Source organism: Brassica napus, chromosome C2 (assembly GCF_020379485.1).
Source record: "Brassica napus cultivar Da-Ae chromosome C2, Da-Ae, whole genome shotgun sequence".
Lineage (NCBI taxonomy): Eukaryota > Viridiplantae > Streptophyta > Magnoliopsida > Brassicales > Brassicaceae > Brassica > Brassica napus.
In genome coordinates this window covers 9646586-9930292 of record NC_063445.1, presented here as the reverse complement: position 1 = coordinate 9930292, position 283707 = coordinate 9646586, and the positions used below count along the sequence as shown (strand labels likewise).

Here is a 283707-nt window from a genome sequence, read left to right as displayed (position 1 = left end):
AGGTAACATAGTAATTTTGGTGTCATCTTATCCAAAGGCTTCACGATTTCAGAAGCTAGCAGCCATTCAATGTATCCTCATCAAAACTCGGGTTTAACTCACTCTTTACATGGTTTAAGCATTGTTATGAAAATTTTGAACAATTGTTCCATTTCTGAGCTTAAAATACTAAAAGTCGATATTCAATTTCTTATCTCCAGTTATATAATTGATTTGAGATAAATGTCCACGGCCACAGCCCACCGAACGGTTAACAATTTTCACGGCGTTTAGAACAAATATTTCATACATAAAACAGGAAACAGTACAATCTACTTATGAAGATATAGAAGCTGGAGGATATAGTCTAGCCTCAGTCTAATATATTTTGAGGTGGAATGTAGTAAGGAGCGTCCGTTTTTCCAGTTGTAGCGACCAAGGGGAAACCATCCACCAGACTAACCATTGCGGTTTCGTCGAAATCCAAGATGTAAACGTAGTTAGGAAGCAAACCAGGAAAGGAAGTAGAAGGGACACAAAATGGTTCAGACATTGAGAGGAACATGGTGAGATCTCCCATGTCTTGAGTGTAGACCGCGTTTCCTTCATCGTCTAGCTTGAACACCATTAAAAATTGTGTTTTCATTTGGGCAACACCTTGGACGATCTTGGCCGTCTTCCTATACTGCTTAACCAAGAAAGTCTCACCGGTGGATGTTGACTCCACCAAGTGTTGGCTCATGCAGCATGAATCCATAAGGGGAGTGGGTAGCTTAGGAGGAAGGTTTTCAAATCCAACGCACTGCAACTTGAGTTTATCGTTAGGTTCGCAGAGATCCAATGAGCCGATGAGGTGGCCTCCAGATCCGGGAATACGAAACATGTTGTCCTTTTTGGAAAACATGACACGGGAGGAGTAGAAGCAAGGGTTTTCGATCTTGATGTTGGTCCACTCTGGTTTACTACTCTTACCGGCTGGTTTGCAAAAGCTGAGTTGAGGTCCCAAGAACTTGACAGCCACGACACAGTCCTCATCATCCTCTGGAGAAGATGATGACATTGACACGTTGGTGACGATTTTGGTTTGGCAGTGTGGCAGAGTCACAAGAGGAGGCAGCTGGATACGTTTAGGATCTGTATCAGATGCAACAGGGTTTAGATCGTCATGGAGACGCAGGATTCCATCGTCCTTCAAACTAGCTACCCACCCATGAGATGCCCCGATCGTTACCATAGTATCATCAGGATCATTGTGCACCAAATCCACAGGCACCTTCTTTTTCAGACGAACTAAGCAACTCATATCGGCGACATTGGCATTGGCAATGATGAGTGTTCCAAGGCCACTACGATAGAAAAACTCTAGTGGTAGACAAGGTTTAGCGCCGATGATGGAACAAGGAGGGGTTTGCCGCAAGGAAGTAGTTGAGAAGCCGTTAGAGATCAGAAGAGAAACAGAGGATGATCTTCTCACCAACGCAGGTTTCACAAGGCGGCGGAGAAAGAGAGCCATGAATCTTGTTAAGCAAAAAGCCTAATAGAGATTTTCTCAAAAATAATTCTCAATTAATACAGAGCAATAGCCTTGCTCACCAAGTTTTTGGTCCATTTATTTTATTATTACCTCTTTCCTTCGTGATATTAATGATTTACCCTAATTGACTCTTGAATATTTGATAAATTTGTTTTGGATACTCTTACTGGAAAGCATGAGATTTTTTTCTTTCTTTCTTCCTCTGTTTTTTTCCCTCGAAAACTGGAAATTCTTCCTTGTTATATGGTCAGTGATGTTAATGTAAATTTTCTTCTTTTTTCTAATCGATCACAGCTGTCAAGCAATATCAATTCGGACATCTTTTATTTTAAAAAATATTCAAAACCATACATTTTGGTGTCTTCGTGACTAAATTTAAAAAGATGTCCATTTTCGAAAATAGAAATGAGAAAATATATTATACTATTTTTTTTTTAATGTTTCTTATAACCCCGACCAAGGTCATCTCCAACCCAACTCCATAACTAAAGAAGGCAATTATAGATCTGGACCGCAGACCTGACCCGTAAAAGACTGTCGCGGGACGGTATTGGGACGATGTTTTCTAGGCCAGCAAATTTGTGGACCTCGCGGGACGGATCTTTGCGGGACTGGGCTTTTTGCGGGATGGGGCGAAACGGGAAATGCGGGATTACATGGATCCGCATTTTTCTTCATTTCTTATTTTACCTAAAAAACGATAAAGAAAGTGAGAAAAGGTGAATTTTTGCAATCCAAATAATTAAAAAGAGAGATGGTTTGATGAAGACATATAACACTTTAGCCAAATTTTTACAAAGACAACAACTCAATCAGATTCAAACTTAACAAAAGCTTATGCTGATAACAAAAAAAAACTTTTAATTCAAAAACGCAAGCACAAACGGAGATTTGTGGCATTGATTTTGATAAGGCTTTAGTGAAACTTAATGAGCTCTCTTCAACTCTCTTACACAACTCTTCTACTTGAACATTCACGAAAGAAGATGTAGCAGACGGTTTGATAAGGAAGCGTCCCGCGGGACGGCCCCGCGAAGGTCTATATATTCTGCAGTACGGGTTTGGGCCGGCATTTTGAAGACCGCAGCCCGCGCGGGACAGACCCGATGTGACCCGCTCGACGACTAACCCGCCGCGGTACGGGACGGAACGGGATGGGTAAACCTGTTTGACATCTCTATCCATAACACTATATTTTAGTGTGATTTTGACACAAAAACCTTCTCAACCCAACAATAAAAATCACACCATTTTAGTGCAACACACCAAATTTGGTGTGATATTATTCACTACATTAAAATACTATTCACCCCACTAAAACAGTACTATTAACTTAATTTATTAATAAAATAGATAGTTAAATAAATTACAAATAAAAACATAAATACATATAATATTATAAAATAGCTTTTAGTGTGAAGTTTGATGTTATGGTTGGAGAAGAACTTTTTTAGTGCTAAAATTACACTAAAATAATGTAGTTTTGACACTAAAATAATGTTATGTGTTGGAAATGGTCTAACTAACTATGTATTATTAAAAGGGGCCCTATTAAAAGAGAGGAAGAAACAGGCTTCCCAGTCATATTCTTTCCGCTACTTTGCTAGATTTGAAATTTCTAAAATCAATTCTAGCTCGACACTACAAGAAAACACAAATTTAACGACGGCCAAAATCGTCGTTATTTCCTCGGAAAAGAAGGCTTACGAGGAAATGGCGATGAAAGGCGTTTCGTCGTTATATGATTGTCGTAAGAGAAGATTCGTCGCCATTTCCTCGTTAATTAGCGAGGTTATATTTTCCTCGTAAAGAAGAATTAAGTTTTCGTCGTAAAGACCACGTGGGGTTTCCACGTAACGCGGTCATTGTGCTTCCTCGTAAGAAACTCGTAAATGATTCGTCGTAAAAGACCCGCAAAAACCTCTAAATAAATTCGTCGTAATAAAAACGTAAGGAACACGAAAACAATTCGTCGTAATAGAATCGTAACTAAATCCACGTAAAATCCTCGTTAATTGTTCCTCGATATTTCGTCGTTAATTTTCCTCGTTAATACATCGGGAATTAGCGACGCAATTACTTTGTTTTCTATTTACTGAATTTATAAATAAAAATTATATTTATTTAATTTATTAATAAAATTTTAATTGAAATTAAATCGAATAGAAAATTTTTTTTTGGCCGAATTAAAATGAAATTATATAATATATAAATAAGTTTTGAATTTTAAAATACAATAACAAAAAAAAAACTAATGCTGCATTGCCGCGTCGTAGAATTCCTCGCTCCTTCTCGAGAGATCTTCCTCGTTGACTTGCACGGATGTCTCGCCTGGAATGGGGTTTTGTTGTCTCATGGTCCTGAACATGGCCTCCCATTCCGGATTTGTGGCCGCTATGACGTCCAAGAAGTTCTCGAGACCAGTCATACGAGCTGTGAACGACGATTTTGTCGAGGCCAACTCGTTTTGTGTCGACGACAGCTGATGTTGTGTCGTCTCCAACACGTCGCGCAGCTGAGAGACTTCATCATCCCGTCTCTGGCCATAAGAGGAAGTCGCTCTCGGAACATCGTTGACGGAACCAATCCCCAACACACGTCCCTTTTTCTTGGGAGCGACCTTAAAAAACAATAAAATATATATTAAAATTTAAATTTTAAAGTAAAATGGAATTAATAAAAAATTTATATAAAATTTACCTCCTCGTAAATTCTATCCACTTCTATTGTGGATAAGACGACGGGTGATCCGTCGGCGGACTCCTGCGCCAGCTGGGTCTCACGCTCGTCAATACGAGCTGCCACATCATTGTAGATCTTCTCAGACTTCTCATCTACAAATGCGCCCGCCTTGTTCTTGTGGGTCCGATCGAAAAGTTCCATAAGAGTCGGTAAACGTCCCAACTCCTTGGCCTAAAAATAGTTAAGAAATTTTTTATTATATATATATATATATATATATATTAAAAATCAAAAAGTTAAATATTTAAATTACGTACCATTTCCAAACGGACGCGGGCGTGTGGATTTTGGCCCGTACTATGTTGCATCGCCCTGTGGCCGTGCTCATCTACCGAGTTACGGGAGGCGGAGCAAGACTGGGCGACTCTCATGGCATCAGGATCCCTCCAGTAACGGATGAGGCCATCCCACACGTCCGTGGTGATGGTTGTGGGTTTGCCCCGCTCATAGCCCTTCACGATCCAGTCACCCTTCCAGTTGGAGACCGTGTCCAACAAACGTTTCTTCGCCTTGTCGATAAACTCTTTCCGCACCTTCTCAGTGACCCCCATGGACCAATTAAATTTTTGCTGCAAAAAAAAAAATATTAATAATTAGTTTAGAAAAATAAAATTTTAAAAAATATAAATCAGGAATAAATTGTAAAAACTTACAGCGTAAATCTTGAACCACGTCCTTCTGATGTAGATCGGAGTGGATTTCCATTTGGGATGTGCCATGGAGAAGTAACCTTTAATCGTCTCGGTTACTTCTGTTGCAAGGCAGTTATCAACCCCAAACCTGGAAAAAAAAAACAAATTCAAAGTTTTAAATATTTATTAAAGTCACAAATGAATTTTAAAAAATAAATGTAACATACATACCAAAATGTTCCTTCAGGTCGGTCGGGGTCTATGATCGGTAAGCCTTCTCTGCCTGGCAAACCGAGAATGTCCTCAACAGTGTACTGAGAGTAAGGACAACTCGCTGGCACCATCAAATCAGCATGAACCTGATGGGCGGGCATCTGAGGAGGAGGAGCTACCGGAGGAGGCACATGAGGAACTGATGGCGATGCCGTAGAAGAAGGCGAGACTCTCTGAGAAGATTGAGTCTCGGGGACGGTCTCCTACTGACCCGAAGAACCGGGAGCTGAAGAAGAACCGGGAAGTGAAGGCGGGTCTAACCGACTACCCGGTGGACCGAACATCTGCGAGTAGTGAGCACTACGCTGGTGTCTACGAATAGTCTGCAAAATTTAAATTACTAAATTAAAGTCAAGAGTAAATAAAAAATTATGAACAATATTAACTACGTAATTAATAAAATGAGGAAACCTAAATTTTGTAAACTAATTTCGTAAACTAAATTCCCTAAACTAACCACCTAATCTAAATTCCCTAAACTACTTAGAGAGGAAAGAGAGTTACCATGTTGAGAGGAAATGGAGAGGCTGTAGAGAGGAATTAGAGAGGAAATGAAGAGGGCTGCGGTTTCGCCTATATATAGGATTAGTGTTCGTCGAAAATTCGTCGCAAAATAACGAGGAAAGACAGAGGCCCGTCTTTCGTTTTGTCGCAAGGCCCAAGCAAATTAACGAGGATATACAGAGGCCCGTCTTTTATTTAACGTCGTTCTTGCGATGATTTTTGTTTTATCATCGATTTTACGTGGGCCCGTCTTTCGTTTCGTCGCAAGGCCCAAGCAAATTAACGAGGATATACAGAGGCCCGTGTTTTATTTAACGTCGTTCTTGCGACGATTTTTGTTTTTATCATCGATTTTACGTGCAAATAGCGAGGCTTTTTTTGCTAACCCCTAAAATCTTAAACCCCAAACCTCAAACCCTATCTTTCTTATCTCCAAACCTCAAACCCTATCTTTCTTATATTTCTTATCTTATACTTCATATATTTCTAACCCTTTAACTTCAATATATATATTTTTTTGAATTTGAAAGGTTTAATACGTTGGAAAACAATTTTACAAATTTTGAATTTGACATATCACACAACAAATCAAACATACGCTACAAATCATATATGAAAGGTTTAAAAACAAAAAAAAAAAGAGAAGAAGATATTTGAATACAAATGATGTAGATTTATGTGGGCTACACTTACGTATCTCGTCATATGTGTTTCCAATATCTTTCTTCTCTTTTTTTTTAAGTTTATATAAAATTGAAAATTAATTTTTTTTTAGTTTATATGAAGTAGGATGGGGAGTTTTAGGGTTTGCACATTTGGGGTTTAGGGATTTGGGTTTCATTTTAGTTTAGGGTTTATATTTACCGACGAATTAACGACGAAAAGTAAAATAAAAAAGCTAACCTCGCTCATTCCACGTAAGTTAACGAGGCTCTTACGACGTTTTGGTCTTACGTGGAATAAGCGAGGTCCGCTTTTTTAATTATAAATCGTCTCTTAGTCCACGTAAGTTAACGAGGCTCTTACGACGTTTACTGTTACCGTGGAATATGCGAGGTAATGTATTATAAATCGTCGTAAAATTCCCGTGAGATAACGTGGAAAGTACGACGACTGTCTCTAAACCCCTAAAACGAAACCCCAAATCCCAAACCACATCTTCTTTATCTTCTACTTCATATATCAAACACTTCTATCCTTTAACCTCAAGCAATTCATTCTAATCCAAACCGAAAATTATAAAAACACAATTCCTTTACTTATAATTAATGTCGATATCTTATTTATAAATAAACTCCCATTATCTTTAATTATATATAATAAATCAAACTCATACAAATATGAAATACATTAATCGGATTCATCGACATTCTCGTCATCACTTGAAACATCATCATTTACATGAAACTCGTCTTCAACAGCTTCCTCCGTGGGATCTTCGGTAAGATCTTCATACTCGTGATTATGCGGATCAATGAGAAGGATGTCATCAATTTCTTGTTCAGGTTCATGAACTTCATTTATTTGTTCTTCTTGCAATGGTGGTTCTTCTCCTACGATGATTCGTCCTCGAGGTGTAACTTTGATCACGGCTAACCAATTTATACCCGACTCTCTCATCCGTGGGTATGGAAGGAAGCTAACTTGGTCTGCTTGTGAAGCTAAGATGAAGGGCTCGAATTTGTTGTACCTCCGGCCACCGTTGACATCTACTACACCGAATTTGTTCAACCGAACACCTCTATTGACGACGGGGTCGAACCATTCACACTTGAAGAGGACGCATTTTAGCTTCAATATCCCTGGGAATTCGACTTCAATAATCTCCGTCAAGATTCCGTAGAAATCTGTTTCTCCTTTCACACAAATTCCATAGTTACTGGTTGCCCGCTGTTTACCATACTCATATGTGTGAAAAGTATAGCCTCGTGTGAAATACATCTGTGATGTGGTGACCTTTACAAGTGGAGATTGAATTACTTCGTGTAACCACTTAGGATAATCTGCATCGTCGTCATAATCAACCTATTTAAAAATAAAAAGAACGTTGAAATACAAATCATTCATGTATGAAAATTTTAAAAGTATTTGATTAATACCTGATTCTTCAACCACTTAACAAAGTGTTGATCTTTTCTTTTGTCTACGTCACTTGTGGATATACCAGGAAATGTTTCTTTGACTTGTGAAACAAACATGCTGTAAATTCACATTTTACATGAATTAATCTCTCTCAATTATATAATGTATACTCAATTTAAGTTACCTTTCAAAATAACGCATCAATGGATCCTCGCAATTGAGTAGAATATAGGTGTGTGCACTATGAGCGTCTTCTTCACTCGACCACCAAACCTGTTTTGATTTCCCACCAAGTCGTCCAATCTGGCTAAAGATTTCTGGAACACCAACAACTGCATATGTGGGCGCAACGCCACCATCATCATATCTTCTTGGAGCTCTTCTTCGGGTACGTACTTTTGACGCAAAGTAGTACGATGTGAAGTGAGAAACTTCTTCTGTCAAACTTCCAGCAATTATAGAACCTTCAACTTTGGCGAGGTTCTTTGCTTTTCCCTTCAAATATTTCATGGCTCGCTCGTACTGATACATCCATCCGTAATGTACCGGTCCACGAAGCAATGCCTCATATGGGAGGTGGATAGCTAGATGCTCCATCACGTCAAAAAAGCCTGGAGGAAATATCTTCTCCAAGTTGCACAATAAGATAGGAATGTTCTCCTGAAGCTGTTCTACGACTTCTTCTTTAAGAGTGCGTGTGCTCAAATCCCTGAAAAATGCTCCAATGCCTATTCCAAAAACAATTAAACACATTGTTAGTCAAATACTATTATTGTAAACTAAACCAATTTAATATTATTGTCCTATTGTAAACTACCTGCAAGTGCTTCATGTACGTTTGTTGGAAGTAGCTCCGCAAATGCAAATGGCAGAAGTCGTTGCATAAAGACATGACAATCATGACTCTTCATCCCGGAGAACTTTTGACCCTTTTCAACACATCTTGAAAGATTTGAAACATACCCATCAGGGAACTTCACTTCTGATGCCACCCAATTGAACAAAACCGACTTTTTTCTGAAGACAATCTAAAAATTGGAACGGGAACTTGGCCATTGCTTTTTATATGTAACTCACTTCTTGAGCAAATATCCGGCAAGTCCAACCTCGATTTTATGTTGTCTTTTGTCTTCCCTGGGACATTCAATATTGTATTCATGATGTTCTCAAAGAAATTCTTCTCTATATGCATCACATCAAGGTTGTGGCGCAGAAGAAGATCCTTCCAATATGGTAACTCCCAAAATATACTCTTCTTGTGCCAGTTGTGATGAACACCGTAAGAATCAGGCATATTACGAGGGACATGCCAATTACCACCCCAGCGAACTGTTTCGTTAGCTCCGTAGTAGTCGATTTGCGCTTCAATTTGTTCTCCAGTTAGATATGGAGGAGGAGTGTCTCTCACAACCTTTTTGTGCCTAAACAAATTCTTGTTTCTTCGGTACGGATGGCCAACTGGAAGAAATCGACGGTGACAATCGAACCAACTTGTCTTTCTACCATTCTTCAGTTGAAATGCATCTGTCGTTCCATTACAATATGGACAAGCTAATCTCCCATGTGTAGTCCATCCAGACAACATCCCATAGGCAGGAAAGTCACTTATGGTCCACAAAAGCATAGCTCGCATCGTAAAATTCTTCTTCGTTGAGCAGTCATACGTCCTCACCCCTGTTGACCACAAATCCTTCAACTCTTTTATCAGTGGTTGTAGGAAAACATCAAGTGACCTTTTTGGATGCTTCGGACCGGGTATTAATATGGTCAAGAATAAAAACTCCCGTTGCATGCACATCTCCGGTGGCAGGTTGTATGGCGTAAGAAAGACAGGCCACAATGAATATTGTCTCCCTGACATTCCAAATGGACTAAATCCATCTGTGCATAATCCGAGGTACACATTCCGGCTATTGCTAGCGAAATTCGGATGTACTTTGTTAAAATGTTTCCAGGCTCTTGCATCTGATGGATGAGTCATCTCACCATCCGTCTGAGTATGCTCGGCATGCCACCTCATCTTTCCAGCAGTCTGCTCCGATTGGTACAATCTTTTCAATCTATCTGTAATTGGTAGGTACCACATCCTTTGGTACGGTACCCTATTACGTCCCCTTCCTTGCGGCTTGAATCGTGGTTTCTTGCAGAATCGACATTCTTCCAACTTCTCATCATCTCCCCAGTAGATCATGCAGTTGTCGATGCAAACATCTATCATCTCCGAAGGCAACCCAAGACTATAAACCAGTTTCTGAATCTCATAATAAGAATCAGCAGACTCATTGTCTTCCGGCAAATACTCTTTAAATAAATCTGCCCATTCGTTCATGCAACTTTCAGGTAGATTGTGATCAGTTTTAATATTCATCATTCTAGCAGCCAATGACAATTTAGAGAGACCTTCTCTACAACCACTGTAAAGTGGTTGATTTGCCGCATCTAACATTTCATAAAACTTTTTTGAATCTATGTTAGGTTCTTCATCTTCATCATCATGAGCTACGAATGCATCAGTTACCATATCATGAACCCTATCATAATCTACCATCGGCTGATCCTCCTGATGGTAACTATGTGCATTATGCAATTGATGATCAACCGGTTCTTCTTGAAAGTTGCTATTACTACTACTAGCTTCATTCTGATCATAACTATAACCTTCTCCATGTTGAAACCAGATATAATAATTTGGCGTGAAACCTCTATTTACTAAATGCTTCCAAACATTTTCACGATTTGCCAACTTTGAATTGTTACATTTCCTACAAGGACAGAATATTTTACCGCTTTCTTGGGCGAGCGGTGTAGAATCTGCTTGATGCATAAAACGCTCCAACCCAGCAAGATATTCTTTCGTCACTCTCCCGTTAGCATCTCTATGCATATACATCCACCTCCGCAACTCGAAAATATTTCCCAAGCCCGACATTTTTTCACGTTTTTTTTCTTGTTGGTGTGCTTAAAATTATGTTCAAACCTCCATATATATAGAAAATTTTCGAATCTGGTAGTTGAATTTTGCTAGGAATTTACGACGAAAAATTAGGTTGGTGGCAAAAAAAACGTGTTAAGTTGGTGGATTTCTCGTTCTTTCCTCGTAAGTTATTTCCTCGTAAAAGTCATGCTAAAATTACGACGAATTTGCGACGAAACACATTTTTCTCGGAAAAACCACGTCAACTTACGACGATTCTACGAGGAAAAGCTTTACTCGGTATTTTACAAGGCCATTACGAGGAAACTTTATTTCCTCGCAATTTCATCGTTAAGTCATCGTAATTTCACGAGGAATAGTTTTCCTCGTTAAATTTCCTTGCTAAAACTGTGTTTTCTTGTAGTGCGAGAAGTGATAGTAAAGGGGCTCACATCTTCTTTCTTGAAGGTTTTAGGGATGGATGTATCATGTATGAGAGATTTGGGACTGCCAAATTTCGCGCGGCTGGATCTTGATGAGCTTTTCTACCCATACTATAGGAGTTTGTCTAGAACGACCATCTTGACTTCGACAAGAAGAAACTGGTAGAGGTCTAATTAAGACAGGCTGCTAGATGCAGGTCTATAAAAGTCAGGCTGTTCATTGTTTGAGAGGAGTCCAGGCTCCGGAGTTCGTGAATGGTATGCGAAAAAGGGATTTGAGTTGTTGAAATATATAAGAAGTTAAGCTACTCATGCAATCCAAATGGAATGCATGAAAGATGAGCAAAACTTTATTATTATTTTTAAAGCGACTAAAGTAAAAGATAGTTTATGTTGTAGTGAGTGTGTGCCAACTAGCAACAACAGCTCCACCTTTTGTAAGGTCAACCTTTTTCAATTCTATATACTTCCTTTGTAATTAAAAGATTGCTGTTTAAGATTTGACATTGTCATATATATTAAGAAAAAAATAATACACTCTTTTAATTATTAATTTTTTTTTTATATCAATAAAGTTTTACCACTCATAATTTTTTATCACTCATAATTTTACAACTTAATTTCTGTTTTAGTTTGGAAGACAAAGGTATTAATTATATTCCAAACATCAATCTTTTGTATACAAAAGAAAAATGTAGAACATCAATATTTTATATACCAAGGGAGTATAAGTTTTTTACAAATTGTTCTGAAAAAAAATTATTGACGTCTCGGTGATAGTAATGAATTTGAGTAAGGTGATAGTAATGAATTTTAGTAAAGAAGTCATGAATTTAGGTATGGGTGGACGTTCGGTTCATATTTGATAAAGATTCAAGTTTCATTCGGATATTCATAAATTTTAGTTCTGATTCGGTTCAGATCATTATATGTTCGGTCCAAATTTAGATTTAAATTATATAAAAATTCAGATATATTTTAAAATCCTCAAAATTAAAAAAATAAAAATAATATACAATATCTAAATTTTAATAATGCATTATTAAATACCTAAAATAGACATTAATTCTTTTTCCAGGTTAGATATTTGAATGAAGAACATGTATGGCTTTCAGATATTTTTGGTATTTTGATTATTTTCACTATTTGGATAGTTACTTGTGGTCATTTTGGATAAATTTTAAATATTTTCAAGTATTTTAGATATTTTGTAGAAAATAAATTTGAACTAGTTAATATATTTAAATATATAATTATGATTTGGGTATCTCAAATATTTCGTTTTGGATTCAGTTCGAATCAATTTTTTTTTTTTGATATTAAAGTTTTGGATCCGTTTGGATATTTTATCAGGTTCGGTTCAGATTTGGTATTATTTTTTTTGTTTAGATTCGGTTCGGATTTCTGGATCAGAATATTTTGCTCCGCCGAGTGGATATGTCTTCATTGAATTTGTTTCATAACTGGAAATCTATATTGCACAAAAGGCAAAAAAGCTTTAGAAATAGAAACAAAGATTTAGAATCTTTATCTAGAAATAAAGAATATAATCTTCTCCCTGTTCTCTCAAAATCTGCTTTTAACTAAAAAAAAAACTGAAAATAAGATCTGATTAAAGCCGCCTACCTACCTAGGGTTTTTGGCCCTCAAAATTCAAAACATATACATATCAGTACTTTATTAAAACAGAAGTACAAATATAAAACAACCCTAAGACTTACAACTTAATTACAATACAATGTCATTGAAGTAATTAATAAATTTAAATCTAAATTTTTTTTTTTTCCTAAATCTATTCCACAACAAAATTATGATAAATATTACACTTAATGCACATTAATACTATAAACCTTAATATGTAAAGTAGAAAACTTGTTTCCATAAATTCGTGGGTATTATCCTCTATTAAATAATGTTTATTACCATTTTCAAAATTTTATTGTTAATGAAATCAATTAACAATATTTAAATTTTTTAAAGGATATACGGTATTTGGGAATAAAAACTTAATAATGAGAACATATTTAAAAAGATCCATTTTACTTGATAATTATAAATTTGTACCTAATTAAAATTTTCAAATAACCAATTTGACTAATCTATTTAATAGACGATATTGTTTTAGATATATATAACTAAAATGCTATTAGAAAATTATTTTAAAATTATGTATGATATTACATATGTTCAATTGAATTTTACCTTAATTATTTTTCTTTAGTAAGGATTTGAAATATTAGATTTGGTAATAACATGTTCATTTATTTATTAGTATTAAAAAAAAAAACACCTAAGATTTTTCTTACGAAAAAATTGTAATAGAGAAAGTTTCAAAAGAATATTCTTCAAGTTTTGTATGTAAAGAAAAAACATTTAGACAAGATAACAATGTTCTAAAAAAAATAAAGTTCAAATAAAATAAAAATTCCACTTATAATAAAATGTTAAAGTCAATAAGTTAAAATAAAATTAATTTGATAATAATATAAATACAAGAAATGCAATTACTCATTCTAACAAATTACTCATTTTAATAAGTATAATATAAATATTTTACTAAAAATGCATGACAAATGTTTATATACCGGGTTGAGAAATATAAAAAATTAAGACTACTTATATAACGAGATAGAAATTTAAATATAGTTATCATTTATGACCAAAAACTTATCAAAACATCTCAAATATTATTTTTGCATATATATATTAGCTTATGGAAAACACACATATAAACTAAAAATAAACTAAAAATATATATTTTAATTATTATCCGTAATGTCATAATAAAAAAATACATAATACGTGAAAATAAAAATATATATATTATATTATTTATAGAAAACAAAAGTATGTTCCTAAAAAATGAAAACGTGATTTTTTTTTTACTCGGAACCCAAATGTTGTAAATAATTCTTTCCAACGCGTATTAAACCCGACCAATAAAAGCCTACTAGCATTTCCTTTACCACTAGCCAACTCGATATCGGGTAAATAAAAATGATATCAGTTAAATAAAAATAAATATTTGCGTGATATTTACATTTACAGTTATATAAATCATTTTACTTTTACTATTAGTGGAATTATGTAACAGCAATATATGTATTATGTGATGTATTTTTGTCACCATTTTATTATAATTTTTATAGATTATATAATGGTGTAAAAAATATTTAGTTACATTACATAAACAAAAAAAATATCCGTCCGATCGGGCGGATCCAGTTCTAGTCTATACTATTAAAGAAGAATCTCTCGTAGGAATTTGCCTTTAGTTATTTAAATTATTTACAATGGTATGCCACTCATTAATCATTAATGTTATCATTTCCTTATTTAAAAAAAAAATCACTTAGAATAAATACACTTCTATAATTATGACAATATTTTATATTCTTCAATCAATTGTTTAATTCTTGAAAATAGTTTTAGTCAACAATCTTATATCATTTAATGTAACCGATTATGCACATAAATATACTTCATATGATTTTCTAAATTATGGTTTCAAGATTTTTGCATTTCAAAAAATAGATCCAGAAATATTCAAACCAATAAATTATATTTTTAAGTTCAATAAATCTATCATAGCTTGAATACGATTTGGGTCTAATAGGAATTCTCTTTTTAATATTAAAGGTTTTAGTATATGGATTTTGAGTTTGATTTAAATTTTGCAAAAAATAATAGTTACAAATTATATATTTAAAATATTATATAAAAAAATATTTTAAAATAGACAATTTCGCACTTTCGGATTAAAATCTAGTTGATGCTTAAAAATTAAGTCAAATGTCAAAAGCTGAAGGTTAAATGTAAACGCAATTTTCTGCGTTTGCGTTTGGGAACGCAACGTTTGCACCAAGTCGCGTTTGCTTCAGGCTCGGAGTGGAAGGTCAAGGCTTAGGCCGAGGACACCGGATCGATGGTCTTGAGTTCAAGATCCATCTTTTAAGTTATTGCAGAGTGGTCCCTGAATTCTGTAAATATTATATCTTGGCACAAACTCTCAAAACGTGTGATGTCCCCAAGTTTCTCCTCAAAACTTGTGATATTGCACTCCACCAGTTCATGTGAATGAAAAATGGACAAACTCCTCATAATATCTTAAAGCAAGCTTTGACCAACAAAAGAGACTAGAATTGATGCCTATAAACCGATAAAAACGCTATATATCAGAAGATATAAAAATATCTCTGAGACATTGATTAATTTAAAACATTAAAAACAGAAATATTTATGTCTTTAGTTATATTTTTATTAGTTTCAACTTTTTATACAAAATAATTGTTGATTTTTCTTAAATTACTAGAACGAGTAAGTTGTTATGATATAACAATAAGCTCGGGGTATTCAATCCAGACATCGGTTCGGTTTTAGTTTGTTTTTTTTATTTTTCTTTATTTCGGTTTATACAAAATAACTACTATATTTACTATGGTTTGATTCCGTTAATATACCGTAAGTTTTCGGTTTATTCTGTTTTATACCAAAAAAACATAAATATATTTATCTTTTATAATATTTTCTGAATTTTTGTTCATATGATTAGATATCGGCTTTAATATTACATGAAGATATCTCGGTTTTTAAATAGACTATTTTTCTTTTACTTTTTAAAATATTTAGTAAGCAAATAATAATAGTTTTTATTGAATAAAAAATAAGAAAAAATAGTAGTCTATCCCCTATATATTAATTGAGAAACATTACAACTTTTTTTGTAGTCATGTATCATCACTAGAATGATTCTTAGAATCATTAGAAAAATAGGTTGGTCCATCTAATTATATAATAAGCTTTTTATTAAACTAACCATAAATTTATTATTAATGTTTTTTTACTATATATATGACAATTAATTATTTTCAATAATAAAGATTTGATAAAAATTAGTGTAAATTCTATCATATTTGTTTGATTTTAAACTATTAAAATAAATTAAACAACCATATTAACCATATAATAATTTTTTTCCTGTATATGTTATATTTTGAATTTTTAAAAACGAACTGTTAAAAGTCCCACATTTAAATTTTGTGATCCATGGTTTAAAATTTTTGTTATGACAAGATACAAATGCTTACAAAATCATACAAGTAAAAAGACTAATTTAATTAATTATTAATATTAATATATATATATATATATATATATATATTGTTTTAAATTAAACTATATACCATATAAAATATATAAATATTTTAATTTTGAAATTTACTTTGAACAATTTTTTTTGATAAAAGTTTTGAACAAACATTCACAACTTAATTTTTAAAAAATAAAAATTACTAAAACTATTGATCCCATAATGAAAATTTTGTTATCAGTAATTTAAATTTTTTGATACAAAAGGTACAAATGATAAAAAAAACCATATGAATAGAAAACATCATTTAATAGACATTAATATTAAAAATATACTATATGTTAATATCATTTAAATTTAATTATATATCCTATCAAGTAAAAAATATTGTTTGGATTAATAAAATTTATTTATATCTTCACACCAATTTAATTGTATATGTAATAGTTACAAACTTTTTAATTATTCAATATATATATATATATATATATATATATATATATATTTTATAATATTTAAAATATATAATACATAAAATAATTTTTATATATAATGTTCATCCCACGCAAGGTGCGAGTCTTAACCTAGTAATACTATTAAATAACTAAATATTAGCACACATATTTGACAACAAAAAAGTAAAAATTATGATTTATTTAATTTGATTAAAATAAAATATTAAATTACTAAAATCAACATTTTAAATATGAAGATCATATCAATTCTATAAATTATGTATAAATTATTAATTATATTATATATTTATATAATTATATTACTATATCTTAATTGATCGGTTTACTCGATTTGATCGGTTTATACGCCAAACCATATCTATATACCGTGGTTTCTTAAAAAAGACATTTATCCGATAAATTCAGTATCACCAAATCCAAACCACTTTCTCTATTTCAGTTTGGTTCGGTTTTAATTAGTTTGGTTTCACCGGTTGAACATCCCTAAAATAAACTTGTCATTTGAGTAAAAAGTAAAAACAATTCACCTTAGATGTCGCTGTAAAAAGGTAGTTGGGAAGGGTATATAATACTTACCAATTTTAAGAAAAAAAAAAGTTTGGATAAAAATTACATAGACAATTTATTTGGAATAGGGTTTCCAAAATCTAAGGTAACGGCTTTACAAGCTCGTGACTACGCTACTACTTTTTATTTTTTTGACAAAATTAAATGATGAATTGTACACATAGGAGGAAATCAAACATGTGTTGGGAAAGACAAATAGAGACCAAAATCTGTAAGGTAACGGCTCTAAGTTTGCAAGCTCGTGACTACGCTACTACTTTTTATTTTATTTTTATTAAAAAATAAAATATTGAACTTGCACACCTTGGAGATCGGACCTGTGTTGAGATAGACAACCAGAGACTCTGCGGCCATTGAGCAACAAGAGATTTTAACACATTGTCAAACATAATAAAAAAGAAACCTTTGAACTCAGGTTCATGCCATTAGTAATTCCACCCAAGTCACTGCACCAGCTTGACTTTCTCGCTACTACATTTTTTCACCGTTCTAATAAAGGTTTTCTTTAGAGATCGTGAAAAGGAATAAGCTACAACGTTAACTCATCAAATTTAAAGAGTTTAAATTTTTACTGTTACGTCACTATAACAACAGAAAGTAGTTGGGAGGCCATAATAATCACCGTTCTATGTATTGTGAGCAAAAATAAAAAAAAACAATCCAAATGTATGATTGTGAATCATGATAATATCAAAGAAAGAAAAACAATCAAAAAGTATGATTGTGATCATGATAATATCAAAGAAAGAAAAACAATCCAAAATGTATGATTGTTATGGTTCCTTCATTAGCCTTCTTAGCAAGAGAGTTTATCGTTTTCTCAATGTCAGCACCTCTAATGAATGGCTAAAATCTCAAGACCCTTGAGACAGAAAATTAAGAAAAGGATCAGTTACTACCACCTTAAAACCCTAAGATGGTATTGTCATGCATGCAATGTTTGGATCTTTAGGAAGAAAATTGCAAAAACAAACCTTAGAGGTAACAAGAGCAATAATTATGATATCTACGTAGTTTCTATAAATGATGTCATCTACATCTACTACTGGTTGGTGCTGGAGGGCACTAACAGCAGACTGAAACAAACAGTTAAAAGAAGATTAGTTTATCGGTAGTGTTTTCTTTTTTTTTTTTGGTAAAATGTTAAAGTTTATCGGTAGTGTTCTGATATGTTAATTAGTTAAGGAAACCTTTAAAAAAATTCAAACATACTTTAATGAAACCAGACATAAGCCCCAAGGCCCCCAACTTGATTCCGTGCTTTTCCAAAAATGCATCCTCGTCGTATTGAGATCGGAGCTTCACCAAATTAGTCGTCCTACGTGAGAAAGGAAAAAAACCATGTTGAGTTGGATGATAACTGAAATATTAATAACAAATATCAACATGAGGGTTTAAGATGCAGCTCACATATCAACTTCATTGAAAGTTGTAAGCAACGTAAACTCATCAATTTTTTGTTACTAGTTTTAGTAGGCTGTTACATACACCAATAAACGATCAGTTCGAGTAAAAAATTTAAATTTTCAGAGAGAAGTTGGTGGTGTAATTATAACCATGCGTCTTTATATGTTTGCAGTGTGATTCCCATATACTCACTCGTCTTCATTAGCCTTCTTAGCAAGAGAGTTTATCGTTTTCTCAATGTCAGCACCTCTAATGAATGACTGGAACCACAAGACCCTTGAGACATAAAATTAAGAAAAGGATCAGTTACTACCACCTCAAAACCCTAAGATAGTATTGTCATGCATGCAATGTTTGGATCTTTACGAAGAAAATTGCAGAAACAAACCTTAGAGGTACCAAGAGCAATAATTAATGATATCTACGTAGTTTCTGTAAATGATGTCATCTACATCGATAACTGCATTTACTACTAGTTGGTGCTGGAGGGCACTAACAGCAGACTGAAACAAACAGTTAAACAAAGATTAGTTTATCGGTAGTGTTCTGATATGTTAATTAGTTAAGGAAACCTTTAAAAAATTTCAAACATACTTTAATGAAACCAGACATAAGCCCCAACTTGATTCCGTGCTTTTCAAAAAATGCATCCTCGTCGTATTGAGATCGGAGCTTCATCAAATTAGTCGTCCTACGTGAGAAAGGAAAACCATGTTGAGTTGGGTAATAATTGAAATATTAATAACAAATATCAACATGAGGGTTTAAGATGCAGCTCACATATCAACTTCATTGAAAGTTGTAAGCAAAGTAAACTCATCAATTTTTTGTTACTAGTTTTAGTATGCTGTTACATACACCAATCACTACAAGAAAGAAGGTTTTTTCTGACCGAACTTTTGACCGTTATTTTTGTGGTCGGAAATTTCCGACAGATTTCCAACAGAAATCTGATTTGGTCAGAACTTTCCGACGGCTACAAAGTCGACAGAAAACGGTCAGAAATTTCCGGCCGTTTTCCGACGACAATAATTTAAAATATTATCCGTCCGAAATCTGTCGGAAATTTCAGACCGAACACAGTCGTCGGACATCGGTCAGAAATTTCCAACGGATTTCTAACCAAAATTCGAACGTTTTTATAGCCGTTGGAAATCGGTCAGAAACGGTCAAAAGTCCGTCAGAAATTTGTCTTTAAATATCAGAACGCCGGTCCTGGCTCATTCACAAATTCAACTATAAAAAACAATCTCTACAATACAAAATGTCTTCCTCAAATCATAATGAATATTTTAGGTCTTTGATGGATCACAATCATCAAGATCCATCTACTGGACTTTTGACATAAGAGTTTGCGGAAGGTCTTCAACAATTCATGTCATTTGCCTCAAACCAACCGAGGACTTTGGAAACGGGTAAGATGTACTGTCCTTGTCCAATTTGTCAAAATCGTAGATTTGGTACAGTTAGTGGTGTATGGAAGCACTTATATAATAGAGGATTTATGGCGGGTTATAAAGTTTGGTATTCGCATGGTGAAACTGATTCTATGGTGAATTTTGGTAGTGCTAGTGAAGAAAATAACATGGGGGGGGGGGGTTAGGAGAACAACAAGGTGTCTTAGATGAACATATAGGAACTGTTCAAATGGTTGAAGATAGGTATAGAGTAGAGGAACCAAACTTTGAAGCGCAGAAAATTTATGATATGTTAGATGCAGCAAAACAGCCGTTATATGATGGTTGTAGAGATGGTATTTCACCTCTTTCAGCTGCAACAAGGATGATGTCTATTAAAACAGATTATAACTTAAGCGAAGATTGTGTTGATGCGATAGCTGGTTTTGTGAAAGATATATTGCCGGAAGATAACCTTTCACTAGCTACCTATTATGAGATACAAAAGTTAGTTTTAGGGTTGGGTTTGCCCTATCAAATGATAGATGTTTGCATCGACAACTGTATGCTATACTGGAGAAGGGATGTTGATCGTACTAGTTGTCGATTTTGTCACAAACCACGGTTTCAAAAAACAAATCGAAAGACTAAAATCCCGTATAAGAGAATGTGGTACTTTCCAATAACAGGCCGACTAAAGAGGTTATACCAATTCAAACATACCGCCGAGGCTATGAGATGGCATGGTGAACACAACAGCAACGGAGAAATTGCTCATCCATCAGACGCAAAAGCCTGGCAACATTTTCAGTCAGTGTATCCTAGTTTTGCATCTGAGAGAAGAAATGTTTACCTTGGATTAAGTACGGATGGATTCAACCCATTCGGAAGCCATGGGAGACAATATTCTCTTTGGCCAGTTATTGTAACACCATACAATTTACCTCCATCATTGTGCATGAAACGAGAGTTTCTCTTTCTCACAATTCTAGTTCCTGGTCCTGCGCATCCTAAAAGATCCCTTGATGTCTATTTGCAACCATTGATTCATGAGTTGAAAATGCTATGGGCCGAAGGAGTTGAAGTGTATGATATATCTGCTAGGCAGAATCTTACAATGCGTGCAGTGCTTATGTGGACCATAAGTGACTTTCCCGCATACGGAATGTTATCTGGATGGACAACACATGGAAGATCAGTGTGTCCCTACTGTCAAGATAACACAGATGCGTTTCAATTGAAGAATGGAAGGAAGACATGTTGGTTTGATTGTCATAGACGATATCTACCCCATGATCATCCGTATCGAAAAAGCACCACTTTGTTTACTAAGAACAAAAAGGTGTTTGATGGTCTGCCACCAGAAATAGATGGAAAATCTATCCTGACTCAACTCAGAGATTTTGGTGTGGAATCGACAGCTAAATGTGGGGGAAATGGACATGATCCAGTTTATGGATATGGCAAAAATCACAACTGGCACAAGAAAAGTATTTTTTGGAAGTTGTCGTATTGGGAGAAACATCTACTTAGGCATAATTTAGATGTGATGCAGATAGAGAAGAATATCTTTGACAACATCATGAATACCATTCTCAATGTCAAGGGAAAGACGAAAGACAACCTGAAGTCCAGATTAGACTTGACAGATATATGTGCCCGGGAATCTCTCCACGGCGATGGGAGGGGAAAACTTCCAATGCCTATTTATCGGTTAGATGCAGCTGCAAAGCAAGAGTTCTTTGACTGGATTATAGATAGCGTCAAATTTCCAGATGAATATGCGTCTAATCTAAGGAACTGTGTTAATCGCGAAGAATGAAAGTTTTCTGGTTTGAAAAGTCATGATTGTCATGTCATGATGCAGCGTCTTCTCCCATTTTGCTTCGGTGGTCTTCTTCCAAAACATGTACATGAAGCAATAGCAGGTAAATTTAGTATTCAATAACTTCTTCACCTGTTACATAGTATCTTTTCATATCTAACATAATTTTTTCTTTGTTACAGGAATAGCAGCTTTCTTTCGAGATTTGTGCTCGAGATCATTAACAGCAGATGGAATCAGAAACTTGAAAGAAAAGATTCTGATAATCCAATGCAATCTCGAGAAGATTTTTCCACCTTCCTTTTTTGATGTTATGGAGCATCTTCCAATCCATCTCGCTCGAGAAGCAGAACTTGGGGGCCCGGTTCAATATCGCTGGATATACCTGGTTGAGCGTTCTATGTATCATTTCAAGCAGAAAGTGAAAAATTTAAGCCGAGTTGAGGGTTCTATTGTTTCACAAAGCATCAATGAGGAAACATCCCAGTTCGCTGCTTACTATTTTGCCCCTGAAGTACAAACTAAAAGTCGAAGACCATCAAGACATGATGATGGAGGCAGAGAACAGTTTATCCTGTCGAGGTGCCTACCATATTTTCCCAAATTGGTCGATTAAGTGGAAAAGGAAAAAGTAGAAGACTCACCGAACAAGAGCAAATGCACTTACATAAGTACATTTTAGCAAACTGCGAAGAAGTAATGACATACGAAAGGTAGTTCTGTTTTAGTATGATATATTAAGAATCCTATTTTGTAAATAAATTTGTAACTAACTATGATTTCAATGGCAGGATTTACATGGAGCAAATAAGGGGTGCGTATCCTAATTACACTGAAGATCAGCTTTCTGCACTAAAGGAAAACGAGTTCGTAAATTGGCTAAAATTCTATGTAAGTTTTTTGAAATCTATTCTCTATTACTTCTGAATTTTTGATTTTTTGTACATGGTGCATTACTTAAATTTGTGCCTACTATGCAGGTAAGGTTTCTCTTGTCCAGAGGAGATCCTATTCAGCCATGGGTAGAGGAGTTGGCCCTTGGTCCCAAATTTGTTGCTGTGTCGTACCCGATGTATTGCACGCGTGGATATGCTTTTAAGATTTTCAGCGAAAACACTACACAGCCAACTATAAATCATGGTATATCTGCTAGATCTGGCGAAGTAATCTACTATGGTATTTTGCGTGAGATATTGGAGATTCACTATCCGGGGATCTTTAATTTGAGGTGTGTTGCCTTCTTTGCTGATTGGTACAACCCGATCGTTGGATATGGTGTACGAATTGACGAGTTCGAAGTAACATCAGTTCATTCCAGAAGAAGTCTTGCAAACTATGATCCGTTCATTCTGGCTTCACAAGCTGATCAAGTAACTTATATTCGGTATCCTCGTGTGAGGAATAAACAAGACCCTTGGGTCACCGTGACCCATATAACTCCACGGGGGAAATTGGAAGGAGTTTCGGATACGGCTGCGATGCAACAATCCTCGAGCAATGCCATAGGTGATCTTCATGTTGATGGCTCCGAAATCGATCTTGTTGTTGATTTTACTGGTGTAGGTGACAACGAAGTATTCTCAGATTCAGAGTCGGAGAACGGAGAATTCAACGAAGACTCGGTTTCGTCTAATTCGGATTAATTAAAACTTTTATAAGTCAGAAAGATATTATATATTTTGTAATGTTTAAAAAAATATTCAATTTCCGACGGATTTCTGACCGGTTTCGGTCGGAATTTTCTGACCGGTTTCCAACCATTATTGCGGTCGGAAGGGTTTTATATATCCAGAAACGCATTAACCCTAATCTGTATCCTCCTTGTTTCATCCCCATCTCCGTCGATCTCCCCACCTCGTTCTGCGTCGCTCTCCCCCTCCGTTCTCCGTCGATCTCGCCGTCCCTGCATTCCGATCTCTCTCCCTCTCTCTCTCTCGAAAATCTCAGCCGATGTAAGTTTTATGACTTTCGTTTGTTTAGTTTAGGTTTTAGGGCAAATGATTTCTCGTTATGATGATAATAGATAGCTTCTTGTCGTGCTTCGTTTGAATGCTTGATTATCGGTTTTGATTATGGCAAAAATTCCCGTCTATGATTTTGATAGATTCTTGGTCTGCTTCGTGCGAATGAATCATCAGTTTTGATTTTGTCAAATGATTTTATGTGTATGATGTTGATAGCTTCTTATCGGTTGTGGGAATTAAAACTGTAAAAGTACATAGATTTTGGTCGGTTATGTTGTTAACTCTCTGTCAAAAACATTTCAATTCTTGTTCTAAGTGTTAATTTTTTTTTGACTCGAGGTCTTATGCGGATTTTCTCGCCGGTTCTTTTCCATCTTCCTCATCTGCTGGTCTGGGTTCCCAGGCTACACAAGGAACAAGTGTCCCTCAGCCACAGCCAGCATCAATCATCGAGGATAGGTTACTGAACGAGTTGTTGGTGGCACCAGGACGAGAGTTGCTTCCTAAGCTGAGCCCAAATGGAGAACCAAATACTAGCTGGTAAATTTTTAATTCTTCATCTAATCATTTATATTTTGCTATGTGCTTATGTATTCATTGTTATAGGTTTAGGCGAAGCAATCGCAATGCAATTTGCAAGTCGATTTTGAAGTGCTTTCACAGTCTCCTTGAGTTGCCTTATCCGACGTATGCACATGTTCCATTAGAAATTCAGAAGATGTGGCTCCGTTCATTTGCGGTAATGTCTTTTTGTAATGTAAATGTCCGCTTGGTTACAGATTAATTTCGACTTATGCATATGTTTGTTGTGTTTGCATGTTCATTGCAGCAAGATTGGAACTGGGACCCTGCTTACACCAATGCTGTGCGGACAGCCTTTAATTTGCAGGCTAGAAAGCAGTACACGAGCAACGTGACTGAGTGGAAGAAAAAATGGAGGCTGAAGAAGGATAAACCCATATGTCTGAATCAAGATGTGTGGGATGGGTTTAAAGCCTATTGGCAGCTCGATGCTACTGCACATATTGCAGCTACCAATTCTGGTAATAGAAGAAGCAAGCGTGGTGGAAAAGGTGAAGCAGTACACAATGGTGGTGCTAAGACACGAGAGGAACGTGAGATAGAAATGGTAAGCGGTATCTTATTTTTTTCAATTTTATTAATTTCATCATATACATTGAACTGATACTCTTAATCATTTGTGTGTGTATTGGAAGACTGCTGAAAGGGGTGGTGTGCCACCAGATTGGTTAGAATTGATGAGGGATATGCACACCAATAAACAAACCGGTGAGGTGCAAGATCCTGTTGCGAGAGAGCTGTTGGCAACTCTGAGTAAGCTGAAGGAGGACAAAGAAGCACAACTTCAGCAGTCTCCATTGTCTGCGAATGATGGATCTACAGCTTCTAACATGCTGTCCCGCGAAGAGATCAACCAACTGGTTCTCGAGGTATGTCTACTTTATGTGGTCAGTTGTTATTTTTTTTCTCCAGCCAATAACTTAGAATTTTAGGAATCGTTCTCAAGCTTCTAATATAGGTTTGGTTTCACTTCGGTAGAACTGTCAGTTTGAATTCAGTTAAGGGTTGTGTGACTTTGTATATAGAAAAACAGAAACCGAGCCAGTTTATTTCTTCTTCAATTAGATTTTGGATCGGTTACTTCAAATCCAGCTGCTTGAATGTTAACATGTTATATTTATAGTTCTTATAAAATTTTAAAATCTTTCTACCCTTCTTTTGTAGAATGTTCCTATTAAGAAGAGTCGTCGGTATGGTATCGGTCGTACCTCCGAAGCTATCTCAACCTCATCATCTCAGCTCTCTGTTTCTTCCTCGAGTATTGTTCAGTACATGGAGCGGATGAAGACGGAGCTTGATGAAGAGCGGACAAAACGTCAAGCTATTGAGGAAGAGCTTCGTCGCGTGACCGTTTTCATTTCCAACCTTTGCCCCGAGCAGTTCTCTGCAACTCAAACCCAGCCGGACTCTCCAACCCAAAGCCCCGACGATCGATGTTTCTAGTAAGGAACTTTGGTTTTTTTTTTTTTAATTGCTGGAACTTTGCCAACCGTTTTGGTATGTTTTTATTTACTTGTTTTGGTGTGATTAATCATTTTGGTATGTTTGTACAATCTATGACCATGTAAATTAATTACTTTATCGATGTATGTTAGTTTAACTTTGCAAATTTATTTATAAAAATTCGACTTTTAAATTTCACAATCGAACTACCATTTCAATATTTTATATTTTGAGCCGAAATAAGCGTTTCTGACCGATGAACCTGTCAGAAATATCCGGCCGAACTACCCGTCAAAACTTTCTGACCGTACTTTCCGTCAAATATTTATGACCGTAAATTCCGTCAAAACTTTCAGACCGCGATTTCCGTCAATTTTTTCTGACCGAAACAACCGTCAAAAGTTTCCGATCGCTACTACGGTCAGAAGTTTCTGACCGATATTTCTGACGGACATTCCGTCGGAAATATCCGACCGTAATAATTCGTCGGTTTTCGGTCAGACATATCTGACCGTTTCTGACCGCTAAAAAAATTCTGACCATAAAGATCTGACGGTCAGATCCGTCGGAAATCCGTCAGAGCAGGCCATTTCCGACCGTTTTCCAACGGATACTACGGTCAGAAATTACTGATTTTCTTGTAGCGAATAAACGATCAGTTCGAGTAAAAAATTTAAATTTTCACAGAGAAGTTGGTGCCTGGTGGTGTAATTATAACCATGCGTCTTTATATGTTTGCAATGTGATTCCCATATACTCACTCGTCTCTACTTCCCATATACAGACAGAGATGGGATTACAAAGATTTTTTCCAAGATTCGAAGCAGCGTTTCGTAGTGCTGGCTTTCAGAAACCCGCCAATTTCTTTATTTAAGAACATAATTACCCCTTCAAACCGGACTTAACAAAACCGAGTGTAACAAGAAGCAAGCACGAGTTCAGTCAGTTTCTCCAAAACCAACAGGAAGACTACAAGGAAAGCCACTGCGCAAGGTTAGAAGCATGGTCTACTGAGGCGGAAGAAAATTCCGACACGTGTAAAAAAGAAGCCAAAGCTGCAAAGGAGAGAGGCGATTACGACACCTATCTGGAGCTGTTTGAGTGAATCGCTTTTCGACGAGAAAAGGCTGCTTAGCAGCTACATTAAATGGTGGCGTAGGGAGGTGAAGGAGCGCTTTCCTTAAATCGATATCGATCCAAGTGTGTTTTAGGGTTTGCTTTACATTAAGTCTCGTAATAACTCGTCGTAATGTTTTAGGGGTTGTCTTTTTTTTTTGTGTGTTTTTAAATAACGATGTGTTTAAGTGTGCTTGGTCTTTAAGGGTGTTTAGGGTCTTTGTGTCTTGTTGTGTGTTGTTTTAAGTGTGTTTTAATGTGTGTTGCCCTTGGTTTGCTTTAATTTATAAATTAATGTTTTTTTTATATAATGGTATATAATGGTAACTGAAAACTACTTATGCAAATAATTGTGTGACCACTGACCGACCACAGTCATCTCCAGCTATCAAGTGGTTTACCAAATGACTTGTTGGTTAAGAATATAATATGACATTGATATGTGAATTTTGGTATGGAGATGATTTAAGGAAACTCAAAAGTAATTGATATTTGAGCCTGGAGATCGTTACATTTATGATTTAAGGAAACTCAAAAGTAATGTTGTAGACGACACCACACCAGTGGCTGATCGTATGGATGAGCCAATTAGTGGAGCCAAAGTGGCTTGCTCAGCTGCTTCTTGCCGCAGGAAACACCTACACCAAGCATTGCAGTTCCAGAATATATGTTTCACATCCTCAGATTAAATCTACATTGACCAGTCCAGGTATCTGGAAAAAAAGAACAATAGATACACACACAATCAGTGAATATTTTTCATCAAACCAACTTGTAAAAGCTTTACAAAGACATATCAACTCACAGTAATAATATCTGAGATTCCTTGACGTAAGTGTAACGGCCTGTTCCAGGCCCAAAATTTTTTATAGAGAGCCCGCTAAAATTACAGTCCATTAGGGTAAATGACCTAGGGTTCCTCCTTTTCCTATAAATGAAGCGGTCTCCTCTCCTTTTTGTTTCATTCTGAAACTTGAGCGAAGTCCTTCAGAGATTTAGAGAGACTAGGAAACCCTAGCCGTCAAGCTTCTCTTTTTCTTTTTTCTCATCTTCTCTCACGCCGTCTCTTCTTCTCTCTCTCTGCGCCGTCGCTCTCTCTCTCCCTCTCAGATGATTCGTAAACAATGAATTCATATTTGCATAGCAACTTTAAAAAAAAAATATTTGCATAGCAACGTAATGAAATACTGTAGTAGGATAATTTTGAAATCTAGATTACTTAATAACCCAAATCTCGTATGCCACTAGACCACTATCTAGTAGCAGCCCTAGACAGAGGCCCTGAAAGCATAATCTTTCGATCATGTGATTTTCAATATTTCTATTAACTCAGTTAGTTAAAGTTTGTGATCGTGCTAAAGGTATTAGATTTGAATACTCTTGGCATAATTTTGAACCATTAACTTTTTTAGAGTATTTGCCTTGTACACATAAGCATTATATGGTAATTAGGTATACTATGGCAAAACCTGCCCGCATGTGAATAAATAAATAATACAAATTATTTTAAATGTAATAAAAATTTTGAAAATATAATTTTATTGTCAATTAAAATAAAATTAACTTTAATTATTTGTTTTCTTGTTATTATTAGACAAATATTAATGGCTTCATTTTTTTACTATTCATTTTATTTGGCTATGAAAGTAAGTAATTGGATATGATAGTAAAAACTTTTTATAGTTGTTGTAGGCACAGGGGGGGTAACCCACGAATTGATCGATGATGGATGGCTACAACCTGAAAACAAAGAGAACCGATTTTTATGAGTTTTAAAGTTTTTATGATGCAAACAGAAACAAATATGAATATGAACCAAAATGATAATATGAATAAGATCAAATAGAAAAGGGATAGATTTATGGAGATGAGATCTTTGTTGCTGGATGTGTATCACTCTAAACAAGGATCGATGGATGGAAGATGAATGAAGATGGAACCGATCTTGTTGGATGTGTATCACTCTCAAGATCGATTGGTGGATGGAAATGGGATGATGGACGCCACAAAGCTCTGAGAAAGGAGGCTTTGATAAGTCTGGATGCTCAAGAGCTGCTTCTCACAATACTCTAAGACTTAGAACAATAGTTTTGAGAAACTAGAAAAACTGAATAGTTCATAATACTTTCAAAGATGGGTGCCTTACAATGATGGACGACTGGAGCTTATATAGGCTCTCATAGGGGACTCTAGACAAGACCAAACGGTCATAAACAATACAAGGAAAGAAATTAACTTGAAAATAAAGTTTAGTCTTTAATGGAGGAATATGACCGTTGGAATGAGATTTACTAGACCATAAATGGGGAACTTGGTTCCTCTTGAACCTGGACGGTTTGGGTGGATATGAGAGCTTCCTGGAATCTTCTTGAGGCTTGATATGTGCTGAAGTCGTACACAACCTGTTTAGGAAGTAGCTGTTGGAGAGTTATTGCCAAAGACTCCAAATAAGGCAAGTTGAGGTAAATGAGAATCCGCCTGATCCTCTGGGTGTTGGTGCAGCTAAGGATGTCTTGGATGTCTTCTAGATGGTTGAGATGATCTCCTGGCTTCTACAGATAACTCTGGATCGAAACAAATCGAATTGGTTGGAGACTTTCCCAAATTGATGTCGGTTTGGCCGGTTTTGGGAAATTGATTTCATCTTGGTTTTTCCTTGACCAATTCGGCTGATTTTGGGCTTTATGGAAAGCTACGACATCTGTCTTGAAGCCCATGGCTAGTTCTGGAGAATTCCACTTCATGGTTGGGCTGAAATCCACTTCTAAGGGCTGATACTCGCAACTACATGGGCTGGAGAACCTCCAGTTTGTAAAATTCATAACTTTCTGGTCTGTGGAGATTTTATTAAAATTCCAAGCCTCACTGAATCCTTGGTGAGTTAGACTTCTGGAAAATTTGATTTCATAGACAAAATCCTTCTAGTTCTCAAGATAGGCTCCTTGGACTGAACTTCTGTCGCTGGTGTCTCCTAGGTGGCCGGTTTGGGAGGTTTGGTGAAGCTCTGGTTGAACCACGGATTTCAGGGCTACAACAATATTTATTTCATTTCTTTTATACATAATATTTAAACTATTAAGAACGATAAATAAAAAACCTGCGATTTCTTGAATTAAAGAACTTCACATTGATGGCGATGGCTATGGTGAACTAGGGTCTCATGTTTTTTCGACGATGGGATCCGGGTAATCAGAGGAAGATTCGGAGGCAAGCAAAACTCTATCACAATGACAAGATCGGGAAGATATGGAATCAAAGAAGAAATTGGGCAAATAGGATTCTTTTGGATTCGCGAAAGACTCTGTGGGCTAGAGACAAGATCAGGATCAGAAGGACTAGAACATCAATAGGATATTCGAAACGGATACGGAATCCAGAGGATCAATCACAACACTATCGTGGCATGATCTTCGTTATCATCAAAACGAGATCTTTGTCAATTGATAATGTGATTCGGGGAAATAGGATACGATCTGCTCTTCTTGATTGGCAAACATGGATGTTGCATATGTTTGATAAGGAAGCTTGGGAAAGATTTATTGGGTTAATGAATATGGAGGTTGCTACCGGTGATGTGGAAAAGAGAGCTGGTGCAAGTAAGCAATTGTTTTCTGCAACTGTAGGAGGAAACACAAAGAAGAGGTTTGTCCACCCCTTCATCTCTCCTCGCAAACGTACAACAGCTAAGCGATGGGTGCTCTTTGTTTTTGCGGTCTCTATTGTTTTAATAAGCTCTTTGAGCACACTTGGTTTTATTTTCATATTTTCTTTGTTTCTGGTTGTTCAATTCAAGTGGGCTAAGTTTCCACGAAAGGTTAAGTATTGGAATAAAAGATTTTGTTTAGGTTATTGCTATGGGTTCATCATCTGGAAAAAAATCTTTAGTTATTGGTTTATATTCTTTCTTACAGTTTTATGTTGGTCTTTGGCCAAGGGTTGGGGTACGGGTGAAAAGTCTGGAATTATGTGGTTGATTTGGTTCTCATTGACGCTTGGGATCGACTTTATTGGTCTCTTCTCGTTTGGGCATACTCTTGGCTTGGTCTCATTAAACCAAGTGCAGAGAATATATGGAGCCAGGAAGGTCATCAGGTTTGTTTCATTGGTGATGCTGTACGATGAGAGAGTTTGCGTAAGAGCTACGGTGTTTCATTATTTGAGTTTATCTCGAGTCCCCTTATCAGAGGAGAGATCAATGTATGCTATGTTACTGATTTTTTTGGATAGAGGAAACAGTTTAAGAGATGGGGTACAAGTGAGAGCTAACCATAAATTTGGGTTTCGAGATAGTACGTATAATGGTTTGATAGGCATTTCGTATGTACGTATTATGATGATTGGAAAAAGGAATAATGGTTTTCAATGGTGTAATGGTGTTCCTCATGGGATTGATCGTACCTCTCACAGGACTGATTGTGATTTTACTGGTTTTAGGAACCTTGAGATTCTAAGATTGCTGGGTATCATCACACCCCAATTTTCCGGCTCGGTAGAGCAATACAAGCAGGTTTATATATGAAAATATTAAGTTGGAATTGCAGAGGTCTTGGAAGTCATTGGACAATAAGTTATCTTAGTGAAACATGACATAAACATAAACCAGACTTTTTGTTTTTATCAGAAACGAAACAAGAGTTTGGATTCGTACAAGGGTTTCAATCGCATTTTGGTTATGATAGTCTTATTACGGTAGATCCAATTGGGAGAAGTGGCGGTTTAGCCCTTTTTTATAATAATGAATACCAAGTTAAAATATTATATTCTAGCAATAGAATGATAGATGTCGAGGCGGTGGCCAAAGGGAAACAAGTATTCCTTACTTTTGTATATGGAGAGCCGGATCAAAGTTTAAGAGAACATGTATGGGAAAGGTTAATCCGATATGGTTTAGCTCGATCGGAGCCCTGGTTTATTATAGGAGATCTAAACGAAATTATCGGGAATCACGAAAAAGATGGGGGATCTCTAAGATGTGCGGCGTCCTTTATTCCTTTCAACAATATGATAAGGAATAGTGGACTATTAGAATTTCCGGCTCGTGGTAATAAAATGTCATGGCAGGGACGGAGAGGTAAAGGAAAAAGAGCTGTAACGGTTAGATGTCGACTGGATAGAGCTTTGGCTAATGAGGAATGGCATACAGTCTTTCCATTTTCTTATACAGAATATTTGAGGATGGTGGGATCGGATCATCGACCGGTGATTGCTTTTCTGGAAGATAAATTATTAAGAAAAAGAAGAGGTCAATTCAGGTTTGATAAGCGGTGGATAGGTCAGGAGGGGCTTATGGAATCAATTGTGTCAGGCTGGACAGAAAACCAGGAGGGCCAACCAGGGGATTTTATTACTAAAATTAATAATTGTCGACATGAAATATCTTCATGGGGAAAGACAATCAACCTTATGGGAAGGAAAAAATTCAGAATCTCCAACAAGCTTTGGAAGATGTACAAACAGATAATAATAGATCCCAAGAGGATATTATTGAGATTTCCAGGAAATTACAGGAGGCCTACAAGGATGAGGAGGAGTATTGGCATCAGAAGAGTCGAAATATGTGGTACTCATCCGGAGATTTGAACACTAAGTTTTATCATGCTCTGACAAAGCAACGGCGGATCCGAAACAAAATAGTGGGCCTCCATGATGATGCGGGTAATTGGATCACAGATGATAACGGTGTTGAGAAGGTGGCTGTAGATTATTTTGATGGTTTATTTAATTCCACTAATCCTACGGAGTTTGATAGTTTCCTGGAGGAGATAGGACCATCAATTTCTCCACAGATGAATCAAAGGCTATTGCGGTTAGCAACGGAGGAAGAAGTGAGACAAGCTTTATTTATGATGCATCCGGAGAAAGCGCCAGGTCCGGATGGAATGACAGCACTTTTTTTTCAACATTCCTGGCATATTATTAAAAAGGATGTGGTCGAACTGGTGAATAATTTTTTGGTATCAGGTGATTTGGATCCAAAGCTGAATATAACTAATATTTGTATGATACCAAAAGTAGAGAGACCGACAAGGATGACGGAACTGAGGCCAATAAGTCTTTGTAATGTGGGCTATAAAATAATTTCAAAGGTTTTGTGTCAAAGGCTGAAAAGTTGTCTTCCCACACTAATTTCAGAGACACAATCGGCTTTTGTGGCAGGAAGGTTAATTTCGGATAACATTCTTATCGCGCAGGAAATGTTTCATGGTTTGAGAGCAAACAAGTCCTGTCAAAATAAGTTCATGGCAATAAAGACAGATATGAGTAAGGCATATGATCGGATAGAGTGGAATTTTATTGAGGCTCTCCTTCAAAAAATGGGTTTTGATCCTCATTGGATTAAATTAATGCGAGAGTGTGTCTCTTCGGTTCAATATAGGGTGCTTCTCAATGGACAGCCACGCGGTCTAATTATTCCCCAGCGGGGATTACGTCAAGGCGATCCTTTATCCCCTTATTTATTTATCATGTGTACGGAGGCGTTAATTTCAAATATTAAAAAGGCGGAGCGGATGAAACAATTAACCGGTATGAAAGTGGCAAGAGCTTGCCCCGCAATCTCTCATTTGTTATTCGCATATGATAGTTTGTTCTTTTGTAAGGCAAACAAGGAAGAGTGTCAAACTATACTCAGGATTCTAAAGGAATATGAGACTGTCTCTGGACAACAGATTAATTTCCAGAAATCCTCAATTCAATTTGGACATAAGATTGATGAAGATAGTCGTCAAGAATTAAGGGATATCTTGGGAATTCAGAATTTAGGTGGAATGGGATCTTATTTAGGCCTGCCCGAAAGCCTAGGATGTTCTAAGGTACAAGTGTTTGGCTTTGTACAAGAACGGCTGAATAGTAGGGTTAATGGATGGACCTTTCGATTTTTTACCAAGGGTGGAAAGGAGGTGATTATTAAATCAGTGATTACGGCTTTGCCAAACCATGTGATGTCTGTGTACCGGTTGCCGAAAGCTACAGTGAAGAAGCTCACAGGTGCAGTTGCTCAATTTTGGTGGAGTCCAGGAGGCAGTACAAGAGGTATGCATTGGAAATCATGGGATAAAGTGTGTGCCCATAAAGACAATGGTGGGTTGGGTTTTAAGGATTTGACTGATTTTAATACGGCAATGCTTGGGAAGCAGTTGTGGTGGCTGATCGAGAAGCCAAATTCTCTTTTTTTCTCGAGTTTTCAAAGGACGGTATTACAGGAATTCTTCACCCCTGGAACCGATTCGCTCATATTCCCCGTCATATGGCTGGAGGAGTATTATTTCTGCTAGATCTCTGGTTTGTAAAGGACTAATTAAAAGGGTTGGAACAGGGTCATCTATTTCAGGATGGAATGATCATTGGCTCCCATCTACTCGCCCGAGACCAGCTAACAAAAACTTGCATAATAATTACTCGGACCTCACAGTGGATTCTCTCATTAATCCAGAATCCCGCACATGGAATGTACAGGAAATTAGGAACTTGGTGGATCCACAAGATGCAAAAATAATTGATAGTATACCGTTGAGTAGAAATCAGTTGGCAGATAGGAATGGATGGCATTTCACCAAGAATGGAAAATACACGGTACAATCAGGGTATCAGGTAGAAAGGATTTATCCTGACAAGGAGAGACCACCTGATTTTTATGGCCCTAATGTGGATATCCTCAAAGCATTTTGTTGGAAGGTGAGGTGCCCTTCGAAGCTAAAGCACTTTTTATGGCAGTTGTTGTCTGGCTGTATAGCGGTAACGAAAAATCTAAAAGCACGAGGGATACAAGGAGACACCTGCTGTGCCAGGTGCGGGGATCCGGAGGAATCAATAAACCATGTGTTTTTTGAATGTCCTCCAGCACGTCAAGTGTGGGCACTATCCAAGATTCCAGCAAATCCAAACATCTTTCCAATTGGCTCTCTTTTTGGTAATATGGACCATCTATTTTGGAGAATTAATCCAAAAATGGAGGATCATCAGTTTGCATGGATATTATGGTATATTTGGAAGGGTCGTAACAACAAAGTGTTCAGTAACCTTGACACTGATCCAAGAGACACGCTGCGACTGTCAGAAGTTGAATCAACATTGTGGGATGAGGCACACGTTATTTATAATCATAGGTTGGTACAAGAAGTACAGGTAAGGCCTGGTGTAGGGACTATAGGAAGATGGTGCTTCACAGACGGTTCTTGGAAAGATAAAGATCTATTTTCAGGACAAGGATGGCTTAGTACGTTACCAGGGTTTGATAGCTTATTGGGGGCACGGAATGTAAGGGCATCCCTCTCACCTCTTCCTTCGGAGATGGAGGCATTAATTTAGGCAATGGAATGTATGCGAAATTTAAGGCAGCTTCAGGTTACGTTTGCAACGGATTGTTCTCAACTGGTGAAGATGGTTTCGGAACCAGAGGAATGGCCAGCATTTGAAAGCTACCTGGAAGATATCAAGCTTCTGCGACAAAGTTTTGTCAGCTCAGAAATCGTTCATGTTCCTAGGACGGAGAACAAAAGGGCGGATAGCTTGGCACGTAGTGCTCGGCAACAATCGTCTTTCGTCGTGCACATGGATGCAGATTTACCACCTTGGTTTACAGAGTCTACATGAGTCTGTAAATGTTTGCTGTCAAAAAAAAAAAAAAAGAACGATAAATATTTTTATATTTAGTTCACCTATGATCTAAATCTTTAGACTGAGAAACTGTTACGCGGCTATATAAATTCTTATAATGGTGCTAATGATTCTTTAATCAAAGGTTTGAAATATGTTAAATAGACGATTTGAAAAAAAAAATATTTTTTCTTTGAGTGCTTTTCAGATGGTTTGATTAGTTTTGAAAATTGATTCAAACAATGTTATGTTTTCGCAGATCATTTTTTTTTTCAAATATGAGATTATGGAATTTAAACTATATCATTTATAATATGATAAAATACTGTTAACTTTCTTTTTGTCAACACAATAATGTTATCTAATCAAATTTGAAAGAAACTGGATCGCTTGTCTCCTCTCTTTCCAGCAGGAGGGCGCTCTTGTCTGTTACTAAGGAAACTGGTCGCTCGAAGAACATTCTATTTTCTATGGAGGGAGAGGAATAACATGTTACACTCATGTGTTGCTAAACCTCATGAAACTACCTTTGCTCACATTGACATGCTTACCTGAAACATTCTTTTTAATGTACTTATTCTTGTGATCCTATCTATGCAAATACAAATAAAACTAAAAGGGATACTTACCACACTTGTTTGACAAAGCTGGGATGACCTTCTCGTTTTCTAATCGGCAGTGAAAACTGCAGCGGCTGTGTCTTGGGAGAGCACAAACACTTTTACTTCTGACTCAAAACGGCAGGGAGGGATTAGATAGTTTCCGAGAGATGCTCAACGAATGTTGAGTGATGACGACAACACATGTGGTTTTCGTTAATAATATACACAGTCCTAATTACAATTTCTTTCAGACTGATAGCCTAAAACCACAAAGCCAGTAACCAAAATCTGGGAGTTTCAGTACTCGTAATGTGCAAAAGAAGAATTATATACCAACTTATGGCAACAGCTTGGCTAAACTGTTCAAAAGTTTCAGTATGCTTTCCGGTCAAGAGACTGAGCTCAGTTTCATTCGAGCTTAAGACGTCAACTGAATCCAATAGCTCATTATAGGGATTGGCATATCCATTTCTCCCACGTCAAGGATGACCGGAACAACTGCTCTATTCACATTCTGCAACACATCCACCACCAACTTAAGCTACTTAGAAAATTCTACTCAACATAAAGTTCCATTGGCAATCTCATCGTGATGATTCAAATAATATATGATCAATCTACATTCTAGTTCCAAATGCTATATCTTATCCACGACACAGTTTCTCTATCTAAACAAAAAGAAGCATCCTTGAATAAAATCAAGATTAGAATCAAATAAATTTAAAAACTTGATACGAACTTTAGCAACTTGAATGTTGATTGAGTCTGGGATCTCTCTTTGAAGAAGCACACCATCGGCATTCCTCACTATCTCAAGCTCATCATCGCTCATCTTCTCAGTCCACCCTCTCATATTAGCACCACCTACAATAATGATCGAGTTCTGTCCGTCCATTTCACAGAGAAAATGTAAGAGGATAAGCCTCATAAGTTCGTTATAATTCCTGAGAAAAGAAAGTTACCTTGATATCAGTGAGAATATGGAAGACACCATACCGTGCACGATATCAATAGCTGAACAAATTGTATGTAACTGGTTTTATTGTGTGTAATCCAGACTACTCGGATTACTATGATAACTGGTTTTATTGTGTGTAATCCAGACTACTCGGATTACTGGGTTTATTATGTGTAATTCAGATTACTAAGATTACTTGGTTTTATTATGTGTAATTTGAAACTCTTGTATATTGCAAGTAGTGCGTATATTTAACATATAGAATCCATATATTATCTATTAGTAGACTATCTATATAGTAAATAAGACTATTAAAACTATTTAGATAATTATTTTCTATAGTTTTAGGAATATTTATTAGTTTCCCAAAATGATTCCTTAACTTTCATGGTTGTTGTATGAATCATAAGGCTTTAATAAGAATAATCTATAAAAATACTTATTTCTCGTAAACTTTATATGTAATACTCTTAATTAATGACATTCACTGTATAAAATCACTGGTTTTACTACCAAATATTTCATCTGGACATAGTTTTACTAATAAAACTTAAAATTTGCCAAAGTATTACTATGTGTAAAGTAGTTTTACTACTACCTTGAAGTTTACCAAGAATTACTAAGTATAATTAAAATGTTAAATTTATGTATATAACAGCTGCACGTTTTACATGATTACTTTTTAAATTATTATTTTAACATGTATTATGCATACACTTTTTACATGAATCTTTTTTAAATTATTATTTTAATATATGCTATGCATATACATTTTATATGAGTATTTTTATATTATTAATTTAACATGAGCAAAACAAAACGAATTTTATGAAGAGAAATTCTTTTGGATATCCTTTTGGATATACTTTTTTAGTTTATTTTCACAAAAATACTTTTTCGGAGAGAAAAATGACCAAAATAAGTTTTATTAAAAGGTAAAATATGCATTTATACATCTTGGATTAACTAATCTTGACTTAGGGTTTAGAGTTAAGGGTGGGGTTTAGGGATGGTTTCAAATTATAAAAAATAAAAATTAAATATTAAAAATTTCAAAATAAAAATACTATTTTGGTCATTTTATTTTTTGAGAGCTATTTTTGTGACAAAAAAATTAAAAAAAACTATTTGAGAGAATTGCCATTTTATGAAACATAAAACGTTTTAAAAATCTAAAATAAGAAGATAAATGTTTTTAATCAAAATAACAATGGGGATTAATAAAAGATAAAAGGAGAATGTGTCACATCTAAAGAAGATAATGAAAACTATACTAATCAAAATTGAGTGTATAATTAAATATTAACATTTATTTAAATAAAAAATAACCAAAAATAAATAAACGATATATTTAAATCTTTTTCTATATTTAATATGATGTGATTACAAAACTGTATGTGTTCATTTAGTAGTTACGGTTCGACAACTCGCCTCCCTGATATTACAGATCCAATACCAATACTCTCACAACGCTCAAAGAACTGCTTAGGACCTTCCGCTCTTCTCGAAGACTTTTTTTCTCTGGAAAATTGTGCAAGTTATCTTGATCGGCTTCTCTGTCAGCCAGAACACACGGCCTCTCCTTTCTCTGTTCTCCTTATCAGCACGCTTCCGCTGCTCTCTTTGCATCTTGAGCATCGTTTTATCATCGCAAAGGTCATTTTGATCAGCATTATAATCACTGCGTGAAGCAACATAATAATAAGTCAAGATTCTTTTTTCCTAAAGCCTAAAGGATATAACTATTAGCAAAAAGCAACCACCACAATATCATAGAGAGAGACAGACATACAAACCTGCCCCATGTCACCAAGTAACGTCTGCAATGTTATTAAAAGTGGCTTAGAGATCTAAAAGAATGAAGGGCAGAAGAATCCTTCATAGAGAAACTAATAGTTTAACTTACTAAGCATAGAGGCTGAGATGTCAAGACCTATCCATCGGTGCCCATTCTCTGAGATTGTTTCCCCGCTCAGGCCAGATCCACAACCTGAACCACAATTATAGATTATTAGTCACTCTCTGCGTTTGCAACAAAGCCAAAGAGTTAAGATTGCACAATGTCGAAAGAGATACTAAAAAGTAAAACAATTGATGATCGGTCTAAAAGAAAAAATCTTGGGATAGGGCTACATCCATTCAACGTTTAGAAACACTACAAGAAAACATATTTTTTACTAGGACAGTATTCGTTGTAAATTCGTCATAAACGGAGTGTTACAACGAATTAACCTCGAAAGAAGTTTCGTTGTTAAACGTCCGTCGTAACGGAGGTTTCTTCGTAAACGACTCGTTACGTTTACGACAAAATATATTCTTCGTAAAGCGCAGGGAAAGAATTCGTCGTAAACGACACGTAAGATTTCGTGGTAAAACCCACGTAATGATTTCGATGTAAAGCACATGTAAATACTTTCGTTGTAAATCACTCGTAAACATTTCGATGTAAAACCCTCGTAAATCTTTCGATGTTAATCACTCGTAAACACTCGATGTAAACTCCATGTAATGTTTACGAGGAGTTTACATCGATTCTTATTATATTATTATTAATTAGTATATAATAAATTTTAATTTATATTTAATATTCAGAATTTAAAATAATTTAAATTTTAAAACGAAATATAAAATTGAAAAACATATTTTAAAAATGCATTTAAAAGTCATACAATAATATTTAAATTCATAATCATCATCAGTAGATTAAAAAGATAAACTTTACCAACATGTCAAGTAGGAATCGGGTTGACACTGTTAGCGTTTAGGTTACTGAGAAGATTAGTAGTGATTATCAACAATCGGGTTTTTTAAAGAATTGATAATAACACATATGAACATAAGTGATTCAAGCTAGGAATCAAAGAAGGTCCTTACCTGGGTGACTGAGTTTCAAAGAGACAGCTGAGAGATCATGGGAAGAAGAAGAGCGGTGAAGAATGTTTTTAGGGTTTAGTATAAGACGGGGAAAACTTTCCAAACTTGCAATTGATGATTGTGGCTCGTATATCTGTCGCAATAGAAGAGAGTTGAGATGGAGAGATGGACCAAATGGGAGGCTTTCCCGAGCAAGAAGAAACTAGGTTAGGATCCGGGTTTTAACCCGTTTAGGTTTGGGTGGACCGGATAGATTAGGTTGGATCTAATAATAAACTCATTTCATTAACGGTCTTTTCGACTTTACACGCTTTATGTATTTAAATTTAATTCAAAATAAATTATTATATATTATTTTTAATAACAGGGATATATGGGGAATTTACGAGAACCCTTGAGGCATATTGAGTTAAAGTCCTCCATTTTTCTCCATAAGAATAAAAATCTATTTATTTTTTTATCTTTTATGATTCCATACTCTTATATCTCTCCCTCCATCTCCGCCGATTCAATCTCTTAACTTTCTCATTTCCCTGTAAAAAGGAAGAGCCTTCCTTCTCCTCCTTCAATTCCACCATAAAACCCTAGAATAAAGCTCCATCTTTTAACTTCGTAATGACAAAATCTCATCTCTGTTTCCTCCTCTCCTCACTAAACTTCGCAGCTTCTCAGACCAGCGTCGACGCTCAACTATGCAAGCCCTCAAATCGAGCCTAAACCTCACTAAAAGACGTAGACTGGTCCAACCCCAACCCTTGTAAATGGCCAACCGTTCAATGTGACGAAAGCAACATAGTCACGAGAATCCAACTCAAAACGAAAGGAATCCAAGGAACCCTCCCTCTGAAACCAGAGCCAGATCTCTCCGGTTTAACCCGGTTACAGACCCTCTCCACCCAAGAAGCTTACCTCGAGAACAACCCTTTCTCTCCCTGGGAGATGACCATGGACAAGCAGAAGACCGGGTTAGCCATCCACATTTGCTACAAGTCTAGCTAATTTTCTATTTTTTAACTTATGTACGTATATTAGCAACATACACTTGGCAAATACCTTGCTACCATTCAATTTTATCTGTCATTTACAATGTCTAGACACACAATGACTCTGCTTGTATTGCTAATCGTTTGTTTGTACTATCAGATAAGCTTGCATCTGAATTGTATGTCAACTGGACTTAGTCTGCCAAATAGACGTATAGCCTGCCTCTTCTTTTGTTTGCTTGCTACTTGTTTTATTATCCTCTATGTTTCTGTTTGATGGCAGGTACTTTTCCACAAGTTATGATTTTCTAATTACTAGTTATGAACGTATAGAAACTTTGCTTCCTCAGTTGTTCTGATATATGAAAATTCTTGTTATTTTGAGAGATAGAGAGATATCTGAACCAAAGTGAGTTTCTGACAGATTATATCAATTGTGGTTTCTTGTGGTTCTTTTATGTGTATATAAGTCTTTATGTTGGTCAGTATCTCAAACATTCTACTCTGTTCTTTTACAGGTCCGGCATGAAGTAATGGGGGGGAAAAGGCAAAAAAGGCAACGTTCATTTCAGGAACAGAGGCTGCAAAGAAGTGTTTGACTGTTTTCAATCTTCAATAGTTTTAGGAGTGTTCTATTGTTTTTACCATCATCGCTCGTCACCACCACCACCACGACCACAACAGTTCGACCTCTCTGCCTCTCTCTCTCTATCTGTTTTGAACTCATTTTGTCGTGAGCAGAGGATCAGTTCCTTGCCTCTCCTTGGGGTTGATCAATTCTAGATATAACCAGAACTTATAACTCTGGTTGCTACTTTTGTCATTAAATATGTTAACTATTTATGTTAGACTAGCATTTAAACAGAATTGTTAGGTTTTTTTGTGTTGCTAATATATGTACTCGATGTCCAATATTTAAGGTCAGAAAAAAAAATATTTTTTAAACTCTTAACCTGTTGTTTTCTTTTGTCGATTTCTGCATCTATGTAAACCGATCACAACTTTATACATGCTAACTTTAGTTTTAACACGAAAGAGTAGCATTTAACCAAACAATTAACTTGCAGTTTCACCTTAATTTTGGTCGCTGCGTTATCATCTATCATGTTTTCTATATATTGGAGACAAAAAAAAATTTCAACCAAACAATTAGCGTGCGGTTCGTTATAAGTATTCAAGTAACACATTAATCCCTTCTTAATATGTAAGATTTGCCTAAATTCGTTCTTAATATGTCAGACTAGCATTGAAACAGAATTGTGAGTTTTATTATGTTCCCAATATAAGTATTTGTTGTCCAATACCAAATCTCAGACGACAAATATATTTCTCGAACTCTTAACCTGTTTTTCTCTTTAAAACAAAATCTTCTACGCTCTAAATTAATCTGTTTAGCATATATTACATCATAAAACATTCTAAAATAATATGTTTAGACTTTAGTGGATATTACATCATAAAACATGCTAAAATCCTAAAGCAAAGTCCACAACTATCTTTAGCAACATAAATTTTATTTTAACCCAATCCGTGTTTATGTTACCTAGTTAAATACAAACCACCAAACTATTTCTAAGGTCAATCTAACATGTCGCTAAATTTCGTTGAATACCATTTTCGGATATAAAGGGTTATAGTATAGAGTTTGAAAGCTATCATCGAATAAGTTACAGTGGTCTGGTGGTTTAGCTCGATACTCTCAAGCTCGTTTCCCGGGTTCAAGTGGCATTCTAGACTGATTTTATTTTATTTTCTTTAATGAGTGGTATAAATGTAAATAACTCATCTTCTTTCCTCCAATTATTTTTAGGGTTTTCGACAGCTCAAGTTATATTCATGGCGGCCGGCTTCAGTTTTCTCTTATATCATCAAATTTTTTATGCGATTTCGTATTGTTTATGTTCCAATTACATAAATCTATCACTAAACACACTATTTTGATCATTCAAAACTTAGAAAAAATAAAAACAAATTGCTGGCTCCGATTTTCTTGCCGATTATTGTGAAATAGCCACGACACACCACCGCCAAGCATCTTGCCGGCGCGTAATCGTCCTCTTCTTGTTTGTTGTTCCAGTGAGCGTGGAAAGTGGCTCGTACTCACGAGACTCGGCTCGAACGAGGGCATGGGTCTTATGACCTCAAATCAATTTGATCTCGTTTTCGAACAGGTCTTATTCCCTCAATTACATTTATATTTCTTTTAGCTTTTAACTTTATTATCACCAATCATAATGTAAATTTCTCTCTTATAGACCAAAGGACAATTTTGTCATTTCGACTATACTAGATCATTTTGAAGGTCCACAATTTTTATGTTATAGGTATTTTCTTAATTTACTACTTCTGTGATTTTCACTCAATTCACTCCTTTTTATAGGCTTTCAAAAAATTTTGTGCTTCCGGCCGATGGTTTTTCTACGGCCCACGTCGTTATATATTTAACTCGTGTACACACTAGAATAGTGCAGCACAAGATACACGTTACATCAAATCTGGTATACAAATTTGTCATTTAGTACCAGTTGGAGAGGAGAGTCAAAATGGAAATCGGACAGAAATCTCAAATATTTGAATAGTACATATATTTCAATATCCAAAATAATTGAATGAAGTAGGTTCCGAATCGAAAACTGAACAAGTATTCAAATATATAAAATATTATTTATATCTACATATATTATAACTAAATATATATTTATACTTTAAAATCTATTAAAAATATTTGAAAAGCTAAATTATTATAAAGTATTTAAATTATCCAAAGTATCCAGATAATTTTCATCTGAAATATCCAAAATTATTCGAAATATTCGATATTTTTATCCAAATTATCCTCATATTTTATCCATACCCGATATTTAACATGAATTGCCTGAACCACCTGAAATAATCAAACATAAATCAAATGAGAACCAATATTCTTTTTGGATATTTTTTGGTTCTTAGTTTTACTATCCGAACCTCACCGAACGCAAACCAAAAATAGGCCATTAGTAAATGGATCCTTTAGTTCCATACCGATACTCAAAATACTTGAACCGAACCGAGCCGATATCTGAAATGCACATGCCTAATCAAATGCATACACTTGATTTTCTTAATTTTAATTCATAGTTTCTTTCCTGATGTCAAAAGAAAATTCATAGTTCCTTTCCTTTTTCAAAGTTTTGTCTATTTAACCCTAAACCAGAGGACTCAGTGTTCGGAAAATTATTTCCTCAATTTTTTTGTTATCGTAAACTATGTCGTGTTAGTCCACCAAATGCGTTGGAATGGTGAAGAATTCAATTCTTCTGTGATCTAGGCCATACATCAATTATCTTTTCGATTGCTAGTTCTCTAAGTCATATAAATTTTGAAATGGCCATAATAATATTATACGTTTTCATATGGTTCGATTATTATTTTCGAATTCGATGTTGGATCCTACCCTGTTATCAACGAGAAAATTGAATAAAATGAGCATCATACACTTCTTTTGTTTCATGATATAATTGCAGACTATGGCTTAAGAAGGACTAGTAACGCTGTACATTAAAGTTGATAACGCAAACCTCGAATTGCAATAAACAAAGTGAATGTCTTTATTTTTGTGTGAAAAGATTCGTCCTTCAGAGTTCAGATTGAAAATAGCCTTTAAAAATAAAATAAAAAGCGAAAGCTGTGTTACTCAGTAGTCATTAGACTCATTACTAACATTAACGTAAAAATCAAACAAACAAGAAAACATATAGTCCGGAAAACCGTGGCCCAATGGTAAGGACGGACTATTTCCAACACCCAAGTTGCGAGTTTGAATCCTGCTGGAAAGAACTAACTCGTGATGTTTCTGGACAGCCCACACGGATATGAACCTATACTTTAGAGTCCATTCGGAGATTAGTCTGGGTTTTTTCATAGATCCGGGATACTCCCGGTAAAAAAAAAAAAAAAGGAAAAAACACCAACATAAATTAAAGTAAAGAAATCCATACGCGTAACACGTCAATATCCCACACTCGCAACACACCTCAAATCACGGAAACTAACTCGTTGTTGACATAGAGAACAAAATTAGAGAACCTGAGTTTGATTTTGATTTTTTTAGTATATTGTAGTATATGACTTCAGCAAATAATCTACTATATATACTTTAGGTCTATGAAATTTTTTAATCATTTAAATAATTTAAAGTTAGTACTATTTGTAAAATCTGAAACCATGAGACACGAGTAACGATGAATGTAACTTACTGAACGATAGGACAAAAGGAACGATACTTTATACGGCTCCATAGTTAAATTTAACCTCGATATTTCTTCGGTCCATGGTTAAATCCAATCCGATAATCTGGTTCTATTTCAAAAACACTGTTGGTAATAAGTATTTCATAGTAATCCAGTTTCTTAAGTTACTTTTAAATTTTTTTTTTTTTTTTTTTATAATCCAGGGTTCCCCGTTTCGCGGATCATTCCCTAGGTCCGGTCAGATAGCGGGCCGGCTTCATCCGGAAGGGTATGTCCTAAGCCCGAAAGCCCAGTACCCGCTTTTTGTAACAGGGATGAGCAGTTCGCTTCCGGCTGGCGTCGAACCCGGAAGCATAACAATTGGCCCCCAAAACTCTGACCAGTTCTAGTAGAACTGACTTGTCCTATCCACTTTTAAATCTTCAACAGAACATAGCAAACAATACAATATACAGCTATTCAAAGGGGCAACACGCGTTTGAGTAGTTTTCAAGAAAATCACGCGTTTGAGTATGAACCTAACTGTAAACATCTAGGTTTCTAATATAATTACCTAGCATCCGTCTAACCGACCAAACTTATAATCGAGTTCGTAGGCCTTTTCTGTCTCAAGTTTTACTTTTATGTAATTACGCGTTAGATCCATCACTTGTCGATTTTGTTTGACTTATATCACTGTCATTCAATCAACAAATTACCAGTAATAAGTTCCATGAAACATTTAACAAAAAAGTATTATTAAATGAGATAATGTGGGGGTGTGGGGAGGATTGTATGGGCGCAACTACATATGGTGGAAGTTTTTAGTGGTGCACATCACACCAGCAGTGCAAGCAGAACATACATCAATATATTATTATATATGGCTTGGAATGCTAAAAGGATAGAGAAGTTTGACTAGTTAAGCAAAAGAAAATAATTAAAAGTTATCATGTATATTTCACGATGATTACAAGTCGGATCAAACCAAATCTCTTTTTTCCCCATCATTTCGTGGAAAATCTATACTTTTATTACATGAGGATATGATTATAATTTCGCATGATAAAAACTAATTATGTAGGTGATGGTAAATTACACATTTTACGAGTAAAAATAGTTTCACATGATCAGATATACTCTATGCATTTCAAATTATTAGAGGAAATCAAAAATCATATTTTCTCTGCATGCTTGTCTATATTTTATACGACCTGGACTAGTTCATGTGGTTGATTATTCACAATTTTCAGTTTACGCTATAATCTACCATATTTAACATATATTTTTAGGGTATATATAACGCGAACAAATGGAAGGAAACATCAACAAAATTGTCTGTCCTCTAGCCATCCACCTTGTCTGCACTAATCGATAAGAAAAATCTGCAATCACATGTCAGCTTGCTACTACTAGTTTATCGAATTCAGAGGGCTTTCTCAAACTATTATTCTCATTTTCCGTTGAAATATAAGTTTTACATTGCAGCCAAAAAAAAGTTTTGTTTATTTGTATCTCTTTACATATGTTACAAATATTTGCAAATACAAATTAGTAAATCTACAGTTCTAAACAACATAGTAAAAGAAATAAAGTGATAACTACACATATTAATTTCAAACTATATATATTTGTGAAAATATAAAAACAAGTAACAAACTCAGATACACTAACTAGTTGACACAATAGCTTTTCAAACAACAAAAAACTAGTTGAACGCAATATTTTTTCTATTTTATTTTTCTAAATAAAGGGAAATATATAAGGCATGAATGGTTTTCCAGATACCATCCGCAAACGCAGCTTTTGTGATGTTAAAAGTTGGTTGTTAGTGTTTTGTATCAATCATACCATGGTAATACGGACGGTTCCAGAAGAAAAAAAAAATATTTTCTAAATATATTTAAAATTTTTAAACTAAAATTTAAAATTGAAATATTATAAATAAAATATAAACATTTTATAATTTCAATTCACTAATAGTATCATAATTTATTATATAAAAACTTTAAACCAAAATATTCACTATAATTTTTTAACATTAATATATATACATATACAAATGAAACAAAATATTCTTATAAAAGTTCTAATATAAATCTTCAAATACATTTGATCGAAATTATCATTTTCATCTAAATTGAAAATAAATAAATAAACGTAATATTTTTATTAATTATACTATATCAATAATTTTATATTTTATAATATAGTATGTTTATAATGTTATAATGTGTTAATATTGGTTATTTATGATTAAACCATTGCAGTATCGCATAATTAACCAGTCATAAGTATCCTGCAATTAAATCAATTTCTAAACGTTGTACCAATAGTACAAATCGCTTAAAAAGCTAAAAATTGCAGTAATTCACATCCGCAAACTCCCACAACCGCACACGCAACCGATACGTTTCAACCGATCATGCCCATAGTAAATGTAGAAATATATAATGTATAGGATATCAACTCTACCTCAAAATGGTTGCCTAACTATATTTATGATACAAATCATACAAGCATGATTGAATGGTACGGTGGGCTTAGAAAGGTGCTAAGTACCCCAAGTTCGAAACCTACCATTTCAGATATAAATGTTTGTGTGGTCAGATAACATGTATATCTAATTTTCATTGCAAGTAATCAGGTCTATCCGATATTGGTGGATAAACCCTCAGAGGATTAATCAACTGGGCTTCGGCCCACCGGATACCCCGAGTTAACAAGAAAAAAATATATATATTTGTCATACAATTAGAGCAATAAGTGGAAAATTAAGTATGCTACATATAGTAAGACAGAGAGAGAGAGAGCGTTAAAGATCAATGTTTTCGGTGCCATATAACAAAAACTGAAATTGCCATAACAGTCGCGACAATCTACAAGTGACAATGTGACATGATCGGTCTGACAAGGACAATCAAAGAAGCTGCCCTTCTCATTTTTATATTTTTCATCTTTTCACATTACCAAACTTTATATTATTTTCTAGTTTTGCAAATATTTTCCGTCAGTATTCACGTTTCTCTCTTCTCTATATAAACCACACTAAGTTTTATATCTCTAATACAACCCTAAGAGCCTCGGAGAAACAAACCCAGTTCAAAGCGTTCGCCGGGAGGAAAAGAACATGCCGACGAACAAAACACCGTTCCTCCCCATCTTCCTCGGTTTACTTTGGTTCGGTTCATTTGCCGGTTTAGAATCAACGACCGGAAAACTTCCTTCGATTCCGGGAGTATACATTTTCGGAGATTCGTTGGTTGATGCAGGAAACAATAATTACTTAGCAATTTCCATATCCAAAGCTAATTATCCACGTAACGGCGTTGATTTTCCTGACAAGAAAGCCACCGGAAGATTCTCTAACGGCAAAAACGCCGCAGATGCTATCGGTGAGTTTTTGTATATTTCCCAGTTTTGTATATATTCTACTTTTTTGTTTGGTCTCTATGAGATGAATAGTGTTGGTATGCTATGTCAGGCCACGATTGCTTTGATTTAGATAGCGTGTCGTGCGGGCAATTAGAACTATATGTATTCTCTCATAACTAGACCAAAATAATGGTTAGACGTTCAAAATCATTATAAGAAAATACACGTAGTTGTAAGTTGTAACTATTAGTTGTCAATATATAAATCAAAATTTAGTTTCAAAAAAATATATATATATAAATCAAAATTTCTTTTACATGAACGTTGACCTAAGTGTTTCTTTTGGGATTGATTAGCTGAGAAATTTGGTTTACCGTTACCGCCGCCGTATCTCTCACTGAAAGTCTCATTTAAAGAGAAAGAGAGAAAATCTGCGGCCTTAACTGGTGTGAATTTTGCTTCTGGCGGAGCTGGTATCTTCAACGGTTCCGATCAAAAACTTGTAAGTTATTTATATTCCATCTAGGATATGTTAAATTTCTGGAAAGTAATTAAAATTCCTTTTTTTAAAAACTGGAAAGTAATTAAATAAAGTATTGGTTCCATGGTCAGCTTTATTTGAAATGGAAAGTTAGGCGGTAGATTGCAAAAACACATATATTTATTACACAATCTAGTTGAATGAAAAAGAAATTAAATTAAAAACATTACAAATACAAAGAGGATTGCTGTGAGCGTGTATCGAACACGCGACCTTCAGATCTTCAGACGCTCTCCCAGCTGAGCTATCCCTGCTATCTATTATTGACTTTTCATCTTACGTAATCTTTATGTGTAGAGGCAATCTATTCCTTTATCGCACCAAGTGAACGATTGGCAAGACATTCATAAAGAACTCACAAGTCAGCTTGGACCATCCGAAGCACAAAACCACCTATCCAAATCTCTATTCTTCGTGGTAATAGGCAGCAACGATCTTTTCGACTATTTTGGATCGTTCAAACTTCGACAAAAGACCAATCCTCAGCAATATACACAATCAATGGCTGATAAGCTCAGAGAGCAATTAAAGGTAAAATAAAAAAGTTAGGACATCTAAGACTTGTGCTACTAGTTAGATACATGCATGTATTCCTCTTACAAATTTATTAATCGAGAATTGTATTAATTAACAGAGACTTCGCGATACTGGAGCACGTAGATTCCTTATACTAGGTGTAGCACAGATTGGTTGCACACCTGGACAAAGAGCGAAAAACTCGACGATGCATGAATGCAACGAAGAGTCTAACATGTGGTGTTCTTTGTACAACGAAGCTCTAGTAAAGATGTTACAACAATTTAAACAGGAGTTGAAAAGCTCGATGGCGTACACTTACTTTGATAACTTCAAGTCCTTCCATGACATTATCACCAACCCTGCCCGCTACGGTACGATCAGAGTTTGTATATTTTAGGTATTAAGTTTTGTTACCACGACTAATGAAAACTAGAATAAATAATCAAACCACAAAATACCGCAAGGTTGAGACGTGAAATAAATTAACATGTATGATTGAAATTTGGGTAAGACGAATTCCAGTAATTTTATTCCTAATAATACCCCTTTGATTTTTTTATATCACCTTTTTCCAAACCATACCCGCTTTTTCAAAAAAAAATATTTTTCTTCAAGGAAATTTCTGAATAAATTTTTTTCAACAAAAAAAACTTAAATAACAATTTTATAAACTCCACATGTACAGTGTACTGAATAAAATAGAAATGTAACTTTTATCAAGCGACCGAAAGTCCCAAAGTGGGATCACTATTAAAACGGAGGGGACACACATGATCCACATGCCAAATTAAAGTGGTGATATTAGAAAGAAAAAACAAAGTGTGTGATTGGTAAACAAAATAGATTAAATGGGGGGGAAATAAATAGAGTAAATTTATTCATTTAATGTTTTTTTACCAAAAAATAAATAGAGTAAACATTATTTTTAATCTAGTGATTTGTCTAAGTTGAAAACTTACCTCCCTATAAAAGAGGTGAAAAAGGTTGCGCTGGAAATGATGGGTCCATCTAAACTTTCTTTTACTTTTTCTTTACACCTACTTTTAACCAGAGCCATTGGCTTACCCTAGTAAACAAAATCGCACTTAACGAATGAAAAAAACACATTGTCGTTTTCTGATTTCAGGTTTTGCGGACGTGACATCAGCGTGTTGTGGAAGTGGGGACTTAAATGCGGACTCTCCTTGTTTTCCCGTGTCAAATTTATGCTCAGACAGAACCAAATACCTCTTTTGGGATCGCTACGGTCATCCCACGGAAGCTGCTGCTCGGACCATCGTCGATCTTATGTTATCTGATGACTCGCAATACTCATCTCCTTTAACTCTGACTCAACTTGTCTCTTCATGATCAATATGGCTTTGTTTTCGAAATATTCGATCATCAAATAGAACTGGGATTTGGCGCCTTGATTTGTAATCAAGTATATACGGGCCAATTCTGTTGGAAATCTAATGTTGTGTATTGATTTACTAGTGCTTCTCACCGTTTTTTATTTTATTTTTCAATGTTCCAAAACAACGTATAATCAACCTTAACAAATGTAAGGGTACGCCCATGTTTATCTATTGGGAAATCAAGAAGAACAACCATATCAAGATTATGAAAACAGTCGAGTTTTGTCAGAGACGGTTATTAACTGCTTTCAAACCTTATGGGTTGGGTATTTCAACGTCGGTTCTAAATCCAATTTCTATGTGTTTTTTTTGAGTACGGACTTTAGGATTTCAAGAAAAACTTTTATGTTGTCGTAAAAGAATGGAGAATTCTTCTATCTTATTAATGAATCATAAGGTTCCTTTATATAGGAATTACAAAGTATATAAAAAAAAGAGTACAAAACCTAATTCAACAGAAAATAGGAAAACTACTAAAACATAGACATCCATATCCTAAGTCAGCCGGCTAGGACTTTGGCCGACTCTCTCTCCTCCATTGGCCGTGGCTAGGCCTTGTCTTGGTCTTGGTTATGGACCATCTACTTAATGATTTATAACACTCCCCCTTGGATGCCATAACCATATGGGTTTGCATCATGCACGATGTTGCCTCATTAAAACCTTCTAAGAAAACCAAAAACCCAACGTGGGAAAAATGGAAACCATAGATAGGAAAAATAGTACAACGCATGAAACTCCCCCTGATGAATGCATCATTGAAGATCCTTCAGCTGGCGCATTCCTATCTGATGAACGAGTTTCTTGAACGTTGAGGTTGGCAGAGACTTGGTGAAAAGATCAGCTGAATTATCACTGGACCGAACTTGAACCACTTGAACTTTTTTTGCCTTCTGCAGATCGTGGGTGAAGAAGAATTTGGGTAAGATATGCTTCGTTCTATCTCCCTTGATATATCCATCTTTGAGCTGAGCTATGCAAGCTGCATTGTCCTCATAGATGATCGTTGGCTCTCTCTGTCCCATGGCCAAACCACTCTCTACACAGATGTGGCCGGTCATGTTCCTCAACCACACAAGTTCACGGCTTGCTTCATACATTGCTATGATCTCGGCATGATTAGAGGATGTGGCCACTAAGGATTGTTTTGTGGACCGCCAACATACTGCAGCCCCACCATATATAAACACATATCCTGTTTGAGATCTAGCATTATGTGGGTCAGATAAGTACCCAGCATCTGCATATCCGACCAAACTCTCTCCTGGCCGGTCGGTATAGAACAAACCCAGATCTTTTGTTCTTTGCAGATATCTGAACAAGTGTTTTATTCCATTCCAGTGCCTCTGAGTTGGACAAGAGCTAAATCTAGATAATAGATTCACGGCAAAAAAATTTCCGGTCTAGTGTGGCTAGCCAAGTACATTAAAGCTCCAATGGCACTTAAGTAAGGCACTTCCGGCTCGAGCACTTCCTCGTCCGGTTTCTTTGGTCCAAACGGATCCTTCTCTAAGTCTAAGGACCTCATGACCATAGGACTCGACAACGGATGAGCATGGTCCATATTAAACTTCTTGAGTATCTTTTCTGTATATGTCAACTGATGCACAAGGATTCCATTGTTTACATACTCAAGTTGCAGTCCCAAACATAACTTGGTTTTTCCTAAGTCTTTCATTTCGAATTCTTTCTTTAGACATTCGACTGTTTGAGAAATCTCTCCAGAGGTTCCTATAATGTTCAGGTCGTCCACATAAACCAACATGATTACAAAACCCTTGTTGTCGAATTTCTTTATAAAAATACATGGACTTATTGGATCGTTCTTATAACCCTCTTTCACTAGGTACTCTGATAATCTATTGTACCACATTCGACCGGATTGTTTCAAACCGTACAAGGCTTTATTCAGCTTAATACAATGCTGTTCTCGAGAACCTTTCTTATCATTGAGCTCAATACCCTCTGGAACTCTCATATAGATTTTATTATCCAATGAGCCATACAGATTTGCAGTCACTACATCCATTAGGCGTAAATCAAGCTTTTCCTTTACGGCCAGACTGATTAAAAATCGCAATGTAGTTGAATCCACCACAGGGGAGTAAGTCTCCTCATAATATATTCCTGGTCTATGTGAGAATCCTTGTGCAACAAGCCGTGCTTTATATCTCACTACTTCTCCTTTCTCATTTCTTTTCCTCACAAAGACCTATTTGTATCTCACTGGTTTGACATCTCTTGGTGTCACGATTATAGGGCCAAAAGCGCATCTTTTCTTTAATGATTCTAACTCCACGTTTATAGCTTCTTTCCATTTGATCCAATATGATCTTTGCATGCATTCATATATGGACGTGGGTTCTAGATCCTCATCTATTTCCATGATCTCAAGTGCTACTTTATATGCAAACATATCATCGACGTCGATATCTTTTATGTTCCATTTTGTTCCAGACATTATATAATTGATAGAGATCTCTTGATTATCCAGACCTAGCGGTCCATGAAGTTCAGCGTCCCGAACCTCATTATATGGAACGGCCGGTTCATTTGGTGTGACCGGCCCACTCGGCTCGACCGTTCTGGTCGGCTCGGCTGGTCCATCAATGTCATGGATGGTTTCCTTAATGATCTCGGGTCCGGCACCTCTCTTGGACTTCCGAAGCTGTTTATCTTTGGAACCAATAGGTCTACCATGTTTTAGACGTTGTTTAGACTCTGTAGCCACTTGACCTTGTCCCTTCTGGACATCTATTCTTATAGGTGCATTACAAGCCTGTATGTATGACTTTGTCACTCTATTCGGGTCAGCAAATGAATCTGGCAATTGATTAGCTAGCTTTTGAAGATGTATTATCTTTTGGACTTCCATATCACATTCTTTAGTCCGAGGATCTTGCCAAGATATTGATGGTCGAGACCATTCTATTTCTTTGCTCAACCGGCTGTTATCTCCCCCTAAGGTCGGATATGTGGACTCATCAAAGTGTGAGTCTGCGTATCTGGCCTTAAACAAATCACCGGTTGTTGGCTAAAAATACTTTATAATGGTTGGAGAGTCATATCCAACGTATATTCTCATCCTCCTTTGTGGTCCCATTTTAGTTCTCTGTGATGGAGCAATTGGAATGTAAACGGCACATCCAAATGTTTTGATGTGAGACACGTCTGGCTCATGAACCGTGAGTAACTGGGATGGCGAATATCTATGCTCACTAGATGGCCTGATGCGAATAAGTTCTGCTGCATGTAATACTGCATGTCCCCACGCTGATACCGAGAGTTTAGACCTCATGAGTAATGGTCGGGCTATCAGTTGTATGCGTTTAATAAAAGATTCGGCCAAGCCGTTCTGTGTATGTACATGTGCCATGGAGTGTTCCACACTTACCCCCATGGACATACAATACTCATTAAACGCCTGGGACGTGAATTCACCAGCATTGTCTAGACCTATAGTCTTTAAAGGAAAATCTAGAAAATGTGCTCTCAGTCTTATGATTTGAGCAATCAGGCGTGCAAATGCCAAATTTCGTGTGGATAGTAAGCAAACATGCAACCATCTGGTCGATGCATCAATCAGGACCATGAAATACTGAAACGTCCCACTAGGTGGGTGTATTGGTCCACATATATCTCCCTGAATCCTTTCCAGAAAATTTATGATTTCCTTATTCACTTTGGCTGGTGAATGCCTAGTTATGAGTTTCCCTTGTGCACATATTGCACATGTGAGATTACTTGGGACAACTCCTTTGAATGTGTGCCCTTGTGAAGTCATTATCAGTTTTCGCATCATACTAGTATTGGGATGGCCAAGCCGGTTATGCCATAGAGTGAAATTGTCGCAGGCATTAGCCTCGATCATACTTATCTTTGCATAGACTAGTAGCTATTGCGGGTACAGTCTCTAGGACCGTCCTATTGCCTTGGGTGATCGAAAATATGTTAAGGAATTTTTTATTTCCTTCTTCCCATGTTTCAAGGTGGAAACCGTTCAATCTTATATCCTTGAAACTCAATAGGCTCCTTTTAGAGCTGGGGGAATATAAGGCATTTTTAATCTCTAGATGAGTGCCTTTAGGCATCAATATATAAGCCTTGCCGTGACCCTCAATCAGGCCGGCCACACCCGCAATAGTGTGTATGTTTGCACTTTGCATTATGAGATTGACAAAGTATCTTTTGTCTCTAAGAATTGTGTGACTTGAGCCACTATCCACCACGAGTATACTCATCTCATTCATTCTATATAATAAGATTTATAATCTAAGAGACTTTATAAAACTTTAAAGCTTTCATATTATAAATTCAAACACCAAAAATAAAAACACCAAAGCAATCATAGAATCAATCAAAATAAAAGTCGAATTAGTCTTTAAGACAATCTGATGTCTCATGATCCATTAGATCATCCTTTTCATGGTCGAAATCATCATCAGCATCATACCCATTATCGTGAACCATATGAGCTCATGGGTTCTTGTTCTTAAGACTCTCCTGATAGAGTTCACATAGATGTTTAGGGGTTCTATAATTCTTGGCCCAATGGTTACTCATCCCTGATAATAGGTTTTTCTGCCTATTGCAAATGTTGTAGTATAGTGGGTTGAATGTCGAACCAGTCCTAGTGATGTGAATCAGTGAGAGTACAAGTCATTTCTTAAGCTAAGCAGATTCAATAGTGGTGAGTGTGTGACAAGTAACAATAGCAAACAGAGCAATACAACAAGGTTTTAATCAATTTAGACAAGTGAATCCATGGGTATTGGGAATTGACTTCAAGTAACTAAGATCCAATCTAGGTGACAAGCTTTCAATCAAAGTAATCTCTTAAGTCTAAACACAATTTTAGACAAGTCCTATGTCTAGGTAAATGTCCATTTGCTTAGAAATCATTAAACATCAAATGTCTTTGGCTTAATTCAATCAAGCAATCTTTAAGTTCAAGTTTAATAACTATCTAGCAATTTTAACATCAAGTGTCCTTGGCTAATCTCACTAGAGCTTAGTTGAGTTGATTCAAACACTTCATCTAATCATGTCTGATGAGAAGTGTTTAGAAATCAGGTTTAGAGTGATCAAGACTAAACAAGCATTAAAAATACTCAACAAGCAAGTTCATACAAGGATCTAATACAATAACACCATAGATCTTCACTAAGTTACTCTAATCTCCCTAACCCATGAATTCTTAAGGAAACTACTCACTAATCTCCATGAAAACACTTAATCTCATAATAGATTGAAGCATATTCAAGTAGATACAACAGAGAATAAAGATAAACAAGGATTAAACAAGCAAAACGAAATTAAAACTCAAGAATAGATGATGAACAATGAAGAACAGCTCAAGAACAAATGTTTTCTCTCAAACTCTCAAAATACAAAATATGAAACTATAAAACTTTCACTCTCTACTCTTTGTTGTATTGTACTCTGTGTATTGTGTGTCTTCCTCCTTCCCCTTGCAGTCTCTTTTATAGCCTAAGTAAAGGAGGATGACAACACATCCATCATGTGAAAGCATAAAGCATAAAACACACTCATAAAAGTTATTCTCCACTTTCTTCCATTATAGAACACCTTTTGCCCCTTCATATGGCCAAAGTAGTTTTGCCTCTTCAGAAAAGGTAGAGAAAGTTAGGCCAAAAGAGCCACCAAACTCATGATAGACAACCCATCCCCCATGTTGCAAGCTTTAAAGAGATAAAACTCACTCATTAAAGTTTTCTCCACTTTCTCCATGTTGCACACACCTTTAGAATACCAAAAATAAGAAGAATAATGAATAGTAATGAGTTTTATAGGTTTTAAGTGAATAAAAATGAGTCTAAAGGCTTAAAATTCGAAGGCTATTGTTGATGTTGCTAGGGTGGCCGCTAGGAATGTCATACTGATATGTGTGTAGTATTTTGATCATAAATCCCTCAATACAGCTCCAAACGACTTGAAACCACCTCCATTGTAAAGCTAACTCAATTTACCATATCTTCCCAAAAGAAAAGTTTCAAAAGATATCTTTAAGACCTTCATACATGCTTGTCTTTCACACGTTCGGTTCAAGACTCCTCGAAAGCTCCTTTTGTGCTCTAATCACCTCCAAAACTCCAAACAATTCATCCAACACCTACAAGATGCAAATTTACATGCAATAGACTCTAAATGCAAATAAATGTAAGGTTAATTCATGAATATATATGAAAAAACTATGCAAAATCACAACACATCAACTCCCCCACACTAGTCCTTTACTTGTCCTCAAGTAAACTTTCAAGAACATGGGAAGTGATGTTTCAATACACAAATGGAAATTCATGACCTTAAGAAACTCTTCAATGCCATCGTTGTGATATCCTTACAAAATCATACCAAATAGCAAGAGCAAGATGTTTTTATTAGCTCTAACTTCTCTAGGCCTATCAATTCCTTTGATCTTTTAACTCATTATCATGAATCCTCAAATCAACCAACTCTCACATCCAATAAGAAATATCATAAGTGAATTCTCGCAAATTGCCAATTGGTCCAAATCATTTGGTTTGGTGAGAAAAAATGGTTTAATGTGAAGAATGAGAAGGGTCCAAATACATTTTGCTATGGTGACTTACACTCAAGAATATGAGCTTGATCATTGTGCAAAATTTATCTAAGAAAAGGAGCAATTAATGCATACATAAATCGGTTCTCATCATTGTACCCTTTTCCTAGACAATTTTTAAGTTCTACCCTTTCTTTTCTTCATCTCAAATCCCAAATGTACACCCATTTTCATCTCTTACCCAATGAACATTATTTTCTTTTCTTTTCTTTGTCTTAACAACTATGTATCTTAGCTCAAAAATTTGTTATCCCCATTCTCTTATTTTTTTTCTTCTTTTTCTTTTCTTTTTGGGGTTTTTATTGACACAATCTGAGCTTTTTTTTTTTTAAGACACTTTTTTTGATTCATTTCCTTTACATAATCTTTTCCAATTTAATCCTCAAAATAATTAAAGCACATCATTCCAACCACCATCCTAGATTCTAGCCCAAAAGAGGTCCTAATGCTAGCAAGAGATGAGAACAAATCAATGTCGCTCCTAATACTCTCAAGATTTTGCACATGACAAGCTTTCACAAAAAGACCTCACTCAACAATTAATGATGGTTTGAAAGAAGGGAAGGGTTTAGGGTATGGACTACCACTTGAGTTGTCAAAAAGATTGGTAAAACGGTATATACAAGCTCAATTGTGTGTAAAGCCATGATTTAGTACTCAAGAGACCATAAGCAAGAAGCATTAAGTTCATTTTAGTCAATTAAGATCGGAGTTGGTTTCAAAGAGTAAGATTCAATGAGTCTTAAGAGGAGTTTTCAAGGCTCGAAGTTTACAAGAAATTCAGAAGAAGCTCAAGCTACTTATTATGATTCAAAAGGGTATCAACAATGAGTTCATTGCATGAGTCCTTTGTAGGGATTTTACCTATGCATTCTATATGATCTAGACTCAAACCTAAAGATGCAAATGATATAACTAAATGTTTTTTTTTTTGGAATTTTGCAAATTTTTATGGATTTTCTATGCAAATGGATATGCAATGCTTATGACAAGTAAACAAAACAGAAAACATGTGAGATAAGTAGACTCTCCCCCCACACTTACTTCACACAGTCTCTTTTGTGAGAGCAAGGTGAAAGAAGAGGTCTAGAAGAAACAAACAAGAAAACTATATATTTACAATGGTTGTAGAGACACTTAGCTTGGAGTTGCTAGATGGAGTTGAATAATTTTAACACTTGTAGCTTTGCTGGATGGCCATCTTTCTCTTTGATTAAGTGGAGAATCACCTGAAAATTTTAAACACACTTATCAAACACACAAAAGAAAAACCACACAAGTAAAACAATAATATATATAGGGATAGACATGGGACTTCCTCCCAAGTGAGCTTGTTTTAAGTCTCTAGCTTGACTACCCCTTTTTGGTTTAGGCTGGTTTGGGATCGGAAAGTGGAACCGAGGTTCCTTCCTTCTCAGGTGTGGCCGCCATGTACAGCTTGACTCTTTGCCCATTCACTGCAAATTCCTCACCAGTCTTGTTCCAAAGCACAATTGCTCCATATGGCCTCACTTCTTTGATCTTGAAAGGGCCGGACCATCTTGACTTAAGTTTTCCAGGGAACAACTTCAATCGAGAGTTGAAGAGCAACACTTGATCTCCAATGTTGAACTCCCTCTTCAGGATCTTCTTGTCATGGAATGCCTTGGTCTTTTCTTTGTAAATTCTTGAGTTCTCAAAAGCATCAAGTCGAATCTCATCAAGCTCATGGAGTTGGAAAAGTCTTTTCTCTTTGGCACTCTTGATGTCAAAGTTCAGCATCTTAACAGCCCATAATGCCTTGTACTCAAGCTCCACTGGCAGATGGCAAGCTTTCCCATAGACAAGATTGAAGGGAGTGGTTCCCAAGGGTGTCTTGAAAGCAGTCCTATAGGCCCAAAGTGCATCATCAAGCTTTGTAGACCAATCCTTCCTTGTTGTCCCCACAGTCTTCTCCAAAATGGACTTGATCTCCCTGTTGGAAATCTCAACCTGACCACTTGTTTGGGGGTGGTAAGGAGTTGCAACCTTGTGCTTCACACCATTCTTCTTAAGGAGGTTTGCAAACAGTTTGTTGATGAAGTGAGACCCTCCATCACTGATCACAACTCTTGGAATCCCAAACCTTGGAAAGATTATGCTCTTGAACATTTTTAGAACCACCTTTGCATCACTGGTTGGACTTGCAATTGCTTCAACCCACTTAGAGACATAATCTACAGCCACCAGTATGTACTTGTTGCTATAAGATGAAGGAAAAGGCCCCATGAAGTCAATACCCCAGACATCAAACACTTCAACTGCTAGGATGGGGTTTTGAGGCATTTCATTCCTCTTGGTGGTGTTTCCTCTTCTTTGACAAGAGTCACACCTAGAGACAAAGTCTTGGGTGTCTTTAAACATGCGAGGCCACCAAAATTCAGCTTGTAGCACCTTTGCCACTGTCTTAAATGTAGCAAAGTGGCCTCCATAGGATGATCCATGACAATGTGTAAGGATCCCATCAATTTCTTCTTCAGCCACTGCCCTTCTATAGAGTTGATCTCTACAAAGTATGTAGAGGTAAGGCTCATCCCAATAATATCTCTTCACATCCTTATAGAACTTCTTCTTGGCATAACCTTCAAGGTTCAATGGCTCTTTTCCACTAGCTAAGTAGTTGACTATATCAGCATACCAAGGACCCTTCTCATCAGCTGCCTTCACCTCTTCAAGTTTCTTTCCTGTCTCACAAACAGCTACCACTGCATGAATAGCCATCATTTGCTCTTCTGGAAGTCTGTCATCAATAGGGATTCCACACTCCACCTTCAACCTGGACAGGTGATCAGCTACTCCATTCTCAACTCCAGGCCTGTCCTTGATCTCAAGATCAAACTCTTGTAGCAGCAGAATCCACCTCAACAGTCTTGGTTTTGCATCTTTCTTGGCTAAGAGGTGTCTCAATGCAGCATGATCAGTGTAGACAGTCACCTTTGACCCAACCAAGTAGCTTCTGAACTTCTCAAATGCAAAGACAATGGCCAATAGCTCCTTCTCAGTTGTAGAGTATTTAGCTTGAGCTTCATCAAGGGTTCTACTTGCATAGTAGATCACATGTGTCTTCTTGTCCTTCTTTTGCCCCAAGACTGCCCCCACAGCATAGTCACTGGCGTCGCACATGATTTCGAAGGGTAGACTCCAATCTGGTGGTTGAACTATTGGGGCACTGGTGAGCTCCTCCTTCAGCTTCTTAAAGGCTTCTAGGCATTCTTCATCAAAGTTGAAGATGATCTCCTTGCACAGCAGCTTGGTCAATGGTCTAGCTATTTTGGAGAAGTCTTTGATGAACCTTCTGTAGAAACCAGCATGGCCAAGGAAGCTTCTAATGTCTTTCACTGTTTTTGGTGGAGCCAACCTCGCCATCACCTCGATCTTGGCTTGGTCCACTTCAATGCCTCTCTCTGAAATCTTGTGCCCAAGCACAATCCCTTCTTTAACCATGAAGTGGCACTTCTCCCAATTCAGCACAAGGTTGGTATCTTCACATCTCTGTAGGACCCTGCACAAATTTGACAAACAAGTAGCAAACGAAGAACCGTATACAGAAAAATCATCCATAAACACCTCCATTACATCCTCAATAAGATCAGAGAAAATCGACATCATTGCTCTTTGGAATGTTGCTGGTGCATTGCACAGTCCAAATGGCATCCTTCGATATGCAAAGGTACCATAAGGACAAGTGAATGTCGTTTTCTCTTGGTCATTTGGGTGTATAGGGATTTGGAAAAATCCAGAGTATCCATCAAGGAAACAATAATAGGGATGGTTAGCTAGCCTCTCTAACATCTGATCAATGAATGGTAAAGGGAAATGATCCTTTCTAGAGGCTGCATTCAGTTTTCGATAGTCAATGCACATCCTATGTCCAGTTATTGTTCTTGTTGGTATTAACTCATCATTTTCGTTCTTAACAACTGTTATGCCACCTTTTTTAGGAACTACATGCACAGGTGAAACCCAATTGCTATCAGAGATAGGATAGATCACACCAGCATCTAACAATTTGATTATCTCTTTTTTAACAACATCTTTCAAATTAGGATTTAATCTTCTTTGGTGTTCAATTGAAGTTTTAGATTCATCCTCTAGATGTATCCTATGCATGCACAAAGATGGTGAGATTCCTTTAATGTCATCAAGTGAGTATCCTAGTGCTTTTCTATACTTTTTAAGTTCATTTAAAAGCATAGACAATTCATTCTCAGTCAGCTCACTACTCACAATGACAGGATATGTCTCATTAGGTCCAAGGAAAGCGTACCTTACACCATGGGGAAGAGGTTTAAGCTCCACTTTTGGTGCCTTGAGCTCACTCCAATCAGCTTCATGGAGGTTCTCTTGAATGTCTGCTGAGGCAGCATGTTGAGTCATTTGTGGCAACTCCATGAACTCATCTTCTCCATCCTTCTCAAGGTGAACATCTAGCCTTCTTACTAGCTCATCACTATCCTTGTTTTCAATCATTTGGGTCTCTCTTTCAATGGTCAGGGCATGTTGAAGAGAGTCCTCAATCGCTAACTCCTCAAGGAAATTATCAGCCAAGGCATCCATCTCATCAATGTAGAATATTTCTCCTTGAGTTGTGGGCTTCTTCATCATCTCCTTGATATCAAAATGGAGAATGTGATCTTTTCCAAGGTGGAGATCAATTGTGCCATCTCTCACATTCACCATTGCTCCAGCAGTTGCCAAGAAAGGTCTTCCAAAGATCAAAGGATCTCTAGGCTCTTCATCCATCTCAAGCACTACAAAGTCAGTAGGCACTTCACAATTTCCTATCTTGACAGGAAGATCTTCTAGGATGCCAATGGGGAGCTTGACAGATCGATCAGCTAGCACCAAAGAGATCTTGCACTTTTTATATTGTGTAAACCCAAGCTTCTTGGCAATGGATAGTGGCATGAGGCTGACACTTGCTCCCAAATCACATAGACATCTCTCAAATGTCAAAGGTCCAATGGCGCATGGCAGGGTGAAACTACCAGGGTCTTCTAGCTTCCTTGGGACAGTCAGTCTCTGAATAATGGCACTGCACTCATGAGTAAGAATCACCATCCCTTCCATCTCTTTCTTCTTTTGTTCTACAGCATCTTTCAAGAACTTGCTGTATTGTGGAACCAGCATAAATGCATCAATTATGGGCATGGTGAGTTGAACTTCACTCATTTGCTTGTCAAACAAGGCTTTGTACTTCTCTAGGAGTTGCTTCTTGAATCTTCCAGGAAAGGGAAGCTTTGGCTCATAGGGAGGAGGAGTGAACAATTTCTCTTTTGTTGATGTAGCAGCCTCATTTTTGTTCTCAACTTTCTCCTCTCCAATCTTTCTCTTGCCCTTAGCTTCAACTATCTTCTCCAAGATTTCCTCATTAGTCTTCTCATCCACAATCACCACATCATCATCTACATTGATGACCACCTCCCCACCTTGTTTCTCATTATCCTTAATGAGAACTTTAGGAGGCAACTCTCTTCCACTCCTTAGGGTGATTGCCTTCATTGTCTCCTTTGGGTTTTGTTCAGGCTTTCCAGGTAGGGAACCTTGTTGGCGACTTGAGCTGGCTGTCATAGAGACAAACTGGTTCTCCAAGGCTTTGAACTTGTTGTTTAGATCATGGTAATTCCCATCAATCTTGTTGTGGAGATTTTTCAGCTCATACCCTAATTGTTTCTCACTTCTTGCTTGTCCCTCCAATAATTGTTTCAGCATAGCTTCAGTACTACTCTCTTGTGGAGGTTGTGTTGATGATCCAGCTTGGTCTTGTGCAGGTTGACTTGGTTTTGGTGAGAATCCCGGAGGGAAGTTCTGTTTGGGTTGGTAACCACCTTGGTTGTTGTTGTAGAATGGCTTAGGCTGATTGTTGTAGAATGGTCTTGGCTGGTAGTTGTTGAATGGCTTCTGTTGGTTGTTGTAGAAGGGTTTCTGTTGGTAGTTGTTCTGGTATTGATAGTCAGGCTCCTTCTTGTACCATGTACCCTGAGCATTGACATAGTACATATCTTCTTGGCATTCTACTCCATCAACTTCAGCAACCATATGTAACTCCTCTTTCTTGGTCTTTTCTGATAGTAGCATGTCAATCTTGTCTTGAAGTGCTTTCAGCTCTCTCTTTGTGGTCATATCTTCTCCTCCACCACCTCTGTCTCTTCTATCATATTCATCATTGTAGACAGAGTCACTCTGTGCCATGTTCTCCAAGAGTTCTAATGCATCTTCGACAGTCCTCCCCAAGAAGTTTCCATTGCTTGCAGTGTCAAGCTGGCTTTTGAATTTAGGCAAGACTCCTCTGTAGAAAGTGCTTAGCAAGCTCTCATTGTTGAAGCCATGGTGGGGACATTGAGACAAGTAGCTTCTGAATCTCTCCCATGCCTCTGAAAATCCTTCAAGTCCTCTTTGTTGAAAACCAGAGATCTGATTTCTAAGGTTGGCAGTCCTTGTAGCAGAGAAGAACTTGTTGAGGAAGGCCTTCTTGCATTCATCCCAAGTGGTGATAGTATCACTTGAGATGTTTTTCTCCCAAGTGTGAGCCTTGTCTCCCAAAGAGAAGGGAAACAATCTGAGCTTGAAAGCATCCTCTGAAACTCCATTTGTTTTTGACAAGCCACAGTACTTATCAAATCTGTCAAGGTGATCTAGTGGGTCTTCCAAGGCAAGTCCATGGTACTTGTTGTTTTCAATCATGTTGATGAGGCTGGACTTGATCTCGAAATTGTTGTTGGCAACTGGCGGTGCCCTAATGCCCAACCTATTCCCATTTATGTTAGGTTGATCATATGTACCGATGGCCCTAGCTTGGCGTTGTGGTTGTCTAGGTCGAAGGTTGGCAGCTCCTTGACCATTGCCCTCTTCAGCTTGAGGTTGTTCTGGAACTGGTTCCATCATAGGTTCTGATCTTTGTATCTGAGCCTCTTGCTCTTCTTGTCTTAACCTTCTCCTGTTCTCTCTTTCAAGTGTTTTGATATCTGTCAAGGGAGTAAGATGTGTAGTGCCTCTACTTCTTAGGTTCATGCACCTGCGATCACAAGTAGATGAAGAAGTAGAATTAGTAACTTTAAAACAAAGTAAAACTCAGTCTCAAGCAAAGACTCAAACTCAATGTCACAATCAGACTAGGATTGGCAACGGCGCCAATTTGATAATAGGTTTTTCTGCCTATTGCAAATGTTGTAGTATAGTGGGGTGAATGTCGAACCAGTCCTAGTGATGTGAATCAGTGAGAGTACAAGTCATTTCTTAAGCTAAGCAGATTCAATAGTGGTGAGTGTGTGACAAGTAACAATAGCAAACAGAGCAATACAACAAGGTTTTAATCAATTTAGACAAGTGAATCCATGGGTATTGGGAATTGACTTCAAGTAACTAAGATCCAATCTAGGTGACAAGCTTTCAATCAAAGTAATCTCTTAAGTCTAAACACAATTTTAGACAAGTCCTATGTCTAGGTAAATGTCCATTTGCTTAGAAATCATTAAACATCAAATGTCTTTGGCTTAATTCAATCAAGCAATCTTTAAGTTCAAGTTTAATAACTATCTAGCAATTTTAACATCAAGTGTCCTTGGCTAATCTCACTAGAGCTTAGTTGAGTTGATTCAAACACTTCATCTAATCATGTCTGATGAGAAGTGTTTAGAAATCAGGTTTAGAGTGATCAAGACTAAACAAGCATTAAAAATACTCAACAAGCAAGTTCATACAAGGATCTAATACAATAACACCATAGATCTTCACTAAGTTACTCTAATCTCCCTAACCCATGAATTCTTAAGGAAACTACTCACTAATCTCCATGAAAACACTTAATCTCATAATAGATTGAAGCATATTCAAGTAGATACAACAGAGAATAAAGATAAACAAGGATTAAACAAGCAAAACGAAATTAAAACTCAAGAATAGATGATGAACAATGAAGAACAGCTCAAGAACAAATGTTTTCTCTCAAACTCTCAAAATACAAAATATGAAACTATAAAACTTTCACTCTCTACTCTTTGTTGTATTGTACTCTGTGTATTGTGTGTCTTCCTCCTTCCCCTTGCAGTCTCTTTTATAGCCTAAGTAAAGGAGGATGACAACACATCCATCATGTGAAAGCATAAAGCATAAAACACACTCATAAAAGTTATTCTCCACTTTCTTCCATTATAGAACACCTTTTGCCCCTTCATATGGCCAAAGTAGTCTTGCCTCTTCAGAAAAGGTAGAGAAAGTTAGGCCAAAAGAGCCACCAAACTCATGATAGACAACCCATCCCCCATGTTGCAAGCTTTAAAGAGATAAAACTCACTCATTAAAGTTTTCTCCACTTTCTCCATGTTGCACACACCTTTAGAATACCAAAAATAAGAAGAATAATGAATAGTAATGAGTTTTATAGGTTTTAAGTGAATAAAAATGAGTCTAAAGGCTTAAAATTCGAAGGCTATTGTTGATGTTGCTAGGGTGACCGCTAGGAATGTCATACTGATATGTGTGTAGTATTTTGATCATAAATCCCTCAATACAGCTCCAAACGACTTGAAACCACCTCCATTGTAAAGCTAACTCAATTTACCATGTCTTCCCAAAAGACGAGTTTCAAAAGATATCTTTAAGACCTTCATCCATGCTTTTCTTTCACACGTTCGGTTCAAGACTCCTCGAAAGCTCCTTTTGTGCTCTAATCACCTCCAAAACTCCAAACAATTCATCCAACACCTACAAGATGCAAATGTACATGCAATAGACTCTAAATGAAAATAAATGTAAGGTTAATGCATGAATATATATGAAAAAACTATGCAAAATCACAACACATCAATCCCACACCTGTGACAAATTGATTTGGTCGAGTAAGACGGCTTGGATATACCGCCTCGACCGCGGCCAAAATTGGCTCTTCCACGGCCATAGTTGGAACCACGACCACAGTTATTATGGTTTCCATATCCATGGCCATATGTATAATTGTCACGGCCACCACGTCCCTTGTACCCTCCACGGCCTCTGCCGTGTGTTCTCTCTCATTATAGACGTGGTTGCTTTCTTTGGGATCTTTCATTTCAAGTTCAGCTTTGTGAGCTTCTGGTAATGGTGCTGAACCTGGAGGTCTCATCTCACTGTTCTTCATCAGGAGTTCATTATTAGACTCGGCCAGAAGTAGGCACGAGATCAGATTAGTATATGTGGCGAATCCTCTCTCTCTATACTGCTGTTGCAGCAACACATTCGTTGAATGGAATGTAGAGAAGGTCTTATCAAGTAACTCTTTCTCGGTTACTTCTTCACCACACAGTCTCATCATTGAAACTATTTTGAACAATACAGAATTGTATTCATCCACGGACTTATAGTCCATGAATCTGAGATTCTTCCACTCATATCTAGCCTTTGGAAGTAGCACTATTTTCTGGTGATCATATCTACGCTGTAAAGCGGTCCAAAGGTCTAGTGGATTTTCCATTGTCAGGTACTGATCCTTTAAACCTTCAATGAGATGATGGCGTATAATACTAATCGTCTTATAACGATTCTTATCATTCTCATTGTTGTCCTCGATGATAGTATCACCGAGTCCCTTTGGCCTCAGGTTGATCTTTGTATCTAGCGTCCACTGTAAATAGTTATCTCCAGAGAGATTAAGGGCTGCGTAGTCTAGATTTGAGATTTTCGACATCTGGATCACATTGTCATTTAAAATTCAGATTCACAATGTAATCATTCGACCTTAAGACATTCAAAAGAAATCGGCTACAAGCATGCCTTATGCGGCCATATAATCAAAACAATAGGATCGGCTATATGAAATCAATTTGACCATGGTGCGAACAATCCTAATTTATGATTCTACATGTGACAGAGAGATTAAAGCCACACGGCCATATACTTTTATCAATGTAATCAAATTCGAATTCGTATGTTCTATATGCTGGTCGATTTAAACAAGACGAATGCAATTCAATTCAGATTTAGATGTAATGCAAACAACCTTAGCAATTCGATTTCTATTGGATTCAATTTATAAATTTAGGGTTTCAATTTAAACAATACAGGCTGCTGGTTTAATCAATATGATTTCAAGGTTTCAAGGCCTTTAGGATTTAAATTCGAGATTAGATTATTCAATCAATCTATCAATCCTAAAACCTCAGATCATTAAACATTCAATCAAGATTAATTAAAATCGGATTCAATCTTTTAGGTTTAGGGTTTCGATTCCAAAATTAGGGTTTCTTAAATTCAGATCAGAAACAATCAATAACATCAATCAATATGTTCTAAGGAATCGATTTCTATTACTAGTTATGAGATTGTCGATTTTTAGGTTATATGTTTTAGGGTTTTGATCAAGAACATGAGATTCCATAATAATGGATTGGGGGTTTTAGGTTTGATCATTATGTTCTCAGATTTAGTCTGTACCTTTGTTTTGTAGGTCTGAACCGGACCACCAAAGATAAAAGACGAGCTGAGACGGACGGACGCGGAACGGCTCCTATCGGGTCGCGGTGCCGAGGATGATCGCAAGCTGTTGCTTGTCGTAGATGGGGTTGCATCTGGATGGGATCGTGATCTGAACTGGATGCAAGCTGAGCTGGGGCTGAGGTCGTTGGACACGAACAGGGAACGTCTGAAGCTGAGCTTGATCAGAGTTGAGACGAGACGGAGGTCGTCTAGGATCGTCGCCGCCGGCTTAGAGTTTTAGGGTTTTTAGGTTTCGATTTTGTATCAAGGTTTTGGAGTCTATCGTGCTGATAACGTGTTGTAAAAAAAATGGAGAATTCTTCTATCTTATTAATATAAGGTTCCTTTATATAGGAATTACAAAGTATAAGAAAAAAAAAAGAGTACAAAACCTAATCCATCAGAAAATAGGAAAACTATTAAAACATAGAAAAGGAAAACATCTATATCCTAAGTCGGCTAAGATTTTGGCCGACTCTCTCTTCTCCATTGGCCGCGGCTAGGCCTTGTCTTGGTTTTGGTTATGGGTCATCCACTTAATGATTTATAACACATGTGAGTTTTTTCTCTTCTTTGTCAAATCTATTGTTAGTTCCTTAATAATTTTAGTCCCTTATCATCTTCATGTCGAGTTTATATCTGGTTGTATACGTCTATGCCATTGAGGTTTTAAATTAATGTAAGCATTTGGTGTCTAAAAGAATCCAGATTATGAAAACATGAAAATCAAGAAGAATATGGAAATATCAATAAGAATATTAATATTAGAAAATATAACATTATCTCTGCAATATATTATTTCCATATTACTTTGGGAAGTTAGATTATTAACTCACTATATAATAAGTCTATGCGTATTTTACTTTATTCTTACGAGATCAATAATACCTTTTCCAATTTTTACTTATCAACTTCAACAAGTGGTTATACTTATAACCAAGTCGAGTACATTAATTTAGGGCGAATCAAGAACTCTTTTTCAATGGGTGCAAAAATTTGTGTAAATTTATACATCACTATGGATGTGTACATATAAAAATTGTAAAAGTTGTTAGGAAATATATTTTTGAATATCAGAAGATTAAATATCAGATAGTGCTTAGTCAAACATCAAAATATTGAAAATCATAGCATCATGAGCCAGTGAGCCACCCAGTTTGTGGCTAACTTTGCTGCATTTTCTAAGTAAGAATGACAAGGATAAGGATATTATATATTGTCGGAAGTGTTGTAATACAAGCCGCGCTTCAGAACTGTTGAAGTCACGACTAGAAAACAACCTTGTGTTATCCTTTGCGGATGCAAATGATAGGCCAACGCATGCCTGCGAAAAAGTAACATGCTGAAATCCCCAAAAATATGGGTCTACGTTTTGCAGCATTAATTTCTAATGCGAAGATTTTCATGATTGTGTGTGTTGTACTTATCTACATAATTTTTTAGAATATTTTGGAATAGTGGATTTTAACATCCAAACACTGTATGTGAAATTGTTGTAAATGTAAACAAGCGAACAAACCAAAAAAAAAGTGGACGTTGAACGTTAGAATTAAAATTCTTATCATTTATGTTTCTGTGAAAATTAAAAAAAAAAAAAACATCAGGAAAGGAATATAATTTCCATTTCTCAGTTTTAAGAAGTTGCCAACTGTCGATTGGAATTTTACCACGTCAGCATGGTTAAGTTTTACCAGTTTAGTCTGGATAGATAACTTCAAAAAACTAATATTTCAGTCTCATTTTATATATAATTTCTTAAATGGCATATATATCTAATTATAAACTTAAGCAAAAATATATTTAAATTTTTTTAATACAAAATACACTAATAGCTATACCAAAAATTTATGATAGATCAATAAATTCAAAATTTCATCAAAAAACTACTGATTTTTTTTTTTTACAAATTTGAGCTGAATCAGAACAAAATAAATCATAATTGAATTAAAAGTGAAATTTTCAATCTATTATATTTAAAATTGAGTAATTAAGATTATATGAATCGTTAAATCAGAATACCACTCTAGTTAAAATAAACTATATAATTATGTACTTTAAAAATAAATTTAAAATAAATAAAAAGTTAAAAAAGAAAATTAAATTATTAACCAAGTAATAAGTTTTATAAAGATGTATATCCTTGAAAAGTGCAGCGAGTGACTAGTTTGTAAATATGCATCGTCGCGTATGATGGATGTGTTAGCGGAAACCAGTGTTCAAAAATACGCCCAACGCGACCGCATATTCAGTCAGTATACGCTATGCGGACACCTTTTTCCGCTAAAAGGTAAATATCATATAAATGAAGGTTTAGACTTTACAAGAACGAAAAGATCTACTATTTGTTACACTTTGGCAAAAAAGCTAAAAACAAAGTAGTAACCCGAATGAAGATGAGCCAGACTAGTTTCCACGTTCAGCGCATCCCCTTTTCCATGAGATTAAGGAAGCTATGCGGACACCTAACATAGCAAAATCATTATAAACGGCTTAATATGCGGTTTGTTAAAAACCGGATGTGTATACGGCGCATAGTCCGCACATACGATCATGTCTAGGCGTTTGTATTTCTTTTTCTTTAAAAAAAACGGTTACATAATTAACTGAAGCTGAGTCAAAAATTGAAAAGCATAAAACTACTTAGTTTAGCGAAAGTTTCTATATTTTAAGTTGTTAACCCTAATTAACAATTCACGTTCAATGCTTTGTCATCTCTAGCTGCCAAAAAAACAAGTCCAAAGTATAATTAACCCGTAAAAAAATGCTATAAAGCCTCGAAACCCTCACTTTGCCACTTTATATTTCTCTATCTCTTATTTCGAAATTTTCAAACATGTACAGTGAAGAAAAAAAAAATGATAATTAGACTTTTAGTTTAGTTTATTTTCTTTACGTTTTAGTCATTATATCGATTTGAGAATAAGGACTTTTTTCTTCTTTATTTAGATTTAGAATTATTAAAATCTTAGACGTTAGTTATTTGATTTTAAGAATTTAGTACTGAAAACCTTATATTGTTTTAGTATTATTTTATTTTCATATTAGTCATCAACTAATTTTGTATATATATATATATATATATATATATATATATATATATATATATATATATATCCGCCTAGACCCTGTTTTAGGCATTCGCGTATACAGCTATGCACTAGGCGCTGCATCACCGCACAGAAAGCGAATAGCGTATTTTAGAACATTGGCGAAAACTAATGGAACGACGGAGCAGCTAAATGATTTCGTGATCACACAAATATAATCGTGGTTACTTTGATTCGCGCATTTGCACAAGTATCTTAATTTGTAATTGATTGCATTATAATTATTTTTATTTTTATCGACAATCTATAAATGTTTGTATATGTACTGGTTGCTCACGTTATGGTTAGAGGTTAAATGAATCAAACTAATATGTATATAAAAATTTTCTTATTTGATCATTTTTACTAAAAAACTTTGTAAATAAATCTGAAGTATTTAACATACAAAATAGTTCTTGAACAAGAAGAAGTGCTTTGGTTCCAGAGATCGCGGGAGAAGTGGTGTGTGCACGGAGATAGAAATACCAAGTTCTTCCAAATGTCGACAATCATTAGAGAACGCAGAATCGAGTTGAGATGCTTAAAAAGGATGAAAATCAGTGGGTATCAGACGCACAAAAAATTGAGAAGTTAGCGGTTGACTATTTAAAAAAAAACTATATTCTCTGGAGGATGTGGACACAGCACACAAATGCTAGCGGAGAGGAGATTTGTGAGGCTTACAAGACAGGATCATATGAATCTTAACAAAACCTTTTCTGCGGAAGAAGTAGAAAAGGTGGTGAGAGATACGGGCAGTTTTAAGGCGCCGGGTCTAGACGGGTTCCAACCAGTCTTATACCAAAGGTGCTGGGAGACAGTAGGTGCCTCAGTGATCAAGTTTGTCCTTCTTTTCTTTGAGATGGGGAAGTTACCGGAGAACACAAATGATGCCCTCGTGGTGCTAATTCTGAAAGTGATAAAACCAGAGTACATTACTCAGTTTCGTCCGATAAGTCTCTACAACGTGTTGTTTAAAACCATCACGAAAGCCATGGTAGGGAGACTGAAGGGTATTATGAATAAACTGATTGGTCATGTTCAGTCTAGTTTCATCCCGGGAAGATTAAGTGCGGATAATATTGTGGTAGTCCAGGAAGTTGTACATTCGATGAAAAGAAAGAAGGGACGCACGGGTTGGATTCTCCTAAAACTGGATTTGGAGAAAGCTTATGATAGGCTGCGTTGGGACTTTCTGGAAGACACACTAAGGGCCGCTGGTTTTTCTGAGACTTGGGTTGTAAGGATTATGGAATGCGTCTCTGGTCCATCAATGTGCATCTTGTGGAATGGGGAAAATCATATTCGTATTTGTTTAAATAGGATTGCGACAAGGGGACCCATTTTCCCCGTATTTGTTTGTTTTATGCATGGAGAGATTATGTTATTTGATTGAGGAATCAGTGGAGGATAAAAGATGGAAACTGATAAGACTGTCGAGAGGTGGTCCACAACTATCTCATATTTTTTTTACAGACGATCTAATCCTATTTGCGGAGGCATCTGTGACGCAAATTCGAGTGATCAGAAAAGTGTTAGAGAAGTTTTGTAAAGCCTCGGGTCAGAAAGTAAGCCTCTAGAAATCGAATATATTCTTCTCTAGCAATGTCCCTAGAGAACGAGGAGAGAGAATAAGCAGAGAGAGTGGTATTGCATCAACAAGGGAGCTGAAAAAATACTTGGGGATGCCGATACTACAGAAGAGGATAAATAAAGATACTTTTGGGGAGGTACTGGAGAAAGTGGCCTCACGGTTATCATGATGGAAGAAACAAACATTAAGCCTCGCATGAAGGGTAACAATGACAAAGGCGGTCCTATCATCAATTCCGGTGCACTCGATGGGCACGATAAGTATGCATGCATGTACCCTGGAGAAGCTGGATAGTCTAGCGAGAAGCTTTGTGTGGGGAAGTGGACAACACTTAGTCTCTTGGGACAAGATATGTAAACCGAAGGCTGATGAGGGTCTTGGGATTAGGGTGCCGAGAGATTTGAATAAGGCTCTGATAGCTAAAGTGGGATGGCGTTTGTTACAGGATACCGAGAGCTTATGGGCCCGGGTTTTACGTAGTAAGTACGCTGTGGGTGATATTCATGACACATCTTGGATGGTAGCGAGCAGGTCTGGCTCTTCAACGTGGAGAAGTGTGGCAATGGGGATAAGAGAAGTGGTAATTGCGGGACACAACTGGATTGTTGGTAATAGGAGACGCATCAGGTTCTGGATAGATAGATGGGTATCAGGTCAGCCACTCATGACGGATGCGATCGCAGGGCTCCCATAAGGTTATGAAGATATAACAGTTAGAGATATGTGGGGGGAAGGTGGAGGCTGGGACCTTAATAGAATTGCCCCTTTCGTAACAGCTGAGAAAAGACTAGAGCTTATGGCAGTAGTGGTGGATATTGTTACTGGAGCACAAGACCGCTTGGCATGGGGTCAAAATCCAAATGGGCAGTTTACAGTAAAGTCCGCGTATGCTTTGATCACACGAGATGACAATCCAAGACCGTATATAGGGACATTTTTTCGATGTATGTGGCGTGTGGTAGCACCTGAGAGAGTACAAATGTTCCTCTGGCTAGTGGGAAATCAAACAATCATGACGAATGTAGAGAGATATAGACAGCACCTGAGTGGGACTGATATGTGCCAGGTCTGCAGAGGAGGGATTGAAACTATATTACATGTGCTTCGTGATTGCCATGCGATGAAAGGTATATGGGAGAGATTTGTTCCGACGACGAGAAGGGAGGATTTTTTCTCAATGTCGTTGTTGGAATGGTTATATAAGAACCTATGTGATAAGGGTGCAGGAGGTGGCATCCCGTGGGCTACAACATTCGCATTAGCTGTGTGGTGTGGGCGGAAGTGGAGATGTGGAAATGTGTTTGGTGATAATCGGCTGTGGAGAGATAAAGTCAAATTCTTACGTGATTTGGCCAAAGAAGTGATATCAGCAAACAAAGCAGAAAATGTACACTTAAAGGGGAAGCATATGGTTGAGATAATGGTGGGATGGACGACACCTCGAGTTAGGTGGATGAAACTTAACACGGATGGGGCATCACATGGGAACCCGGGGCTGGCTGATGCAGGGGGAGTAATGCGGAATGGAAAAGGTGAGTGGTGTGGTGGTTTTGCGCTAAATATAGGAAGATGTACAACACCTTTGGCGGAGCTCTGGGGTGCGTATTATGGTCTAGTGATTGCTTGGAAGAAAGGGGTTAGAAGGCTGGAGGTAGAGGTAGATTCTATGATGGTGGTGGAATTTCTCATGACAGGGGTTGGGGATACTCATCCGCTGTCCATCCTGGTACGCTTGTGCCATGGCTTCTTGATAAGGGACTGGTTGCTCTGAATTGTTCATATGTATAGGGAAACAAACCGCTTAACTGATGGTTTGGCTATAGCTCACGACAACTGATTCTATAGATTAGTAAAAGAAGTAATATATGACAAGCAATTAAAGATAACGATCATATTTAAGATCAATGAGAAAATGTATTTTAATACTTCCATTTTCAATATCTTCAACTTGTAAAGCTTAGGAAATTATCACCAAATAAAGTTCAGAATGTATTAGAAAGTTTTTTATTGGTAAAAATGTATTATAAAGTTGTCGCATATAATAGACATTTTGTATGTATGGTATGTTGGTCGATATTGACCAGATACTTGGAATGTAGATTCTTTTTATATCACGCCATTTTTTTTATAAGTAAGTTGTGTTCACGAAGTATGTGACTTTTTTTGCATGAGAACTGAATTTGAATACCTCACACATAATTTCAAACATTTCTTATAAGTCAAATTTTGTTATGGACATACGATATATGGCAATTCTTTCGAATAACTATTTTTAAGTTTTTATCACAAAATAGCACTCAAGAAAAAAAAAATCAAAATGACCTCTTTTTATTTTAAAATTTTTTATTTTTATTTTTTTTTAATGTGAAACCATATACCCAAAACCCCACCCCTTAACTCTGAATCATAAGTTTAGATTAGTTAACCCTAATGTAAAAATGTATTTTTATACTTTAATAAAACTTATTTTGGTCGTTTTCTTCATTGAGTGTTATTTTTGTGAAAATAAACTAAAAATGGTTATCCTTAGAAATTTCTCTTAGAGAGGAGTATTATCAGCGTCAAACCGGATCATTGATACCCAAGTGAAGATTGGAGCATTACGATTTTTCATGTCATTCATTTATGGAGATCCAGTGAGACATAGGAGACGTGATGTGTGGGAGGTAATGAGAGACATCAGCCTGACCAGAGTTGGTGGGTGGTTTCTAATAGGTGACTTTAATGAATTGTTGAACAATGGAGAAAAGCTAGGAGGGCCAGCACGAGAGGAGAGCTTTTTCTTTGAGTTTCGGGCAATGCAGAGAGATTGCAGACTCAAAGAACCGCCAAGCTTTGGAGATCCATTCTCATGGGCTGGAGTTAGAGAGATTTTTACTAATGGAGTTAAGGAGAAGGTATGGGTGCAGTGTCGTTTGGACAGGGCGTTCGGTAACGCCGAGTGGTTCAGGCTATTTCCAGGAACACATATTAAGTACTTGGAAAGGACAGGATCAGATCATATGCCGGTTCTGGCAAGCTTGGTACCAGCACAAACAAGGCGAAAAGGTAGATTCACTTTTGACGAGAGATGGTGCACTAAGCCGGAAGTAATGGAAGTGGTACGTAAGGGCTGGAATCTGAATACTGGTGGAAATGGTGGTACTGTGACAGAAAGAATTCAAACGTGTCGGAAAGAACTCTCGAAGTGGAAGAAGTCTGTGAATGTGAACTCCAATGAGCAAATTAAGAAGTTGACGCAGACTCTAGAGGCAGAGAGTCAGAAACAATACCCAGACTTGCAACTTTTAGCGGCCACACGTATGGAGCTGGAGAAAACATACAAGGAAGAAGAAGCCTTTTGGAAGCAGAAGTGCAAAAACTCGTGGCTGCAAGTAGGTGATAAGAACACAATTGTGTTTCATGGATGGGTGGAGAAGAGAAGAATGAAAAACAGGATTCAATCACTCATCGGGAATTGAACATCATGATGAAGAGCGGAAGGCAGAGATAGCGGTTCAGTATTTCCAAGATCTCTTCCACTTTGGAGGCTCGCAAAATGCTGAAGTATTGCTGGAGGGAATGCAAATGAGAGTCTCTGACAGAATGAATGTTAGTCTAACGAAGCCGGTGACAGACGCAGAGATTAAACGTGCAGTGAAAGCTATCAAAAGCGATAGTGCACCTGGCATTGATGGAATGACCGACCATTTCTTTCAGAAATATTGGTTCAGAAATATTGGTCTGTCACGGGGGAACAGGTAACAAAGGAGGTGAAGGAATTCTTGTTTCTGGGGTTATTCCTACAGACTGGAACCACACGCAACTCTGCTTGTTGCCTAAGGTACCTAACGCAAATCAAATGAATGACTTCAGACCGATCAGTCTTTGCTCGGTGATATACAAGGTAATATCCAAAGTTCTAAGTAACAGACTTAAAACGATCCTGCCAAGGATTGTGTCGCAGACACAAGGTGCTTTTGTAGCGGGGCATCTGATATCGGATAATCTCCTCATAGCTCATGAGATGATCCATGGTCTCAAAACAAATCCAAACTGTCGAGGAGACTTCATTGCCATAAAGACAGACATGTCTAAAGCTTACGACAGAGTGGAGTGGGATTTCTTGGAGATTTTATTTCTTAAAATGGGGTTTGACAGAAGTTGGATTGATTGGGTGATGAGTTGTATCAGATCAGTCTCGTATACGGTCTTGATGAACGGTGAATCTTTTGGTCATATAAAACCGGAGAGAGGAATTAGGCAAGGAGATCTGCTCTCACCGTTCTTGTTTATCCTATGTGATGAGGCCCTGGTGCACGTGATGAATAAAGCAGAGCAGAACGGTCTTCTTACTGGCATGAGGCTTACAAGGAACTGTCCTTCGGTCCAACAATTATTATTTGCAGATGACAGCCAATTCCTATGCAAAGCCAGCTTGAGTGAGTGCACGGAGTTCCTGAAATGTCTGAAGCTGTGTGCAGATGCGTCTGGACAAGTTATAAACTTTCAGAAGTCAGCGGTTATCTTTGGAGCTGATATTGATCCGGTGATGAAAACGCTGTTGGCTGAGATTCTACACATTGATAATGAAGGAGGAGATGGAAAATATCTGGGATTACCGGAGTGTTTTAGCGGCTCCAAACAGAAGCTACTTGCATTCATTGGTGAGAAAATTAACAAGAGGCTACGAGGTTGGTTTGCCAAAAAGCTTTCCCATGGCAGAAATGAGGTACTACTCAAGTTTATTGCTATGGCTCTTCCAGTTTATGTGATGGCATGCTTTCGATTGACTAAGCATCATTGTCAAAAGATAATGAGTGCAATGGCTAGTTTTTGGTGGGATGAAGATGGAGAGAAGAAGAAAATACATTGGGTTGCGTGGAAGAAAATATGTGTACCAAAGGACAAAGGAGGGTTGGGGTTCAGAGACATTGAGGATTTCAATCAGTCCTTATTAGCCAAACAAGCATTGAAACTGTATAATGAGCCTGATAGCTTGCTTTCGAAGGTGTACAAAGGACGATATTTTGCTTCATCAATGTTTCTAGAATGTGGAAAGGGATACAAACCATCTTATGTGTGGCGAAGTATTTTATTTGGCCGAGAACTCTTGAGGAAAGGGCTTATAAAATCCATTGGAAATGGGAAAGACATGTTTGTTTGGTCTGACAAATGGATAATTGATGATGCACCTCGTCGGCCAGTGAGTAGACAAATAGCCTTTGATGTGGCTCTACGAGTCTCGGACTTGATAGGAGAGGATGGGAAATGGAGGTTAGAGAGACTACATAACCTATTTCCACCTAATGAGGTGGAGAGGATTAAGAAGGTCATTATTGGAGACGTTGAAGACAGGGAGGTTTGGGCTTTCAACAAGACAGGGAGCTACACGGTCAAGAGTGGTTGTTGGCTCTTAGCAAAGATAAATGAGGAGCTGAGAGGACAGGCAATGCTTGACTTAAAAAAATATGGAAAGTTCCCACGCTTCCCAAAATACGTACGTTCTTATGGTGTGCGGCGTCAGGAGCACTTTCAGTAGCGGAATGCCTTACAGCTCACGGAATGCCGGTAGACCTGACGTGTAAACTGTGTAACCAAGGATCAGAGACAATTAAACATGTTTTGTTTCAGTGTACGAAGGCACAAGAGCTGTGGACAGAATTCGATGTGATTCCAAGTCAAAACGTTCAGAATGCTGACCTAGTTGAGCTGCTGAATGGGTGTCTTCACATCATGGAAGATTCGAATATGGAACTTGTTCGAAGAAGAGCGATTCCATGGATGCTTTGGACCATCTGGAAGAACATGAACAGTTTGTTGTATGCAGAAGTACAAGAGTCTACGCTGTTGTTAGCTCACATAGCTCTGGAGGAATCCACCTTATGGAATGAATTGAATAAAGTGGAGCAAGGAGGCAACCAATACTTGCACGATCTTGGAGCACCGGAGAAGTGGGCACCACCAGCTCTAGGGTTAGTGAAATTTAATATGCATGCAAACTGGAGAAACGATAGATATCTTACAGGAGGAGCATGGATCACAAGAGATCATAGAGGTGAGGTTGGAATGCACGCAAGGGATGCTCTGCTCCCATCACCTGATCGGTTATCAGCGGAGATGAACTACTTGCTTTGGGTTCTTAGGAGCTTGCGAGACTTGAGGTTAGAAGAGGTTAGTGTTGGTATTGATTCCCAAAGGCTAGTGGAGGCAATTCAGAACCATATACGATGGCCAAGATATCGATGCTTACTTCGGCAAATTGCTACATTATGCTCGGAATTGGCAGTCATAGCTTTTGAAGTAGAATCAAGAGGCTCCAATAAGGTGGCAATAGAGATAGCAAAGAGTGTTCTGAGGGACGGGCGGTTACAGTCTTATCTTGCATTGGGTGGCCCGTCATGGCTACATGATCTCATTCAGACGGAGGTTACGTTCGTTAACTCTTAAACCCTTCCCTTAGGATGAGTTAATGTTGTCTTCTATTGTCTGTGATGTCTTTTCTAAGCGTTGGCCTTTGTTTCTTTATGTTTCAGTTTTGTGTTTCATCTTATAAACTAGAGCGTTGCTTCTTGCATTTGAGTTAAAAAAAAAAAAGAAAAAATTTCTCTAAGATATATATATATATACACATATATGGGTTATTGACTTATTGTATTTAGTTATTTACAGTTTCGTCAGCTAAGATTAACTATAAGGAAATTTCACATTAATTGGTATGTTGTTTTTGTGAATGAAACAACTTAATCTCTGAAGATTTATTCTTGGGTTCACCCCCTAGGGTGAACCTCTAGGTTCACCAACCAATAGGATTTCATTATTTCAAATTCGATATCTTTTAAAAAAGGAAACAAAATATTGTCAAATTATATTATTTTTGTAAATTAAAATGCATAAATAAATAAATAAAAAATAGTAGTAATTACAAAAAAAAATATTTTTAACGTCATCAGCAAAACATTAAACCATGAATCCTAATCCCTAAACCTTAAATCCGAAACCTTAAATTCTAAACCCTTGGGTAAACCCTAAACTCTAGGATAAATCTTAAACTTTAAATCAAAATCATTAAACACTAAAACACTCAAGGGTTTAGGGTTTAGGATTTAGGGTTTAGGGTTTAGATTTTTAGGGTTTAATGTTTTTATTTAGAGTTTAGGATTTATCCAATGGTTTAGGGTTTACCCAAGGGTTTAGGGTTTACCCAAGGGTTTAGAGTTTACCCAAGGGTTTAGGGTTTACCCAAGGGTTTAGGGTTTAGGGATTAGGATTTAGGGTTTAGTGTTTTGCTGACGACGTTAAAAAAAGTTTTTTTAATTCTTTTTTCTGTAACTATTATTTTATTTTTTTTTTTAAAAACATAATATAACTTGCCAATATTTTGTTTCTTTTTTAAAAAGATATCAAATTTGAAATAATGAAATCCTATTGGTTGGTGAACTTTAGGGGGTGAACCCAAGAATAACTCATATATATATAGGGATAGTTAACTTAGATGAGTGCATACTAAAGAGTTATTCGTGGGTTAACCTCCTAGGGTGAACCTCTAGATTCACCAGCCAATAAGATTTCATTATTTTAAATTCGATATCTTTTAAAAAAGAAAACAAAATATTATCAAGTTATATTATGTTTTTAAAAAAAAAAGTAAAAAAAAAAAATAGCAGCTACAGAAAAAAGAATTAAAAAAATATTTTTAACGTCGTCAGCAAAATACTAAACCCTAAATCCTAATCCCTAAACCCTAAACCCTAAATCCTAATCCCTAAATCCTAAACCCTTAGGTAAACGTAAATCTTTGGGTAAACCCTAAACCTTTGGATAAACTCTAAATCTTTGGGAATATATATCAGAAACACGTAAAAACAATGTATACCTACCAACTAGATCTTTTGCGTGTGAAGGTATTTTGAGAAATTAAAAGAACTAAAATAGTTTTGAGGGTTGACTCTATAAATCACATTTTACAACTTGACAAGTGGCTTCATGAGTCACATATTTGATTCATTTACTCTATTTTTGATTTGTATATCCACCTAATTTCCTCATCTTGACATTTTCTCTGTATTTTACAAAATGCCAAAATAAAATAAAGTTCAAAACATACCTCCCACTTTTAAACATGTCGCAAAAAGTCATACACTCCTACGTTTATGAAATATCATCTTTTTAATTTTTTTTACAGAATCCGCTAAAAACTAAATGATATCAAAAGCATTTTTATTTAAAATACATAAGTCTGGTCACTTTTTGGTTATTTCACTACATATATGATATATCTAGTCGTCTTCTCGTCCGTGGTGGCTGCATGAAAAAAACGATTTTCTCCAAATATAAAGTTTCTTCCGTTTATTTATAGCGGAGGAAGCAGAAAATTTTAGGGGGGTCACATTGATAATATATGTATTTTTCAGGGGTCAATAAGCTATATTCATCATATTAATTTCTTTTTAGAAAGACTTGTTCTTGGGTTTACCCCATAGGGTGAACCTAGAGGTTCTCCAACCAATAGAATTATGTTATTTCATATTCGATATCTTTTAAAAAAGGAAACAAAATATTGTCAAATTATATTATCTTTTTAAAATTAAAAGGTAAAAAGATAAATAGCAGCTACAGAAAAAAGAATTAAAAAAATATTTTAACGTCGTCGGCAAAATACTAAACCCTAAATCCTAATCCCTAAACCCTAAATCCTAATCGCTAAACCCTAAACCCTTTGGTAAACCTAAACCCTTGGGTAAACCCTAAACCCTTGGATAAACTCTAAACCCTTGGGTAAACCCTAAACCCTTGGATAAATCATAAACTCTAAATAAAAACACTAAACCCTAAAACTCTAAACCCTAAATCCTAAACCCTAAACCCTTGAGTGTTTTCGTGTTTAGTGATTTTGATTTAGAGTTTAAGATTTATCTTAGAGTTTAAGATTTATCCTAGAATTTAGGGTTTACCCAAGGGTTTAGGGTTTAGGATTTAGGGTTTAGGGATTAGGATTTAGGGTTTAATGTTTTGCTGACGACGTTAAAAATATTTTTTTTGTAATTATTACTATTTTTTATTTATTTCTTTTTACCTTTTAATTTTAAAAAGATAATATAATTTGACAATATTTTGTTTCCTTTTTTAAAAAATATCGAATATGAAATAACACAATCCTATTGGTTGGTGAACCTCTAGGTTCACCCTAGGGGGTGAACCCAAGAATAAGTCTAAAATTAATTCCAGAATGTGTATTACTCAAATCAGAAGGTTATTTTTGAAACATCGTAGCAACAATTTTGAATTATATATGTTCGCAAGAACATTTAACTTTTATTTTGTTTATCCTTTAATGTTCAACGTAAAACCCCTTTCGAAAAGTTGTTTGAGTGAATATATTTGATTTTAATGGATAAAAAAATTATGACACCGTATTAAAAAAACTAACCGATAACATCGGCGGCGTTTTTGCCGTTACAGAATCTTCCTGTCGGAATATGGCAAGGAAAGTCGATGCCGTTAGGTGGATAAATAGCTTTCCTTAAAGAAATTGGTAAGTAATTATTATTTCCTGCATCAGCCAGCGAATCTCCGAACACATATACTCCTGGAATTGAAGCCAACGTCACTGCTTCTAAACCGGGAATTGAATCGAATAGGAGTAAGCCAACGAAAATGAGGAACGGCGTGTTCGCCGGCATCTTTCTTTTCAGGTTCTGAGGCTTTTGTAGTATTACGAGAGATGCAAGACTTGATGTGCCTTATATAGAGAGATGAGGTATGTTTAGTTTTTTCTCTCTCCATTTTAGCAGTAATTTTTTTTATTAATTTATTATACGTATAATTTATTATTCTATTATAGTTACTGATTTCACAACACACAATTTTATATTTTTTTATGAAATTTCATATAGGATAGTTATACTTACGTTACTTTAAACCGTTTATGAAGATTAATCCCATGAGTATTCTATTGTCATATTAAAAATCTTTTTATAATGTACAAATATTAATGAATCCTCACTAAACTACTGAAATAAAATGTTTATAAAAAATTGGCTTCTAATTCTGTATGTAGTAAAACGTTTCTACATAGATATGTTTAATTTTTGTGACGAGTTTTGTTTTACAAATTAATAAAATATAAATAGGTTAGGTGGTCGCCATGTCGATCTTCCTCATCAATCAAGTATAAGATAGGCGATGCGCAACTAAAAGCAAGCTCATGAATTGGATACTCGTAAATCGTCTAAAATATCTTAAATAATTTCATTTGAAATATATGGATGAGTAACTTAACATTTGAAATATTCATCCATTATAATTTAATTGATATTGTTTTTTTAGTCACTCAAAACTGATATTCTCTCTACTAGAGTTTCTTTGATGATGATGCTCTGAAGATTCAATTATTCAGCAGTCGGCAAGCTGATCAGGTGAAAAAGTGATTAAATACTTCTATACCATTAACAAAAGACCATGGCATATAAATTAATGCCATAGGAGTCAAAACCTTCTATCAATATAATCGCAGATGATTAAAAAATAAATTAATGCAAACTATAGACCCATATTTTGGGGATTTCTGCATGTTACTATTTGAAAAAGATTCACTAACATATTACAGAATGACACCTAGTTATATTCTTTAAGGATTACAAGATATCTTACCTATTAAAACAAAAATTACTATTTTATGTAAGTTTTTTAAAGTTGAACTTTTTTTTAAAATTATTAAAATTATTTTGTAGTTACCTAATAATATTATTTTATTAGAAAAGAATCACTACTTTTATTTAATGTTGATAGGCTATAATAGGACCATTTAAATACTTAAAATGACATATTTGATTATTTGCATGAACCAATCAAATATATTACATTTCTAAAATTTCTTAACAATTAATAAGGATACTAGTAATAAATTAATTTTAAATATAAATTTGAACTTTATTTTTAGTTATAAAAAATATGTTGAAAAAATCCTACTAAGTTGTTAGATATTTCTTCTTAAATATGCATTAACTAATTTGTAATTAGTATATAATAATTCATATATTAATTTTAATTAAAATTTTATTATATAAGAAATTCATGCTATTTTATGGGTTTTCACCAAATTACCTCTTATATTAAAATATAAATATGAAAATATATTAAATTGGTAAATTAACCTTTTTTAGAATGCTTTCATTTAAATAAATTTAAAAGCTGGTAAACTATGTGATATTTTTATACAAAAGGTAAAATCATTAAGATATGTTAACTTCTTATATCTACAACTATACATTATATTTTTATTTATTTTGAAATTCACAACAATATATTATCTAAAATGATTATATACAAAATATAGTATATAACTAACTTTTAGTTCCTATATTATTTACAAAAAAAAATATTAGAAAATATGAAAATCTTACCAAAAATTCAAATATTTTTAATGAACTAATTTAGTAACAAAAAGTTCAAAAGTATTATAATTTTACAAACTCAAAAATATTTTTATAATTTTCCAAATTTTCTTGACCAAATATACAATTTTGAAAATAAATATTCCAAACTCAAAATGATAATATTCCAAATTATACAAAAGATAAAACCATAGATGTTAAAATATAATTTTGGAATGAAGCACGAAAAATCCAAATTATGTCATGAAAATAAAAGAAATTAATACCATAAGATCCAAAAAATATTTTATATCGATAAAATTTACTGAAATAATACGATAGATTCTACTATATATAAAATTTACTAAAATAATAAGGCTAGATTATTTAAACATAAAAATGTATGAGCTTATAAAATCTCGCAAAATACTAAAATGATAGATTATAGTACATTTTAAAAGAGTAACATGGAAATATAAATTATCCTAATCAAATATCCTTTATATAGTACAACTTAGGGGAATTATTGGGAGATGAATTCGTACAGAGTTTGTAAATTTTAAAACTTGATAAATTTTAAAAAGTATGTCGATTGTGAAAATTTATTAACATTGACTTATAAAATTTTATCATAACTTTTTTTTTAATTTGTGTTGATTTTCAGGAATTTGTATTACAACTTTTCTGTCATTCTTTTTGTAAATTAAATATAAAATTTCTTTTTCTAAATCATATAACATGATTATTTATTTTTTACGTTCAAATTAAAAATAATGATAATAGTGATATATACAAAATTGGACAATTCCTTTAAATAGTTTCTTTTAAGTTTTTGTTATAAAAAGAACACTCAAAGACAGAAAATGACCAAAAGATGTTTCATTAAAAAAGCAAAAGACTATTTTATCTTTTGCTTTATAGATATATAAATAATAAAATTATTAAAAAAATTTACGAATTATATGTTTTTAAATTCGAAATTTTTATAATTTTTTAAAAAAATATTTAATTTTTCAAAAAAAATTTCGAATTTTCTTTTTAAAGTTCAATAATGCTTTTTGAAACTATTTTATTTTTTTAATATATATAAATATAATTATATATTCAAAAATGATAAAAAATATAAAATAATTATATATTCAAAAATGTAAATGTATATAAAATGTATTAAATTATAGTTTTGGAAATATAATTTGGATTTAAAGTGCAGTTTATATTTGGTAAGTATAACTATTTTTTTCTAGTTTTTTATCACATGGATTTTGAAAATCACATGTATACCATATGATATTTTGAAATTTAAGTGTTATGAATAAAAATGGATAGAATTCATCTCGCAATAACACTAGATTTTTTTATAATTATAGAATCAATTGTAGCTAAACTTTTTGAATAACAAGAGATTTGAATGAATTTTAAAAATTCTTAAATCAATAACAATAAATTCTATTAAGATTTTTGAAATCCAAAACCAATAACAATAGAATCTCAAATTTTCAAAGTTCATGAAAAATCTCTTATTAATAACTTCCCCCCCCAAATAAATTTTAAAAAAATATTTTATGCAAACTGTAGAAATTAAAAAAAAATATTTAAAAAAGATTCTCTATTTAATTATTTCATATATATAATTTATTATACCGAAATAAAAAGTTTATTAGTAAGTAATAACAATTAATAACAAAGTAAAATATGTACAACAAATCACTATATATTAATAATGTCGAATAAAAACCATAAATAATAAGATTATAGAGTTCACAAAATATATAACACTAATACATAAATCGTAAATTCAAAGTTTTTGTGTTTATATTAAAATTATGCATTGATAAAATAAAAATTATCTGCATGGATATACACGTCAAACGCTAGTACAAACTTAAATCGAACTATATCTTTCAATAAATACATTATTTGTTGAAAGACGTCTTTTTACGTCATCTTTATTGAAAGATGTTAAACTGTTTAAAACTGGATGATGTATTCAGAGATGACTTATTCTTGGGTTCACCCCTTAGAGGTTCACCAACCAATAGGATTGTGTTATTTCATATTCGATATCTTTTAAAAAAGGAAACAAAATATTGTCAAATTATATTATTTTTTTAAAATTAAAAGGTAAAAAGAAATAAATAAAAAATAGTAATAATTACAAAAAAAATATTTTTAACGTCGTCAGCAAAACATTAAACCCTAAATCCTAATCCCTAAACCCTAAATCCTAAACCCTAAACCCTTGGGTAAACCCTAAATTCTAGGATAAATCTTAAACTCTAAGATAAATCTTAAACTCTAAATCAAAATCACTAAACACGAAAACACTCAAGGGTTTAGGGTTTAGGATTTAGGGTTTAGAGTTTTAGGGTTTAGTGTTTTTATTTAGAGTTTATGATTTATCCAAGGGTTTAGGGTTTACCCAAGGGTTTAGAGTTTATCCAAGGGTTTAGGGTTTACCCAAAGGTTTAGGTTTACCAAAGGGTTTAGGGTTTAGCGATTAGGATTTAGGGTTTAGGGATTAGGATTTAGGGTTTAGTATTTTGCTGACGACGTTAAAAATATTTTTTAATTCTTTTTTCTGTAGCTGCTATTTATCTTTTTACCTTTTAATTTTAAAAAGATAATATAATTTGACAATATTTTGTTTCCTTTTTTAAAAGATATCGAATATGAAATAACATAATCCTATTGGTTGGAGAACCTCTAGGTTCACCCTAGGGGGTAAACCCAAGAACAAGTCTTTCTAAAAAGAAATTAATATGATGAATATAGCTTATTGACCCCTGAAAAATACATATATTATCAATGTGACCCCCCTAAAATTTTCTGCTTCCTCCGCTATAAATAAACGGAAGAAACTTTATATTTGGAGAAAATCGTTTTTTTCATGCAGCCACCACGAACGAGAAGACGACTAGATATATCATATATGTAGTGAAATAACCAAAAAGTGACCAGACTTATGTATTTTAAATAAAAATGCTTTTGATATCATTTAGTTTTTAGCGGATTCTGTAAAAAAAAATTAAAAAGATGATATTTCATAAACGTAGGAGTGTATGACTTTTTGCGACATGTTTAAAAGTGGGAGGTATGTTTTGAACTTTATTTTATTTTGGCATTTTGTAAAATACAGAGAAAATGTCAAGATGAGGAAATTAGGTGGATATACAAATCAAAAATAGAGTAAATGAATCAAATATGTGACTCATGAAGCCACTTGTCAAGTTGTAAAATGTGATTTATAGAGTCAACCCTCAAAACTATTTTAGTTCTTTTAATTTCTCAAAATACCTTCACACGCAAAAGATCTAGTTGGTAGGTATACATTGTTTTTACGTGTTTCTGATATATATTCCCAAGGATTTAGAGTTTATCCAAGGGTTTAGGGTTTACCCAAAGATTTACGTTTACCTAAGGGTTTAGGATTTAGGGATTAGGATTTAGGGTTTAGGATTTAGGAATTAGGATTTAGGGTTTAGTATTTTGCTGACGACGTTAAAAATATTTTTTTTAATTCTTTTTTCTGTAGCTGCTATTTTTTTTTTTACTTTTTTTTTTAAAAAACATAATATAACTTGATAATATTTTGTTTTCTTTTTTAAAAGATATCGAATTTAAAATAATGAAATCTTATTGGCTGGTGAATCTAGAGGTTCACCCTAGGAGGTTAACCCAAGAATAACTCTTTAGTATGCACTCATCTAAGTTAACTATCCCTATATATATATGAGTTATTCTTGGGTTCACCCTCTAAGGTGAACTTCTAAGTTCACCAACCAATAGGATTTCATTATTTCAAATTTGATATCTTTTTAAAAAAGAAACAAAATATTGGCAAGTTATATTATGTTTTTTAAAAAAAAATAATAATAATAGTTATAGAAAAAAGAATTAAAAAAACTTTTTTTAACGTCGTCAGCAAAACACTAAACCCTAAATCCTAATCCCTAAACCCTAAACCCTTGGGTAAACCCTAAACCCTTGGGTAAACTCTAAACCCTTGGGTAAACCCTAAACCCTTGGGTAAACCCTAAACCATTGGATAAATCCTAAACTCTAAATAAAAACATTAAACCCTAAAAATCTAAACCCTAAACCCTAAATCCTAAACCCTAAACCCTTGAGTGTTTTAGTGTTTAATGATTTTGATTTAAAGTTTAAGATTTATCCTAGAGTTTAGGGTTTACCCAAGGGTTTAGAATTTAAGGTTTCGGATTTAAAGTTTAGGGATTAGGATTCATGGTTTAATGTTTTGCTGATGACGTTAAAAATATTTTTTTTTGTAATTACTACTATTTTTTATTTATTTATTTATGCATTTTAATTTAAAAAAATAATATAATTTGACAATATTTTGTTTCTTTTTTTAAAAGATATCGAATTTGAAATAATGAAATCCTATTGGTTGGTGAACCTAGAGGTTCACCCTAGGGGGTGAACCCAAGAATAAATCAATCAAAAATAGAGTAAATGAATCAAATATGTGACTCATGAAGCCACTTGTCAAGTTGTAAAATGTGATTTATAGAGTCAACCCTCAAAACTATTTTAGTTCTTTTAATTTCTCAAAATACCTTCACACGCAAAAGATCTAGTTGGTAGGTATACATTGTTTTTACGTGTTTCTGATATATATTTCCAAAGATTTAGAGTTTATCCAAGGGTTTAGGGTTTACCCAAGGATTTACGTTTACCTAAGGGTTTAGGATTTAGAGATTAGGATTTAGGGTTTAGGGTTTAGGGATTATGATTTAGGGTTTAGTATTTTGCTGACGACGTTAAAAATATTTTTTTAATTCTTTTTTCTGTAGCTGCTATTTTTTTTTTTACTTTTTTTTTTAAAAACATAATATAACTTGATAATATTTTGTTTTCTTTTTTAAAAGATATCGAATTTAAAATAATAAAATCTTATTGGCTGGTGAATCTAGAGGTTCACCCTAGGAGGTTAACCCAAGAATAACTCTTTAGTATGCACTCATCTAAGTTAACTATCCCTATATATATATGAGTTATTCTTGGGTTCACCCCCTAAGGTGAACTTCGAAGTTCACCAACCAATAGGATTTCATTATTTCAAATTTGATATCTTTTTAAAAAAGAAACAAAATATTGGCAAGTTATATTATGTTTTTTAAAAAAAAATAATAATAATAGTTACAGAAAAAAGAATTAAAAAAACTTTTTTTAACGTCGTCAGCAAAACACTAAACCCTAAATCCTAATCCCTAAACCCTAAACCCTTGGGTAAACCCTAAACCCTTGGGTAAACTCTAAACCCTTGGGTAAACCCTAAACCCTTGGGTAAACCCTAAACCATTGGATAAATCCTAAACTCTAAATAAAAACATTAAACCCTAAAAATCTAAACCCTAAACCCTAAATCCTAAACCCTAAACCCTTGAGTGTTTTAGTGTTTAATGATTTTGATTTAAAGTTTAAGATTTATCCTAGAGTTTAGGGTTTACCCAAGGGTTTAGAATTTAAGGTTTCGGATTTAAGGTTTAGGGATTAGGATTCATGGTTTAATGTTTTGCTGATGACGTTAAAAATATTTTTTTTTGTAATTACTACTATTTTTTATTTATTTATTTATGCATTTTAATTTAAAAAAATAATATAATTTGACAATATTTTGTTTCCTTTTTTAAAATATATCGAATTTGAAATAATGAAATCCTATTGGTTGGTGAACCTAGAGGTTCACCCTAGGGGGTGAACCCAAGAATAAATCTATATATATTGTTTTGTTAATTTATTGACTTAATCATTTCAGGGACAAGCTATCCCTTTGTCACAGCAACTAGACCATTGGCGCTCTATTCATCAAGAACTCACAAGAAAGCTTGGATCATCCAAAGCACAAATTCACATATCCAAATCTTTATTCGTTATGATCATAGGCAGCAACGATGTTTTGGATTATTACAGGAACTTGGAACTTCGACAACAGATTAATGCTCAACAATATATGCAATCTATAGCAGATAAAATACAAAGAGCATTTGAAGGTAAAAAATGTCATTTCCTTCTTTTTTATTATTGTATGACTAAATTAATTTGAGGAAATTATACTACCAGAAAATTCACGAGACTGGAACGCCTAGATTATTAATATTCGGGGTAGCACAACTCGGTTGCACACCTGAGAAAAGAGAGAAGAACTCGACGATCCATGAATGCAATGAAGAGGTTAACATGGTTGCCTCTTTGTACAACGAAGCTCTAATAAAGATGTTGCAACAGCTCAAAGAAGAGTTGCTAAGCTCAATGATTTACACTTACTTTGATATTTTCAAGTCCATGCAAGATATTAACTCCAACCCTGCACGTTACGGTACGTTGAGAATACGTATAGTTTGGATATTAAATTTCGAAATCACGACTAATGAACTTAGGGATGAATAACCGAACTGAATGTAACTATGTATATATTGCAAATTGCAATGATTCTGTATAGAAAGTTTAAAAGAACCAAACTTATAGTACTATTGAGCATAATGAACACAAAACGCTGAGTTTTCTAATTTCAGGCTTAGCTGACGCGACATCGGCATGCTGCGGACGTGGGAAACTAAACGCGGAACGTCCTTGTCTTCCGACCGCGAGGGTTTGTTCGGACAGAACAAAATATCTCTTTTGGGATTACTATGGTCATCCCACAGAAGCTGGTTCTCGTGTTATCGCCGATCTCATGTTTGCTGAAGATTCACAATACATGTTTCCTTTAAGTCTCTCTCAGTTGGTCGCTTCATGATCTTTATACCTCGTTGTTTTATCATGAAGTGTGACAAAATGGAAACCGGAAACTTTTGTTTTCTTTTTCAAATGAATTTTTGTGTTTAAGATTGTGTGGCATGTCGTACTGATTACTGCAAAAAGAGAAAGGATTTGGAATTAAATAAATGGAATTGGAGACTTGATTTATAAATTTATAATATGTACTAGACATATTTCTTTGCAATGGTATACTTTTTTATTAGATTCTAACCAGTTCTAAAAAATTTAACAATAATGGTGATTGGTTGGGATCTAACTTTAAATTTTGTGGTGTAAAATTTTGTATGTATAATTTTTGTTGCAGATGTATCTAATGTAGCTGTATATTTTTCTACAGTACATAAAATATTGTTTTAGTAAATAGGGGGTTTGCAACAATTATCTATTTTTGTTGTTGTAGTTTTAGAAATTGATTTAAAGCATATTTGATAATTTTAAAGATTGTAGATAAAAATCAAAACTAAAGAAGACATTATCGACTGGCCAAGGTTTCGGATTTTGCTACAGAGGACCAGTGTGTTACGTTCGTAAAATTATATCCAAAACCACATTTAAATGCTATGAAACATATTTTATATACACCAAATAATATAATAAAAATATAAATGACAAATTTCAATTTTTTTTATTAATGTATATACACTAAAATCAAATATATTTTTTTAATTTATAAAAAATATATTTAAAAAAATAGGAAATCTGAAAAAAAAATTTCGTAAATTAATAACTCTATAAATTAACAAAATATCATAATCTCAACATTATTAATTTATAAAATTTTTACTGTAATACGGTAGACCATACATGGTATACGAGTCATCTTATTCACTATGGAGATCTGAAATACGATGACTTCTTCCATAGAAACGGCAACACATGCTTGTTTGTGTTAAAGAGGAGGTGAGGAGCGTGTTTTTTTTTCATCTGAAGATTTTCATTGATAACATTGAAGGATACATGGTGAAACACTAAGGTCGGCATAACACATAACGATTTCCGGAAACTAAACCCCAACAGCGAGAGACTTAAGCTTAAAAGATACACAAGCAACTAAACAGAACAAATAAACCATGACACCTTGCAACTAACCAAGTGAATCTAGAAAATAACCTAACAAGAGATAATAGAATCAGAGCTTAATTGACTACGATTAGCCGGATTTCTTGCTACGAACTGAGCAAGAGAGCACACACCGCAAAGGACTTTATGAAGAATAGCAGCATCCTCATTTGAACCACTCATTCACGATAATCATACACACACTACCTTGCGAAACCAAAACAACACCCATAAAAAAACAACACCCGATATAAAGCCCTTAGTCAACAGACCCTTCATCTGGACGCTTCAAAGCCTCAACCTCTTTATACTGGTTCAATCCACAGAAGCCACTAAGGATAAACATAGACCAAAGACAGACCAGGAAACTAAACTTATTCAAGGGATGAGAAAAGGACCCTTATATACCAAGATGGAAGTTTATGTTTTCATGTTTCTTGTCCTTTATCCTTTATTACTTGTTGTTATAGGAATCATTCCTACCTTGCTAGTTGATAGCAATGATGAGTTACTCATTAATATGCAAGTATGAACATTACAGAACTGAAACAAGCGGTTGAATCGGATTGGACCGCACCATTAGTAAGAAAAAGAAGTCAAAGTACACCATAAAAGGGAGCTAAAAGAAAATTGAACTTCACCCATATAATTAGAGACTTACTTAATTAGACTACTGAATTTCTATAAAAAAGTTTGGCCCCCATCAACATTAGAAGAAAATCAGAAAATCATTTTTGTTTTGGTCAATAGAAGAAAATGATTCTATTGGCAAGAATACATCATATGATATATAAACATAAACCATCGTTACTCTGATATTATGTTGGAAAACAAAATGAGGTACGTATGATATCAAATTAGGATAAAATAGATGTAAATCTTTCATAAAATGGTTATAATTGTGGGTTGTATAATCTGAAATGGATAGGCCAATCTCTCCATATTAAATTACACTAGGATAAGAATTGCGCCTTGCGCGGAATTAAGTTATTATTTTTATTATATTTTGGAGAATGAAACAATAGTTTGGTTTCATTTGGATTAGGGGTGTTCAATCCAGATATCGGGTTAGTTTCGATTAGAGCTGGAAATTTTAATCATTGCCCGCGGGGCCCGCCCCATTTGATCCGCCGCGGGGCGGGTGTGGGTCGAACCATTTGAAAATTTTAAATCGCGGGTGCGGGTGCGGGTCGAGATTATTTTGAGCGGGGCGGGTGCGGGTCAGCCGAATTTGAATCGCGGGTACCCGCCAACCCGCAAATTAAAAAAAAAACATTTTTGAAAAAAAAAACATTTTTTCGTAAAATATATAAAAAACAATAAATATTTGTATAATTTTAATTATAAATATATTTTTAAATAGTATTTTTTTTAAAAATAACTATTATATAAATAAAAAAATAATTATTTTTAATTAAAATAATTATTATATAATTAAAAAATAATCATTTTTAATTAAAATAACTATTTTTAATATAATTAATATTACCCGCGGGTTTGGCGGATTACCCGCGGGTTTTGGCGGGGCGGGTGCGGATATAAAAGTTTTTGTTTGCGGGTTATGCGGGTCGAATTTTTGAATCGAAAAAATGATTCTACCCGCGGCGGGGCGGGGCGGGTCGGGGCGGGTTGACCCGCGAACCCAGCACTAGTTTCGATTCGGTTCGGTTTTTTTCCGTATTTTGGTTAGTAAAATATAACTACTATTCTAAATCCATATTTACTTTGACTTTAGTCTTTCACATACTTTTGAAAGATTTCAACTGGACAACTAAATTGATCAGCCAATCTTGTTGTTTTAAATCATTAGTATATATATATATATATATATATATATATATATATATATATTATTTAGTTTGAATATTTATTAAATAAAAATTCATATGCGTTATATTTTATGATCATTTGTAACTTATTATAAAAAAAAAAATAATCTATTGATCACAAAATTTTCAGAGTGAGAATCTTCAAATTTTTAATAATATATAGACGTTTTGAAAAATTCAAAATATAAATGTTTTTATTATATATTTAATGTGATTTTTTTAATATCTTTTAATAATATAAAATTAAAAAAAGAACTAAGATACCAAAATTGTTATCAAATATTTATTATTCATAATAATTAATTTTCATATATACGTTAATCATATTAGGTAATTTCGTAGCTTCTAATTAAGGAAAGTGCAAAAATAATATTTGGTAGATTATTTATCAATTTGAATATTCGATAGTTAGTTTAATAAAAAATATAATGTAAGTTAAGATGGACCAACCTATTTTTTTTTAAGAATAGTATATTTTATATAGTCATTTATTAAATGAGAATTTATAATCATACACTTCTATGATCATTCATATCGTTTTATAACTGAATATTTAAATCATCGATAACAAAATTTTCAATGTGAAATCTTTAATAAGTTTATAATTTATAAATGTTTTTGAAAATTCATTGAAAGTTTTAATATTAAAATATTTATGTAATCTTATGGTATATAGTTTAATCTATATATATATATATATATGTTTTATTATTAAATGATATTTTTTACTCATATGGTTTTAAAATCATGTGTATCTTCTTATAATATTAAATAAAAGTTCATATTAATACAATTTTATGATCATTTGTAACTTATTATGACAAAAACAATAATCTATTGATCACAAAATTTTAAGAGTGGTGATCTTCAAATTTCTAATAATTTATAGACGTTTTGAAAAATTCAAAATATAACATATAAAAAATATAAATGTTTTTATTATATATTTAATGTGATTTTTAATATCTTTTAATAATATAAAAATTTTAAAAAGAACTAAGATACAAAAATTGTTATCAAATATTTATTATTCATAATAATTAATTTTCACATATATGTTAATCATATTAGGTTATTTCGTAGCTTTTATTTAAGGAAAGTGCAAAACATTTTTTGGTACGTTATTTATCAATTCTATAGTTAGTTTAATAAAAATTGTAATATAAGTTAAGATGGACCAACCTATTTTTCTAAGAATAGTATATTTTATATAGTTATTTATTAAATAAGAATTTATAATCATACGGTTCTATGATCATTCATATCATTTTATAACAAAATATTTAAATCATCGATAACAAAATTTTCAATCTGAAATATTTAATAAGTTTATAATTTATAAATGTTCTTGAAAATTCATTGAAACTTTTAATATTAAAATATTTATGTAATCCTATGGTATATAGTGTTTAGTCTATATATATATATTTATTTTATTATTAAATGATATTTTTTACTCATATGGTTTTAAAATCATGTGTATCTTCTTATAATAAAAATGTTAAACCATTGATCATTAATTTTTAACATAATAATTTTAATAGTTTTAGTCATTTATTGTCGTTTTAAAAAATTCAAAATATAACATATACGAAAAAATCTAAATTTTACTTTTATAGCTAATTTGATTGTTTAATTTATTTTAATAATATAAAATTAAACAAAAAAATGATGGAGGAGACATAAATTGTTATCAAATCTTTATTATTAAAATCATTAATTGTCATATATATATTAGTCATTTATGGTAATTCCGTAGGTTTGATTTAAGGAAAGAAAATAACATATCATATCATTATATCATATAGTTTGACCAACTTATGTATCTAACAACATATAAAAATCGAATGTGGACCTACTTATTTTTCAATTGAATGTAATTAACTACCTAATTGAGTGCCACCTATGCATTGGGATCTATTTTAATTAATACAAAATTGAGGTTACATCTTTTCAAATGTTCGGATTCAATACAATTTATTAGGTAATGCAAAAACATTACTCTTCTTATCTCATTTTTGGTTAACATTTAAATATTCACGAGTGTCTTGTTAATTCGCCTGCTTTCTCTTGCAAAATATCTCCTCGTTAATCGATTCTCACCTTCTTCTGTCTTCTTCATCTCATTTTCCTCAAAAATCATTCAATGCCGCGTCGTTGACAACAAGGCGCAACTCTCCTTTAACTTAATGGATGCGGCGCCGCCGTCGTCCTTGGTCTCCAAAGCTAGAACCGCCTTCAATTCCGCCGCTGCTAAAGCGAGCGCGTCTTCACTGATCTCAAATCCGATCCAGGTATAATCTCTCTCTCTCTCTCCCTCTCTTCCCTTAGCTTCCGCTTCAGTGTACTTAATCTCCCATTTACTAAAATTTGACTGATGCAACGACGTTTTATCGCTCGACCTCTGATTTTATCCATTTTCCTCGTTTTGATTGAATCATAATTCTATTTTGGGTTCTCTCTATTGTGTCAAAACTAAATTCTATTTCGGTGTTCTTGTTTTTGTTGTTGTTGGTGATATTCATTTGAGTGTTTTTTTTTTTTATTATTTTCCTATAATTGGTATCGTTGAAGAGGAGGAGGAGGAGCAGCAGCAATCAACCAGGAATGATAATGACTCTAAGGTAACACAATTATGAAATCATCATCTTCTTGGGCTATATGTATAGACTAAGAAGAAGATTCAAGATTATAACATTTCAAATATTTTGACATTTATTTGAATTTCTAGTAAGCTTACTCACTTTCTTGCGCACCACCCTCTGTAGTCACATTGATCTTATTTTCTTTGTGATCATAGGAGATTGTTATAAAGCATTTCATGATGAAGTGGGATGCTATGTGAGTATTGTGCATAGATACACATTCTTTTAGTTCATGCTAATGGGAAATGTTGGGCACATGAGGAGAATGGAGTGAAGCCTGAGGGATGGAGAGCTGCACATATTAGGAAAAAGAAAGAGTGGCAAAATAAACTGAGAAACTTAAGAATCGGGAGGAAAGAAGTTGTCGAAGAAGATAAAGAGAAAGCTGAGGAGGATTCAGCCATGGCTCTTCCTTTCTACGACCATAATTTATACATTCTTAAAGCTAAGCAAGAGCAAGAAGCCAAGGTATAATAAAATGGTCTGTCTACCTTTTGGGAGAGCTTTTGTTGCTACATTCATTGCCAAAACATGCCATTTGTTTGCTTCTCCGCTTTTAGATGATTGAGTTTTCTTCTGATGGCGAATTTTAGGCATCTGATGTTGGCTACTTGTTAGAATCTCTAAAAACTGTTGATGTGAAGAGTATTCCTCGAGCATCCATTGTGAAGCAGCTGGCTACAGCTATTGAGTGAGTATTATTGATACATGAGTTTTTGTTTAGATCTTCATGTAGTTTTATTGCTAAGATAGAGATTTTTTCCCTCTTCCTTTTTTCCCAGAGCGGGAAAAAGGGCTACGACTGTGAAAGACTTTGTTGCATCGTCTGGAAGTTCATCACCAGTGAAGGAGAGGGGGGCCTTGAACCTCTCTGCGGTGAAATCACTGGTTCTTGGTGAAAAAGAGGATAAAGTTGGTTTTGATTCAGGAGACGAGGAAAAACTTGTTTGTCTAGTAAATGCCTTGTTTAATGTTGGTAGGTTTTGCCTTACACGATAAAAGTTTTCTTCATCAAACTATGTTCCAGTTACTGCTATATGTTTTTAAGTTTGTCAAATTATTTACAGAAAGTAACTTCCTCATCAGAATGATTGTCTCTGATCTGGGGTCTCCTACCAGAAGAGCCTCTTTCGCAAAAGATCTTCATGCTGCTCCCCCTTGTAGCTTTGTTGTTAAGCTTGCTGAAGTGATTGGAAGTTTTACAACACCAAGGAGAATGGCTTTATTCTGGTGCAGGGTTGTTGATGAAGTAAGCTGTTGTATTGCAAAATCTTTGGCTTTAAAATATCATTCTTACCTTCTCCGCACTTATAGTATGATTTACATATGGATTAAGATTAGTGGATAGATCACTCTTTTGGTACATTTTCCTTGAATAAGCCACCGCAACATACCGTAGCTCATTGATAACCTCTCTCAAATTATCGACATCTGCAGTTGAGGAGATTTTGGAAAGAAGAGAAACAGATACCGTGGATACCGCTGGACGAGAATCCAGATTTAAAAAGTTGCCTACTTCACCAATGGTTGCAGGTTATAAACTGCTGTCTTGCCAAAAAAGCACGCCGGGTAGCTGCTTCTGAAGCATTAGATGCTGTACTGAGGCAAGCCAGTTCAGCCAACGAAGAGTCGTACGTTTCAGAAGCAACAGGTTCTCCGGTTTCTCTTTTGTATGCTAAAAGTAGTACGGGAGAACTAATTCTCCGGCTGGGCGTATATCATCAAGTTGAGAACTTAACAATGTTGGAAACTGGTGAGCCTGTGTATGCCCCAGTAACACAGGTTTGTAACTTTCTTCGTAGTTTATTAGCTATCTTTATCTCTTATGTCCCTAGTGTTAATTCATATCCTTGTAGGAGGGTCCGCTATTGACAGAAGATCTTATTAAAGAAACAGAGGAACTAGTATTGCGGAGAGGGAGGTTAGTGCAATTGAATACTTATTTAAAGTCATACGCCATAGCTCTTTTCTATGGGTTGTAAAACTTAATCGATCTGCTTTTATATCCTGAGTTTAAACATTGTGAAATGGAAAACACTAGACATTTGATCTGGTTTAGTAATGTCTATTTCACTCATAAGCATATCAGAACATTTTCAAATATCCAATTGTTTTGATGGATTGGATTGTTGTCTTTCTTATGGCTCAGCATGGGAGCTGGGTGTTCTCAACTCTTGTCTGACATGCAGGCTTTCAAGGTGGTTGTTTAAAAGTGAATAATCTTAGCGATGAGATGTTTGGAGTCTAGTGTTCATATTAGATTTGTGTTTGCTTATCTTAGGCAGCAAATCCTGGTTGTATTTTGGAAGATTTTGTGAGATGGCATTCTCCTTCAGACTGGACTGAGAATGATACCTCTTCTGGAGATGACTCTTCTCCCCTACGAGGTCAATTAAGTACCAGGATGCAAAAAGAAGGTTCGACCTTTTAACCTGTTCTTCGTTCTCATACGATTTACCAGTGTCTCAGTTCTCTTTGTGTGGTTAAACCATAATATGTAATCTTTCAAGTCTTGCTCTGAACTATCTTTGCAACTTTTATATGATATTAGGTAATTTATGGCGTGAGCTGTGGGAAACAGCTAAACCACTGCCTGCTGTTAAACAAACTCCTCTCTATGATGAAGATTTAGCTGTGTAAGTGTCAATAACATACCAAATTATACATTGTGGTTAGTGGATCATGTGTTTGATCACTCATGGTATCTCTCACAAAATCTGTAACAGAGAAGGAATTTTGAATTCTTTGGAAGACATTCCAGCTGCTGAATTATTCGAGCAACTGTTTGTTTCTCTTGTAAGTTTCCCCCATCAAATCGCATCCTTTCTTTTATTTTTTTTGTCTTTGTAAAATTGTAAGGTCACAGTGCAGCCTGGTCTAGAAGAAGTGTCTTCAGTTCGTATGCATAATTTACATAAGTAGAGTGATTGATGTAAAACTCCACAATTCACCCAGATAATAAACCATAATAAACTCCGCTAGTTTATCTCTCTACGCGATAACCATTTTTCCTTGTTTTTTTTGCTAATTTCCTGATGTTTTTATTATATAATTTTAGCTATAAAGAGATTGGGATGGTTATAAAATGTACAGGTTGCCCTGGGATTTGTAATGGTGGAGGCAGTAGTAGCCACAAACGAAGACTTGACAAAGCTTTTCTTCGAATGCAAGGAGTATGTAGTGGCGATTTGCCATGGAGGCGCATGCACTGATAAGCTTGATGATCTCTGCCAGGTAAACCTTGTGCAAATGTCTGGAAATCTCATAATATTGATAGACTTAAAAGAATTTGACAACAAAAGTAAAAGGCATGTGGATATGAAGCATCATGATCACTAATCATACATTTGGATTGTTTTGTCTTTGGTAGGTGTATGAAACCGTGGAAACAATGTTAAAACGTCCAGAAGAAGTGTTGAGATCAATGAAGCAGACGACAGAGGAGTCGCCATCAAGCGGGAACGAAACAAAACGGCGGTTCAAGAGGCTTGGTTTCATCTTCCGTGGTAAAGAAGGAAGCCAGAAAAGAGTTCCATCAGAAACCGAACATAAGAGTAGGGAACCGAGCCCGCGCCAATCATTTTCAAGTCTTTTTGATGGGAAGTCGTCTCTGTTTGCAAAGAAACCTCCTAGACCTGATAAATGGGACTCTTATCTGACAATCCTTTTCATATATTTATTTCATTTGTTCCTTTTTGAGTCATTTCTCAATAGTTTTTGTTCATGGTTTTAGGCTTGATCAATTGGTTGGTAACTGTAAATTCAAACATTTGTTAGATGGGAACTTGAATTTGATGAAATGAAAATGTATAAGATTGTGAAAAGTGAGAAGTCTTTCTGTAAGACGTCACTGTGTTTGAAAAGTGAGTGACTAATCAATTTGTTTTTGGTAGTATTATGGGCCCATGGGCCGGTTTGTGTTAATGAAACGTCAGCGTTTTATGCATTCTCTCTGTTAATAATACTTCACACCGTTGATCCGAATATTCAATTCATTTAATGTGGATATATTCATTTTCATCAGAAAAGGGAAAATGACACGTGGAAGAATCCAGTGAAGTTGCCATATTCATCTTGAGAATTGCTCAAAGCTCAGAAAAGTCACACGAGTCCTCTCTCTCTCGTTGAGTTTGTGGGAACGAACCCTAGCTTTCTCATTCCGCGTTAAAGTTGGTAATCATTCGATCTCTCTCTCTCTTTCTCCAGTGTTCTTGATCCATTTTTATTGATGAGATTTGCGTGAAAATCTTCAACGGACCGATTACGAATCTGAGCATTTTTTGTTTGTTTGAAAAAAGTACGACAAAATGGAATTGGCGTTATGATTAGAGTGTTGAATCTCACCGATTTGATTTGATTTGATTTTGTAAAAAAACAATAACAGAGATTCGGCGGGAGCGATGATGTTGCGTGCTGTCATAAGGAGAGCTTCCACTCGAGGAGGAGGCTCTTCTGCTTCGGTGAGTCTTCCTTAGATTCGTTCCATGTTATTGTGAGATATTGATTGATCTCTCTCTCTATTTCAGGGATTGGGGAAATCGCTGCAATCTTCTCGTGTTGTAGCGTCAACAACACAAAGCTTTCATTCTCTTGCTGCAACGCAGGTACGCCTTTCTTCGATGACTCCGTCCAGATTATGTTTTGTAGTTTGGGGAAATATCACTTGATGATCTCTATGCATGTGAACTTTTGTTTCTTCGATGACCAAGCTAAGTGTTGTTTGAATTACACAGACTCTGGTGCCTCGTGGAACCGATGCTCGTAGCTTCCATCATCGTTCTTGTCCAGGTTTTTATTACTGAACCTTTGTTGTTGCGATTCTTTTTTGCTAGTTTTTAAGGCTCTTTGATTTAACAAATTCTTCTCTTATTTGCAGGGTGTTCAGAGTGCTCAAGGTTAGCAGCCTCAGTTTTGTCTTGTTAAACCATAGTATTAAAATCTCTTACATTTCTTGTACTTTCTACCTTACAAAATTTAATATTCATGTGTGTGTGGTGTAGTAGGACTGTTTTCAGCAGCTTCCAAGGCACAACCCTGCAGAAATGGGTCAGGCCTTACTCATCTGATAGCGGTATGGTTGCTATAGCTCCAGATATTCTGTTACTTGTAGTTACGTTTTGTTTCCCATGTTTTGGAACTCACAGTAGCTTTAGCCAAGTGACCCTTTATAAGTGCACCACCAATGTTTGGATAGCTTATGCATATCATTAAATATTAGTTTCATTTATTAAACGTATGTCTCAAATTGGGTTTTGCTCTCTGTTGTTATGGTTGCTTCTATCTCTATGCCTTTTTGACACACTTTTTTTTGTATATGTTATTGAAGGCGATGTCGTTGAAGCTGTTGTGCCTCACATGGGTGAATCCATCACCGATGGAACCTTGGCCAACTTTCTCAAGAGTATGTTTTTCTTCGCATTTTTCATCATTGTTTTTTTCATTCCGGTGCATGTAGAGTATGTATCTAATATTTTTATTAAACGGCACTTCTTTTGTTGTTCTTGCAGAACCTGGTGACAGAGTAGAGGCTGACGAGGCTATTGCACAAATTGAAACTGACAAGGTATCAATCAATTACTTGCTTTATTATCTCCATGTTTCTTTTTTCCCCAGCAGATGTTCTTTCAGGTTTCTGGTGTAGTTTTTATAATCATTGTGTTTGATTCATTTATGTTGTATAGGTGACAATAGATATTGCTAGCCCAGCAAGCGGTGTGATCCAAGAGGTAAATTTTTGTGTCATTTATTGTTTCTAGGGTTCTTCTCCTGCGTCCATATACCTAACTACTTATTCCTTTTATGCAGTTTCTTGTCAAAGAAGGAGACACTGTAGAACCTGGAAACAAGGTAGCTATTATTTCGAAGTCTGCAGATGCTGTGTCTCATGTCGCACCCTCAGAAAAGGTAGCAGAGAAGCCTGCTGCCAAGCCTTCTCCCCCTGCCGAGGCGCCCAAAGTTGAAAGTACTAAAGTTGCGGAGAAGCCCAAGGCACCATCACCTCCACCGCCGACTAAACAGTCAGCTAAAGAACCACAGCTTCCTCCCAAGGATAGGGAAAGACGGGTATGTAAACTGCGTCATTTAGTCTTTACTTTTATGATGTCTGATCCTTTTCCCTGTGAGGGAAAAGCTATTTCCATTAGCATGATTTGATTATATGGCATCTTTACAACATTGCAGGTTCCTATGACAAGACTCCGCAAACGTGTGGCGACTAGGTTGAAAGACTCTCAAAACACTTTTGCGTTGCTAACAACGTTCAATGAAGTTGATATGTGAGTTACCGCTAAAAAGCTCATGATGATGTCTCTTATCAATATTCAATTATTACCCAACTGTTAGTTCATCAACATGGTTTTCCTTTCTCACGTAGGACAAATCTGATGAAGCTCCGATCTCAATACAAGGATGCATTTTTTGAAAAGCACGGAGTGAAGTTGGGGCTTATGTCTGGTTTTATTAAAGTACGATTGAAATTAAAAGATTTCCTTAACTAATCATCATATCAGAACTTTACGGTTGAAGTAATCTTCTTTAACCCTTTACTTCAGGCTGCTGTTAGTGCCCTCCAGGCCCAACCAGTAGTAAATGCCGTTATCGACGGAGATGACATCATTTACAGAGACTACGTAGATATCAGTATTGCTGTTGGTACCTCTAAGGTTTGTTTCTGCAATTGTCTTCGTAAAGATCCAAACACTGCATGGCAATACCATCTTAGGGTTTAGAGGTAAGGTAGTAGTAGTAATTGATCCTTTTTTCTGTGTTCAGGGTCTTGTGGTTCCAGTCATCAGAGGTGCTGACCAGATGAACTTTGCGGACATAGAGAAAACGATAAACTCTCTTGCTAAGAAGGCCAATGAAGGAACCATATCAATCGACGAGATGGCTGGAGGATCATTCACAGTATCAAATGGTGGTGTCTATGGAAGTCTCATTAGCACTCCTATTATCAACCCTCCTCAGGTTCGGTTCAATCCTCACGATACTAAAGCCTGAACAAAGGAAACTGGTTTTGTCCCCTTGCTAACGCAAAACAAATCTTTCATTTGTAGTCTGCTATTCTTGGAATGCATTCAATCGTGCAACGTCCAATGGTTGTGGGAGGAAGCGTGGTACCGAGGCCAATGATGTACGTGGCGCTGACCTATGATCATAGGCTTATTGATGGGAGAGAGGCTGTGTATTTCTTGCGCCGTATTAAGGATGTTGTGGAAGATCCTCAGAGGCTTCTTCTCGACATATGAATAAAGATCTGAGACCAGAAGAGATGGCAAGTCTCTTTGTCTTTTTTACCAGTTTCCTTTCAGGTGACCATGCAATCTGTGAAAGATACTTCGAAGGAAAAACTTTTTCTTTGGAGTTTCTTAATAGTTCTAAGAGATTTTACCGAGCAGTGAAAGCATCGGTGTATTGAGTTTTTAATTCATATACACAGTTTAAAACTTTAAACAAAATTTACATTTTTTTGGAATAATGCCACTGGTTTTTATTGGATAAAATATTTTCATGTCCGTAAATTATTTATGATGAGATTCTGTGGATAAAGCAGTCTTTTTCTGTGCTGATGGCTCGAGGTACCAGCATGGTTTGTGACTAAGACATGAATTCTCGTCTTCGCTTAAGGATCGGATAGGTGACACCTGAGATAAAGACATAACGTTCTTCGATCGGTGCTTCAGAGTTTGAAGGTTCCTTATGCTACATAGTATTTACGAGAGCCAGCTGCTTATTATCTGACGGACGCTCCGTATTTCAACAGTAAAAAAAAAGATTCGAATTGTTTAAATGTTTAAGGGTTTATGGTCTCTACACCAGCCCACTCATGCAATCCAACTGGAATGCAAGAAAGATGAAGCAAAACTTAGTTTTAAAGATGGTCTATGGTGTAGTGAGTGTATGCCAATGACACCACATCCACCTTTTCTAAAACTCAACCTTTTAAATTCTATATGTATCATTTACAAAGGCTCTTAATTATTCTAGAAAGAAACAAATATTGCCGTGTCGTGTAATAGTCTTTTCTTAATGAACTTGAAAAAGTAAAGTCATTAAAATTAAGGGATATCTCTTCGTTGAATTTGTTTGTTAGTGTAAATCTATATTGCACAAAAGTCGGAAGCTTCAAAGAAATGGTCAAAATTACAAGTGTTTTTGCGACAAAAATAGTTGATGATGCTATTGTTAAATGTGAATAAGATTAATCAATGGTGCTGCGAATATCTATTTTGGGAAAAATATCTAGTATGATTTCTTATAAGGTTTTCCTATTTCCATGTATAATGAATATAAATATAGTAAGGCTATTTCATTTCCTATGCACAAAAGAAAATATCAATATCTATTTTGGAAAAAATATAGATTGAACTGAAGTAGAATACCTCTAGATATTATTGTAAGAGTTATTTTCATATATAGACACATTATAATTTTTTATTACACTGCAGAGTAGTTTTCAGTGGTTGAAGACAAGTTTGACCTTCAAAAAATGAAACCAAAGGTGGGTAATTATGTAATTAGACATGGGCTTTCTAGTTGGACTTGTTAGAATTTTTTAAAATTTGAAAACAATTGGTTTTGGTGGCAGACGTGAATCTCATATGAGATAGGATTTTTTTTTTCTTTACTCGTGAAAGTAATTGTTTTGTTTCTTTACTCTTTTTTTTTATCTCGAGTAAAAGTAAGGCGGAGAACTGATAAGCCGACGAACGGAGAACGCGTGTAAGAACGGAGAAGCCGACGAACAAGATTTTCGGACGGAGAAGACGATGTCGTCTCGAAAGCGGAGAGCTTCAAAGGGCGAGACTAAAGGTTGGATACTTTCCTTCCTCCCAGTTTCATCGATTTGGATTTCAGATTGGGGATTAGAGTTTTGATTTCTGGGTTTCGATTTTTCGAGTTTGGTAAGAGCCTGACGTGAGGTGTTAGGGTTTTGATTTGGGAGTGCGGTTCTAGATTTATTCAAAACTCCCATTAGGGGGTTTGATTTGTAGATTAGGGTTTCGATTTAGGGGTGATCTAGATTTCCAAGTTCTCTAAGTTTTTTTCTGGGTTCTGTTTGTTTTACAGAGATGGCGCAAACTGAAGAGGGAGCAGTGAATGGAGGAAAAGGTCGAAGCTTATTACTAGTTTTGGTGTTTTGACAAAACTGTGGCCGGATGTACACCAACACGCGTGTACATATGAACAACCAGGATTTTGTACATGTGTACACGCGTGTATATGTACATAATAAGTAACGTAGATATGAGTATTCTTGTTGATATGTTGAGATGTATATGTTGTGTTTGTTGGTGTTGGAGCCTGTGCATATGAACAATATCCATGCGTACACCGATGTAATGATATTCACATGTACACAAAAATGTAAACCTTCCAACATATAGCAATACCAAATTCATTTTTTATTTTTTATTCGAATACTTTCTACATTGAGAACCATTTAAAACATTATTTTAAATTGGATCACATATTTCATTGATGGGGTGGATGGATATTGTTTAAACCAACCATCTGTATAGTGAGAATGTGTACATATGGACATTATAAAGAATGTGTACATATGGACAATAGAGAGACAGTGTACATATGGATATTAGAGATCGAGAACTCGTGGATTACAATATAACCATAAATGTGTATTTTTATGACTTCAAAAATTTGATTGTTTTATGTTAGATAGTTGTATGTAGTATCACTAGATGTATTTTGTGTTGGATGAATGGATTGGATCTTTGTGAGAACAATACTCACGTGTACACATGAGCACAATATCCACGTATATACCTAAATACAATATCCACATGTATATGATATCTATATGTACATGATATCCATATGTACACATAATTAACTTAAACAAACATGGTATCCCTATGTACTAGTTCAGTTCATGTAATGTTGTCTTGACTCAGTTCATGTAATGTTCTCTTGATTCAATTTGAAATGATGGTAGAAGTACAAGACAGATCCATCGTGGATAAGCATGACCGGTTGTGTGGAGATTCCAGTTACAAGTTCTTTTGACATTTTCCTTAACTTTTTCTTTTCATTTCTAACCAAAACATAACTAAAATATACCAGTAGGACCCACTCATTTACTTCATTTTCTTCACCATTTTTTTTTCTAACTGAACCAACGATTGCTCAGCTTTTTAAAATTGGTGGATGAGTTTCGGAATGTGGCGGAAGCAGTGGCGTCGAGAAAGAAGGAAGGAAGAAATAGGCATATGAAATAAATAAAAATTGCATTTTAGTACATAGAAAAAATGAAGAATTCTTTGAGAGAGAGGTTTGAATATTATGTGGTGGCCAGTGGGAGAAAGGAAAGAAATACTAAAGGTATAGACGATGGAGAAAAATTAAGAAAGAGAAAGAGAGATAGAGTTTGTTCAAAGATCTGATAAAGAAAGAAGAGAGAAAGGTTGTGTTAGATCTGATAAAAGAAGAAAAAGAAAGAGAAAAGGGATCCACCAATTAGAATAAATGGTTGTGTTCTAGTCAGTAAACCTAACGATAAAAGAGAAAAAAGTTAAGAGAAAGTGTGTTGGTAGTAGAAAGTGACCTAGATTGTAATAAATAAGTAGAAATGTGATTTTCTTATTATAAAACAGAAATGAATTGAAAATACTCTTAGACTTATCATGAAAAATGATGTTGAGTTGGTTCATAAACTACGTAAACTATGAGTTATTCACTTCAAAAGATTTATAATTTATGCGATCTTCTTTCATTGAATTCCGGTATATTGATGTTTGACTCGTTTTTAACATGTTTTCTTTTGAATTTTATTTTTCTCTTCATTAAATTTTTCCTTTTTTTTCTTTTATATTTGCTTAATATTATTTACTTAGCACAATGTAGTTGCATATTAGTTGTGAAGTGATTGTCATCACCACTATCTATCTCAACAATAAAAAATGACATCGTTTCGGAAAAATATTACGTGACAGTAAAGGTAATTATGACATGTGCAATTTTCTTTATATGGACATATATTTTTTGGTAAGTGTTTTTTTAAATAATGACTATTATTCATTTATCATCATGACTAATGTAAACTTTATATATATATGTGAGAGAGAGAGAGATCGAAGAAGTTTAAACGATCGAATAGCTAGAGAGTGTGAAGGTATTTATACACGCAAACTTCTTAAACAAATACTACGTACAAAAAAAAAATCAAAAAGTATTATGGTTACTGTGGTGTAAAGACCTTCACCAACATTTTCTTAATTGTTAAACCATTTTATTGCATCCTCTAGGGCGAGTCTAAACCATTTTAAATTAACTTTTTTTCTAGGAGAGTACTTCCTTTCCAACCAAAATTGAATCTATGACCTATTAGATGCTTACTAGATAATCTAAAAGGTATCACTAGGCCAACTCTTTCGTTTGTAGTAATGTGAATATTGTAGTGAAAAGAAAATTGATGCATAGAGATATAACAAATACGTTAACAAAAATCCATTAAATTCTAGCTAGCTCAACAAATCAAAACTAGCAGTTGCCATATAAGTTGATCAGTTGGTGGAATATATTATAGCAATATATGCACGTGTTGTTAATTAATAGTTCTCACAAAACCCTTTTATCACTAAAAAAGTTTGATATATTTTGACTTCTTCTCCCATATATATATAAAAGATGTATTTGACTTTGATCATGCATGAGGTCATTTTGACAACGACGCAGAGTCATCCTTGATTCCTTTCATAACCGATTCACCATCAACTTTTCCGACAATAAGTGGAACACTTAGACCGACTTTCTTTGTGACACAAAGAGAATAAAGAGCGAGAGTAAAGACATCAAAAAGCTGATTAATCATAGACAGGAGATCATGAACAGGAAATTATGGACAGGAATTAGAAAATCATGAATATGAAATCATGGACAGGAAATCATGGACATGAAATCATGGACATGAAATCATGGACAAAAAAACTGAAGCAAGGAAAGATGTGAGACTGATTTAAATATCTTGTCTGAAGTCTTGGACGAATTTAAACAAGTGGAGGCAACTGGATAGAGCTGTTGGAGTGTGGAAACAAGCCAAAGTCACATGATATGCTAAGGAAGGAAGAGAGAAGAGAGTTGTCACTATCCGAAAGTGACTTTCTCAGATCTGGTCTTCATTAGTTTATTCATCTCCATTTGTTTATTCATTCTCATTGTCTTATTCTCCTTGCTAGATCTATTTATGTAACTATTGTATACACTAAATCAATCTAAGGGAAAATGTTCCTCAAGTATTCTTATCTCTCTCTCTTAGATTCCCTCACATATCTCTCTTAGTCTTCACCAAAACCTCTCAAATAATTCTCATAAACTCTCATTAATTCTCATAAATTTACATGGTATCAGAGCTACATGATCAAGATGAGATGCCATCAGAATCAGATGCTGAGACTCAAGTAGAGGCGCCAAGCGAAGGAAATGAAGCAGAACCTGAGCAGATACAACCTTTGAGAAGGAGTACAAGGATCAGGAAACCTTCACACTGGATCAACACAAGAGTTTACTTCAATGTTGAAGCTGTAGCTCACCCAATAAGTGCAGTATGCTCCCTTGCTCAATATCCAGAAGAGCATCAAGTCTTCATCAGTGAATTGGATCAGGAATACATTCCAAGAACATATGAAGAAGCTATGCAACACAAGGAGTGGAGAGAATCTGTTGGAGATGAGATGGGAGCCATGATCAAGAATGATACATGGTTTGAGACTGAACTTCCAAAAGGAAAGAAGACAGTGACAAGCCGGCTTCTCTACACTATCAAGTATGGAGCCATTGGAAAACCAGAAAGAAAGAAGACAAGACTAGTTGCAGGGAGATATACTCAAGTATATGGTGAAGATTATCTAGACACTTTTGCACCAGTGGCCAAGCTTCACACTATAAGGATTCTCTTGTCTCTTGCTGTCAACCTTGAGTGAGATTTATGGCAGATGGATGTGGAGAATGCCTTTCTTCAAGGAGAATTGGAAGATTAAATCTACATGAGACCACCTCCTGGTCTTGAGAACATGGTGAAGCCAGAAAATGTTTTCAGATTAAAGAAGGCAATTTATGGCTTGAAGCAATCTCCAAGGGCTTGGTACCATAAGTTGAGCACCACCCTCAATGGAAGAGGCTTTGTAAAGTCAGAAGCTGATCACACCCTCTTCACATTAACTAGTAGGCAAGGTATTGTGGTCATCTTAGTCTATGTGGATGACATTATCATCACTGGTAGCAACAAGGAAGGTATTCTCTCGACTAAAACATTTCTTAAAAATGCCTTTGATATCAAAGATTTGGGAGAGTTGAAGTACTTCCTTGGGATTGAGATATGTCGCTCTAAAGAGGGGTTATTCTTATCTCAGAGGAAGTACACACTTGATATTTTAAATGAGGCAGGAAACCTTGGGAGTAAAAAGGCCAAGACTCCATTAGAAGAAGGATACAAGGTGCTGAGAGAGGGGGAGTATGAGTCTACACCATTTGGAGATATCAAGAAGTATAGAAGTATGGTGGGCAAGCTCATCTATCTAACCATCACCAGACCAGATGTGTGCTTTGCTGTGAATCAAGTGAGTCAACACATGGGAGCTCCTAAGGTGCATCATTGGAATATGGTGGAGAGGATCTTAAGGTACCTAAGAGAGGCGTCTGGCCAAGGAGTATGGATGGCATGTAACAAGAGTACTGAAGTTGTTGGATATTATGATGATGATTGGGCTGGAGACAGAGTTGATAGGAGATCAACTACAGGCTATTGAACCTTTATTAGAGGAAAACTGGTCACATGGAAGAGCAAGAAGCAGAAGGTGGTGTCTTGCTCAAGTGATGAGACAGAGTACAAATCAATGAGGAAGCTCACAAGTGAGCTTATATGGATCAAGGGACTGCTAAGGGACTTGGGTATTGAGATCAACACACCAATGACTATGCATTGTGACAACCAGACAGCAATACACGTTGCATCCAACTCAGTCTTTCATGAGAGGACAAAACACATAGAAGTGGACTGCCAGAAAGTGAGACAGGCAGTGGAACATCAAGTGATTCTTCCATGCTACACAAGAAATGAAGATTAACTAGCTGACATATTCACCAAGGCAGCTAGCAGCAAGGTTTGTGAGTTCATTCATCCTAAGCTTGGACTCATAGACTTCTATTGTCACTGATCCTCTTGCCACGAAGTGTTCTACTCTTTTTCCTTTGCTTGGTTTTTATCCCAAGTGATTTTTCCAAGTAAATGTTTTAATGAGGGAATGCTTCATGGTTTCCAAGCTTGACCAAGTCCATATGGTCAAGCTTGAGGGGGAGTGTTGACATGAAGAGAATAAAGAGCAAGAGTAAAAACATGAAGAACCTGATTGATCATGGACAGGAGATCATGGACAGGAAATCATGGACAGGAAAACTGAAGCAAGGAAAGGTGTGAGACTGATTTAAATATCTTGCCTGAAGTCTTGGACGAATTTAAACAAGTGGAGGCAACTGGATAGAGCTGTTGGAGTGTGGAAACAAGCCAAAGTCACATGATATGCTAAGGAAGGAATAGAGAAGAGAGTTGTCCATATCCGAAAGTGACTTTCTCAGATCTGGTCTTCATTAGTTTATTCATCTCCATTTGTTTATTCATTCTCATTGTCTTATTCTCCTTGCTAGATCTATTTATGTAACTATTGTATACACTAAATCAATCTAAGGGAAAATGTTCCTCAAATATTCTTATCTCTCTCTCTTAGATTCCCTCACATATCTCTCTTAGTCTTCACCAAAACCTCTCAAATAATTCTCATAAACTCTCATTAATTCTCATAAATTTACATGGTATCAGAGCTACATGATCAAGATGAGATGCCATCAGCATCAGATGCTGAGACTCAAGTAGAGGCGCCAAGCGAAGGAAATGAAGCAGAACCTGAGCAGATACAACCTTTGAGAAGGAGTACAGGGATCAGGAAACCTTCACACTGGATCAACACAAGAGTTTACTTCAATGCTGAAGCTGTAGCTCACCCAATAAGTGCAGTATGCTCCCTTGCTCAATATCCAGAAGAGCATCAAGTCTTCATCAGTGAATTGGATCAGGAATACATTCCAAGAACATATGAAGAAGCTATGCAACACAAGGAGTGGAGAGAATCTGTTGGAGATGAGATGAGAGCCATGATCAAGAATGATACATGGTTTGAGACTGAACTTCCAAAAGGAAAGAAGACAGTGACAAGCCGGCTTCTCTACACTATCAAGTATGGAGCCAATGGAAAACCAGAAAGAAAGAAGACAAGACTAGTTGCAGGGGGATATACTCAAGTATATGGTGAAGATTATCTAGACACTTTTGCACCAGTGGCCAAGCTTCACACTATAAGGATTCTCTTGTCTCTTGCTGTCAACCTTGAGTGGGATTTATGGCAGATGGATGTGGAGAATGCCTTTCTTCAAGGAGAATTGGAAGATTAAGTCTACATGAGACCACCTCCTGGTCTTGAGAACATGGTGAAGCCAGAAAATGTTTTCAGATTAAAGAAGGCAATTTATGGCTTGAAGCAATCTCCAAGGGCTTGGTACCATAAGTTGAGCACCACCCTCAATGGAAGAGGCTTTGTAAAGTCAGAAGCTGATCACACCCTCTTCACATTAACTAGTAGGCAAGGTATTGTGGTCATCTTAGTCTATGTGGATGACATTATCATCACTGGTAGCAACAAGGAAGGTATTCTCTCGACTAAAACATTTCTTAAAAATGCCTTTGATATCAAAGATTTGGGAGAGTTGAAGTACTTCCTTGGGATTGAGATATGTCGCTCTAAAGAGGGGTTATTCTTATCTCAAAGGAAGTACACACTTGATATTTTAAATGAGGCAGGAAACCTTGGGAGTAAAAGGCCAAGACTCCATTAGAAGAAGGATACAAGGTGCTGAGAGAGGGGGAGTATGAGTCTACACCATTTGGAGATATCAAGAAGTATAGAAGAATGGTGGGCAAGCTCATCTATCTAACCATCACCAGACCAGATGTGTGCTTTGCTGTGAATCAAGTGAGTCAACACATGGGAGCTCCTAAGGTGCATCATTGGAATATGGTGGAGAGGATCTTAAGGTACCTAAGAGAGGCGTCTGGCCAAGGAGTATGGATGGCATGTAACAAGAGTACTGAAGTTGTTGGATATTGTGATGTTGATTGGGCTGGAGACAGAGTTGATAGGAGATCAACTACAGGCTATTGAACCTTTATTGGAGGAAAACTGGTTACATGGAAGAGCAAGAAGCAGAAGGTGGTGTCTTGCTCAAGTGATGAGACAGAGTACAAATCAATGAGGAAGCTCACAAGTGAGCTTATATGGATCAAGGGACTGCTAAGGGACTTGGGTATTGAGATCAACACACCAATGACTATGCATTGTGACAACCAGACAGCAATACACATTGCATCCAACTCAGTCTTTCATGAGAGGACAAAACACATAGAAGTGGACTGCCACAAAGTGAGACAGGCAGTGGAACAGCAAGTGATTCTTCCATGCTACACAAGAAATGAAGATTAACTAGCTGACATATTCACCAAGGCAGCTAGCAGCAAGGTTTGTGAGTTCATTCATCCTAAGCTTGGACTCATAGACCTCTATTGTCACTGATCCTCTTGCCACGAAGTGTTCTACTCTTTTTCCTTTGCTTGGTTTTTATCCCAAGTGGTTTTTCCAAGTAAAGGTTTTAATGAGGGAATGCTTCATGGTTTCCAAGCTTGACCAAGTCCCTATGGTCAAGCTTGAGGGGGAGTGTTGACATGGAGAGAATAAAGAGCAAGAGTAAAAACATGAAGAACCTGATTGATCATGGACAGGAGATCATGGACAGAAAATCATGGACAGGAAAACTGAAGCAAGGAAAGGTGTGAGACTGATTTAAATATCTTGCATGAAGTCTTGGACGAATTTAAACAAGTGGAGGCAACTGGATAGAGCTGTTGGAGTGTGGAAAAAAAACCAAAGTCACATGATATGCTAAGGAAGGAATAGAGAAGAGAGTTGTCACTATCCGAAAGTGACTTCCTCAGATCTGGTTTTCATTAGTTTATTCATCTCAATTTGTTTATTCATTCTCATTGTCTTATTCTCTTTGCTAGATCTATTTATGTAACTATTGTATACACTAAATCAATTTAAGGAAAAATGTTCTTCAAATATTCTTATCTCTTTCTTTTTGATTCCCTCATATATCTCTCAAATAATTCTCGTAAACTCTCATTAATTCTCATAAATTTACACTTTAGATAGTTTATTTTCTTGTACGGTATTTGATTAAGATAGTTAAGCATCAAATGCGTGATTACTTTCCCATTATATTCAAGATAGCAAAATGTTTTACGCCCAATATATCTTGAATTTTCAAAATAGACTTACATCTAGGTATTGGTCTTTTTTATAACATGAGTGATCTGAGCTTTTACCAATCGATTAATGTTTTTAGGGTTAGTGTAGCTATGGAGTAGTCCATTTACCAGATTCTCTAATTTATCGAAAATGTGATATCATTTCAAATAGTCAAAAAGAAATAACTAAATAATTATACATTTAAGAGGAATCGATTCATAGCCTATATCTAATAGGGTTACTCCTTTTCAAATGGGAACCATTAGACCATTCCCACTTTGGTATAAATATTAATATTTAAAGAATACATGATTTTAAATAAGATTAATAAGTTTGAGTTGGAAGTTTTATAATTTAAAAGATTGGTTTAAGAATTATATATGCTTGTTTAACTAAAAGACAAGTTATAAAACAACAAACTACCTTTTTCTCGACTGCATAAATATAAAATAAGAAAAAGCTAACTTGGGACGACTTCGGTATTTGATGTATAAGTCAAACGTGAATGAACTTGGTCAAGTAATACCACCTTTTGCTTAGTGTGCAGAAAGTAAACGCCAACTTTGGTTATAGACCCCAAGAAAAGTCTCATGCTTTCACATATGAATGAAACTCCTTTGTGGTTTTGGTAAGCACAGAAGAGTATTAGACCATCATTATCGGGGCCTCTTATAGGGTCTCTTAGTTTAATTATGAATTAAAAAAAAAAAGAAATAGCAATAAACATAAGAGACGCCTCTTAATTAGGTTACACAAGAGACGCCTTTTGTAACCCACATGTCATCTCCTCCGATCCATCTTCCTCTCTTCTACGTTCTTCCATTTTCTACGAAATCAATCATCGATCAAAAGTGGTTCAATCGATGAACAAAACTATGAAATTGGATGTGAATCGATGGATTAATAAAAGAGAAAGAAAAAAAGAGGGTCTTTTCTCTTTCTTCTGCGAGAGAGAGAGAGAGAGAGAGAGGAACAGAGCTCTGATAATGGCGAACTTGGGCTTAACAGAGCTCTAACAGTCGACTCCTCTCCTCCAATCGAGGAGGAAGAACCCAAAACGCAGAGATTCGACCCAGGCACCCTTCCTCCGTTACGTCGTGAGAGATGTGCGATCGTGTTTGCGTTGGCTGCTGGAGCTGCTTACCTCAACAATTGGCTTGTTTGGCCTCTCTATTGGTTTGCTCAAGGAACCATGTTCTGGGCTCTCTTCGTTCTTGGCCTCTATTCTTGTCCCTTACCATGGCTGGTTCATTTTGCTTTCAAACCTATCTCTGGGAAGCAACTTGCTGATTATTTTTGTCTTCTACATGTTTAACTATATGGCCTTTGATTGATCTGCAGGAGAATTAGCCACATAACTCACCACCAGAACCATGGACATGTTGAGAACGACTAATCTTGGCATCCTGTAAGTTGCTTTCTTGTTGTCTTGTTTCAGTGTTGTTGTGTTTCTTAGATGAAGTTTTTATTTATATAATGTTTCTGTAACTGCAGATGTCTGAGAAAATCTACAAGAGTTTAGACAAACCCACTCGGTTCTTTAGATTTACACTGCCTCTTGTGATGCTTGCTTATCCTTTCTACTTGGTAATTGAAGTGGGTTTCAATCAAAGTAGTTAGCTTTTCAGCAAAGTTCAAAACTTTTTAAGAATTTTGTCGGAAAGAGTTTCAAAAGACTACTTTTAGGGGCAATGGCTTTAGTACTAAACTTCAATGTTATAATGTTTCTTTTAAGGATCTTTCATTAGTAGTGAAATCACGGGTGTTTAAGTGTTTTTGTTTAAGGTTTGACGAGTTGTTTCTTGTCTGTTTCATGCTAGTTATGTTGATGTGTTTGTTGTTTGTTGTTCTGATCGTATGTTTCATGTTCTTGTTCTTATGTTTCATGTTATTGCATCTGGTTATTGATTCATCTTCGTCTTTCAGGTCAAGACATAGTCAAAGAATGGAGCATTGGGAGTTTTCTTGTGTCACGGAGCGGAGGAAGTCTTGTAGTTTTCAGTCACTTTTGATCACACATATACTCTTTCGTTCTCAACCAACCAAGATCATCTTGTGTAGACATGTTTTTCATAAAATGTTAAATTTTTTTTTAAGAACTCTTAATTAAGAGACTTGTATTGGAGATGGTAAATATTAAAATCTCTTAGCTATGTCTCTTAAGTCACTTTACTACTTAAAAACTATAAAAAAATAATTAAGACACCCTAATAAAAATTTTGGGATAATGATGCTCTAAGAATAATAGATGTCAGACCAAACTAAAAATAAGTGAAGATAAAATAATAAGTGGACTTTGTATAAAGTCAATCTCATTATGTAGAGTGGTTTCCTTCCTTCCCCGAAACGCATATCAACCGACCACGACTTTCTCCTATATATATATATATTTTATTTTTTTTGTAACTAGACTTTCTCCTATATTACCAGTTACCACCTTTCAAAAAGTTTATCTAAAGTTTACAAGTAAATGATCATATGATAATTTCTATAAACATTCAGTTCAAGTAGTGGGAGCTTACAAATTGTTAATTTCTAAATATAAATTGTTATTTTTGTAGAGTGAAATGATCATCTAGCTGACACTATTTAAATAGAATCTACTTGACCATGTAAGGAGAGCTCAATATGTGGGAACCAAATCATGCAACAAATAATCAATAAGCAAGGATGACAAGTCATAAGTGTGACATAATCACCGATTATTGTCAGCAATAATTATCGTCAAACCTTGGATAGTTGGATAATGTCTATATAGTTTTGGTGTAATTGTCAAAACGGTATCGACTGTGATATACATAAACTAGAACTTGTAGAATTGTAACGTGGCTAAAGAAATGATTCTTATTACTATTATCATCAAGAACATATACAAAACCATCTTCAAGATGATCATAATAATATATAATTATTTTATCCTCTTCAAAGAGGTTACAAAGGAAAAAATAAAAAATGTTGTTCTCGGTGGAAGAATATTCTAAGAACAAGCTGTCCTCTTGATCCAAGATCCAATTCTCATACCCTCCCACTTCGTCTTCCTCCAATGACGTTGCTTCAACGCAATCCACATCGTCTTCCTTACGTTTCTCCATCTCTCCGTTGCCTCTAACTTCAGTCCAACCATCCTCCGCCATAATCCACTCCGGTTCGCCGGGAAATTCATCTCCGACGAGTTTCTTGATCCGATCAGCCGGTGAAGTATCCCTTGTAAATGTGTCTGCGTGTTCCTCTTGGACTAATCGACTTCTCGAGGTTTCGCATGAATCCCAGAAACCTTGATCCAACACAGTACTAGGAGAAGAAGTATTCAGACAAGACAGAGACTGAGTTTGAGTTTGGTCCTCTTCCTCTAGAAACGGGTGTTGAAGCAACTCTTCAACAACCCATCTCTCTTTCGGATCTCTCCTCAGACAATTCCTCAAAAAGTCTTTACCTTTCTCCGACAAACACTCCGGAATCTCCGGCGACTCACCGGTGAACCCAATCTTGTAAACCGCAGCGACGACGTCGTTTAACTCAGGCCAAGGACTTAACGCTGTAGCCATCTCTATCACCGTACACCCCAAAGCCCACACATCCGCCGCGAAACTCTGCTCTTCACCACGCGCCACCTCCGGCGACATAAACGCCGGTGTACCGGAAAACACCAAACTCCCGTTTCCCGCCATTTTAGCGCATCCCAAATCGGCGATCTTCGCAGTTTCTCCTCCGATCATAACATTCTGACTCTTCAGATCGCAATGAACAATCCCTAGACCGTGAAGATACATCAAACCTTTTAATATCTGACGCGTGTAGGTTCTAATCGCCGGCTCCGGCAACTTCCCGCCGGAAGTCTTGATCAAATCGTGAATACTCCCGCCGGGAACGTACTCCATCAGGAGATTATACGTCAGCGTGTCGTTCTCGGTCGTTGTGTTAGAGCCAATGTACTTGACTACGTAAGGAGAGCTCAAACTCGAGAGAATCGATTCTTCTCTCTGCAAAAACGCCGATGAAGAAAACTCAGCGGACTTGACGGCGTAGAACTCGCCGGAGTTTGTGATTGCTAGTGAGACGGTGGCGGTTGAGCCCCGGCCTATGGTTGGTCCTCTTATCCAGTTTTGTTCCTCCATTAGAGCAGAGCAAGAAAAAAAACAGAGAGATAGATAGAGAAAGTAAACTTGTAGAGAGAGAGAGAGAGAGAGGTTTTGAATTGTTTAAGCAAAGAGTTATGATGTGATTGTTTATATATATATACACACATGACACAACACAAGTCTTATATGTGTGATGTAAATGACTTTGGCATGAGGTTATGGTATGTCTTAATTCAAAATCTGAACAGAGATGACATGACAACTTTCTTTAAAACTTTTATTCTTCTCCTCCAATTATTAAGCACCAAAACTTTACCTTATCTTTCACTTTTAATTTTAGATTAATTATTGTTATCTTATAGATCTGATACAGCCGTTTAACTTCGAATTCAAAGATGCCAGTCGTTAAAAAGGGAATAAAATATGACTTGATCATTGGTTAAGTTATTCCATTAAGGAACCATCACGACTTAATCATGTTCTTGAATGTTATTAGCAGACGTTATATAACAAAGATCCAAATCGCATTACAATAACGTTGGTTAGAGTCTCATTAGTTGTTTATTTTCACGTCAAAGACAAGTTGTTAAGAAATGTTCAACTGTTTTCGGTTGGTAGAATTGCACATAAATCAACCACAAAGGTACAACAAATGAAATGGATAATTGCCCATCAATTTTGAATTTTCAGTCGGTTACCATCATGTATAGTTGTATACCGTTAAATACACATTTGATGTTGTAAAGTTGTGATAAGAAACTATGATTGGTAAGTTTGGTATATATATGGTATTGTGAAAAATAACAAAAGGATAACAGTAACCTTATTTTGGATATGGGCATTGTTGTATATACTCTAATGTCAAGTGATTTGCGACATTTATTTGCTTAATACACAATACTCTCTATTTCTAGGAACTAATCTTTTAGCAAATTTAAACAATATTCATTTCATTAGAATACTCTTTATGGCAGATTCATGATATATATTGATGATCTCTTTCATTAAAAACAATATTCATTTCATTAAAATACTATTCATGGCAGATTGATATTATTCAGATAACCTCTTTCCGTGATGCTGTATTTAATAACTAAGAAAAAATCATGCTCTGTCTGTTTGATATAACCATATCTGAATATGCCTGTCATTTTATACATGTTGATATCTCTTTATGCATAAAATCCTATATGTAAATCCCATTAATAATTATACTAAAGTTACTAGTCTTATTGTTTTTTTTTTTGAAAAAACTAGTCTTATTGTTCATCTGGTTATTTGATATGTTAAGAAAATACCCTGTTGATATAAATCATCTATTAACTTTTCTTATCACTAATGTACATTATAAAAAAAAATTGGTGGAGCTCTTACTTTTTGTGGCACTTTTATTGCTTCTCAAACATTTTGTGTGGCAGAGCCAATTGGGTGAAAGGGGATGCTTATTGTGTGAATTTTAAAACGTGGCTGGAAGAGATTGGATGATGACAGCTTTGACGGCATGACGCCAGAGTGGACGGCGCCGTAACTTTGATCCACCAAAGGTAATAAGACGGAAACAATTTATTTTTATTTTGATAAGAAAACAGGAAGTTAAAATTAGAGCATGCGTCACGTGGCGGGATCTCAAGCTAATTGCGGGATTAGCGTGAGAGTTTAGTCTAATGTTGTGTGGAACTAAAGCAATTCTTAGTTAATCCATGTCTCAATTTGTCTAGAAACTAATAACAAAAGTGAAAATGGAAAACAAAGTTCAAAAGTCTCATAGTGATTTTTTTATACTAGTGATTTCATTTTCAAATGTACATAAATACAACATTCTCACATATGAATGACATATCCACAAAAGTGGGTTATGTGCCGCTTCATTATGTGAAATTTCTTTAATTAGAATGCAAGCTGTGATTATGCTATGCAAGAAGATTATAATGAAAAAAAGAAAGAAAGAAGGTGTTGCGAAAATTGATTCGCATCTCTACTTTGCTTAAGGAATACAGTTGGATTCAGATCATTTTATTTTAATTTATATACAAGAAATTAAATATTTTCTAAGAGATCTTTATTAATCATTGCAACTTTTGTTTTTTGTTTTTGTGGGGAATGGACGGCTATAACAAAGCTACGCAGCTTCGTACATGTGACTGGGAGCGTGAAGAAAAATAAAAGGCTTTTTGAAAACGTGAAGGTGAAAAGTAAAATCACGCTATGTTTTTTTTTTTTTACTAAGAATGTAAATATCATTTCGAAAAATGAACAAAAGGTTTTACAGAGTGTTATTAGCAAAGGTTTCTTGTTCTTGAATACACATTTGTTTGTTTGTGTTCTCTTACTGTTTTGTTAATCTCAACTTCTATTGAGTAGTTTGGTGCATGCTTTTTCCGTTGCAATGTTTTTGGAAACGTGAAAAAAGGTCAAAGTATTACTAATTTCGTATATCTAACACTAACGTTAACTGAAACTTCACAATTTCACGCTATAAAGGCGCTGTAAGGCCCTGTAAGAGTTTGGTTATGTTCTAAACAAACGATTATTGCATTTCTATCAAAAACAAAACAAAATTAATTTACGTTAGCTATCAAACGAATGGGTATAGTTAGCGTCATGTACTTGAGAAAGCGACAAATTATATATAACAGTATATATGCACGATTATTTGTAACATTTTAGCAGAAGTGAACTATGTTGGGAGTGTCATCTGTTTGCAGCCCTATTATTTTATTTTGAAAAATGTTTACAGCCCTATACAAATTAATCATGGGAAAATATGAGAACAAACTTCTTTAATAATGGAAAATCTAGTATTATTTCCTACCAAATCTCAACTCTAATTAGCGCCACGAATTTGAACACTTTTTTTTGATGTATATTTTGACAGCTTTATAAACGATTTCTTTCTAAATTTACCTCGATACTCTGCTTCACCAAAGAAAAAAACACCGAAGATATTTGTAGACATCTTTTTTTCTTTTTAATCAACTTGAAGGTAAACCCTTAATTCAAAGATTCCTTAGCACTCATGAGTCATGAGAAGTTGAGAACTATGGAAAGAGTAGACATTGGTATTTTCGGCTGATAAATACACAAGGCAGAAAATATAAGCGTTTACAATTGAAAGGATACCATCAGCAAAGCACCAACCAATGAAATTTAAAAGAGAGATTCGAACCCAAAAAAAGAAGGCTTTTCCTAATATTTTGCCTTTTCAATAGAGAATAGGGGCCAAGTAAGGTTCATCGCATAAGGGTATGCTTCAAGTAACGAATGCTCACATTGACAACACTCATAAATTTTTTTAAAGACTTTCGTTGCAGAGTTTCTTTCTAACGTCAACAAAAGTGAGAAACTGACTCTTAACTTCATCCCTACGTCCAAGCATCTCAAGAGACTGGCCTTTACTCAAAGGTATTATCGCTTTTATGACCTTTATGCTTCTAGACGCTCATCGACCATTTCACCTGAGAACCAGTCCAAACCCCGATAACTGATCAGACCCTATCAACATTGTCATCCTGATACTAGTAGATACCAATAAAATGCCTTTATATGATGGTCAGCGAACTTACAAGGTATCAGCTAACATGGCACGTATTTTGGCTCTTAGCTCATCTGAAACCTGAGTTGTTTCGCTTTGTGGGTGCATGATGTTGTTATCTTCAGGAGAAGCTTTACCATCAGACTGGTCTGACTTTGAAACACTCTCCTCTTCCACTCTTTTCTCATCTTTCTTTATACGTTTGCTAGACTTCTGTCGATGACCATGCTCACTGTCTGAAGAGTCCTCGTGCTTGCGTCTACTGGATCTGTGTCGGTGGTGTCTGCGATGCTCATCATCAGATGAATCAAGATGCTTATCATGATGCTTCCTGGATTTGTGATGATGGCTACGCTTGTCCTTGGAATAATCAGCATCTTTGCTATGCTTACTAGATCTGTGTCGGTGCTCACGATCAGTGTCGGAAGAATCATATAGCTCATGCCTGTCTGAAGATTTGCGGTGTTTGTGCCTATAGCGGGAACGACTGTGATACTCATCATTCGATGAGCTCTCATGCTTGTCCTTGTCCCGTGAATGTCTGTCCTTGGAAGAGTGTCGTCTCTTGTGCTTATGCCTATCATGCCGTTTTCTACTTGAATGCTTCTTCTCAATCTTTGTATCTTCAGTGACTTCCTCCATGATGCTCTCTTCACTGTCTTCTTCTTCTCCCATTTCATCATCTTCATCTCTCTGTGATCTGGAGCGGTAATTTCTCCTTGATCGTCTTTCAGTGTTATCATCATCTGCTTGTTTCTTCTCAGAGACTTCAGATGGATGTGAGCTACCTTCTACTTCTTTGGCAGTATTAGAACCTGATCCAGAACCCAACGGTTCGACTGATGCACTTCGCGATGGTTCAGCCTGTTGCGCTGCCTGGGCACCGGGCTTTAACATGGCCACAAACATTTTTGCACGCTTCAACCTTTCTGCCTTCAACTTCTGCTCCTTCGACAAGCCTGCTTCAGAAGAATCAGCTTCTCTAGCAGCTGCCGAGCCAGAATTCAGTTGACCCATAGATTTGGACAAATGAGGGGGCTTAGAAGAAGTATTACTTCCATCATTTCCGAGGCTCTGAGAAGTTCCATCCAAGGGTTTGCCTGATAGGATCCCTAACTGGGGATTCCTTATGCCTCTTCTGGCAGCTTCAAGAATAGCAGCAGCAGTATTCACATCTACATTGACCCTCATCTGCGGTTCGACGGGCTTGAATGGTTCCTTTTTTAACTCAATCTTTGGTTTGTCACTAACCACTTTTTGTTTCTCCCTCTTTGCAGAATCATCCTGTAAGATACTCCCACTCCCTAAAGCAGGTTTGCCATCTTTTACAGTACTGTCCATTTTCTCTTGCTTCATGTTTTCCTTCTTGGTAAAATCGCCTCTGTTATATGATCTTAACTGCAAAAGAAATCAGCCATTGAGTATATTATTAGTGAAAGTTATAAGCAAAAGGTTTCCACGCACATGAAAACACACAAAATCAGCATTATGAGCATGAAATAGAAGTGTACCTCTTCAGCCTCTCGGAGAACCTTCCGATAATATCCATGGTATAAGCTAGCTGGACGTAAGAATGGAAACATCCCGTATTTAACATCCTGTGCAGCAAGAGTAGCCTCAAGTTCTTTCCCATTCTTTTGAATGAAGTCAACTATCTTATCAATCGCTCTTTTCATCTCAACTGGCGGCTCCACAATTTGCAGTTCAAGCTTGGGTTGTGCCAGCATTGTAGAAGATTGCAACTTTTCAGAAGCCAAAGGTTTTTCTGAAACTTTATCTTCTGTATTGATCTGCTTCCTCTCAACAACGTTAACTGCGCTGACAGAAGGGTTTCCTTTTATAAAAGGTGCTTGATCATTTGACAGAAGAGAATGCTTAAAGGCTACATCTCTCACTGTGGCAATCTTTGCAGCTTCTTTTGACACTTCAGGTCCACTGGAATCAGCTTCATCACCTTCCGTAGAACCCTTTGTTTTACAGTCCCTTGCTGACTCTTCATTAGTCTCTTCGTCTTCTACAGTCCCGTAAACCGAACCTAGCAAGGACAAAGCTCCACCATCCTTCCCACCTTCAATATTCTTATCTTCTACGGCAGATTTTCCTGTCAAAAGCTCTTGATGTTCAACAAGAAACCTAAAGTAAGGGTGAAGATGATGGTCTGGCATCAAGAACCCAAATGTTGGGTTGCCTCCTTGTTTGACTCTCAAGACAATTTCAGATTGCCCACCATGGTTGCTTACAAAACTAGAAGTTCTTGCCATGATCTGATGTAATTTCTCAGTTGGGGGCTGAAAGGAGAGAAAAATGTACAGGCAAAACAGTTAGTAATGTGAAATCTCATGATGCCTGGTTTTGAAGGAATGAACCTTTGACAACACGCATGTATATATACATATTGAAATCTCACTTAAGTATGGAGAAACCACAAATTGCAAATATCAGAACTGTATAGAGATGCATCATCTGATGTGCACTCATTTTTTAGGTTACTGGTAAGTCATGAATTTCTATCATCTTAATCCCACCTGCACTGCCCCTTGTCATGGCAGCGAAAGGAAAAAAGGTGACTGTGAATGACAACCTTAGACAACTCCATCTCTTCTCCGAGAATCTGAAACTTAGACATTTTAGAATAACATATGCACCTTTCAGATGTTTACATGGCCATATCAGTTTAGTACCAAACAAGTGACCAAAGCCCTCATATTTCTAAAGGGAACAATCTGTCAAAACAGTAACTTACCAGGTGTTGAAGTAAATAATCAGGCACGGGGAAAGGAGGGTTAAACCCAGATTCCGTATCAGCAATTTTCTGGTCACTGAAATCACTGGAGCTTCCGTATGAATAGGGGACAGCACGAAAACCAGCGGCATTTGTACTTGCTGAACCATCATTGATATCTGGGGAGCAAAAGTGAAAAAAACAATTATGATCAACTCTGCATACCAACTGCAGGACAGAGAAAGAAAAGGGAATACAAATATAACTAAAAGTACTACTATTAGAGAAAAATTACTCCCTAAAACAGAGTCCTTTAGTTTCATGTTATATTTTTGCAATAACTTAACTAAGTGCAGCAATTCGATTGTAATAATCAGACGAAAACCAGCAAACATCAAAGGACTTAGTTACACACTCATCGAACTAAGATGCCAACTTAATTAGGGAGAGACCAAGCCAGCACTGAAGTCTAAAAAATTAGTACACCAATCAGCGATAGAGTATAGGCAAATAAAACTCCGATCTTGAAAAGGCGAAACAAATCAAGTATCCATCTGATACTAATCGTTATCATCCTCTAGAACGTTTACCATCTCACCCAGAGTCTGAACTAAATCAACTGTAGATAAAACGGAGAGATTCCTACGAAGTTCGCAATCCTTACCGCTCTCGTCGTGCGACGGAGATGGAGAATCCGCCGGCAAATCAAGATAACGCTCGTGATCTAGATCAGCATCCAAGTTAGGATCGTCTGAAACCGGACGGCGGCGCTTGGGACGCGGAGGAGGGAGAGAAGAGAGGAGGTGGCGAACATCGTAGCGGTCAATGAAAAGGCTGTTCCAGTCAACGAGCGCCGTCGGGGAGTTGACAAAGGTTGCCATCGAATCATCGTCGAAGAAGAGAGCGTGACGGCCAACGATCTCCAGATCCATTGATGATTGATATGATTTTGAGAAGAGCTTCTTAGGGCAGACTATTATTGATTGATTGACCCCAAAGAGAGATTAGATTCGTGATGACTTCAATAGAGATGACGTCGTTTATCAACTTTTTGATGCCGTTTGACAAGAAGGAAAGCGTTTTGTTTCAAGAACGACGTACATTCTTATGAATAGAGAAAATCAAAACGGCGTGCATTCGTACAGAGAAACGAATTAGGATTTTTTTTTGTTTTCTTTGTATTTTCGACCCTGTAACTAACAGTAGAACATCTATAAATTAATCTTCAATAAATTAATAATCTTTATAAATTAATAAATTTTGTCGATCCCAACTTGGGCCCGTGTAAAATAAGACACAAATCTATCTCTGTATATATTTTATATAAGTACAAACTAAACATTGTATTATTGGTTTTTTATTCACAATGAAAATATTTCTATTTTTCTTAATATTTTAATATATTTGATTATTTTTAGTAAATTTATATTGAAAACCACATAAAAATTATATGAAACATAAAATTATACACCGAATAAGATAATTAAATAATACAAAAGTCAAATTTCTAAAATTTAAATAATTTATATACGGTAAATCAAATATTTTCTTATTTTATTAATAAAAATATTCAAAAATAGAAAAAAATCTATAATTTTTTTTTGTAAATTAATATCTTTATAAATTAATAAAATTTTAAAGTTCCAATATTATTAATTTATAGAGGTTCTACTGTAAATGTTATATTTTTCCCATAATCTTAACTTTATGTCTCTCTCCATTGCATAGTCACAATCTATCTGGTTTTAATCTTCTTATGTACTATTGTTAAATTCAGACGGGTCGTAGTTAGAGATTCTCCGATTAAATACATGCAAAGAAACAATTTGAATATGACACAACCGAAACAATTATGGATCATCATCATCATCATCATCATATTTTGATGAAGGAAGAAGAAAGTGTCAGTTGTATTTAAGGATGCAATGCAACGGAAGAACCTGTTGTAACCTTACCAATAAGGCAATAAACACGGACGTTTGGTCAACTGCAATAAAATTTGTTAGCTAAAATAATAGAAGGGTAGTCTATACAATGACCCCTTTGTGTAAAGTGATAATGCAAGTAGTAATATGAACTCTCTTGTTTGAAACAGCATCACACATCGTTTCACGAGTTTCAATAACATACTAAAGCTAATAAATAAATCTGTGTGTATTGAGCTCTCAATCAAATGCAATTATTAACGTAAATTAGGAAAGTTAATTGCGCGTGGCTTAATACATAATGCAACAGAAAGATATCTTAGAGAAACAGTAGAGTATCGTATAGGTCAGGAAATGACCAATAGGAAATTTGGGAATGGTCTTGACCTTAATTTCTGACGTAAGGTTTGTACATTGTATAACAAATAACGTTGACCTATCTAATATTTGCAGACGTCGTTGACCATTTAATTTATTCAAGAATTTTCTTTAGTGGTTCGATTTATTCACACAATTCACTAGTTCGATTTACCAATGATATAATGACTAAGATAATCGTTTCAAAGACTATATATTAATTACATATTCTGCAAAAACATATGCTTGATAAACCAAGTTATATAAATTATAGGTATAGCAAAAAAATATAGATTATATATATATATATATATATATATATATATATATATTAAGTTAAATAGTAAATATCATATCAGTGGATCACGACTCATTTCCACTCTGCATGCGTTTGATCATTGCAGATATTGGATTCTTCCCAAATGTTAAGTTTTAGTCTATTAAATATGTTTTTGAACTTTATATAACCTAGTAAGTAGTAACTTGGAACATGTTCATGCAGACCAAAAGTAAAAGAAAAACATATTCCTGCAGAAGACTAATTAAATTGACTTTTGATTTAAGATATTTTTAGTAAGGAAATATATTTCCAATTAGATAACTTATTTTTTGTCTCGTATTGTTAACATTAATTTGCTACACATTAAATCAAAATTTACACAACAAATCTACTTGACTGATATGGACAGAATGCTGGTAGCGATGAAGAAAGGAACTTAAAACCTCGCTAAAATCGCTCTCATATTTCTCAAAATGAAAACTATTATTTATATCTTTTGTCAATACCTATTAAGTGTTTTCTAAGTTTCTTGACTTAATTCATCTTAATATTTTATTCCTACAAATTACAATGTAAAAAATGGCCTTCAATTATATAAACTAATATATAGTCCGGGTTGATTGGGCGTATGAAGGTCGACTTGTAATAGTCAAGTTAAAGCAAGTGTCTATTAGAGGATGTATAAGTTCAATTTGCTTAATTTAGAAATATAAACCAGTGGCTCGTGTGGTTTTCACGACAAATGAAATTAGAACTTAAAAATAAATTAACAAATATAACTAAAATGGACGACTTTGCTTCTCCTTGCATCTCGCCCGAATCGTCTCAGACCGGCACATGAGGCGAAGCGATGGATTCAGTCATGGTTCGCCACGCATGTAAACGTAAAGTGTCTATTTACCCATCCTTTTCCTTTTTTTTTTTTGCAAAGATTAAACGACTCTGTTCTCCTTGTTTGTAAGCTAGTACTAATTGTGTATATATTCTTTTTCTTTTCATTGACGAAATAATTCTTTTTGTAATTTAACTAAATCAGAAAGCCAATATAGGTAGTGAACCAAAGACATAATCAGAATCAACAATATTCCAATGATAGTTCTTTCTCTTTTTATTAACATGCATTTAGTTTTTTTTTTGTTTAGACATACATTAGTGGTAAAGGGGTTCCAGCTAGAATTTCCGCCATGGGTTCGATTCCCTTTGCCACCCATAGACGCTTTAAATGGCAAAAAAACCTAGATTTCTATGGGTCTTTTGGTGATTAGTGTTTGGGCCTAGAAAAATGATTGCACAAGCCCATCAGAATTATAGCAACATAATACAAATGCCGTATTTACTACGTTATTATTAGTACCAGACTATGCCTTTGATTAATTCACATATTACACATAAGTTTTTACTCCAAGTAACCCTCCTAATTACCCTCCTAATTTCAGTTATAGAAACGCGTATGTGTACCTCAACGTACGCATGTGCATGTCCATAAAATGGTATTCAACTGAAAGAAAATATGATAATCAAAATCCCCCCCCCCATAAAATATCGATCGCTTGAAACCTTTCTTTATCTTTTTCACCACATTTCACGCGTCAACTCGTCTAGATCACAACTATAAACCCTAAGTCCATCTTCTTCCCAATTTCTCACAACACAATTTCTCTCTCTCCCTCTAAATCACTTCTCTCTCTACATTCACATAACAAACAAAAGAATAAGAAGAAGGAACGAAGAACCATCTCTCTATCTCTCGAGCCCTAAGTAACTCACCGAACACACTCATACGTCAAGAGGAAATGGCGCAATTCATGAAGCTACTCGTGACAATTGCATTAACAATGGCAATCACAGTCGCCATCATCACCACCACAACCACCAACGCCACAACCACAAAATTTGCTCTCGAATATCCTCTTAAGGACCACACACCACCAGGAGCGGTTAAGGTTAGACCGAGTCGGTTCTTGGCAGAAAAAGTCGACAACGGTCATGGACCTAAAGCACGTAACCCAAATGCAGCTGACCATTGCCACAAGGAGCCAGAGATCTGCAGCAGCAGCTATTACAGCACCGGAGCAAACTCTACGATGGCTTGTTGTAACAACAAATGTATGGATTTATCAACCGACGACAAAAACTGCGGTGCGTGTAAGAACAAATGCAAGTTTGGGCAAACATGTTGTCGCGGTCAGTGCGTTTACGTGGCTTACGATAAACGCCACTGCGGTGAGTGTAACCATCGTTGCGAACTAGGCGAGTTCTGCGTCTACGGTCTTTGTAACTACGCGTGATGATTCAATCATTCATTCACGTCACGCTCACGTAAAAAACCTGATTGAAGTATACGGATATAATTTATTTACATGGACGCTGATTAAAAAAAGGTCGGTCCAGTCAATTATTTACTTAATAATTAATAAAGTGTCTGTGTGTATTTTTGGATTCCCATAATGTTTTGAGGGTATATAAAAAGATCAATTTTCTACTTTAATGTCTACGAATAAAATGGAACATCCTCGTTTCCAGTCCTGCTGCTGTTTTTATCTAGTTTTATATAAGAGTGTGTATTAATTATAATACACCAAATATGAATAATATTCTATTCGTATATAAATATATAAAGATGCATTAATAAACTCTCCTTTACCTTAGTCCATCTCGAGAGATCTACATATACAAATAAATGTTTATGAGCATATGTAAAAGCAAACTTATAACTTCAAATATAAAGTTCACATGCTTCAAAGACAATTTTAGAATCTTAAATATTAAGGTTTTAACAATAGAACCTCAAATACAAAGTTTAATTGTTCAAACTTTATATTTTAAAATTTCAAAATTTTAATTCTTAATTATATATCTTCCAAATATCTTATTAATTTTCTTTTTACATCTTTATAATTTCATATTTCATAAATATTATAAATATATTTTATTCTTTCAATTTCAAAAAGATGAAAGTTTTAAAATAAATAATTTTTTTTTATAAAATGTATATGTTTGATATATTCTATGCAATTTTATTCATTAACAATAATAAATTGTGAATTCTACAAAAAAACTAAATTTACTTTTTAAAATACTATTAGTTTAAGAGTATAGAAAAGAGTTACTCGCAAAAAATTATAATCAAATTTTAATATATTTTCATAATATATAATTAATGATTACATATGAAGTTAAGATATTACAATAATAATAATATGATCTTAAACTTCTAAAATCACCAAAACTTTGTCCATAAAAGTTTTGTGCTTTTGGAATTTTCCGTGTTTATATTGACTAAATTCATAGTGGATGAATAGTCAAATAGATGACATCATGGTAAAAGTCAATAAATTGACCAACTTTTAAACCGACTCCACAAACGGCGGCTCTGCTGGATACGAGTCAGCCGGTCAACCGGGAAAGCGACGGTCGGGTCAGAAACCCCAAAGATGAGGAAAGTGAGAAGAGAACTAAAACCCGTGGACACTAAAACCCACATGTCCCAATCAATCACAACTTCAAATCTATCTCTTACAAAACACAACACGTGATTTTCAGTTCTCTTGTCTGGTTCATTCACTCATCTACCAGGCCATCTCTTTAAAAAAAAACCTCAAAGATTGATGAAACCCACATCGAAAAATCAATCCTTTTAGTGAAAATCTGTTTTCTTCTCCGGCGAAAATCTCGGGCGGGTGTAACAGGTGATTTCATCACGGGTATATACGGGATAAAATCACGGCCATTGAGCTCTCATGTCCTCCTGAAGGGTTGTTTAGCCATTGCTAATCCTTCCCTGCACGGAGGACGTGGAGCTCTGCCGTCTGAAGGCGGCAGTCCTTCCGATCTCCTCTTCCTTGCCGGAGGCGGTTCCATTCTCACCATTCACCTCTTCTCCTTTTTCTAGTTAGGTTTTTTTAATTAGTTAAATCTCGGGAGGGCTTTTGTCTTTTGTCTTTTTCATTGAGAATGTTGTTGAAGATCAAAAGGGTTCCGACACTTGTGTCGAATCACCAGAAAGATGAGACAGCGGAAGAAGAAGAAGGCGAAGGCGAAGGATGTGGTCGGAATATTCTTAGCAAGTGTTGTATAAATGGTATACTACCACATTGTTAGGAGCTCTGAAAGTTTGTACTTTTGTTTAGACAAATCTCTGAGCTTTGTTTGATTTCAGGGGAAAGACTTCCTTTGTATACATGCAAACCTGCCGAAGAGAATGTAACGTTCCTCGAATCCGTACTTCTTGGAGAGGTAATGTTGTTATTTCAAAAGCTCAACTCGTTAACAGATTAGTAATTTTGTGTATTAATTGATTAAATACTTAAATGTTTTCTAGTGGGAAGATCGGTTTCAAAGAGGACTATTTCGTTACGATGTTACAGCCTGTGAAACCAAGGTATAACTATCTCTTTACTGAGCTGAAAATTCAAGTTTCTGTCTTCACATTATTGATGGTAACTAACTTGGTTATAATAGGTTATACCGGGGAAGTACGGTTTCATAGCGCAGCTAAACGAAGGTCGTCATCTCAAGAAGAGGCCAACAGAGTTCCGTGTTGATCAAGTTCTTCAAACCATTTGATGCTAACAAATTCAACTTCACTAAATTTTCTCCGGAAGAGTTGCTTTTCCAGTTTGAAGCTGGTATGCCTTTAGACGCTGATAATTCTCCAAGCGTCGTTGCAATCAATGTAAGGAACATTTTACTTTGAGGGGTCTCTTTCTTTTCTTGCTAGCTAGTTATCTAATTAGCACTGAACTCAAATAAATAAACAGGTGAGTCCGATTGAGTATGGACATGTGTTGCTGATTCCCCAAGTTCTTGGTTGCTTGCCTCAAAGGATTGATCACAAAAGCCTTTTGCTAGCTCTTCACATGGCTGTTGAAGCCGCTAATCCGCATTTTCGGGTTGGGTACAATAGTTTAGGTACATTTGCTACCATCAACCATCTTCACTTTCAGGTAAAACCACACCAAATCTTAATCCAAGTTCTAGTTTATGTATGTGCAAAAAATTACTAGGCGCTAGTTAGGCGTGTTATATGAAATTATTGATTAGGCGGATGCCTATACCGATTTTTAGACCAATCTTTTAATGGTCTAAACCGGTTTTTTTTGTAATATTGTTCTGTAAAATCGTTTCGTTTAGTTCTGATTTGTCAACTAGGCCTAGGCATCGTCTAAACCGAATTTTAGAACACGGCCATTTTAGTTGTTTTGTTGTAACAGGCTTACTACTTGGCAATGCCATTCCCAATAGAGAAAGCTCATTCGTTGAAGATCAGTACCACCAATGACGGCGTCAGAATCTCAAAGCTCATGAGTTATCCTGTGAGAGGTCTTTTCTTTGAAGGTGGAAACTCCATCAAAGATCTCTCTGATGCTGTATCAAACGCATCTGTTTGCCTTCAGAACAACAACATTCCTTTCAACATTCTCATTTCTGATTCCGGAAAACGGATCTTTCTTCTCCTTCAGGTTAGAACAACTCCGAAAAACATAAGATAAAATATTGTTGAGAATCTCAGGTCTTGATTTGTTTTTTATTTGCAGTGTTATGCAGAGAAACAGGCACTAGGGGGAGTTAGCTCAGAGCTGTTGGATACGCAAGTGAATCCAGCGGTCCGGGAGATGAGTGGTCACATGGTCCTGAAGAGAAAAGAAGATTACGAAGGAGCTTCGGAGGAGAAAGCGTGGAGTCTTCTTGCTGAAGTCTCTTTATCAGAGGAGAGGTTCAAAGAAGTTAACACCATGATCTTTGAAGCAATTGGTTGTAGTGGTGAAGAAGAAGAAGAAAACCTTGAAGAGGAGAGTTCGATAAGAGTGAATTGTTGCACTTTAGTGAAAGGAGACGTATTTTGAAATAAGCAGTCACTAAACTCTCTTGGCGATTCTTGTGTTTGAACGTTTACAGGTTTTTTGTTTGTTTATGATGTTTATTAGTTGCTTCCATTATTGGCTTGTTAAGTCTTTGGTCGTGTACTCATCACCCTCACGAAAACTGGAGCATCAGTTGTGTTTGGTTTGCAATCTTAATCCACGTTATAATTTGAAAATGAAGTCAAAATTAACTTTTGTTGACATTGAATGCATCGCTCTTTAGTCTCTCACTTTTTTGACACTCTAATTGAATAAGAAGGTCTCATAACTCTTTTTTATTTCTTTTTTTCCTTTGGGCTCTGTTCGGAAGAGAGGCAAAAGCAAGAGCAGACATATCCCTCCTCCTCCTCTGCATCACGGAGGTAGAACCAACTCCATAACTCTCAAAGCTGCTTATTACCTTTACTACCGTAAGCGCCTCTTCACCATTCTCTCTCTCTCTCTCTTTTATTTATTCACTTCATACGCAGTTTTCATTTCAGATGTTCTGCTCAAGTTTTTTATTCATTCTTCTTGTCCCATTCGATTTAAGCTAAACCCAATGATCTCGATGAGTAAACACTGATTCTGTTGTTGTTTTTTTCGTGAGTTTAATGCCATCGAGATGTGGGGCCATTTTCCTGAATAAGTATTCGATAAAATGTTTAATTAAAAAATCAGCTAATTGATATAGGTTTTAATTCAAATTGAGTTGTTTTTTGTTTGTTTGTTTGCATTTGTGTGGCATTTCTTGATTCATGAATATTTGATAAACCTTAACTAACAGTGATCAATATATTACTTTGTTCATTTGGGGATTCATCTAAACAAAATGAACGCCTTTTGTTTAGTAGAGTTGTTGGAGAATGAAGAAAGGAATACACCCACAGATGCAGTGGATCTCGTACGTGACACAGAGCGGTAGATTGATGCACGTCATGATGACTAGAATCCACCATGTTGGCAAAGTCTACCACTTTGGTGCTAAGCGTCAGTTAGCTCAAAGCATTGGTCAGATTGCCAAGTTCAAGCGCAGGTTTAACGAGCAAGAGGAAGAAGCTACCACCCATGAGAACAACAACCAGAACCAGAACCAGAGCAAGTAGACTGTAATCCAACTCTTGTGTTACCTTTCCTCCAAAAAACAAAGGCTTTGGACAATTCATTTACACAAGCCAACTATGAACGTTGCTTTGCTTTCTCATGATTGATTTTCACAGTTCTCGAGTCTTCACTGTTTTGTCAATAAAGATCATTCACTCATATGACGAATCAAACTACCGTTGTATCATAACATCTAAGGGTTTCAACATAAGGTTTGATCAGGGATCATAATAACTAACAAAAACTTATCTTCTTGTAATCGAATCAAGCTACAAGATCAAAACAGCAAAAAGTGACGATGTAGTTCAGACAGGGTTTACATGGCATAACTTGTGCGATACATGTTTCTAGTAAGTGGGGAAGGTGGGGTTGACATCAGCTGCCCAAGCTTCCAGTCCTCCAATTATATCTTTAGCTGAACCAAAACCCCAATCACGAAGATACTCAACAGCTCTCTGTGAATCATTCCCGCGCCTACACACCACGTAGATGCACGGATTTGTGCAAGATCCTGTGCTAGCATGTCCCTCTTGTTTTTCTTTCAGAGCAAAAGTAAGCTCATCCAACCGAGCCTCCAAGTTTGCAAGAGGGATGTTGATTGAATCCGGGAGAGATACAATCTTATAATGATGGGCAGGTCGAACATCTAGAAGAACATGTTGCTCCTTCTTGTCAAGGATCTCTTTGAACTCCTTGCTGTTGATTCTTGATTCTTGGGGAAGTATGTTCAACGGGCCCTGTGTGAAGATAAATATAATGAAACTGTTGTTGAAAACAAAGATGATGGGTGAGAGAGGAAAGAACAATACCGCAGATAAAGGAAACTGAGTGAAGTCCTCATAGTCAAAATCTTTGAACTGCTGCTTAGTAAAAGACGAATTGTCTCCACACACTGTGCACTGGGCTGACCGGCCTCTGATCTTGACCTGTGCAAACACTACACCTGTTTAGGTTCTAGTACCGCAGTAGAGTGAGTTTTATGAAGAAGACGATGAGACTTTACAATGCGGATCCTTGCTGATAAAGCGTCAAAAAGAAGCATCCGTTCAGAGAGTGGTTCTCCCACCAAGCTCGCGAGTTTAATTGTCTCTAGCGCTTGTAGACAGCCAATAACACCAGGAACTAAAAAACAAGAAAGAAAAAATTTCATTTCAAGAACGAAGAAGATTGTGGAGACATGTCTTGCGTTAAGAAACCATTCGCGTACCTACTCCAAGTACTCCGCTATCAGAACACCTTTGGCACGCTGTTGTCGGTGGAGGAGTTGGAAACATGCAACGGTAACACGGGCCTCCTTTGTGGTTATAGACCGTAAGCTTAATATGCAAAAGAAGCCAGGTGTTAATGTGTAGCTTAACATGTACATAATGACTTTGTCATATTTTAACATACCTGCCCCTCCATTCCAAGCGCAGCACCTGACACCAAAGGCTGTTTACAAAAATCACACGTCAATGCTTCTGACTATGACTTTATGAATTAAGAAGATGGGAAGACATAAGAGGGTTCACCTTTCCTAAGAGGACACAACAATCGCTGATCATGTAACGACTTGGAGGGTTGTCTGTTGCATCTACTATAATATCATATCTAAACTAGGCAGTTACTAGAAACAAATAACCACTCAAAATCCTAGCTGAGGAGGCTTATGGAGAGATACAGAAAAAAATGAGACTTCCTTCCTCGTATAGCATGTTTACATATCTAAGGATACTGGCTGAGGATCTCCAAGGCGTTGGATGTGCGGAGAGCTTCCACATATTCATCAATTTTGATTGTCGATTTTATCCTGGAGATAAAAAAAGACACAGTGATTAGACAAAAAAACGGTATAGACGATGAAGATACTTACACTAAAGCATAGGGTAGTTTGAAGTTACGAGCGACAAGCAGCTGCAGCAGATTTCACTTTTGGGTGGCCAATAAATGCTTCAGTGTGTATTATCTGTATGGGAAACACCAAAAGGAAATAAATTATTCCAATGGAAATATCTTTTGTTCACCAAAGAAAGAGCTGCAAAATGAGTTTTATTCCACCAAGTCACGTACCTGCCTATGCATATTGTTGAGTTCTACAACATCATGATCGATAATACCCAATCGACCTAGAAGAATACAAGCGATAAGATGATCAGCGTATCATAATCAAGGGAGAATACCAATGGTTTCAGAAGAAAGAAAAAGATGTAATGATGTATAGAGAGGCTATTCCATTGATATATATATATAGATTGGTTTTGAGCTACGAGTGTGAAACCATACCAAGGCCACAAGCAGCGAGATACAATAATGCAGGCGAACCAAGCCCTCCAGCTCCGATGACTAATACCGACGACTTCAAGAGATTTGATTGTGCTAAAAAATCAGACACACAAATAAAACAGATTGAGAAAGACAATATCAGAGTAAAGAAGCAAACCAGAGATATCGAACAAATGCAAATATGCAAAGAGTACACAATACAGATTTGTCTTAAAGAAAAACAAAGGTTCAGAGTAGACACTGTAACAAAAATGCAGTCAAACTTGTATATATACTTCAAGGATGCCCACAGACAGGCATTCCTCCGACCTCTTTCAAACAATACTGAAAATATCAACCAAAGATTAAAATTTTACAAATGTAATCAGAGTGAAACAAAAGAAACCCAATGCAAAGTTTTCAACTTTGAGCTGAATCCAATGCATTTTTTTTTTTCAATTTTCAGCTCAATCCAATGCAAATTTTCCAAATTTCAGCTCAATACAATGCAAAGTTATCAACTTTCAGCTTAATTCAATGCAAAGTTATCAATTTTCAGCTCAATCCAATGCAAAGTTTTCAATTTTCAGCTCAATCCAATGCCAAATTTTCAAATTTTCAGCTCAATTCAATGCAAAGTTTTCAACTTTCAGCTCAATCCAATGCAAAGTTTTAGTTCAATCCATTTTTGAGCAAAGTTAGTACCTTCAACACCAAAGGAAGGGAGTAACAATTGGCGACTGTAACGGTAAATCTGATCAGGAGACAGCCCATGTTCAAGCCCGTTTGGAACAGAGCAACCGTTAGATACGGCGACGGACCGTTCAAGCGCCGCGGTATCTTGGAGCTTTGCTTCGAGAGCAGAGATTCGGTGCTCAAGTTCTGCCTTCTGTAGCTTTAACTCTTTCAATTCACGGACGATTGCCGACGAATCCCAACCGTTCGCCTCCATACCGGTAATGTTTAGAGACCGATTGTAGAGGAACCCTAGTGCAGCAGCGAAGAGGACGACATCGGTCAAACGTTGACTATTTCAATCGATGTTTGAATCTTGGTCCACGTGTGCACGTAACGGCGTATTTTTGTTTCTATTGCTTACCTCGAGCGGACAAAATACATTTTGGTATGGCTGATGCAGATCCTGCTCCTGCTCCTCCTGCTTCTGGTTAATAATAAGTTTCCGAAATAAACCTAGCACTAATCAGATTTTCTTGAACTACCGATTGGAGCATGATTAATGGGATTCTTAGGCCATGTTTAAAAGAGAAGACCCTAGTTAAGTTTTTAATCTTATACTATTACATTTCATTTATTTTTATATAAACATTTTGTTTCTATTCTACATTGGTATATATTAGTATAATATATATGAGGTCTGTCTGTCACTTTTTAAAACATAATAATTTTATCGTATATTTTTTTATTGAATTAGTTGTTTTCAGATCATTTTTTTTTGCTTGGAAAAAATTGATAGTTATTTAGTTTCTATAATGTAGTAGACATATTATTTAGTTCCTATAATTTAGAAAGTGAGTTATTTAGATCTATAATAATGATAAGATTATAGATTAAATGTAACATGACTTTCAAGTAATAAGTCCATTAAGTCTATTTTTTAAAAAAATTACACATGAATCAAAGTTATGACTTCTCTTTTAATAGACCTAATGGACCTATTACTAGAATGTCATGTTGCATTTAATCTCTAATCTTATCAATATTATAGATCAAAATAATTTATTTTCTGGATTATAAAAACTAAATAATATGTCTACTACATTATAGGAACTAAATAAGCATCAATTTTTTCCAAGAAAAAAATGATCTGAAAACAACAATTCAAAAAAAAAATATATAAGATAAAATTATTATTTTATAAAAAGTGATAGACACACCTCATATATATTATACTATACCAATGTATAATTGAAAACAAAATATTTATATAAAAATAAATAAAAATAAACACTCGCGCGGTTGCACGGATCGAAATCTAGTAAATATTTAATTAATAAAATTAACTAAAATAGTGTAAAAGCACTGAGAGACATTCTTTAGACATCTTTTGACTTCTCTTAGTTAAAAACTGTTTTTTTTTCTTTTTTCTAATCTCTTTTTTATTATTTGAGGAACATTATTAACAATTAAACTTATCCCCATGTGTGATTAACTAAAATGTCATTACTTATGTGTCATCATAAGAATCATTCTCACAACCTTTATTAAATAATATTTCCTTGTCTAGACTAATTACATGTAATGCCATTATTTATTATTTGGATCCTTTCATACAATATACAATATGATTCTTTATTGCATTACTAAAAACCAATTGATAGTTGTAAATAATATATGAATTGTGATTACATTACTAAAATTATGGTGTACACTGACGGTTATTAACAATACACTTAGACAACTACGAAAGGTTGTCTTTCCCAAATGTGGTGTGGCATAATACTAGTGTATTTTTCGATGTGTATACTGCATTATTTTACAAATTCGTAGTATAATATTAGTGGATTCTTCGATATATATGTTGTATTATTTTATAGAAGTTAGCATACATTAAGTGTATTTGTCTTAGCTATTATATCATGGCTATATAACAAATTTCGATAGCTAAGACAAAAATCCATATTTTTATAATATATTGTTAATAATCATGTTCTTGAGTGATTGTAAAATACATTCAAGAACGAATTCCATATTAAATTGTTTGCAATCCCTTAACTTTTGCAACAAGACATTTTTATTACAAAATTAACATAAATGCTGACAGACATCAATTTGGAAATTTATATAATTCTTTCCGGTTAAGTTTAAAGTCAAATATCATATTTTTTACGATTCATAAATGATACATGACATTTTTTAGGGACACAATTCATAATTATGTTCTACTATAAACATTGGTACGTGCCATTAATTTTGATTAATTTGTTTTGTATTTGATGAGATACGTGACATTTATTTTGGGATTGAGCAATAGAAACTCGACTATATTGTAAAATCAAAATATCGTATGTAAAAATTTTAAACGCAATCTTGAGTGATTGTAAAATACATTCAAAAAGGAATGACATATTAAATTTCTATCAATCCTTTAACTTTTGCAACAAAATTTTTTTTTACTACGAAATTAACATAAATGGTGATAGACATTAAATATGGAAATTTATATAATTCTTTCCGGTTAAGGTTAAAGTCAAATATCATTTTTAATATGTACTTCTTTTATTTTGGCTCCTTTCAAAAATCCATATTTTTATAATATATTGTTAATAATCATGTTCTTGAGTGATTGTAAAATACATTCAAACACGAATTCCATAATAAATTGTTTGCAATCCCTTAACTTTTGCAGCAAGACTTTTTTATTATAAAATTAACTTAAATGCTGAGAGGCATTAATTTGGAATTTTATATAATTCTTTCATGTTAAGTTTAAAGTCAAATATCATGTTCTTTACAATTCATAAATGATACATGACAATTTTTAGGGACACGATTCATAATTATGTTCTACTATAAACATTGGTACATGACATTAATTTTGATTAATTTTTTTCGTATTTTATGGGATACGTGACATTTATTTTGGGATTAAGCAATAGAAACTCGATTATATTGTAAAATCAAAATGTCGTGTATAAAAAATTTAAACGCAATCTCGAGTGATTGTAAAATACATTCAAAAAGGAATGACATATTAAATTTCTTTCAATCCTTTAACTTTTGCAACAAGATTTTTTTATTACGAAATTAACATAAATGGTGGTAGACATTAAATATGGAATTTTATATAATTCTTTCCGGTTAAGGTTAAAGTTAAATATCATTTTTAATATGGACTTCTTTTATTTTAGCTCCTTGCATATAATTCTTTCTATAATTGTATGGAAATGTACAAACAATTAGGGATTTGCAACATTCCTTTGTGGCAATGGGATATTCATTTTTTTTTCAAATCTCCTGGGTCAGAACTTTATTAGTTGTGTATATATATCTTACTATCCTAATATCTACGGTATTACAACCTAAACGTTTCAAAACTAGCAAAGAAAATGAGTGGCATGAATTTCATCTCTGACTTGAGCCAAAGAAGTCTTTGTGGAAGATGGGTGAAAGTCATAAAACTTTGGAAGCAGTATTCGGCTGCTGGTGAAGAGACCAGTGAAATGGTTTTCTTATGCTATATATTCTTTAAATCTTAAAAAAAAAATCAAATGTTACTTTTGCTAATCTATATAGGGGTGTTCAATTTTGATGTCGGTTCGGTTTCTTCGGTTTTTTCGGTTTTTCGGTATTCCAGTTTATAAAAAATATCTACCATATTAAAGACCATATCTATTTTGGTTTGGTCCGGTTTATATACAGCCAGTTTCCGATTTATTTGGTTTTATACCAAAATACCATAAATATAATCTTTTATAACATTTTGTCTTTAATAACATTTTGTTTCAAAAAATGATCTTTTATAATTTTGTAAATTTTACTTTATATGATTAAATATTGGCTTTAATAAAACACGAAGATACTTTCGTTTTTAAATAGACTGTTTTATTTTACAATTTAAAATAATTAGTAAACATATTAAGTTGATAACAATAATATTTTATATAGAATAGAAAAATTGGCAATCCATAATATTATTGACTAAATATTAGTGTACATATATGTCAGCGTAAAAAAAATAAAATTATGTTTTTTTTAATACGATAAAGATAAAATATATCTTTTGACTTAAAACAAAATATTAAATTAGTAAAATAAAAATTTTAAGTATGAAGACCATATCAATAAATAAATTATGTATATGTTACTAATTATATTATAGAATTTACATATAATTATACAACATATTTTCATTTTATTCGCTTTGATCAATATAATTAGTTTATATGCCAAACAATATCCATATAGCGCATTTTAAAAAAAATAACATCCATTCGGTATATTCGGTATTACCAAATTCAAAAAAAAATTTCTATTTCGATTCGGTTTTACCGGATTGAACTCCTAAATCTAAACCATGTATAATATCTCACTATTGCTTTTATCTATTCAATATCTATTGATTAAATTTATAATTTTTTTTAGTCTATGCACTCCGTGCAGGGCGCGGATCATCACCTAGTTTTTAATTATACTAAGATACTTTTCTAAAAAACTGCAATAAACATGGTTTAGGATGAAGTTCTTACCGGAATATAAGAAACTGATATTTAAGAACCGGTTTTTAGTTTTTTAGTTAAAAATTAAAAGATTGTTTTTTATATTCCAATAATAACTTCACCCTAAAAACTTCCATTAACCGTGTTCTTACTTTGTAAATATCCAAAGAGCATAGAGGAATAAATAAATAAATAATCAAGCAGAAAAAAGTATAGGAGAATTTCGATTGAGAAGTGCTCCTAACACAAAACATTAGAAATAGGCATTCTGAACCTAAGCAATATTTATCGGCCCGTTAAGGTAAACTTGTCAACCATATAAACACGTAAAACGCACGTGGCATCACAATCATACGACACCATCATCATACAGTTGATTCATACATCAGTTGGCAATTGAGGAGTATATAAGAGAGCCGACAGGCCTCCTAAACCATAACTGATCTGAAAAAAATCCTTCGTGGTTTGATCTAATCTATAGCTACAGACCACAGTTCAAAAGTGAAAGACCCTCTGCAAAGAAAAAAAATGTTGAGAAATTATGTGAACGCAAGATTAATCTCCAAGCCTAATATAAGATCACCATGTCTTTACTCTCTTTACCTTAAGGTATGTTCTTAATTCTCCTATATATTTTTTTTATGAAATGAATTAAGTAACTAAATTATGGGGATTTCCTCTAATATGTAGAGAGGAAGTGCGAGTGGAGGAAGGGAAGAAGGAAGAGATCCTCTTTCCACGCTACAGAAGCTCGAGAGACAAGGTATTGCTAGCCAGACGTCGGAGAAAGCTTACGACTGAGCAGCGGAGGCGATCAACGTGTCTAGTGATTCTGAGGCGGATAAGGAGAAAGTGAAAGAAGAGTTTGAAAAGAGGGAAGAGGGTAGAGACTATCGCAAGAGGTGTGATGATGATCGTTTGCCTATCAACACTGCTAAAGGAGTATGATGATGAAAGGTCTTATATGCACTTGTTAGTATCATCGTATGATGGAGATGGTAACCTACATTTGTATGTGATAATATAGTCGTGTGCGATTTTGGGTATATCACGTAGAATAATCGCGCGGAATGAACATCATATATATAATTTTTTTATTTATTATATATTTTTAATAAATATATATTGAATAATTAAAAGTTAATAACTATTACATATATAATTAAATTGATGCAACCATATAAATCATTTTATTAATTTAAACAATAATTATTTTATTTTGTAGGATATATAATTAAATTTAAATGCTATTAACATACATAGTATATTTTAATATTAATGTTTATTAAATAATGTTTTTTATTCAATGTGTTTTTTATATCATTTATATTTTTTATAGCAAAAACTTTAAATTACTAATGACAAAACTTTCACTCTGGAATTAATAGTTTTAGTAATTATAATTTTTTTTTAAATAAGTTGTCAAATGTTTGTTCAAAGTTTTTATCAAAATAATAATTCAAAGTAAAATTTTAAAATAAAATATTTATATAATTTAATTATATATATATATATTAGTTTTAATAATTAATTAAATTAAATTTTTTACTTATATAATTTTTTTAATCATTTGTAAATTTTAATCATTTTTATGGTTTAAATTTTTTACTATATAATTTTATAATTTATAGTCGTTTTTTTGGCAACATAATCATTTTTAAAAATTCAAAATATAAAAATCTATTTTTATTATATGGTTAATGTAGTTGTTTGATTTATTTTAATAGTTTAAAATTAAACAAATATGATAGAAGATAAACTATTTTTTTATCAAATCTTTATTGTTCAAAATCATTAATTGTCATATATACTTTAGCCACATTAGACGTAAGTTTTATTTAAGGAAATAACAAAGAACATTAATAATGAATTTATGGTTAGTTTAATAAAAAACTTATTATATAATTAGATGGAGCAACATATTTTTTTTACTGATTTTAAGAATCATCCTAGTGATGAGTCACGGGATGATAGAACCAATGTGCCTGTTTTTGTTGATGTTGTTGTTGTTGTATTATCTGCTAGGCAGCTACTATGAAATACTTTTGGTCTTTCATTAGTAGATTATTACTAATCAAGCCCAATATTTAGAATCAAACTGAGTTTCGCTACTTTTTTACATATTGCTCTCGAGTTATGTTTTTAAGGGAGATAGACAAATAAACTGAATTTGAAAACTCAAAAGATTCGAAAAAATGATTTCAAACTGAACTGGACAAAAATATCGAATGAAACTACTTGTAAAGTATTTTTGATTATGATTTTATCAGAATCTGAACTTTAATGGATCCGCAAAAACTTCCACAGAAAGAAAAATTTGTTATAAAAGTAATGGAATAGTTTATCTTTATTCATAACATAGAAGTCTTTTATATAGGAGATTACACCGTCATAGATAAATAGAAAGATTACAAATCATAATCTCTTGGTTATGAGTCATCCACAATTTGGTTCACAACACTCATCCTTGGATGCCATAACCATTTAAAGCTTGTAATGTGCTTTAATGTTACCTCATTAAAACCTTACCAGAAAAACTCAATTGAGACAAAACCATGGTGAAGGAAAAATAGTACAACACACATTACACACCCTGATTTGGACATTACCGAAGGTCTCTTGGACCTCTCCAATTTTCTGCAATCTGTGGGTGATGAAGATCTTGGGCAGAATATGCTTCGTCCTCGAACATGATAGTTGGTTCTTCTTTACCAACGGCTATGCCACAATCTGATCGAACATATTGAGTCATCGACCTCAAATACACACACACGAAATCTTGGATGATGTTGTTGTGATATGCATGTACCACCATGTGTAAAACATAACCTGTCTGAAAACAAATTAACAAAACCAAATAACCCCTCTTTGGGCTGGTTAGTATAAAATAAACCAAAATCAAAGGCTTCTTCATCGTCCTTCTTATGGACCAATCAGATCAGTGTCTAAAACAAGACTTTTGCATCGTCCATCTCAGGACTAAATGGACTTCTTTATCGTCCACCTTTGGACTGAATGGATCAGTGTCCAAAACAAGTGATCTCACGCCCATGTACTAGATAGTGGGTGAGACTGGTCCATATTAAATCTCTTGAGTACCCTTTTCTGTATATACTATTTGATGCACAAGGATTTCATTGTTAATGTACTCAAGATGTAATCTCAAACAAAACTTTGTTTTCCAAAATCTTTCATCTCAAACTCTTTCTTGAGATATTCAGCTGATTGGAAAATTGTATCCAGAGGTTCATAGGATATTCAGATCATATACTTTGATGATTATCAATATTGTTCTCGAGAACTTGATGTACTTTCAGCTCAATACCCTCTAGTACTTTCATTATCCAGTGGACCATATAAATATGTAATTACTACATCAACTTGCTGCAAGTCTAATTTTCTCTCTTATATAGCCAGACTTATGAGAAATCTAAAAGTAGTTGCATCCACCACATGGGAGTATGTCTCCTCATAATCTATTACTGGTCTTTGTGAGAATCCTTGTGCAACATCAGCTTTATATCTCACGATTTCTATTCCTCACAAGACCCATTTATATCCACTGGTTTTAATATCATATGACATCTTAATCATACGGCCAAATACGCGTTTCTTCCTTTAACTATTTAACCCCACATTTCCATTCAATCCAATCTGTTCTACGAGTGCGCACTCTTATATTGACGTGGGTTCATGATCCTCGCTTATATTCATAAATTCAAGTGCTACCTTGTATGCAAATAAATCATCTTATGTCGACATTCCTTATTGGTTCCATTATGTTCCAGACATGATATAATCGATTGAGATTCATTATTATTAGGACCTTTAATACTTTGCAGCTTGGCGTCCCAAGCTACATTGTTTGGTACCTGTACCATAGAGTCGGCCGGCCTTATCTCCATATCTGGGATGGTTTCCTTAGTAACTTCGGATTTAGATTTTGATTATCATTCTCTGCACTTTTCTTTTGTTTCCGAAGATTCTTATCTTTTGGAACCTATTTGGTCTACCACATTTCATACGTTGTCTAGACTCTGTAGCAACTTGACTATGTCTCTTCTTGGACATCAAATTCGTTGGTGTTTTACAAGCTGGTTTATATATGACTTAGTCATTATTTTTCGGGTCAGCAAATGTGTCTGGCATTTGATTAGCTAGCTTTGTAAATGTATAATCTTTGGACGTCTATTTCACATTTTTTAGTGGATCTAGCCAAGACATTGATGGTTGATTTCATTCTATTTCTTTTACCATTCTTTTACCAGCTTTACTATATTTTTTTCACCTCCTGGTCTTAAAATAATCCGTGTACCTGTCCTCAAATATAATCACCCATAGTTGGCTCAAAGTACTTTATATTGTGGGAGAATCATATCCACCATATATCCCCATCCTCCTTTTGAGGTCTCATTTTAGTTCTCTGTGGTGGAGCAATTAGTACATAGACAGCACATCCAAATGTCTTATGATGGGGTATGTCTAGCTCTTGACCCGTTAATAATTGTGATAGGGAATATCTATGCTCACTAAATGGCCTGATGCGTATTAACTTAGGTGCGTGTAAATTTCGTGTGGCCCAAGCTGTGAATGGAAGTTTTGACCTCATAAGTTATGGTCTATCAATCAGGTATTTGTGTTTTAAAAGATTTCGGCAAAGCCGTTCTTGGTATGGACATGTATCACAGAATTGTCCACACTTACCCCCATGGACATACCATAATTATTTAAATGCTTGGGACATGTATTCACCAGTATTATCTAGACATATAGTATTTATTTATGAAAAAGGGACTCGTAGCCGTTTTACTGGTGATGGCCTAATTAGTTTCCCTTGTGTACATGCTACCCACGTGAGATTCTTTGGGATAACTCTTCTTATCTTTTAATGTGTGCCTTTTGAATATCAATTTTCGCATCATGTTTGGACCAGGATGGCCAGTCCGGTCGTGCCATAAAGTGTATATTTTCGCAGGTTTTTAGCCTCTATCATACTGATCTATGCATAGTCTAGGTCAGTAGAGAATGCAGGTATAGTATTTAGGACTTATTATGGCTTGGGCGATTTTATACATATATCTGAAGGAACTCTTTGTTTCCTTCGCCCATTGTTTCAATATGGAAACCATTCATTCTTATATCTTTAAAACTCAATAGGCTGCTCTTGCTCTTAGAGCTGGGTGAATATAAGGCATCACTGATTTCTAGATGCATACCCTTAGGCAATAATATATTAGCCTAGCCATAGTATTCTTTCAGACTGGCGATACTTGCTTTAGTACTTATATTGGCGTTTTTCAGTGTACTCATATAGAAAAATCATTCATTCATTTAATCTAAGCAGACAATGTAATAGAAATAAATTCAAGGAGATAAAAATCAGAGAAAGCATACAAGCAAAGCAATCACACAAGTTTGATGTCGAAATCAGATTATCAACTTGATTCTTTTACGCAATCATAAGTCTCATATTCCAAAAGATCATCTTGATCATGTTCGAAATTATTTTCACCATCTTTATAGACCAAGTGGGTTTCATGATTCTTCCCTTTCAGACTCTCTTTGATAGAGGTCAAAAAAATGTTTGGGAGTCCTTCATATCTTAGCCCAATGGTTCCCCATTCCACATCTATGTCATACTGATTTGGTCGAGCTTTGTGGTTTAAAGGATATATAACGGCCACTCCCTTGACCTTGGCTCGAATTGGGTTGATACCCACGACCTCTACCATAGTGATTCCCATGGCCAAATGTGTTATAGTGGTCATGGCCACGTCCTTTCCACCCTCCACGACCATGACCGTGTGGTCTATCATTCTGGACGTGGTTACCTTTTTTTTTCTTCTGTGGCCTAATTGGTATCACGTAATGGGGTTAATCCAGGAGGTCTCAATTCACTATTTCTCATCAGTAATCCATTATTTTGCCCAGATAGCAATAAACTCATCCTCGGACTTATAGTCCTGGATTCTGGGATTCCTCCAATCAAATAAGACCTTTGGTAATAACACCGCTCTTTGGTGATCATATCTCGATTTTTAACTCTGTCCAAAGGTCTAGAGGATTCTCTATAGTCAGATACTGATCTTTGAGACTCTTAATAAGATGATGGCTAATAATTAATATTGCCATGTATCAATCTTTCTCATTGGCATTATTGCCTTCTATGATACATTCACCAAGTCCTTTTGACTTTAGGATAATCTTTGTATACAATGTCTACCGTAAATAATTATCTCCAGAGAGATTTAGGGCAGCAAAATCCAGGTTGATTTTCGACATCTCAAATCATATATCACTCAATATTTAGGTATAATTTTCATGCGGCCTTACTCTTAAAAATAATCAATTCGGATTTCAATTTTGTGAGGACAATGAGACTATCAATCTTGGAGGCATTTAATCAATCAGTCAATTTCTAGCAAGTCTCATCAATAGTATTTCTATGTGCTCATAATATTATGGTTTATCAAAATTATCAAAAACGGATTCAATTAATCATGCAATTAAGGTTTAACAATCAATAGATTTTAGCAAGACTAGTAAAATGATTTATTAATCACTCAATCAGTTTCGAGACTGATTTTAGCAATACTAGAATATAGGTTTCAAGCATGAATTTCAATGAATCAGTTTCAAAGCTGATTTTAGCAATACTAGAATATAGATTTCAAGCATGAATTTCAATGAATCAGTTTCAAGGCTGATTGGTATTTAGCATATACCTTGTGTAAATAATTTATCTAGTATCTGAATTTATCAAACCTCAAAAACATATAATCAGATCAATCAATTTAATCAAACTTAGCATACAATCTTAAACCTCAAGAGATTAGATTTTATCATGAATCTATCAACCTAGCATACGGATTCTCAATTCTCAAAGACATCCAAATCAGATCAATATAACCTATCATACGAATTATTTAGGGTTTCTATTTAAAACATATCATATTACAAAACTATCAATCATAGCAGATGATATTAAACCTCAAGAATCATGCAATCATATCATTCGAATTTTAAACAAGTAAACCTCAATCACTCTATCAACCTATCGGATTATATAAGCAAAGCAAGCTAGCAACCTATCGGATTCAATCAATGTTTTAACAGGCTGGTCGGTTTAAACAATTTTAAATCAGATGAACAAATAACCAAGCATGATGAGAAAATAAATCTATCAATTTAACTGTCAAACAATTTTAGCAACATAGCATCAGATTCAATCAGATTTAAAACCTCAATGATTAAAACCGAAAACAGTTTTGATTTCAAAATATTCGATTAGAGTTTTAATATGTGATTTGATAATTATAGTATAATTAATTCTGATACTTATATTATTTAAGGTTTATAGATATAGGGTTAGGGTTTATCAGATTTTAACTTGTAAAAACCGATTTGGGGTTTTAATCATGTAGAAACATGATTTAGGGTTTGGGGTATCAAACTTTTAGAACTTCGATTTACTCAATTAGGATTTTTGATCTATTACCCTATGGTTTTGATTCATAAAGATTAGGGTTTTAGGGTTTCATTCTTTATCAATCAATCCATGTTCGATTATGGGTTCTTAGGTTTTGAATTATCTTTTAACCTTAGATGATTGTTGAATCAGACCACCAAAGGAGTTGAGCCGCGAGCTGGAATGGATCGAGTCGCTTCTATCGGGTCGCGGACGTCCTTTGTTGCTTGATCGGGAACGCCTTGATCGTCGGACGCCAGCTATCTGATGCTGTCACGAACGAGGAAGAGGTCGTGTGCTGGTGCTGCTCTCGGGTCGCGAACGTCTGAGCTAGGATCAGGAACGCCTTGGGCTGAAGCTGATCGGGGACGCAAGCTGGAACAGATGCGGGAACAAGAGACGCGATCGGGGTTTAGGGTTCGTCGGATCGCCGGCTAGGGTTAGGATTTTAGGGTTTTTCGATTTGGGTATTAGTTTAGAGATTTAGATTTTCGTGCTGATAACGTGTTATAAAAGTAATGGAAAAGTCTATCTTTATTCATAACATAGAGGTTCCTTATATAGGAGATTACACCGTCATAGACAAATAGAAAGATTACAAATCATAATCTCTTGGTTATGAGCCATCAACAATCTGGTTCATAACAAAATTCAAAATTTAAGTAAAATACTCATTCTTATATCAACCCCAAATTCTTCGAAAATTAATATTTAATTTCCAATAAATTGTTAAAATATTCTAAAATTTCATCGAGTACATAAAATAAATATTTATTGAATAAATTATTAACTCAAATACTTAGGTTAATATATTTGGTATGTGGATCTCTTTTTTTTTTTATATAGTCAAGTTAATCAGATTCGGTGTGCTTTCCTTTTAAAATTACAGATATAATGTGTTTGCATATAGTTTTGAGTTCTGTTCTCTAATTTCATTCATTTTATTCAATAGTTCCATTTGTCGAAAATAACACTAAATTCAAAAAAAAATGTGGCAAAAGTATTCCTTATTTCAATTTTTTTTTATCTCTAGTTTACTGAATCTTTGTTTGATTTCCGGGTTTAGTTAAGTAAAAACAATATTGTAGGACAAATTAAAAATTATATTGGATTCACTGGTTTTTGAAAATGTTATTAAACCCGAACCGAACCAAACTAAGCCTAATCCAAATCCGAATCAAACTTTTATAATATTTGAGTGGAGGTTAAATTCATAAATCCAAAACCGATTGGTCTTCCAAATGCCAAACCCCAGTTTTCCGTTGCAGGAAAATAGAAATAAAAATATGTTTACCAATTAAAAAATTCACAAACAAAACCAAATGAAATTTGACTTCTTTAACAAATACTAGATTTTGATCCGCGCACCTGCACGGATATATTTTAACTTTGAAAATAATATTTTGAATATAAAATAAGGTATGAAGATACACATTTTATAAAATATTTAAATTTTTGTGTGTAATTTTGTTTTATGAATTTTATATGTTAACATATGTTGGTTGTTCAGTTTTTAGTTCGATTTCAGTTCAATTCTTTAGGTTTTTGGTTTTTTTTGGTTTTAGAGATATAAGAATTATTCAGTTATTTATGAGATTAGTTTCTTTTTACGTTTTATATTTCTGTTATGATTTTCGTTTCTTGGTGTATATGAGAGTGTATTCAGGTTCTGTTCGGATCTATTGGGGCTTTAGGTTTTCGGGGTTAAATATTTTGGCCCCATTCGGGTATTTAGAAATTTCGGTTCGGTTTCAGTTCAGATCTTTACGGGTTTGGGTTCGGATAATCTGTTTAATTTTTTTAAAAAAATTTAGAATTTATATATAATTTACGTTACTAAAAATTTATAAATAGAAATAATATATAACATATAAATTTGAATAATGTATGCCAAAATTCCTAAACTTAACATAAAAATTTGTTTGGCTTGAATATTTGGATAGAAAATCAATAGATATTGTTAGTATTTTTGGTGTTTTGGGTATTGTTTAGCTATTATAGATTTTTACTTTTTACGATTTATATAAATATTCAAATATTTAAATAATTTCAAAACATCTTATACGTTTTGGATATCATTTTGATACTAAATCTAAAAATAACTAACGTATTAACTATATATAAATCTGCTTCGGACATCTGGAATATTTTGGTTCAGATTGTGTTCGGTTTTTGGTTCTTTTGATATCCAAATTTTAAATACATTAGGATATTTAACAAAATTCGGTTCGGATTCGGTACTATTTTTTTAGATCGGATTTGATTTGGTTTTTCAGGTTCGGATTGTTTTGTCCAACCCTAAAAGTGTATATGTTAAAATATTGTTTTTTGTTTATTTTTTTAAATTGTAGCATCATATTAAAAACTGTGTGTTTAACATTAGTTCAGATGAATTATTAATTATTTTATCATAATCCTTTGTAAACCAGTTTTTTTTCATATATTAAAAAGTGAGTTTTTAACATTATTATAAATAGATAATCGTATAACTACAAGTTTTTGTATCTTGTTTGATTTAATTGATTCGATATTTTCTAGCTACAATAGCGGAAGCTTAGTTTTAGATAGTTACACAAGAAAATATCCTTGGAATTTTCTTGAAGAATATAGTTACACGATTATTTATATATTATATATATTTTGGTTAAAATTAAAATTATGCTAAATATTACTAATATAAACTGTGTTTATTAGGAGAACCGGTTTGATCCAGATGTAAAATTCTTTTAACCGATATTAAAGAATCAAAGGAAGTCGTCTTTTTCACCTGGTGAAAAGCCCGAAGAAGAAACTTGGACAAGAAATAATAATGATTCTTTTTTTCTGATGATTCAATGTTAAAAGTTGCTCTGTATAATAGGAACTAATATTGATTTGAAGTTATAAGTAATATGACATAGTTAATATGTAATTTAGACAGGAACTGAGTAAACAACTAATAGTTATTTGAAGCTAATCAATTTGAGACGGAAAGATGCAATGGTAAGAATAAACTGGTATGTTAAGATGATGATTTCTGTAACAATGTTGAGCATGAAACTGCCAACCGAGATTGAATTGTAGTCTTATTAGTCTTCTTGATAAAATTGTCTAGTAAAACGTATAAATGGTTGCTTGATATCTAATCTTTATTAAAAGATTTAACATATGATAGTTGCTGTATATATTGATGTAATCGTGGTATTAATGGATAAATTATAAAAAATTGGTTGATATTGAGTTAGTTAATAGTGGACATAAAGTTATATAGTTACTATAGATTTTTATTTTATTATGCTATTAATTAAATGGTATTACTAAGACTTGTTTATAGTAGATAAAAAATAGTAATCTAAATTAATAGATTAGATGATCATCTTTGGATCTAGTTTAATTTCATCGGTTAGGGCCGCCAAAATAGAGACTGGTTATTAAAGGGCCTAGAAAAAGCCCAAAACTGGAGCTTGAGCTACCGTAACTCGTTTCACGACTGTGCAGCTAAAACCCTTGGCCAAACGCGAAGCTCAACGATTGTTCCGATCTCTGTTCGCCGTCGTCGACGATCTGTTTCACCGGACTTCTCGCATCTATATCTTCCAGGTATATATCTCTCTGTTTGCGATTCAAACCTGATTGCCTCTATCATATCTCATTTGCTGCAACTCTTATTAGGTTTTAATTCCTGATTATGCTTCCGATCATTCAAGAATCTAGCACACGAGACTCTAGTTTCTCTTTAACTAGTTCGATTCAATCTTTGCTTTAAAATTGAAGTGATTCCGTAGAAGTTCGATTCTATGTTGTTATTTTGTGTGTGTGTTGTGGTGATTTATCATGGTTTCAGAGAGAGTCAACGAAGTAAAGGATGAGTGGTTTTAGAGCATTCAAAGCTAAAGTGCCCATTGAATGGAGCCAGAGCTTGTACATAACCTTAGTGAGAGGTCTCCCTGGAACCAGGAAGCTTCACAGGCGTACACTCGAGGCTATGGGACTCCGGAGATGCCACCGCACTGTTTTGCACTCCAACACTTCTTCCATTAGAGGAATGATTCAACAGGTTCTGTTCTGTTATTGTTTTTTGTCTCTTCTCATTTCTCATAAGTCATATTACTCTCTGAAGCATGATATTGTCTTAAAATGTGTGCTTTTTTGTTGGGGTGATACCATCTTCTTTGCAGGTTAAGAGGATGGTTGTTGTCGAAACAGAGGAGATGTACAAAGCTCGCAAAGAAGCTGAAGCTAACCACAAAGCTCTCCGCCCGCCGCTTGTTGTCAGTCATTCAATCCCTGCAGCAGGCTCATCCAACATGTCTTGAGTATTTCAAGAAGAGGGTAAACCTCTTTTGCATTTGTAATCTCCTTAAATTAAGATTCCGGTAAGTTGTGGGGAAGTCATAAGTAGTCTAGACACAATAAGAAGTGTTGGTATCAGTGAATTTGGTGCCATGTTTCTGGTGTACACTGGATCCTTATGTATGTTTGCTCTCGTTTTGTCAAATCTCAATACAATGATGAACTAGTTTTTGACAAATATATTTGCTCACCGTCAGTTGATAAGTCTACCAAAGCTAGATTTCAATTTCAATGATGAAAATATACATTGAGAAGATAGTTGCTGAAACATAAATCTCATAACTTTATTTTTGTTACAAAACATCCCTTACAAAAATCTATTACTACAAATGTAATGTAAAACAAGGATCAAAACTGAAACAAGAATACAAAACCTTTACTATGCAATACGAAAACTATAGTTCCCTAATTAAGATGTGTCGGTCTTTCACCTTTGAAGAACATCTTCTGGTGTGACCCAAAACATAAGATTACAAAATCCTGTCTGGTGAAGCTTCTTGCTTTGCTTACTCTCCCATTCAAAAACGCTCAGACTCCCATCGGTGAAGTAAATGGAATTGTCTTTGATAAATCCTCCAGACCCGGTTTCACCTGCTATAACCGCTACACATCTACCTTGAGGGCTCAAGAACAAAGCTTTACCTCTCAAGCTTATCACCACAGTCCACTCTTTCGTCTCTGAATTGAACTCATAGATCTCGAAATACGTTGTGAAATCAAAATCGTCGCTAACGTCTAGCTTCTGTAGAACCACCCACAGTTTGCCGTGATCCGACTCTGCAAAGCACTTCTTGCAAGGCTCGTACCGAAACGGTGAGGCGGTGCATAGAGGAACAGCCTTTAGATTGTCAGGGTTAAGTTCACACTGATATATCACTCCAGTTCTATCCATGGCTAAGAAGACGCCATTACAGAACACAATGTCATCGATATGATCAGACTCTAACTCCGTCCATTGTTTATCTCCCCGTCTGCAGAAAGCTAGCTTTCCTCCATTGGTGTTGTAGATTATGAGCACAACGCATTCAGAGTCTAATAAAATTTTAGAAGATGCAACTTTCTTTACAAACTCCTTTATTAGGGTTAGCGCTCCAGAGTGCTGAGAGGTAGCTTGGAACTGAATCAACCGCTGAACATCTTCAAAAGATGTCAACGGTGGCAGGGAAACAACGGTGTTAGTAAATGGGTTCTGTAAACTTACCTCGAACTGGAAAGAAACATTGACAGTTAACAAATACCCTCTTGTGCTTCCGCAAATCCATCTCTGATCATCATTACCTGAAAAACCTAAATTATCCAGAGACAAAACCCTAAAGCGATCAGAGAATCGAGTTTCTTCATAGGCAGAAGAGGGATGGGAAACAAAGAGTAAAGGAACGAACTTGCGACTGTACACGGCGGAGGAAGAATATCTCCAGGAAGAACAGACGGTTGCACAACTAAGGATGTCTTTGACATCGTTTAGGCTGTGGAATACAGCGTCCATAAGCTCCGGGAGCAAGTCCGACCAGGACGAAGAGTAATAAGAAGAAGATAGAGCCATTATAATTGATTTGTGATGGTGTAAGCTTGAAAAAAACGGAAAGCTAGAGGTCTTTATAGAGTTAAGAGAAACTTGGGACACAAGCAACGTGGGGACTAAGTTTTATCAATTACCAAACTCGGTTTAAAGTAGCTTCTATAGTTTAAAGCTACCGCCTCATTAAACAAAGCCCATTAGATATTTAATGATCCATCCAATAATAACATTACACCGTCTTATTGGAAACTAATATGTATCACAGACCCTCTTATTGAACACCATAAAGGACCACTAAAAACATAACATATAGAGGCCATTAGCAAATAGCAACACCACCGGTCTGATGGAGCATTGCATCGATCTCATCTCCCTCTTCCATATCAAGCTGTAATAAATGGAGATTTTACTTTTTAGGAAATGAAACAACTCGAAAAGGGGAAAGCTTTTAAAAGGTAAAAGAGCGAGTGATCTAAACCTCATCTGGAGTCTGTTCAGCACGGAGACGACGGCCATCAAACAAGAAAGCGATAGAGTTGAAATCCACAGATTGACGGTCACAGTAAGCGGTCATCAGCTTCTTCAGCTGAGTGGCCCTCTTGATCCTAAAAAAGACTTCATTTCCATCCTAAGTATCACCAAATCAAAGAAAGAAATTAAAAAAAAAAAGATTAATGATTCAAATCATCAAGCAAAACTTTGCATTCTTCCAAATATAATTTGCACAAACACAACACTCCAACGATTCTAAAACCATTACAGACAAAGACAGTTAACTCCTAACATATAAAAGTTTGGTATGTACAAACAAGTTCTTGATTGCTATAACTAACAACTCACAAAGGACTCATACACAAGCTTAACAACTTTATCAATCAATGTAATAATACTGTTTTAAGAAACTTTCTTACAAAACGGTTCCTTTAAACATATGTCTGTGAAAATTCTAAAGAGCCCAATTCTACTTCCAAAACACCTGAATTTCGAGATAAACTCAAAAGCCTAGAAATTTTACAAAAGGGTTAAATAGAACAGAACCTGGCCCTTGACTTTGAGATTGATGTGAGCTGGTCCTTGGTCTCCGGGCTTCTTGTCTTCTTCCTGGGTAGCAGACATCTTCCTTTTATCAGATTCTCCGGTCGGCGTCGAAAACAAAAACTCCGATCTGTGACGAAGGAAGAAGTTCTGCGATTGCAGAATGTCTACACTCGGAGAATAATAAAAGGACTGAAACAACTTCTTGGTCGCATCGGATTCTTTGTTTTCTCTATCAAACGGTTGGTAATCATTAGTTGCTAACATCCGATGGCTAGGAGAGCGTCGAGTCTGTAATTAGAAACGTCGTCGTTTCATCAAAAGCATTCATAATGGGCTTATTTTAGCTTCGCTGGGCTTACATGTGGGTTAGTTACTTTTCTAGTCTTTTTTTTACGGCGTAAGTTACTCTTCTAGTCAAAAGCGCGAAACCACTTGCCTTGAATAATAAGTGTTTTTTTTTATCGTGCAGCTACCTGCAACTGCAATCTACAACATGCGACTTTAATCACAATCCCAGCCTATAATTAGTTTTGTTCTTGTGCAACTGGTCATAGTGATTAATCACAAATTGTCAATTTGTATTGCTGAAAGTTAGTAAATCAATGTTACAGTTTCCTACACATTTAATAGCAAACGAACAACATTTAATTGTATAACGGTTAAAATGCGCATCGACATATAAACAAACATGGCATGTCATGTAAATGTTTTGCCTATTCGAACATGCTTTGATTAAAGGCAATTATCAAAATTATGGGGCATCTCTGGGCTGCACTTCTCTTGATCTTTCCATAAGTCGGGATATCCCAAATTAATCAAAAAAAAAAAAAAAATTAATCAAAGTTCATGCTAAAAAGGTATTATATTATCGAATTTACAAAATGTTGAAGAAAGTTTGGACAACAATGAACAAACTTCATGAAAATAGTGATATAACAACATTCTTAACTAGTGTATCTGCACATTGGTTTTTTCTATGTATGAATTTAATCAAAGTGAACATGGCTTTCTTATATGTAACACTGTAGATGTAATGTTGAAGCTTAAAGAGTTTGTGAGTTTCGTTGTTGAGTAAATTGTGTTAAAGATTGTATTATCTCTTTCGGAGACAGTACTTTAACTAACTTTGCAAAATTATGTACACCGTAGTGTGTAATTGGTTATGTAGTCTATGTTTCGTGACGACTACCATTTGCAAACAGACACTACTATAATAGACATTTACATTTATTTCTTTTTTTTTAATTGAATGTTAAATTCAATTCAAAAAGAAAAAGTTCTTTGTTTTACATCAAGTATAACTTTTTTGAAATGAAAAACTCAAAATGAAAAAATTCTATCTTTTTTCTATCTTGTGCTAAACCAATATACCATCCCTCCATCAAAATCTTTATCCCCTCTCTTCCTTATGATTGAGAACTTGTTTCTCACCACCTTATCAATCCATTTAATCAACATGTTTTCTCCTATTCCTTTCTATCCAAATTGTGTGCACAGCAGCTTGAAGAATATACCAAAAAGTGAAAAGCTTGATCTTCCCATGAGTATGATCCAAAGCCACTCGCATAATACCTGATGCAGCAGCATCCCTTCCATTGGCGCCAACTGGGTGATTCAAATCATCCTTGATTCGTTTTGGTTTTAAGTTATTTCTTTTCTATTATTTGGGCTTTGGGTTTTAATTTGAATGACGGTTTATGATATCCTTATCCTATTAGGGTTTGTCTAAAAGGATGGATATATAAACATAGTTATGTCTTCCTTATTTGATACGTTTGATTTTATAATAGAAGAGCTTTGCTTTTATCCCTTGTTTAGATTCGATTAAATTCATCAAAACAGGAAGTTGGTCTCAAGAAGCTATCGAAAGAAACTCTTGATCGATCCAAGAATAGGTCTCGAAGAACACTAAATTTTTAGATCGACCGTTCACCCATTCGTACGATGCGCCAGGTTGGTATCAGAGCTCTGCTACGCTCCGAAACTTTCTCAACCACTACGATGGTACGAAAAACTCGTTCTCAGCAAATCGTTGATGACGAAGATATCCCCTCTACTCAACATTCCGTCAATGAGCTTCAGGCTCAAGTTACAGCGCTTGTGGCCGCGGTAGCCGCGTTAACCACACAGAACGCCGCTCCAGCCCTACGCAACAGACGGGACACACGACCTAATAGCCATGACGACTCGGAGGAAGAAGAAGACGATGACAATCCGTTCGCTCCTCTCCGACGAACTAACCAGAACCGCAACAACAATAACGACTTTGACTCTGATAACGATGTCGACAAAAAATCGTGGAAATCTAGTTTCAAACTTGAGATTCTTGAATTTAAGGGTTCAACCATACCAGAAGAATTGTTGGATTGGTTTGTCACCGTCGAAGAGATTCTTGAGTTCAAAGAAATCCCATTGGATCGTTGTGTCCCCTTTATCGCAATACGATTCCGAGATCGGGCACCTGCCTGGTGGTCGCAAACAAAAACAACGCGCACTCGTCTAGGGAAATCTAAAATCTCTACTTGGGCTAAACTCAAGAAGAAGATGCAAAAAAAAATTTTACCTTACAATTACGATCAACTAATGTTCCAAAAACTGCAGAGTCTTCGGCAAGGGAGTCGAACTGTTGATGAATATGCAACAGAATTCTTTAAGATGATCAATCATGTGGAGGTACGAGATTCAGAGCAACAACTGGTCATGCAATTTATTGGAGGCCTACGTCAACAAATTCAGCTCACCTTGAATCTTTTTCAACCACAGTCCCTCTCCGAAGCTCACCAACAAGCTATAACAGTGGAGAATCAATCTCGTATGGGTTCTCAACCTTGGGGTTCCACCCGACAGAGCCGCACTACTACAACACCAGCAACCGTAACCACGCCTGACGCCACCACCAACAAGTCGGAGACAGCAATTGTCCCAGCAAATGCAGCACAACAGGCGCGACCGGGAGGGCTCCGGTGTTTCACGTGTGGTGAATTAGGCCATCGCCAGTCAGCATGTCCAACACGTACACGCCGAGGACTGCTCTTAGAAGAAGTAAACAATGATCAAGAGCCAATTTATGACGAAGAACCAGAGGACGTAGAAGAAGTTTACCCCGACATTGGCCATCTCCTTGTGGTCCGACGTTCATGCCTTGCGCCTCATTCTGATGTGAAATATCCCCAGCGCAACAAACTTTTTCAATCTTGCTGTACAATCAACGGCAAAGTTTGTACATTTGTGATCGATTCGGGTAGTTCCGAGAATGTTATCGCTGCAGATGTTGTAGCTAAACTTGATCTCAAAGACGAACCTCATCCTTCACCATATAAACTAGCTTGGCTCAAGAAGGATCATGATTTGATAGTGACTCGCTGAGCTCTTGTTTCTTTCTCAGTCGGTTCATCCTACAAAGACAACGTGTATTGTGACATCGCTCCGATGGGCGCATGCCATCTCTTATTGGGCAGACCATGGGAAACTGATAGACGCATCATTCATGACGGCTTCCTCAACACCTAAAGTTTTATATTTGAAAACCGCAAACTAGTGTTAAAGCCAGCACCAACAGAAACTTCTACTCTCTCTGCATCGACAAATCCAGTTTTGTTCTTGCAGAAAAAACCCTTTGTGGCCTCGATGCATGAAACCGGTCTGGTCTTGGTGCTCATTACCAAACCAACGACCCTAACACAATCCCCACACGTACCGGAAGAATTTCACCACATCCTTGCTGACTTCGCTGATGTTTTTCCAAACGACTTACCGGAGGGTTTACCACCTCTTCGCGACATCCAACACCGCATCGACTTCTTACCAGACGCGGCATTACCAAATAGTGCCCATTACCAAATGAGCCCGAGTGAACACGAAGAATTGCGACGGCAAGTAGAGGATCTTGTGGCAAAAGGGTTTTTGCGAGAAAGCCTGTCCCCATGTGCGGTTCCTGCCTTACATATACCTAAGAAAGATGGATCATGGCGTATGTGCGTTGACAGTCGCGCCATCAACAAAATTACAGTACGTTACCGGTTCCCTATTCCTCGCCTGGACGATTTACTCGACCAAATAGGCACGGCGACCATATTTTCGAAGCTGGACTTAAGAAGTGGTTACCATTAAATTCGGATCAATCCAGGAGATGAGTGGAAGACGGCTTTCAAAACCCGTGAAGGACTTTTCAAATGGCTCGTTATGCCCTTCGGATTATCCAATGCCCCTAGCACTTTTATGCGGGTTATGAATCAATCCCTTCGTCCTTTCATTGGTAAATTCGTGGTAATTTATTTTGACGATATTTTGATCTTTAGTCACACACCAAAAGATCATATTCGTCACTTGGCCGAGGTTTTGGCTGTTCTACGCAGAGACAAGTTGTACGCTACATTGAAAAAGTGTGAGTTTGGATCACCACAGGTTCACTTCCTTGGCTATATTATCTCCGCAGATGGTTTGGCCGTGGATCCTAGCAAAGTTACGGCCATACAATCCTGGCCAACACCAGCTACCATCACTGAGGTAAAGAAGCTTTCACGGTCTTGCCTCTTTTTATCGACGATTTGTTCCACATTTCAGTGCCCTCATGGCGCCAATGACAGATTGTATCCGTGAGAGTCAGTTCACATGGACGGCAGAGGCTGACCGCGCCTTTTCTCTAATCAAGGAGAAGCTTTGTTCCGCTCCAGTTCTGGCCCTCCCCGACTTCTCGGTCGTGTTCGAACTCCACACTGATGCCTCCAAGACAGGGACTGGTGCAGTGTTAAGTTAGAAAGGTCGTCTCATTGCTTTCTTTAGCGAAAAGCTAGCAGGTGCAAGGTTCCGCAATAGTACTTATGATATCAAATTTTATGCAATCGTACAAGCCATCAAGCACTAGCGACACTATTTGTTCGATAAGGAATTTGTTCTTTATACTGATCATGATGCGCTTAAACACCTCAGTACTCAGGGGAAAGTGTCTTCTCGCCATGCGTCGTGGATAGCTTATTTGCAACAGTTTTCTTTTGTCATTAAACACACAGCAGGTACGTCGAACCGTGTGGCTGATGCGTTAAGTAGACGGCGTTCACTCTTGGTCGTTCTTCATTCGTCGGTCTCGGGATTAAGTACCTTCGTGGAGCTTTACCCAACAGACCATTATTTTGGTCCTATTTATGCGTCTGCCATGGCTGGATCATCTTCAGAGTTCACCAACCACGATGACTTTCTATTTCGTGGGTCGCGGATCTGTATACCCGACTGTAGTCTCTGCCTTCGGCTCATCTCTGAGCTTCACCAGGAGGGTCACGTGGAACGTGATCAAACTCTCCACCTGCTTACTGCGTCGTACTATAGGCCCACCTTACGCCGCGACGTCGAGCATTTTGTAGAGCGGTGTGTTGTGTGTCAGGCTTCGAAGGGCAGTGCATCTAACGCATGTCTTTATCTTCCCCTTCCCATTCCCACTCAACCTTGGACAAACATCAGCATGGACTTTGTCGTCGGTCTTCCTCGCACTCAGCGTGGTTTTGATTCCATCTTTGTGGTCGTGGATCGTTTTTCGAAAATGGCTCACTCCATTCCGTGCAAGAAGACCACTGATGCTCTCCAGGTGGCTACTTTATTCTTTCGCTACGTCTATCGTCTCCATGGGTTACCTCTTACGATTGTCTCTGACCGTGACTCCCGCTTTCTTGGTCACTTTTGGAGGTCTCTCTGGAAACAGTTAGGTACTTCTTTGGATATGAGTTTAGCATATCATCCCCAAACGGACGGTCAGACAGAAGTTACTAACAGATCATCGGGGAACTTGTTACGATGTTTGGTTGGTGATGCGATCAGAACATGGGACTCTAAGCTCCCGCAAGCTGAGTTCACTCATAGCCGTTCCGTAAACCGTAGCCTTGGGTTTTGTCCCTTTCAGGTCGTTTATGGTGTTATCCCGCGAGGACCAGTCGATCTTTTTCACTTACCAGATCGTACGCATCTTCATGGTGACGCCTCCGCCTTTGTTGAATCCCTTGCTGATACTCATGCGAAGGCAATCACGAACCTTGAAGCTTCGGCGTCCAAATACAAGACTGCAGCTGATATGCATCACCGTCGCTTGGTCTTTGACGTGGGAGATCTCGTGTGGGCGTACTTCACTCCCGATCGGATGCCTGCGCACGCCTATAACAAACTTAAGGCAAAGAAAATTGGCCCCCTTGAAGTTTTGAAACGTATAAATGATAACGCGTATCGTCTCCGCCTTCCCGCCAACATCACCACTTCCGATGTCTTCAACATCAAGTATCTTTCCTGCTTTCTTCCCACCGATACCGCAAGTGATTCGAGGTCGAATCCTTCTCAGCCCGGGGGACCTGATGCAGCAGCATTCCTTCCATTGGCGCCAACCGGATGATTCAAGTCATCCTTGATTCGTTTTGGTTTTAGGTTATTTCTTTTCTATTATTTGGGCTTTGGGTTTTAATTTGAATGACGGTTTATGATATCCTTATCCTATTAGGGTTTGTCTAAAAGGATGGATATATAAACATAGTTTTGTCTTCCTTATTTGATATGTTTGATTTTATAATAGAAGAGCTTTGCTTTTATCCCTTGTTTAGATTCGATTAAATTCATCAAAACAGGAAGTTGGTCTCAAGAAACTATCGAAAGAAACTCTTGATCAATCCAAGAATAGGTCTCGAAGAATCTTATATTCTTAGATCGACCGTTCACCCATTCGTACGCTGCGCCAATACCCCTCCAACTCGTTGTGTATTGAGTATCCATAACCCTCCTTGTCAAACCCTCCCAAATCTGAGAAGAGTATGGGCAGTCAAAGAAAAGGTGAGCCAAAGTCTCCATAGGATCTCGGCAAAACACACAAGTAGTATCAACACTGCCTCCCCAATTACTCATTCTTTTACCGGTAGATAATCTTTCGTTCATCGCCATCCACAGAACAAAAGAGAATTTTGGAGTAGCATGCTTAAACCAGATCATCTTATACCAGTAGCAACTGTGATACTGCACTCTAGTCACTTGCCAAGTCTCCTTCGATGAGAAACGATTCTTGTAATCTCCCTTTCCATTTTCCCATAAAGATACATCTTCTTCCTCTGTAATATTGGCTTTATATCTATCAATTGACTCTTCAACTCTATTGAAAATAGGATTTCTATGGAATCTTTTTCGATGTCTGCTGCATTCACACACCATTGCATTGATAGAAATTCTCATATCAATATAGCCTCTGTCACAAAGAAGATCTTTCAAATACCCTAAAGGAGACCACGACTCATACCAAAAAGATGTTTTCCTCCCATTCTTTATTTCCACCCTGTATAGCTTCTTCGCAACGTCTCTACATTTTAAAATCTTTAGCCACATCCATTTCGTAATAGCTCACTGGTCTAGCTCCATGGCACCGAAAATGTATCAGGGCTCAAGTGATTCACCGAAGCGACGAGACCTTGCAAAGTTGCTTTTCAAGTGTCAGTAGCGGAACGTTCTGTCAATCGGAGAAGGTTTTTGGTGACAAGACCTGGAGATATTAGAAGTGAAAATGCTGACATGAGTAACGAAAATCCTGTGAAAAACAAGATCGTCTGCCAGTGGAAGGCTTTCTGCGTTCAGTCAATCTACGCAGAGTGAATCGGTCCCTAAGGAAACCCCGAAAAGGCTGCCGTCCGATGGGTACACGAAAGTGCCGAAGTTGCTTTGACTACAAAAACATCCCTCTCTCTTGGAGCGAATTGGATGATCGGGACGACTCTCCTTTTAGTCGACCTACATTTACATTTATTTCATTTAGATAATAGCAGCATTTTTTTTGTCCTAGCGTAAACATCAAGGACAAGCAGCTTAAATTCCTATCTAAGATTCAACTTGGCGGACAGACATCATTTAAGTGACCTAACACATTGAATTCTATTTCTTGGTTGATAAGAAATATATGCATATTTGTATTCATATAGGACTTTTATTACGTTCATATTTGGAATAGGGCCGTAATAGGTAGAAACAAGTCAATATGAAAGTGACACCTCCATGTATAACATAATGTTTTACATGGTTCCGTGTGAACCAAAGCTTACCGACTCCGAGCCTGGGCGAAAGATAACGTACGATGTCGATAAACCCCATAAACATATAGAGTTAACTTTCATAATCCAAAATATTATATTGTTATCTATGTATATCGGTATATCTAAACCAGCATACAAAGTACAAACACAAGTACTATTTCTATATCGATGTCTAACTTTGTTTTTGTTATTTAGGTCTCAAAACCGAAACAACCAAATTTCGAATTGTAATAGTAACCATATGTACATTGGCCTGGAGAATATGTACATAAAATTGAACCAATCTCTGGACGACGTTCCTTTGAATTGTTATATTAATTTCATACAGTACGACATGCAAATCATTCATAAATAAGAAACATTATTAAATAATATATATATATATATATATATATATATTACTCTTAGAATCATGTTAACATATTACAATGTAAAATAATAAAAAATAAAAAGAATGTTCTATTTGTTGTTTGTCATTAAACAGGTAATTAAAATTTCATATGAAGATTATTCAAAAATCTAAATGCATATTTCACATCGTAATAGCTAATTTATTTATTTTTCAATTAGTAGTTAGATCAAAAATTTAATAGCTAGCAGTAGTGTTCATTTTGTATAGTACAACTAAACTACAAATATCGTTTTTCCTTGGACGGACACCAAATATATGGACCATTTAGCCTGACTCATAATTATATATTTTAAGAAAAAAATCTGAGGTGTTTGATTAGCTAACCTACGCGGTTCATTATTTTTTGCCACATATGACACATCTAAACGCGTTCATTAGGCCAAGTTGCTAAAACTGATATAGTAGTTAGAACTTGAATTTGAACAAAACAAAAATGTTACACATTATTCTTATATCGAACTTGTAAATAAGCAAATGCACTATTAAGCATTTATACATGTCACTTAAATTCTAAAAACAGCACCCTTCAATCACTGAATTACATCTAACCATTTATTGATATAATACATCCAAATGGAAAAAAGGACAGAATAATTGGAAATTTCTAAAAAGAGACGTTAGAAATCAGAGCTACAACAACGTTCAAATTTAGGAGATAGAACAATGGCACCATATACACGGCCCCATTGTTATAGGTTTTTCATTTAACATCATGAATTGATTATACTGTGTATAGTAAAGGTCGATATTCCAACAACAAACGATAAATGTTATCAAATTATTATGGTTAATGATAAGTTAATGCGTCACATCACCCATACTCATTCTCATCCAACCAGTTTCGTCGCCTATATGAATTTTAACTTTAACGGATACATATTAGCTGTTTTCAACAAGTTATTTATTATACTATAAAAAAATAAAGGTATGGTTAATTTGCCTCAGTAATCAAATAATTAGTGAACATATTGACTGAGTTACGTATAGGCTCAACGGTTGTAATAATTTTTCCTCAACGCCAATGCAGTCGTATCACTATTAAATTCAAAATCTATACTAAAATAAAGATGCAAATAAACTAGTGATCTTTTGTTTTGTTTGGTTTTGTCAGATTATGTGATCTAACGTGATTAAAGAAAGATTGCAATTCATTTCTTTAACCATACAGAACGTTACGTATACAAAGATTAAAAAAAAAGGTATACAAAGCTGCATGATAATTCTTTTATAGGAAATAATCTAAAATTTTAATGCTAATTTTGGCACGTACCCCACCATCTGACGACTTATTAATGGGTGAACCTCTATATTCACCGATCAATAGAATTTCATTATTTCAAATTCGATATCTTTTAAAAAAAGAAACAAAATATTGTCAAATTATATTATCTTTTTAAAATTAAAATGAAAAAATAAATAAATAAAAAATAGTAGTAATTACAAAAAAAAATATTTTTAACGTCGTCAGCAAAACATTAAACCTTGAATCCTAATCCCTAAACCTTAAATCCGAAACCCTAAACCCTTGGGTAAACCCTAAACTCTAGGATAAATCTTAAATTTTAAATCAAAATCACTAAACACTAAAATATTCAAGGGATTAGGGTTTAGGATTTAGGGTTTAGGGTTTAGAGTTTTAGAGTTTAGTGTTTTTATTTAGAGTGTAGGATTTATCCAAGGGTTTAGAGTTTACCCAAGGGTTTAGGGTTTACCCAAGAGTTTAGGGTTTAGGGATTAGGGATTAGGATTTAGGGTTTAGTGTTTTGCTAACGACGTTAAAAAGATTTTTTTTTAATTCTTTTTTCTGTAACTACTATTTTTTTACTTTTTTATTTTTAAAACATAATATAACTTGCAAATATTTTGTTTCATTTTTTAAAAAATATCAAATTTAAAATATTGAAATCTTATTGGTTGGTGATCCTAGAGGTTCATCCTAGGGGTGAACCCAAAATAACTCCCATCAGACTGCAACAGCTTGTCAGCTCCTATTGAAACGGTCTCGCAACAAAAATAAATAAATTTACTTTCACACGTCATTGAGTGAACGAGTTGAAAACAGTTATTAGTAAAAAACAAGAGACCGACCCCGATATCTCACGTGGGTCCCACCCACTCCCTCCATCTCCCTCTTCTCATCCACTATATAAACAACAGCTCTATCTCATCCGAAAACAAACATTTCTCTCAATCTCTGCAACAATGTCTCTCTTTGTTCTTTCTCTGCTAATGCTCTCATCATTCTCAGTCATTCCCTTCACCCATGCAGGTAAAATTTTCATCATCTCTCTTTACGAATGTATCTGTTGCACTTAGAATTCCACTTGTTGCATTCTGACTAACTATCTTCGTTTGTTGTTAGACTAAACCAGTGGTTAATAGAATTGTAAATGTCGGTTTAGTTCTCGTTTAATGTTAATCTTTGTTTCTTTACAGAATCTGGAATGATCGGAGTAAACTACGGCCGGATTGCGAACAATCTCCCGGCGCCGGAGAAGGTCGTTGAGCTTCTCAAATCCCAAGGGATCAACCGCGTCAAGCTCTACGACACTGACGCATCCGTCCTAACCGCGCTTGCAAACTCCGGCATCAAAGTCGTCGTCTCCCTCCCCAACGAGAATCTCTCCGCCGCCGCCGCGGATCAGAGCTACACCGACGCCTGGGTCCAGGACAACGTAAAGAAATACACGCCGGCGACTGATATCGAAGCAATCGCCGTCGGAAACGAAGTGTTCGTCGATCCGAGGAACACGACGGCGTATCTCGTTCCTGCGATGAAGAACGTTCAGAGCTCCCTTGCGAAGTTTAGCCTCGACGGAGCGATCAAGATCTCGTCGCCGCTTGCTTTGAGCGCCTTGGCGAATTCGTATCCGCCGTCAGCCGGTTCGTTTAAACCGGATTTAATCGAACCGGTGATTAAACCGATGCTGGATTTTTTACGCAAAACGTCGTCGCATCTTATGGTGAATGCTTATCCCTTCTTCGCCTACGCGGCTAACGCCGATAAGATCTCTTTGGAGTATGCTCTGTTTAAAGAGAACGCCGGGAATGTAGATTCCGGCAACGGTTTGAAGTACGAGAATCTCTTGGACGCGCAGATCGACGCCGTTTTCGCAGCTATGTCCGCCGTGGGATTCAACGACGTCAAGGTCGTGGTGACGGAGACGGGTTGGCCTTCCGCCGGAGACGAGAACGAGATCGGCGCCGGTTCGGCTAACGCGGCTGCTTATAACGGCGGGTTAGTGAAGAGAGTGTTGACGGGAAACGGAACGCCGTTAAAACCTGAGGAGCCACTTAACGTCTATCTCTTCGCTCTGTTTAACGAGAATCAGAAAACGGGGCCCACGTCCGAGAGAAACTACGGGTTGTTTTACCCCAACGAGAACAAAGTGTACGACGTTCCGTTCTCCGCTAAGTCAGCGCCGGTTGACGATAGCAAAGAGAAGGTTCCGGTTAAGTCGCCCTCGCACGTGGGACAGACGTGGTGTGTGGCGAACGGGAAAACAACGAAGGAGAAGCTTCAGGAAGGTCTGGACTACGCTTGCGGGGAAGGAGGCGCTGATTGCCGTCCGATTCAAAAGGGTGCCACGTGTTACGATCCGGAATCGTTAGAGGCACACGCTTCTTATGCGTTCAACAGTTACTATCAGAAGAACGCACGTGGTGTCGGCACGTGTGATTTTGGTGGTGCAGCGTACGTGGTCTCGCAGCCTCCTAGTACGTACTCTATCCTTTTCTCTTGAAATTATCATCTAATACTTAATTTTCTCGTAATTAATACTTAGGTTGACGTATATATATTTTCACACTTTTATTCTTATCGTAACTTTTATATATTTTTCCTGAAATTCGCTAAGAAATGGGTAAGGTAGTTGGATGATGGTTAGATAAAAGTTATGGAGGTTGGGATAATAGTTCAACAACATATTCTAATTTTGATAAATTTCCCACTATTAGATTATAGGTATATACAAGTATAATTACATTGTGACGTACAAACAGAAATATAAATTAAATTATTTTGTTTGTTCTTGCTTTTCGTGTTTGTAGAGTACGGGAAATGCGAGTTTCCAACAGGGCATTGAAATGGAAACTGAGGAGGATCCGGAGGATTAATTTAGTGGCATTTTCTTGCTATTTATTTTATACATTGTTTAGTCATTCGAGATTAATGATCGTATCATTATTTATGTAGATTTCTTATCACTATTGTATATTTGGTTGGTTTCTTCGTATAATATAGCCTCAGTATTTTTTTCATGTCTTAAATCTTTACGACGTTTATACATGACATCAATCTCATCGAGTTGCGTGCCATTTAATTAAGGGAAATTTTGAAAAAAAAAATACTATGCAAAGAGATTTTGTTCTGAAAATTGCACTCTATTTTATTTCTTTGGAAAACTACACATTTTCTTAAGTTAAATGACTAAACTATCCTACCTAAAAAATAATATATATATATATATATACATTAAGAATTTAAATTTAATATTTCAAAAATAGTTCTAATTTAAATGACAAGTAATGAAAAAAGAACATGAAAACAATTATCATTTAAGGCACATCATGTTTTTTTGTGATGAACAAAAAAATTTATGGTCTTTCAGCTAATCACGTTTTATTATTATTATTATTTTTTCACAACTATTTTATTTAAATAAAATGTAAAATTACAATGAAATTATAGAAAATAATATAAATACAATAAATTTCAAACATAAGATTAAAAACATTACAATACAAATACAAAGATTAAAATCTGAAGAAATTTTCATCGGATCCATCTTGCTTCTTTTTATGCAATACCATTTGGTTATCTTCTTTTTGAAGATATTTTTTTTTCTCAAAAATTTCTTTGTTTTATAACACTGGCCAGATTCTAAATGGGATTTATAGATATTCTTTTTAAAAAATCCAATCTATTGATTTCTCAAAAAAATATAGAAACCGGAATTGCCAATTTTTAACGATTTTAACAACATCGCCATACAACAAGGAAATTGCATCTCCAGTGAAGAACCACCCATAAATATTTTGAATATCAATCTTCAAAAAATTTAAATACCTTTGTGGTTGCATCACTTCCATACTCATGACAATGACATACCATGGTGGTCTCCATGGTATTTGTCTCCAAAGTAAATCGGTTTAGACAAGTTTCTTACCACTTGATACTTGATTCAACATAACTGAGTTGAATTTCTTGTCATCGATCATAGTCATGGAGACTAAAACCGAAGATTGTGATGGTAGATTAAAAAAGAGAAAAATTAACCATTAATCTACCATAGATGAAACTCTTTTCAATGAAAGAAAAGAATAAAAGATAGAAGATAATATATAAATTGATCATGTTTTAATGAGATTAGATTTGAGTAGCTGAGAATTTCCTCTTCCCCTATCGCCATCAATATCGACAAAGACAAGGGGAAACAAGCAATCACATGAAAGTGTAGTTTTGTGATGGATTGTGTGTTGATATCGTAGAAAAGGGGTTGTTACTTTCGTGTGCAAGACTGGAGAGAAAAAGGCACTCAAAAACATATACTACATATCCTACCTGAAGAATATGATGGTCCTTCTTCAGTAAAAAAAAAGTATCCAACAAATTCGAGGATCCTCAATGATCAAACCGAGTGACTGCAGACTATGTGTATGTCACACACCGAAGACAAAAACTCGAAGAAGGATCGTTCGAAGGTGATATGTTGGAGATGTGACAAGCCGGGTCACTATACAATTGTCTGTCCCGAGAAGTCAACAAGGAATTAAGAAACCAACCTAAAGGAGACACAAGAGGCTGACGCTCTCTATGTTCACGAAGTGGTGTTCTTGAATGGACATAAGGTAAGTCCCAAGAATCTTAGTATCGACAAAGGCAATGCAAGTTTTTGGTATTTAGACAATGGAGCGACCAATCACATGACGAGAAACAAGGAATTCTTTTCGAGTTTGAATCTAAACACCAAAGTGAAGGTAAAGTTTGGTGATGGATCGTGTGTTGATATTGTAAGAAAGAAGGTTGTTACTTTTGTGTGCAAGGCTGGAGAGAAAAATGCACTCAAAGACATATACCATATATCCGACCTGAAGAATAGGATGGTCCTTCTTCACTAGAAAAAAGATATACAACAAATTCGAGGATCTTCAATGATCAAACCGACTGACTGCAGACTGTGTGCATATCACATAAGCTACAAAACCAGACTGTGTATCACAGGAGGTAACCAAACCGTGTATTACCGAAGGTAACTCTATGATACAAGACAAAGGAAATGTCCAAGTCAATGGGTTACATACATTGAGGATGTTGAAACTAATGTTTCAACTGTTGAAAAAATAAAACATAAAGCAATGAGACCGTTGAAAGATGATTGAGATTCATTCAACTAGTTGAATTTTTTCAAATGTTGAATAAACAAAATATGGGTCTTAACTTTATGATATGTCTTCTTTTTATTGGGTTATGTAGATTTTGGATTTTCTTTTTTACTTTTATTAGTCAACAACAATTATTTATAACTAAAATAATTTATTAATTTATTTTTTATATATCAAAATTTTAAATTTATTTTACTTTATAAATAGAGACTTGGTTCATTTGATTGGGATACAAAAAAAAATCTATATTTCTATTATAATTTTTTATCATTCTATTTTCTAAAATGGATCATAACAATTGTTTCAGTAAAAAAATTCAGATTTCAAAATATTTTTTTTAATATCAAATTTTACAAAAATTCAAGCTTTTTTATTAAAGATTGAATTCAAATGTGTATTATTCGAAAATAATAATAATAATAAATTTATATTTATTTACTTTTGTATAATTAAATATTTATAAAGTAAAGATAGAATAGTTGTTTAAATATATTGAAGTCATTTGAGTGATTTATCTTTATTTTAATTAAACAAATAAAAAAATTATTAATATAAAAAATATGAGATAATGTATTGAATTTTATTAAACAAAACTATTGTAGAATACAAAAGAAGAGTGTAAGTTGAATATGAGACGTATGAGAAGATGTGGAATGTAAAAAGTAGAAAATAATGTGTTAAATTTTCTACAGTCTTAATTTCAAAGTTTGCTAGAGTTAAGAGAGCAAGTAATAACTTGGTGTTCTTAATAAGAAAAAGGGTTGCCAGAAAAAAAAAGGTACTATTATATAAGAACGCTTGGCTTTTGCTCAACGACTACGTCAATTACAAAGACTCCAACCGGGAAATTACTAGTGCCATCGCAAACGTAGATTTCAAACTTCATATCTTGAAGAATACAAACACAAATAGAAATAGCTCCACCAGACAAAAAAAAAAAAAGAAGAAATGACAATAGTTTGTCTCTCTCTCTACTCGAACGTGTCATCATCGTCATCAGGGAGTGGCTGACTTGCTGCGGCTGCGAGCTCCGCCTCGTGCCTACAATTACATAAAAAATTTCTTAGTGAACAAGAAACCTAGCATAAGAAACTCAGCAATGTAATAAGATAAAAGTGAGGTTTAGAAAGCTTACTGTTGCTGAGCAGCCATGTCAATCTGTACTTCTGGGGGAGCAAGGGCAGGTGATTCCACAAAGTGAAGGTTAGGGTCCCTGAAAACATTTAAAAATCAACTCTTTATCCATCTTTTTAGTTTATACCCCACGAACGAAAGTACAGATCAGCGTCAAAACTGTTGTTTACCCTGCGAGTTTCCTAGCAAGGTACAAGAATGGCTTCTCGAAATTGTAGTTGCTCTTAGCAGATATCTCGTAATACTGGAGATTCTTCTTCCTGTGGAATGTCACCTGCTTGGCCTTCACTTGCCTGTTCTTCACATCAACTTTGTTCCCGCAGAGTACAATCGGGATGTTTTCACAGACCCTGCACACACACACACACACACAAAATTGAAGACATCACATTTAGGTTTAGCAATTTGCCACATACATACTACAAAAAAAGTTTAGCTTCTGCGTGTTCATACCTGCAAAGATCACGGTGCCATGTTGGTACATTCTTGTATGTCAGACGTGCTGTGACATCAAACATGATGACAGCACATTGCCCATGGATGCTGCAACACAACACAAAAACAAAAACAAATTTTGTATCATGGCCAATGCAAGCAAAGACACTAATTGCAACAGGAGAATCAGATCAACTAATATCATACTAGCTTCTCATTTTGCCATTCACAATCACTAGAAGATTCTTGACAATTTTGATACATATCAGAAGGAAGAAAGTAAGAAATCTACTTACTAGTATCCATCCCTTAAACCACCAAACTTCTCTTGTCCAGCAGTATCCCAACAGTAAAAGCGGATCTTGCCACAGTTAGTGAAGAAATCTAAAGGGTGAACCTCAACACCAATAGTAGCTGCAAGAAAGAATCAGGATGGGCAAAGTCGTGAATAAAAAAGGGTTACACTACTAACTAGAGGAACATAAAGTCCGTACTTACGTTCATACTTCTTCTCAAACTCTCCAGTAAGATGTCTCTTGACAAATGTGGTTTTTCCTGTGCAAATAATCACAAGATTAACAATATAGCCAGCCAGATGCATTCCACTGCAGGAACTAGATGGACGAATCACAAACATATACTAAGCATAGCTAAGTAACAAAATCAAGCTCTCTAAAGAGACAATCTAGCAGTTTCTAATCGGAATTGAGCCGCTACAAGTTAATCATCTAGGCTAGGAAGGTACCTGTGCCTCCATCACCAACGATGACGAGCTTGAAGCTAGGGTAATCAACGGTTTGCTGGTTCGGTAAAGCCTGAGAAAACAACAAAAAGCGATGGAATATATCAACAGATCACGCGAGATCGAAGAGAGCGGTAAGCAAGAGTATAAGGCGAGAGACGAAGGTACTTACCATCGATGAAACTGAAGCTGAGGGGATCGAACGAAGCGACTTGAAGATTTTGTGATAGCAAGGCGGCGAGAGAGAGAGGGTTTTTAAACAGTGTTGTTGTGAGAGAGTTCCGCCGCTTAGGATTGACGCAACTGCTCACTAACCCGGTTTTCGAGAACTGGATCCAGGCCCAAATAATTTTCTTAATACATAGCCATTTCCCCGCGGCCTCATTGTTTTTTCTTGAGCTGGATCCGGGTTCGTTCGGGAGAGTGGGAGCCTGTAAAGTGAAAAAAAAAACATGAATTTATTTTACCTTTTTTTTTTTGATAAAATATCAAATTAATCAGAAGAATGAAAGAATATGGTCATTTCCATAGGGTTAAGAAGTAAGCTATATAGCAGCAAAGAGTAAACGATCAATAAAGGACCCATGTCACCACTGTCCAGTTCAGTCATAGATGGCGAACCAGCGTCGTAAGAGACCCTCAAACTTGTGTTTGGCACCATATTTGAGCGCAAGAATACAGTTACGGATAGTTCGATCAATCTGTCAACACATCTGCCCTGTTCCTATCCAACTAGTTTGATACCGACAAGCATTTCTCTCCCTCCAGATTAGATACACTGTCACTTGGAACGCTAGACGAATCAGAACATAGTCCATTGCTGAGAAGGTGTTACCCTGTAGACCAGTCATAGTATCATTCCAGTCCGGCGTTATACTGTTCCCTAGAACTCCTCCAGCGATACGCAACCACACTGTATAGGTGTAAGGACACACGAAGTACAAATGGTCACGAGTTTCGTCTTTTCACCACATAAGACACAAGGCTGCTCAGCATTCCACACTCTCATTCTAACTCCAATGGAAAGACGACCCAGCACAGCGAGCCAAGTGATAAAAGAAAATCGAGATATCCCCTGAGAGAACCAGATAACCTGTAACCAGGATATCTCATTTTTCCGCATGCGAAGCTGTTCCCACGTATTCTTACATGAGAAAGAGCTAGAGTAAGTATCCTGCTTCTGTCGCCATAGAAACCGATCTACTTTATTTTGACATAACATATTTTATACACTATAATTTATATTCGCGCTACTCGCGAGTCTACTTTAATAATTTAATTTATCTTTTGTAATATTTTTTTTTAAAAAAAACTTAACTGATTTTTAATACTATCTGTGTTCCTATTTATATTGTTTACAAATTTATTCTTTTAGAACAATTACTACTTATATATTTCTTTGTTTGTATTATAAAAATATATAAATTACTACTATTAACGTATTTATATTTTATTTAATATTTTTTGATTTTTCAACCCCGTCAATTTCGTCAAATAAATTTTTTACTATAGAAGGTATGGTGTATCTTATATAAATGCATATTTTAATAAATTAAATGCATGCGATTTTTAAAAATGAAAGTTAAATGTATGCTGTTTAAATGGAAGCTAACTTCACAAACCTGACACTACAAAACAACAATATGCAAAAAATAATAAACACCAATAGATTCAAAAAAACTAGAAAAATATAAGAATGAAAGTTAACACATAACATGAATAATAATTTAGCTTTGAGCAAAAAATAAGCAAATATTGAGCAAATAAAATAAATTTACAAAGCAAAATAAATTGAAAACCACACATGTGTAGACCATCAAACGGAAGATTATAACATATAACTCAAGTGAGTGTTTAAAATATAAATAATATGTTTAGAATAAATAACATGCGTGTATTAATCAATAACTCAAAGTTATGTATTTGCATTAATATTATAAACGTTAATTTGTATCATAAATAATGAGGTTTGACAAGTCAATTTATAAACATTCAATCTCTCACTCTCTCTCTCTCGGAAGCCGTGGCACATCTTACTATTGGGGAGGCGTTAGCTGAGGAAGAAAAAGAGGTCAATGGGTACATGGCTTGGTCTGATAAAACCACCAATGAAACCTATCCTAAGTCCACCACCTCCAAGCAGCTGTTAGTGTTAACTTATGTGTTTAGGTGCGTTTGTGGTTTTGTTTCTGTGTTTAATAATGTCGTCTGTTGTAATAATCTTATTAGTTAGTGTTCAGGTCGTTTTTAGGATATAAACCTTTGGGAACTTGTATCTCGTTTTAAGATTATGTAAACGTCATGAAATATACAAGTCAAGTTCTTGTTTTATGGCAGTTAAAATTTTTACTTTGGTAACTAAAATCAATTACACCAGAGTGGGAATTGATTAATTGGTGAGTGCGTATGTTCCAAGTGATAGTGTGCAATACTTGTTCGTTTGTGTTCTTTATAAAGAATAAATTTATCTTTGGTTCCTCAAATTCAAAGCCAAAATGCATTTTTAATAACTTTCTTGTTGAGTTCACTTTTTAATTAGTTATTGATTATGTTGTAAAACTGATTATTGAATTGCCTTGTGGAGTTGGTTTTATATAGTTAAATATATAGTCTCGTATTGATCTAGTTTGTGGAGTTCAAAAATATTATATATATGTGTATTTTTTCCACCAGTAATATTTTTCATATTCATTTTATATATGTTTAACCTTTTAGTTTGGTTGTATAATTGGCATCAGCTGTTAGTAAAATCATACTAACTGGAACATGATTTCGCCATGCCATTCTATGCATTGTATTGTTATGAATAGTTGGATATCTTGGAAAAATTGGTGAATAGATTAGAGTTTGTAATTTGGTTAATGCTACAGTTTTGTGGAAAAAAATGATGTATCGCATTAGTCTCAATCTTCATCCTTTGTGATAAAAAGATAACAATGACTAGTTTATGAAAGTGCCTTTGATGATGTGTATTTACAAGATTCTTATTGGCCAATGCTTCATAATAAGTTTTCCTTAGATTATCAACAATACTCTTAACATTCAGCATCTTAATTCTTATCTTTTAACATGGTACATCATCTCCTCCTTATTCCATCACACACACATTCAAAAAAAATTTAATTTATTATGATTTTCTTAATAAATTTCAATAATATATCTCACTATTTTTACTGTATATAATTTTTTTCCTTTATGTTTTATTTTTATGGTTATATATTATTAAAAGAGCTACTGTGATTTATTTCAAAAAATTTGATTTTTTTTATATATCTAAAATATGTAAATTAATCTCTATCTATTGTGTCTAAAATGATACATTTGTATATACAAATATATATAATTGAAAATTAAATTAAATTAACTATAGAAAAATAGTTTTAAATAATAAAGGTGAAAAAGAAATCTAAAACTTTGGTCAACGAATAACAATATAACATGTGGTATTGGTAGTCCCAATTTCGCGTATTCAACACATTGAAAGATTTTAACTATGTTTAATATACTTTATTGTATAATTTATTTCAACGCTTTTATTGTAATGATTCAATTACTGTTTATTCAAAAAAATGTTTCAATTAATGATTATTTATTAATCACATCAACTATTTTTTTCTCAAACTCGAGACCATATATTTAGACCATTCAAATTTATTTAAATATTTTCTATATTATAGTGGAATTCATTATAAGGTTTGGATATAAATAGAATAAGCTATTCCATTTTCTATGCATAAAAGAAAACATGAATATCTATTTTGGGAAAATGTAAAATTACCTCTCGATACTATTATAAAATAGAAATGAATTGAAAATAGTCTTAGACCTATCATGAAAAATCTTATACTATAAAGAAGACTATTCCATTCTTCTCATGCTGCCACGTCAGTAAATAAGTAAGGGAGGAGAAGACACATGTCTCATTAAACTAAAAGGCTTCTTTTAATTTTCGTATGGACTTAAACGATTGTATTATTTGTGGGCTCTGAATAATGGATTTTGGCCTGAGAAAGAAAGTAAACCTTGGGCCGTTGTTTTCCTGCACCTACCTCCTTCACGAGAAGCGTTCTAGGGTTCTTCTTCTTCTCCAAAATCTGATAACGTCTACAAACAATGGAGTTAGGGATAGGGGAGACGAGGCTTCGTAATTCGTCAGATCGTGTTGTTTCGTGATCGATTCTTCTCTCGCCCCCGAACCGTTACAAGTTGCATTTATTAACCACCATTCAATGATCCTTATCTCTTTTCTCAGCCTAAACAGGCTATATAAGTACCTGCCTGTGGAATGCATTGATATCAATCTCAGTAATGGAATGCCAATTATCATGTTATTTTGTAAATTAATAGATGATATGTTATACTAACAAAATCATTGTATTTGGATTTGTAGATGGATTATAGAAGCTTGGTCTCTTCTGGACAGAGAAGCCTTGAAATCCAGCACGCTTCATCTTCCAATTATTAAAAAGTTGTGGGTCTGTGTTGAGTGTTTGTTTTGGCTTACTTTGTATCATTAGAATCTGTTTTCTTAATTAATATTTTTATGATTTTTTGTGTTTGTTAGGTTTATATTCCAGATCTCAAGCATACAATTTGTTCAGCTGTTGATGTCGTGCACGGTATGGTGTCTTCCATATTCTCACTGATATCAAGGTAACTTTCTTTTTTCAGGAATTATAACGAACTTATGAGCTTATCCTCTTATCGTTCTTTGTGAAATGGACGGACAGAACTCGATCATTATTGTAGGTGGTGATAATATGAAAGGGTGGACTGAGAAGATGAGCGATGATGAGCTTGAGATAGTGAGGAATGCCAGTGGTGTGCTGCTTCAAAGAGAGATCCCAGACTCAATCAACATTCAAGTTGCTAAAATTCGTATCAAGTTTTTAAATTTATTTGATTCTAATCTTGATTTTATTCAAGGATGCATCTTTTTGTTTAGATAGAGAAATGGTGTCGTGGATAAGATATAGCATTTGGAACTGGAATGGAGATTGATCATATATTATTTGAATCATCATGATGAGATTTCCAATGGAACATTATGTTGAGTAGAATTTTCTAAGTAACTTAAGTTGGTGGGGGATGTGTTGCAGGCTGTGAAGAGAGCAGTTGTTCCGGTCATCCTTGACGTGGGAGGAATGAATACGCCAATCCCTAATGAGCTATTGGATTCAGTCGACGTCTTAAGCTCGAATGTATCTGAGCTCAGTCTCTTGACCGGAAAGCATACTAAAACTTTTGAACAGTTTAGCCAGGCTGTTGCCATAAGTTGGTATATAATTCTTCTTTTGCACATTACCAGTACTGAAACTCCCAGATTTTGGTTACTGGCTTTGTGAGTTTTAGGCTATCAGTCTGAAAAAAATTGTAATTAGGGCTGTGTATATTATTAACGAAAACCACATGTGTTGTCGTCAACATTCGTTGAGCATCTCTCGGAAACTATCTAATCCCTCCCCGCCGTTTTGAGTCAGAAGTAAAAGTGTTTGTGCTCTCCCAAGACACAACCGCTGCAGTTTTCACCGCCGATTAGAAAACTAGAAGGTCGCCCCAGATTTGTCAAACAAGTGTGGTAAGTATCCCTTTTAGTTTTATTTGTATTTGCATAGATATGATCACAAGAATAATTAAATTGAAAAGGATGTTTCAGGTGAGCATGTCAATGAGAGCAAAGGTAGTTTCATGAGGTTTAGCAACACAAGAGTGTAACCTGTTATTCCTCTCCCTCCATAGGAAATAGAATGTTCTTCGAGTGACCAGTTTCCTTTGTAACATACAAGAGCGCCCTCCTGCCGGAAAGAGAGGAGACAAGCGATCCAGTTTCTTTCAAATTTTGATTAGATAACATTATTGTGTTGACAAAAAGAAAGTTAACAGTATTTTATCATATTATAAATGATATAGTTTAAATTCCATAATCTCATATTTGAAAAAAAAACAAGATATGCGAAAACATAACATTGTTTGAATCCATTTTCAAAACTAATCAAACCATCTGAAAAGCACTCAAAGAATTTTTTTTTTTCAAATCGTCTATTTATATATTTCAAACCTTTGATTAAAGAATCATTAGCACCATTATAAGATTTTATATAGCCACGTAAAAAGGTTTCTCAATTAAAGATTTAGATCATGAGTGAACTAAATATAAAAATATTTATCGTTCTTAATAGTTTAAATATTATGTATAAAAGAAATGTAATAACTATAAAAAGTTTTTACTATCATATCCAATTACTTACTTTCATAGACAAATAAATGAATAGTAATAAAAATGAAGCCATTAACGTTTTCATAGAATTTTTTAAAAAGATGAGATAATATTTGTCTAATAATAATAAGAAAACAAATAATTAAAGTTAATGTTATTTTAATTGACAATAAAATTATATTATCAAAATTTTATTACAATTTAAAATATTTTTTTATTATTTATTTATTCACATGCCCGCCCGTAAGGCGGATTTACCGTAGTGATGTTTATAAACTACAGGCTATTCACGTCAAAAGTTTTTTTTTTAATTTAAGCGATTTTGTTTTTTATTGAATTACAGGTTTGACTCATTTTTAATATGTTTTATTTTGAATTTTTTAAAAATAAATTTAAATAATTTTTGTTTTCTCTTCATTAAAATTTTCCTCTTATCCCCTTTTTATTATTTGGGGAGCATTTAAAATAAATAACCTTTAGTTCATGTGTTTATTACAAATGTGCCATTTTTTACGTGGCAACTCCACAAGCTCTCTCACCTATTCTATTTAAAAACTCTTTGTTAACTAGAGTAATTACACAACATGCCATTGATCAAAACATTATAATTACCTTAGCTTTGTCTAAATATATTCGTATCACATATATACATATCACATTAAAAGTTGTTATCATTTATTTCTTGCGTTTAATTACCTTAACCGAAGTTTTTTCATTAATTTGTTAATTACCTTAACTGAATTCTTTTCATTATTTTTTTTCAATACAAAAACATTACTTTTTTCTGTACATATATATTAGTCTAATTTTTTATTCAAAATGAATATAGAACCAATAACCAACTTTCATATTACAACAAAGAAATTTATAAGAAACGAAAAAATTAACGTTTGATGATCGATCAAAGTTTGTTTTCTTAAAAATACTAAAAAGTATTTGATGATCAATACGTGCTCAAGTGATTGATTTTCTAAAAAATACCAAAAAATATTTGTTCTCTTAAAAATACATCAAGAAGAAAAGTTTATTTTCTTAAAAATACTAAAAAGTACGAGGTGCGATTCACTCTGATTCATAAATGATTATTTTTCTATCATTAGTATTTTTATAAAACGTGCCAGTAATGTTTGATGATTAATCAAAGTTTGTTTTCTATCTGTTTCCTATACCACCTCTTTCTGATTGATTTCTTTTAAAGGAATTTCCTATATTTCCTCTTGATGTTTCCTATAATATCTATGCATTTATCCATAAGCCATTATGATTGATTTTTTGGTTTCAATACACATTATATTCACGATACTCATGCAATATTTTCTGCACAAGTTCAATCTTTGAAATAATGTAATTGGTGCAAGATTGAAACACATTGACAAATTTGCATATGTAGGATACTTAGTTGTTCGAATTAGCCAAATATGGTAACAGCTGATTGATTGATCAATCACATTATACACCTTCTATTTAATTAAAATGTGTAATATATTTTTTTCACTATAAATATATGGCTAATACAATCCATCGACTATCATCATTTTTTTTTTAAATTACAAGATATTTACGGGGCTTTAGTAGAAGTTGGATTTGTCAAAGAATATATGACAGAACCTACTCACGGAAACAATGGTTTCATCGACCATAAAATACGTTCTTTGTCCAAAACATGGAGTAAGTATTTCACGTTTGAAATTAAAAGTTACTCATTTAATTACTTTCATATTGTCTAAATGAATTTTTTTCACTGATTACAGTAATGTTGTTATCAAGTGTGTCACTTATGGAACCCTTGCTCATGTTTTCCAAGACTTATGGAATTCTACAAATGCAAATGTTGTACTCTGTGTGTTACAATTTTGGCAAATTAATTGGGGAGTAGGTAATATATTGTACTAATTTGTAATAAACAAATGGCTGGATCTGATATTCCCTTCGTATATTGCTGAATATTTTTTTTTTCATTTTAAGCTCGACTGAAGCACGTGACAATAGGAATGGTAAAGTGGGTACTGGACCGCGGGCCCGGCCCGTTAGGGGTTGGTGCGGGGCGGGTTTGGGCTAAGAATATCATGACCCGCAAAAAAGCGGGCCTGGCGGGCTTGAGCTTGCTCTGGATATCATTACTCGTTTTAGCTAGCTACGTAACTAAGTAGCTGACCAAAGACGTTTTTGTTGTTTCTTCAGTTTGATGGGGAACAAAGCGGGTACATTTGAAGATATTGTGGACGCATACTTGGCATATGGAGTGATGTCTCGATATAACAGCCAAAGGACCTCGGGTTAGTGCTTCTTACGCATAAGTAGTAAGCATTGCTAGGATCACGGTTTAGATAGGGGAACTCATTGTTTAGATAGGAGTCACGGTGTAGGTAGAGAATGTTGTTTGAACTGTTGTTTGAACTGTTTTTTTAGAATGTTGTTTGAACTGACTTAGAACTCGGGAATGTTTGAGAATATTGTTTGAACTGTTGTTTGAGAATGTTGTTTGAAATCGATCATGTTAGTGCGAATGTTTGAGAATGTTGTTTGAACTATTGTTTGAGAATGTTAAATTGTCAGGAAGCGATCACGTCTAAATTTTTAATTTTTAAGTTTCCTAATTTTACAAAATTGAATAAAAATAGGGATCAAATTAAAAAAACCCTACCTCCATTCTGTGACGTCCCGCGGGACGGCCCGCGAAGGCTTACACATTTTGCGGTACGGGATTGGGCAGCTAGTTTCAGGACCGCGTCCCGCGCGGGACGGTCCCGCCGAGTACCGCCAGAAGACAAACCCGCAGCGGGTCGGGACGGGACGGGACGGGACGGGACGGGACGGGACGGGAGAGCCCAATTGCCATCCCTACGTGACAACATTGATGGGTTTTCCAAAATTATTTTTGAACCCAAAGATGTTCCAGAAATCAATGTTTTCAGAAAGAGGTATATCCCATTAGTTCATTTTGTGAATTTGGTAAGTATGTATGTTTCGCTTGTTAAACTAATTCTTACTTTTTTCTTGGTATACAATTGCAAACTACGAGTTCTGAAAATCCTTTTCGCGGCACTTTGTTTTTTCAGATTTTTATTTATTTCTTTATAATTTGGGACCTTAGTACTTTGGTTTTTTTAACCTATGTTTCTTCTTATATTATAATCATAATTTTATTATGCCAGGAATAATTCTATTTCTTATGTTTTGTTTTGTCTTAAATTCATACTCCCTCTGTTCCTAAATATATGATGTTTAGAATAGTTTTTATGTTCCAATATGTAGGATGTTCTTATATTTCTAGGTAACTTTAGGTTTATCAAAAACTGTGTAACCAATCAAATTTAATAGTTTTATTTTAAAAATTGGTTGAATAGTTTTTAATTTAAAATTTTAATGATACTTTTTAGATAAAAAGTAACTTTTTTAATAAGTGTGTTTTATCTAAAAAATCTTATATTTAGGAACATAGAGAGTAATAAATTAATATATGTTATTGCACACTATTATACATTTTTTTCCTTATAATATATCGAATTTACACATAACCAATTACACAATCTTAAAAAAAACAATTAAGTTTACATTATATATACATGCATAATTTATGGATTAAAAAACTATTTTCGGTAACTCACTCTGCATAGGACGCGGGTTATCACCTAGTGTGAGTTATTTAGTACGATGTATATCATGTACTCCCTCTGTACCATTTTAAGTGGTGTTTAAGGTTTTTACACAAAGATTAAGAAAATACAAATTTCTATGCAATTTATTTTGGTTACATAAAATTGGATTAAATAAAATCAGTCTAACCAATAAGAAAAACATATAGTATTTTGTAATTGGTTGAAAATTTTAATTGACATTAAATTTTATCTAGAAATGTGAAAACATCACTTATTTTGAAACAAAATAAAAATCCTTAAACACCACTTAAAATGGTACGGAGGGAGTATGTAGTTGCATATACAATTTCTATGGGTTTATATTTATAATAAACTAGGTGGACCGCCCGCACGCATGTGCGGGCATTAACATTAATATTAAATTGATAATTACATATTTACAACTATATAATACTTATGTTACATGTATGTGGTTAATATGAAAGATTTGATGTTACATATTGATATTTATACTATGTTCATATGAACAAAGAACACATTAGAATGTTTAGATTAAAAATTTCAGTGTTTCGTATAAACAATATGAGTTATGGAAAATACAAAGTACCTTAAGTCCATAAAGTAGAGAAACCAGACCTTAATACCAAGGCTTCGAGTTCTATCTAGATTAAGGTAAAACCCACACATCATATAAGATCATATTTCCCATGTCTTGAGCGTCAGATCATCATAAGGTAGAACCCATATATCATACAAGATTATACTTTTCTTAGCACCAACATCTTTCCAGTCTATTGAAAGCACTGTCCCAATATATTCCACCTGTTGATTGTGCAAAACTGCAAAAGAGTCAATCAAAATGCCAAAAACATTGTAATCTCCATGAGAGAAGAAAGACTAAATAGGAATATAGATAGATAGATAGATACTCACAAATGATTTTCTCTAGCACTCTTCATATCCTCATCAGAATTCAAATATATCTCATGGAAGAACTTGTTCAAAGCAGTGTCTCCTTCAAGCTTATCATCCTTCTATTCTTCTTCACTTCAGCTTCAAACTTGTCATAGTCCTTTACTTTCTTGGAAGAAGGATAAGCCGGTCTCATTGAAACCTCAGCACCATTACACAAACAAATAATATAAAATTTAAAATGTCAAGAGTCTGTGATTCAAACTTCTCATCAGGTGAAACTAAATAATAAGAAAATAGAAAGTAGATAACCTGTTTAAGAAATTTGAGTCTGGCAAAACTGCTGGTTGTTTGCCATGTTCAAGAGAGGCCCATGTGATTATCTTTGTTTTAAAAGACTTTTCTTAATTTTGGTTGATATTACTTCATATCTGCACTTCACTACTGCTATCTGAATACACACCGCAAAGAAAAAAAGTCAATACAATGTGTACAACTCAGAACATGGCATTGTTTGAGTTTAAAAGGACTGCTTGGTACTATCTAATAAAACATATCATTTATATCTGATAAAGTGTATCCTTTAGATACATAACTCTTTGAACTGCTTATAGGTCAAGCATGATTATTCAGTTAGTTCAAAAAGTTAGAGTTCAAAAGTTTTAAAAGGACTGCTTGGTACTATCTAATAAAATGTATCTTTTAGATGTCAATTATCCAATTACATCTATAAACCAATTACCTTTCCCAACAATCTCGGTTTGAGATGATACGCTTTCTCTCTTGGAACATCAGTCACAATACTCAAATGCAAAATCACTAACATAATTGACACAATTTACATAGAAGTGTTTATCATGGAGGTGTGTTATGAGAATGCATTATGCTTCAAACGATCACATTTAACACTAATCTTAAAACATCAGAAAAATATAATTGAGAAAAAACAAATATTTCACGCATAACTCCAATAAAAAAATCAGTCATGAAATATAAAAGAGAGATTTGAATTACCTGAGATTTATTAGCATTGGTTTCATTGTAACAGCAGAGATGATTTACGGTTTCCTTCTCTAAGCCTTGAGTCAGAAAAGAGGTAATTCTAACAAAAATATTTAAAGATGTAAACAATCCCCAAAATATTTATTCTGTAAACAACGATAAATAATTTAAAAATCATATTAGTAGACATTTTTGGATTTTGTAATATTTAAAATAGTTATTATATAATTATATTCGAATACAATTCATCAAGTAGAGTATAAAACTATTATAATTATCTTATATAAAAATTCGTTCATTATATTTTATAGTTTATAAATATTAAAAGTAATAAATAAAACATTATTAATCTTTCTATAATTTCGAGAAATAGTTTCCATAAATTGTTATTTGTAATATTCGTTAGATTATATGGCAAGTGATGTTAAATGATTTTAGACTCACCTTAATCTGCGATAGATCAATCCACGAGATTCACAAAAAAAATCTAAATCCCTTACAGGTTGGGTTACTTAAACGTAGATTTGTCCATTTGACATATATGCACCATGTTGGTAAGTTGACCACGATTATTGGTGGAACTAATATCCGGTCTAATAAAAAAAGGTAGCTGGTTCGATTATTAATTTTCTAGGTTGTTTGACTGCTTTGAAATATTTTGGCTTATTTGCAATTTAATATGCTAACTTATTTTATGTTATGCCTCTCTCTTTTTGTTTTGCCTTTTGTGTATTTAATTTGATAATTACTACTATGATTTGATAATAATAAATAGTAGTAATTCATTGATCATTTTTTTGCCAGACGTTACAATCTCATTCAATCTAGCCTGCATATATAGTCCAATTATAATGAAATCAATCTTGTTGATTGACTGATACACACACTTCAAAAAATGACTCAAGTCATGGGACAAACCTTGGCAGCTTCCATTTCAATGCTGGCAGTATCAAGACCATCCAACATGGAAGAGTCCTTGCTAACCAAAGAAACCTTGAGAAGCAAGAAAGATAAAAAGACATTATTAGTAAACGACATTGCAAATTAAGCACCAGCAATATAATTTTAAGAAGGGAAAACCAGGATTGGCGTCAGCTGTCCTTCTAGGTCAAGTAGGCCTTTAGCAAAAGCAGCTGCAGACATCTGGTCAACATATGCAAACCAGTTCAAACATTATTTTTTTTTCCAACACATATGCTTAATTATCTTCAGTAGTATCATTGTAAAAGGTGTACGTACCTGAACACGTCCCTCGTCAGAGCTGTAAATTTTAAAGTCATGATGATATGTACTATGGAGACGAAGCAAACCAGTCCCTTCACCTGAAAAAAGCATATAATTTAAGGCCATTTCATCGGTGAAATACTCCAAAATAAAAGTAACAGATTAGGGGGCCTTACTTGGATACATATTGTATCGGAAGAATCTACCAAGCTCTTCTGCCTGCATGCAGATGAAGCAAACATCAATAAGTTAAACAGGTTTAACAGTTTCTCCTCTGTAACATTTAGTTTCACCTTTCGCACCTCAGCTCTTGGCTTTCCACTTTTATCTCCTCTCCTCTCGCACCTCAGCTCTTGGCTTTCCACCATTGTACTTCAGCATCAGGTTTAACAGTTTCTCCTCTGTAACATTTAGTTTCACCTTCTGTTTCGGAGTTTGATCGCCACTGTCATGTAATAACAAAATTTTAAGAGATAGAAGTATAGAGAAGATAAAGGTGATTTATATGCTAAGAAAACATACAGTCGAATAACAACAATAAACATAACGTAGCGCTCTGGAGTGCCCATTGCCTTGGCGGGTTAGTCCTTTATTAGGCTGTACAGGTTTATTGAACTTCCAAGGCAAAGTGGATGGCAGAGTCGATGAAAGATGAGGAGCCTTTGCGTCTAAACACATTTTTCTTAGCACACAAGCAGCATCGTCGTAATACCTTAATAATATGAAAGGAGAGATTTGTGAATAATACTTTAAAGAATGAAAAGAGAATGTTTGTATTTTAAGACCTTGGGTATCTCCTATATATATATACAGTTGATTTATTTCTCATATTAATGACGCACAATATTTTGCATAATAAATAATGAAATCGTTTAAAGAAAGATATTAAATGTGTATTGTCAAAAAATGATTTTGCATATGATATGATTTTAACTTGCGCAAATAATTCATATTAGAAAGGTAAGTTATTAAAAACAAACAACCTAATTAGAAACATTAAAATATTTTGTAAGCAATGTAATAAATATGATATCAACATGCGCAAATTTACCGTTTGAATAATAAGGAAAGTTTTTAATATTTGTCTCAATTCTAAATTTTGTCCAAGCGATTGATTAAAAAAAAGAAAAAGAAAATTCTAAAAAATCGACCAATAGAATTATAACAATTTTTCCGAGAAACTCTATATTAATGCCATGTAATCAGTAAAGCTTTTCAGAGCGGCCTCTGTCTGTTTAAAGGATATAGATGTAAATTAAGGCAGCTTTATCTTCAAGAAGTGGCGCTTCAAAAAGCTCTTTCTTCAATCTCTGAGTGAGAGAGAGAGAGAGAGAGAGAGTCAGCGAGAATGGAGCTTTGCGTTATCAGCTCGATTAATCCTTTTCATTCATCTTCAACACGACGTCTTGGTTCTCGTCGTCTCTTCCAATCCGACAGCTTGTTCCTCTCTCGTGATGGTTGCTCTCTGCTAAGATTCCACGGTAGGCTTAAGAAACCAATCAAGCCCTTGGAGCTTTCTTGTGCCGCCAAGAAAATTGGCGGCAGTGGAGGAGTCCGGCGATCAGCGGCTTCAACCAAGGCCGCTCCGGCGGTTGAACCGAGCGTAAAGGAAGACAAGCTTCCCGCTGAGCTTCAGGTCAAGGAGACTCAAGCGCCGAATTCAAGTGTAAGAGAGAGACTTCAAGTTTTTTTTGTCTTTTTGTTGGAACATTTGTGTGTCATTGAGTAGTTTGGTCTGAAATTTTAGGTGAAACTGAGTGTGGAAGTTCCAGCAATTGTCTGTGAAGATTGTTACCAGAGAGTCCTGACCGAGTTCATGAAAATGGCAAAGGTAAAATGTCTGAATCAAGACAAGAACTTAAAAACCAGTTCCATGTAATGAAAATGCTTGTTGTTATGAATAAAACTAGGTTCCTGGGTTCCGTCCTGGAAAGAGAGTTCCAGAGAATATCATTGTTGGTTTCGTTGGGAGGCCATACGTTTTGAGAGCTACTGTTGAATCTATCTTGAAAAGAACACTTCCTCACGCCATGGAGTCTGTAAGTGACTTTTATTTCTTTAGTTCTCGATTATTGTTTAGTCCCTTTGATGTTTGGCTTTTGTGTAGGTGACTGGAAAGGCTTTAAAAGACTCGATACAGATAGTAAGCAGCTTTCCGGAGATGGAGAAGGCTTATTCTCAGCTCAAGACTCTTAGGTATATGCAAAGAATCTGATAAAAAAAAACACAGTGTAGCAAAGACTTTACATGTCTTTTTTTTTTCTCTTGTTCCTCTCAGTTACGAGGTGGTTGTTGATGTGGTGCCTGAGCTGAAATGGAATCCTGAGAATGGGTATAAAGATATGAAGGTCGTTGTTGAACTAGGCGATGAGATAGACGCAAAGAAAGCTTGTGAAAGACAGCTTAGACAGAAGTACAAGTCCCTTGGTGCATTGAAGATTGTCACTGACCGAGGTCTACAGGTAACTGAATGCATGACATGTGCTTGTATTGGTTATGAATCTCACTCATTGAATCATAAAACTGTGCAGGTGGGAGATCTTGCAGTCATTGATATATCTGCTACAACTATAGACGAGGATGGGTCAACGGGTGAAGCTATTCCAGATGCTGAAAGCAAAGGTTCAACAGAGACATTATCTTTTACTTCATTGAAACCATCTTTTTTTTTTGTTTCGGAAATGAATGATGAGAGGTGTGGTTATAATGTGTGCAGGTTTTCATTTTGACACGGAAGAAGGGAACAGATTACTTCCTGGATTCCTTGATTCAATCTTAGGAATCCGAGCTGGCGAGTCAAAGTCATTCTCGCTTGTGTTTCCTGAATCATGGAAGCAAGAAAGTCTCCGTGGCCAGCGTGCTCAGTTCACTGTGAGTTCTTCGCCATATATACAAGACATGCAGATAAAGGTGATAGCATACTTGGATAAGCTAAACTTTGTCTGGTTTCTTCAGGTTGATTGTAAGGAACTATTCTACAGAGATTTACCAACTTTAGATGATTCACTTGCTGATAAGTTGCTTCCCGGATGCACCACCCTGAAGGAGGTAATGAACACAGAGATTTACCAAAAAAATTTTATCCTCTCACTGTAGTTCTCTAATGAAAAAAGTGAACAGGTTGAAGAAACTCTGACTAAAAGATGCCAAGAGATGGAGGAGGAAGCCAAGGAGCAAGCAACAGACAACGCCATCCTTGAACAGATACGAAAGGTCAATTCATTTAATTTCATAAAGCTTTTTGAAGCATTAACAATGTTGATCTGTGTGATTGAAAACATTGTCATTTTGCTTCTTTTTTATTGTTTAGATGGTTGAAGTAGAGATTCCTCAATCTTTATTTGAGGAACAAGGAAGACAGTTTTATGGAGCTAGGCTTCTAGAGATTCAGGCAAGCGTTTAACTCTGTATCTCTTACTCTCTTTTACTGGCACTAAGATGCTCAATGTTCAATGACATGGTGCTGTAGGGTAACATGAAACTCACAGAAGATCAATTGGCTTCTCTTTCAAGTCAAAAATCAGTGAATGAGTTTCTAGAAACTCAAAGAGAGAGCATTACCAACATAATCAAGCAGAATCTAGCTGTTGGAGATATCTTCAAGCGTGAAAACTTAGAGGTACTTTTATATGCTTATACTCTTGTTGTCTCGGAGATAGTAACAAAGAAAAAATTAGTAACAAGACGTTGTTTAAAAAACTTGAATGCAGTTCTCAACAGATGAACTAGTTAAAGAAGTGGAGAACTCGGTCACAGAGTTCAAGAAACATAAACAAGAGTACGATGAGGAACGTGTGAAAGATCAGGTTAGTACTCTCTTGAATCTAAGTATTTATCATTTTCCTTTTAACTATAAGAAAACTGAGAGAGAGAGGTTCTTGTCGAATTGGTGGTTTAGGTACAAGAGATTTTAGAAGGAGCAAAAGTGCTAGAATGGTTGAAAGAACGAGCTGAAATTCAATACATTACCCGTTGATTAGCATATGTTATGTAATGTATGTATGATCTGCATATTCTATTTTTCGCGAGCATTTTTTTTTGTTTTGAATTATGATTATTTTGTCATGAGAAGAGACCTTTTTACTGTTTTCGATGATTGTTTGTAAGACTATCATTTGCAATAAATTATTCTGAATATAAATGTATGTATGATCGGCATTTACTCGAGTATTTCTTTCGGAATTATGATTATTTTGTCATGAGAAGTGACCTTTTTGTTATAAATCAATGGATCGATGTACATAACTGGTCCATACACTTAGAGAGAGACGGTCCAACCCTAGATAGAGAGAGAGAGGCGGTCATGACCTTAGGAGAGAGAGAGAGGCGGCTTATGCTTTCGATAAAAGGAAACTCTATTTTCTTTTCTTTGTAATTGTTATATTTCCATTATTATGTATTACTAGTTTTCCTAATCCTAGTTGTTTTAGGTTTTGGATACTTTCCTTTCTCTATGACTTGTAATCCTTATATAAAGGAACATGTTATGATTAATAAAACACAGAAACATTCAGCTCTAAATCTATTGTTTTATAACACGTTATCAGCACGAGTCTCTAAACTCCCTGAGCAAATCGAAAAACTCCTAAACCTAAAACCTAGCCGGCGACCTTGAACCCTAACCCGACGAACCCTAATCTGTTCTTGCAAGCGTTCCAGCTCGTGTTCATCCGATCAGCCTCAGCCCTAAGGTGTTTCTGATACTAGACAAACACAGCCTCAGCTCCATCCATTCTCAGCTTGCATCCCGGACAGCTACAGCTCACGGTCCCCGATCAGCCAGCTCGCGACCCGGCAGCGATCAGCTCGCGCGACTTCAACTCCAACTCGTTCCAGCTCGCGTCCGTTCGAGGTTCTCTTGGTGGTCCAGTTTTCTACAATCTGCAAACAAAAGGTAACCCTAATTCTAAGAACATGAGAATTGAATTTGGATTGTTTGTAAAGATTGAAACCCTAAAAACTAATCTCTAAAGACAAAACCCTAGGATAATAGATCAAACCCTAAAAGAGTAAATCGGAGCTCGAATAAGTCCGATCCCCTAAACCCTAAATCGAGATTGATCCATTGATCAATTAAAATCATAACCTTAAAGGTTTTGAATCTCAAATCAAATCCCTTTGATCAAAGATCAAAGTTTCGAAATCCCTAAAACCCTAAATTGGAAATTCGTTTTAATTTTGATTTGAAACTTAATTGTTTGTTTGATCACCTAGAAAATATTGATTAGGATTGTTTAAACCTGAATCTGAATTGCTTGACTTGGTTAAAACCCTAAAGATCTACTTTTATCACTTTGAAATCAAATTAGATTGTGGCCGTATGGCCTTAATACATTATAGGTTAAATTGTTCTAGATCATCATCCGTGGCCGTGTGGCCTTGTTGCATCTATATCCGAATCTGATCATATTGATTGATTGCAATTGAACTTAGATCTTATTCTAGGGATGGTATTGAATTGAACCAAATAGCCGTGTGGCTCATCTTGGCCGTGAGGCATAAAACTTGGCCGTGAGGCATTGTTTGAATGTTTAAAACTAAAAACCCTAAATCTCGTTTTAAATCCCTAAAGGCCTTGAAACCTTAAATCTCATATTACCTAAAAAAAAAAAATTTTGAATGATTGATTTGAGGTTTAGGACTGTTTACATATTGCATAAGAGTTAGGTTGCTAGATTACTCTGATTCTGAAACCCTAAAATCTAGCCGCATTTTACCAACCTTGAAATTGGTAAACCCTAATTGATATGCAACTGAATGATAAGATTGAATGCATCTAAATTGATTATTCTTGTTTGCATTATATTCTGTTGTGGCCGTGTGATTTTACTATATACCGGACGGCCGTGTGGCCTAACCATTCTGATGCATTGTTCATACTCGCGGCCTTGTGCCCTTGATAGATCACATTGTTTGCATCATGTGATTGAAAGCCGTGTGGCTTAATGCATCATAGCTTGGCCGTGTGGCCTAGAGAGACACCATATTTGAATGGTCGTGTGACCTTGCTTGCATATCTCATGAACCGACCTCTAGGATCGTTGTATCACATTACATGGCTGTGTGGCCTAAGCATCACATATAGACCTAGCATTCTCGACTTGTTTTGCACCATGATCGAGTAGTAAAGTGTTTTGATCAAGAGACTTATGAAATCATATGCACTGATTATTTGAATTGGTTGCATGAATTCTAAATCATGAATTGATTAATAATATGATTTCAGATGCCGAGATTTGAGCCTTTGGATTATGCCATTCTAAATCCCTCTGGAGAAAATTATCTAGAATGGGCAATGAACACTTCAGTTGTCCTGAAATCAAGAGGATTCGAAAGGAGTATCATTCAGGGTAATTATGCAACTGAAAGTGAAAAGTATAGGGCCATAACAATTATGCGCCATCATCTCACTGAGGATCTAAGAAATCAGTACCTAAATATTGAGAATCCTCGTGACCTTTGGACAAAATTAAAATCCAGATATATAATGGTGTTATTACCAAAGGTCAGACATGAATGGATGAGTCTCAGATTCCATGACTTTGAGTCTGTGGATGAATATCATTTTGTTTTGTCCAAAATCATTTACAAACTGAGACTATGTGGTGAAGTGGTAACAGAGGATGATTTACGGGAAAAGACCTTCCTCACAACCGATCCAAGAGATCTATTGTTACAACATATCTATAGAGAAAAAAGTTTCACCACCTATAATGATCTGCTCCCATGCCTAACTGAGCAGAGTAATCAGTTGCTAAAAAGAAATAGTGAGATGAGATATCCTGAAGCAAATAAGACTGATATGGATCAGGATGAATCCAACGCAGCCGTGTCCAATGTAACTGATGGTGTGGCCGGCATGTCAATTGACTAAAGAAAGATCTCGACATGCTAATTGTGTTTTAAATCTTTGATTTGTGTTTTGCTTTAAACCTAATTGTCATTCACGATTTTATATACAATAATAGAATTGATTTGAGTTCATTACTATTATATCTTGCCTGATCTTACTTGATAATGTGAGTGATTGATAAAAAAATCGCCTAAAAGGCATTATGGTACGGTATAGTAGCCTAGTAAGAAATCTATGGCTAAGGCGATGCCTAAAAGGGCATTATATACACCCAAGAATATATGACCCGTTGAGTTAATATGGTTTCCAAATATAAACAATGGGCAAAAGGAAACAAGTTCCTTCAGATTTAAGAAAGAAAGAAAATGCCTAAGACCCTTTAAGAAAGTGGTCAAGACTATACCTATGTAATCTACTGATCAAAACTATGCTACAAATCAGTATGATAAGAGGCAAGAGCCGTGGTGATCATACTGATATATCCCACGAAAATTATACACTTTATGGCAAGACCGGATTAGCCATCCTAGTCTAAACTTGTGCAAAGATTGATATTGAGAAGGCACAAAGAGTTATCCCATAAGATCTCACGTTGTGAAACATGTACACAAAAGGGAAACTCATTAGGCTTTATTATCCTAAGCATCACGAAATTATAGTATGTTCATGAGGGGGAGAGAGGACTGCGACACATGATCAATACTACAAATTCGTGAACAAATTCGCCATGGTCTATGACCATGATATAAACAGCTTGGCCGTGCAGTCCATTACCTATAAGGATCGGACATCCATCCTAAAGCTTAGGGACATCATGGATTTACATGTATATAAAGTAAAAATATATCAGACCATATAAGTGAGCATAGATATTCCCATCTCAGATTGAATACGGGTCATAAACCAGACATACACCATCTTAAGAGACTTTGAATAAACCACCACAGACATATGTGTCGTCTAAGATGGAACCTCAGAAGAGGATTGAAAATATATGTTGGATAAGAATATGACTTTCTCCCCCGACTTCTAAGAGACATTGAGCCAAATATGGGTGATCAGAAAGTGGCCAGGTACACGGATTGCATGATCAATGAATCCGACTATCCAACATTAAAAGGAGAAAGCTATAAGCTCGTAAAGAGTAAAGAATGATAAGAAACAAAATGGTATCAACCATCATTGTCTTGGCAAAGATCCTCGGATTAAAATTATAGACGTCCAAAGAAAGAAAAGATTATACATAGCTAGCTAATCGAGATGACAGACACTGACCCAAAAAATGACTAAGTCATAACCAGCTTAGCACCAAACGAAATCTGATGTCCTAGAAAGAGACATAGTCAAGTTGCTACAGAGTCTATACAAGATAAACCAAAGTGTTCCATAAGATAAGGAACCTTGGAAAGAAAAAGAGAAAGGTGCATAGAATACAAACCGAGGTCATAAGGAAACCAGACCAGACATTGAGAAAAGGCTGTGCAGCTAAACATCTAAGGTACCAACCATGTAGCTTGGGACGCCAAGCTGCTAGGTAACAAAGGTCCTGGATAATGAAATCTCAAATCGATTAGATCATGTCTGGAACAGAATGGAACCATAAATAAGTGTCGACACATAAATATATATTTGTACATAAGAGAGTAGCACTTAAACATAAAGATATAAACGAGGATCATAACCCACGAAAGAGTACTCATAAAGATTAAAGATTAGATTGAAAAGATAAACATGGGGTTTAAAGTATCTATAAAGAAGAGATAGGCGTATTGGCCATACATACATATACAGAAACGCCATCTGATATAAACCAGTGAAATAGATGGGTCTTGTGAGGGAAAAAAAACCGTGAGATATGGTACATGATCACGAGGTCTAAAGGTGTTCATGTTTCCTACTAACAGCATTCGATCATAGCTTGTTACACAAGGATACTCACAAAGACCATGTAACAGATTATAAAGAGATAAACCCCTATGTGGTGGATGCTGCTACACAATTTCGAAATTGACAAAGGTCTGGTCATAAGGAAGAAATTAGATTGACATATAAATATGTAGTAAGCATCATATGGATCACTGGATAAAGGACATCATTGTTCCTAAGCTGTTCATGGACTGAAACAAAGCAGCTGCATATAGTATGTAATACTAGTAAAGGAGTTCTATAAGAACGATCAAATTCAGTCCATATGTAAATTAATAAAGAAATTCGAATTCCTTGTGATTATACTAAACCAACCTAAAGAGAGGTTAAAAGGTTTATACAGATCTGTGACACTAGCATGGACCGACTAGATTGTAGTACGGGCTAGTGGAAAAGAAAGATCAGCTATCATATGGCAGTCCATAAGCACGTGTGGTCGAGGTCCATGACCTAATATATATTCAAGTGCGTGGTATGATCCACAGCAAGAAAGGTCATGGGACGCCATCAAGATATAAATATAGGACTGCAATATCTAATGTATGTGGCATTGCCGAAGGCAAGAAGAATTGATAGTCATGTATGAGGTCCATGAGTGTATTTGGCCGCAGAGCCATAGTTTGATGAGATTGAGAAACTCATTGCAGCAATGATCATTGATCACGTCATGATCTTAGACACTCATGAGACAAGTTATGGACATGTATTGACGAGGTCTATGACTCAACATAGATCGATCAGATTAGAGTATGGCTGATGATAATAAAGAAAGATCAAACTGTGATGGAAAAGACATTGGTGCATATGGTCAATATACATCTGTGTGGAGAAGATGCACCAGACATAGGCTTACGACCTGAAATTACAAGTTCATGGTACCATGCTCAGTCTATATTATCTATGAGTATGTTTAGTCAAGATCTGTCCGACCAAAGTTTAGAGTGGTCGACAGCAAAGACTCACGTCTTGTCCATGCACACACGAGTTTCCAGAAAACATGAGAAAAAGACCGGAGAGGTTAAAGTGATCCAAGTATGGTCCAATGATAACTCGACCGATTTGTTCACTAAGACACTTCCTACCTGTACGTTCAGGAAGCTCACGCATCAGATTGGGATGCGTAGGCTGAAAGACCTCCACTGAGGTTCGTATCAGGCGGAGTAGTATGTGTTGTACTCTTTTTTCTTCATCATGTTTTTATCCCACTGGGTTTTTCATGATAAGGTTTTAATGAGGCAACATTAAGCGTATTACAATCCCTGATTGGTTATGGCATCCAAGGGGGAGTGTTATAAATCAATTGATGGATGTCCATAACCGGCCCGGTCCATAACCGGCCCATACACTTAGAGAGAGAGACGGCCCAACCCTAGAGAGAGAAAGAGAGGCGGCCGTGACCTTAGGAGAGAGAAAGAGAGGCGGCTTGATGTGCCGCAGTCCACGGATCATTACATGGAACCAGCTCAGCATGGAGTTCAGGACGTTCTGAACATTTCAACCGAGGTTCATGTTTTTCACCGTACCAGACTTGACTTGGATCATGCCAGACTTGAGAAAGATCATGCAAGACTTGAGAAAGATCATGCCAGACTTGACTTGGATCATGAGGTTTCACAAAATGATCGAGACTTCTCTCTTTTGGCTCGATTGCCTCATACTGCACGTACCGGCGACCGTACTGATGGACTGATCGACCTTTTTGATCAGTTCATGCACTTTGATCAGCCAAATCTCACTAAGGCAAGGATCCTTCACCTATCTGAAGACATAGGACACACTTGGTCCAGTATGGTTCATGATCTGGACATGGTGGCTCATACGGACAGTCCCACATCCGTCGTTCTCCTTACCGCGGTTCATGCTTCAGGATACAACGAATCTGGACAGAAGCTGAACAGTCACCTTGTCTAGTCTTATCTCTTTATTTGCGTATTAAAGTCTAGATCTAGATCTACTTTTTCATTTAATTCCTAGATCTACAAAACACTATAAATATGTAGTCCATTTCATCAATAAAATCAGTTCAGTTTTGGTTGTTTATTTTGTTTATTCTCTGAGTGAGAGAGAGAGTTCTTTAGTTAGTTCATTGGTGTGAACCGGCTTGTTGATTTGGTGGTCAGCCAATTCATGTTTGTGTGTTGTTTGGTGGTTAGCCAACACATTCATTCTTTATTCGGTGGTTAGCCTTAGATCGTGGGTATATCAAGAGTCATTCTGCATCTCTTGACGATCTTTTCAATCCATCTCAGTTCCAGAAATGTCGTTTACCTTCTCGGATCATATCCAACACCCAGTTAAAGTGATCATCCCTATCTTAGGGTTCTTCACGGCTTATGCTTTGGAGAAAAAGAAAATTTATTTATTTTTCCTTGTAATTGTTATCTTTTCATTATTATGTATTAGTAGTTTTCTTAATCGTAGTTGGTTTAGGTTTTGGATACTTTCATTTTTCTATGACTTGTATTTCTAATATAAATGAATATGTTATGATTAATAAAACACAGAAACATTCGGTTCTAAATCTATTGTTTTATAACACTTTTTACTATTTTCGACGATTGTTTGTAAGATTAATGGTTGCAATAAATTTTTTTTATTAAATAATACTTTTTGATTTTGTAAAATTTCCACTTTTTTAAATGATGGTCATAAGACTCGTAACCCAGCTCAAAACACAGAACTTTTACTATATGTGACAACTGTTATTAATATAGTTGTTGCAATAAATGATTTCTAAGAACACCGTCTTTTTTTATTTGTGTTTTCTTCACTTTTGACTTTATAATATACTTTTATCAATACCTGGCGTGGATTTCAGTATTTATGTCGATTTCATATTTAATTTGCCAACTAAGATTGGTATGACTTTTTCGTTGCATATAACTCTTCTTCTTTTCTAGTTTGGTTTTATAATATATGACGCTTAAATAATTCTCGTTACCTCCGACGTCATCATTTTTGTTGCACCTATACTTACGAGACTAAACCCTCTTTATCCAAGTTCAAACTCAAAAATGAAAAAAAAAAAAGTAAATAAGATTTCATCAATCGTAGTGCTAAACTACTAACACCATCTCATCAAATACTAAACAACAACAAAAAAATCAAAATGCTGTAAGTGTTGTGATCTATGGTCCCTAAAACATAATTGGTAAATAATTTTTGTTGTAATTGTTTGGTAGAGTTATTACTTATTAGCTATACATGACATTTGCATGAACAAATAGAGATAATAGTATTTAACGGGCCCTATCCTAACACAACGCCTCAACTTTTACGGCAATGAGAAGACCATTAATAATCAGATGATTCACTAATTACTTCCACAAACAATGATTTGCAGAGATTCATCACTAAAGTATCATTTTGGGCTACAGACCACAAATTCCCTTATATATATTACCGAATAATTTCTATTACGTTTTTATAAACCGATTTAGAAATACAAATATATAAATTAAAATAAAATGATACATATTAATTTAAATCCTTAAATTTATAAAAATTTGAAAATTACATAGACCAATTTTTTTAATGAGAATCTAAGAACAGCTTTATCCCAGTTTATGTTGATGTGTTTTTAGTGAAATTGGTCATTTAATTAAATGAAAATGAAATTTATAGGCTGTAACCGATCTTTAATTGGCGATTTTCGGAACCGTTTTGGAAGGGTTTTTTAAAGACACGTGTCAGCGAGGAAACAGAAGTTGAATTTTTATGTTTTTCAATTTTTCTTCATCTCATTAATTTCTCTCTATCTTTCTTCGTCTTCTCCGCTCCTCTCGCGATCTCCGGAGACGACGATGCCCTACGCCGCATCAATCTCATCCCCTTCTTCTCTAGCTATTCTTTCAGCCCAAACTCCATCTCCACTCTCTTGTTTTCCATCTTCACTCCCAAAACCGAAGTCGTCTCCAAGACCAGAACCCGTGATCTTCGTTCTTCTCTGATTGGTTGCCGGCGACCCTTCAATCTAATCAACGGTAGATTCGATGTATCCTTTTCTAGTAGATTCGATTGTTTCAATGAGTTTTTGTCTAAGCGATTCCGTGTCTGAGTTTTGAACAGAGAATGGATGATGAGGAAGCAATCGATCACACGTGAGTATGAGTTCGATGATGAGGATTCGATCGATCTTACATGTTTCCATCTCGACGAAACTGGTAAAGTTTTGACCTTTCGAATCAAACGTTGGTGATCCTTCTCCGAGTATAGGATCAAAGCGTAATCCTTTGTGCTGTCTTGTTCATTGTAGGTGGGTTTGTTCAGTGGATCATTGGGTTTTTGTGGATCTTTAAGGCCTTTCTCGAGGTAAAGATTCATCCTTTAGTCTTATTGGAGGGTTAATTAGGAGCCGATTGTTTTGTTGCCTATTAACTGATATAGTCTTGTTGGATGTTTAATTGATTGAGATATTTCTTCGTTATTGAATTAACTGATTTGTGGTGAAGAATGTATATGTCATAAGTTAGAGAGGGTAGCATCAAGTTAAGAGCTTTGTTTATTGAATTGTTGCAGTGAATGATCTATGTATATTAATTCCTTTTTAATGTCTTCATTCTTCTGCGAGGCTTCTATTTGTGGTTGAAGATACTTTGGCAGAGGTTAATTAACACATCAAGTTCCTCGAGAAGCAACCACAACTTGAGACTCTCGGTCAGGTAAAGTCTTGCTTTTTTTTTATTGCTTTGTCTGGATAGTAGTTGATAGATGTGGGTAGTAAATGCTTGATAGAGTTAGGTTATAGTTAGCTAAACCGCGTGTGATGAATGCTCAGTTTAGTGTTGCATTAGGTAATAAATATGTTAGGAACATGTCAACTCATCTATTAAACCGTTTCTCTTCTCTTCTCTTCTATTAAATCCCTTTCTCTTTCTCATCTTCTCCAAACAATCCTTCTTCTCATTCTCTCTTCATTGAAATTTTAAATATGGATTCTACCACTCCATATACTGAGACCTCCAACTTTGTTGATCTTCTTATAAGTCAACAAGGTTGTATCAATCCTCAACCCTTTTGTTATGTTTTTATTTTAATAATTGTGTGTTTTTATGTTTTTATTTTAAATCCTATGTTGAAAAGCTGTCTTGTAATATGTTTTATTTAGTAAATAAATTTTACCTAAATTTTTATTTTTGTTTTAAGAACTCTTAGTTAAGAAACTACCATTGAAAACACAAAATCGAACAGTTTCTTAACTCAATTTTTTAAGTCCACTAACTACACTTATATAATTAAATAATCATTAAGAAATTCATTAGTGTTTCTATGGATAAGAGCAGCTCCATCGGAGAGTACTTAGCCCAAGTTCCCTAACCAAACTGAATAAAAATAAATCAAAAAGCCCAAATTAATGCAGCATCGCTCTCTAAATTGGGCTTTCGAGTTTCAGTTGGGAGCCCTATCATGGCGCCTTGTGATTGGACCGCGCATCAATGCTGTCTCTCTCCTTCGCGAGAAAGCCAAAGGCTTTCATTCTCGACTTCTCCGTCTTCTCTCTGGGCGATCTCGGCGATCTCCGCGCCTCTCTCTTTCTCGGCGACTCAGAATCGAATCTCGGCGTCTCTCTCGAGTCTCGTCGTCCCTATCTCGAACCTGGTGGTCTCTCTGTCTTCTCTCTCGGTGACTTTCATTCTCGAGAACTCCGTCTTCTCGGTCGGTGATCTCGTTCTCGGCGTCTCTAAATCGAATCGCGTCGTCTCTCTCTCGAGTCTCGTCGTCCCTATCTCGAACCTGGTCGTCTCTCTGTCGAAGCTCGTCGTCTCTGTCTCCACTTCTCCATCTTCTCTCCCGGTGACTTTCATTCTCGACTTCTCCGTCATGTCGCTCGATGATCTCGTTCTCGTCGTCTCTCTGTCAAGTCTCGTCCTCTCTCTCTCGAACCTCCTCGAATCTCTCTCAAACCTCGTCTGGAATCTCGACTCCATCTCCTTATCGGTAAGAAATCATCCCTTGTCTTTTAAAATTGATGTCGATGGTGATTTTTTTATAATATTGAGGACTGTGAAGTCTGTTAGATTACTAGTACATTGTTTCTGGAAATCGATATGCTTAAGCTTAAGTTTTCCTTTGTTTTGTATAAGTTAGCGATGGTGGAAATGATTGTTTGTGGAATCGATATGCTTAATATAATTGGTTAAGGCTCTATGGTAGTATCTGAATTTGTGCTTCACATGATCAGACGAAGCTTTTTTTGTTTTTTGTTTTAGTTTTCGTTTATCTCATTACAGAGAACAAGCTTTTAATTATACTTTGTTTGTTGGTTGTGTGAGGGTTGAGGATGAGCGTGGAAGAAAGGCAACGGAACTTTGCTTAAGATGATCACATCAAAGCTTTTGTCTTTCATTTCACAGTGGACAAGAGGTAAATTATATTTCATGTCTAAGTAGATTTACCTGTAAATGGTTGGGAATTAAATGAACATTAGTTTTGACATTTAGGTTGCGTGGTTGATTTAGTGTTAGGTATACATATTGATTCTCTTCCCATTAAAACTTTGACAACTTAAAACTTTTCCAACTTAAAATATTTAACAACATTAAAACTTGGCATTTAAACTTGCCATTAAAGCTTCAACAACAAAAAACTCTAACGATTATAAAACCAATTTGCTCTCTGCACTGCTTCTTCTTACTTATTGCTTCTGTTTTCATTTCTATCTTCTTTCCTTCTCGAAAGCTATTTCCATCTTCTTTCCTTCTCCAAAGCTATTTCCATCTTCTTTCCTTCTCCAAAGCTATTTTGTTCTTTCTCTCTTTAGATTCTCTTATGGATCCTTATACTCAACAATGTAGCTTTCAAAATCTCTTGAACAGTCAAACTCCAAACACTCAATGGAATGAGTCTGTCTCTGCGTCTGTTCCTCGTGAGCCTTATCAGACTGTCTCTGCGTCTGATGCCTCTGTTTTCTCTTCACAATGGAATGAAGATGGCAACGATGACGTAGAGATTGTGTCTGGCCGTAAAGAGAGGCGTAAATGGTCACCGGTGGAAGATGTTGTGCTGATAAGTGCTTGGTTGAACACTTCCAAGGATCCAGTGGTTGGGAATGAGCAGAAAGCAATTACGTTTTGGAAACGAATTGCTTCTTATTTTGCTGCGAGTCCCAAGCTGGCTGGTTTGCAAAAGAGGGGACCGGTGCACTGTAAAGCAAGGTGGGGGAAGATCAATGAAGGCGTGTGTAAGTTTGTTGGCTCCTATGAAGCTGCAACGAAACAGAGATCGAGTGGACAGAACGAGGATGACATCTTGAAGATGGCTCACGCGATTTACTTTAATGATTACAAGAAGAAGTACACAATAGAGCACGCATGGTTGGAGCTTCGCCATGATCAAAAATGGCGTGGAGCATCTACTACTAAAGATAAAGTCAGTCGAAAAGGAAAAAGCTAGAGGTTGATCCACTACCAACCTCTGTGCCAGGAGAGGATGATAATTCCGCACGGCCTGCTGGGGTTAAAGCAGCAAAGGCAAAAGCTAAAAAGCCTGTGAGCAAGCCGACGTTGGAAGAGGAAGGAAAGGAGTTTCACAACCTGTGGGAGATTAGGCAGAATGACTTTGCCCTGAAGGATAAGCTGAACAAGCAGAAATTGCTTGAGAGTCTCATTGTCAAGACAGAGCCATTAACTGAACTAGAACTTGCTTTGAAAGATCAGCTTATTAAGGACATGTTGGCTTAGTTTCAGTGTCTGAGTTTATGGTTATGCTTATGTTTGTGTCTCTTAATGCTTATGCTTCGTGTCTCTTAATGCTTTCGGTTTAATGCTTATGTTTGTGTCTGTTAATGCTTTCGGGTTGTGTCTCTTGATGCTACTGGTTTGTGTCTGAGTCTGTAACATTTACGCTTAATGCTTAATGCTATTTTGCTTAATGCTTATGCTTTGTGGTGTTTGTTAAGTTATGAAAAAGCCATTTCCATGCTTATGTTTCCTTCTCGAAAGCTATTTCCATGCTTATGTTTATGTTTGTTTGCTTATTTTATTTTGTTGCTTTTGCAGAGACAAAGACCGCCAAGACATGTGACAGAAGAAACAAACTCAAAAAGCAAGTGTGTATCTCGTGAGTCTGTGTAGTCACTGTCTTTTTGCTGTCTTGTTGTATCTCGTGAGTCTGTCTTGTTGTGTAAGCAGTTGCTGTCTTGTTGTATCTTGTGAGTTTGTGGTCCATGTATGTGATGAATGTGATGTCTTTTCTTGTTGTATCTATCTCGTGAGTATGTCTTATTCTTTATAAATCAACTCAACAACAGAGAGAGAGTTTTCTTTATAAATCAACACAACAACACGAGAGAGAGAGTCGACCAAATTGTTTCATCTCCTTCTTGTTTTTCATGTCTCTTTAAAATTGTTTCACCGTACCGAGCAAACAAAACAACAACAACGCTCGATTATTTCTTCTCCTTATTTTTTTTCATATCTCTTTAAATTTTGTTCTTCACATTTCTTTCTTAAATGGCATCTTCTTCTTCCGATCCTTTTGAAGAAATGAATCACAGATTTGATCAAATTTGTGATCAACAATTCGATCAACAATTCGAAAATCTTCTCATTCATTATGGTGAGCGTCAAGAAGTATCAAGGTCAAAAAAGAAACGAGCCTACATTGCAAGAGATCGAGAACAAGGACACATGCAGTTATGGAACGATTATTTTAGGGAAGATGCAACATATCCGTCTCCCATGTTTCGACGCCGTTTTCGCATGAACAAGCCCTTGTTTATGCGTATTGTTGATCGACTCTCCGCTGAAATCCCATCCTTTCAACAAAGAAGAGATGCTACTGGAAGGTTCGGTCACTCTCCGTTACAAAAGGCAACGGCAGCAATTCGTATGATGGCATATGGTTGCCCAGCTGATGCGGTCGACGAGTACCTCCGACTTGGTGAGACAATCGCACTTTTATGCTTGGAACATTTTGTTCAAGGAATCATAGATTTATTTGGAGATGAGTATCTTAGAAGACCAACACCAGAAGATCTTCAACGACTACTCGATATTGGAGAAATACGTGGATTTCCCGGGATGATAGGAAGCATTGATTGTATGCATTGGGAGTGGAAGAATTGTCCGACCGTATGGAAAGGACAATATACACGTGGATCAGGAAAACCAACAATTGTTTTAGAGGTTGTAGCTTCACACGATCTCTGGATATGACATGCGTTTTTCAGACCTCCAGGTACCTTAAACGATATCAATGTTCTTGATCGATCACCGGTTTTTGATGATATATTAGAAGGTCGAGCTCCAAAAGTTAATTACATTGTCAACGGACACAACTACCGTTTGGCTTACTATCTCACAGATGGTATTTATCCAAACTGAGCTACTTTTGTCCAATCTATTCGAAATCCACAAGGCCCAAAAGCATCCTTATTTGCTACACATCAAGAAGGTGTTCGTAAAGATGTCGAGCGTGCTTTTAGGGTCTTGCAAGCTCGATTTGCCATAGTCAAAAATCCAGCTCTTTTGTGGGACAAAATAAAAATTGGAAAGATAATGAGAGCATGTATCATTCTACATAATATGATCGTGGAAGACGAGCGAGATGGGAACACTCAGTATGATGTATCAGTTTTTAAACAACCGGAATCAAACCGAAGTTCACAAGTTTGAACTTTTCACCAGGGATGCCTTCAAATGTCGGGAATATTATGAGCGTGATGACCATTCGGAATGAAGTCTGTGATTACAAGATACATCAACAATTGAAAGCTGATTTGGTTGAGAATATATGGCAAAAATTTGGAATGCATTAAGATTTCAACTAATCGGTTTTTTTTCGTTCATGATTTGTATTTGTATTTTTAATATGTTTTAAAAACTTTTATGTATGCTTTTATTTTAAATCATTCTACTTAAAAAAAAATAAAAAAAAAATTATTTTTAAGAACCTCAATGGAGGTTCTACCAATGGAGGATGAAAAAATTAAATAGACTAACAGAGATCCTTAAGCTTTCAAATCACACAATTAAACACTAATTTAATCTAAAGAACCCTCCTAATGGAGGGAGGTGCTCTAAAGATGCTCTGAGGGAAAAAAAAAACTAAAGTAACTGGTTTGGTCAAACAAGCAAAGCACCTTAAGTCAAAGGTAGACTGGAAGACAGTGTCATGTTTTGTAATATAGCCGAAAAACAAGGGGGTGTATAAAATTTCCATCGTAAACAATAGTACAAAGAAGTGTGGGTCCGTCCCAACAGCACCTCTCCATTCCATCCATCCGTAGATAGATATTCCTCCATCATCACTTGCTCACAGATTTTCTCTCAATTGTTTTTTTAGTTTATATTGTCGTCACTGAGCTTCAGATCTACAAGAACACTTCTTGTTGAGAGAGAGAGAGATAGACTCATTTAAAACCCTCGAAATCAAGTGTCAATCTCGGTAACCATACCCCCTTTTTTTTCACTGTTCGGTTTGATCAGTATGATGTTTTTATTTTGATTGCTTTGGTTTCATCATCCAATGCTGTTTGATTGTTTTGCTCCAAGCTTGCTCTGCTATATTATTAAGAAAGATCTAATATACTTCTAGCAATGTCCGTTAATCACTGTGAAGAAGTTCTGTGTACCATTTAGCTCTTACTTTAGTTCTAGTCTCTAACTGTCATTTTTTTTTTTTTTTTTCTGCAGGAAACATTCTGAGTTCGTGACAATGGCGGTCACAGATGCTGAAAGTCCTCATCTCGGGGAGATTACTTGTGGTACTTTACTCCAAAAACTGCAGGTACCATCTCATACCGAAGTTGTTGCATGCCTTTTTACTCAATTCTTGTGTGGCATGAATAACATTATTGTTTAAAAAACAGGAAATATGGGATGAAGTAGGTGAGAGCGATGGGCAACGAGACAAGATGCTTCTTCAGATAGAGCAAGAGTGTCTCGATGTTTACAAGCGTAAAGTTGAACAAGCTGCCAAGTCCCGCGCCGAGCTTCTTCAGACCTTGTCTGATGCTAACGCTGAACTCTCCAGCCTCACTACCTCTCTTGGAGATAAAACCTTTGCTAACGGCATTGTAAGTTTTGTTTCTCTTGTCCCAAGTTCAGAAGTGGCATTGTAAGTGATTGTTTCTTCTGTTGTTGCAATGCAGCCTGATAAGTCTCATGGAACGATAAAAGAACAGCTTGCTGCTATAGCACCAGCTCTCGAACAACTCTGGCAACAGAAAGAGGAGAGAGTCAGAGACTTCTCCGATGTGCAATCACAAATCCAGAAGATCTCGGGAGAGATTGCAGGTGGTTTGAGTAATAACGAGCTTCCACTTCCTCCTATAGTCGATGAATCTGACTTGTCTCTCAAGAAACTAGACTCTTTCCACAGCCAACTCCAAGAGCTTCAGAAAGAGAAGAGCGAAAGGCTGCAGAAAGTGCTCGAGTTTGTGAGCACTGTCCATGATCTATGCGCCGTTCTCTCTTTGGACTTCTTAACCACCGTGACACAAGTTCATCCCAGCTTAGATGAAGAAACAGGTGTCCAGGCCAAGAGCATTAGCAACGACACTCTCTCCATGTTGGCTAAAACCGTCTCGACTCTTGAAGATGACAAGAAACAAAGACTTCAAAAGCTTCAAGACCTTGCCACTCAGCTGATTGATCTCTGGAACCTGATGGACACTCCTGAGGAAGAAAGGGATCTTTTCAATCATGTCACGTGCAACATTTCATCTTCAGTCGATGACGTCACTACCCCAGGCGCTCTCGCACGTGATCTGATCAAGGAGGCGGAGGTGGAAGTGGACAGGCTTGACCAGCTGAAAGCCAGCAGAATGAAGGAGATTGCATTCAAGAAAGAGACCGAGCTAGAGGAGATATACGCTCGCGCGCACGTGGAGATAAACCCTGAGTCGGCTCGCGAGAGGATCATGTCGCTGATTGATGCTGGGAACGTGGAGCATACTGAGTTGTTGGCGGATATGGATGGTCAGATAGCTAAGGCTAGAGAAGAAGCGGTTAGTAGGAAGGATGTATTGGACAGAGTTGAGAAATGGATTTCTGCTTGTGAGGAAGAGAGCTGGTTAGAAGACTACAACCGGGTAATGCCTAGTTTTTTTTTTTTCTCAGTCACACATTGTGATGAATCATTAGACTAGTAGGCCTGGGATTTTAAACCGAACCGAACAAAAAAATTGGTTAGTTCGGTGAGAAGTTAGGTTCGATTCGTCAGGTTTATAAAAAAACTTTGGTTTTCGGTTAATCGTTAGCTAAGATTTTCAAGAATTTTTTTTTTTTTTAAAAAGTAAATAAACAAAATTTGCTAACAAATTTTGAACCTAAGTAACTCAAAATTTTAAACCGAAGTAACTAAATTAACCGAAATTAACCAAACTTACCCGAATTTTCAACCAAAAGATAATCGAAACAAAAAACTTCGGTTAGTTTTGGTAAAAAAATATAAAAGCCGAACTATCTGAATATCGAACTGAACTTTTTCCGGTTCAGTTCGGCGAGATTTTGGTCGAACCTAACTACCACTGCCCAACCCAAACTACTGGAATCGGTATGCCCACATAAGACAATAACATTAAATTGGATCTTGAGTTTTTTTTTTCCATGGTTTTTGGTTTGTGAGAACAGGATCACAACAGGTACAGTGCAAGCAGAGGAGCGCATTTGAATCTCAAGAGAGCTGAGAAAGCCAGGATTCTGGTTAGCAAGATTCCTGGTATGTGTAGAAGAAGAACTTAAAGTTAAACATTCTCTTTGATTGATATTCATAATCTTAACTGGAATCTTTCTTGCTTGTTGTGGAATAGCGATGGTTGACACATTGGTTGCCAAGATCCGAGCTTGGGAAGAGGAACACAGCATGTCCTTTGCATACGATGGCGTTCCTCTGCTAGCTATGTTAGATGAGTACGGTATGCTCAGGCAAGAACGAGAAGATGAGAAACGGAGGCTGAGGGAGCAAAAGAAGGTTCAAGAACAGCCACACGTAGAGCAAGACTCTGCGTTTAGCACCAGGCCAAGCCCTGCAGCAAGACCAGTCAGTGCTAAGAAACCTGTGGGGACACGAGCTAACAACGGAGGAGCCAACCGGCGTTTATCTTTGAATGCAAACCAGAACGGAAGCAGGTCTATTGCGAAAGAAGGAGGGAGAAGGGAGAGTCTTAACAGGCCGGCTGCTCCTACGAACTACGTTGCCATTTCGAAAGAGGAAGCTGCTTCTTCATCTCCGGGGTCTGGTGCTGCAGATCAAGTTTCAGCTTCACCGTAAAGATGAGAAAGGAATATATCTGTAGTTTTCTTTCTGTTTGTGAGTTGTGTTTTAGGCTGAGAGAGGGTTCTGTGAAACACCTGAGAGAAGACAAAAAAGATGTTTGTGAGTAGAATTGTGTACTAGAATGTGTATGTGTATGTTTTGTTAATGTTGTTTGCCATGGAATATCAGAAAGTATCTTGTTGAGACTGTGGCAGGAGCACCGCCAAAACTGCATGTATATTCCTTAGAGATTTAGCCTAAGTCATCCCGAATGAAACCTGTTCAATCCCTTGAGAAACTATGTCATTACTGATGGGTGGTGATAAAATGTTGGTTCTCATTGAGAAGAAACATTAGTATGCTACTTGGAAGGTGGCTGACATGAGCCCACTTCAGGCCGTCCTGCTGGCTATGGTGAATTGGCTATTCTTTCCAGTGGTCCTTGAGCCTCACATGTGATTATTAATGACAAAGCCACAGTAAAACAAAAGACTCTAATGATCTTCTAGTTTTTGGGGATGCTGACATGCTGCTGATGTAGAAATCTAAGTCTCATGTTACATTAATGTTAAGACACATGTATAAGCATAGGCTATTCTTTGCTTTGTTTTTGTTTTTTTGTCACCTTGCTTTGTTTAGTGTTATAGATATTTAATATGAACATACTATCTTGTCTGTGCCCATAGCGGTTGTGTATGTTGTTTGGGTGCAAGTTATGCATTAATATGAGATTGATATGTTAATTTTGATTTGAAGACATTTTAAGCAAACTCAAAAGTAATTGGTATTGAGCCTGAAGATCATTACATTTTTCATAAAGGACTCTGCTTAGAAACGAAAAAGGCAAAAGAATACTAGAAGAAAAGTCTACGGGGAGAAGACGGTTTGGGGTTGATAGTTGCAGGAGACTGCCTCTGGTGAGGTAGTGACATTCCTTTGTTCTCTTGTTGACCGGTTGATCCCATTTTGTCCACGAGTTTAGCTGCTCTTGGGTCAGTCAGAAGTGTCTTCTGGAAAGACTGTGAGAAGCCCGTGGCGATAATCGTTACATGAATCTCTCCAGTGTAGCGATCATCCACAACAGCTCCAAATATGATGTTGGCTGATGGGTCCGCCAAACTTGTCACCACCTGCAAAAGCAAACCCCCCACCAAAAACATGACAAGACTGTGGATTGTATAATACAGTATACACCCAAACTGAACTGAATCAAGATTATTCCAGTACCTGAGAAACTCGGTTCACTTCCTGCAAAGTAATGTCTTTTCCGCCGGTAATGTTGTAAACTACACCAGTGGCTGATTGTATGGATGAGCCGATCAGTGGAGCCAAAGTGGCTTGCTCAGCTGCTTCTTGTGCTCGGTTCTTGCCGCAGGAAACACCTACCCCAAGCATTGCAGTTCCAGAATCTTTCATAACCGCTTTCACATCCGCAAAATCAACATTGACCAGTCCAGGTATCTGAAGAAAAGAACAATACATACTGTTTCCTAAGGATCATTTTCATCAGCCAACTTGTACAAATGCACAAACTCACAGTAATAATATCTGAGATTCCTTGAACTCCTTGGCGCAAAACATCATCGGCAAGAAGAAAAGCGTCCTGAAGGGGTGTCTGTTCATCAGCAATATCTAGCAGACGATCATTTGGAATCACAATAAGCGTATCAACGTTCTTCTGCAGCTTCTCAATGGCTTCCAACGCCTAGACAGTCAAGCCAAGATTAGTCATAACAAGACTGAAACACTTAAAACAAGAAACGGTGTGTCAAGACATATATACCTGAAAAGATCTTTTACGTCCTTCGAAGCTAAAAGGATATGTAACAACACCAACGGTCAAATAACCAGCTTCCTTTGAAATCTGAGCTACGACAGGAGCAGCACCAGAGCCAGTGCCACCACCCATACCAGCAGTAATGAAAACAAGGTCAGATCCTTTGAGAGCATTAGCAATAGCATCTTTAGATTCTTCAGCAGCTTGTTCTCCTAGAAGCGGGTTCCCACCAGTACCTGCGTTAGTTAACAGAGAGTGTCAACACTCAAAAGCTCGCATCTTTAACAAAAAGGAGTAACATTACTTGTCTGTAGAGAGACTTAACCAAGGCCACGAGTGAGAAGCTCTCCAATTTGAAGTGGGGTTTGTGCAGAAGACTGAAGCAGAGCTTGAGAGTCCGTGTTTATCGCATAGAAATCAACACTCTGTCAAACATAAGGAATCAAAATGGGATCTTTCGAAATCAATTCGAAGCAAAAAGGATGAAATTGATTTGTTTCTTTCTTCGAGGAGAAGAGAGATGAACCTGCAAGCCGCTGGAAATCATGCGGTTGACGGCGTTGTTACCGCCACCGCCGACACCAACGACCTTAATCTTCGCGGTCTCCATCGGGGAGAAGGAGCATCTCAGCCGCAAAGACTTGGACTTTGAATCGCTTCTTCGTTTCGGGAAGCCGCTGATTCTCGTACTCGCGAAGCTACTATGCAACGAATTGGATATCGAATTCGCGAGAAATGAGGAGGACGAGGAAGAGATCGTTAACTCGTTGAGCTGCGCCAGCGGACTAATCGCCATTTTTTAGTCACCGTTGATCTCAGAGAGTACAGCAAAAAGATGAGGTTTTTAGGGTTTAAGTAAAAACATTTCAGTGTTGGTTTCTCTCGCACAAAGGAAAGTTTTTTTTTCTCAACGTCATTCCACGACGCCGTTTTCGCGTTAAAATTGCAACGCTTTATTGATTACTAGTATTAGGAAATATAATCAACATCAACGTGGTATTTGCTTTAGCCAAAAAATATACTTGTTCTACTAAAAACCTGAAATTAAAAATATTTTACGAAGGAAATTATAACAGCTTGCAGTTATAATTAACTAAAATTACATCTTTTAACAATGGACCTTAATCTCGTTCGGTAATTCCCACCTTCATGTACCTCATTGGTAAAATGGCCTAGCTTTTCTTTTTCTCTATAACCATATTTAACCTAAATTATTTGCAGACAAAGCTTTAAAACACCAAAAAAGTTATGGTTAACTGATGCCAAATACTCACGTTAGTATTTCAAATCCAGTTAAGGTTATAGTGCTTGGAGATTATATATACACATCCAAACCATTAACGAAAGAAACACCTGTTTGTAAATAGTTGAATCTTTTTTGTCAAAGAAAGAGAAAAGAGTAATCTATCTCAAATATAAGTTATATAATTAATACAGTCATATATACTTACTATACCTTGACAATGTTTTTGATTTCCCTTTTTTTGAAAGAACTAAAGCTCTGAACCAGGATAAAACTCGACTGGTATGTTTTAATGTGAATCATGCAAAAATAAAAAGAGAGTATTACGTTGGGAAGAATAGAATTCTGGATCAAAACATAAATTTTTTTTTGCGAGGTTTAGAACCCAAAAGAAAAAAAAAAAAACAAATCGACGAAGAAGATGAAACTGTGGAAAAGGAGAGCAAATTAAAAAAAAACAAATTTTTGATTGAAAGTTATATATATAAGTAAGAAACAGTTTGAAACGTCCATGATTTAGGAGTTGTAGAAGATATGTTCACTTTTGAACGTGGTGATTTGAGAAAATCCAGGGATTTTTAAATTTTACAGTTTCAAAAAATTAAAAATGGAAAAGGTTTTACGGTTACAGAGTTTTTTTTTTTGTGTTTATGATTAAACAATTGCTGAAAATCAATTTTTATAATTAATCGTTTAAAACAAAAAAAAATAATTTAAAAAAAAACTGTAAATGACACATGTCACTCAGAGAATTGTTGATTGACTTGTGTTTTATTGTATAAAAGATGTTTGTTTTTTTATCAACACAACTCTTAGAGTTTAAGTTTGCTCTAACGATACTCTGATTTAAAATAAAAAATAACGTGATGAATAAAAATAAATAAATTACTCTATATGTGTGACTTTTTTTTCACCCTAGAATGTTGCTTTTTTTTGTATTTTCAAGATAACATCCTAGCAACCTATTTAATTCTCTTTTTTTAACGCTTGATAATTATGTTATTACAACTATGAGAAATATTACAGACGATTCTACAGCCGACAATTATAGTTGTCGTATGAGGATTCACGCCTGACTGCATCACCTGAGCCGCCCTATGGGATCCATGCTTAACGGTACTTCTTGCGCCGTGCTCAGATCTCTTGTAATCTTTTTCTCATTTAATTCGCATAATTCCGCCTTCTCTGGGAATTAAAACTCAGACTTCTTGGTGTAGAAGCATTAATGAACTCTTGGTCAAACCACTGGACCAAGGGGACTTCCACATTTAATTCTCTTTTTATTCCATCAAAATATTATTAGATATTCATAATTTCAAAACTACAATATTCCATCAACAAATAATTATATTTGTATATAACCATTTATAATCTACTTAATAATAATAACATTTAATTATTCTAGATTTTATACTAGTATATGATCTAATTAATAATAATAATAAATTTATTATGCAAATATAATAATGTTAGAATTCTACCTTGCAAATAATAAAATTGAATCAAATATTAAAAATCCTAAAACTATTTTATTTGCATAATAAATGGTATTATTAATTATATCATACATGTATCAATATTTATATAGGTATTGTGTTAAAAAAAATGTATTGATAAAAATATAAAAAATTCAATTGTTAAGATTTGAACAACAATAATGGTAGTTTTTAAATCAGCTTGGGATCAATAAATGAAAAAAAAAACACTTTCTAAACGCGGATCAAAATCTAGTAATATTTTAAAACACAATACTATAGATTCAACCATATACTGTTTTTATAATAAATCTCTTAATATATATATACACTGTAGTGATGAAATTTTCATGCATGATTTTTTAATTTGGACAATTCTTTAAATTTTTATCAACTTTTACATAAATTAATTATAACTAGATCTTGACCCGCACGACCGTGCATGTTTTCTTAAATATTAAAATATTTTAGGTTATGCAATAAAATATATCAATAAATTAATATAATTTGGTATCATATATTATCTTACTTATCTTACTTTATAATAATATTTTTGTCGCATATAATATTATAACTATAATATTTATAAATTTTGTATTTTTGTAAGAAAATTTATTTTGAAAACATTATTATGTAACAATATTGATTTACATAATTTTTATTTTATTTCTAAATTTGAAATATATGTAAAAATTAAATTAAATTGAACCTACATAATATAGAATTTGGTATATAATGATTAATTAAACCAATTTCGTATAGTTATTTAAATAATAAACCAAATTGATTTTTAACTCAGCGGAACACACATACATTAATAACAGTAAACTAAAGTCTTATATATATGACATGAATAAAGATCAAACGTTTCATCTATGAAGGGAAATGTAAATTAATTGTATTACATGGTAAAAATATTTAAAGGTATGACTTCTAAGTGATCTAAAATAAAAAATCACAACTAAACTATTAAATTAAAATAGAAATGAATATTTATTTTTGAAAACATCTCTTAAAATATTTCTTAAATTTAATTTTGAAATTAAATAAATTTAAAATTTTTATTATCATTAAAATATTATTAAAATATTTTATATAATTATTAATTATTGGTTACTATCAAAACTAAACTAAAACTTAGTTTCTAATTATACTTTGTGATAATTAAAACTTTAATTAACTAATTTCGAAAATATATTAAAAAGATTCTAAAATATATTTGAAAGATTTTGTTAGACATTTTTTAAAATATTTATTAGTATTTCAAATAAAAATAAAAATATTAGAAGATATTTTAATTTTATGTAAAATTTAAAAATGTTTTAGGGATGGTCCAGATAAAAAAATCACACATAAAAAAAATCATGACTTCTATTTTAATAGTATATATATATTTATCTTTTTATTTGAATACAAATAAATATATTTTAAGAAATTTCTCAGAATCAATTTTTTTTTTCCAAAAAGTACTTAATTTTAATTTTAGTTATCATAAACTATAATTAGAAATTATAATTATATTATATTTGATTTATAAATGAATTTTAGAATTATATAAATATTTTATTTAATAGTGAATTATAATAACAATTTAAACTATATTTAATTTAAACTAAAAGAAAAAACAAAAAGTAATAGATAAAAGTAAATATTTAATTTCTTTTAATACGTGTCTGAACAACCTTAAACATCATATATTTGTATCAAGAGGGAGTATTAACTAAAATGTTTAAGTATATAAATAAAAAAACTCGCACGGTTGTGCGAATCAATATATAGTTTATTTTAAAACCAAATGTTAGGATAACTATATCTGATGATTTAGAATTAAATATCACACATGAAAGAAATCATGACTTCTATTATAATAGATAAAATACATGAACTATTTTGAATAATTATAATTATTAAATTTGTTTTTTTTTAATATGTTGTTTGATTTTTTGGTTTGAATTAAAAATAACATAGTTTGTGGGATAATTCTTTTAAAATAGATATTTATAGTTATATAATTTATGAGGTAAAATAATAAATAAATATATGGATTTAGATTAATAATAAAAACAGTAAATTAATAAATATTTTAAGTTAAATAATCATAATAAATGAATAATTAAAAGAAAATCCGCACATAGCGGTACGTACGGCACCAAAATTGTGTGTTGCTATTTTGATGTTTGTATTTGACTTTTTCTTTCATTAAACACAATTCCGCATCTAACAATTAGAAAATGCATTTTAGTGTACAGATATGGTTGATTGGACATTATCGTGAGACCACCGTAAAGTTACCAAAAGCGTCCTAAACAGAACATTTTTACCAACATAGTTTTTTTTATAAAAGAGTACCATTAGACAAAAGATCTAACCAAATGAAACAAATTCACTTTAGCCAATGACGGCAAATAGTAAAATCCAAACAGCTGCCAAAAAAAAAAAAAGAAGTAAAATCCAAACAAAACAGAAATTTTTAAGTAGGCCTGGGTGTTCAGGTAACCGTTGGCATTCGGGTCGGGTTTTTCGGGTTTTCAGATTTTTGGGTTTACGCTTTTAGGTCTCATACTAAAATTTTATTAGTACGGATCGGGTTCGGATAATAACACTTCGGGTTCGGTTCAAAATTGTATTGCATCATAAAACCCATAAAGTAATCATATATCGTACGGATTCGGGTTATATCGGTTCGGTTCGGATATAACCAAAGTAAAAAATAAATTTTTTGAAGTAAAACATAAAGAAAAACATCTAAATTAATAAAAATTAATTTATCACATATAAAATTGATAAAATAACAATAAAATGTTAAATAAAGCATGAAAACAAACATCATTTGTAAAAAATATGTATTGCCTTATAGAGAATAGACTTTTTATTTCAACGAGCAAATTATAAAATATTTATTTATAACTAATTGTGTACTTAAAGCATTTATTAGAATTTTAATATTTATTATTATATATAGTATTACCACAAATATTGAATTTAATAATTGGAATACTTATATATATTTCAAAATATTTATATTGACTATTAGTTTCGGATTTTTCGGGTTACCCGTTCGGATTCGGTTAATAACACTTCGGGTTCGAATATTTTTTGTACCACCATACAAAACCCGTTCGGGTATTTTTACGTTTCGGATCGGATAACGGGTTGGATTTTTCGGTTCGGATTCGGTTTGGATTTCGGATTCCGGATTTTATGCCCATGCCTACTTTTATGCCTACTTTTAAGATAATGGATGCGCATTTAAAGCAACATCCTTCAGCTTGGGGATCAAAGGATATCCTTTCTCTAGTGTTTTTTTTTGGTACAAACTTTTCTCTAGTGTTACATTTGAACTCTTCAATTTGGTGCTTTTTGGGTTGAACTAGCTACCGTTGGTGAGGAAGAGTACTTGGTCGTAGTAACAACTTTAAATTCTATCTCAACTTTCAAAGAGTCTTCGTTGTCCAAATATAACTTTCGAAGATTAGCTAAAGATACTAAGAGCACGTTTAACGGCATGTCTTAGCCGCGCCTCTTAGCATAATTAATTAAAAAAATTTAAGAAAGATGGAATTAAAGCGAAGGCACGTCCCCTAATTAAGTGCACGAAGTCGCGCCTTTTAGGGCGACGTGTCGCTACGCTATTGGACAGAGGAACGGTGGAGTCGAGATTCTTTCTTTCTTTCTTTCCTTTCTCTTCTCGTTTCCTCTCCTCCTCGGCGACAACGGCGATTCCGAAAGTCGTCTCCGTGGATCTCGTCGACGTCTCTGTTGGTTTCTATCGTCGACGGTCGATCTCGTCGACGTCTCTATCGGTTTTTATCTCCCTCTCGGTGGTTCTCGTCGAAGGAAACGACGAATTCTCTCCCTGTCGGTGGATCTCGTCGAAGTAACCGGCGATTTCTCTCCCTCTCGGTGGATCTCGTCGAAGGAAACAACGATTGCTCTCCCTATCGGTGGCTCTCGTCGAGGATGGAAGACGGTGACCTCTCAATCAGTGGCTGTCTTCGAGGAAGCAAAATGGCTCTGTCTCTCTCGTGGTGGCTCTCTGAGACGAAGACAAACGGCGATTGTTTCTCAAGGGAATCCAAAGGTAAAGCGTCTCTTTGCTTATTTCAACTATGCTTGTCTTTGATTCTTGTTCGTGAACCGTAAGAAATGGAAAAACTCTAATATTTTTAATTTTTTTTCTGTCTTTGTGTCGTTACATGGATGGATCAAGAGGCATGATCCAGAATTGATCAAGAGGCATGAAGTGGGCACAAAACCTGTCTCTTTGTCAGACAAAACCGCCACGATTGTAAAGGTAAATCTTTTCTCATTGATCTTTGTAATTGGATAAACGTTTCTAGTTAGAAATGTGAATGAGATTTATGCTGTGAATGTTGATGATTTTAATTCTAGGTTGCAATGATTTTAGAACTAGATAAACCTCTGTCTTTGCTCGGTAATTGCCGGATCGGATCTAGTAAGCAATGAATTTAGAACTGGATGAAGCAATGTTTATTTGGTCAATGATGTTTTGAATGGATTGTAACCAGTTTAGTCAAGTTGTTAACGAATTTACTCTAGTTTGAAATGAAACTGAATTGTTGTTTTGTGTTAGGTTAGGTAATAAATGGAGTGGTTATTGTGAGATAATGGTTAGCTTAGGTAATAAATACAATATTGTTGTGTGATGAATGGTCGTAGTTATATGTCAACTCGTTTATGGTTGGGTGTGTGTGATCAATGCTTGAGCCTTCTCTTCTTTTCTTTATCTCTTCCTTCTCACCTTTCTTATTTTCTTTATCAACGTCCTTGTTGAAAACGAGTTCTGTGGTGCGTATGAAGCTGCTACCAGAGAGAAAGCTAGCGGCCAGAACGAGAATGATGTTGTGAAACTTGCTCATACAATATTCTACAACAACTACAAGAAGAAATTTACTTTGGAACACGCTTGGAATGAACTACGCAACAACCAGAAGTGGTGCGCCCTTATGACTGCTAAAAAGGATGTAAGCTCGAAGAAGAGGAAGTGTGAGGATGGAGCTGATTCAGAGACCTCTCAAGCAACAGAGAACAAACGTCCCCCGGGTGTGAAAAAGTGGTAAGAAGAAGGTGGTAGACGAGAAAAATCTGGATGAGTTTGAGACAATGTGGAGGATCAAACAGCAGGATTTGGCCGCTAAAGAGAAGCTATCTAAGATGAATATGCTTCAAAGTCTTTTAGGAAAAAAAGAACCTCTTGCTGACTATGAAGAATCACTCAAGAAGAAGCTCATAAATGACTTGTTCTAAATTAGGTTTCTTGTTCTGTTTCATGTTTAGGTTGCTTGTTCTTGTCTGTTTTTTAAAAAATGTTCTTGTTCTCGGAATAGATTTTCTTGATCTGTTTAAGTTGTTATTGTGATGCAGCTTCTTCTAGTATTCTTGTTCTGGTTTTTAAAAAATGTTCTTGTTCTTGTATGTTTAAACTGTTATTGTTCTTGTGATGCAGGTTATTGTTCTTGTGATGCAGAGTGGAGAGTTCAGGTCTTGTGGTCGAGGAAATCCGTGTATCTCACGAGTCTTGTAGTGTTGTGTCACAAGTCTCTTGTACTCTTGTGTCACGAGTCTAGTTCTGTTGTGTCCGTGTATCTCAAGTCTTGTATCTTGTAGTGTTTTGTCTCAAGTCTTGTAGTTTTGTTTGTCCGAGTCTTGTAGTGTTTTGTCACAAGTCACAGAATGTTGTAAGTCTTGTAGTGTTGTGTCATGAGTCGAGTCTTGTTCTCTATATAACATTAGCTTCTGCATACGTTTTCTTTCACAAACTCATCTCTCCTTCTCATTGTCACAAAGATCATCTCTCCTTCTTAACAAACAAATCAATTCATCTCCTTTCATTTGATCATCTCCTTCTTAACAAACAAAACAAAACAAAGATCATCTCTTCTTAACAAACAAAACAAACAAAGATCAAGTATTCTCACGGACCAAATACAATTAAAGCCTGGTTCTCTCCAAGTTCGAACAAACCAAACCAAACCAGGACCATCACTTTACTTGGTAAGCCATCATCAAATTAAAGCCTCAATTCTTTTCTTTAGTTACATTACATCAACCATCATCAAATTCTATATAAATTCATATCATCAAGATTATAGAATTTTATATAATATAAATACTATATCATCAACATTATCGAATTCTATATAATATAAAATCTATAGAAATTCTATATAATACAAGATCCTCAAATATTATAATGTTTGTCTATTTTGTTTCAAGATTCTCTAACATCTCATGGCGTCTTCTTCTCATAACGATTTTGAGGATTCATTGGATGACACTTTTGATCAATATTTTGATCAATATTTTGATCAAACATTCGAGAATCTGGTCAATGCTCACGGTGATCAAGAAAACGAAAGAAAGACAAGAAAAAAAAGAATTTTTATTGAACGAAATCGCGAAGAAGGCCATCTCCGGTTATGGAATGATTATTTCAGTGACACTCAAACATATCCAGAAAATGTTTTCCGACGATGATTTAGAATGAACAAGCCATTGTTCATGTGTATTGTTGACCGCCTCTCCAATGAAGTTCAATTCTTTCGTCACACGCAAGACGTTACCGGAAGGCTTGGTCTCTCTACACTTCAAAAGTGTACAGCAGCAATTCGTGTCTTGGTATATGGTTCTGCGCTTGATGCGGTCGACGAATACCTCAGAGTCGGTGCAACCACGGCTCGGTTATGTGTGGAAAGTTTTGTGGAAGCAATAATAGATTTTTTCGGCGATGAGTACCTAAGGAGACCAACGCCTGATGATCTTCAACGCCTACTTCATATTGGAGAGCTTCGTGGATTTCCCGGGATGATAGGAAGCATCGATTGTATGCATTGGGAATGAAAGAATTGTCCCACCGCTTGGAAAGGACAATATTCTCGTGGTTCGGGAAAACCCACAATTGTTTTAGAGGCGGTTGCTTCATATGATCTCTGGATATGACATGCGTTTTTCGGACCTCCAGGTACCTTAAATGATATCAATGTTCTTGATCGCTTAAGCTCCGGAAGTGAATTTCTCGGTGAACGGAAATCCTTATTCAATGGCTTACTATCTCACTGATGGTATTTATCCGAAATGGACAACTTTTATCCAATCTATTTCACTACCACAAGGTTCGAAAGCGGCTTTATTTGCTCAATGTCAAGAAGCTGTCAGAAAAGATGTCGAGCGTGCTTTCGGAGTCTTGCAAGCTTGATTTGCCATTGTTAAAAATCCATCACTTTGTTGGGATAAAGTCAAGATCGAGAAGATTATGAGAGCATGTATCATACTCCTACTCCATAATATGATAGTAGAAAACGAACGAGATCAACACACTCAATACGATGTTTCGGATTTCCAACAAGGAGAAGGCAGCAGAAGTTCACATGTCGATCTCACATATTCACCAGATACCCCTACAAATATCGCCAATCAGATGGGTGTTTGAGTAAGAATTCATGATAAACAAGCGCATCAACAACTGAAACGTGATTTGGTTGAACATATATGGCGTAAATTTGGACGTGATCAAGACAACAACTGAACTTAGATGCCGCTTTCAAATTATTATCGTTTATTTTAGTTATCTTTATTTTAATATTTTTATGTTTTTATTTTAAAATCAATGTTTAAAATGTTATGTTTGACTTTGTTTTATTTAATAAATAAATTTTATCTTTTAAAAAAAAAATTGTTTAAATTTTAGTTTAATATTTTTTTAATTGTTAAAAACCTTAATTAAAAAACTACCAATAAACCACTATAATTAAGTGTATTTTAATAATATCTCTTAGCTTAATGATAATCATTAAAAATTCATTAAGACCCACTTAAGAATCACTTAAGGGTTTTGCCTATAAACATGCTCTAAGTGATCATAACCATAACCCTCTCCCGCTGTTTCGAGCCACCAGCTAACTGCAATATAAAAAATGTGTAATGCAATTGATTGTATAAATTTATGCTCGTGTTAATTTACTTAAATTTATGCTCGTGTTAATCTACTTAAAGCTCATAATAAGAATTTAAGTTGCAGTGTTTTACATAAATTTATGCTCGTGCCAACTTCACAGTGATTAACGGACATTGCTAGAAGTGACCTAGATGCCTCTTTGATTCCATTTCGATTCCACCCAAAGCACGTTCCATGTACGGAATCAATCAATGAACTCTGTCTTATCTTCTTGTTCATTACCCGACAAACAACAGTTTGCTTTTTCCTTTACGAGCTGTGGCAAACAGCTAGTCTTTGTGGTCTTGCAAAGAAATGTCATGTGATCTTGTCCATAATACATTGTTGCTTCCTCTCCACGTCTAAGTTTCTTTTTTCTTCATGATCTTTTTCACTAAATCTCAACAATTTTCCACCTAGGGAAACAGATCAGAACAGACAAAGACGAAAGGAACCTGAGAGATAGATACTCTTGCGATCTAGTAATAAAATGAGAAATCGAATATTATTGGAGCATTTTTATTTTAAACTCTATTTTACTGTGAAAAATAGAGTGGGGTTGGAAATACCTAAAAAGCGAAGTAAAATATATACAGCAAACTGTTAATAGCAACAACAGAAAACATTACTGTATGATAAAGGATGAATAAAACTCGACAATCTCGTCCCCGTCCAAGACATTATTTCATCAAACAATACATTGTTTTGAGCATCTCAGCAGTTTTTGGGAATTGAATACATGGAAATTTCAATAGTACAGAGGCAAAAAGTTTATGATTTGTTCACACCAGGATACAGAATTACAAACCGTTTAGAGACGAAACACAAGAATCGGAAACAGAAGAAGGTAGTACTCACTTTGCGCATAATTTCCTCTAGAGGATGCTACTCTGTTTCGCTTAGGATTGGGACAATCAGAGGATTCATCTGGGCAATATATACAATCGCCCACCTACCACAATCAAAGAGACAAAATGTAAGAAAAATGTGACCAAGCAAGCAAGCAACATATAATCAAACTCGACATTCATAGGTAAAAAGACCAATGTTGATGAGTTTCTTCAGCTATATATGTAGGCTTCCAACTCCTAGAACGGGTTGTTACTTATTTTGTTTCATTTATGTTGTTATATCCACAGGAAAATGATGGTAAGCAAATCGGATTGATGTTGATAGGAAACAACAAGAGGTGTCTTTTGGTAGTATGGAGCAAAACTAAGGAAGAAGAAACACCCGTGACAATGGATGTGGCTAGAAAGCAGCATAATAAAAGAAAAAAGAGTGAGTGTGTTTGAAACATAAAACTTACATCATCCAGCAGCAGACCGTGGCAGTAATGACCAAGGTGAAGTGAAGCCTGAATGAGACAAAACATAGATCAGAAATATTGACTCAAAAGATGGTTACAAAAATCCTAGTCAAAGCAAAGGAACAAGAAACAGAGATGATATAACAAAGCTTAAAGCTTGATGGAAATTAAAAAACAAGAGATTCTAAAATTTCCAGGGCATAAGAATACAACTTGTGACAGTAATTTCTCTTCATTATTCGTCCGTTTGTTACAGATATCATCAAGTATCCAAATTCAAAAAGTCAATGATTCAAATTTATATTTCATATTAACAATTCTCAATTCCAGCAGCTATTCGAGCAAATCTATATTGATGCAGCAATCAAGTTAAACCTAAACCCCCACGAACAATGAACATTGACAAATCAAAAGAGGAGGAGGGAGGAAAGGAACATACAGATTTGTGGAGGGGCCTCTAGCGAAGCAGATTCGAACGCACAAAGAAGCAATTATCCCAACGACCACGAAGATTAGAGTTGTTATTAGGAATCCCATCTTTGATCCTCAATTCCTGCAGGCCAACATAAATTAATTTATCACACGTGATTCTAATCGACAACAGTTAAAGCCAGCCCTTGGGCGACCAGAGGAGAAAGTGTCTGAGATCTCACAGATTCAAATGAAAGCTTCCTCTTGGATATGGAGATGGAGGAGGACGATGGTGCGTGTCTTCTTCGGTATGATCTGGATTTGGATCCGTGCGAAGGGCCTAACAAATATTAGCCCAATCTAACCTTTTTTTATCCTTCCTTTCGGTTAAAGTCAAATTACAGTAATTAACTAATTATTTATATTTTTTTAACTTTTTTTTTTGGAGCTCATTGTCGCCTTAAAAAAGTTTCTAATGTAAATTGATTATGAAAGAAAAAGAAACCCTACTCAATTTCGAACAATCACAAGGACTTAACTATTCAAAAACGGAAACTATTTTCATCAGATTTTCCATCATCTAAAAAAAGTAACATAAGACCATATGCAACAATGATCTTTAGCACAAATCTTTAAGAAAAAAATTATTATAAAATTATGTAGATTCCACTTTTTCTATGTTTTTATGCCAACAAAAACTCTTAAATTCCCTAGCTAAGAATTCCATTTACTGAACCTCTTATCTATTCACATTCACGGATCCCACTGACACATGACAACCCACGATTAATTATTTTTTAAATCCAAAAAAAAATAAAATAAAATAATCATAACTACTATTTCTAAGAATTTGTGCCTTAAGTATCAATATTGCTGATACATAAACATTCTTCAAATCATGGTGAAGAAAAATGGTAAAAACCAAAGTTACTTTAATTAAAATTAACAACAGCTTGAGTTTTTTTAAGGGTATAAATATCTTGAACAAAGGCCGGTTTTCTCTTGCTCACTTCCTTTGCTCTCCAATGCCTTTCACAACCATACTTGCCCCAACTCAGAAAGCTTCTCTTTACGTCCAGCAATAACTAGAATCTGAAGCTTGGTTCTGCATCCATTGCCCATGAAAACTTCTCCAGTAGAGACTTGGTGAATATCTACGACGATGAAAACAACATTTGAGTTTTTTTTAGAAAGGAGAGAAGGGGACATATTTGAGAGTTTAAGAAAAGCTTTTTTTACCTTTTCGATTGGTACTTCATTACGTTTGCACCATGCGACTGTTATCCTAGGATCCAGGTAATTTATCTTAGACGTGCCAAGCGCCACGGTTTTCAAGTCCTCTTTTGTTTGCATGTCTCGTTTCATCTTCTCTATCTTTACTTCCTGTTGAGCTATCTTCTTCTCCCACCTACATTATTAACATTCAAAGGGGCATGGCGTTAATGTTAAAAGACAGAAATAGATATCGAGAGGTGTCTGTCCACAAGTAAGAGAGGAGGTTTATGTATGTTACGCGTTTGGATCTAAGTTTCTTGGCTTCTTTCCATCAGAACCTTCCACTGGTGGTTTCCCCTCTTTAGCTCGCTTGAGATTGGTTCTGAGCTCTCCAAGACCATTCTACGGAATTACCAAAAAAAGAGCCAGTAGGCATATAACGAACCGAGAAGAAAAGCATAGAAACTTCAAAAAGTTATCAAAAGCTTACAGGAAAAAAATTGTTTACCTGGAGCTCTTTTAATTTCGCATCCAGTTTTTCGATTTGTGCACTGTGCGACTTTGAAACAGCACGCTGATGATTACAGATTATGGCAACCTGAGATAGAGTTAAACCGCAAGTATTTCATGAATCTGACACATAGGTTATGTACACAGAACTCAAAATCACCAAGAGAATGAACAATCACTTACCTTCTTGTTTGCTTGCTGATAAACTACTACTTTCTGAGTAACATCTCCAGCTCCCATCTTTTCATTCAACTGTTAACACACATTAAAACAGAACATAGTTAGTGAAAAATTCTAAGGGAAATGGAGAAATATGAATACACATTAAAAGGGAACACGACTGTGAACATACCTGTTCATCCAATGTGAATGAAGCATTATATGTACGAAACACTTTAGCTGTGAGACCAGGTACAAGCTCTTTAAGATGAGCATTCAATTTGCTTGTGTCTAACTCATCAAATAGATCATCCTCTTTGGATTTTCCTGAATGGAACAAAAAAGCAAGTTATTTGGTTCAATCACGGAAAAAATAACCTATGATAAATACAATGTAATGTCCATAACTCACCAGCCTGGAATTGTCCAATGGCCTTGTAAACAAGAGGCTCAACCACGACTGTGTTCTCATACCGGATTGAATCTTTACCAAGAAAGTCAAACTGAGATGCAAAGGGAGAAATGTGTGAGATAATAGGTCTTTTTGCCTCAGTAGTGTATTCTTTCTCGTTGTATGAAAACAACTTATTTGATTTAATACCTTTATCTGATTTGGAGGAATACATTCCACATTTCCAACCTTTAATGTACAACAACCAACTGTGTCTGCCTCATCATCATCCTACAAATCAAGAGATAGAATATGAGCTTTCTTAAGAAAACATTCAGGTTACGCCTTCAATTATTTTCTCTATATCTTCTTTTCAATTTGCAAAATACTAAATCAAAAATTACTTTCTCATTTCCAGCCCTGAGTGCCAGTTTATCAATGAGATAAGTAGCAACGGCAATTTGCTTCTTTGCAACATCCTTGGATGTGAAATTCTTGGTGTAAGTTGCTCTTATACTGTCTATGTGGTTCTGCAGTTAGAGAAAAAAAAAACTGTTGCTTAAAAGAGAGAAACAGTAAGAACAAGCTTCAAAAAACGATGAAAGCTGATTGATTTACCGTCAGATTTCTGGCTTTCTCATACTTCTCCTTGTCGCTCATCCCTTTCAAGGCACTGCTAGCTGCCAAAAACACATACTTGAATTCTTTTGGGTTAATGGGATCATTCCAGAAAGCTAGCCACGTGACTGTGTTGTCATGCTTTACGTCTTTCCATCTGCAGAGTCACATCTCTCATAGCTTAGTAATATCATTATATAACGTTTTTCTATCTTCGATGTAAACCATGGGGGGAAAAACACAATACTTTTCACCAGGGATTGGACATTCTGGAACAGGAAAACCTTTTCCAATATTCATGGTGATATCAGATGGATGGATACGCTTCTTTAATTTTCCCATCTGAAAAAACAGAATAGACCATGCCTTAATTAAAGCCATCCAAACCCACAACGTCAAGGTCTATTGATCACAAAAATAAGTCTCCAAGAAAGGGAAATAACCTTGGGATGCTCTCCACGGCCTCTGAAGAGCCCAGGCGGTTCAACTCTGAAATTACCAACCTGAAAGATAAACAGAAGTCTGAGCGAGGAACTCTGACTTGGGAACAATGACAACGCTATGTGGAAAATTACCTTCTCTTTGACACCATCAACAACAGCCCACATATACTTCTCCTCTAGCTTCAGTTTTTCTTCTTTCAAAGCTTTTTTCTCCTGTTCAGATAAAAAAAATCAACAATAAGAAAACCAGTTCTGCGGCACCAATGCAATACAATGACTGTGCCAAGGAAACCACGGCAAGAAAAAAATCTTTCAAACTACCTCTGTGCTCATTTGTTTCTTCTTCTCTTTCTCTCTCAAATGCCACTCATATATGGGAGTGAAGTCACAATCATCTAACTTCTGTATCACATGCTTCTTCCCAAGCAGTTTTCGCCAGTCATTCCAAAAATTCTCCCTAAATTGCGGTTTAGTGTAATAGTCCGTCTCTTTCATCACTGCAAACATTGTTGCAACCTACATATCATCGACATATAATCAGCGTGGAAGATAATGCCTTATTGGAATAACAAAAGAAAAGCACACTGGATATTAAGATGAACCAAAAAAGCCATTTAAGACACAAGTATATAATCAGTACGATTGAGGGTATGGATGGAGAGGATAACCTCTTCTTGTTCGATTGTTAGGTCGACTGGCTTCCCCTTGTACAAAATCTTGATGCCGTGCGGCTTATATGGAGGCGGAAAGATTACACCGTTGTGCTCCAAGGTCGTCCACTTCGTTTGCCCGTCACTAGAGGAAGGTGAAGATTTGGAAGACGAGGAATATTTCGAATCCTTCGTTACTTTCTTTGAGTTTTTGTTCACTGTCCTGGACCTGGACGGAGGAGAAACTACTTTTGTAACTTTCGTCTTTGCAGCTGATGAACTAGAACTTCCTTTTACTGCTTTAGGCTTTGCTGAAGACACTTTACTGTTGGAGGACTCTGCTTTTAGTCTCTTGGATATTGGAACATCGTCATCATCATCAGAGCCATCTTCCTTGGTAGATACTGGTTTCGCTCTCTTTGCTGTAGGTGAAACCAAAACCCTTCCCTTATCAGCTGAACTCTCTGTTTTAACAGATTCTTGTTTCATTTTCCCTGAAGTACTTGAAGCTGAGACCTTGGGCTTCTTCAAGGAAGATTCATTTACAGGATGATTCTTCTCCAGAGGTCTCTTACCTGAGACTTTACAATCCGGCACTTCGCTCTTAACTGCAGAACCATTCTGATGCAGCTTTTTCGTCAAAGGTTTCTTTACATCCTTTTTGCTACCTGACATCCCACTACTGCCAGTCTTCTTTTGGAACACTGACGAGATTGGTTTTTCATCATCTGACTCGTCTTTTATGACTCTATCTGCTCCACCAAGAGGTCGACCGCCAGTATTCTTTTTCTCTGCCTGCGGTGAAGAAACCTGCTTCGAAGAGGCTGGACCTTTATTTGAGCGGCTGGAGTTCCCAGATAGTATAGAACTTAAAGGTCTCTCATCCTCAGAATCCTCACACTCGCTTTTACATTCAGACTGATCTTTCTGTGACTGGCTCCTATCCTTAACAGCAGAGGGCGTAGTTACATTCCGCAAGGGTGGCTTTGCTGGTGAAGCTTTAGAAGAAGAAGTTTTATTCAAAGGAGTGGTTCCATTGGGGCTAGTCACAGGAGACTTCAAAGGCAACACCTTGGTGGAAGACACTGCACTGCTCTTCTGAGTATTGGATTTTGAATTAGAAGCAGCACTAGTCCTCTTGAACACGATAGGCTTGTCATCATCGCTGTCCTCTTCATTCAGCAACGGTGACTTTGCTGTTGAAGCTTTAGAAGATGTCAATGCAGAAGTTTTATTGGAAGGAGTGGTTCCATTAGGGCTCGTCACAGGAGACTTCAAAGGAGACATTGCATTGCTTCTCTGAGGAGTGGATTTTGACTGATTCGAATTAGAAACAACACCACTTGTCCTCTTGTATACGATAGGCTTATCATCATCGCTGTCCTCTACACACTCATTTCCTATCACCGGGTTTGAAACAGTTTCGGTATCCATGTCCGGATGGAACAACGTCTGACCAAGAAGCAAAACAACAACAAAAATGTCAGAGCTTTCCAAAAATGAAAGACACACAAACAACATTACACGACTACAAGCATCGTAACTAACGCCCATGTTTCACTACATGGTGATTAGATGAAGACGTAACTGGATAACAACACAAATCGAAAAATCCCCAAATCCGTACACGAAACCCTAATTTGTGGATGATGATGAAAATTGAGCTGAATCGGATCAAATTTCGGAGGGTGAGTGTTGGATTGAAGAAGATACCTTCTTCTAGAGATTGAAGAAATTGTAGAGGGAAGCCTATATCTCCTTCGTATCTCTCTTGTGCTCTGGTGGTTTCTCTCGTTCCAGACGCCGCACAGACTAAGGCATGAGGAGACTCTCGACAGGTTAGAGAGTTCTACCGCTTGAGGGTTTTCGTTTCAACGACGTCGTATTCAGTCGCGCCAAATCTTTTCATTTTACCGCTTCACTGTTCCGGTTTGAAGTATACCGCCAGAGATTTTTTACTCTGACCGCCACGAACTTCTTTTTTCTTTTTGCCAAAATCCATTATAAAGATATAACATAAAAATATATTTATTAATTTTGTCCATATAGAGTGTAAATTAATCATTGGTTAGTTTGCTAAAAATTTTTTTTATAGGATGACATTAGAAAGTTTTAAATTTAAAGGGTGTGGTTAAGATTTTTTTTTAAAAAACTAATAGTTAAAAGTTAAAATAATTTTTAAAAATAGTTTTGGAAAGAATTTTCGGATTCGAAACAAAATTTTGAAGAAGAAAATTAATAAAAAAATTCAAATTGAAAAAATGCATTATTTAAGAATATTAAAAAACTTATTTTTTATTAAAATAATTATTTTTATGTTTGTACAATTACGATGGAAGAATCTTTTACTTTTTAATGAAATTTTTTTGATCATTTTCTTTTTATATATTTTCTTGGTGAAAAAATATTCATTCGGTGTTTTGAGAAAATTATCTTTTATTAAATTGTGAAGCATATTTGAGTAGACCACTCTGAAAAGAAGAAAAAAAAAATTCTTAAATAGTTATTTACTCCCCTCGTGATTATTACAATCTTATTAAATATAATATGGTATCATGTAAAATAACGTGCCAACAAATAATTGGTACTTTAAGAAAAAAATATGAAAAATTGGTGCTAGTCTACTAGATGAAACAACTTCCTATTAAGCAAAACAACATGTTATTTAACTAGGGATGGGCAAAAAATTAGAACTCAACCAAACTGATTCAGCCGAACCCAAATCAATCAAAACCAAATCAAAGTATATGTCTAAACCATTTGGTTACAGATTTTATCAATTCAAATTGTTTGGTTTGGTTTTTTTAAACCGAACCTAAAGTTTTTAATTATGTTAATTAAATATATTAATGATATTAAAATTTAACATATTTAACCGTTTAACTTAAACAAATAAACATAATTTTATGCATTTTACTTCTAAAATACAACTAAAAATAAATAAAGGAATCTAAATCTCACGTATTAACATCAAAACCAAAAATATATATAATATTCTAATTTCTGATAGAAAATCTGAACTTTCCCAATTTCAATATTTTCTATTTTTTTTTTAAATGGGGATATCTCTCTTTTTTATCTCTCTTTTTTGTTTGTTTCTATTTAAAAATCATAATAATATATTTTTAAGATGGTTGTGAGGATCTTATATTTCTTTTTTTTTTTTACTAAAGAGTACTCCATCTGTTTTACCATATAAATGATTTTAAAAGTATATATTTCAAAGATATAAGTTATTTTCCTCTATAATTTTTTATTTTATTGGATGATGTATAATCAATTATTTTTTGCAGTCTTTCTGATTAGTTGAATTATATTTAATTTATCTATTAAATAGTGGTTTTAGAAGATTGATAGTTTTTCTTCTTCTGAGTTTTATCTAAAATTACTTATTTTGAAACAAAAGTAATACTTAGTTAAAACTTAAAACTTAAAAACATGTAAAAGAGTAACTAAGCAAGGAGTTAAAACCAAACAGGTTTGAGAAGAAAATGGAGACATGATTAAGAGAATGTTTAATCTAGATTTAAGCTAACAACTGCATAGTAGAGAGAGTATTAACAGATCAGATACCACAGTCTCCAACCGTAATCCTTTGCTACCTAGTAGTACCTACTCGGACCAGAATCTTCACTTTCCTGCAAAGTTTCTGTTTCCAGAGGTGGTTCCCTTATCACCATTGAGTTCATCCTTTCACCCGCATCCATTGAGTCATTCTCCTCCATGCACACTCCAGTTTCTGCCACATCCATGGAAGCATCCAAGAGACAAAAATGTTAAGAGTCAACGACAAGGTACTAGCTTAGGAGAATGATTGTATTAAAGACTCATCCTTATTGGATGCAGTTTGTGTAAGAACAGGCTCAACCTCAGGTGAGATAGCAGTTTCTTTAGGAACTTCTGAGGCTAACACATCAGCCAGTTCAGTAGCCGGCTCAGTGAAAACAGGAACATTGCTGCCAGTCCCTTTGACCGGCTCAACTATAAAAAAATCGGACGTCCACTCAGTTGCAGGAGTTTCTTTCTCAGTCCCATCGAGATCGATATCTAGCTCTTCTATTTTCTCCTGCATTGAAATACAAAGACAATGAGACTGAAAAGGTTAAAAACTGTTCTGATCAAAGCTCTTAGATTTGCTTATATTTATCTTTACCCTTAGTTCTTCTATTTTCACAGCCAGCCTCTCAACTTGTGGTCCGTGAGATTCCGAGACAGTACGTTGATCATGGTCAGAAACGATGGCGACCTTAGGATATAACCAAACAATTCAGATGATAACACTCTTTCATTAGAGAAGTATTGTTGTTACATTACCTTCTCGTCTCCAGCCCTAAGGGATAGCTTATCTATAAGATATGTAGCAACCTCTGTTTCCTGTTTTGTTGCATCCTTGTCACTAAGATCTTTAGTGCATGCTTCTCTAAGGCGCTGCTAATAAATGGCAAGCTGCTGATTAGAAAAGGGAAGCAAAAACACCTTTAGAGGAATCAAATGCTCATTACCTTTAACGCACTGCTAGCTGCCAAGAATGCATACTTGAACACTTTTGGATTGATGGGATCATTCCAGAAAGCAAACCATGTCACAGTAGTGTCTTGCTTAACTTCTTTCCATCTGAAAAGAAACAATATTCTCAAAATCAAATCACAGAAAAAAACAAATGTGTCTTCTTCCACAAGAAACACAAAAGTTTAAAAATGACCTTTCACCAGGTATAGGGCATTCTGGAATGGGTGCATCTTTACCGATGTTGATTGTAATATCACAAGGACGAATCCGTTTTTTCAGTTTCCCCATCTATAAAGTAATAGTGCAGAGATAGCTATAGAAGTTAGGGTAACAAGGAAGAAAACTATTCTAAGTGTAATGTGGACTAGAGAGCCCACCAACAGAACACATATAATTCAAGAATAATGTAAAAACAAAAGAAGCAACACATACCTTAGGATGGTCTCCCCGGCCACGAAACAAGCCTGGGGGTTCAACTCTGAAATTTCCAGCCTGTATTATAGTTGCAACTTAATTAATCTCAGCAAATTCCAAAAAGCCAAAGATATATTCCTATCAACAATGTGACAATATTTACCATTTCTTTGACGCCATCAAGAACTGCCCACATGTATTTCTCTTCCTGCTTTAATTTCTCCTCCTTCAGAATTCTTTTCTCCTGCACATCATTAGCATATTATTACATAATCAACACCAACTTCAGGATAGCATATTAATAAGCTGTTTATATTATTAGAAAATGATTATTTACTTCTGCACTCATTTGTTTCCTTATCTCAATGTCCTGCATATACCATTCATATATGGAACTGAAATCACAATCATCTAAGTTTCTAATCACATGATTCTTTCCAAGTAGTTCCCTCCAATCATTCCAGAAATTCTCTCTGAATATTGGTTTATTGTAATAATCCGTTTTTCTCATCTTTGCAAACATAGTGGCAACCTGTAGAGACAAATGAATATAATATCAGCTCACAACTCATGAACTCCTGCATAAATTAAGCAAAGAAAGATCTATCATTCATGGGACAGAGAAAGAACCTCTTCTTGTTCAGGAGTTAAGTCAACTGGCTTTCCCTGATACAGTATCTTAACCCCATGACATTTATATGGAGGTGGAAAAAGAACACCATTGTGCACTAGCGTTGTCCATTTCTTTTGCCCATCTCGAAAAGGTAGCGCTTTATAATCTTTCACGCATTTGTTCTTAGCTATCTTTCTGGATGAAGAAGCTATCATTTTACTACCATTTGGCTTCTTCACGGATGATGGTTTTTTATTTGAGGGACCTGACCTCATTCTCGAAGCAATAGGGACATGATCATCCCCATCTGAGTTTTCTTCCCAAACAGTTGCTTGTTTAGCTTTCAACGGCTTGGATGCGTCCAGATTCTTCCCTTTGCTATCTGGAGTAGCTGCATTACCTAAAAGCTTAGGCCTCTTAACAAAAGATTGTTTCGAAGAACTTCCCTTCTCAAGAGGTCTCTTAGAAGGTGACTGAGAACTCTGCTCTTTAGGTTTTGAACCATTCCGTTTGATATTATCAACCAAAGCTCTCTTCTTGCTACTTGATGCACGCACGCTGATCTTTATCTGCACCGTCGATGACATTTGAACTTTAAGCCTGGCACTCAAAGGCTTATCATCCTCACAACCCTCATCTTTACTTTTGGACACAGATGGAGCTTTTCCCGAACAGTTCCTCATCTGCTAATCAACAGATGAAAAAGGAAAAAAATATAATTGCAACAGAACTGAAAATTTTTTTTGGTCAACCAGAATAATACAGATTCTTTGGGAAACTGTTGAATTCGGTTCGAAACAAAAGCATCAACACATTCAACAGTCCGGATCAAACAAAAAGGGAACGTGCAACATCCTATTTTAAGACCGTAACAATCATGTCAAACGTCACAAGTTTTGTGTGTCATTGAATTGGATACGAGGAAAGAATGATGAAGATATAACGAGAAACCCTAACTTTTGAAAAAAATAAATAAAAGAGTTTTGTAACAATTGAGCTTATATCGATCCATCCAAAATCAAATTGACGCAACTACTTTCGGCCACGATTAATCAGAGGACACTCCTCACGGGTCTCTTACCTCTCGTTTCTTGTGTTGTAGAGGATCGGTTTGTAAAAGAAGGATAAGAAGTTTCTAGGGTTATAATGATAGAGATATGGGTTGGGGAAATCTATTTTTCCGCATTGTATATCTTTGACCAAAAAAAAGCATTGACCAAGACCGTCCAACTCTATAAATTACTAGATTTGAACTTAATTCTATTTAACTATTTTGGAGTTAAATCCTTTTAGGTTAGGGCCGGCTCAAAAATCCAAACTTATATTTTATTTATTTAACTATTTATCAATGCTGCTCATATCTTAAATAAATATAAAATTAGTGTTAATATTTTAAACAAATATAGAATTTCGATAAATGTAGCGGCATCAAATTCTACTTCTAACATCGGTGTTCATGTCTTCAAACAAATATAGAACTTGTCTCCTACCGAGACATATTGAAGCAATAATTTGTACACATATATGTTGGAAGGATTTACGTTTTGCGATCCATTTATTTTTTAAATTTTATTTATATTAATATATATATATCAAAACTAAATGTTTTTAATATTATATATATATATATATATATCAAAACTAAATGTTTTTAATATTATATCTTATATAATAAAGTTGGGTTATGCTCTCACCACAGGCTTCCACGACATCAAGGAGAGGGGTGCTTTTCGCGACACGTGGCATCACCTCATTCTTCACATTTTTTTTTTCGTTAACAAAACCTGGGACCATTCGTCACGTATGTTTATGTTTTAAATGTATGGGCCGTTTTGCATTTGGGCTTTTAGACAAATGTATGATAATCTTTCTGCAACGATTTCATCTCAAACAAAACGGAGATGTTCACCTCTTTAATCGCAGAGGCCTAAAAATCTATTCGACAACAACCACCGTCTTTCTCTTCTCCCAAACCCGAACTCCCACCGTCTGTTAGAGATCACGAACGTAACGACTCGCCGCAACACGAAAGGTCGCAACATAAAACGATGTAATTAAGCCTCTCCATTAATTTCTATACACACCCATTCTTCTACGTTACATTTAATTTCCTTTTTTTCCACCTAAAAACCTTCAGAGACATCTACACTATAAATAATGAGGACGCCATGATCAATTTCCTCAATGCAAATAACCTGCAACCTTTCGTGACCTCTCATCTCCTCTCCTGCTGTTAGATTTAAAGTCCGGTTGTTCTCCGCTGGCGGTGGTCATGCTCCTGATTAATGAAAAGTCTGTCCCCCTTATCTTACATTTCCTTTTTTTAATCAGTGGCTTTGATGTTACGAGAAGCAACCACCGTTTCAAACTTTCAGATTCATCCATAGGTATTCGCTTCACCTAATCGTAATTACATAGAATCTTAATCCAACACTACGGAGCTTTTTAGGTTCTGATGATATGAATAATTCATGGCACTTACAAATACAGAAAACAGAACTCTTTTTTCCTTTTTTTATGAATCTCCAAGAAAGAAGAGAATCTGTATGTTATACAATCATGATTGATCTTCTACAGGTTTAAGTTATTTGCGTTCAGATAGATTCGTTCATTGCTATATGAGAACAGAGTACATGCTTTTGGATTAGCAGAAGAATCTAAGAATTGCTGATTTTGGAGTGGCTAGAGTTACTTAGAATCCAAAGGACATGGTTGGAGAAACTGGTACTCTTGGATACATGGCCCCGTAGGTAACAGAGAAACATAACTCATACGTTAAAGATTGCTTATCATGGGTTCAAAAACTCTTTTGGTGTGCGTAATAATGAAACTTGTGTGGTTAGGTTCTTCATGATAAAGCCATACAACAGAAGATGCAATGTTTATAGCTTTGGGATATGTTGTGGGAGATTTATTGTTGTGCTACTCCATCCTGATCTCGCCTTTGCTGATGTTATTTCTGCTTTTGTTCAGGTAAGTCAAACTTAAGATGCATCCCTATTTATAGCATTTTGATATCTTTGGTTCTTATCGGGTTAAAATGGTTTTTGGCTTTGTAGGGTTAATAGAGAAAATGAAACAGCCTATCGATTTGCAATTCGGTTTTAGTTTCCTGCTCTGATTGATGCAGTGTTGGTCATGTGTTTGGTTTGGTATTAGTCTATTTGAGTTGAATTCAAGTTGGCTTGGTTAGAAATAACGTTAAGATTACTCTTTCTACGAATATAAAATGGTTTAGTTGATATAATATTTTATGTAATATGACTATTAGATTCGGATGTGTTTTTTTTTCCTAAGATTGTGTTGATGGTTTAGATTTTGGCAAAATTAATAACAAATTATCTTCAATTGATTTTGATGTTTTAGAATTTAAAATCGGGAATTCAATTGATTTGCAAAAAAATTGGGTTTGGTTATTCCTAGCTTTATTTATTTGTTGATCTATTCATTTGTGTCGATTGGAGAATAAGCTTATGATTGGATTTCATTACCCCTTTTTTTTTTACTCTTTCTTCTTGATAATAAAATGGAGGAAGAACAAAGAGAATAATATAATTAAAAGAGTTTAAGAGTACATAACACCAAGATCATATACATGCGCCTGCAAGCCTACAAGGTTCTCATACCAAAACGTATGGTAAGCGAGTGAGGGCACATACGTTGGTATGAGAACCTTGTAGGCTTGTAGCTGTTCTGTTCATGTGGAAGAAAGTCACTGAAGTAAGATTGTAGCCGGAACAAACATTCGAGTCTTACTTGAACACCATTTGGATTTAAATATTATAAAGCCTTTTTTTCTATTGGTTGAGGTCTACTAGATTAATAATGTTAAATCAATCAATTATATGACAACACATGAGTTACAAATATTGTTTTTATTATTATAGATGCCAGTTAGTCAATGAGATTAAAATATTTGTATTTTTGTTTAATTGGTTTAAACATAACCTGAGACCGGTAATACTGAGATGTTGTCCAACATCATTATCGAGCATACGATGAAATGTTAGGAAGCGAATCCGGAGAAGCGGTCGTAGATGGAGGAAGTCGTTAAGATGCTTTAACGACTTGGATGATTCCAGAAGATCAAAGAACTGGCTGTTTCTGCTTTGTCGCTGGTCGTGGTCCTTGAATTTACATTCTTTACCCATTCCTAACATCTTATTATTATTATATACCTTTCTGCATTTTGGATCAATGCTCTGTTATTTTCCCGTATAATATGTCTATCTATAAAAAGGTTTTTGTTATTATATAATTTTTGTGCGTTGTGATGTGAATATGAATATTGACGTTTGATTTCAGTATACAGCTAAAATGTCAACCACTAACATTCTTTTATACGAGTTGTGATAGCTTAAACATTAGACTAATAAAAAGAGTAATGTAAGAATTAAGTCGCAGCTTAATTCTTTGCTTTTATACTGAAGAATCATTTAGGTTACATGCTTTTACATTTGTATAAAAACAGTTTTTTTACAATAGTATTTTCTTAACACAAAATACCCATAGCAAATGAAAGTTTCTATGGCAATGCTTTTATTTAGTAATTATAATGTTAGGTAGTAGAGTAGAGGCCGCGTCGACCAACCAATGTTTGGTAAAAACCAATGTTACACGTGCTAAATAAAATAAAAGCGGACAATGCATGAAGCACATCAATATATCACTCTGTAAGATTAGAGTAATTACAGAAATATAAGATAAATAATTATTAGCACGAAAACCAATGTTACACGTGCTACTACTACAAGCAAATAATAAAGTTTGATTACATACTTAATTCTCAAAAAAAAAAATTTGTTTTCATACTATAAAGTAAAAAAATGTTAACTCCTGGGCTCAAGATACTATTTCGAAGACAAAATAATAAAACAAAACTATTCGAACTTTGTTAACATATACCAACCTCGGATTACAACTTAGGTATTGTCGAAGATTAAAATTTAGACATAAAAGATTAATGGTTATGAATTTTGGACAAATGTGAAAATAACAATGTCATACCTACAACGACAATGTCAAAAATAACAATTTCATGCCTACAATCTCCGGTACGCAAATTTGCTATTACATCAATCGCAAAAGCATCACGTTAAATACTGGTTCCACCAAATATACACAACCCCATAAATTTAGAAACTAACTTCAAAAATATAGTTTCTTAATTAAAACATAAGAATCCAAACAAATTTTAAATAATAGTTATATTATTAATAAAATGCAACGCTAATATAAAGAGCGTATATTATATATTATGATGCTCTCTTAGAAATCCACACAAAATATAAAATATTATAGATAATCTTGATAAAAATTAACGAAGATATATTATAGATTTCAACTAAATTAACTTTGTTACAAGTACAACTATTACCTTTTAATTCTACTTTTATTGAATCGATTAATCACAGTTACTTACGTTATTCCACTTTGAACTAAACAACTTCAAAACAAATTAATAGACTACGATTGCTAATCACTATCAAATGGATCATTAAAAAAATCATTATCTTTCAACATATTTTCATCTTCATATTTTCTTTAGTAAAACTTTAAATTGAATTGTAGATTTATTTAAGAATAAAATATACGAACCCGGCGCGTAGCGCCGGAATACCACTAGTATATATATATCTTGATGATGATGAGAATATGGAGAACATCCCGATTTTGATCTTATAGTTTCTATTACTTAGTGCGAATGGATTTTGTTTTATTTATATCCACTATTACTGTTAATTTGGTTTATTAGGTAATATATTTATTTTAGTTTTGGATTTTATAAAGAATATTTGCACTCTACACACACATATTATCCATTATTTAGCTATATACATATTTAGGGTTTGCATTGGTTATGTCAAAAATTTTTGGACCATTCTACCCTTGTTATTGTTTCGTTATTTAGCTAAGTTATGTCAAAAATCTTATTCTAGATTTTCAGACAATTTGCCATGTAGGAGTAGTTAAATTCATACCTATGGTGAATGGTTAAATTCACCACGTTCTTCATAACCAATTAAAGTGCCATGTAGGAATAGTTAAAAAAAGCAATAAAAATACAAAATTAAATAGCTGAAGAAAAAAACAATACCGACATTAATTAAAGCTTTCTGCAAAATTCTAAAAACCTAAACTCTAAAACCATAAATCCTAAATCTGAAACACTAAAGCATAAATCTCAATCCTACAATCTAAACCCTAAATCTTAAACATTAAACCCAAACTCTAAACAATAAACCCTAAATCCTAAAATCTAAACCCTAGAGCCTAAACCCAAAACTCTAAACCATAAACCCTAAATCCTAAACCTAAACTCTAAATCCTAAACTCTAAACCAAAAACTTCAGATCCTAACCCTAAACTCTAAATCCTAAACCATAAACCCTAAATCCTAAAATTTAAACCCTAAATCCTAAACTCTAAACTCTAAATCCTAAATTCTAAACCCAAAACTTCAGATCCTAAACCCTAAACTCTAAATCCTAAACCATAAACTCAAACCTCTAAACCGTAAACCCAACTGCTAGTTAATAAGATTAAGGTTTACGGTTTAGAAGTTTAGGTTTAGGTTTAGGGTTTAGGATTTAGAGTTTGGGTTTAAGATTTAGAGTTTTGGGTTTAGGGTTTAGGATTTAAATTTTAGGGTTTTTTGAAATATTATATAGCAATTTTCAAAATATATGGTAGAGATATAGCAATAAATAATATAAATATTAGAAATAGAAATATAATAAGATTTTAAATTTTTTGAAATATTATATAGTTACATTTTTACAATTATATTATTTTTGTTACTAAAAAATTCTTTAAAATTTATGCAGTTTTTTAAAAAAATGTAATTTTATTATCTCAACACCATTAGCTTCTTTTTAATATCTACAAATTTTAGAAATATTATTTAGTTTTATATTTTGATAATTATAAACCTAAAAAATTGTTTTAATTTATAGAATTTGATTTATTATATTTAACCAAAATATATAGATAAAAAATCTTTCCAAAATTATAATGTGAAATATATTAATAAATTTTTACTTTATTTTTTTATTTATATTATTTTTTACATATAATTAAATTAAAATAATAATTAAATATTGTAAATAAAATATAAAATATAAAAATTAACAAAATGTTATTTTAAATATAATTTAAATTTTAAAATTTTTATTTGTGCAGGAAGACACCTAGTATATTCAAAAATCTAATGAATAATTTATTTACCAAACTAACATGACTGTAAATTTGGTTAAGAAACCTGGTAGCTAGATAAAATACAAGCATGCATGCCGGGGTCATTCTAAACCAACTTTGATATCCATTGCCGTGACTTCCATCCACCATCTTATCATCGTCGTAGTTGGGGTCTATTATCTCTCTAACAGGGGTGTTCGCACGATTCTGGTTTGCAAGAAAGCTGTCAGCATAAGCCATCTCCAAAGAAACTCGGTGGAAAAGTAGCATGCTTTCCTCCGTGAAGATTGCATTCATTACGCACTCAGTTTGTTCTGCACGGTCACCAAAGACAAGACCTGCATCAAGTACAACAACTCGCTATCGACTCAAAGCTTAAAATCTATAAGAAAAAAATTAAAAGCCAACAAAAAACTTACTTTGATACGATGCCTAGAGTTTTCGGTTGCGGTTTGGTCGAAGACATATGACGTTGTAGGGAGGGGGATAATACCTAGCTTAATGATTACTAATCCCCTATATAACCTTGGGAAAATTGTTTTTTAGAGCCAAAAAATGATAACTATGTCATTTTAGAATAAAATCTATTTTGTGTCATTTTTGTCTATAATACCCTTTAATATTTTTGAAAATAAACTTAATAAATAGTTTTACAAATAAAAAAAATTGGAAAATAGTAACTATTGATAAAATACCTATATGAACTTAGTGGTATTTTTTCCAGTTCTAAAAACTTTTAAATCATAATTTTCAGATTCTATTCTAAATAAAGTAGAAATAACATTCTATGAAGTAGAAAACGAAATCCATTTTTTTCATTGAATCTACAATGTTTAGAATAAGTGATCTACGTAAATAAGAGTATTCTAAAAATATTTAGAATACACATTCCGCGCATAACCTACCGATCTAAAATCTTTAGAAATCAAAATCTACACATTACTATAATTCTAAAAACCTGTACAAACCAATTTATACAGATTAGTTGTATTCTACAGATAAGAAATCAGTTCCTAAAAATATGGAAACAAAATATTTGAGAATATTCACTTTCATATTTTGAAAAAATCGATTTAAAAAAAACGAAAAAACGTGGTAACCTTCTTCTCACACCGTAATCTATATTCCATTGATTGTTCACAAAATTTTCACATTATTTCTACCAAAACAGTGTGAAATTGAGTGAGTTAGGGTTTATGAACTTGAGATTTTGATTTTCTCCCCCTTTGTTCGTGAAGGAGATGATAAATTATGGGTTTCATCCCAAAGAAATCGAGTTTAAAGAGTTGAAATCGTGTTTGGTCGGTTCAAATCAAGTGGGAATCAAACCGGATATACCGAAGAAAACCAGGAAATCGATTTGAAATACTTACCTGGGCACGGGATCGATCGGTCTATAATTCGAGATCGGTCGATCTGTATGAAATCGACCTTTGCCGATCAAGTGAAATGACCAGGTGGATCAGTATATGCTCCGCTTTTTTTTGTTTGTTCTGCATAATGATCAGGATCGATCGATCCGTTCGACCTTGTAATTTCAGATCGATCGATCCCGCTTAATCGAACCCATTATTTATTATATTTAAAAATTACAATTTTAAGGGCATTATTGCCATTTTGAAAATAATTAGCCTAATGGAACATAAAATATATGAGATTAGTCTAAATGGACATAGTTATCATTTTTTGCTCTAAAAAAACAATTTTCCCTATAACCTTTTAGTGTCTAACTTATGGTCGGCATATTTTAAGTTTTTTTTAAATCGACAGAATGACTGTTTGGTAATTTGCTTTGTACTACTTGCAACATAAAGTCCACACAAAATGTCTCATAGGTAGTTTCCTAATTTCTAATTTATTTTAGGATTTTGAGCTAATTGACTCTTTTATAAACATATATTGATGATTGTTTAAATTTAGAATTGAATTAATTTTGGTTTTAAACTTAATTTTTTAATTTTAAAATTTTTAAAAATCTGAACCAGATTTGAAATATAGGCCCAATTTTTTTATGGACCGGATTAAACCAGACCTAGATAGCTATGAGCTTTGTGGGTTTTGGACCGGACCAGACCGGGTTATCCCGATTTACACCCCTATACAGTATATAGTTAATGTTAAACATAAAAGAGAACTCAATTAACGGTCAGAACGAAGCAATATTTCATGATTGTTTTTTTCTAATGACTGAAAATTATGGATGAAATCCATACTAATTCTTTAGAGGATATGAAAAAATCAAGTATTATTTTTCGGCTAACACAAAGTGCAAACCCAGTTCTCAACTGTAACTGAAAATATAGTGGAAGACTCGATCGATCGGGTTTTATGCCACCATAAAGTTAGTTTAAAATTTAGGGCATTTCATAAGGTGAGAATGATATTTGTTTTATGTTAAAATGAGCACACTGACATGATTTATCCAAATGAGTTTTAGAATTTTAGTAGACTCATCTTGATGAATCAAATGGGTGCATCTAGATGGAGATGAATCTATACAAAATAACAAACTTCAAATACTCTTATCCAAATAAAATATTTAGATCCAAATCTAGACAAACAAATAAATTATGATATATTTTTTTCAACTGAAATATTGTATTTTTTTCCATAAAACCCGTAAAATTACATCAAAATCGTTAAATTATATTTTATATTTTCAGTCATATCCATCAAAATTTTATTTCTGAAAAATCGCAAAACACATTTTTTCACCAAAATTGCAAAATCGCATTTTCCGTCAAAACTGCAAATCATATTTTCCCGCAAAATCATATTTTTTTAACAAACTACAAAATTACATTTTTTCGCCAAAAATTCAAAAACGTATTTTCTCGACATTGGGGAACATAGCACACATTGGAAGAACAAATAGTAATCGAAAAACTTCAGCTTTGATTCTAGTTGATAAGAAGTAGCAGTAAGATACTGAGATTATTGGTGAAACCCATACATTGTTGAAGTTCTTGCGTTCTTCTTTCATATCCTAGATCTTCTTCCTTTTTGAGTTGCTGATGTTTTGAAATCACCTATGTTTTAAGTTGTTTGTTACTTGGATGATAAGCAATTGAAATAAAATATAAGGCATGTGGTTTTACTGCAGGAAGATAGTGGATGAATATTCGGAGAACAAAGTCGAACTAGCTTTTGCTTCAACATTAATCCAAGTTCAGTTTAGTATTGTAATGCACATCGTATAAGTTTAAGTAACATTAAGGTATCTTTTGTATGAGATGTCAAATTGTGTTAATGTGAAAAAAATAACCTAACTCGTTTGAGAACTAAAATACTCATGAGAACTTCAAATATCACATGTTTTTCATCTAATGATTTTTTTTCTTACGCAAAAAAATAATTAAATAACATTATTTAAATATTACTAATCCTTTTGTTTGAGTTATACTTTTTGAAATTTTTACCACTAAAAGTGCTCTTAAATAAGGCTAACCAATTAATTTTTTGTCAACACTAGTCAAATTAAGATTCTACATTTACTGCGAACCTCGTACCATTAAGTTACAGTGCTTCCACTATTTAATTAATTAATTAAGCTAGTAGTTTTGAGTTTTTTTTTTCACAACTAACTGGGATGTTAATAAGAGCTAGCGTTGTTGGGTAATCTGGTATTACACAACGTTTACAACTTTCAGAGTAAAACCAATTGAAAACAATTGAACCAACTAGTGTTAACCAAACCCATATCACAAATTGCGGAGTCGAATGAAAAAATGAGAAATAAACAACATATACAGTCTGACCATGAACATTAGGGTCGAAGAAGTCCAAGCCACTGGCTCATGGGGAGAATAATTGCCGAACCACAGTAGAATTCAACAGCAACTAAACATGTTGAATGAAATCTTTGAAGTCTTTTGGTAATCAAGCTGAAACCTGTTCCTACAATTGCCTCTTTCTTGTATTAGCTTCGTACTTTCCGGCCAATGAGTCAAAGAGAATCGCAGCGGCAACTCCACCTGCGAGATCGATCGTGTAGTGTCCTCTCGTCGCAAGCAGCCTGATCGACTGTAATACATTGAGGATGTCAAAAACCATCGCAAATCTCAACCTCTGCATCCTCCTCATGTCCAAAGATGCGATGGTCGCGCCTGCCACGTGACCCGAGAAAAAATAGAAGAACGAGAGATTTCCTAGCGGGAAATCGATTGCTGATCCTAGATACTCCTGTAAACAAGATTGAAAACAATATACAAGATTATATATCTCAATAGAGGAGCTAATCAACCTCAATTCAATCTATTGTTTGGGCATGTAAATACTAACTAGTATACCTAGACGAGATACATAAATAATTTATCTATACGTATAGAGTTTGGCTTACGTTATAAATTGTGTCCTTATGTCCAGTCAATCACCTCATTGAATTTTATTTTATTTTAAAGATGAAGAAAGTTAAGTAACAACTGGGGACACAAAATAGTTTTATTATTTGATGATTATACTTAGCCTAAACGCCTTAAGTCATAATCAGTATATACAATGGACTACGTACAATATTTTTGAAGTAAAACTACTACGTACAAATTAAACCTCTCTATGATAATACAATCTAACACTTTTATATCGAGAGTCCAAGATGTCAGAATATATGGAATCATATGTGCCTATAACGTTCTAGTATCTGATATTAATTGGTCAGTACTTGGACATCTAATTTGATTGAACATCACTAAACTATCAAAGGAATAATTGGTATATAGATATGTAGATGGGAACCTTTGAAAGAGGGAGCTGAGTACAGTAACCGAGAACACCGCGACAAGTGAAGAGGAATAAAGCCGTGATGGTGGCTCGGGGCCGTCCTTCTATTAACCATGTCCATGCAATATACGATACTTGCATCACTCCTAACACCTGCATGTCCACATCCATCAATACAAGTAAATCTATCAGTAAATAAAAACATACAATGTTCTCTTTTTGAACAAAGAATCACAATTTTGTAAAAGATATATCCTAAAATCCATATTTTCATATTTCTAATATTTGTAAATGTTATTAAAATCGAAGGGTCAAGTTTAATAAAAAGAACTTTGAAAGATGCTAATACTGAAAATGCTATAGAATTTTTTTTTACGTTCATGGTTGCAAGTGGTGATATCTCAAATGAATTTAGTAACGAATCACTAGTATCCCTAAATGCATTGAAAATCATGAAAAAAATTACCAAACTCAAATCAGTCAAGATATGTGGTTGGATACATATCCATTAATATCAGTATGAGTTAAATGACATAGAAGGAAACAAAATATTAGGTGATGTGAAAAGATTTTTTTCCAAAATTAATTTGCAATAATCAGGAAGAAGAATAGTTTATGAAATATGCTTTAAGGACTTCTATTTGATGATAAATTATAAAAAGACATCTAACTTATGATATAAAATAGAGGTAGTGAAATGGCCTTAGGGTTTTAGTTTTCTTTGGCCGTCTATGATAAATTGCACATCTTCATAACAAAACATAGATAATCATCATTTCATTTGTATCTAATCTACTACACTATGAAAAATAAATATGGACATAATATCATATTTTATAACAAATCATAACTTTTATTAGAGTTAAAATAAAAAGAAATTTGGGAATTGTTAAGAAAACAACACTATTTATGGTATCAAATCACATTTATATTAATTCTTTTGACTAAAAATAATTTATTTTGGTAATTGTACATCCACACATCATCATCATCTATCGAATTCACTCAAACCAATTCTTAGGACATACCGAGTTTAGAGCGGCCAAACCGGTGTTCAGATCCGGTGAAGAAGCCAAGATATGATGCAGAGACTCCGTGGCCACAAACCCAATATCGAACGGTGGAGAACTCTCGGAAACCATCTTGATCGAGGACTCCACGCTTACGACGAACAAGAATCCGGCCGCGAACAGACACGGTATCCAATGGTGTCTCATCACGTAGACAACGTCGCGCGCTCTCCACGTCATAAACGAAGGCTTGCTTCTCCATCCTCCTTCCTCAGTTCTCGTAGAAATGTCCATTTGAGACATTTTATTATTCCTTGTCTTTTTTTGGGTCTGAAGAGTTTAGAGAGAGAGAGAGAGAGACAGAAAGAATTGAGAAGATTTCTTATATTTTTTCTAGAAACATAATAACGTACAACTTTATTACACAAATGAGCGCTTCGATTTACTACCAAAACTGTGACGATTTGACTTATGTGTAATTATATCAGATCCCCAATCATAGGTGACGATTAGATATGGAAGTTATTACAACAGGGTCTTTGTGGACATTTTGTCCCGACATTGGTTCTTTTTATGTTGGCTGTTTCGAATGAATTAATTAAACCAATTACCCAAAATAGAAAGTTTGAAAATATGCGTACCAAGATTGATTTTTTTACCAAAAAAAAGATTGCTTTTTTTTTTTTTTTTTTTTCCTGAGGCAGGTTCCGATCTCTTTCGTTCGTGATATCAATTGAATCAGTGGGATCTACGAGGGTATAACATATCATATTGTTTCATTCATAGATCCCAAGTAATAACAAATCATAAACTACCATTCATCCATGTAAATATTTTTTTTATTCCAAAGATAATCAACTTTTTATCTTGTTTTAACGTCTTTATATAGAAAAGTTCACAATAGGAGAGATTATTACTTCTCACGCAGTATTAGAGCACGACATTAACGCAGATCCTCGTTCTAAAACTCGGCCGCGGAGACGTTTAATCGGCCGATTACACGTGATTCGGTTAGGCACCGTGGCGAAATGGGCCACTTCGGTTGCATTACGCGGTGAGCCGAGTAACGAGCGTGGACTGTGTAGATTTATAAAACTCGGCCGCGTAATGGACAAAATCGCTTGGTTAAAATCGGTTATTCCACGGTGAACTTTCGTTTCATACGCAGTGATAGTTAACGGAGGCTGACAAAGCATTTTTGGTGAGAGGATTGGCCTGAAACAAAAGCTTTTTTTCTTTGCCCGTGATTAGGTTTATGTGTTTTAACATAAGAACAAGATTCAGTCAAAATAAAATCACTAGAAAATACAGAAGAAGAAGAAGGTGACTCACTGACTCTAGTCATAAAGTTATGGTTGAAGCGTGTGGTGTCAGTAGCTACGTAACACGTGACAATTGTTTCATGTAAATTTGCATATTGATCCCGATAAAGTATTTATTGTTAGTATTTGACCCCATTATTTCAATTATGGAGGTGTTCTAACAACTTTTTTTTCCTCCTATATGTGATTTATTTTTATATTTTATACTACTAAATTTGAATTGTAAATAACATAATTGTATTGCTGTGAAAAAATTTGGTATGTATTTACAAATCTATAATTTTAGTACCAAGAATATTTTGTATTATACATATAAATAAGATATAATACATATAAAAGTATAAAAAAATTCTCTACGCGTATTTCCTGATTTTTTTCGATTTTTTAATAAATCGCTAGGTCTTAATGTGTCGTACGCGTAGTGCCTAGCGAATTTCCGAACAAGGAGGCAGATGCTTAGGTGGGGTTTTTAATGTTTTTAGAATTTTTTTAAAAAAAAGAAAATTGAACGTCTCTTAATTAAGGGTCAAAAGATAGGTCTCTCTTATGAGACAGTGTCCGTAATTCGTAGCGTCTCTTTCTTGCTCTCCTAGACGGACCAGAGAAAGAGAGAAGTCAAACCCCTGAATCTCTCAGAAGACGGAAGATTTACTCATGTGGAGCAGCGATTGTTATCTTCCTCGTTCTGATGATTCACTCCCAGCATCCCTCAGTCTCAAGCCTATCACGATTTCGCCGATCAATGATCCTTCTACGGTAACTTCTCCGATCCTCACACTTCTCACTCCCTTCGATTTCTAGGGTTCTCTACCTCACAATCGACGATCCATATCTTTTAGGGATTTCCGAATGCTCTGAACGTCGTGTCCAACTCCCCTTTCCTTAGGGCGGCGAGAGGGGTGAGGTCTGCGGGTGTGGCTGGCGCGCTTGGAGGGATGGTGGCTGGTGGGGTTGTGGCGGGGAAGCAGGTTTTGAAACGGTATGCTCACATTTGAAGAAGAAAAGGAGTGATCTTTAGGGACAAGCAAGCATATGGGAATCATAAAAATCACAGCTTTGTGGAGTTTCTACTAGAGTAGGATTCTGAATTTCATGTAGAATATAAGTAGCCTGCGAACCTTTTTTTTTGTTATATTTAATGATAAGTTCTACCGTTTGGTATTTTCTAATATCCATGACTTCTTTGCTTATTATCATCCTCGTTTGATTTTCATTTCATCGTTGTTTACACTTTATAGTGTTCACTCGTTTGGTGCTTTTATAGCTCTTGGCTTTTCTAGCTGTGAGTCCTTTGTTGAGCGTGTGTAAGTCTCACACATCACACACTATCCGAATCCTAGTTTCTATCATCTGTGTACCTCGCCGGGCGTTCTCTTCAACCTTTTGGTCTTGTCTCTGGAGTTCTCCAGGTAACGTCTTTCCTAACATGTTTAATGATATAATGTGGATCTGTTGTGAACTTGTGCATTGTCTCCTAAAATTCAAGTATTTTGGCTGATGCGTATTGTGATGATGTCTATAAACCGACTGTTTCAAATTGACAAAGTTTCTCTCTTTATTCTGGTTTTGAGAAGATTTGTGCGAAACTACTTAATTTTATTTGCATCTTTCTTGTCCAACAATTTCCTTTCAAAAAAGCTTCTACGTACTCTTCAACTTTCGGTATGCTGTTGCTAATAAAAATTTATATGTGCTAATGTAGGTGACTTCATTCTGCAAGGACTAGACAGCTCTTCCATAATGAAAGTGTTTCTTTTCATGAGACCAAAAAAATGAAGTGTTTTATATATTGGCTATGTGCTGCAGGTTAGTTCTATGTGTTTGAGTTGATATCTATAGTGTCTTCATCATGGACAACTGCGAGGACATCATTCCCGAGTGGCTAGGCTTTGTCAAGGGTATTGTTGACTCCGAAGATCTTCCTCTCAACATCTCAAGAGAGACGTTGCAGCAGAACAAGATCCTTAACAAACACTTGGAAAGCTCATTGTTTGTGTCTATATAACAAAGACTCTCGACTTGTAACAAACACTCGTAACAAACACTCTTGCTTTCTCTCTTTTTCTCTCTTAAATCAACATTCCCTCTTTATATTCACAACAAGAATTTTTATTCACAACACCAAAGTCATTTTCTCTCTTTAATCACAACACTCTTGATTTCTCTCTTAAATCAACATTCACTCATATTCACAATACCAAAGTTTCACACTATAAGAAAACGTTTCCATAACAAATACGTTTTACGACGAAAATCTTTCCTCGTAAATTTACATGGTGTTTACAACGCAGTTACGAGGAAATCAAATTTCGTCGTAAACTCGATGTAAATTTACGAGGAAAAGGTTTCGTCGTAAAATCCAACTATTCTTACGAGAAAAAAAGTTCCTAGAAGATATGATGAGGGTGGAGTACCGACATCATATCCAATTGATAGTGTTCCTGACATTTTCTGCGAAATTGGACGGTTTGGTGGTAAAACGAAAGAAGTATGGCGGTCATGTAAAGAGGATAAACATAGTGCCCATACTTATATTCTGCTCAACTGCAAGGATGCAGTGACCCGTTACTTTGAAAGGTAAATATTTTTGTGAATGTTAATTATATGAATTGAAGTTAATTATGTATGACTTGATTATTTGTTTAATTTGCGGCATGTTTGTATCTCAAGTTGAAGAAGCAATACCAGGAATATCTGCAACTGATGTGGACACATGTAAAGATAAGCACTTTGTCAAGTGGTTAAAATCACAGGTACGTAATATATCTCATACATTGATTAATTAAGTAAGTGTTTTGATACTTCAATATTAATTAAGAATATCTGCTTTTTGCAGGTTGATTATGACGATCCTTATTATCCCGTATGGTTTCACGAATTGGTTTAAGGTCCAGTTGCAAAGGTCACCACATCACCTATGTATTTCACACGAGGATTTACCTTTCACACATACGAGTATGAGAGACATCGGGCAACGAGTAACTACGGAATATGTGTAAAAGGTGAAACAGACTTTTACGGGATCTTGCAGAAGATTATTGAAGTGGAATTTCTGGGGTTATTGAAGCTAAAATGCGTCCTCTTCAAATGTGAATGGTTCGATCCTGTTGTGAATCGAAGGATTCAGTATAACAAATTTGGTGTTGTGGATGTCAATTTTAGGAGAAGATACAACAAATTTGAGCCTTTCATTTTAGCTTCACAAGCCGAGCAAGTTAGCTTCCTTCCTTATCCTCGGCTTCGAACTTCCGGGATAAACTGGTTAGCTGCTATCAAAATTACACCTCGTGGATGCATTGTCGCTGGAGAAGAACCGCCCTTGCAAGAAGAAGACGCTATCAATGAAGTTGAGGTACCAGAACAACCAACTGATGAAATCCTTTTGATCGACCCGCAAAACTTTCAATATGAAGATATTCCCGAAGATGCGACAGATGAAGCACGTGAAGACGAGTTCGAGAGAAGCGACGATGATGATTGTAATGATAGTGATGAGAATGAAAACGATTTAGAGTAACAAATGTTGTATTTCTCTATTGTAATATATGTAATAAATGTTGTATTTATCTATTGTAACGTATGTTTAAAGAAATATTGTTTTTTTACCATCTTAATGTATGTGTAACAAATGTTGTTTTATATAATATGTATTTTTTTAGTTTTTAAAAAATTATTTGGAGTTTTAGGGTTTTAGAGTTTAAGTTGGAGAAAGAGAAAGAAGTAGTAGAGAAGAAGATATGATGTTAGATGATATGTGACTTTGGGGTTTAGGGATTTCATTCTCGGTGTTTAGGGTTAAGCGTTGTAAAATCGTCGTAAATGGGCTATTCCACGTAATTTCGTCGTAAATGAAAAAACGCGGGCCTGGTAACTTCGTCGTAAATGGAAAAACATGGGCCTGGTAACTTCATCGTAAATGGAAAAACGCGGGCCTGGTAACTTCGTCGTAAACGGACGTTTTGACGTAATTTCATCGTAAACCGAAAAACGCGGGCCTGGTAACTTCGTCGTAAATGGAAAAACGCGGGTCTGGTAACTTCGTCGTAATTTTACGTCGCGTTTACGACGAAAGGTTTTCTATATATTGAGTCGCCGAGAACGAGGCTGCCTCGTTCATTCCTCCCAAACTCCTCTCCTCTCCCTTAAGGTACACTCCCTTTTCTCTTCTATTTTTTTAAAAATTAGTTTAGGTGATTAATTAGTTAGGTAATTAGTTTAGGTGATTAGTTAGGTAATTAGTTTAGGTGATTAGTTAGATGACGGAATGCTATAGTTTAGGTGATTAGTTAGGTATCAGAATAAGTTTTTAATTATATCGTCATAATTGATTAAATTTATTTTAATTTTTTTAGATGGCTCCTAAAAGGAAACCAGCAGCACCCACTTATGCCCAGTTGTTTGGCGATGGTTCGGTACATCTTCTTCCGGTCCATCGTCTTCCGATGCAGTTCCAGACTCTCAGACTTCTCAAAGAGTTTTTTCGAGTCCTCCTCTTCCACCGCAGATGCCTCCACCTCCTCTTCCAGCGGCTGCACCTCAGCCTGCCCCAGAAGGTGCAGTTCATCCGGATTTGCGTGTGCCTTCATATGCTCCATTCGCGAGATATACGGTAGAGGATTTGCTTGTCCAGCCTGGACGGGAAGGTTTGGATGTTCTAGACCCCGATAGACCCCGAAGAACTTATTGGTAAGTTATTAATTTTTATTACATTAAAATTTAAATTATTTTTATTTTCTAACGGTTAAATTTTTTTTTTTCAGGTTTGGGGCTAATAACCGTGTTAGCCAGAGCGTTTTGGCGACGATTAAGGGTTACTACGACGGGGCATATCCGAACTGGAGCAAGACATCAAATCACGTTAAGATCACGTGGTTTAAATGTTTTGCGGTAAGATTTTTAAATTTAATTAAATTTTTACTTTTAAATATATATATATATATATATATTTAATATTTATTATTAATTGTAATTTTTTCAAAATTTTTGTGTTTCAGCAAAAGTGGCATTGGTCTTTGGGAATCACAGAGAGGGTCATTGCAAAGGCAAAGATCCGCCTCTGCAACACAGTCTCCGATTGGAAGGACAAGTGGGAGATTTACGGGTATGAGGAAAAGTCCACTGAGCTCACGACGGATCTGTGGGATGGTCTCATCGCCTATTGGGAGCACCCCTCTTCGATCAAAAAAGCCAATTCGTGCTCGGCTTCTCGAAGGACGAAGGATAAAGATGGTCATTTGCCCATGCTTCACAGAACCGGACAAAAACCTCATGCATGGGTCCGTTTAGAAGCTGTAAGTTTTGTTTTAAATATATATTTTAAAATATTCAATTAATATAATTTTTAATATTTAATATTTTTTTTTGTAGTTCGAGAAGACGGGAGTCTTACCATCTCTGTCTGACCTATTCAAGATGACTCACGCCACATCCGATGGAGTTTTTGTGGATCCTGCATCCGAGAAACTCTTCCAAGCAGTGGCTGCTCGGATTGAAGAACGGGAGACGCAACTAACCCAGGAGTCTCCCGATGGGTTACCAGTCCCATTGTCCACTGAAGAGGCCGACAGAATCTTCGAAGAGGTACAACTTAAAATTTTTGTTTACATTATTTTAAATATTTTAACATAATTAACTATATTAATATATGTTTTGATTTTATAGGTGGCTCCTAAAAAGAAGGGACGGATAGTCGGTATAGGCTCTGTTAACGAAGTTGAAAGGGTAATTTCATCATACAATTCGAGACGGGATGAAGAGACTGCTCAGATGAAGGCTCGAATGGATAGCCAACAGGTTCGTTTAGACTCTCTTGAGGATTTGCTAGACGTGATGGCCGTGGAAAACCCGGTTATGCAGAGAATGTTGAGTGAGAGACGAGCCGCTTTTGGGTTGCTAATACGAGATCCCCAAGAGTCCGATCCAACCCGTCAACAGCCGAGCAACCCCACCAACTAATTCGAGGATATGTAGTTTTTTTTTATATTTTTGTTTGTATTATGAATTTAAATATTATTGTATGACTTTTAAATGTCTTTTTAAAATATGTTTTTCAATTTCATATTTTGTTTTAAAATTTAAATGATTTTAAATTATGAATATTAAATATAAATTAAAATTTATTATATACTAATTACTAATAATATAATAAGAATCGATGTAAACTCCTCGTAAACATTACATGGAGTTTACATCCAATGTTTACGAGTGATTAACATCGAAAGATTTACGAGGGTTTTACATCGAATTGTTTACGAGTTATTTACAACGAAATTATTTACGTGTGCTTTACATCGAAATCATTACGTGGGCTTTACAACGAAATCTTACGTGTCTTTTACGACGAATTATTTCTCTGCGCTTTACGAGGAATATATTTCGTCGTAAACGTAACGAGTCGTTTACGACGAAACCTCCGTTACGACGGACGTTTAACAACGAAATGTCTTTCGAAGTTAATTCGTCGTAATACCCCGTTACGACGAATTTACAACGAATACTGCCCTTGTAAAAAATATGTTTTCTTGTAGTGTCATTCTTTACTCATCTTCTCTCTTTAATCTTTAATTAAACAATGTTTATTTTTTTTTTTAAAAGAACTTCTAAATAAGAGACTCTCATTGGAGCACAAAAATATTGATATCTCTTAACTAGGTCTCTTAAGTAACATTTAATACTTAAAAATTGAGTTTTTAGGTTAATGATGCTTTTATAATACTCTCGTCGAAACACGATTAACAGCATAAAATGATCTTGTCTAGAAGCACATAAATCCACAAATCATGATTTAACCATTTATTTTTATAAAAAATCATGATTTAGCCATTTACTATCACCACCAAAAACTATAAAACGTGCGCTTGACGAAATCAATGGACAGCAAGGCTTCGTTAGCGAGTTTCTCCAGCATGTCGCTTCTTGCAAGAGTAGGGAAAAGCAACCAGCCACTAGTCACAACCACAAACCCCACCGTAAGCAGCCGCGACACTGTTGGACTCACTCTCCAACGCCGCACAAACTCTGTCCTCTTCATAGCTACCTCGACAGTAGTGCAAACTCCATGTAACACAAAGAAGCAAGCCACTTCTCCTGTAGGAATCTCAAAGGTCAAAGCGAAGAAGAACACCTCGTGAGCTACACCAGAGGCAACGAACGTTGCCAAAACCGCCAAAAATGTAGCCCAATCAGAGCTCATTAGGCCTCTACAAAACTGCCGCACGGGGATGTATATAGCCGGCCGAAGGATTGCCGGGACCATAAGGTTCCACCGGCGACCCCAGAAGTCTTGAAGAGAGGTGGCTAAGTATGGTTCATCGGCCTGCGGCTCTAGATCGCACCCAAGAGTGATTAAGACCAAAAGTTTGACTAGCATCAAGGCAATGTCGAGCTCCAAGTATACATGGAGAGTATACAGAACCAATAGCACAACTGGAGACATATATTGTTTGTAATCATACATATGTAACACCACAGCGAATATAGCAACTTTAATGGGGAAAAGCCATTTGGGGATTTGATTTTTAGGATTAGGGTTTTGTTGAGCCTTGATGGGCAAGCAAGTGAAGCAGCTGAACCGGAAGATATTTGAGGGAAGTGGGAAAAGAGAACCTTTATCAAAAGAGAAGAGTACGAGTTTTGCACTAGCGAGACATGAAAGGAAAACAGCTAAACAACTAGAGAGATGAAGAGAAGTGAAAAAAAGAGGAAGAACTTGAAAGAAAGCACAAACGGGAACAACGGAGATTAACCTAAGAACTCCAGCTTTGATTCTGGAGGATATGTAGTAACAGTAAGATACAGAGATTACTGCAAGAACCCATACTATGACGAAACCTATGACTTCTCCATCCATAACTCAGATCTTTTCTTTTTGTGTTGCTGAGTTCTTGCAATCACTGAGGCTTTAACTTAGTGGTTGCGTGTATAAGAAGTAATGAGAATGAATAAATAAGAACCGAGATATTAATTAGGGCATGTGGTTTTACAGCTACACAATGGAACAAGATTCGAGAAAACAGATCAGCTTTTGCCCTAGTTCTTCTAAGGTTGCTTCCTTTGTGCATCTCACGAGTGCGATTTCAGTAATTGTTTCGTTTCTTTTACTCCATTGGCACTTAGCGTACTCTAAAAGTAACTAATACATGTTGACTTTTTAACACTTGTTATGTTTAAGTCTAGACCACACTTAGCTTAAGTATAATTATAAATTTTAGAAATGAGGGCTATGATCCGTAATTCTGAATCCATAACTCGTTTGAACTCAAAGAATCTGCTGCTTTTCTACCAACGAGAGTCTGGTCATTACTCAGGTGAATACATATAATTTGTCATGGTTTAAAACTCTATGGGAACGTTATCAATGATTCATGCAAAAAATTTTATTTCGTTTGACAGACTGCGAATCAAGATCCTGATTTCAAACAACCTTTGAAGACTAAAAACGTTAAGTAACACTCGTCATAAATATTCCTAAGAAGATTAATAACTTCTGGTTAACGAAATCAACAAACAAAAAAGCTTCATGTGTATCTCTCCATCATTTCAATAAATATCATGCTATGACTCTAGAAACTTAGAAATATAATAGCCAGTAAAAGCTAAAGAGGTGATGGTATCAGAACCCTAATTTTTTAAGTAGTTTTGGAGGCATTAAGTTTTAAAGAGGTGACATAATTAGTATTTCATCAGTTAGATGATTCATATACCGCACTCGTTTCTCCAAATGAACATCTATAATAGATGACCTACTAAAAACACTAATCACCATGAGTATTATTCTGAAATTCCACAGAGTAATATGATTTGATAATCCATAATAAAATACACATATATCCATGAATCATACCCAAAAGTAGAAAAATTGTCCTTGACAAAATCAATGAACGACAAGGATTCGTTAGGGAGTCTAATTGGACATGCCACTTCTTATAAGAGGAGGGAAAAACAACCAACCACTCGTCAAATCTACAGATCCCAATGAATTAACCACTAAAAAAAAAAAACTAAGACAACAAACCATAAAAGAAGACGTTTCCAGTATATAACGTCTCTTCAGTCTTAAGTTATATTTAGCATCTCAACAAACGATATATGATTGTGTTAAGAGTAAATGTGATCATTCTTTTGATACTTTTTTTTGTGCACAAAATTCATTAATTTAAACCTAAGGGGTTAAAACGGTTACAACCGGAGATATACTCGACGGAAAGATGAACAACAATAACATGAAAACAATAAAACATAGGATAGAAATGTTAAAAGGAGAGACTAGCTCGAAGAAGTAGAGAGATCCGTTGATACCTTAGAACACAAGATTGCTTTAATACCGATTAAAGTTCCTCTTCAAAAATTAAGATATTTGTGTAGACACAAATACAAACACAAGTTTTTCTAGTAAAGTCAATCTGCTTTTTTCTTTGTTTTCTTTTCTATTTACAATAGATATGGAACTACACGTTTCTACAGCTGTGAAAGCAACGAAACAACTAAGCAACTATGCAACGTGAAATGAGAACATGAGATACTCTCTTGTCCTTTATCTCAGGAACAAAACATTGGCAATTTAATTATTTGCAATATAAAAAAATATTAAAATACAATATACTCATCATCACCAATCTAACATCACTTATAGTCTCATCAGATTGATAATTCAGAAGCACATAAATCCATAAATCATGATTGGACAATTTATTATAAGTACAAAAACGTGCGCTTGAAGAAATCAATGGACAACAAGGCTTCATTAGCGGCTCTATCCAGCATGTTGCTTCTTGCAGCCGTAGGGAAAAGCAACCAACCACTCGTCATAACCACAAATCCCACCGTAAACAGCCGCGACACTGTTGGACTCACCCTCCACCGCCGCACAAACTCGGTCCTCTTCGCAGCTATCTCAGCGGCAGTGCAAACTCCATGTAACACAAAGAAACAAGCCACTTCTCCTGTAGGCATCTCAAACGTTAAAGTGAAAAAGAACACCTCGTGTGCTACACCAGAGAAAATGAACGTCGCCATAACCGCCAAAAACCTAGCATGATCGGAGCTCATTCGGCCATTGCAAAGCCGCCACACGGGGATGTATATAGCCGGCTTAAGAAGTTGCGTGACCATAAGGTTCCACCGGCGACCCCAGAAGTCTTGAAGAGAGGTGGCTAAGTATGGTTCATTGAACTGCGGCTCCAGATCACACCCAAGAATGATAAAAACCAAAAGTTTGACGAGCATCAAAACAATTTCTAGCTCCAAATATATATGCAGAGGATATATAGCCAATAGCACAAGTGGAGACATATATTGTTTGTAATCATACATATGTACAACCACACCAAATATGGCAACTTTGATGGGGAAAACCCATTTGGGAAATTGAGTTTTAGAATTAGGGTTTTGTTGGGCCTTGATGGGCAAGCAAGTGAAGCAAATGAATCGGAAGATATTTGGGGGAAGTGGGAAAAGAGGACCTTGATCGAAAGAGAAGAGTATGAGTTTAAAACCAGCGAGCCATGAAAGGAAAACAGATAAGGAACAAGAGATATGAAGAGTAAAGAAAAACATAGGAAGAATTTGAAACAAAGCACAAACGGGAAGAACAGAGATTAGCCTAAAAACTCCAGCTTTGATTCTGGTTGATATGTAGTAACAGTAAGATGTAGAAACTATAGCAGAAACGCATACTATGACGAGACTTATGGTTTCTCCCTCCATCTCTCAAATCTTTTGTTTTTGCATTGCTGAGTGCTTGCAGTCACCAAGGCTTTAACTTGGTGGTTGTGTGTATAAGAAGTAATTCGAATCAAATATATAATTAGGGCATGTGTTTTACAGCTATTATTTTTTTGGTTGCTTCTTTTGATCTTACTTGCGTGATTTCAGTCATTGTTTCGTTATTTTTACTCCAATGGCACACTCCATTGACACTTAGCTTACGCTAAAAGTAAATAATGCATGCATATTGATTACTGACTTTATAAACCTTTTTTTTTGTTCAAGTGTGAACCATACTTGAGAAGTATTAAATAACTATAAATCTTATCAACGAGTTTGATTTCAAGGTGGCTATGCTTCGTAATTCAGAATCCAAAACTCGTTTAAACTCAAAGAATCTGATTATTTTCTGTCATGTAGAGTCTAGAACCATTCAGGCTGGAACCATTACCCGAGGAAATATGTTTGTCAATAAATTCCTGACGAAATCTCTAGGAAAAAATTATCTGCTATGTAATTATTGTAATTTTTCGTCGAGAAATTTTTGGGAATCCATTGTCAACTTCGCGACGGATATAATAGTAGTCGTAAAAGAGCCATTTGAAAAGTTGAATATTTATTTATTTATTTATTTATTTTTTATTTTTTATGAAAAGTTGAATATTCCCAATGAATTTCCGACCACTTTTTCTTTTCATCGGAAACCTATTGGGAATTTGCTCAGATTTTTCTGTAAATATCATCTCTCCCTTTATTCATTCACAAGTTACAACAAAGAAAAAAAATCATGATTCTGATTATTATTTTCGTTATTGGATGAATCAACTTTAGATGGATCTAAATTACAAATTTACTCATAGAATAATACACACAAGGTATTCAAGAATTCATGACGTTAGTTAAACGACAACCAAAAGTCGATTGTAGTTGAAAATTTCTGACGATTCTTCCCCATTGGTACACTTCTGTAAGTAGTTCGTCGGAAAATGTCTTACGAATTCCCAACGATTTTTTTCGACGCCCTAGTTCCAACCAAAAGTCGATTGTAGTTTCAAAGGTTATAGTGAAAAAGAACACCTCGTGACCTACACCAGAGACAATGAACGTCGCCATAACCGCCAAAAATCTAGCCCAATCGGGGCTCATGCGGCCTCTACAAAGCTGCCGCACTGGGAGGTATATGGCCGGCCGAAGGATTGCCGGGATCATAAGGTTCCACCGGCGACCCCAGTAGTCTTGAAGAGATGTGGCTAAGTATGGTTCATTGAACTGCGGCTCCAGATCGCACCCAAGAGTGATAAAACCAAAAGTTTGACGAGCATCAAAATAATTTCTAGCTCCAAGTATACATGCAGAGAATAGAGAACCAATAGCACAAGTGGAGACATATGTTGTTTGTAATCATATACCTATGTAACACCACACCGAATATGGCAACTTTGATGGGGAAAACCCATTTGGGGATTTGATTTTTAGGCTTAGGGTTTTGTTGGGCCTTGATGGGCAAGCAAGTGAAGCAGATGAATCGGAAAATATTTGAGGGAAGTGGGAAAAGCGGACCTCGATCAAAAGAGAAGAGTATGAGCTTAAAACTAGCGAGCCATGCAAGGAAAATAGATACGCAACAAGAGATATGAAGAGTAGAGAAAAACAGAGGAAAAGCATGAAACAAAGCACAAACGGGAAGAACAAAAAGTAATCGAAAAACTCCAGCTTTGATTCTAGATGTTATGTAGTAACAGTAAGATGTAGAAATTATTGCAGAAATGCATACTATGACGAGACTTATGGTTTCTCCCTCCATCTCTCAAATCGTTTCTTTTTGAATTGCTGAGTCCTTGCAATCACTGAGGCTTTAACTTAGTGGTTGCGTGTATAAGAAGTAATTGGAACGAATTACACAAGAACCGAATATAGAATTAGGGCATGTGGTTTTACAGCTACAGAAGGGGAACAATTTGGAAAACAGATCAGCTTTGCCCTAGTTATTCTATGGTTGCTTTCCTTTGATCTCGCTTGCGCGATTTCAGGCCTTGTTTCGTTGTTTTTACTCCACTGGCACATTCCATTGACACTTATAGCTTACGCTAAAAGGAAATAATACATGCATGTTCACTTAATTACATTTGTTTTGTTGAAGTGTGAACTATACGTATGAAATAACTATAAATCTTATAAACGAATTTGATTTCAAGAGGGCTATTTATGCTTCGTAATTCTGAATCCAAAACTCGTTTAAACTCAAAGAATCTGCTTATTTTCTATCATGTAGAGTCTAGTCATTACTCAGTTGAATAATATAATTTTTCATGGCCTGGACTTTATGGGAATGCTATTATGTAGAGTCTAGTCATTAAGGTTCATGCAAAAAGTTCCTCGTTCTGTCTTTTTCTCAAGTTGCTTCATTCGTGCATCTCTCTAACGCAAATAAGTCATTGTTAGTCTTTTTGGTTGTACTCCAGTGGCAATGGCGATGATTTTGGTTAATATCAACAGGGCCGATTTAGGAAACCCCATACAAAAAAAATTAAATATCATAATATATATTAAATAATAATATAAAATTTTATTATAAAATTTTATTTTATTATAAAATTTTATTTTATTATAAAATAACCAATTGAAATATATATATATATATATATTTATACATCTATATGTTACACTAATTAATATATTTGTTTTTCTTACACAAAAACCTAATTAATATCTTTTAATAAACCCCCTGGAATGACCCATGGCTCCCAACCACTCGCCCGAAACCAGCAAATCAAAATCATTTTTCTTTTTACCCGGACCTTACAGTTGACTCGCTCATAGATCCAGTCTCACGCTCATGGAATTTACATGCTCTTCACACCTTGGTGGATCCTGAAGACGTGAAAATCATTACAAGTATACCACTGAGTAGGTCTCAGATGGCAGATAGAGATGGATGGCACTTTTTGAAAAATGGACGGTATACGGTTAAATCAGGTTATCAGGTGGAGCGGGTATACCCAGATCAGCAATCTCAGGCAGAAACCTACGGACCCACGGTAGACTCACTCAAGTCCTTCTGCTGGAAAACTCGATGCCCATCGAAAATACGACATTTTCTGTGGCAAATATTATCTGGATGTCTATCGGTTAGGAAAAATTTGCAGGCAAGAGGGATGCAAGGAGATATCTGTTGCGCTCGATGTGGTGCTCCAGAGGAATCTATAAACCATGTCTTTTTTGAATGTCCACCGGCAATTCAGACATGGGCGCTCTCTAAGATTCCATCTAATCCTGCAATCTTTCCAACGGAATCACTCTACGCAAACATGGATCATCTATTTTGGCGAGTTATCCCAAAGATGGATGATCATCACTTTGCGTGGATACTTTGGTACATATGGAAAGCAAGGAATAGTAAGGTATTTAGTAATTTAGATATTGATCCTCGAGATACTCTCGGGAAGGCCGAGACAGAATCTTTTATGTGGGCTGATGCACAGGTGACTCCTGAGTCACATGACGCACACCAGAGAGATATGGCTCCCATACCGGTGAGACCGGGCAGATGGTGCTTCTCTGATGGCTCATGGAAGGCAAATGATAACTTCTCGGGACAAGGATGGTATAGCACCTTACCAGGATTTGATGGTTTGATGGGTGCAAGAAACACCTGAGCTAGTCTTTCACCTCTCCATGTAGAGTTTGAATCACTAATCTGGGCAATGGAATGTATGCGGAATTTGCGGCAGGTTCGGGTCACATTTGCAACAGATTGTTCTCAATTGGTGAAGATGGTTTCGGAACCAGAAGAATGGCCAGCGTTTGCAAACTACTTGACAGATATAAAGACCCTTAGTACTGGATTTCAGCTCGGAGATCATCTATCTACCAAGAACGCAGAACACACAGGTGGACAAACTAGCACGGAGTGCAAGAATTCAACCGTCGTTCGTCGTTTACATGGATGCAGAGCTACCCTCTTGGTTAACAGAGTCTATATGAGTCTATTTTCTTTTGTAGATGTCAAAAAAAAAATAATATCTTTTAATAAACAAGCAAAAGAAAAAAGAAGAAGAACCATTTGCATACAAAATATAGAAAGATTATGCAGAGATGGAAAAATCAGTGGCCCAACCATAAGGTCCAGCTCTTTTCCACACAAAAAGACCGTGTTGACCCTATAGCTTTTTTTTTTTTGTGCAACAACTAAAAGAAACGAAAGGCTTTGGTAATGATCACATGAATATACATATTAAAATATAGCCTGTAGAATTCGACCAGTAATGAAGCATTAAAAACCGAAGCAACTTATTGTCACTCTGTTTCTCTCTCTCTTCGTCACTCTGTTTCTTGATATCTCTGTTTTACACAAACACAATTCAAGAAGCAACTTATTGTCAGAAAATAGCAAACATAAGATTCCTTTATTTTGCTTCCATTGTCTAGAAATGGGTTCTTGCCTTAGCTCTCGTGTCAATAGTATGTTCTCTGCAAATTCCAAAAAAGTTTATATTTTTATATAATTTGCTTGGAAAAAAGTTGAAAATTTTCCTTTAGATTCGATCTTACATGAGTTAATCAATGCTGGGTTTTTACAAAAAGAATGAAATTTTCACGAATCTTCACATGATTTAACTAAAGATTCACATTTTTTTTCTTTTCTCCTTGATTTTGACTTCGGTCAACGCCTTGTAATTGCTGTTAAACTTTTTAACCCTGGTGGCTTTCAAGGTCACCGTGAATGGCTGGTATTGTTACACACAACATTGTTCTTGTTATGTCTCTCTAATCTCAAACGTTAATTGTCTGACTTTGTGTGTTTTGTTATGAATTCAGATAGAGATTAACTACTTGGGGCAGTTAAAGCCACCAAAACTTAGTTAAACTGATTGGTTACTGCTTGGAAGATGAGCAAAGGCTACTTGTGTATGAGTTTATGCACAAGGGTTGTCTTGAGGATCATCTCTTCACAAGTGAGTCACTGATCAAATAGATTTTAATTGAGACTCTGTTTGTTCTTATGTTTGAATTGGTTTTGAAGCAGATGGTGTGAAGTGTAGGCCGCTCTCTTGGACCTTACGGGTTAAGGTTGCGCTTGATGCAGCTAAAGGTCTCGCCTTTCTTCATAGTGACCCTGTTAAAGTCATACACTGAGACATAAAGGTCTCCAAACATCTTGCTGGACTCGGTATACAAACGCTCTTTCGAATAAAAACTGTTAAATTAAGTGTTAAATTAGTTTAGACGGCTAACAAAATATGTTTCTAGTCTATAAATTAGTTTAGCCGGCTAACAAAATATGTTTCTGTCTATAAATTAGTTTAGCCGGCTAATAAACATATGTTTTTGTATTCATTTTCTTTGATTTTATTTTTGGTAAGGTTCACTTAAGTATTCATATAGTTGATATGTAAGTAAACTAAGTTAAAATGTGATTATATTATATACTTGTAAACTAGATAAAGATCCGCGCCTTGCGCGGGATAAACATTATATATATATATAAATTATTTTATGTATTATATGTTCTTACATATTATGAAATAATAAATATATATTGAATAATTAAAAGCCAGTAACTATTACATATATAATTAAATTGTTGCAAACATATAAATCAATTTTATTAATCCAAACAATTTTTTTTTAAAAAAATTGATAGGATATGTAATTAAATTTAAATGATATTAACATACATAGTACATTTTTAATAGTAATGTCTATTAAATGATGCTTTCTACTCATATGTTTTTTTGATCATGTGTATCTTTAATAGCAAAAACTTTAAATTACTGATAACAAAATTTTCATTGTGGGATTAATAATTTTAGTAATTTATAATTTAAAAAAATTTATCAATGTTAGTTCAAAACTTTTATCAAAAAAAAATTATTCAAAGTAAATTTTGAAATTAAAATATTTATTTATTCAATATAGTTTATAGTTTAATTTATAATGTTATATATACATATATATTTTAAATCTTAATGATTAATTAAATTATACTTTTATTTATATGATTTTGTAATCATTTGTATTTTGTCATAACAAAAATTTTAAACCATGAATCGCAAAATTTAAATGTGAGACTTTTAATAGTTTTAGTAATTTATAGTCGTTTTTTAAAATTCAAAATATAACATATACAAAAAAATCTAAATTTTTATAATATGGTTATTGTGATTTTTTTAAAATTATTTTAATAGTTTAAAATTAAACAAATTTGATAGAAGATACATTATTTTTTTGGGCTTTTTCCAGAATTGACCTATAACTTAAAGTCAAACACAAAACTAACCTCCTTTTTTTTTTTGAAAATTGGTTTTTCCCTATTCACCCCACAAGTTCATATAATTTACGAAAATGCCATCAACTTTTTTTTTCTTTTTTTTTTCTTTTTTTTTCGAAAATGACATTTTTACTCTCTCACCCTCATCATCTTCAAATAATTACAAGATTGCCATTGTCATCAATACCACAACCACCATGAACAACCAATTTGAAGCTCTTAATGCTCCCAAAATCGATTTACCCTTCTTCTTTTTCCATTCTTGTGAACTAAACACAACATATCTCTCACTTTCTCTCCACAATGAGCTAAAAAAACCCAAGATTTTGATTCTAAATTTTTTATGGTTCATAGAGTCATAGAAGCTAACGATTCTGGGTGGGTTACTTTCGTTTGTGATTCTGTGTGCTTGGAGAAGCCTTATGTATGCTAAGGAACTTATCTCACCAATTTAAGGTATGACATCGAGTTTTTTTTCAGATCTGTTCGTCAGACGACTTACTTGGGAAGTCGTCTGGCTGTAGACAACTTACCTGGAAGTCGTCTGGTCAACGCAGAGGTTATTTTTGCAATTGACTTTGAAATCTGTAACCTGAGACGACTGAAAGTTAAGTCGTCTGTTTTTGTTTGGTTTCAAAAAAATTTCCAAAGAACCTAGACGACTTACATTTCAGTCGTCATAGGTTAGTTTTGCATTTGACTGGATAATTTCAGAAGTTTGACTTCCCCAGACGACTTACATTTCAGTCGTCTCGCGAAAATTAAAATAATAATTTTTTTTTAGTAGACGACTTACAGTTAAGTTGTCATAGGTTAGTTTTGTAATTGAAAAAAACTTCAAAATTTAATTATACACAGACGACTTATAATTCAGTCGTCCAGGATTTTTTTCCGAGATTCTGGTCAAACCTCGTAAATCCTGGACGACTTACATTTCAGTCGTCTCGTGGACGACTGAATTATAAGTCGTCTGTATATAATTAAATCTTGAAGTTTTTTTTTTCAATTACAAAACTAACCTTTGACGACTTAACTGTAAGTCGTCTACTTTTAAAAAAATATTATTATTTTAATTTTCACTAGACGACTGAAATGTAAGTCGTCCAGAAAAGTCAAACTTCTGAAATAATCCAGTCAAATGCAAAACTAACCTATGACGACTGAAATGTAAGTCGTCTAGGTTCTTTGGAAATTTTTTTGAAACCAAACAAAAACAGACGACTTAACTTTCAGTCGTCTCAGGTTACAGATTTCAAAGTCAATTGCAAAAATAACCTCTGCGTTGACCAGACGACGTATAACTTAGTCGTGTGGACAACTTAGATTGAAGTCGTCCGCGTCTTCTCCGCTAGTTTTTAAGTCTTCTACATTAGTTTTTGAATAACTTGTATTTTTAAGAGTGATAAGCAACTTCAAGATATGTAAAACTCATATTTACAAAATATGTTCTCTCCCTTAGTTTTACTAAATTTGACTAAGTTTTTCAACGCAAACTTATAATAAAATATGATATGCTTTGACTAGTTACTATTGTTGTTTCCATCTCTTAAGTATTATTGTTATAGATAATAATGATGACTATTGTTATGAGTTGGAAGAAGGGTTAAAATGCTTCTTAAAAATGTTGTATCAATATAAAGCTACCAACATTCTTGTTTATTAAGATGAGAAAAAGGCCATTGGAGTTTATTATTGCATATGAGAGATCCAAAGATAAGAAAAAGGCTACTGAAGTTTATTATTTCATTGATTTGTAAATGTGTAAACACATTGTTAGCACATTTAATACATCTTGGAAAACATTATTACTTATTTTACAAAAAATTCACAACTAAAAGAGTAGACATGCAATTCACAAAACAGACCACAAACAAAACTATTATAGATCATTCCTCTACAAAGACAAGCTTGGATTCCACTTGAGTAGACAAGACCACACGACTTTTAAGAAGTCCAGACGACTTCTAAGAAGTCCAGACGACTTCTAAGAAGTCCAGACGACTTCCAGGAAGTTCAGACGACTTTGTCAGAAGACTTTTAGGAAGTTCAGACGACTTCCAGACGACTTTACAGGAAGTCCAGACGACTTTACAGGAAGTCCAGACGACTTTACAGGAAGTCCAGACGACTTTACAGGAAGTTCAGACGACTTTGTCAGAAGACTTCCAAGAAGTCCAGACGACTTCCAGACGACTTCCAGACGACTAACAGGTAAGTCGTCCCAAAAGTCTTCCAGATCTAAAAAACCTGCACATTAAATCCAGATCTGAAAAACCTGCATATCTAAAAACGTTCAAATGACTTAAAAACAGAAAAAATGAGTGAAAGATTAGATAAATCTACCTTTACAGAACACACAAAAATACATATCTAAAAATAATAGATCTACCTTTAAATTAGTGGAAGATGAGTACCATCTAATTAAAAACCTGCAAAAAAGATAGATTAGTAAGAAAGACATGAGACAAAACTGGAAAATTCATATAAAGTTTGGTGTTTTCAAGTCAAAGAGATTAGAGTGGGTTTGGAGAGTTTTAGTTTGGGAAAAAAGTAAGAACTTTATACAACAAGAAGTTACCAAATGAAGAAAAATCAGACATAAGAACTTACCAAAACGCTCAGATCTATTATGAAAGGGAGACTTCGTCAGAAGACTTCCATGAAGTCCAGACGACTTCCTGGAAGTCCAGACGACTTCCTGGAAGTCCAGACGACTTCCTGGAAGTCCAGACGACTTTGTCAGAAGACTTCCAAGAAGTCCAGACGACTTCCAGACGAATAACAGGTAAGTCATCCAAGAAGTCTTCCAGATCTGAAAAACCTTGCATATCAAATCCAGATCTGAAAAACCTGTATATCCAAAAACGTTCAAATGACTTAAAAATAGAGAAAATGAGTGGAAGATTAGATAAATCTACATTTATAGAACACACAAAAATACATATATAAAATTAATAGATTTACCTTTAAATTAGTGGAAGATGAGTACCATTTGATTAAAAACCTGCAAAAGAGATAGATTAGTAAGAAATACATGAGACAAAACTGAAAAATTCATATAAAGTTTGGTGTTTTCAAGTCAAAGCGATTAGAGAGAGGATGGAGAGTTTTAGAATGATGAACATTACATTTTTGTTGCAGCCATTTGAGAGGAGGAGAGAGAATGTGTAAATTTTTCTTTATATAGGGAGACAAAAAATCCAATTAGGTTAAATATTTTTGACTCAGACGACTTCCTGGACGACTTACATTTCAGTCGTCTGGTGAAAAAATTAAAACAGACGACTTACATGTAAGTCGTCCAGGAGAGTTTAATATTTTTAGCTGAAAATTAAATATTTTTAGCGGGAAACTAAAATAGAAGACTTTCCAGACGACTTACAAGTAAGTCGTCTGGTTTAAATTATTTAAGCGGGAAAATATTTTTTTTAAAAAATTTTAGGCGGGAATATTTGGACGACTTACATGTAAGTCATCTGTTTTAATTTCTTCACCAGACGACTGAAATGTAAGTCGTCCGAGTAAAATGATCCGGTTAGGTTAAAACGTACATTGGTAAAATTAAAGGTTCGGTACGATGTGGACGACTGAAATATACGTCGTCCGAGTAAATTATTCAACAGACGACTGAAATATAAGTCGTCCACACCCTAAACATAACCCCTAAACTTAATTATCTAATTAAAGACTTCATAAAATCAAATCAAACTTGAAAAGTGTTTACTATACACATAAATAAACACATATAGGTGAAAACTAATTTTTGAAAAAAACATTTTAGTTTTCCAAAATCTAACCCTAACAATACATACAATACTACAACATATGTTTGCCAAACTCCTAAACTAAAGTATTTCATGATTCACTACTTCCACTCATCTATCTTCAAAACAAATCAATTTTATCATATCTTAATTTATATCACTTAAAACTGTTTATAATTACTTGATTTTTATTTTTCACGCATCAAAATATTTTTTCACAAGATTTATAAATTATTTTTAAAATAAACCGGTACCAGACGACTTACACTTCAGTCGTCCAGACGACTTCCAACATCTCAGACGACTCAGACGATTTACTAGGGCTATATTCGTAAAAATGGCTTCTGTTTTTTTGTTTGGTCACAAGGGGCTGAGCTGTAATTTCACTAGGCTTTTAGGTTAGTTTTGCATTTGATTCAAGTTTGGGTATAGGTTTGGGGTTAAAATCAAGTTGTGGGTTAGTTTTGGCAAAAACCTCATCATTAATTGTCGTATATACTTTAGTCACATTAGGCTATTACGTAATCTTTATTTAAGGAAATAATAAATTACATTAATAATGAATTTATGGTTAGTTTAATATATAATTAGATGTACCAACATATTTCTCTAATAATTCTAAGAATCATCCTAGTGATGTCACGTGGCTACAAAAAGAAGTTGTAATGTTTCACAAATAATATATAGGAGATTTTTTTTAAAAATATTGATAGGATATGTAATTAAATTTAAATGATATTAACATACATAGTACATTTTTAATATTAATGTCTATTAAATGATGCTTTCTACTCATATGTTTTTTTGATCATGTGTATCTTTAATAGCAAAAACTTTAAATTACTGATAACAAAATTTTCATTGTGGGATTAATAATTTTAGTAATTTATAATTTAAAAAAATTTATCAATGTTAGTTCAAAACTTTTATCAAAAAAAAATTATTCAAAGTAAATTTTGAAATTAAAATATTTATTTATTCAATATGGTTTATAGTTTAATTTAGAATGATATATATATATATACATATATATTTTAAATCTTAATGATTAATTAAATTAGACTTTTACTTATATGATTTTGTAATCATTTTTATTTTGTCATAACAAAAATTTTAAACCATGGATCGTAAAATAACCTGTTAAGATTTCTCTTAACTTTTTATTGTTATAGTTAGCCGGTAATATATACTAATTATCTAGATATCATTATTCTTATTTAGTATTGTAATAAATGGTCGGTTAACACTATAGTTATCCGACTATGTACGTTTTCTCTATTATAATTATCCTAAATTATAGTTATCCGACTATGTACATTTTTAGATCTTACCTAAATTTACATGGTTATATTTCAAATTATCTTGATACTTTACATGATAGCTGATATAGATATTTAAAATTACATTCTGTTGAATCGAATGATGGTTATGTCTATTGTTAGTTGGTTTGGAACAATTCATAAAAAGTTACTTATGTTGTACCAATATTGTAACTTGAGCTGAATTGTATGTGTTCGTTTTCGTAACCGGCTAATGGTAACAAAAATGTCATGTTAAATCTAGTACCCGGTTGTATCATAAATTTCATCATTAAAACACATTTTACTATGTCGTAAAAAAATTCATCATTAAATTTCGGCCTGGTCCTCTCCGCAATATCTATAAGATCTTTGCTTGAAACTGAAATGCCACTAACGTTAATAGACCTGAAACATAACGTACATGAGCTTTGGTTGGTATTAATATTGCTTAGCTGTATAATGTTTATCTTAACCAGTTACTATAACATGTATCCAGCCATAGAGATAAGTAAATAATCCCATATATTGGTTGAAATTGGCTTTGGTTCTCCGCAATATCTACAAGATCTTTGCTGGAAACTGAAATGCCACCGAACCTGAAACAAAACGTACATGAGCTTCGGTTGGAATTAATATTACTTGACCGTATAATGTTTATCTTAACCAGTCACTATAACACGTATCCAGCCACATAGATAAGTAAATAAAGAGTTATGTGATAACTTACTGAGTGGTCTTCAAACTATCAACTAGCTTCGCGAACCTGAAATAAACTACAATTTATAGCAACTAGACAAAAAAAAAGTTAGCCAGCTAAGAATTTCACAGTAGAATTAATTATTTTATTAGCAATCAAACTAAAAGCAATCAACTTTGGGATAGATTGAACCTTTTCCATTATCTGAGAGCAGTTCCCTCATCAGACTCCATCCCCGAAGGCGGTGGGCCGGTGACAAGATAGGACTGTCTCGTCCACCGTTGGATCCTAAGATGCCATCTCCGCTTGATTAACCACTATCAGCACCATAGAGTCTGGAGTTCAGAAATTACATTCAAAATCATTCTCAAGCACACACCTTTTCATTACAATCAATTTACATTAAAGCACATAACTTTCGATTGATAAGAAGAATCAACGCTTGCGGGACATCGGGACATGTTTCCTTAGCATTGAGGGCATCGCGAGGCACGAGCTATTTGCGGTAAAATCGAGTGACGTGAGCTAGGAACATGGCTCTATTGCCGAGGTCTTTGGCGACGGAAGGGTCAGAACCAATGCCTCCGACGGAAGACATGCTGAGAGCGGCTTGCTGCTGGAAGAGATCGATGAAAGCTTTAAGATAGAAGGAGTTTTGTTCCGGGGATTCCTCGTTGGTGAGACGAGAGAACAGAATCAGGCTATAGGGGTTCCGCCAGAGAGGTTTAGGCGATTGAGATGGAAAGAGATTTATTTCGAGGTTTCCTCGTCGAACCCAGTAAAGAGATAGAGATCTGGAAGATTTTACGAAACTATGGTTTTCGGCGGATAAATCATAGATGAGAGATGGAAGAATGAAATTTCGGAGAAACCAAAGAGGAAGAGAGAGATGATGAATATGATTTCGAACTGTATTGGTTGTGGTGAATGGTGATGAGATTTCTCATTCTATCTCTCACTTCACTTCACTTCACGTGTAATGATGCAAAAACAATATAGTAAACTTTAGATAGCGAACTAATGTGTATAGGAGCAGTATGGTCATTAAAAAAAAGCATGTCGTGTGAAAAGTGGAAAATCCATCCCAGCAAATATGTTGGTTATGTTTGTATATATACTGCAATTTCTCCAAAAAAAATTAATTGATTTTTTTTTTAATTTGTGGACCCCATACTAATTTTTCATATATATAGTTTTAGAGCATCTGCAACCACACAGTATCTTAAACGAAGAGTTTAATGATAAAAAAAAAATATTTTTGATGTATTTTAGCTTTTTACTTAAATTATAAATTTTATTAAAATCTAATCAGCTACAGAATGATACTTGTCTCTAAAGATTGTATACAAATCCTAAAATTTTGCTTTTGAAGGACCAATAGTTCCTTTAATATGTACTAGCTTTTGATACGCGCGTCCGCGCGGATGTGTGCTCTAATTTTTATAAATCAAATACGATTAGTTCTTTTTCAAATGTATTTATATGATGTTGATACTCATTCCAGTTTGGTTTGGGTCTGCTCGGATTTCAAATTTTTGAATTTGAAGAATGCATTCCTATTCATGTATTTAAAAAATTTGGTCCAAGTTAGGTTCAGATATAGATAACCCATTTTATTTATATCTAAAACTTTAAAACTCATATATAATTTATTTTTTTCAAAATCTAAAAATAAAATTAATATATAACATATAAATTTTATTACATATCAAAATACCTAAATTTAACATAAAAATGATTTTGACTTGAATATTTAGATGGAGAATCAGTATATATTTTAAGTATTTATTGTTATTTGATTTTTTTTGCTATATTAAATATTATTTACTTTTGACTATTTGTCTATATTTTCAAGTATTTGAACATTTCAAAATATCTTTATATATTTTGGATATTAAATGTAAAAATAATGAAAATATTTATAAGTATATATAAATATGATTCATATATATTCGGATACACGTAATATTACGTTTTGAATCAGGTTCAGTTCTATTTTTTCAGATATCAAAATTTTGAACTCATGTGAATATTTAACCAGTTTTAGTTCAGTTTTAGTTCGGATTCAATTCTATTTTTGGACCGAATTTAGTTTGGTTTTCAGATTCGGGGATCTGAGTTTATCCCAACTCTTTTGCATAGTAAATGTTTTGGATATTCATCAATCAAATTTTGATAGCATTTTTGGTTGTTTCTACAAATATTTAATTAATTTATATGTCAATTTATATTTGCAATAACTATATAAATATATCGTACACATTTTGATTTTTATATAATGTAAATTTATAACAAAAGATATCTTATTCAATTTATTTTTATAAGTAATTTAATTTTTTATCTGTTGGTAATACATACCAATAAATTTAATTAATTTATATGTCAATTTATATTTTCAATAACTATTTAAATATATCCTACACATTTTGATTTTTATATAATGTAAATTTATAGCAACATACATCTTATTAAAATTTATTTTTATAAGTAATTTAAATTTTTATCAGTTGGTAATACATACCAATAAATTTCATAAAATTTTCTACACTAAATTTATTATGAAATAAAAAATTGAAAAACACCCGTAAAATATTATTATATGTTCAACATGATATAAAAAGATGTATTTAATAAAAATGGGCCGTGTATTTCATGTGACTTTTATTTGATATGTGACCTTTTTAAAAAAAAAAAATCAGTTTAGTCAAGCGAATAAAAAAAACGACAACTTCACCTTCTCCCCTTCTCTTAACAACTGTATCTAGATGAAGAAAGAAGAACAATCGATCGGAGGCTGATACAAATGGAACACATACCAAGCAGAACTACAATGATCCCGATCCAATGAAACAAAGGGTATCGAAGGACAAACCGTTTAATAGGAGCATCTAAAGGTATGTCTTCATTCTTATTTATGAACTCTTAAGTTTTGTTCAATCGATAAACATATCTTGATATATCCTTCACATGCATGTCCAAATCAACTTCATAATACAACTATACTTAAATCATATGAATCGGATAGAAAACAAAAATGAAGCTGAAGCGTTGGTGAAAGATAATTTTGGTAAGGTATCCCCTAAATTCTATTCTTTATGGCCAATTATAACTTTCTCAAGTGATTTTCACTAATTCATATATTTATTTAATCATGAGTCATTTTTTCACTTGATTTTTAGAAGCAGCCCACCTGAGATTTGTTCTGGATATCCTGTTCAAGTCCTCTTTCTGTTTCTTTGAGCTTCTCATCTGGTAAAACTCTCTTTCTTGCATTGGATTTGTTTTACACGTGAAGATACTCATCGTAATCGATCATTTCATTCATCATTCTTGTTATTGTCTGTCAGAATAGAACAATAATTACAATTGTAAAATGATGAAAGATATTAGTAACAGTCGATACAAAACCTCAGAATACACATATAACTCTTGTACTAATCCCGTATTGAGTTGTCTAATAAATGAGGAACTCTCTTGATTGTTCTTATGGAATTGATTTAATGTTCTGTAGGAATAATAGAATACATCATTGTTAGTATCAACAGACAGCAAATTTAATTGAAAACATGTACTTACTTGATGTCTTCAAGAGTAAACTCAGGTTACATCTTTGGTCATGGACACTGAATTGTTTTTAGCTCTCCCAAATTAATAACCTGGCCCATCCCGTCTGTAAAAAAAACAGAGTGGTCGAAAATGTTTTTTTTTTCAAATCAAAATCAATATCGCAGGTAACAATTTGAAAACTTACCAGTGAGGAAACATGGTTTAAGTGATCAACTTAAAACACTCTGAAAATCTACCAAACTTAGAAACAGGTTATGAATCTAAGGGTAGATTTGGTGATTGTTGTGTTTTTCTAGAAACTCATTTTGTAAGAATGATCAGTTGATCTATATATTCTTGTTGAAGGGCTGAGGGTGAAATTCTGAATGTTCCTCCATGCTCCAACGGGTAGAAGTCTTCACTTACTTTCCATATATGTCTTCTTGCACAAGGCATCTATCTAGTACCTTTTTTACATGGTTAAACAAAATAAAACATAGTTAGATTAGATAAACAGATTGCAATAGAAAATACACAATAAAACATAACGATAGTAATCAAAACTCACATTCTCATCTGATAAGATGATTTCCAATGTTTCTCAAGATATGGAGTTAAACTGCTTACAAGTATGTAATGCTTTGACGTGAAACTTCCATCCCGTTTTGTAAGGTTTCACATCTTTCAAAGAGGTGATTGTCAAAGAGGTTTCACATACTCATGAATAAATCAGTTTTGCTTGGAATAGTGGTGATGTTTCCAACGATAGGTATGGCTTTAGTTTAGGAAGGCCCTATATTTTTGGTGCTATAATATATGTTAAAATCTCAAAGAATGGAAATCACAACTATATATGGCTTAATAAGTTACTATAAATTATGGAAAACTCATAAAACCATTGATTTCCTTTTTGTTATGTTGAGCGCTTTGGAATAAGAAAAAAATTTGGAATGTTATTGAGTTAAAGAATAATCGAAGTTATTAGTTTTAAAGATTAGCTAGCCTATACGTGATTTGCAAGTTTTGAAGGATCTCTCGATTGTGTTAGTTGCTTGATATTTTTTTTTATGATGATTTAGTGGAAGTAGGAAACGTTTTTGGAATATTATTGAGTTTGGGAAAATAATAAATTATTATTTTTGATTTTGTGCACCTATTATATCTAAATGATATTAACTATAATATCTTATGATACTAACTAACCTAACTAAGTATTTAAATATATAATAACATTTTATACATGTTTGATAAATCATAATATATATACTATTACAAACCATACGATTGATCATAACAAAAAACCAAGTAAACACAACAATATATGAAATTAATAGTTTAGATGAGAAAAAGTTCATTAATAGCACAACAATGTATATTACCCGATTTCTTAAGCATGATATATATATTGGATCAGTTACAAAAAAAAAGATATATATATTGGATCGCGTTATGTGGTAAGTATTTATAAAATTATGTGGTTAAATATTTATACAGTTGGTTTTGATTACGCAGACCAAGATAAACTAAGGCATGCTGGGGGGAATGACGTTATATAGATGGGTTTATAGGAGTTAATTTTGGTTCATTCGGATGCGGTACAATTTAATTAAGGCTAGGTGCCGAGGATTTATTTAGGTGGTTTAGGAATATTCAGTTTATTAAACCAGTGGCATAAAAAGGTAAATATTAAGAAAAACCCAGGATTAATTACAAAATGTACTTCCATTTTAATAGATTAGATTTGGTTCATTCGGATGCGGTACAATTTAATTAAGGCTAAGTGCCGAGGATTTATTTAGGTGGTTTAGGAATATTCAGTTTATTAAACCAGTGGCATAAAAAGGTAAATATTAAGAGAAATTCAAGGTTAATTACAAAATGTACTTTCCTTTTAATAGATTAGACTAGAGCTTCATCCGTGCGACCGCACGGGTGTTTATGTAACGATTTATGTATATCATATATTTTGTTATTGTATTGTGTTATATATATATATATATATATATTAAATGTATGTTGGATCAGTTATGTATATATTAATATACTATATTGGATCAAATTTATATTGATATTTCTTTCGTATTTAATTGTATTATTGAAATGTATTATTAGTATATTATTCGTTTGAGTCAAATTAAAATGAGTTACAACTATTTTAAAACCCCAACTGGACGGGATATAAATTGACCTGCCTATTTTAACTAAATTCATGGGAATAAAGTTAATTTTATATTCAAAATATGAAGCTGATATTGCTGGAACATTCCTTTTTTATTAAAAAAATTGATGATAATATTCCAAAAAGTTTATAATAAGGAAGTTTAAAACATAAGTAATCACGTCTAATATATATGCACAATATTTTATTGGTAAGTTATAGTAATAAGCATTAATTTTGTTTATATATGGTAATGTATACGTATTATAAGATCAAAAGCGTGGAAGCTAGCTTTTAAATTGTTTTTCATAGTTTAGGTTGTTACAATAATTTGTTAATATAGGTGTATTTTAAAGTTGATTTAATTACATTTAACTCAAATTTATTTAAGGAACACACATTAATCTAACTGAAAAAGACAAGCATTAAAATAGGAAATCCAATTTAATTCTCGGTGGTATGGAAGTGTAATTAAATTTAAAAACTAAAGGATATTTTTAATGAGTACTTTTCTTTTAATAATATAGATTGTTTCGTTATTTTAATTTTTTATTAATTTGAAACCCCACTAATTTATCTACGTTGGACGTGCTTTTAGATCCGGCACTGAATGTCAAACCAGTTAATCACAGAATCTCTTTTTAGTTTAATTCGAAAATATTCAGCAAAGGTACATTATGGTTGATGAATCTTATTATATAATAAATGAGACTTTAGTCTCTCCATTTGAAGCCACATCATCAAAGAGGGATGGGCATTTCACGACACGTGTCGCCACACCAAGCATCCTTACGATTTTCGGCTGACGCTTCTCTTATTTCTCTAACATGATTTGGACTTTTTTAAAATTATAGAGATGGCCCAAACGTTCCCTTTAGTATCCGATGCTAGCCTAATTTAAAGAATATGATATGGACTTTTATTACATAGATAAAGTTGGCCCAGACATTGTAGAAGCACTCGCCTTTTATTAAAACGAAAAGTTATGATTATTCTGTACCTCTGTTTTCGAGCTGTTCCTTAGCCTTTTATTTTTTAGATAATACATTTGTGTAAGTCTTTCCTTATCAATAAATATATTACAACCAAATGAAGGCAAAATCACACATAAAATATAACAGGTATAATGATTACAAAAATAATATCACTTTCTTTCAAGAAATTTTCATTTTCAAATTTATAAGCATCTTTAATTTACTAATACCATAAAATGAATTGTAAATTCATTTAAGAATACAAAAATGCAAAACAAATAAGCCTTCTTCTATTTATTGTTAAAATCTAACACTACAATTATATGAGAACGAAAATTTCACATCCAAACAAACAAAAACAACCCAACAAAATTATTTAGTCGAAACTGAACAATTCACCATAACTTATTGAAAACAATCATTTTTAGTAATCTAATAGCTCATTAAAATTGTATCATAAAAATTAAATAAAAAGTCAAATGTAACATCAATTAGACAAAACTGCTTCCACAAAATTAATAAATCAACTATGCACACAGTATATTAGCCTCCAACCCGTAACAAACATAATAATACAATTCATCCACCATATTCGAAAACCACTAAAGGAAAAAAAAGAAAAAAAATGGGATCAGCGAATTCAAAAAACAATTATAACTCAGACGAAAGTATTGGTAGCTGTGAAGGAAACTCCTCACACACAGACCCAACCATTTTTCAGGAACCTCGACCTGCAATATTTTGTAGAAGAGCCACTCACTATGCTAAATAGTTACAAAATTTTAAAGAATGATTTTTTGGCTACTGGCCATCCAAGGGATCACTACATCTAGGGGTTACTTCAATACTTCCAGCACCGCAAATCTATCGAAGGACTCAACCATCTTCGTCAATCTGCAAATGAAAACTTTGACAACGGTACATATATTTATGGTATATTAATGTTGTGCAGAGGCGATTTCGGTGAGGAAAAAAAGTACCTCGATAAGTTATCATGGAAAACTAATCAAGTCAGAACTGCGCAATGTTTGACCATGATTAAGAATTCACTAAAAGAAATCAGATGTTGTGAATGAAGAGGGGAACTTGTGTTTATTATTAGGTCGACCAACTGGTCTTTATATACATATGGTAATGACGGTCTAAGTACTGGATCGACATGAGATCGTACTTATCCTTAACTAGATAATGACTAGCAATACGTAAGATAAACACCAACTATAATGTGGATAAACACAAGAGTAGATAGGCGCCAGTATGATCCTGCGGATGGGCTTGGCCCGTCTTGCTACACGGGCTGATAAATGGGTCGATCACTAAATGGTTTATAACACTCCCCCTTGATCGACACATCCGGTCAAGGTTCATTCATGCTTTGGATGTTGCCTCATTAAAACCTCTCTTGACAAACCCAAAACCCAATGTGGTAAAAAGGGAAAACAAGACAGGAAAAAGAGTACAACACATGAACTCCCCCTGATGAATGCATCACTGTAGTAGATGCATTCCCATCTGGTATCCGAGTCTTCTTGAACGTTGAAGTTGCCTATGACTTGGTGAAGATGATCAGCTGGATTCTCCTTGAATGAACTTGTAAGTCTTGGACGTTGGTATGTCTTTTGGAACTCCATTAAGATGTGGTCAGGATGTACATCTTTGCTGCTGATCACTCCATGTCTTGGTTGAACTGATGGTGCTTCAAACGGTGCTCGGATGGACTTTATAATCTGCAATAAAACTTTACTTGCAGGTCCTTTTCATGTCCCACAGATTCTCTTTGGTTATATGTCTTTCCCAAAATGTGGACATTCAATATATATTGAGTCATAGACCCAGAACACATACGGACAACTTTACTTCATATCTTTCGTTCATTCGGACTTATATCTCTTCGTATGTGCCAATGGCTTTATCCATTGTAACCAATCATTCTTTATTTTCTTTTGTCGATCCATGTTGAGCTATAGACCTTGTCTAAATTCGTTCATAATCATGAGTGTCTAAGGTCATACCATCAATAATTATTTGCTGCAATGAAACTCATCACACAATGAATTCGCAGTCATAAACTCATGTCCTTTTGATATCTTGCATATTTCCATTATCTTATCCATTCGTCCATGTGCATTTTGATCATATAGACTAGGATTTAGCCATGTTTAGGTTACATTTTGCATACATGAGTCTTTATCAGGTGTTGGAGTGCCACATAAAGTTCTTGGGGACATTTGGATGCATTTGGAGCTCAAAGGAGGTGAAATAGGTGATCATTGGACGAGCAGAGGATGGGAGCGAGGTTCCACAGCGACGTCATGAGGTCGCTCCAAAGCACCTCTCAGAGCGACCTAGCTGGAGCGACCCCGTGAAGTCGCTCACCATATTCATCCCGTTGGAAGCCCAGAGCGACTTTCCTAGAGCGACGCACCGAGGTCGCTCGCATCTCACACCCCTCTCGGAGCGACCTCCCAAAGCGACATCCCGAGGTCGCTCGCGTCTCTATGGCAAGAAGACACGAAGCGAAGCCCGGAGCGACCTCTCAGAGCGACCCACTGAGGTCGCTCCCGAAAACCGGAGCGACTTGTCGGAGCGACTTGCCGAGGTCGCTCCACGTCTATTGTTGGGTCGATTCCTATTTTACTTAAGGCCCTTTTGGTCATTTCATTATGCACGTTTTACATTTCTAAAACCTATGTTTTAAACATCTTTGGTAGCCAGCACGCGGAGGATCTTTTGATCTATTGAGAAATACACAAAAAACTCTCTTGAGAAGTTCATCTCTTGGATTTTGATTATTATGTTCTTGTGTTATTGTTGATTTCTTATCTATTTCTCTACATGATTAATCTGAATTCCAATATGGGTTTAAGAGGAATCATGGAGATTAGTGAGTAATCACCTTTTGAATTCATGGGTTAGGGAGATCAAGGGTGATTAGGTTAGTTCTAGGATGTTTTAGTGTAGATCATTCTTGTTCCTTGCTAGTAGAGTATTCATAATGCATCTTCTGAGTTGGCCACTCAAAAGTTGATCAATAGACATTTCCCACCCAAAAGATGTTTGATGAAATGCCTGAGACAACTCTCCTAGGCTTTTAGTATACTTTGCCAAAGACATTTGTTGTTAAAGGTGCTAAGATAGCTAATAGACTTGTTAGTAATGATTGCTTTCATATTATTCAACCAAAGACATTTGATGTTTGAGATATGTTAGCAAATGAGCATTCATCTAGACATAGAGCTTGCTTAGAATTGTGTCTAGGCTTAAGGTCGATAGTTTGATTGATCATTTGTCATCCTTAGTTCGAAACTTGATCACCCAAGGTCTAATCCCTATGCCCATGAGTTCTCTTTTCCCTTAGTCAAGAAAGTATCATTCTGTTATTGCTTTTTAGTTTTAGTCATAGCTTAAAACTCATCTAAATCATTGGTTGCACTTAGATTAAGTGAGCACTTGCATTCTCAGTGCTTTGATATCCCTCAGAACTGGTTCGACAATCACTATACTACAACATTTGTCTTAGGAGCCTTGAAAACTCCTAACATCAAATTGGCGCCGTTGCCAAATTCTGAGTAGATTTAAACATTGAGATTTAGTCACTTGCTTGAGACTAAGTCATTTTAATTTTGTTTTGTTACTGATTCTTCTTCTTCACCTACCTTTCACTTTCAGGTGTATGAACTTGAGGAGCATAGGTCCATCAAACCTAGTTCCAATAGTAGCAGACATCAGAGCTTTCGAGAGGGAGTGTGCTAGAGCTAGAAGAGAAGAAGAACAACAAGCCCACTTGCAGAGATTGGATATTGATATGGCAGATCCACCGCAAGGGGCAGAACACCAACCGCGGGCAGCTCGACCCATTGGTACTTATGACCGGCCCAACATTCATGGTCATAGACTAGGAATCCGAGCACCGGCTGTGGCAGCCAACAACTTTGAGGTCAAGTCAGGACTCCTCAACGTGATCAAGAACAACAAGTATCATGGTTTAGCTTTAGAGGACCCATTTGACCACTTGGACAAGTTTGACAGCTACTGTGGGTTGTCAAAAACCAATGGTGTGTCCGAAGATGCCTTAAAGCTCAAGCTATCCCCTTTCTCTTTGGGGGATAAGGCACGTCAGTGGGAGAAGTCTCTACCCAGCGACTCTATCACCACTTGGGATGATTGCAAGAGAGCATTCTTGGAGAAGTTCTTCTCTATTTCAAGAATTGCTAAGCTGAGAAATGAGATTTCCAGCTTTCAATAGAAGAACTTGGAAGGCTTCAGCGAAGCGTGGGAGAGATTCAAGGGCTACCAAGCTCAATGCCCACACCATGGTTTCTCTAAGGAGAGCTCTTCTACCGTGGTGCTCTTCCTAAGTACAGGGCCAGACTGGATACAGCTAGCAATGGGTTCTTCTTGGGGAGAACTGAGGAAGATGCAAAGGAGATGGTTGACAACATGGTAAATAGTGATACAATCTACAGTGGAGACCACGACAGAGGCAGTCGAACAAATGATAAGCAGACGAGGAAAGAGTTGAAAGCTCTACAGGATAAGATAGACATCCTCCTTGCTGATAAAGCCACACAAGAGCAGCTGCACTTTGTTGGTAACCCAAGCCAAGAGACACCACCTGTTGTCCATGAGGTTGAGGGTTTGGAAGGTCAGGAAGAGCTGTGTTTCATCAACAACAATGGTAGCTGATACAAAAAAGAGCCCAACTTTCAGTACAACAACTACCAACAGAAATCCTATCCCAACAACCAACAGAGTGGTTATCCGCCTCGAAACAACCAGCAAGGCAGCTATCAACCTCAGCAAAACCCCTCATCTGGTTCCTCTGCTCCTCAAGAGAGCAGCACTGACACCCTGCTGAAATAAATCTTGGAGTCTCAGACTAGAAGTGAGAAGCATGTTGGTTATGAGTTGAAGAACCTTCATTCCAAGATTGATGGGAGCTACAATGAGCTCAACAACAAGTTCTCACATCTTGCTTCTACAGTCAAGAATTTAGAGAATCAGTTTGCTTCCATGAACACTCACCAGACTCGCCAGCAAGGATCTCTACCTGGAAAATATGACCAAAACCCCATGGAGGCCAAAGCTATCACCCTTAGGAGTGGTAAGCAGTTACCTCCTACAACCCTCACCAGGGATGCTGAAAAACTAGGTGAAGAGGTCGCCATCAACTTAGATGATGAAGTGGTGATTGTTGATGAGAAAATCAATGATGAAATCTTGGAGAAGATTGTGGAAGCCAATGGTAAAAGAAAGGTTGGGGAAGCGAAGAAAACAGTGAAAGATGGTGAAGTTCTTGCTCCAGCAAGTGAGAATTCTTTTGTTCCTCCTCCCTATGAACCCAAGCTACCATTCCCTGGTAGATTCAAGAGGCAGCTGCTAGAGAAGTACAAGGCTTTGTTTGAGAAGCAAATGAGTGAAGCTCAGGTTGCAATGCCCATCATCGATGCTTTCATGTTGATTCCTCAATACAACAAGTTCCTGAAAGATGTTGTAGCTGCAAAGAAGAAGGAAATGGAAAGCATGATGATTCTTACCCATGAGTGCAGTGCCATCATCCAAAGGCTTGATGTTCCAGAGAAGTTAGAGGATCCAGGATGCTTTACACTACCTTGTGCCCTTGGACCTATGGTATTTGAGAAATGTCTCTGCGATTTGGGAGCTAGTGTCAGCGTGATGCCTTTGTCTGTTGCAAAGATGCTTGGATGCACTCAGTACAAGAAGTGTAAACTCTCTCTGGTGTTAGCTGATCGTTCAGTGAAGTACCCTGTGGGTATCTTAGAGGACCTACCTGTGAAGATTGGAAGGTATGAGATACCTACAGATTTTGTGGTGCTTGAGATGGGTGAGGAGGCTCAGGACCCATTGATTCTTGGAAGGCCATTCTTAGCTACAGCAGGAGCAATTGTTAAGGTGAAAGAGAGAACGATTGATCTCCATTTGGGTAAAGGGCATGTTCTCCACTTTGACATCAAGGAGAAAATGAAGAAACCAACTGTGTTCGGGCAAGCCTTCTACATTGAAGAGATGGGCACTCTTACTGATGAGCACCTTGAAGAGTTACCACCTGAGGACGACGAGGAGGGAGCATCTCCCTCTACTCATTCTCCATAGAAGGTAACCCACTACTTTTCCTTGTATATACCATTTCGTTTTTGCATGTTAGTTTTCTCTTTTTGGGTATCTCTCTCTCCTTGACAACACAGAGACTGTGTCATTTAAGTTTGGGGGATGTACCAAGTATTTGATCACGTTGGCTTTGATGATTTTGAGTCTCATGCATTGCATTATACATATATATTTGCATAAAAAAAAATTCATTTAGTTTGCATCATTGGCATTTCTAGGAGAGTCTAGAGCATATAGGTTGCATTTACTTGCATTGGGAGCAATGATTTTAAATGCCTTGTAAAGAACATTACTTTGCACCTGAATAGCTTATGCACCTCTCAAAAACACTTGTATGCTTCGAGCCTTGAAGACTCTTCCTGAAACTTGTTGATTGCTGAAACTCAGTCTTTGAAGCCAACTACAACCTTATTTGAACTGAACGAACTTAATGCTTCTTGCTCATGGTCCCTTGTGTACTGAGTCATGGCTATACACACTTGAGTTTTCACATCCTTTATGCCAATCTTATTTTGACAAACTCTAGTGGTAGACCACTCCCAAAACCTTTCCCTTCTTTTAAGCTTTCATTGTTTGATGAGTGAGGCATTTTTCGAAAAGTCTTACATGTGCATAATGTTGAGAGTATCGGGAACGACAATGCTTGATCTTCATTTTTGCTAGATTGGGCACTCTATTGTCTAGCTATAGGTGGGGGGGGGGGTGAGAGTTGTGATTATGATTTGGGAGCAATGAAAAAGGAAAAGAAATGACTCTTTGTGTTTAAGTGAATTGCTTATTGGGATAAGTAGAAAAACCTCTAGCTCAAGTTATGAAAAGTCTTGGCCCCCATCTAAAAAAAAAAAAAAAAAAAGAAATAAAATATAAAAAGAAAAGAAAAAGAAAGAAAAAGGGGGCTAGCAAAGTTGTTAGGAGCTAAGTAATGTTTTGAGGTTGTGGAAAATCCCTTGTAGATTTCAAAGAGAAGGAGTTAAAGTTCTTAGGATCTTTTGGTGAGAGATGTGAGTTGGGTTTGACATTTGGGAATGATTGTGTAATTGTATGTTTGGGAAAATGGTAGAACAATGGAGATTGAGCATTGTATGCATGAGTTGATCCATTTCTTAGATATATTATGTGCAATGTCAAGGCTACTTGTTTTGAGAGTAAACCACTTTAAAAGATCATGGATTTTGAACCTCTTGACCCACTTGAATAAAAGCTTTCCCTTACTCAACCAAATGATTTGGACCAATTGACCATTTGCAAGAATTCACTTGATGCTATGCTTAATGAACTTGAGAGTTGGCTGATTTGCATGTGTGAATGCATGATGATGAGTGTAGGGATGAAAAGAGTTGAATAGGCCTAGAGAAGCTAGAGTATAATAAGAGAGGGTGTACTAATGCTGAATTTAGATGTTGATTTGAGTGCTTTGTGTGTTTCTTTTGGCTATGAGCTCTCACCTTCAAACCTCTCTCCCTATGAGTTCTAGAAAGTTCACTTGTGGACAAGTAAAAGAACAAGTTTGGGGGAGTTGATATCTTGCATATTTCCATTATCTTATCCATTTGTCCATGTGCATTTTGATCATATAGACTAGGATTTAGCCATGTTTAGGTTACATTTTGCATACATGAATCTTTATCAGGTGTTGAAGTGCCACGTGGAGTTCTTGGGGACATTTGGATGCATTTGGAGCTCAAAGGAGGTGAAATAGGTGATCATTGGACGAGCAGAGGATGGGAGCGAGGTTCCGCAGCGACGTCATGAGGTCGCTCCAAAGCACCTCTCAGAGCGACCTAGCTGGAGTGACCCCGTGAAGTCGCTCGCCATATTCATCCCGTTGGAAGCCCAGAGCGACTTGCCCAGAGCGACTTGCCCAGAGCGACGCACCGAGGTCGCTCGCATCTCACACCCCTCTCGGAGCGACCTCCCAAAGCGACACCCCGAGGTCGCTCGCGTCTCTATGGCGAGACGACACGAAGCGAAGCCCGGAGCGACCTCTCAGAGCGACCCACTGAGGTCGCTCCCGAAGGCCGGAGCGACTTGTCTGAGCGACATGCCGAGGTCGCTCCGCGTCTATTGTTGGGTCGATTCCTATTTTACTTAAGGCCCTTTTGGTCATTTCATTATGCACGTTTTACATTTCTAAAACCTATGTTTTAAACATCTTTGGTAGCCAGCACGCGGAGGATCTTTTGATCTATTGAGAAATACACAAAAAACTCTCTTGAGAAGTTCATCTCTTGGATTTTGATTGTTATGTTCTTGTGTTATTGTTGATTTCTTATCTATTTCTCTACATGATTAATCTGAAATCCAATATGGGTTTAAGAGGAATCATGGAGATTAGTGAGTAATCACCTTTTGAATTCATGGGTTAGGGAGATCAAGGGTGATTAGGTTAGTTCTAGGATGTTTTAGTGTAGATCATTCTTGTTCCTTGCTAGTAGAGTATTCATAATGCATCTTCTGAGTTGGCCACTCAAAAGTTGATCAATAGACATTTCCCACCCAAAAGGTGTTTGATGAAATGCCTGAGACAACTCTCCTAGGCTTTTAGTATACTTTGCCAAAGATATTTGTTGTTAAAGGTGCTAAGATAGCTAATAGACTTGTTAGTAATGATTGCTTTCATATTATTCAACCAAAGACATTTGATGTTTGAGATATGTTAGCAAATGAGCATTCATCTAGACATAGAGCTTGCTTAGAATTGTGTCTAGGCTTAA

General features: G+C 35.2%; 28 protein-coding genes, 10 long non-coding RNA genes, 3 other non-coding genes and 1 pseudogene across 56 annotated transcripts; 23 read left to right on the top strand and 19 right to left on the bottom strand.

Annotated features, from left to right (window-relative positions):
- Window positions 1–175: 175 nt before the first annotated feature.
- Window positions 176–1721, bottom strand: LOC106420941. The gene has a single exon (XM_013861780.3). The coding sequence runs from the start codon at window positions 1490–1492 to the stop codon at window positions 353–355; it is 1140 nt and encodes a 379-aa protein (XP_013717234.2). The 5' UTR covers window positions 1493–1721; the 3' UTR covers window positions 176–352.
- Window positions 1722–36733: 35012 nt separating this feature from the next.
- On the top strand, window positions 36734–41928 carry LOC106407477. Its single transcript, XR_007319159.1, has 2 exons — window positions 36734–41390; window positions 41500–41928. It is a non-coding gene; the product is annotated as an uncharacterized LOC106407477 (long non-coding RNA).
- A 6139-nt stretch (window positions 41929–48067) lies between these two features.
- On the top strand, window positions 48068–51124 carry LOC106420847 (GDSL esterase/lipase At5g55050-like). Its single transcript, XM_048747162.1, has 5 exons — window positions 48068–48584; window positions 48921–49066; window positions 49403–49636; window positions 49740–49995; window positions 50751–51124. The coding sequence occupies exons 1-5, from the start codon at window positions 48320–48322 to the stop codon at window positions 50972–50974; spliced, it is 1125 nt and encodes a 374-aa protein (XP_048603119.1). The 5' UTR covers window positions 48068–48319; the 3' UTR covers window positions 50975–51124.
- A 6116-nt stretch (window positions 51125–57240) lies between these two features.
- Window positions 57241–64654, bottom strand: LOC106412614. Its single transcript, XM_048748706.1, has 8 exons — window positions 64229–64654; window positions 63615–64114; window positions 62910–63203; window positions 62584–62678; window positions 62169–62481; window positions 60350–61862; window positions 60115–60289; window positions 57241–59610 (listed from the first exon to the last, which is right to left on the bottom strand). The coding sequence occupies exons 1-8, from the start codon at window positions 64652–64654 to the stop codon at window positions 58994–58996; spliced, it is 3933 nt and encodes a 1310-aa protein (XP_048604663.1). The 3' UTR covers window positions 57241–58993.
- Window positions 63966–64072, top strand: LOC125582689. The gene has a single exon (XR_007320145.1). It is a non-coding gene; the product is annotated as a small nucleolar RNA R71 (small nucleolar RNA).
- An 870-nt stretch (window positions 64655–65524) lies between the features above and the next one.
- LOC125581533 lies at window positions 65525–66252 on the bottom strand. Its single transcript, XR_007319158.1, has 2 exons — window positions 66114–66252; window positions 65525–65975 (listed from the first exon to the last, which is right to left on the bottom strand). It is a non-coding gene; the product is annotated as an uncharacterized LOC125581533 (long non-coding RNA).
- A 9189-nt stretch (window positions 66253–75441) lies between these two features.
- LOC125582153 lies at window positions 75442–79201 on the top strand. Its single transcript, XM_048748705.1, has 4 exons — window positions 75442–76150; window positions 76209–76439; window positions 76513–78200; window positions 78386–79201. The coding sequence occupies exons 1-4, from the start codon at window positions 75442–75444 to the stop codon at window positions 79199–79201; spliced, it is 3444 nt and encodes a 1147-aa protein (XP_048604662.1).
- Window positions 79202–95847: 16646 nt separating this feature from the next.
- On the top strand, window positions 95848–100337 carry LOC106420841 (rab3 GTPase-activating protein catalytic subunit). 3 transcript variants are annotated; one of them, XM_013861700.3, is made up of 14 exons: window positions 95848–96091; window positions 96372–96421; window positions 96701–96910; window positions 97036–97133; window positions 97225–97418; window positions 97510–97691; window positions 97880–98224; window positions 98299–98363; window positions 98592–98640; window positions 98724–98859; window positions 98994–99078; window positions 99169–99238; window positions 99536–99676; window positions 99813–100337. In XM_013861700.3, exons 3-14 carry the CDS (start codon window positions 96845–96847, stop codon window positions 100173–100175), a joined length of 1794 nt encoding a protein of 597 aa, XP_013717154.2. In that variant the 5' UTR covers window positions 95848–96091; window positions 96372–96421; window positions 96701–96844; the 3' UTR covers window positions 100176–100337. The 3 variants fall into 3 exon arrangements, with proteins under 3 accessions (XP_013717154.2, XP_048603116.1, XP_048603117.1); XM_048747159.1 differs by having other exon boundaries at window positions 96598–96910; XM_048747160.1 differs by having other exon boundaries at window positions 96598–96923.
- Window positions 100338–100441: 104 nt separating this feature from the next.
- LOC106421000 (dihydrolipoyllysine-residue succinyltransferase component of 2-oxoglutarate dehydrogenase complex 1, mitochondrial) lies at window positions 100442–103956 on the top strand. Of its 3 annotated transcripts, none has more exons than XM_013861844.3 (15): window positions 100442–100615; window positions 100827–100902; window positions 100969–101046; window positions 101176–101230; window positions 101319–101337; window positions 101443–101513; window positions 101769–101843; window positions 101950–102005; window positions 102124–102168; window positions 102248–102505; window positions 102623–102717; window positions 102816–102906; window positions 102994–103104; window positions 103214–103408; window positions 103498–103956. In XM_013861844.3, exons 2-15 carry the CDS (start codon window positions 100843–100845, stop codon window positions 103687–103689), a joined length of 1401 nt encoding a protein of 466 aa, XP_013717298.1. In that variant the 5' UTR covers window positions 100442–100615; window positions 100827–100842; the 3' UTR covers window positions 103690–103956. The 3 variants fall into 3 exon arrangements, with proteins under 3 accessions (XP_013717298.1, XP_013717299.1, XP_048603118.1); XM_013861845.3 differs by having other exon boundaries at window positions 100452–100615; window positions 101446–101513; XM_048747161.1 differs by lacking the exon at window positions 100442–100615 and having other exon boundaries at window positions 100809–100902.
- Window positions 103957–114573: 10617 nt separating this feature from the next.
- On the top strand, window positions 114574–115964 carry LOC106430596. The gene is made up of 4 exons (XR_001286033.3): window positions 114574–115057; window positions 115153–115219; window positions 115306–115398; window positions 115738–115964. It is a non-coding gene; the product is annotated as an uncharacterized LOC106430596 (long non-coding RNA).
- A 360-nt stretch (window positions 115965–116324) lies between these two features.
- LOC106408531 (mitogen-activated protein kinase kinase kinase 17) lies at window positions 116325–118011 on the bottom strand. Its single transcript, XM_013849287.3, has one exon. The coding sequence runs from the start codon at window positions 117924–117926 to the stop codon at window positions 116562–116564; it is 1365 nt and encodes a 454-aa protein (XP_013704741.2). The 5' UTR covers window positions 117927–118011; the 3' UTR covers window positions 116325–116561.
- Window positions 118012–120981: 2970 nt separating this feature from the next.
- On the bottom strand, window positions 120982–125170 carry LOC125581532 (splicing factor, suppressor of white-apricot homolog). 6 transcript variants are annotated; one of them, XM_048747156.1, is made up of 6 exons: window positions 124809–124889; window positions 124166–124323; window positions 123830–124033; window positions 122934–123710; window positions 121454–122820; window positions 120982–121345 (listed from the first exon to the last, which is right to left on the bottom strand). In XM_048747156.1, the coding sequence occupies exons 4-6, from the start codon at window positions 123681–123683 to the stop codon at window positions 121342–121344; spliced, it is 2121 nt and encodes a 706-aa protein (XP_048603113.1). In that variant the 5' UTR covers window positions 123684–123710; window positions 123830–124033; window positions 124166–124323; window positions 124809–124889; the 3' UTR covers window positions 120982–121341. The 6 variants fall into 6 exon arrangements, with proteins under 6 accessions (XP_048603113.1, XP_048603112.1, XP_048603110.1 ...); XM_048747155.1 differs by having other exon boundaries at window positions 123948–124033; XM_048747153.1 differs by lacking the exon at window positions 123830–124033 and having other exon boundaries at window positions 124809–125170.
- Window positions 125171–128276: 3106 nt separating this feature from the next.
- On the top strand, window positions 128277–129505 carry LOC106420949 (stigma-specific STIG1-like protein 2). The gene has a single exon (XM_013861785.3). The coding sequence runs from the start codon at window positions 128500–128502 to the stop codon at window positions 128992–128994; it is 495 nt and encodes a 164-aa protein (XP_013717239.1). The 5' UTR covers window positions 128277–128499; the 3' UTR covers window positions 128995–129505.
- Window positions 129506–130166: 661 nt separating this feature from the next.
- On the top strand, window positions 130167–132773 carry LOC106420809 (GDP-L-galactose phosphorylase 2). Its single transcript, XM_013861660.3, is given in 8 exon segments — window positions 130167–130787; window positions 130866–130942; window positions 131028–131087; window positions 131168–131263; window positions 131265–131381; window positions 131467–131652; window positions 131920–132168; window positions 132244–132773. Coding segments are annotated over 8 exon segments (1221 nt in total). The 5' UTR covers window positions 130167–130660; the 3' UTR covers window positions 132553–132773.
- A 98-nt stretch (window positions 132774–132871) lies between these two features.
- LOC106420827 lies at window positions 132872–133845 on the top strand. Its single transcript, XM_013861684.3, has 2 exons — window positions 132872–132980; window positions 133401–133845. Exon 2 carries the CDS (start codon window positions 133416–133418, stop codon window positions 133653–133655), a length of 240 nt encoding a protein of 79 aa, XP_013717138.2. The 5' UTR covers window positions 132872–132980; window positions 133401–133415; the 3' UTR covers window positions 133656–133845.
- LOC106420825 (adenylyltransferase and sulfurtransferase MOCS3) lies at window positions 133815–137098 on the bottom strand. Of its 2 annotated transcripts, XM_013861682.3 has the most exons (12): window positions 136994–137098; window positions 136600–136881; window positions 135916–136008; window positions 135703–135758; window positions 135534–135598; window positions 135368–135442; window positions 135165–135243; window positions 135046–135084; window positions 134861–134969; window positions 134657–134775; window positions 134463–134579; window positions 133815–134390 (listed from the first exon to the last, which is right to left on the bottom strand). In XM_013861682.3, the coding sequence occupies exons 2-12, from the start codon at window positions 136844–136846 to the stop codon at window positions 134001–134003; spliced, it is 1389 nt and encodes a 462-aa protein (XP_013717136.2). In that variant the 5' UTR covers window positions 136847–136881; window positions 136994–137098; the 3' UTR covers window positions 133815–134000. The 2 variants fall into 2 exon arrangements, with proteins under 2 accessions (XP_013717136.2, XP_013717135.2); XM_013861681.3 differs by having other exon boundaries at window positions 136600–137065.
- A 4420-nt stretch (window positions 137099–141518) lies between these two features.
- BNAC02G13290D lies at window positions 141519–142119 on the top strand. The gene is made up of 2 exons (XR_007319157.1): window positions 141519–141680; window positions 141762–142119. It is a non-coding gene; the product is annotated as an uncharacterized BNAC02G13290D (transcript).
- A 9853-nt stretch (window positions 142120–151972) lies between these two features.
- Window positions 151973–153049, top strand: LOC106420916 (50S ribosomal protein L30). Its single transcript, XM_013861760.3, has 3 exons — window positions 151973–152118; window positions 152363–152575; window positions 152697–153049. Exons 2-3 carry the CDS (start codon window positions 152384–152386, stop codon window positions 152832–152834), a joined length of 330 nt encoding a protein of 109 aa, XP_013717214.1. The 5' UTR covers window positions 151973–152118; window positions 152363–152383; the 3' UTR covers window positions 152835–153049.
- Window positions 153050–153130: 81 nt separating this feature from the next.
- On the bottom strand, window positions 153131–154420 carry LOC106420819 (putative F-box protein At5g55150). The gene is made up of 2 exons (XM_013861672.3): window positions 154254–154420; window positions 153131–154158 (listed from the first exon to the last, which is right to left on the bottom strand). The coding sequence occupies exons 1-2, from the start codon at window positions 154327–154329 to the stop codon at window positions 153299–153301; spliced, it is 936 nt and encodes a 311-aa protein (XP_013717126.2). The 5' UTR covers window positions 154330–154420; the 3' UTR covers window positions 153131–153298.
- Window positions 154421–154573: 153 nt separating this feature from the next.
- On the bottom strand, window positions 154574–155707 carry LOC106420820 (small ubiquitin-related modifier 1-like). The gene is made up of 3 exons (XM_013861676.3): window positions 155429–155707; window positions 154869–155018; window positions 154574–154778 (listed from the first exon to the last, which is right to left on the bottom strand). The coding sequence occupies exons 1-3, from the start codon at window positions 155690–155692 to the stop codon at window positions 154710–154712; spliced, it is 483 nt and encodes a 160-aa protein (XP_013717130.2). The 5' UTR covers window positions 155693–155707; the 3' UTR covers window positions 154574–154709.
- A 1665-nt stretch (window positions 155708–157372) lies between these two features.
- On the top strand, window positions 157373–158794 carry LOC111203030. Its single transcript, XM_022696410.1, has one exon. It carries the CDS (start codon window positions 157373–157375, stop codon window positions 158792–158794), a length of 1422 nt encoding a protein of 473 aa, XP_022552131.1.
- Window positions 158795–166011: 7217 nt separating this feature from the next.
- Window positions 166012–168142, top strand: LOC106420811 (glucan endo-1,3-beta-glucosidase 13). Its single transcript, XM_013861662.2, has 3 exons — window positions 166012–166151; window positions 166319–167599; window positions 167933–168142. Exons 1-3 carry the CDS (start codon window positions 166085–166087, stop codon window positions 167965–167967), a joined length of 1383 nt encoding a protein of 460 aa, XP_013717116.1. The 5' UTR covers window positions 166012–166084; the 3' UTR covers window positions 167968–168142.
- A 2885-nt stretch (window positions 168143–171027) lies between these two features.
- LOC106420814 (GTP-binding nuclear protein Ran-3) lies at window positions 171028–172921 on the bottom strand. The gene is made up of 8 exons (XM_013861666.3): window positions 172750–172921; window positions 172581–172650; window positions 172334–172390; window positions 172132–172249; window positions 171854–171943; window positions 171571–171750; window positions 171402–171479; window positions 171028–171307 (listed from the first exon to the last, which is right to left on the bottom strand). The coding sequence occupies exons 1-8, from the start codon at window positions 172750–172752 to the stop codon at window positions 171238–171240; spliced, it is 666 nt and encodes a 221-aa protein (XP_013717120.1). The 5' UTR covers window positions 172753–172921; the 3' UTR covers window positions 171028–171237.
- A 2659-nt stretch (window positions 172922–175580) lies between these two features.
- On the top strand, window positions 175581–182254 carry LOC111202551. The gene is made up of 5 exons (XR_002655447.2): window positions 175581–176882; window positions 176968–177052; window positions 177142–177230; window positions 177327–178155; window positions 178234–182254. It is a non-coding gene; the product is annotated as an uncharacterized LOC111202551 (long non-coding RNA).
- A 4498-nt stretch (window positions 182255–186752) lies between these two features.
- On the top strand, window positions 186753–189672 carry LOC106420994 (trigger factor-like protein TIG, Chloroplastic). Of its 2 annotated transcripts, XM_013861839.3 has the most exons (13): window positions 186753–187197; window positions 187279–187362; window positions 187442–187570; window positions 187639–187727; window positions 187810–187993; window positions 188063–188153; window positions 188248–188402; window positions 188487–188579; window positions 188652–188744; window positions 188842–188922; window positions 189001–189150; window positions 189242–189337; window positions 189430–189672. In XM_013861839.3, exons 1-13 carry the CDS (start codon window positions 186880–186882, stop codon window positions 189505–189507), a joined length of 1641 nt encoding a protein of 546 aa, XP_013717293.2. In that variant the 5' UTR covers window positions 186753–186879; the 3' UTR covers window positions 189508–189672. The 2 variants fall into 2 exon arrangements, with proteins under 2 accessions (XP_013717293.2, XP_013717292.2); XM_013861838.3 differs by having other exon boundaries at window positions 188248–188579.
- Window positions 189673–199716: 10044 nt separating this feature from the next.
- Window positions 199717–201989, top strand: LOC111202870 (glutathione S-transferase T3-like). Its single transcript, XM_048748703.1, has 4 exons — window positions 199717–200247; window positions 200664–200673; window positions 201071–201682; window positions 201733–201989. The coding sequence occupies exons 1-4, from the start codon at window positions 199717–199719 to the stop codon at window positions 201987–201989; spliced, it is 1410 nt and encodes a 469-aa protein (XP_048604660.1).
- A 2483-nt stretch (window positions 201990–204472) lies between these two features.
- Window positions 204473–207714, top strand: LOC106420990 (65-kDa microtubule-associated protein 1). The gene is made up of 6 exons (XM_013861830.3): window positions 204473–204696; window positions 204945–205038; window positions 205121–205327; window positions 205403–206344; window positions 206886–206973; window positions 207065–207714. Exons 2-6 carry the CDS (start codon window positions 204967–204969, stop codon window positions 207523–207525), a joined length of 1770 nt encoding a protein of 589 aa, XP_013717284.2. The 5' UTR covers window positions 204473–204696; window positions 204945–204966; the 3' UTR covers window positions 207526–207714.
- Window positions 207715–208226: 512 nt separating this feature from the next.
- Window positions 208227–210190, bottom strand: LOC106420822 (cell division protein FtsZ homolog 1, chloroplastic). Its single transcript, XM_013861678.2, has 6 exons — window positions 209814–210190; window positions 209613–209712; window positions 209294–209523; window positions 209048–209215; window positions 208738–208971; window positions 208227–208640 (listed from the first exon to the last, which is right to left on the bottom strand). Exons 1-6 carry the CDS (start codon window positions 210081–210083, stop codon window positions 208365–208367), a joined length of 1278 nt encoding a protein of 425 aa, XP_013717132.1. The 5' UTR covers window positions 210084–210190; the 3' UTR covers window positions 208227–208364.
- Window positions 210191–215421: 5231 nt separating this feature from the next.
- Window positions 215422–217767, top strand: LOC125581530. Its single transcript, XR_007319156.1, has 2 exons — window positions 215422–217278; window positions 217473–217767. It is a non-coding gene; the product is annotated as an uncharacterized LOC125581530 (long non-coding RNA).
- A 2839-nt stretch (window positions 217768–220606) lies between these two features.
- Window positions 220607–222077, bottom strand: LOC106420913 (V-type proton ATPase subunit e1). Of its 2 annotated transcripts, XM_013861757.3 has the most exons (4): window positions 221922–222077; window positions 221708–221821; window positions 221269–221316; window positions 220607–220911 (listed from the first exon to the last, which is right to left on the bottom strand). In XM_013861757.3, exons 2-4 carry the CDS (start codon window positions 221803–221805, stop codon window positions 220845–220847), a joined length of 213 nt encoding a protein of 70 aa, XP_013717211.1. In that variant the 5' UTR covers window positions 221806–221821; window positions 221922–222077; the 3' UTR covers window positions 220607–220844. The 2 variants fall into 2 exon arrangements, with proteins under 2 accessions (XP_013717211.1, XP_013717212.1); XM_013861758.3 differs by lacking the exon at window positions 221922–222077 and having other exon boundaries at window positions 221708–221915.
- A 414-nt stretch (window positions 222078–222491) lies between these two features.
- Window positions 222492–227543, bottom strand: LOC106420987 (DNA topoisomerase 1 alpha). The gene is made up of 16 exons (XM_013861825.3): window positions 227379–227543; window positions 225684–227117; window positions 225337–225531; window positions 225148–225228; window positions 225016–225075; window positions 224820–224914; window positions 224573–224729; window positions 224359–224484; window positions 224165–224245; window positions 223976–224066; window positions 223757–223890; window positions 223588–223656; window positions 223403–223492; window positions 223193–223296; window positions 222919–223087; window positions 222492–222833 (listed from the first exon to the last, which is right to left on the bottom strand). The coding sequence occupies exons 2-16, from the start codon at window positions 227097–227099 to the stop codon at window positions 222765–222767; spliced, it is 2937 nt and encodes a 978-aa protein (XP_013717279.1). The 5' UTR covers window positions 227100–227117; window positions 227379–227543; the 3' UTR covers window positions 222492–222764.
- A 1514-nt stretch (window positions 227544–229057) lies between these two features.
- Window positions 229058–232744, bottom strand: LOC106420892 (DNA topoisomerase 1 beta). 2 transcript variants are annotated; one of them, XM_022695382.2, is made up of 10 exons: window positions 231219–232744; window positions 230926–231120; window positions 230752–230832; window positions 230607–230666; window positions 230368–230462; window positions 230168–230279; window positions 229980–230096; window positions 229819–229911; window positions 229534–229731; window positions 229058–229404 (listed from the first exon to the last, which is right to left on the bottom strand). In XM_022695382.2, exons 1-10 carry the CDS (start codon window positions 231882–231884, stop codon window positions 229351–229353), a joined length of 1671 nt encoding a protein of 556 aa, XP_022551103.1. In that variant the 5' UTR covers window positions 231885–232744; the 3' UTR covers window positions 229058–229350. The 2 variants fall into 2 exon arrangements, with proteins under 2 accessions (XP_022551103.1, XP_022551104.1); XM_022695383.2 differs by having other exon boundaries at window positions 229980–230093.
- Window positions 232745–233086: 342 nt separating this feature from the next.
- On the top strand, window positions 233087–235507 carry LOC125581529. Of its 2 annotated transcripts, none has more exons than XR_007319155.1 (4): window positions 233087–233588; window positions 233779–233951; window positions 234045–234174; window positions 235212–235507. It is a non-coding gene; the product is annotated as an uncharacterized LOC125581529 (long non-coding RNA). The 2 variants fall into 2 exon arrangements; XR_007319154.1 differs by lacking the exon at window positions 235212–235507 and adding an exon at window positions 234261–234553 and having other exon boundaries at window positions 233090–233588.
- Window positions 235508–242042: 6535 nt separating this feature from the next.
- Window positions 242043–245114, bottom strand: LOC106420953 (phosphatidylcholine:diacylglycerol cholinephosphotransferase 1). The gene is made up of 3 exons (XM_013861787.3): window positions 244146–245114; window positions 243133–243270; window positions 242043–242580 (listed from the first exon to the last, which is right to left on the bottom strand). Exons 1-3 carry the CDS (start codon window positions 244428–244430, stop codon window positions 242296–242298), a joined length of 708 nt encoding a protein of 235 aa, XP_013717241.1. The 5' UTR covers window positions 244431–245114; the 3' UTR covers window positions 242043–242295.
- An 839-nt stretch (window positions 245115–245953) lies between these two features.
- Window positions 245954–247505, top strand: LOC106374440. Its single transcript, XR_001274952.3, has 3 exons — window positions 245954–246205; window positions 246289–246858; window positions 247152–247505. It is a non-coding gene; the product is annotated as an uncharacterized LOC106374440 (long non-coding RNA).
- Window positions 247506–252024: 4519 nt separating this feature from the next.
- LOC106383966 (probable long-chain-alcohol O-fatty-acyltransferase 4) lies at window positions 252025–254166 on the bottom strand. The gene has a single exon (XM_013824007.3). It carries the CDS (start codon window positions 253296–253298, stop codon window positions 252279–252281), a length of 1020 nt encoding a protein of 339 aa, XP_013679461.1. The 5' UTR covers window positions 253299–254166; the 3' UTR covers window positions 252025–252278.
- A 131-nt stretch (window positions 254167–254297) lies between these two features.
- Window positions 254298–256179, bottom strand: LOC106383967 (probable long-chain-alcohol O-fatty-acyltransferase 4). Its single transcript, XM_013824008.3, has one exon. It carries the CDS (start codon window positions 256151–256153, stop codon window positions 255140–255142), a length of 1014 nt encoding a protein of 337 aa, XP_013679462.1. The 5' UTR covers window positions 256154–256179; the 3' UTR covers window positions 254298–255139.
- An 844-nt stretch (window positions 256180–257023) lies between these two features.
- Window positions 257024–258526, bottom strand: LOC106383968 (annotated as a pseudogene).
- A 1785-nt stretch (window positions 258527–260311) lies between these two features.
- On the top strand, window positions 260312–261682 carry LOC111202549. The gene is made up of 3 exons (XR_002655446.2): window positions 260312–260614; window positions 260972–261108; window positions 261180–261682. It is a non-coding gene; the product is annotated as an uncharacterized LOC111202549 (long non-coding RNA).
- Window positions 261683–267862: 6180 nt separating this feature from the next.
- Window positions 267863–269281, bottom strand: LOC106388214. Its single transcript, XR_001277803.3, has 3 exons — window positions 268379–269281; window positions 268217–268278; window positions 267863–268085 (listed from the first exon to the last, which is right to left on the bottom strand). It is a non-coding gene; the product is annotated as an uncharacterized LOC106388214 (long non-coding RNA).
- Window positions 269282–270709: 1428 nt separating this feature from the next.
- Window positions 270710–271624, top strand: LOC106388213. Of its 2 annotated transcripts, none has more exons than XR_002655772.2 (2): window positions 270710–271253; window positions 271366–271624. It is a non-coding gene; the product is annotated as an uncharacterized LOC106388213 (long non-coding RNA). The 2 variants fall into 2 exon arrangements; XR_002655771.2 differs by having other exon boundaries at window positions 270710–271258.
- Window positions 271625–279077: 7453 nt separating this feature from the next.
- LOC125582633 lies at window positions 279078–279184 on the bottom strand. Its single transcript, XR_007320090.1, has one exon. It is a non-coding gene; the product is annotated as a small nucleolar RNA R71 (small nucleolar RNA).
- Between the last annotated feature and the right edge of the window lie 4523 nt (window positions 279185–283707).

Bases quoted from the DNA above. Each gene is read 5' to 3' on its own strand.
- LOC106420941 (XM_013861780.3), bottom strand. From the start codon at position 1,492: ATGGCTCTCTTTCTCCGCCGCCTTGTGAAACCTGCGTTGGTGAGAAGA.
- LOC106420847 (XM_048747162.1), top strand. From the start codon at position 48,320: ATGCCGACGAACAAAACACCGTTCCTCCCCATCTTCCTCGGTTTACTT. The intron at 49,637-49,739 runs GTAAAATAAAAA...ATTAATTAACAG, and splicing joins AGCTCAGAGAGCAATTAAAG to AGACTTCGCGATACTGGAGC. The intron at 49,996-50,750 runs GTACGATCAGAG...TTCTGATTTCAG, and splicing joins CACCAACCCTGCCCGCTACG to GTTTTGCGGACGTGACATCA.
- LOC106412614 (XM_048748706.1), bottom strand. From the start codon at position 64,654: ATGAACCTAAGAAGTAGAGGCACTACACATCTTACTCCCTTGACAGAT. The intron at 63,204-63,614 runs GTACAAGAAGGA...TATGACAGCCAG, and splicing joins GTCAATGCTCAGGGTACATG to CTCAAGTCGCCAACAAGGTT. The intron at 62,679-62,909 runs GTTCACTCCTCC...TCATGAGTGCAG, and splicing joins ACATCAACAAAAGAGAAATT to TGCCATTATTCAGAGACTGA.
- LOC125582153 (XM_048748705.1), top strand. From the start codon at position 75,442: ATGAGAGACATCAGCCTGACCAGAGTTGGTGGGTGGTTTCTAATAGGT. The intron at 76,151-76,208 runs GTGATAAGAACA...AATGAAAAACAG, and splicing joins AAACTCGTGGCTGCAAGTAG to GATTCAATCACTCATCGGGA. The intron at 76,440-76,512 runs GCATTGATGGAA...ACGGGGGAACAG, and splicing joins CAAAAGCGATAGTGCACCTG to GTAACAAAGGAGGTGAAGGA.
- LOC106420841 (XM_013861700.3), top strand. From the start codon at position 96,845: ATGGCTCTTCCTTTCTACGACCATAATTTATACATTCTTAAAGCTAAG. The intron at 98,641-98,723 runs GTGGTTGTTTAA...TGCTTATCTTAG, and splicing joins CTGACATGCAGGCTTTCAAG to GCAGCAAATCCTGGTTGTAT. The intron at 99,239-99,535 runs GTAAGTTTCCCC...TAAAATGTACAG, and splicing joins AGCAACTGTTTGTTTCTCTT to GTTGCCCTGGGATTTGTAAT.
- LOC106421000 (XM_013861844.3), top strand. From the start codon at position 100,843: ATGATGTTGCGTGCTGTCATAAGGAGAGCTTCCACTCGAGGAGGAGGC. The intron at 101,514-101,768 runs GTATGGTTGCTA...ATGTTATTGAAG, and splicing joins GCCTTACTCATCTGATAGCG to GCGATGTCGTTGAAGCTGTT. The intron at 103,409-103,497 runs GTTCGGTTCAAT...TTTCATTTGTAG, and splicing joins CTATTATCAACCCTCCTCAG to TCTGCTATTCTTGGAATGCA.
- LOC106408531 (XM_013849287.3), bottom strand. From the start codon at position 117,926: ATGGAGGAACAAAACTGGATAAGAGGACCAACCATAGGCCGGGGCTCA.
- LOC125581532 (XM_048747153.1), bottom strand. From the start codon at position 125,076: ATGGATCTGGAGATCGTTGGCCGTCACGCTCTCTTCTTCGACGATGAT. The intron at 124,324-124,808 runs GTAAGGATTGCG...TTTGCTCCCCAG, and splicing joins TCCGTCGCACGACGAGAGCG to ATATCAATGATGGTTCAGCA. The intron at 123,711-124,165 runs GTAAGTTACTGT...CTCTCCTTTCAG, and splicing joins ATTATTTACTTCAACACCTG to CCCCCAACTGAGAAATTACA.
- LOC106420949 (XM_013861785.3), top strand. From the start codon at position 128,500: ATGGCGCAATTCATGAAGCTACTCGTGACAATTGCATTAACAATGGCA.
- LOC106420827 (XM_013861684.3), top strand. From the start codon at position 133,416: ATGAAGAAAGGAATACACCCACAGATGCAGTGGATCTCGTACGTGACA.
- LOC106420825 (XM_013861682.3), bottom strand. From the start codon at position 136,846: ATGGAGGCGAACGGTTGGGATTCGTCGGCAATCGTCCGTGAATTGAAA. The intron at 136,009-136,599 runs GTACTAACTTTG...CTGATTTTTTAG, and splicing joins CCCTTCCTTTGGTGTTGAAG to CACAATCAAATCTCTTGAAG. The intron at 134,580-134,656 runs GTAAAGTCTCAT...GTGTTTGCACAG, and splicing joins TATCAGCAAGGATCCGCATT to GTCAAGATCAGAGGCCGGTC.
- LOC106420916 (XM_013861760.3), top strand. From the start codon at position 152,384: ATGAGTGGTTTTAGAGCATTCAAAGCTAAAGTGCCCATTGAATGGAGC. The intron at 152,576-152,696 runs GTTCTGTTCTGT...TCTTCTTTGCAG, and splicing joins TTAGAGGAATGATTCAACAG to GTTAAGAGGATGGTTGTTGT.
- LOC106420819 (XM_013861672.3), bottom strand. From the start codon at position 154,329: ATGTCAAAGACATCCTTAGTTGTGCAACCGTCTGTTCTTCCTGGAGAT. The intron at 154,159-154,253 runs GTTCGTTCCTTT...TGGATAATTTAG, and splicing joins TCCGCCGTGTACAGTCGCAA to GTTTTTCAGGTAATGATGAT.
- LOC106420820 (XM_013861676.3), bottom strand. From the start codon at position 155,692: ATGTTAGCAACTAATGATTACCAACCGTTTGATAGAGAAAACAAAGAA. The intron at 155,019-155,428 runs GTTCTGTTCTAT...GGTGATACTTAG, and splicing joins ATCTCAAAGTCAAGGGCCAG to GATGGAAATGAAGTCTTTTT. The intron at 154,779-154,868 runs GTTTAGATCACT...CATTTATTACAG, and splicing joins CTGAACAGACTCCAGATGAG to CTTGATATGGAAGAGGGAGA.
- LOC111203030 (XM_022696410.1), top strand. From the start codon at position 157,373: ATGCGCCAGGTTGGTATCAGAGCTCTGCTACGCTCCGAAACTTTCTCA.
- LOC106420811 (XM_013861662.2), top strand. From the start codon at position 166,085: ATGTCTCTCTTTGTTCTTTCTCTGCTAATGCTCTCATCATTCTCAGTC. The intron at 166,152-166,318 runs GTAAAATTTTCA...GTTTCTTTACAG, and splicing joins CATTCCCTTCACCCATGCAG to AATCTGGAATGATCGGAGTA. The intron at 167,600-167,932 runs GTACGTACTCTA...TCGTGTTTGTAG, and splicing joins CGTGGTCTCGCAGCCTCCTA to AGTACGGGAAATGCGAGTTT.
- LOC106420814 (XM_013861666.3), bottom strand. The intron at 172,391-172,580 runs GTACCTTCCTAG...TTATTTGCACAG, and splicing joins CGTTGGTGATGGAGGCACAG to GAAAAACCACATTTGTCAAG. The intron at 171,751-171,853 runs GTATGAACACGC...GTGTGTGTGCAG, and splicing joins TGGCACCGTGATCTTTGCAG to GGTCTGTGAAAACATCCCGA.
- LOC106420994 (XM_013861838.3), top strand. From the start codon at position 186,880: ATGGAGCTTTGCGTTATCAGCTCGATTAATCCTTTTCATTCATCTTCA. The intron at 187,571-187,638 runs GTAAGTGACTTT...GCTTTTGTGTAG, and splicing joins TTCCTCACGCCATGGAGTCT to GTGACTGGAAAGGCTTTAAA. The intron at 189,151-189,241 runs GTACTTTTATAT...ACTTGAATGCAG, and splicing joins TCAAGCGTGAAAACTTAGAG to TTCTCAACAGATGAACTAGT.
- LOC111202870 (XM_048748703.1), top strand. From the start codon at position 199,717: ATGGCGCCTTGTGATTGGACCGCGCATCAATGCTGTCTCTCTCCTTCG. The intron at 201,683-201,732 runs GTCGAAAAGGAA...CCTCTGTGCCAG, and splicing joins TACTACTAAAGATAAAGTCA to GAGAGGATGATAATTCCGCA.
- LOC106420990 (XM_013861830.3), top strand. From the start codon at position 204,967: ATGGCGGTCACAGATGCTGAAAGTCCTCATCTCGGGGAGATTACTTGT. The intron at 205,039-205,120 runs GTACCATCTCAT...TTTAAAAAACAG, and splicing joins CTTTACTCCAAAAACTGCAG to GAAATATGGGATGAAGTAGG. The intron at 205,328-205,402 runs GTAAGTTTTGTT...GTTGCAATGCAG, and splicing joins AAACCTTTGCTAACGGCATT to CCTGATAAGTCTCATGGAAC.
- LOC106420822 (XM_013861678.2), bottom strand. From the start codon at position 210,083: ATGGCGATTAGTCCGCTGGCGCAGCTCAACGAGTTAACGATCTCTTCC. The intron at 209,713-209,813 runs GTTCATCTCTCT...TATGTTTGACAG, and splicing joins TGATTTCCAGCGGCTTGCAG to AGTGTTGATTTCTATGCGAT. The intron at 209,216-209,293 runs GTATATATGTCT...TTGACTGTCTAG, and splicing joins GACGTAAAAGATCTTTTCAG to GCGTTGGAAGCCATTGAGAA.
- LOC106420913 (XM_013861757.3), bottom strand. From the start codon at position 221,805: ATGGGATTCCTAATAACAACTCTAATCTTCGTGGTCGTTGGGATAATT. The intron at 221,317-221,707 runs GTATGTTCCTTT...TGTCTCATTCAG, and splicing joins AGAGGCCCCTCCACAAATCT to GCTTCACTTCACCTTGGTCA. The intron at 220,912-221,268 runs GTAAGTTTTATG...TGATTGTGGTAG, and splicing joins ACGGTCTGCTGCTGGATGAT to GTGGGCGATTGTATATATTG.
- LOC106420987 (XM_013861825.3), bottom strand. From the start codon at position 227,099: ATGGATACCGAAACTGTTTCAAACCCGGTGATAGGAAATGAGTGTGTA. The intron at 223,493-223,587 runs GTAAGTGATTGT...ACTCTATCTCAG, and splicing joins ATCAGCAAGCAAACAAGAAG to GTTGCCATAATCTGTAATCA. The intron at 223,297-223,402 runs GTAAACAATTTT...GTAATTCCGTAG, and splicing joins CGAAATTAAAAGAGCTCCAG to AATGGTCTTGGAGAGCTCAG.
- LOC106420892 (XM_022695382.2), bottom strand. From the start codon at position 231,884: ATGAGGAACTGTTCGGGAAAAGCTCCATCTGTGTCCAAAAGTAAAGAT. The intron at 230,667-230,751 runs GTAAATATTGTC...ACTATAATACAG, and splicing joins TTGATGGCGTCAAAGAAATG to GCTGGAAATTTCAGAGTTGA. The intron at 230,463-230,606 runs GTATGTGTTGCT...ATTACTTTATAG, and splicing joins GCCGGGGAGACCATCCTAAG to ATGGGGAAACTGAAAAAACG.
- LOC106420953 (XM_013861787.3), bottom strand. From the start codon at position 244,430: ATGTCTCAAATGGACATTTCTACGAGAACTGAGGAAGGAGGATGGAGA. The intron at 243,271-244,145 runs GTATGTCCTAAG...GTGGACATGCAG, and splicing joins GTTTGGCCGCTCTAAACTCG to GTGTTAGGAGTGATGCAAGT. The intron at 242,581-243,132 runs GTTCCCATCTAC...TCTTGTTTACAG, and splicing joins CTCAGCTCCCTCTTTCAAAG to GAGTATCTAGGATCAGCAAT.
- LOC106383966 (XM_013824007.3), bottom strand. From the start codon at position 253,298: ATGGATGGAGAAGTCATAGGTTTCGTCATAGTATGGGTTCTTGCAGTA.
- LOC106383967 (XM_013824008.3), bottom strand. From the start codon at position 256,153: ATGGAGGGAGAAACCATAAGTCTCGTCATAGTATGCGTTTCTGCTATA.